A 229,447-nucleotide genomic window follows, 5' to 3' on the forward strand; every position below is an offset into this window, starting at 1 on the left:
GTGCTGTTAAAACTTTGAATAGTCCCTAAATGAAGTGTTGTAAATCAAGGACTACCTCAACAACTAGTGGAATAAAATCCACAGGGACTCCTTTACCTTTTTTCCCTTTGATGGAATCTTCCTTTTCTCCATTTTGCATACATGAAGATGAGCAGGGTCTAAAACCACAACTGCACATGTGCCAGCCTTCACATCTCATGGGCTAGCCTCGCATTAACTGAGTTATGGGACACATGAAATACAACTTGATATCAATTTAAAATTTGCACGAAATGAAATATCACATTATTTCGACTCCCATTAATCATAACCTGTCTGTGTCAAGATTGCAAATATACATTTTATATGTTCAACTTCATTCACTGAAATAGTCAGTTCATATATTTTTAAAGCTATGATTAGCCCTCATCTAAATGATGGCTCTACCTTCCCAAATATTGGCCTTTGATCTTCATGAGGTTTCCAACCCCAGTTCTTAACTTGCCCATCCCAAAACACATACATCTTAATGTTGTCAATTTTGATCAGAGGATTGGAGGAAAATGGGACAATATGTAGAATTATGGTGAAGAGTATGAAATTTTCAGATTCTCCAGGATGGCACTATGAGACAAGCAGAAATCATTGCCTGTGATCATTCAAGTGTTTCACAAGTTGATCGAAGTACTTGTTTAAAAAATAGTAACGTTTTCTCATTGGTGGTGAATTGTTTCAAAAGTTCGTTTTGATTACCAGCTCTTGAAAGTTAGCTACTCTTCAGCATCTCATTATATTTTTCTTTATTTGTTCTAACTTTGTGGGATTTTATCATCAGAATAATAAAAGCCTTAACTGCAATGATATAAATTATTTATCATTAACATCCAGACTTTGACAGGTGTAGGGAAAACATATTTCTTCCACCCTAAGACAAACAAAGGTTTCTGCTACACCCCTTGGGCAGATTACACTTATTTTCTCTGAAATATTAAAAATAATAAGTTTGAAACAAAAAGCAAGTTATGGTTGTAATATATGTAAGATAAATGTGAGGCTGAAAAGACGTGCCCAAAGCAAACCAGAATTGCCCATATTTGGAGCATTCGTTTCAAAAACATCGTATTTGCTTTCAGAATAGGTAATATTTAAAACCCAGCTCTGTAGACTCTGCATAGTTGGTTCTGCTATTTTTATTAGGATAGAGTCACATTCTTAAGTATTTTTATTTCCCTTTTCCAAAATTGAAATTTGGCTGCATTGAACAATATCTCTTCCCTTGACAATGTTTTGGCATTATTTGTGAAGCTTTTGCCCTGTTGGTTCATACTGTTCTGACTTGATCTCACTTCCAGTCAATTCCATGTGTCTAGATACACAATGCTTAACGCATTGTAAGCCGCCCTAAGTCTCCGGAGAAGGGCGGCATATAAATCAAATTTTTTAAAAAATAGTCTAGTACTGTAATGCTAGTGCCTTCTTTGTGACTTCCTTGTTTTGGAAACCACCAGCCTAGTAACTACTGAAGGGATATTGATCATGTTCTCAATGGCATCTGTTGCCATTAGTAATGTCATCCTGTCATGAGCAATGTCATAATGTAGATAAACATCTGCTTCACCATTCAATTTACAATAGGCTCCTTAATTAGCTGGGAATCAGAATAACAGAATAAGAATCAGAGTTGGAAGGTACCCTGGAAGTGTCCAACCTCCTGCCCAAGCAAGAGACTCTATATCATTCTGGATAAATGGCTGTCCAACCTCTTATTTAAAACCCCCATTAATGGAGCAGCCACAACTTCTGAAGGCAACTCTTTCCACTGCTTATTTGTTCTCACTGTCAGGGAATGTCTCCTTAAGTTCTAGATTGCTTCTCTCCTTGATTAGTTTCCATCCATTGCCTCTTGTCCTGCCTTCTGGTACTTTGGAAAATAGATTGAGGCAACCTCTCAAATATTGGAATATTGTTATCATGTCTTCCCTGGTTCCTCTTGTCACTAGACTATACATACCCAATTCCTGCAACTGTTTCTCATGTCAGCGTCTCAGAACTGACATAGAAAAGGGAGGAGAAGCCTGAACTTTTGCCTGCTAAATCCCTTTGAAGATTCGGTCTCCTTGGAGATGGGGAGGGGGGAGACATTCCTGGGACCTGACGAAGAAAGGAATCAGGAAAGTGACTTGGAAGATAGCCAATGAGAAGCAGAGAATTGGGGATCAGAAAGGGAGGGATTGGGGGGCAAAGGTCAGTACTGACCGCGATGAGTCAGGATCAGATTTCTGTGCTCGAATAAAGAGAAAATTTCCTTAAAGATCGGCAGTTTGGAAGTTCATTTATTTTGAGATAGCATCGAAACCTGACATCTCATATATTTTAGCCTCCAGCCGCCTAATAATCTTTGTTGCTCTTCTCTGCACTCTTTCCAGAGTCTTAACATTTTTTTTTAAATGTTGGCAACCAAAACTGCAATATTCAGTCAATATTCCAAGTGTGATCTTATCAAGGTATTATAAAGCAGTACTAACACTAGACATGATCTTGATTCTAGTCTTCTGTTAATGCAGCCTAAGACTGCATTGGTTTTTTTGGCAGCTGCAGTACACTGCTGGCTCATATTTAAGTGAATGTCCACTAGGACTCCAAGTTCCCTTTCACAGTTACTACTATTGAGCCTGGTCACCATAATATTAAATCATTGATATATTAAATAGTAAAAGGTGTTAAGCAAGGAAACATTTGTCCTAGTCTCTCCCTACTCATACAGTTTAAAATTTTACAATTATAACATTCTATAAATTTTACAATTCTAATCATATATTAAAATTTTGAATATTGTTTTTATACATGTCTATTACTAACATTTAATAATCCCCTATGCCAGGAATATTACATTAATTATATAAAGATATTTTAATGTTACATTTTTTTTATTAAAGCCGTAGAGGCTCAGTGATTAGAATGCAGTACTACAGGCTACTTCTGCTGACTGCCAGCTGCCAGCATTTTGGCAGTTTGATTCTCACCGGTTCAAGATTGAGTCAGCCTTCCATCCTTCCGAGGTGGGTAAAATGAGGACCCAGATTGTTGAGGGCAATATGCTGACTCTGTAAATTGCTTAGAGAGGGCTGTAAAGCACTGTGAAGCAGTATATAGGTCTAAGTGCTATTGCTATTATATATGCCATTGATATTATTGCCCTGGCTGTAGTTCTTGCTCTTATATGAAGTATGAAGTAGCTTTGACTAAAATGGTTTACAATTACATAAATAAAGCAGGATCAAGGAAAAATGTCACTCAACAAACTCAGAAAGAGGTAATAGGATTTTTACTGGCATTTACCTTTTCCTATTTTCAATCTAAAAACTAAAAAAATAGAGACTATGCAAAAAAGCTAGTATTTTATCTATAAATGCACATTTAAAGTTCACATATAATTTATCAACTATGCATGAGGTATTTCAATGCCGAATTACAACTGATGAATAAAATAGGATTTAAGTTTGAGAAAAAGGTAAAATATTTAGAGGTTACCCCGATGAACATGAACTGTATGTTTTACCAAACAATTATCTCCAAACGTAGAATGAAATTAATAAAGACATTCCAGGATGGGATAATCTACAGCTGTCTTTGATGGGGAGAATATCTGTTTAAAAAAATGGATGTATTATGAGGAATGTTATTTCTGTTTCAAACCATACCGATTTTGACTTTGGACATACTCTTTAGAGTTTAAACAAAAGCAGAAAGAGATATCTAGATTTAGCTGGCAAGAAAAGAAACCAAGAGTTAAGCATAAAATTTTGTGTGATGCTAAAGAAAGGGGTGGTTTAAGCCTGCCAGATTTGAAATTGTACTTTGCAGTCTCTTACCTTCTTGGGTTAAAAAAAGGGTGATGTTAAGAGATACAAGATCAAGTCCATAATATGAGATTTGGATGGCATGTATACCTATTGTGCAATAAAGACTTGAGAAACCACTTCAGTATTAGGCAGGTCATTCTGAGAATTTGGAAAAATATAAATTGAGCTTAAGCCTGAAAGAAGTTAGCACCCACCCTCTCCTAGGAAAATGAAATATTCTAGGAAATATTAAAAAGGTGGAATATTATATTTCCCTGGATGAGAAATGAAGAAACATGTTTTTAGGCAGGAAGCAGACTCACTCTTAATAGCCCCCACCATCCTCAATAGCCCACAGCAGATGTCCACACTTTTAACTTTGCAATAATCGCAAATATTTGTAGCTCAGGTATAGGATGAAGGTGAGGGTTTGTTCTCCGAGCTTGGTAACATCTTCAGCAAAGTTTAGGGACAATGGAAACGTGTTCGAACAATAAATACCATGCCACTAAAATGCATAAAGTTTGTTAAAATTGGAAACAGAAGATGAATTAGTTAAAAATTGTATGATAAGTTTGCAAAAACATTTCAGTATAACATACCAACTGAACAATGGGAAAACGTGTGGCTACAGGGACTGAAATTTTATAACCTCAAAGAGAATGTTTACAAAATCATGTCTAGATGGTACTCATCCCCAGATAAATTGGCTAAAATGTAGAAAGGATCTCCAAATAATTCCTGGAAGTGAAAACTATAGGAAACTTTTACCACTTTTGATGGACCTGCAAAAGAATCAAGTAATATTGGATTGCAATTAGTAATGCAATTCAAAAAAATCTTGAAACTCAATGTATAGTTCAGACCAGGGTTCTTGTTTTTGTTTTTTTGGTTAGAGTTTATGGATAAAATTCTGGAAAAATAACATGGTATACAGTAGCAGGATTTTTATATGCCCAGTATTGGAAAGTTCCTAGGATACCCACAGCACAGGAATAATTAATAAAGATGACAAAACTGGCAACGATGGCTAAATTAAAGGCTCTTTGAAAAAATCACTGAAGAAAATTACTGAAGGCCAACAAGATTGCTTCAGCAAAATCTGAGCATTTATAGCAAATACTTGAAAATTCGAACAACAAACTCAAAAGATGACATCTAACAGTTAGTAATATATGTAACACGAATCACAAATATGTTGGTAAAAATTCAAAAGTCTGATCACACCTTTTCCCACTATTTTTTTTTATTATTTTTTTAATTTTTTCTTTATTTTTATATGCCGCCCTTCTCCGGAGACTCAGGGCGGCTTACAATGCGTTAAGCAATAGCCTTCATACTTTTGTATATTTTATACAAAGTCAGCTTATTGCCCCCACAAACCGGGTCCTCATTTTACCCACCTTAGAAAGGATGGAAGGCTGAGTCGACCTTGAGCCTGGTGAGAATTGAACTCGCAGTAATTGCAGGCAGCTGGATGTTAAATGCTGCCACTCAGGCTCCTAACACGTTTTATTAAACAGCATAAACTTTTGTGACAAATGTTCACCTGGTGTCTTCATTTTTTTTGCCAGCATAGACTTAACGTGGCTCTGCTCCTACAATCATTTTTTTTTAAATATGAGTATTATTTATTTAAATTTATTGACCACTCAACTCCAGTGAACTCCCATGGATTCATCCAATGGACTTATCATAATAGGATTGATAGAATATAGATTGAATAATAGGGCTGGAAGGGACTTTGGAGGTCTTCTAGTCCATCCCCCTACCCATGGCAGGAGATCTTGTACCATTCCAGACTTTCTTTGGGCTTAATGGGATGCATACACATGATCATAGAGAGAATAACATAATATTATATAATAATTCAATAATTAGTAATAAGAATTACTAATAATTAATAATAATTCATTAAACAAGGGGGGAAATCCTCCAAATCCTAATTCTATGTAAATTTATACAAAAGAAGGGTTGAGTTATAGGAGATGGTTTGTTAAAACATTTTATCCTAGGAAATGCGTTTCTCCTCATAACTGTTAAGTTCTCAGTCCACGTCAGGACTTTGCTCTCACATCATTAAAAAAATTATCTTAAACCCCAAATATTTGATTACCCAGCTTTCTGATACTGCTATATAACCAGTAAGACACCTAATTGATTTGTCTTCTTTATAAACACTGTATGTCAAAGAATATACTACGATGAGCAGTCATGATGAACAAAACAGCGTTGAAACCCCAAAGGGAGGGAAAAGGATCCTTTTACCTCAAATTCCCTTATGTTAATTGAAAGCATCTGCCTAGGAAAGCTGTAAACTAAAGATAGGATTAGTAAACACAATGTCTTTATTAATACCTTTAAGCCCAAGCAGAGCACATTGATTAAGGGACAATTAAAGTACCAGAGCTTTGTTGCTTATTTGGCTCTTTGCATAGCAACAGTTCTACATTTAAGCATATCCATCTAAATCCGTAAATGAGCTGAACAAATCCAATTTAAAGCTTAGATTCCATCACCGCCCTCCCACCCTCCCAGGCCTCCTACCCCATGGAATACATTCAGAAGACGCAGGATAGTATGAGAAAGAATAGATATTGAAAATGTATTTCCAAATGATTGGGTTTGATTGATGGGGGCCTGAAGGAAAAGTGATGCAGAAGAAAAGATCAAGAGATCAATCGGTCTCTCGTGACACTGGCCAGGCCCCTAAACTTGAAAGAATATCTGATAACCATCAGATCGCCTACCAAATATAGACACTGAAGAACCTGATAAGCATCATTTATAATCTAGGGGTCGAGGCAGGCTTTCTAAAGAAAACTCCAGCCAAGTGCAAACATGAATTGTACAAAATGCAGCCTTCTAAGGAAGGTTGAGTAGCCCACCATGCCAAAGTGGTGACAATCAGAAAAACAGGGCATCTAAATTTAACTGGTAAAAATGCAGGCTCTTACGTAACTCAATCCATGACCTTATCCAACTTATTCTTATTGGGAAACATACGAAACAAATATATGAGTTGGATTAGGCTAACTCAAACATTTATACCTGCACCAGCAGCATCCGCTAAGGAGTTGTTCAACAAGATTTGTTGTTGTTGATGATGAAATCTATCCAAGAGTGGCCTAGTCACAATTATCCATGTTTTGCTAATTTTCACTTAGACTACCACATTGGCCTGCACATGGGATGGCTCTTGAGGGCAGTTCCAAAACTACACCAATTTTAGAACGTGACTGCTATCTGTCAGGTCAAAGGAATGGCATTATTAAGCCCAAACAGGGAATCGCCTTAGGAGGATACCTGTAGGAGGGAGGGGTCCTAAACAAGTCAAGGGAAAGAAAGCAACTGTATGCTCAAATCCCACTCTTTAATAATCCCCTAGGCCAGGACCGGGTGGGGTGGGTGTAGCCATGGTGGGTGTGACACAGGACCGCACCTCCGCAGACATGGTTTTATAAACTTATAAAAATAGGGAGGAATACTTTTCTGTGATTTTGCTTTTTAATATTTACTTGATCTACTTGATCACCTTATGAGAGAGAGACCAGATCAAGAAACTGACTCCATAGGAAGACTAGAACTATAAATTATTGACATAGGCTAGTAGCAGAATCCTGCAAACCTGAAAGGTAAAATATTTTACTTTTCCTCCCTTTTATAACCTTCTGAATCAAGGACGACCTCCTGGAGCACTCCGGAGGCCAAAAGTGATTGTGTGTGTGTGGGGGGGGGGGGGCGCAGATCAGCCCCAAGGGCCAGATCTAAGCACCCCATGGGCCAGATCTGGCCCACGGGCCTTGAGTTTGACACCCCTGTTCTAGAAACATATTGAACAAGCATAGGTTTGCAAAGATAATAAACAAAACAAAAATGAAATAATAAATAAAATAAAATGAAGTGAAATAATAAAAAAATAAATAAAATAAAATAAAATAAAATAAAATAAAATAAAAAATAAAATAATAAAATAAAATAAAATAAAATAAAATAAAATAAAATAAAATAAAATAAAATAAAATAAAATAAAATAAAATAAATAGTGAAATGAAATGAAATGAAATGAAATGAATTCAGGCCTGAAAACACATTCAGTGGGATCAAATCCTGACACTCATTTAAGAATGATGGGACTTGCCTGCCTTCAACTTTCCCTTTAAATATCTTGCCCAAGAAAAGGGTATTACACCAGTGGTGAGTTGCCCCCAGTTTGCACCGGTTCTATAGAACTGGTAGTAAAACCGGCGAGAGGCTCCGCCCACCAACCCCAACGTCATCAGAACGCTTATGCGCATGCGCAGAAGCTTCTGAGCATGCGCGTGCGGCCCCATTGCTAACTGGTAGTAAAGATAAGTAGAACCCACCCCTGTATTACACAACCCATCAAGACTCAGAGAGAAGAGAAGAGATGGACAAAAAAAGTGGGGTTTTGGATCCTGCTCTCACATTATCCTGGTATCTTTCTCTCTCTCTCTCTCTCTCTCTCTCGCTCTCTCTCTCTCTCTCTCTCTCTCTCTCTCTCTCTCTCACACACACACACACACACACACACACACACATACACACACACACACACACACACACAAAATATCTCTCCCTTCCTCCCTCTCTCTCTCTCCCCTCTTCCACCAGAAAATGTGCCCCCCGACCAAAATAAACTATATACAAATGAAAACAGTTCACTTTCTTGTCCACAGTTAACAGTGTGACAGATTGCTTCCTTTTCAATATATTTCTGTTTTGTGTGTCTGTGTGGATTTTTGGTACTACTATGAATGAAAATTCAAATCTCTACCAATGCCAGACCTGCTGCTACTCTAAGGCATTGTTTCTCAACCTTGGAAATTTTGAGAGAGGTGGACCAATTCCCTTGAAAGCAAGACTCTAATCCTTATGTTTTTGAATAAATGGTTGCTTTAAATAAGAAATGCAGGAAGTTATCTATTTCCTCTGGTCCATTTTATCTGCCTTGATTGTCATTAAATTCTATCTGTACTTGCTGGGAATTAAATCTGATGGAGAAAATTAAATTCTACATGGAATTAAATTCCACATAGACAGTTTAGCGTATGGCATATATATGGCAAAGAAATATAAAACAAATAGACAGTATTTTACTGTTAAACTACAGTTTGTCCTATGAACACAGAGTCCAGATCTTGTTCCAAGTAGATTTCCCATAATAAAACAAATATTTTATAATATTTTATGTTTACTTTTTTTCATTTTTATTTAGCCTTTCCTGAAAAGACCTTGAGGTAACATTCCTGATATCTCTCCTCTTTGCATTTAATCATCACAGCAACTTTGTAAGGTAGACTTTGCTTGCCATCCAATGATTATCTAAAGCTTTGTGGATTTTAGACCATGTTTTTCTGGCAAGCCTAGAGATTTGAATTGCATTTTAACCAGGGGTGGGCTTCAAAAATTTTAGCAAGGGGTTCTTTGCCCAGTTGCTGGGTGGGCGAGGCCATGGTGGGCGTAGCCTAGTCGGCCTCCTGCACCATGGGGGGGTGCTTTTTGCTCTCCCAGGGCTCTGGAGGCTTTCTTTGAGCCTCCAGGAGGGCAAAAATGGCCTCCCCAGGCTCCGAAGGCCCTCTGGAGTCCGGTCTTCCCAAACTTCTGGTAGGCCTGTTTTTCGCCCTCCCCGAGTCTCCACGCGCACCCTGCACTTACCTGCATCCAGAACGGGCCATGTGGGAACTCATGAGAGGGGAGGGGAGAGGAGGGGTGGGATGGGCGGCGCCAGCCAGGAGTGGGATTTGCGGCTTCTCCGAACTGTACACAATCTTAGCTAGAGGTTCTCCCGAACCCCTGTGAACCCCCAGCAGCCCACCTCTGGTTTTAACCCCAAAACCCAAACTCCTTCTGAGCTTTTAATCCTGCAGACTAAAGTGTTACCCCCTGAAGTGTAATAGACTTGGGATAACAGAAGCTTTTCCTAGTTTAATTTGTGAAACACACGGAGGGCGTCAATTATTAAAAAAACCATTCTAACCTTTGAAATCATCACTCTATTCTATAATTGTCCAGAGCAGGATGCAAAAATGAATCTTTCCTGTTCAGCTGTTCTTGGGTGGTTGTTTGCGACTGCCTCCACTCAGTAAACACACCCTGTCCCACCCCCAGACCATCTAAGGATATGTAAAGTAAACTACTACACCCAGTAAGAGGGAAAAAAAGCTCTTTGCTGCTGGTTACAGGGTGAGACCACGGAGCCTGCTGAGAAGTCAAAGAAAATTAGCAGAACGTGAGAAAGACAAACTTTGGGAGAATCAATCAGCAGAAGACTCTGGCCTGCTGCAGCCATCAAAGGAAACCACATCAGCTATTCCTTATGGGCCATAAATTCACAGAGAAAATCTCCTCGTTTCTATTTGAATATGACACCCCAAGGATGGTTTTGGTGCACAACAAGAAGGTGGGCTTAACTTTCCGACTGATCCAGCTAGTGGTCCTCTCCTACGTCATTGGGTAAGTGTTCAGGATCAGGCAAGGGAGCCATTCAGTTCTCTCCTTTGGTTCTACGGTGATTGGGTGCCCAATCCATGAATCCCGTCTGTTTAATAATTGACTCAGCTTTCCATTCTTCCATCCTTGTGAAGTTGGTAAAATGAGGACCTAGATTACTGGGGGCAATACGCTGATATTAACCACCCAGAGAGTGTTGTAAAGCATTATGGGGTAGTATATAAGTCTAATTGCTATTGCTATTAATGCTCTTGATTAACTAGCAAACATTTGGTTGATCGAGATCATCCACTCGTGGCTTAGGCAAAGAACCAAAGAGCATTTTTACTTTTGGATGGTCTGAAGGACCTGAAAATGTAATTGAGGGCAAAAATCCTATATAGGCTATGAAAACCCATTTAAAGGTATGGAGTTGCACATGGCAGCCATCTCCTGATTGTCTCTGTATGTATCCCCCTCTTGGCCGATTCTTTGGCTTCCATGTGGAGCAGCTAGATTTAAAATGTGGGACTTCTACTCACATCTGGAACAGGAGTCAGCTCTTCCCAGGATGGAGTTATTGGTTAGCAAGACTTCCAGCTGTGCTACGGTTTCTACTCCCTTTCATTTTCTTTCAAAACCGGGCCAGTTATCACTCATCTTGGGAAGGTCAGGATTATGGGGCAGGAATTGTATTACAAACCTTTACTCTTGATAGCTATGGAAATTCTCAGTCATCCAGGTCATGATTGTCCCAAAGGTGCTTTTTCAAAAGAACTGAAGAAGCTTCTTGGATGAGAAGTGAAACATCTTCAAGGAAAAACAAAGTCCAGTTGTCTTTTGAAGAAGCACCTTTACTTTCTTTTGATCCTGTTTAAAATACACTCTCATCTCTAGGGGCCGGCTGAAAGAGCTGCCTGTCGAAGAATTTAATTCTCTTCTATGCATGAAAAGCACTCTTTCTAAGGCCATCATAACTTCAAATGGTTGTAAAACTACTAGTGCTAATTCAGAGACTACCATATGTTTTGGAGTATAAGACGAACCTTAGTTTTTGGGGAGAAAAATAAGAAAAAAGCTAATTGGTGGGTGGATTGGCCTCCCGGAATACCCCCAATCAGCTGTTCCCAGAGGTGAATTTTAGCAACAGGTTCATTGGTTGTGAGCTCTGTGCTTTGCTTTTTTTTTCTGCATCTGAAACTCTGTTTCAGAAAAAACTTTTTTTTTCCGCCTCTGAAAGCCTCCGCAAACAGAGCTTCAGAAAAAAAGCATCTGAAGCTCAGTTTGGAGGATTTTTTTCTGAAGCTCTGTTTCTGAGGCTTTTTTTCTGAAGCTCTGTTTGGAGGCTTTTTTTCTGAAGCTCTGTTTGGAGGCTTTTTTTCTGAAGCTTCGTTTCTAATGCTTTTTTCAGCCTCTGAAACCTCCGTGTGAGAGGCTGGGCAGGGCTACATTCGGAGTATAAGACGCACCCAGATTTTCACCCTCTTTTTTGGGGGAAAAAGGTGTGTCTTATACTCTGAAAAACACAGTACCTGTACTAACCTGGCCTTAGAGCAGGGGTGGGCCGCTGGGGGTTCACAAGGTTTCGAGAGAACCTCTAGCTAAGATTCTGTGCAGTTCGGAGAACCCCCAAATCCCACTCCTGGCTGGTCCTGCCCACCCTGCCCCTCCCTTCCCAGGAGTCCCCATGCAGCCCATTTTGGATGCAGGTAAGTGCAGGGTGTGCGCGGAGGCTCGAGGAGGGTGAAAAACGGGCCTATCGAAAGTTCAGGAAGGCCGGAAATGGCCCATTTCCAGCATCCAGAGGGCCTCCGGAGGCTGGGAAGGTTGTTTTCCCCCTCCTGGAGGCTCGAGGAAGGCCTCTGGAGTCCGGGGAAGGCAAAAATGCCCCCCCCCAATGATGCAAGAGGCCGACTAAACAATGCCCAGCATGGCCATGCCCACCCAGCAACCGGGCAAATAACCCCTTGCTAAAATTTTTGAAGCCCACCCCTGCCTGAGAGATTCAGATAGTCCTGTCTGATACAAAGCAGGAGCAGGCAACCTTCCACTAGAGAGACCACCATCTTTTCTCCCATTTTTTTGAAGCAGGTAGGCAATCCAAAGTTAAGAATACTGAAGTCACTGAAGTAGATTGGCATAGATCTTATGTTCCAATCAGATGTTAATAATTATTGGATGGGAGACTAGTTGGAGACTAGATTGGAAAGGTGAGAAAGTATCCCAGAAGAAAAAAATTGGCCTACTCTATGGGTACACTGTACACCCAGATACTCGCTAGAGTTTAACTTGATACAAAAAGGACTTCGTCTTTACACTGTAAGACACGGTTTGCTATGATATTGTGCATATTGTTGCTTCAGGAATTGACATCCTATTGTTCTAAGTCAGAGTTCTAACTCAGGAATTCTGGGAGTTGAAGTCCACACATCTTAAAGTTGCCAAGGTTGAGAAATATTGGTCTAAATCATTTTTGTGGGAAGCTGAGGATGTTCCGGATGTTGGGTGGGAGTTTTTTCCAACACCGCCTGACTGAAGCAAAATTTCTGTTTCACCATTGAACAATCATTCCTTCCCCCCATTAAAGAAAGAAAACCTAAAAATTGTTGCAGCTACCATTTTACTGACTATTCCTTGAATTCTGTTTTGCAAACTGATTGCCTCCCAAAGCAATTTGTTTCAGCACTAAAAAGGCATCTGAATCTAATATCAAGTGAAACATCTGCTCATGTAGTTTAGCATTCCCTATGCTAATTGGAGATGATCCAGGAGGAGCATCATGGGTGGTCAAAAAAGTCAAGATGGCAGCTATATGATTCAAGTTCTATTGCTTGTTTATATGTGGTATCCTTATATGTCCAAAGGAAGTGGAGCTTTGACTGTACCATTGTGGAGAACTCTCTCTCTCCCTTCCTCACTCTCTCTCTCTTTTTCTCTCTCTCTCTCCCTCCTTCCCCCCTCCCCCTCCCCCCCCTCTCTCTCTCTCTCTCTCTCTCTCTCTCTCTCTCTCTCTCTCTCTCTCTCTCTCTATATATATATATATATATATATATATATATATATATATATATATATATATATAGTCTCCAGGGGATGGTAGAGGACAGGAAGCTCTGGAGGAAAGTTATCCATGGGGTCACAATGGGTCAAACTTTATTATAGCTCTCTCCCTATCTAATATACCGTATACACATGGTTGCATTAAAAATACTAACCTTTACTAGGAATCTATATTCTTAAGTGGCATAATCCAGCATTCTAACGTTGTCTATTTCCCACTTCATTCAAAGAATGAATAAAACAGCTCTCTGGCTGCTATGTTGACATTCCTTCTTAATTAGGCAAGAAATCACCTTGTAGTAGGTGTATTTAACATTCTAATTTTATTTTTCCTTTGCATATCCAAGGATATGAAAAAATACAGTGGAAGTAAGTAGTGCAGTAAATATCCATAATGCTAATGGTTAAAAATGTGAAAAGCAAACCAGAAATAACTCACTATTGGGCACTGTGCCACATCAATCACTGTGTTGATGGTTAGGTCAAAAGTTGGTCTGGTGTTGATGCTCCCCTGGAACATCTATATCCCCTTTTGCTCTTCAAAATAGAAGAATATAGAATATAGATCCTTGCTGATCCTAAGGGGCTGTTTGCTGAAGGAAGCAGCTGTTTTTCCTGTCTAAGCATCCAACACTTAGGGGTATTTCCCCAAAGAAACTTGTTTGGGAGGGGTGAGGGAGAGAGAGAGAGAAAGCTGAAAACTTTTCAAAACTCATTATTTGAAGAGAGAAAGTCTTAAGATTTCAGCTTCCTGTTTTTACCAGATCATTTGACAAGATTTAATTCTATCAGGGCACGGTTATGGAATTTGGGGTCTTCTAGCTACTGCTGGACTCTAACTGCTATTATCCCCAACCAACATGGTCAAGAATGCCTTGAGATGCATCCAACGGGGATGGCAGCTGAGTGGTGGAATGTAGGTTATGCCTAGAAGTGACTCCTAGCAAGACGGAAGTCACACCTTTGCGTAAAAATGATGGTTGTCCTTATCTCAGAAGCTAAGTTAGCCTTGCATGAAGAACTGGCTGAAAATTCCAAGGTGGGATGGTGAACAGGAAAGCATCCTTAAGGAAACAATCCTAAGGAAATTTTAAATTATATTTTTCCATAACCATGTAAATTAAAGAGACGCAATGCATCTTATCCAAAGAAAAAGGCTGGGTCCAGATAAATTGTATTCTTCAGGGCTTGTCCTTACAGCCATATTAATGTGCTTTCCTTTTATCTTGGAATTGGGAGGAAAATGCAGTGATAGACATTGTGCTGATCCTACAACCCACCTTTACTGTATCTTTGCGCTGAGGCCAAGGATATTTCATGGGAAAAGTTTTTTTTTAAAAAAAGGCGATGTATGGGCCATGGCTGCATGACCAAAACCTTGCTTCTTCTTTTACATATGTTGAACAAACATGGTTCACAGGCACCATTTTGATTTTTTCATATATCCCCTCCGATGCCCCTGCCACTCACTATCACACAATTTAAGGTGGGGTAGTTTCCAGAATAAAACTGGTGGATTCTCTGTTTTCCTATCTCTTTCCACCAAGCTTCAGGAAAATAAACTACCCAGCACTTTCCTGAACCTCAGCTGGGGCAAGTTAGTGGTTCAAGCAATCATCAGTATGAAAAATGCTCATGTCACTTTTTTTTAGTGCCATTGTAACTTCAAACGGTCACTAAATGAACTGTTGTAAGTCGAGGACTACCTGTAGTCTTGGAGAAGCACAAGACTCATTGTCCCAAAGCAAGCAGCCTCTTGCCTTCAAAAGTCTGTGTGAGAGATTAGAAGAGCTGGTTTGGTATATAATAAAACAGGCAAAGCCAAATCAGAGGGACTTTAGTGCTGTTGTGCCTCTGGGTTTTATTTCCTGGTGCAGGGGTGTCAACTAGCGGCCCACAGGCTGGATTAGTCACGGCAGGCCATGCCCACCCCAGTTTCACCAAGGGAAAAAAAGTCACAAAACATCACTTGACAGCAGCATATCATGGCGAGTTTGACACCCCTGTCCTAGTGTCTCCCTCCAAGTGCAGGCTACACTTTTTTTGGATCAACCAAGCGTTGATTTGTTGGTTGTGACAGGAATTGACTGACCAGCTTGTCACTTGAACCTGGCATTATAGGCTGAGTGAAGGAGATTGTCCCAAAATCCCCCAGCTGGCTTTCATACTTGAGACAAGTCTAGAACTCACAGTTTCCTGGTTTCTAGCCTAATGCCTTGGCCACTTGACCAATCATTGGGAGGAGTGACCCACTATAACTACCTGTGTTTCCCCAAAAATAAGACCCGGTTTTATATATTTTTTGCCACCAAAAAAATGCAACAGGTCTTATTTTGGGGGGAATGTCTTCCACTGACTCACCTCACTTGCGTGCGTTGCTCCTCGCCTCCTTTTTGCTGTTAGAGGCCTTCAGGAACTTCTTCTGCGGCCAGCAAGGCTTTCCTGAAGGCCTCTGCAGCCGATAACAGAGCTCCGGGTCGATTCCGAGCCCTGTTATCGGCTGTAGAGGCCTTCAGGAAAGCCTTGCCGGCTCGAGGAGAAATGGGCTGCCTCCACCCAGGGGTGAAATCCAGCAGGTTCTAACAGGTTCTGGAGAACCGGTAGCAGAAATTTTGAGTAGTTCGGAGAACCGGCAAATACCACTCTGGGACCAGCCAGAAGTGGTATCTGCCAGTTCTCTGAACTACTCAAAATTTCCACTACCGATTGGGAATGGAGATTTTGCAATATCCTTCCCCCAGGAGTGGGGTGGGAATGGAGATTTTGCAGTATCCTTCCCCTGCCATGCCCACCAAGCCACGGCCACCAAGCCACATCTTGCCCACCAAGCCATGCCCACAGAACCAGTAGTAAAAAAAATTGAATTTCACCACTGGTTCCAACCACCCCCATCCCCACCCTATCTTAATTTTTGCCCATGCACCCTGGAGTGGGTAGGATCTTTATTAGGGCTTATTTTGGGGGTAGGACTTATATTGGGCACACGTGTAAGAATCAACTTAGGACTTATTTTCAGAATAGGTCTTTTTTTCAGGGAAACATGGTAGTGGACATCTTGATGTCAAACAAGAAAGATCGTAGATCTTCTTCACAATCTAGGAACTGAGTATAAATTAACAACTTCAGCACCCTCCCTACTTTAGCCCCACTCCTGTTTCCTAGAGCTGGCTGGGGAATTCTGGGAATTGAATCTTATAATTTTAAAGCTGCTGAGATTGAAAAATATTGCTCTAAAACTCCTTCTTCTTTTCCCTTTGAATAAAACTTCTTGTAGTTCTATTAAGAGGAAAGAAGAAGGATCTGCTTTCTCCTTAGCACTGTAATAATTCATTGGCAGGAATGATTCCAAGGATGAGGGTTGTGTGGATCAAGATAAATTCATTTTATTGTTCCCATAAAGCAGGCAATAATCCACATTGACCGGTTTGATCGCTTTGCAGTCCAAGGGACTCACAAGAGTCTTCTCCAGCACCATAGTTCAAAGGCCTCAATTCTTTGGCGCTCAGCCTTCCTTATGGTCCAAGGAACAGTCAAATATTTCATGATTTCTAGTTAATTGTAATTCAGCAGAAAGAGAAATCATGAACTATTTGTTCCACATCTTTTTAAAAATTTGGGAGAAGAGACTCTTGGGATTTGCAACCCAGATTTTGGGAATACTTTGTAATTTCAAGTTTCACTCTCTGATTAATTCTTTCTTTCTACCTCTCCCTTGCAATTTGGGACTACAAATCACAGAGACTTTCAAAAGATGTTTCATTTTTTAAAAGAGCTGTATGCATTTTTAGCCTGGACTGCCCAGAGAATGAGAAAGCTGGCTTAACCAGACAGCTAATTCCAAGTGCTGTCTTCACCACAATATGCTACATTTGGTTAGTTTTAATATTAGCGATTTAATCTGGTTTCCTGTTTGGTGTATTTAGAAAATTCAGTAGCCAAATTAGGAATGTTGTACAAACCCAGCCTGTAATCCTGTGGCAGGTCTATTTAGAAGAAAATCTGTCTTGAGTAGAGAAACTTACAGCCAAGCACCTGTGTCAGGGGTAGTATTCACTTACCTTCGCTACCGGTTCGCAAATGTGAGCACCCACCTCCGCACATGCACAGGGCCTTCCACACATGTGCAGAGCATCAAAAACGGGACATGATGACGTCCGGGTAGGTGGGCGGAGCCTCCCGCAGCCACTGCTACCACTTCACCCGAACCAGATAGAACTGGCTGAATACCACCACCGACCTGTGTACAACATTGCAAGAATATAAACTGAAGTCGAAATTCTCCTGTTCAGAATTTCGTCCCAGGATAGGAGTCCCTCCCAAACTCAATTAATCATCCTTCCTTAACTTCCACTCTCCCAATACTAGAATTCAAGGCCATCTAATGAGATCGGCAACTTGTAAATGTAGGTCAGGCCAAGGAAAACACACAATGACTTTATGGAATTGGCTGTTAAGCTGAGTTCCAATTGAAATAGCCCCAAAAGGGCTAAATAAATTCATGAAGGAGAAGGCAGAGGAAAACCTATTAGTCACCACAATCAAATGAAACCTCCATGTTTAGAGAGAGTCTACCTGGTAAAAACTCACCTTATTGCTGGGGAACAATAGGGGAGAAAGCCTGTTACTTTAAGCCTTAACTGGTGGGTTTCTTCCAAAGTACATGCCTGTGATCATTGCTGGAAAATAGAGTATTGGATTCGTCGAGCATTAGATATCAGCTTGCCTTAATTGAAAAATAAATCAGTGTGTATGTGGGCCTATCAATAACCTGATTGTTTTACTGGCTGAGAGGTTGACTGGTTGGATGGTTGATTGAAGATTTTCAATTTTAGGATTTGAATTCCAAAGCTGTTATATAAATTACTGTCAATGTGTGAAATTAGGCATTTTACAGAATGTCTAGGAAATCTATAGAATGCCAGAAACGGGACGTCAAAGTATGAAATGCTTAATATTTCACATATAACCTAAACATTCTATGCAATGCCAAAAGGCAAACCAGCAAAGTATAAAACACTCCCACCAAAATTCCATTTTAGCCTCTCTTGTTGCAACAAGTAGGTAATATTGGTCTTTTTCTAATTGTTGTTGTTTTCAGTAGGAAAGTCCTGTATTTTACTTTGCATTTCTTCTTTCATTTTCATATACGTCTTTTCAATAAAGGGTTAAGGTTAACGCCAACCCTAACCCAGTGGTGGGTTGCTCCCAGTTCTGTCTGGTTCTTTAGAACCGGTAGTAAAAGCGGTGACTCAACCCACCCGCCTGGATGTCATAATTGACGACCTGTTGCGCTCCCGTTGCGAACCGGTAGTAAAGGTAAGTGGAACCCACCCCTGCTCTAACCCTAACTCTTTTCATGACTCTTTCATAATTTGCCTAAATAGTTATTGTCATTCTGCATAATACCTAGGTATTGTATATAGTGTCTATATAACAAATTAAAATAACACAGACATTCATACGTTGCCTAAAAACGTCACACACTCTTTAAATTTCCTAAGCATTCTCTACAATGTCAGCTTTTTATACATTTCTGGTAATGTATATAATACGATTCCGGCTGCTGTGCATAGCTCAAGTTTTGATTGATTTATTATCTATGGCAATCTTGGCCTTGTATCATTTTTGTTGGGTTTCGGCTGCCAGAATAAGTCAAATGTCTCATAATATGGGCATTTTCAGCAGACAGAAAACTTTCCAGACATTTTCTGCTTGTAGCTGACCTGGCCTTTACCCTACTCTTGAAAGCATGGGAATAAGAATTTGGCATGCTGAGCTGAGCGATAAGGACAGATTCATTTTAGTCCTGTATCTAAAGTAGGTTTAGATGTCTTAAAGATCTGTTTCTTCTGGAAAACCTTGTAAAAGGCATATCGCCAGGCTGGGATGAAAAGGCATTTCAATAAATGAGAAATAGAGATGACAAAACTCCTAACTCCTGGTTGCGCCCTTAGACACCAAGAAAAGAGCAAAGGGTTTCATGCTATGGCCTTCTTAGTGGCAGCCCCCAGGACGTGGAATCTGTTATGTAATCTGTCCTTATTTGCAACACGAATGTTCCATCTGTTTTCTAGGACAAGGATGGGGAACTATGGCTCTTTTACGATCTGTGAACTTCAACTCCCAGAATTCTGGGAATTAAAGTTCTTAGATCTTAAAAGGGCCATAGTTCCCACTCCTGTTCTAGGGACCCAAGGCAGCAGGGAGAAGACATCTGACACAAAGTCATGGAAGCCCTTGAGTTTCATGGCTGATTCTGGATTTGAAACTGGACTTCTATTATCCTAATCCAATATCTTTAGATTGACAGAGTTGGAAGGGAGAGCCTGTAGTACAGTGGACTAAAGCACTGTTATTAACATCTGCTGCTTGCAATTACTGCAAGTTCAAATCTCACCAGGCTCAAGGTTGACTCAGCCTTCCTTCCTTTCAAAGGTAGGTGAAGTGAGACCCAGATTGTGGGGGCAATAAGCTGACTTTGTATAAATATACAAAAGTATGAAGGCTATTGCTTAACGCATTGTAAGCCGCCCTGAGTCTCCGGAGAAGGGCAGCATATAAATTAAAGCAAAAAAAAGGGGGGCCTTGTAGGTCATCTAGTCCAATCCCCCACCCAAGCAGGAGACCCTACACCCGTGATGGGGAATGTATGGCACGTGTGTCACAGGTGGCATGCGGAGCCATATCTGTGGGCATGTGAGCGTTGCCCTAGCTCAGCTCCAGCACCCATGCGCACACCAGCCAGCTGATTTTCGGGTCCTCTGGGCCCACCAGAAATCAGGAAACGGGCCATTTCCGACCTCCAGAGGGCCTCCGGGGTGGTGAGGAAGGCCATTTTCGCCCTCCCCAAGCTGAAAAAAGCCTCTGGAGCCTGGGGAGGGTGAAAACGGGCCTACCGGGCCCACCGGGCCATCACCTGCCAAAAGTGGTGGGAGCACAGGGGGTCGCGCATGCATACGTGGGGCGTGGGGGGAATTGAGTGTGGACACGCGTGCGTGCAACCCCCCCGCACTCCCCCCACTTTTGGCATGCGACAACAAAAAGGTTAGCCATCACTGCCCTACAGCATTTCTGACAGATGGCAGTCCAATCTCTTCATGAAAGCCTCCAGTGATGAAGCTCCCACACCTTCTGAAAGCAAGTTGTTCCATTGGTTGATTGTTCTCACTGTCAGAAAATGTCTCCTTATTTCTAGGTTGAATCTCTCCTTGATTAGTTTCCATCCATTATTCCTTGTCTGGCCTTCAGGTGCCAGTTGGTGCAAAGTTCATTTTCCCATCCCCCTTGCCAATGGCAACTCAAAAACAGGCCAGGGATGCTTTGTGAATTGACATTCAGCTTTTACATACACCCCCCAAATGGAAAAGTCGAAGAGTAGTGCCAGGAAGAAATGACCACAGTTGGTATTTGAGGCATGCAGTATGACTTTATAGTAAGTAAAACCTCTCCCTCCCCCCCCCCAAAAAGTAATAAAAGCCGCAGAAAGTTCAGCAGTCATGTAAAACCCCTCGTGGACAAAAGTGATGGAAAAGTTTTAATGCATTCATTTAGGACAGAACCAGCAACCTATTTTTCTTCTTGTTAAATCAGCCATCAGTCCCTATTTTTTTACAGATTAGGCATAGTGGTATTTTGAAATACTATTGGATGTTTGTTTAATAAAAGATCTTCTCAAAGAAATGTAAAAAGTGGCAGGATGGCACCTTACGAAGAATAGACCAGAAATTACTCGGGCAGAGTCTAATGCAGATACCAGGTACAGTGGGGCAAAAAAGTATTTAGTCAGCCACCAATTGTGCAAGTTCTCCCACTTAAAAAGATGAGAGAGGCCTGTAATTGTCATCATAGGTAGACCTCAACTATGAGAGACAAAATGAGAAAACAAATCCAGACAATCACATTGTCTGATTTGGAAAGAATTTATTTGCAAATTATGGTGGAAAAATAAGTATTTGGTCACCTACAAACAAGCAAGATTTCTGGCTCTCACAGACCTGTAACTTCTTCTTTAAGAGGCTCCTCTGTCCTCCACTCATTACTTGTATTAATGGCACCTGTTTGAACTTGTTATCAGTATAAAAGACACCTGTCCACAACTTCAAACAGTCACACTCCAAACTCCACTATGGTGAAGACCAAAGAGCTGTTGAAGGACACCAGAAACAAAATTGTAGACCTGCACCAGGCTGGGAAGACTGAATCTTCAATAGGCAAGCAGCTTGGTGTGAAGAAATCAACTGTGGGAGCAATAATTAGAAAATGGAAGACATACAAGACCACTGATAATCTCCCTCGATCTGGGGCTCCATGCAAGATCTCATCCCATGTGGTCAAAATGATCACAAGAATGGTGGGCAAAAATCCCAGAACCACACGGGGGGACCTATTGAATGACCTGCAGAGAGCTGGGACCAACGTAACAAAGGCTACCATCAGTAATACACTACGCCGCCAGCGACTCAGATCCTGCAGTGCCAGACATGTCCCCTGCTTAAGCCAGTACATGTCCGGGCCCGTCTGAAGTTTGCTAGAGAGCATTTGGATGATCCAGAAGAGGATTGGGAGAATGTCATATGGTCAGATGAAACCAAAGTAGAACTGTTTGGTAGAAATACAACTCATTGTGTTTGGAGGAGAGAGAATGCTGAGTTGCATCCAAAGAACACTATACCTACTGTGAGGCATGGGGGTGGCAACATCATGCTTTGGGGCTGTTTCTCTGCAAAGGGACCAGGACGACTGATCCGTGTACAGGAAAGAATGAATGGGGCCATGTATCATGAGATTTTGAGTGCAAACCTCCTTCCATCAGCAAGGGCATTGAAGATGAAACGTGGCTGGGTCTTTCAGCATGACAATGATCGCAAACACACTGCCCGGGCAACGAAGGAGTGGCTTCGTAAGAAGCATTTCAAGGTCCTGGAGTGGCCTAGCCAGTCTCCAGATCTCAACCCCATAGAAAACCTTTGGAGGGAGTTGAAAGTCCATGTTGCCCAGCGACAGCCCCAAAACATCACTGCTCCAGAGGAGATCTGCATGGAGGAATGGGACAACATACCAGCAACAGTGTGTGCCAACCTTGTGAAGACTTACAGAAAACGTTTGACCTCTGTCATTGCCAACAAAGGATATATAACAAAGTATTGAGATGAACTTTTGATATTGACCAAATGTGATTGTCTGGATTTGTTTTCTCATTTTGTCTCTCATAGTTGAGGTCTACCTATGATGTCAATTACAGGCCTCTCTCATCTTTTTAAGTGGGAGAACTTACACAATTGGTGGCTGACTAAATACTTTTTTGCTCTACTTGTATCTGGTTTTTCCTGCAACCCGAGCCAACATGGCCACAAAGGCCAGGGAATAGAATAGAATAGAATAGAATAGAATAGAATAGAATAGAATAGAATAGAATAGAATAGAATAGAATAGAATAGAATAGAATAGAATTGGAAGGGACCTTGGAGGTCTTCTAGTCCAACCCCCTGCCCAGGCAAGAAACCCTACACCACTTCAGACAAATGGTTATCCAACCTCTTCTTAAAAACTTCCAGTGTTGGAGCATTCACAACTTCTGGAGGCAAGTTATTCCATTGATTAGTTATTCTAACTGTCAGGAAATCTCTTCTTAGCTCTAGGTTGCTTCTCTCCTTGATTAGTTTCCACCCATTGCTTCTTGTCCTGCCCTCAGGTGAGCACTGAATCTAGTTTTAAGAATTAAGCATCATACGAAGGGAATGCAGGGCTACTTTGAAGTTGCCTATCAACATTTGGATAGTAGACAGAGGTATCCGATGTCTCTCCTACTAGGATTAAATGAATATTACTCTTCAGATTGTACTTTTATCATTATTTCTACATCTGCATCCATCCATACAAATTAGCACCTAGTAATTTTTGGGGATGTGAATATTGCCTTTTTTGGAAGAGTCATACAGTCAGACACCATAAATAGTAAGTAAGATTCCCAAGCTATTTGCATTGGGTGAATGATCTGGAGTTTTCTAGGGGAGGGATGAGCTATAGCTTGAAGAATCAAAACTTGAAACTTTACATGAAGATGTAAAAATAGGAGGAAAATGGTGGCACCGATTTAACCAGGGAACAAAAAAAACTGCTGTTACTATTTTTAAGGAAGGGAACAGCTGGAACATATTTTGGGTTGAGCACAGCCATATGTATTTAATGCAAGATCTGATTTGCGATTTGAAGGAATACACTTCTGCCATTCCAGCTTTAATTTTTGAGAATAGCTGACAATCAGTTAAAGAAGTCAGCCTTTTCCAGCCTGATGCTTGGAATACCTTGTCTGAGAATAACAGGAATTGTAATCTAATACAAGTAGCCCTCAATTTACAACAGCTTGTTTAGTGACTGTTCAAAGTTGCCACAGCACTGAAAAAAGTGACTTACAACCAGTGGTGGGTTTCAAAATTTTTACTACCGGTTCTGTGGGCGTGGCTTGGTGTGCGTGGCATGGCTGGAGGGTGTGGCTTGGTGGGCATAGCAGGGGAAGGATACTGTAAAATCTCCATTCCTTCCCCACTCCAGTGGAAGGTTATTGCAAAATCTCCATTCCCTCCCCACTCCAGGGGAAGGATACTGTAAAATCTCCATTCCATCCCCAATCCCGGGGAAGGATACTGCAAAATCCCCATTTCCTCCCGATCAGCAGGCACTTGGGAGGCAGAGAATAGATGGGGGCGGGGCCAGTCAGAATTTTTACTACCGGTTCTCTGAACTACTCAAAATTTCCACTACCGGTTCTCCAGAACTGGTTAAAACCTGCTGAAACCCATCTCTGCTTACAACCATTGTCACGCTTGTGGCCTTGTGGCATGGTGATCATGTGATCAAAATTTGGACACTAGGCAACTGACTCCTATTTACGACAATTGCCATGTCCAGGAGTCATGTGATCCCCTTTTGCGACTTTCTGACAAGCAAAGTCAATGGGGAAGCCCGATTCACTTTACAACTGTGTCACTAACGTGACAACTGCAGTGACTCACTTAACAACTGTGGCAAGAAAGGTCGTAAAATGGGGCAAAGCTCACTGAACAAATGTCTCGCTTAGCAACAGAGATTTTGGGCTCAGTTGTGGTCGTTAGTCGAGGACTATAACATGTAGGAGAACAGGTTGAAGAATGCTGCTTTATTGCATAAAGTCTACCGAGTAGTTTCTATTCATCATTAAATCATAAAGTGGTATTCTACAAACATTTACTGTTATGTTCAATAGCCGATACAATATTCCTGCAAGGTATTATTACTTGGCAGATGAAAGACACAAATGAGAAAATGATTTGGTGATGTAATGGCTAAGGACATCCACATTCATAGATCACGGTTCAGCAAGATTAGCAAACCTGTTCATAAATAAATATTGTTCTAAAACAAATATTTGGCCAGCTGAGTAGTGGCTAACTCGTCATCTAAAGTCAATTTTATGGACACTCATCAGGAAGTAGCCACTTCTGAATACAGTGAGGTGTGTTCTGAGAAAATGTCCTTAAGGATTATGTTTTTATTCTTCCATATTCTCCGAACAAGAGGCATTCCCTTAGTTTGCATCAGTGGTGGGTTTCAAAATTTTTTAGTACCAATTCTGTGGGCGTGGCTTGGTGGACGTGGTGTGGCTTGGTGGGTGTGATATGGCTTGGTGTGGCATGGTGGGCATGGTGTAGCTTGGTGGGCGTGGCTTGGTGGGCGTGGCAGGGGAAGGATACTGTAAAATCCCCATTCCGTCCCCAATCCATGGGAAGGTTACTGCAAAATCCCCATTTTCTCCCAATCAGCTGGGACTTGGGAGAATAGATGGGGGTGGGGCCAGTAGTGGGTTCCTCCCGGTTCCGCCCGGTTCCGCCGAGCCGGTAGTGGTAACAGGAGCTCTGGTGGCTCAGCAGACTAATTAACATCCACTTACATCTGCTGCCTGCAATTACTGCAAGTTCAAATCTCACCAGGCTCAAGGTTGACTCAGCCTTCCATCCTTTCTAAGGTAGGTAAAATGAGGACCAGATTATGGGGGCAATAAGCTGACTTTGTATAAATATACAAAAGTATGAAGGCTACTGCTTAACGCATTGTAAGCCGCCCTGAGTCTCCGGAGAAGGGCGGCATATAAATCAAATAAAAAAAAAAAATGACGTCACCAAACCGGTTCTGCCCCCCCACCCGCGTTATTCTTACCTTTTATTTGGCCCCACCCCCAATCTATTGCTGCCTTCTGAGTCCCAGCTGATCAGCTAGAAGGAAAAAAACTGTTTAAAGTCTTGCCACGGGGCTTCAAAGGCCGCCCTACAGCTGATCAGTGATAAAAGGCAGTTTGGTGGTAGACCAGTGCCTCCAAAAACAAATGAGTAGACCGGTGCCTGCAGAAATAAATGAGTAGACCAGTGCCTCCAAAAACAAATGAGTAGACCGGTGCCTGCAGAAATAAATGAGTAGACCAGTGCCTCCAAAAACAAATGAGTAGACCGGTGCCTGCAGAAATAAATGAGTAGAGCAGTGCCTCCAAAAACAAATGAGTAGACCGGTGCCTGCAGAAATAAATGAGTAGACCAGTGCCTCCAAAAACAAATGAGTAGACCGGTGCCTGCAGAAATAAATGAGTAGACCAGTGCCTCCAAAAACAAATGAGTAGACCGGTGCCTGCAAAAATAAATGGGTAGACTGGTATAGCTCTGCAAGCAGTTAAAAGCCTGGTAGACCAGTTACTCTGCTAAATCCTAAAGAATTGTCACATGACCATCAAGCCACGCCCACAAAATAAGCCACGCTCGCAGAACCAGTAGTAAAAAATTTTAGAACCCATCCCTGGGTGGGGCCAGTCAGAATTTTTACTACCGGTTCTCTGAAGTACTCAAAATTTCTGCTACCGGTTCTCCAGAACTGGTCAGAACCTGCTGAAACCCACCTCTGGTTTGCATTATTTTATGAGGGACAGCCAGAAGATAGATTGAGATCTACTGATTGATCTTTGGATGAACACAGTAAATTGGCAAATGTTTCTGACCCTAATGGTTTAACTGTATAATCAAGATTGTTATATAATTAATTGCTCAATTATATAATCAACCATTCCATCTCAGTTATATTTCTGAAATGTGGAAAACCTGAAAATCAGTGTTAGATTTCTTGAAAGAAAAATTTTAAAATGTTTAAATTCCTCTTTACGCATAGTCCTTGACTTACAACAGTTCGTTTAGTGACCATTCCAAATTACAACAGTACTTTAAAAAGTGACTTATTTACCATTTTTCAAATTTAATGATGATTGCAGCATCCACGTGGTCAAATGATCACACTTGGCAACTGGTGTGTATTTAGGATGGTTGCTATGTCCGGGGGTCATGTGATCACCTTTTGCAATCTTCACACAAGCAAAGTCAATGGGCAAGTGAGATTCACTTAACAACTAACTGCAATGATTCATTTAACAACTGTGAAAAACTCAACTCTTGCTTAACGGAAATGCTGAGCTCAGTTGTGACCGTAAGCCAAGGACTATCTCTATCTTCACAAGTTTTAGCCAGGGGGTAGGATTGAAAAATTTCAGCAACTGGTTCGTTGCTCGGTTGCTGGAGGGGGGGACGTGGCCATAGGGTGTGGCCTACTCATCCTCCTGCACCATGGCGGGGGGGGCATTTTCGCCCTCCCCAGGCTCACGAGCCTCCAGGAGTATGAAAATAGCCTCCCCCAGGCACCAGAGGCCCTCCAGAGGCTGGAAATGGGGCCGTTTCTGGACTTCTGGTACTTCCGGTAGGCCCGTTTTTTGGCCCTCCCCAGGCTCCAGAGGCTTTCCTGGAGCCTTCAAGAGGGTGAAAACAGCCTCCCCTGGGCTCCAGAGGCCGTCCGGAGGCCGGAAACAAGCCCATTTCTGGACTTTCGGTACTTCCGGTAGGCCCATTTTTCACCCTCCCAGAGCCTCCGTGCACACCCTGCACTTACCTGGCATCCAAAACAGGCCACATGGAGACTCCTGGGAGGGGTGGGGTGGGCGAGGTCATGCAGTCCTTGGAGGAACCAGTTCGGGGAACCAAATTAAAATTAACATGTAGTTCGTCCGCACTGGTCCGAACCGGCTGAATCCCACCCCTGGTTTTAGCCTCCTGACAGGCTGCACAATCAACCTTTAGTATCTGCCAGTGATTCTGACTACGGGAGGGAGGAACGAGACTTGAATGGGGACAAGAAGGGAAACATTTGATGACTAACAAGAGAAAGCCAGAATATGCACCATATAAATGTAAAAGGAAAATTTCTGAAATAAGGAGAACTTCTCACAAAGAAATGGGGGGGGGAATGTCTGATGTTCCTTTCTGCTGTCTGATGTTGAGAGGAGTAGAGAGGCATGAAAATAAGAAAATCTCAACAGCTTGAGCTAAATTGGTAATTCATGCCACTTCTTGTTGGTTTCAGGCAGGAAGAGAAAAGTGTAAGGTATCATAATGAAGAGATTTTGGGGTTTGAGATGACAAAGAAATGGAAACAGAAAGTGGGTGACCATACTCTTCAGCTACGTACAACCACAAATCAGAAGAGGAGGGAAAGAAGAAAACAGAGAAGGAGGTGGTGTTAGAAATAAACCTGCCAAGCCAAGAACCAGTGGTTCCCAGACTCAAGAAAACTATTATATCATCCAGCTGCAGTGAGAATGGCCAAATAGCCTTTGATTTGAAAAAGTGGGAGGAAAAAGCCTAAGATTTAAACACTGGGGCTTAGATTTATATATAAGCTTTGATTGCTAAATACTGCTGTTGTAGTTGACTTAGTTTTGTTCTGCAGTAAGGTAATCAGTTTAGCTTAGTCTGTGAACCCTCCACTCAGAAAGCCAAATTTTGAATAAGGAGTTTGGAGAACACATTAAATAGAGGTCAAAATCTGGGGAATCCAGACTTACTGACATGGCAGGTGTCAAATCTACAATGATTATGAATTAATAGAATAACAGAGTTAGAAGGGACCTTGGAGGTCTTCTAGTCCAATCCCCTGCTTAGGCGGGAAACCCAATACCATTTCAGACAAATGGTTGTCTAATCTCTTCTTAAAAACTTCCAGTATTGGAGCATTCACAACTTCTGGAGGCAAGTTGATCCACTGATTAATTGTTCTAACTGTCAGGAAGTTTCTTCTTACTTCTAGGTTGCTTCTGTCCTTGATTAGTTTCCACCCATTGCTTCCTTCTTATAACTTAGGTTATAAGCAGTAAAAAATGTAAAATATTCAGACTGATATCACTTCAATCAAAAATATTTGTCACGAATGAAGGTAAATATATGTGTCCCAGAATTACCACCAACTTAATTCTGGGCTTGGCAGCACAAGGAAACAATAGCCAATCGCCAGTCATTAACACACAATCAGTCAGTAGGAAGCCACCGCATAAACACAACTCATAGAACAGGTCAAAGCATGTATTTCAGTAGAGAGAAATTCCCTGAAGATGGGCTCCAGCTTGAGTCTGAAAGCTCAGAAGAGTAAAATCTCTGGTCCCAGTGAACAACCCAAATTCGATCTCGCAAAAATATTTGTTGTTGTAAATGCTACTGATTTCTTTGCCAGATTAGTTTTCCTTCTTGCTTTTTACTTTCTAAGCATACTAATTGTCTTTTTCTTTGGTAAAAAAAAAAAATGTCTTTCTTAGGTGGGTATTCCTGTACGAGAAAGGCTACCAGTCTAAGGATGGCATCATAAACTCTGTCTCAGTGAAGCTCAAAGGCATCGCAGTCACAAACATTAGTGGCATGGGGCCGTACTTATGGGATGTGGCAGACTATGTTTTCCCTCCTCAGGTAAGACTTTAGGAATGACGGAAGAGTCATTTTCAGAGACTAAACATAGAACTTTGGAACTGAGTCAAAAGTGCCTTTTGTGGGGTCTGCCGTAACATCAACTGGTCATAAATCAAAGACTACCTGTATTAATTTAGGAGAACTTTCCCTTTTGCTTGTTACTGCTTGGTCAAAGGTTGACTCGAAGGTTCTGCTGAAAGAAACATGGCACTCAAAAGAAACGATCAATCTTCTTCTATTATGGGAAGAATATTTATCAATTAGATTAATATTACATTAAATATCACATCAATATTTTAAAATCTTCCCAGTTGAACTGGAAATTGCTCAGTTCTAATTTTGAAGCTCCTGGGAGGCTCCAAATAGATTGTCTACATTTTTTTTCTCATCTATTCCTGCCCCTGCTATGAATAACAAGAGAGGTTTGTCCTCATTCTGTCTTTAGGACTCTTGGCCATTCAGCCCCAGCTCTAAGAGGCGCTCAGTGGCTCAATGATGCTGGAGATGGTCTCTGCTCTGGTGGTTCGAACCTTAGCACTGCATGGCAGGATGAACTCCTGTCACTCACCTCAGTTTCTATCCATCAACAGTTGGAAAGCATGTTCTATGCAAGTAAACAGATAGGTATCACTTTAGTGTGGAGACAGCTGGTGCTCTGTGCAGGCAGTCAGATTCCTGATGGCTCTGAACCTTCCTGTTTGCAAGGCAGCTCTGAGAAGAGAGGAGGCCTTGGGTGAAGCTGCAGGAAGAGCTGCTCGTCTTTCTCTCTGGTGCGAACCAGCTTACCCTCCTGTGGCACACCTTGGGAAGCGCACAAGCATGTACTATAACAGAGCAGGTACTTTGGCAAGCCAAACTACTACTCTGCACTAGCATTGTGGTCTTTTGGCTACTGTAACACCATGATAACTACTACTACTTCTACTACTACTACTACTACTACTACTACTAATAATAATAATAATAATAATAATAATAATAATAGCATCACTATTGTGGAAAAGAAAAAAGTCTGGTTCATTGATATTGCAATACCAGGTGATGCACAAATTGAACAGGAACAACTAGGAAAAAAACAAAACAAAATACCATGATTTGCAAATTGAAGTTGAGCTATTGTGGAGGAAGAAATCAATGGTTGTACCAATAAGAGCTCTTGGAGCAATACCCAAAGGGCTGCCTAGATACATGGAAATTTTGAATTTATTAGACCTGAATATCCTGACCCTGCATAAAACCACCTTACTCAGATCTGCATATATGCTCAACCATTACCTTAATAGCTCTTAGGTCCTTGGTTAGGACTTGAACTGTTAAGTTTTTACCAGTCCCAGACTGTGAAGCGAATTGAAGATATAATAATGATAATAATAATTGGAACACAATAATATTTGGAACACAACACGCCAGATATCACAGCTGTCGAAAACCAAAGCATACAATTTATTGATATTGCTGTACCAGGAGATGCCAGAGTTGAAGAAAAAGAAGTAGAAAAAAATAATGAAATATCACAACCTAGCCATCAAAATGACGCAATTATGGATAAAACATGTAACAGTTGATACCCATTGTCATCGGGGCACTTGGTACCATGTCCACGAATTTTGCAAAATACCTCAAGAAGTTGCAGCTTCCTGCTGTAGCGCCAGCGGAGCTGCAAAAGACTGCGCTACTCAGAACAACATACATTTTAAGAAGATACTTGGTTGATACCTAGGATGCTGGCAGCAACCTGTATCAACCATCAAAGCCAGTCAATGATATTTGTGACACATTTTTAAATGTTCAGTTGACTGAGTTTCATGTTTAATGAATAAAAGAGATCATCATAATAATAATCCCAGCTTTTTCTTAGTTTATGAACAGAAGAACATTGAGATGCATCATCTTAAATATATATATATATATATATATATATATATATATATATATATATATATATATGTATGTATGTATATATATATAAAAAATATCTTTCCATTTTTGCCTACAGCAAAAATGGTATTTTTCTGATGGTTTTCCATGCAAATATTAACCAGGTCAGGCTTTGCTTAAGTTTTTCAAAATAAGTCAATGTCAGCTGGCTGCTACCTCAAGAGAGGGGGTATAAACAGTGGTGGGATTCAAATAATTTAACAACCGGTTCTCTGCCCCAATTTATTATTTATTTTATTTTATTATTTAAATTTGTATACCGCCCTTCTCCCGAAGGACTCAGGGCGGTGAACAGCCAAAATTAAAATATATACAATATAAAATTTAAAAATAATTTAAAAACAGAATTAAATTGAATTGGCTTCCCAAAAGTTAAAACCCATTACCCTTAAAATAACCCATTTAAATTTTAAGCCAGCCCAGCTTGCTGAAATAGGAAGGTCTTCAAAGCTCGACGGAAGGTCCGGAGGTCCGGGATCAGTCGTATTCCTGGGGGTAGCTCGTTCCAGAGGGCGGGTGCCCCCACAGAGAAGGCTCTCCCCCTGGGGGTTGTCAGTCGACATTGCTTGGCCAACGGCACCCTGAGGAGGCCCTCTCTGTGGGAGCGAATTGGCCGGTGGGAGGTTATCGGTGGCAGAAGGTGGTCTCGTAAATAACCGGGCCCTAAGCCATGGAGCGCTTTAAAGGTGAGAACCAATACCTTGAAGCGCACCCGGAAGACCACCGGAAGCCAGTGCAGCTCGCGCAGGCAAGGTGTCACATGGGAGCGCCATGTCGCCCCCATAATTACCCATGCGGCCGCATTCTGGACCAGCTGGAGCTTCCGAGTGCTCCTCAAGGGGAGCCCCATGTAGCGATTTCTTCCAACAACCAGTTTGCCAAACTGCTCAGAAAGTTAACAACCGGTTCTCCCGAAGTGGTATGAACCAGCTGAATCCCACCACTGGGTATAAAAATTAAATAAATGAATAAATAAATAAAAGTATGAGCTCCAGAGGTTGGATGTACCTAACTGCAATCACTGCAGCCAAAGATCCAATGGTACAAGTCCTGATGTGATTTTTAAACATTCTGTGCCTAGCCGGGAATCAAGGGGATAATCTGCAGCTATTATATCATATTCGTCTTATTTTCCTCTGCAGGGAGACAGTTCCTTTGTGGTGATGACTAACTTTATTATCACCCGTGGCCAGAAACAGGAAACATGTCCAGGGGTATGTAGCTTGTTTATTGTCACTGTATATCATTTAGTTTATTCGTCTTCTGCAGAATACCATAGAGATAACCTCAGAAAAAGAAAGTAAAGTTAGCAAAATATGTATGAAGCCAGAGAAGACAATGTGAGGAAGAAACTGAAGGTCACCTCGCCTTGACTCTCGTTAGTATAAAAAAGATGGAAAGGAAATGTTATCAGGCTTTTAAGATGCTATTATTGTAGCCTTGGCTTTATCCTTATAGTAGAGTTTCAGTCTGCCTTGCAGAGTCTGTTTTCTGATTTAGCTTAGCTCAAAGAGTTGACATCAGTCTTGAAAGCCTGACATTTCCCCTTCTCCCTCCCTTGCATCGATGAAAGTCAAAGACATTAAGTTTGTTCTTGCACTATCTGGTCTCCCCAGATTTAATTCATAACTTGCCAGTGATATTTGCATTCTTTCTCCAAGGTCATCTCTGCAGTTTTCTACTGCAGGTTGTTCTAATTGCAGATTAGAATTGCAGAGAATTGCAGATGCAAAATATCTGAGGAGACACTAGAGTGAGGAAAGCTGGTAAACAATTGAAATTGTCTGAGGAACAGTCCTTCACCAATTACAAACAGCACCATCCTAGTATGGAAGTAACAAGAGCCTCAGATTTACTCTCATACAGATTGTAGTCTCCCAAGATTTTCAGGAGTCTCTCCCTCTGTCGTTCATACAACACTTACACATACACACTTAAATAGGCGTGGGGGATATTCCCCTCCCACAAAGCTTAATGAGAACTGAGCATGCTTTTGTGCATCCAAAATACAGAAGCGGAAGGGGGGGAAAAGGATAGAAGGAAAAATGTAATTTGTTGGAAAACAACAGGATTAGTTGAAATGAATATTTCACATGTTCTAACAGGCCTACTTTTTTCTATATCTATTTGGATAGTCTCTCACATTCCTATGTTTTGACATTTGTGGTTGATATCAGTGGTGAAATTCAAATTTTTTTACTACTGGTTCTGTGGGTGTGGCTTGGTGGGCGTGGCTTGCTGGGCATGGCAGGGGAAGGATACTGCAGAATCTCCATTCCCACCCCACTCCTGGGGGAAGGATATTGCAAAATCTCCATTCCCACCCCATTCTGGGGCCAGCCAGAAGTGGTATTTGTCAGTTCTCCGAACTACTCAAAATTTCCACTACCGATTCTTCAGAACCTGTCAGAACCTGCTGAATTTCACTCCTAGTTGATATCTAGTTAAATATTAGCTGCACTGAATGGCAGAAGTTATCATGTTGTGGGGATTCCTTCCTCTTTTCTAAAGAAAGACCCCTAACCTGAAGGCTCTACCATGGCATCTGGAAGAAGAATGCCAATGTGCTCATAGAAACCTCTTTATATCCCTCATTTTCCATCATCTCACTCTTTTTCTGAAAACAGAAGGCTGGAAGGCTGCAAAACATATTCTCTTCGGTATAATTGGTATTTCCAAAATCGTATCCAAATGCATCTGACCTTCACTTCCCAACTCCCAATGAGTTCCACAAACTTGCTTAGTAATAAAAATGGCAGCTACGGTCCAGCAGTTTGTTTCAAAGAACCATCCAGAAAAAGGACAAGGGTGATGTAATGGTATGTGGGAAACCGCAGGACAGAGACATTGCCAAGGGAACCGTAGCCTGTAGCTGGATAGTGGGCAAGGCAAGATGCTCAGAAGAGACCTTCCCTAGTTTCTCAGACTGTAAAAGGGGGGAGAATTGTACTTTTAGACTTGCAAGCAGTGGTGGGATTCAGCCGGTTTGCACCAATTCGGGAGAATTGGTTGTTAACTTTCTAAGCAATTCGGAAAACCAGTTGTTAGAAGAAATCTTATTTTGTTTTTTTCCACTTTGCAGGACTAATCCTGTAAGGAAGGCAGGAAGGAAACATTCTGGTGTTGTTTCTAGCCTAATCTTTATCGCCCTGCTTACAGAAACTGCCTCTTTGGTTAACCCTTATTACATTGTAATAGCTAAGGCAAAGCGCCCATCGACGTGAGTGACGTTGAGTTGGCCACGCCCACATGGCCACTGAGCCACGCCTACCCAGCTGGTCATTAGGGCAGAGAACCAGTTGTTAAATTATTTGAATCCCACCACTACTTGCAAGGTTCTATCAATGTAGCCTTTACAATAAAGTAGCATTCGTTCAACTGCTTATTAATCTTATATCTGGCTTACCTTGCAAAGCCAACAATGGGGAACGCCATAGCATCCTGCAAGAAAGGGTGATTAAAGAAGAACGCAAGTTGCATTCTTTGTAAATGATGAGGTTCCCATGGCAGCCATTTTGTGAATGGACAACTGTCTCCCAAACAGCCATGTTGCAACAGTACAACAACATGCCCACCAGCCCCAAAATGTTGTACAGCTAATCCCTTGCTTAACTATATAAAACACATGGAGTTTTTGTTTATTTGGTAATACATTTAAAAAGTTCAGCTTTCTACCATTTGCACAACTGAGTCCCTATACTCACATATTTTTAAAATAGAATGCTAAATGTCATGTTACTGGGCCATGATGTCAAGCAAGAGTGTTAGAAATGCTTGCAATAAAATTCTGTACTGCTTATTGAATTACTTCCATTTTTCTCCTCTTTCCAGCATCCTGACTCTGAGAAGTGTAACAATGACAGTAATTGTAATAAAGGAGAGTTTCTTCGCCGAGGTCAAGGTGAGAAATAGCTTGGTAGACAACAAGCTTAATCAGGTCAAATACAGCCCAATGATTTTCTCACGGTCTCCTATCTGAGTACAGATAGTCCTCGACTTGCAGCAGTCTATTTAGTGACCATTATAACAGCAATTGGAAAAAGCGACTTATTACTGTTTTTCACACTTACGACCATTGCAGCAGTGGTGAAATGTAAAATTTGTTACTACCGGTTCTGTGGGCGTGGCTTGGTGGGGGTAATGTGACTGGGTGGGCGTGGCCAACTTTTTTTTTTTTTACTTTTAAAAGCATTTTTTCTACAACCACTTCGGCTGAAGAGGTTGTAAAAAAAATGCTTTTAAAAGGCTCTGACGATCAGGCAACTCAGCTGGGAATGTAATAGCCTTTTAAAAGCATTTTTTAAATAACCTCTTCAGCCGAAGAGATAGTAGAAAAAATGCTTTTAAAAGGCTCTGATGATCCCAGCTGAGCCGTGCAATTATCAGAGGCTTTATTTTTTTACTTTTAAAAGCATTTTTTCGGCCAAAGAGGTTGTAGAAAAAATGTTTTTAAAAATAAAAATAAAAGCCTCTGATGATCGCGTGGCTCAGCTGAGCATGGGCAGAGGGGAGCAGGGATTTTTGCTACCGGTTCTCCGAACCACCTGCCGCCATCGCTACCGGATCGAGCTATACGGTCCAAACCGGGAGCATTTCACCCCTGCATTGCAGCATCCCCATGGTCACATGATGAAGATTCAGACACCTGGCAACTGACCCATATTTACTACAGTGTCCAGGGTTCATGTGTTCACCTTTTGCAATCCTCAGACAAGCAGAGTCAATAGGGAAGCCAGATTCACTTAACAACCATGTTACTAATTTAACAGCTGCAGTGATTCACTTAATAAATGTGGCAAGAAAGATCATAAAATGAGGCAAAACCCATTTAATAAATGCCTCATTTAGCAACAGAAATTTTGGGCTCAATTGTGGTTGTAAGTTGAGGACTATCTTTTGCTAAAAGCCTGGTTAGTTTGATTGTTGGTTTGATTGTTTTTATGACTTAATGTGTCACATGAACTCATATGATAGTACTAGTTTATAATTCAATGTATTGTGTGAACACAAACAATGCTATTATACTGTATATGTTCGATAAAGAAAGTTACTTCCTTGCTTATATTACTTGTTTTATTAGACATACTTTAAAATAAAGTTTAAAAGAATTTTCCCGGAATGTTTATAGTCCAATATCCTGTTTTCCATAATGACCAACTAGATTTGATGGGAAGCCCACATGCAGCTATAAATTGGGGATAAAATGACATGAGCTTTTTTCTTTCGTTTCTCATTTCTGAAAATATGCCTGTTTTGGCTCTTCCACTGTTTCATTTTGTGAATAAAGTTTTAAGATTAGTTTTATAGACAAAGTTTTGCAATTTCTTTAATGCAACATATTTTTCATATGTATATTCTTACTTCTTCGTAGGGTTTATGTGTGTTTTTCTTCTAGCCAGGTTTTCCCTACGGAACCGTAGGGAATCTTGGTTACGTAGGGAAAACCTGGCTAGAAGAAAAACATATATATATATATATATATATATATATATATATATATATATATATATTCCCTAATTCTATTTAAATTGTTGACACACTGCATTGCCAAATACAGAGAACCATGAACTTTGAATATACTAAGCTTTCCATTTGTATATTGATTCAAAAATCCTAAATTATTTATTGGCCAAGTGTGATTGGACACACAAGGAATTTGATGCATATGCTCTCAGTGTACATAAAAAGAAAAGATACATTCGTCAACAATCATAAGGTACAACACTTAATTATAGTCATAGGGTACAAATAAGCAATCAAATCATACTAGGAAACTATCAATATAAATCATAAGGATACAGCAACAAGTTACAATCATACAGTCATAAGCTGGAGGAGATGGGTGATAGGAACGATGAGAAGATTAATAGTAATGCAGACTTAGTGAATAGTTTGACAGTGTTGACAAATTATTTGTTTAGCAGAGTGATGGCATTCAGGAAAAAACTGTTCTTGTGTCTCAGTTGTTCTGAGTCGTTTTGAGGGTAGGAGTTGAAATAATTTATGTCCAGGATGCGAGGGGTCTGTAGATATCTTCACAGCCCTCTTTTTGACTCCTCAATGGAAGGCAGGTTGGTAGTAATTGTTTTTTCTGCAGTTCTAATTATCCTCTGAAATCTTTGTCTGTCTTGTTGGGTTGCAGAACCAAATCAGACAGCTATAGAGGTGCAGATGACAGACTCAATAATTCCTCTGTATGGATTTGAAGTTCAAACATCTTCCCTCACCTGCACCACATAATAAATAGCTCTTTATTATAGAGCTATAATAAAGAGCTCTATTATAAGCTCTTATAATTAGAGCTTATAAGTTTTATAAGCTCTAATTAGCAATATACAATGTTTCCAGGAAAAAAAACCTGCGAAAAATTAAATTTACAACTCTTAATGCTTTTTTAGCAACGCTAAAAAATACCTTCCCTCAGTAATCTGATATTAAGTATAGCTAAATCCTTTATCTGTTTCTTATGGGATTTGAGTTTTCAGCCATCCTCTGAATTCACTCCAGCTTGTTACTGTAATTTTATTTTTGAACACGATCCTGAGAACTGGACACATGATCCCATACAGTGTCCCTACAGGACAAAGTAGAAAAGAACAATTACACCCTGAACCACAAACTACACAATTTGTTAGCTTTGACTTATCTGTTCGATTGCATCCTCAGTTGGAGAAGCAATAACACAGAGAGAGGCGTAACGTGAGGAGTGGTCCTCTGTCCACAGGCTCTGCTTTGTTCATACTGGTGTCTAAGGTGATCTTCATTCACTTTTTGACTATACTTTCCTCAGGAATCATGACTGGGAAGTGCGTGAATTTTAGCCGTACACAGAAGACCTGCGAGATATATGGCTGGTGCCCTGTTGAAATTGATGACAACATTCCCAAGTAAGAAATGGGGTGAGACAGGGTTTCTCTTCGTAATGATGCTAAATCTCAGGAAAGAAGAATCAACCTTCTATGGATACCAGTGTTTCCATGTATTTTCACACCTACGCATCAATATTTATGTCTTACAGTCCACCATTGCTTCTGGAAGCTGGAAAATTTACCTTGTTTATAAAAAACAGCATTACTTTCCCCAAGTTTGGAGTTTCCAGGTAAGCCAAAGATTTTATGACTATAAATTATAGCCCTTTTGTGGGGGTGGATTTTATAATATTTGGCCATCCATCCAAGACATTTACAGGTGTCCTGTATTTATTTATTTATTAAATTGCTATACTGTTCATCACACCTGTGTTACTCTGGGTGGTTTACAGATTGTTCTGTCCCCGTCTCACACACGCACACAAACAGTCAGCCAGGAGTTAATAAAACCAGCAGTCAGGAATTTCTTTGAGATAACAGAATTGGCAGCAACCCAGTAGCTGCGTGCCAAAAACTTTACTCACAAAGGGAGGTTTTTCTTCTCCGTCCGATAAACCAAAATAAGTCCACAAAGCCAAAGAATTGTCAAGTCCAGTCCATAATAAATCCAAGGAGGGCAAATAACGAAGTTCCAGAAATGCAGTATGACTTGCTAGCTTTTCAGTTTTGTCCGTCACAAGGCCTGAATGGCCACCACACCCCCTTTTATCCCCTGCGGGGTGTGGTCCAGTGACTCAGCTTAATCTCTAGCATGCCTCCTTCTCTGCGGCGTGCGCTTGTTTTTCCGACGCTGTCGGAGATGCAGCCAAGACTCATCTCTGTCATTGTCTAACTGCGGCTGCTCGGAAGTGCCTGGCTCCTGGCCCATCTCTTGGCCTTCGGAGGACACCTGAGGCACTGCCAGAGAGGAGGGTCCTGGAGAGGGAGGCCTTGCCAACTCCTCTCCTTCACTTTCGGAGTCTTCTCCCTCTGATAAGATGGGCTCGGGGTTCGGAGTCACAACACAGATAGAACCATAAAATCCTATAAAAGCCATAGGTAAAATGAAGTTTTAAAAAATGGAACTAAAACAAAATTAAGAAGAACACATGAGAAAGTTTAAAAGGCAGAGTATTGTCAACCCACCATTCACCTCCAAGGTTGGTTAAGCAGACTTTTAGAGTGTCGCATATCTTTTAAAATTTGTCCTGCTGAAGAGTTGAGATGGCTTACCTCTTGGCTTATCATATTTTAATACATCTATTATTATAATCAGTATTCAGATCTTTATATTTTTCCTGTCTGGTTCATATGGAGATGCTTAAGGGAATTTAACATAATTTGAAAGCAGTTATACTGTGATCTAAGAACAATGAAACAAACTGAGATGATGGTTTGCTTTTCCTCTAACACAGACGCAATCTTGTCGAGCAAGTTAGTGAACGCTACCTGAAAAAATGTATTTATCACAAAGACAAGGATCCACTGTGCCCTGTGTTTAAACTTGGATATATGGTGGAAGAATCTGAACAGAATTTTTCTCAAGTTGCTTTTAAGGTGAGGCTATTCTGAATGGTCAGAGGTGCAAAAAGTTGACAGTCCATACACCGAGCCACAGGCATCCAATAGAAGTCACAACGATGTCACACACATATCAGAGTGCAAATGGTATAGATTATGTTATTTGCACCATGACATAATGTCCATGACATCACTTTTTTCTTTGCAAAACGCTGCTGCAGAGGCAATCTGATTTGCATAACTTTCACAAATGAAGGCAAATATACATGGCCCAGGATAATGTTGCAGGATCCAATCTGGGTCAGTCACTGGGACCAGAGTTTTCGGACTCGTGCTGGAGCCCATCCTTAGGGAACTCTCACCAGAATGTGTCTGCCTCTCATATTCTGGTGAGAGAGAATTTCCCTGAGGATGGGCTCCAGCCAGGGGTGAAATCCAGCAGGTTCTGACAGGTTCTGGAGAACTGGTAGTGGATAGTTTGAGCACTTTGGAGAACCGGCAAATACCACCTCTGGCTGGCCCCAGAGTGGGGTGGGAATGGAGGTTTTGCAGTATCCTTCCCCCAGGAGTGGGGAGGGAATGGGGATTTTGCGGTATCCTTCCCCTGCCACACCCACCAAGTCACGCCCACAGAACCAGTAGTAAAAAAAATTGAATTTCACCACTGGCTCCAGCATAAGTCCAAAAGCTTGGAAGACTAAACATTTGGTCCTGGTGACCGACTCAAATTGAATCCTGCTGCATAATTTTCCTCCATCATATGATCAATGAGACAATTCTCATCCATAAAGGAAGATGAATTTCAGGAACAAAAGCGTGTAATTGGGGTTCTGTGTTTACTTAAAGCAAAAACAAAAGGCCTTAGTTGTCATTCTAAGCTGTTCCAGTGTTAAAGTACTATTTGCCCCTTTACGCAGGAACAAGCTGGGCCAATTTTGCTTCACCAATCACTCAGTCAGTGTCATATCCTGGTGACTTCTATGGGGTGTAACCAATCTGGCATTTAATGCTCCTGTCCTTTTTGGCCGCTGGATGCTATAAGATCCAAACCCTTTATCATCTTTGTTGCTCTTCTCTGCACACTTTCCACAGTCTCAAAATCTTTTTATGTATCATGGTAACCAGAACTGGTTCTGGTTATTTACCATTCTTACCATTCTGGTTATCATGGTAACCAGAATGGTAAGGGATGCAGTGGCTCAGTGGCTAAGATGCTGAGTTTGTCAATTGAAAGGTCGGCAGCTCAGCGGTTCGACTCCCTAGTGCCGCGTAACGGGGTGAGCTCCCGTTACTTGTCCCAGCTTCTGCCAACCTAGCAGTTCGAAAGCATGTAAAAAATGCAAGTAGAAAAATAGGGACCACCTTTGGTGGGAAGGTAACAGCATTCCGGGCGACTTTGGCATTTAGTCATGCCGGCCACATGATCACGGAGACATCTTCGGATAGCGCTGGCTCTTCAGCTTTGAAACGGAGATGAGCACCGCCCCCTAGAGTCGGGAAAGACTAGCACATACGTGCGAGGGGAACCATTACCTTTACCTTTAACCAGAATTGGATGCTTGCTGCTTCATTGCAATTTTCTTTGTACTTATCAGCCATTGCTTGGGTTGTTTTTGAACATAGGTTTAGTACTCTTCCAGCATAGTGCTAACCCTGTACCCAAAAGTACCAAAATAATCAGTTTTGTTTTGGTGTGATCTCTAAAAGATCCAGAATGACAGAAAAGCATTATACCTTTACATTTACACAAAACACCTATACCACGTCAGAATACGTTTTGAAAGATGGCTAAATTTGCTATTTGTCAAAACTCCCTTCCTATGAAGCTGTAGCCCATTCCTGGAGAACGATTTGATACTTTTGCACTGATTGGTTGATTCATGGGCCAACAAATCTGGGGAATCCACCGATCTCTGTCTTAATGTTCTCTGTGCAATGAAAATAAGAAAAATGCTACTTGTTAGTATCATGCCAATGGCAGGATAGGGATCACCAGAAGGGGCATCAAATTTTATGCCAGGGTAAAGTGCAAACAGCACTTTAACTCAGGTGTGAGGAACAGCTCTAAGCTCTTCTTCTATCCCCATAGATCTTCCTACATTCTTTAGGCACCCAGCTTAGGTGTCAAACAGTATTTTCTCAGCACCTCATTCCAGAAAGTCAGAGGTCATCTCTATATCCTATGCTGATAAATTCCACAGGTTACTACAGTGTCATGTGAAAATAACTCATCACCACCCCGTCTGCTGGCTGAATTTCCCACTATCTAGCTTTTATTGCATGACCTCATATTATGAGAGGAAAAAACATCTATGCACTTTTGCAGGATCATGCTTCACTGCACAGTATTTATTTGTAGACTTAAATGATGTCCATTTTAGTGCATGATTCTTGCATACATTTTCCCTTTATATTCTTTCTAACATATGTTAGCCATGCCTTAGCTGCAGTGGTAGGTGGCTCCCAACAGGTCGTAGCCATGAATCTTGCTTCTTCTGAGTTGCTTTTTCTTTGTTTTCTATGTACGTTTCTTGAAGGATGGCCATGTCTATGTTACTGTCCAATAAACATTTGGAAACATATTGGCTCTTGAGTCTGTAGAGATTCTCAGTCATCCAGGTCATGGCTGTCCCAAAGGTGCTTTTTCAGGAGTCAACTGGACTTTCTTGTTTTTTCTTTTGAAGACGCTTCGCTTCTCATCCAAGAAGCTTCTTCAGCTCTGACAGGATAGTGGGGAATAGAAGGATTTATATTCCTTGCTGAATATAATAGAATAGAAGATTTATATTCCTTGCTGACAGCTGGTAATTTGCATCCTTTTAGCGGGTCATTGAAGCACTTGGAGGTTTATCAGTGTCCTCAGGGTCACCTGAGTAATGCTCCTGGTTCCTGTAGTCTGCAATTTTTTTCCTTCTGGAAATCCATTCCTACTCCCACATCATTCAAAGAGTGTTCATCCCAAATTGTATAGCTAAAAGTCTATACAATTACAGACTACAGGAACCAGGAGCACTACTCAGGTGACCCTGAGGACACAGATAAACCTCCAAGTGCTTCAAGGACCCTCTAAAAGGATGCAAATTATCAGCTGTTTGCAAGGAATATAAATCTTTCCATTCCCCACTATCCTGTCAGAGCTGAAGAAGCTTCTTGGATGAGAAGCGAAATGTCTTCAAAAGAAAAAAAAAACAAGAAAGCACAGTAGCCTCCTGAAAAAGCACCTTTGGGATTGGCTCTTGAGTGTGCTGAGACCTTTGACATTGATTTGGCACATTCAAATAATATTCCCGATCTCTCTCGTCATTTGGGGCTGAAAAGGCCTAAAAAATGGCCTAGATATTGGTATTTAGACATAGATATTTTTAACATTTTTATTTTATTGTGGTTTACTAATCTAGGTGAAATGTTGATACATATTGCTAGTCTGTGCATGATATGCCATAAATAAATAAATCTCTTTCCCTTTTTGTGCTCAGATGGAGTACAGAAACTAATCACTCTTGGTACAGTTTAAAACTTTAAGTGGGATTATACTTGATTAGTATTTGGAACAGACTGCCAGAAAATAACAGGGCTTAAAGTTGGATTGAGAAATTGAAAGAAATGTTCTGAAAGTTGCCAAGAAAACTTCAAAAACAAAACCAGGAAATCACCAGGAACTGAGGAATTAAGGAGATGAATTCACCCTAAATGAAATTTCAACTGCACCTTCTATTATACGCCTTTTTCTCTAAATAGCCTCAAATATTCTAAGCAATTCATGAACAAAAAAAACCTTATAAAAAGTGCTGCTTCTGTTTGGACAGGGTGGCCTTGTTGGAATTACCATAAATTGGGACTGTGACCTTGACTGGTCTCTGAAATACTGCGTACCTGTTTACAAGTTCCATAGACTGTACAATGAAGACAGTAACGTCTCGCCAGGCTATAATTTCAGGTATGGATTGACTTTTGTGGTTGTTTCATTTAGCATACCACATTTCAGCTAGTAGGAAAGAGTGGTGGGGTGGCCTAGAGGCAGAGCTCTTGCCTCACAATCAGGAGGCTGTGAGTTCAATCCTAGATAGAGGCAGATATTTCTTTCTCTGGGCACGATGAGAATATAATTCTGCATTGGCAACAGGAAGGGCATCCGGCTAGTAAACACTCAGCTCCATTCAGTTGCCCAGATGGGGTCGTTAAATAATGATGATTATTTCAACTAGTATGAAAATCAATCTGGGCCTTACACAACTTGGGAGGATGAACCAGGAAAGAAATATCAGGGAATCAAAGTCAAGTCAGGAGCCAGGAAGCCCAATGGAAATTTAGGATTTAATCTGGACGCTTTGCTACTTCATCCTAGGTGAATTGAGTGGCTTCAGAGCATAAAGGTGTGCCATTTTCTAGAAAACCCAAACTAGTAAGCATGAAGAAACAGCACACAGAGCAATTGATTATTTGCATAAGGCCTCCTTGGATATAATCTCTATTTGCAGTCTCTGGACACATTTGCTTTAAAAAAATAAGTAATTGTAATAAATGTCAGCCTATATTCCCCATACTTTAGAATGATGCTTGCCAGTTAGGTTTGGAAGTGGAAATTCTGCTCCAGCTCAATAATTATAGTAGACTAGCACCATCTTGTGGCTTGATGAGAACACTGCATGCATGTTTGGTTACGTTGAGTTTGATATACATGTAGTAAGTCCAATGATTCTCAATGTGTAGGTCTGGGTTAGGCTTAAGACCCTTTCAGGACCCTGCAGAATTAAATGACTCAGTTTTAATTGGTAATATAATAAATATTAATAGAAAAACCCAGATAATCACAGCTTTTTAAGTGCTTTTCCAGTGAGACTGGTCTATCAGGGCAACTGGTCTACCCAAATATGGGACGGATCATACAGCTTCCGCTTTTAACTTTCAGCCCCAATCCAGGAGCCTTCGCAGGCTGTCACTAGTTGTTCCACTGATTAATTGTTGCAACTGTCAGGAAATTTCTCCTTAGTTCTAGGTTGCTTCTCTCCTTGATTAGTTTGCACCCATTGCTTCTTGTCCTACCCTCAGGTGCTTTGGAGAATAACTTGACTCCCTCTTCTTTGTGGCAGCCCCTCAGATATTGGAACACTGCTATCATGTCTCCCCTAGTCCTTCTTTTCATTAAATTAGACATACCCAGTTCCTGCAACTGTTCTTCATATGTTTTAGCCTCCAGTCCCCTAATCCTCTTTGTTCTTTGCTCTTCTCTTCACTCTTTCTAGTAAACTCTTTATTTCCTATAAAACTGTATTTTATTGCTAGGTGTAATCATCTGTACATACATAGTCCAATAATTCAGGACCAGGTGACAATATTTAAGAAACTGTGATACAAATTGAGATTTCAAAACCCCTGTAGAAAGTTAGCACCCACCCCCCTCCGAGAAGAATAAAATATTTTGAGGAGTATTTTAAAAAGGCAGAATATTTCCCTGGATGAGAAAAGGAGAAACAAGTTTTTAAAGACAGAAAGCAGCTCTCTGCAGCTCCCTGTCCCCAGCAGATATTTGGTGCCCATTGAGAAAGATTGGGACAGCCTATCTACAAGATAAAAGGTCTCAGCTCCAGGTTGATGGGATTAAGACATGACCCTCCAGGACATAAAAGGATTATCTATCAGCAGAGCTCAACCCATGGCACAAACACCTGGGAACATTACATCACCCTCCAAATTTCAACCAAATCTGGGAGCTCAGACAGCCTACGACCCCTGCATAGCCCCATGGGAGTCTGACAGCAACCAATATAATACATGCCCTTGCCACAGGAACAAGAAGCTCAGGTTCAAAGCCCAAAAGAGAGTACAAATCAGTTGTCCCCGGTTTTGACCGATTCACAAGAACCGGTAGTTTAACCAGCGGGAGGCTCTGCCCACTGCCCCGGATGTTGTCATAGGCGATCTGCACATGCGCAGAAGCTTGGCGCGTGTGTGAGTGAAGCGAACGCACACATGTGATCCCGTTGAAAACTGGTAGTATAGATAAGTAGAACCCACCCCTGGTACAAATACCTCTCACTCTCCACTCTATGTGCTCAGCTACCCAGGACCTAAAACCCATGTGGTCCTGTTCACCAATAAACCATCTTTCCAATTAGCCTCCATGTTTCCAGTATCTTTCTCCCCACTTTGAACTGAACCAGATGGATTTGTCTTCCAACACCCCAAAGTATAAAAAAAATAAAAACCCTTTACTTTTAAAAGAGGAAGGAGGAAACTTGAAGTACTGGTAAATCCTGGGAACCTGACCAAAATTGGTCAAAAGAATCCAAGTGATAAAGGTTTCAGGCTACAAACTGTGGAATCCAAAGTATTGGCTTTGGGCCTAAGGTGTTTAGGACCATTTATAAGAATGACTAGCTACTGGTATGTCCAAATGAGCCTGGCCATCCTTTTGAAGATCAGCACTACATTTCTGATCCTTAGCTGATCTTTATAGCTTAGCAATACAGGCATTTATTTTATTTATTTTATTTTATTTTAGGAAAATTATATTGCCGTCGATTCACACATGCTGACTCAAGGTGGCTTACAAGAACATAAAACCGCATATAAAAACAATAAAAGTAATAAAAGAGAGAATCCTATAATAAATTAATATAATAAAATCACCCCCTGCCTTCCATCCCGGCGACAGCACCTCACACGAGCCAGTTAATGGACTCCATCCCACTCTGGGTTCCCCAGGCCCGCTGACAGAACCAGGTCTTCAGCGCCTTCGGGAAGAGTGTTAGAGTGGGGGCCATTCTAATCTCTGGGGGAATAATGTTCCAGAGAGAGGGAGCCACCACGGAGAAGGCCCTTCTTCTGGGTCCCACCAGGTGTGTCTCCCTAGGGGATGGGACCCACAACATTCCTTGCCTCCACCTCTGGTGGGTCAGGTAGATGTGACTGGCAAGAGACAGTCCCTCAGATAACCTGGTCCCAAGCCATAAAGGTGACCTTGAATTGCACCCAGAAGCAAATCAGCAACCAATGCAGCTCCCACCTGTGGGTCAGGTAGATGTGACTGGCAAGAGACAGTCCCTCAGATAACCTGGTCCCAAGCCATAAAGGTGACCTTGAATTGCACCCAGAAGCAAATCAGCAACCAATGCTCCTCTCCCACAGAGAGGTAATACACGTGTACACAAAACCATGCGGGCCACTGCATTTTGCCATTTTGTCATTTACTTTTTTGTAGAGGTTCTATTTGCATAAAACCCTTGCTCAAGGATTATAACACAGGTTTAGTTTTTTTTTCTTTTAAGTATTGTAATTTTTAGTACCTGCTTTGAATAAATGTTGCCTAGAAAGATAGCTTACAAATATTTTAAATTAATCAGTAGATCATCGATAATAACAATCCTTTCTTCCAACCAATCTCTTGTTTTCTCTTCTTTGTTTTTGGAAGGTATGCCAGATATTACAGAGAAAATGGGAGAGACATGAGGGTTCTGTACAAGGTGTTTGGCGTCCGATTTGATATTTTGGTGAACGGGAAGGTAGTGCTTGTTTTTGTAAAATAATTCTTTCTATTGTCTTAGTCCCCTGGCTTATCTCTAATAGAACTGTCCTTCTCACAAACAGGCATTATGTTGGCTTGTAAACTTAGATTACTGTATATATCATGAACTGTGTCAGGTCTTTATCCAGTGGTGGGCTCTGATTTTGGCTGGAAAAATGGCTGGGAAAAGGCCTGAAAAATGGCCTGGTTTTTGGCCATTTTTCAGACCATTTTCAAGTTAGTTTTCAGGCTGTTTTTTGGGCTGATTTTGGCCGGAAAAACAGCCTGAAAATGGCCAAAAAAATGGCCAAAAAATCAGGCAGGGGGGTACCACCAGTGGTCCAATTTGCCAGTTCTCTGAACCATATAGAATCAGAACAACCGGTTCAGGTGAACCGGTCTAAACCGGCAGCAACCCACTTCTGTCTTTATCCAACCTATCCTCAAAGGCTACCTTTTCTCAAAGTTCAAGGTGGCATAAATAGTCTCTCTCCCTGTCCTGTTTTATCATGACCACAAGCTAAGATAACTAAGACAACAGACAGTGATTGACTCTAAGTCACTGTTTACTTTATTACTTAGAGGAATAGCAGACTAATTGCTACTGTCTGTGCTTAATTAGTCAACCAAAGCTCAATCGAGGTCTTTAATTGGTGACAGCCCTAATAATAGCTACTGTATTCACATCTTCTTTCCCCAACATCTTTGAACTTTCTTTTTCCTCTGTTTATCCAGGCAGGAAAATTTGATATTATTCCAACAATGACTACTATAGGTTCTGGGATTGGTATCTTTGGAGTGGTAAGTGCTTGTATTTTGTCTATTTCTATGTTTTGCTGAGAGCTTAAGATTTTACTAACAGTTCATAAGATCCCTAAAACCTTGCAAATCTCACAGAAGTCCCATCAGAAACTTTAGCATGCAGCATTCTGGATAGTTATGTATTACATGCCTAAGTTTGCCCATGTAACATTGCTACTATGGAAACTGCATTGCCTGCAAATTAACCCTATGGGGTTTTAAAGAGACTAGCACAGCTTTAAAGCCTAGGTGTCTCCAAAATGGCCTGCTCTAAGTAGAATAGAATAGAATAGAATAGAATAGAATAGAATAGAATAGAATAGAATAGAATAGAATAGAATAGAATAGAATAGAATAGAATAGAATAGAATAACAGAGTTGGAAGGGACTTTGGAGGTCTTCTAGTCCAACCCCCTGCCCAGGCAGGAAACCCTACACCACTTCAGACAAATAGTTATCCAACATCTTCTTAAAAACTTCCAGTGTTGGAGCATTCACAACTTCTGGAGGCAAATTGTTCCACTGATTAATTGTTCCAACTGTCAGGAAATTTCTCCTTAGTTCTAAGTAGAATCTGCCCATCTGGTATGAAATGCCATATTATGGGTCCTACTGTCAAAGGGAGCCCTTTTAGTGAGGGTCTCTGCTTTCTGGATATAGACTGCCCTTCTCTAATAAGTTTGGAAGATCCTTCAAAATCTGGTCTTTGGAGGGTATTTATTTATTTATTTATTTATTTATTTATTTATTTATTTATTTATTTATTTATTATTTATTTATTTATTTATTTAAATTTTTATACCACCCTTCTCCCGAAGGACTCAGGGCGGTGTACAGCCATACTAAAACAACATATACCCATAAAATTTAAAAACAGTTTAAAATATATTAAAAATTTGGCCCTTATATTAAAAGCTACAAAGACCCAATTAAAATTCATTTTCTAAGCCAGCCCAGCCTGTTGAAACAATAGAGTCTTAAGGGCACCGTGAAAGATACGTAGGTCGGGGATCATGCGAATCTCCAGGGGCAATTCATTCTAGAATTTTGAAGATAGTATCACCTGAACCTGGCGTGTTGTAACGATTGTAAATACATGCTGGTTACCAAGCACCTGAATTTTGATCATGGTGATGGTGCAACAGTCATAAATGATAGGCCAGGTCACAAGTCATTTTTTTCATTGCCATTGTAACTTCAAACAGTTGCTAAATGAACTTTTGTAAGTCGAGAACTACCTGTAGTTTGGCTGCTCCTGTCTAACGTGAATTCTGTTCCAGCTTCCAGTGAAAGATCCTAAGATCTAAGAGTCTGTAGAGATTCTCTGTCATCCAGGTCATGGTTGTCCCAAAGATGCATTTTCAGGAGGCAACTGGACTTTCTTGCTTTTTTTCTCTTTTTCAAAAGAAAAAAACCAAGTCTAGTTGACTCCTAAAAAAGCACCTTTGGAACAACTATGACCTGGATGACAGAGAATCTCTACAGACTTTTAGCCATACAATTTGGGATGAACACCCTTTGAATGGTGTGGGAGCAGGAATGGATTTCCAGAGAAAAAAAAATTGCAGACTACAGGAACCAGGAGCACTTCTCAGGTGACCCTGAAGACACAGATAAACCTCCAAGTAGCCTCAATGACTCTCTAAAAGGACGCAAATGACCAGCTGTCTGCAAGGAATATAAATCCTTCCAGGGGTGAAATGCTCCCGGTTCAGACCGGATTGCCCGATCCGGTAGCGATGGAGGTGGGTGGTTTGGAGAACTGATAGCAAAAATCCCTGGCCCCCCCCCCACACCCATGCCCAGCTGAGCTGCACAATCATCAGAGGGGTTTTTTTTACTTTTAAAAGCATTTTTTCTACAACCTCTTTGGCCGAAAAAATGCTTTTAAAAGTAAAAAAAAAAAAAAAGCCTCTGATGATCGTGTGGCTCAGCTGGGATCGTCAAAGGCTTTTAAAAGAAAAAAACCCTTTTTTTCTTTTAAATGCCTCTGACGATCCAAGCTGAGTTGCCTGATCGGCAGAGGCTTTTTAAAAAACTCAGCTAGGATCGTTAGAGGCATTTAAAAGAAAAAAACCTTATTTTTCTTTTAAATGCCTCTGGCGATCCCAGCTGAGTTTTTTAAAAAGCCTCTGTCGTTCAGGCAACTCAGCTGGGATCGTCAGAGCCTTTTGAAAGCATTTTTTAACAACCTCTTCGCCGAAGAGGTTGTAGAAAAAATGGTTTTAAAAATTAAAAAAAAAAAGATTGGCCACGCCCACCCAGTCACATTACCCCACCACCACCAAGCCACGCCCACAGAACCGGTAGTAACAAATTTTAGATTTCACCACTGAATCCTTCCATTTCCCACTGTCCTGTCAGAGCTGAAGAAGCTTCTTGGATGAGAAGTGAAAGGTGTTCAAAAGAAAAAAAAACCAAGAAAGTCCAGTTGCCTCTTGAAAAAGCACCTTTGGGAAGTTTCTGTAAGTATGTTCACCTGACTAGGTGGCTCAGTGGCTAAGACACTGAGCTTGTCATCAACAGTTTGGCGGTTCGAATCCCTAGTACAGGTCTCCTGCGTGAGCAGGGGGTTGGACTAGATGACCTCCAAAGGCCCTTCCAACTCTCTTACTGTTAAAGTTTCACATGATCATTTCACCATCACTCCCCCTTCACTAGCTTTATCCTTCAAATATTGACATGTTATTCAGGGGCTTTTAATATCAGAGAACTTGTATCACAGCTATATTTTGTGCTTTATGGTTGCACAAAATTCTAAAAACGTGGAATTCTAAAAACATGAAAGAAGGAATAGGAGAGAAACCCACACTGATTTTTTTTTTTGTACCAACACGCACAGTGGTCACCTACACATTGCCAAAATAAAGCATTACATCAGCAGAAGGAGACACAGCATGAAATGTACTCGATTAACTGAAATATTGAAATACAAATTTAAGAAACATTACTGTAATTTACAAAGGAGGAAGCATCATGGAGAAAACAGACTGAAAGGACTATAACTACAGTATTCTGTCTGCTGCCTAGATACCGATTGTGAATGTGCAAGTTGAGGACAAGCAATGTTTATTAAAAAAGTTATATTCTCCAGTAGAAATCGTTTTATTTGTGAGCTTTCTGCCTTTATGGTGGAGGAAAGAGAAAGAAGAGATCAGGTTAGGCAGCCAAAAAAGCCAATGCAATCCTAAATTGCATTAACAGAGGGATACAATTAAGATCAAGTGAGGTACTAATACCAGTCTATAAAGCCTTAGTAAGACCACACCTAGAATACTGTATCCAGTTTGCTCACCACACTATAAAAAAGATGTTGAGACTCTAGAAAGAGTGCAGAGAAGAGCAACCAGGATGATTAGGGGACTGGAGGCTAAAACAGATGAAGAACAGTTACAGAAACTGGGCATGGTTAGTCTAGTAAAGAGGACCAGGGGAGACATGATAGCAGTCTTCCAATATTTGAGGGGCTGCCACAGAGAGGAGGGGGTCAACCTGTTTTCCAAAGCACCTGAAGGCCAGACAAGGAATAATGGATAGAAACTGATGAAGGAGAGATTCAACCTAGAAATAAGGAGGAATTTTCTAACAACGAGAACAATCAACCCATGGAACAGCTTGCCTTCAGACGTTGTGGGGGCTTCATCACTGGAGGCTTTCAAGAAGAGACAGGACTGCCATCTGTCAGAAATGGTGTAGGGTCTCCTGCTTGGCCAAGAGGATGGGGAGTTGGACTAGATGATCTACAAGGTTCCTTCCAACTTTGTTAATCTGTTAAATCTGTTAAGATTGAGAAGTAGACTTTAAGAATATCATGCTTGCAATTGAGGGGAACTGACCAAAAAGGGAAAAACCAGGCATCTTTTCATTGTTTTTTGTGTTCCTAATTTCCTAGTGGTCAGTGGTCTAAAAGGGACCAAGAGTCAGTGTTTCTACAATTTAGATTCAACAGGATGTATACTGGCACAGTTGTCAACAAGTCAAGGTTCTTATTGAAGGTTTCAAAATGTGATAAATAAACTTGTAGTCACACCACATTTCCAAGAGACAGGAAAAAAATGAGTAATGTCAGGGCAGTAGTTTAAAAGATTATTTCTTCTCTAAATTATCGTGGATGCCCATCTCACTTGTATAAAAAAGCAAGGATGATACCTGCCAGCCAACTAGCCATTAGAGATGTCTATGAGAATGATAGAAAATAGTGTCCATTCCTATCTCACCATATCTTTTAGAGTTAATCCACATTTTTTTACTACTGGTTCTGTGGGCGTGGCTTGGTGGGCGTGGTATGGCTTGGTGGGCATGGCTTGGTGGGCGTGGCAGGGGAAGGATACTGCAAAATTTCCATTCCCACCCCACTTCAGGGGAAGAATACTGCAAATTCCCCATTCCCTCCCCACTCCTGGGGGAAGGATATTGCAAAATCTCCATTTCCACCAGTGGTGGGTTGCCCCCGGTTCGGACTGGTTCTATAGAACCGATAGTAAAACCGGAGGAAGGCTCCCTCCACCCATCCCGACATCATCAAAACGCTTCTGCGCATGCGCAGAAGAGAGAGAGAGCATGTGAGCGAAGAGAGAGAGCGCGCACGGCCCCATTGCGAACCAGTAGTAAGGTAAGTAGAATTCACCCCTGATTCCCACCCCACTCTGGGGCCAGTAAGAGGTGGTATTAGCCGGTTCTCTGAACTGCTTAAAATTTCCGCTACCAGTTCTCCAGAACCTGCTGAGTTAGACTATTTCAATATGTTAACTATATTGGTTTTCAGGTTTCCAATATGCTTTCTTTCTGGTAGGCCTCTGTACTTTGTGATCTGCTTTTGTTAAATTTCCTATCTAATCGGGACTACTATAAGCAGAAGAAGTTCAAGTATGTGGAGCGGAATTATGTCAATTCTGTGAGTAGACATCAATCTTATACAGCTATGCACTGAAATATTGTCTTTTCCTTTTTGAGAAGGATCCCAAGTACATTTTAAAATGGAAATCAGAACTGAGAAGATTCTCCTGTCCAGTGACATCCTTTCTCATATTCTGGATTTGTTCTGCCTAATCAGATTGACCATTGAATCCTCATGGGAAGGAACTGTTATAGAAACTGTCTTTTGTGGGATAATATGTTTACCGAGTGCCAGTAATTTTTATGATTCTGGTATATTTCCGTACATTCTTCTGCCCTGCCTTTCTGGTTTTAACTTTTAGATTTGATTCCCTATTAATATCCAAATCCTGGGTCTTTGACTCCTTGTAGAAAACTCGATAGTAAACACCATTTATCTCTCCGGAAATATAATTTCAAGAATTCTGCCCAAACATTTTGTCCATGGCAAGGTAGAGATTTACTCCTATCAGATAGGACTAATCGAGTATAGATACTCCTCGACTTATGACCATAATTGAGCCCAAAATTTTGATTGCTAAGCGAGACAGTTCAGTGAGTTTTGCCCCATTTTATGACTTTTCTTGCCACAGTTGCTAAGTGAATCACTGCAATTAAGTAACACAATTGTTAAGTGAATCTGGCTTCCCCATTGACTTTGCTTGTCAGAAGATCGTAAAAGGGGATTGTACGACCTCGGAACACTTCAACCATCATAAGTATGAGTCAGTTGCCAAGCCTCTGAATTTGGATCACATGAACGTGGGGATGCTGCAACGGTCATAAGTGTGAAAAATGGTCATAAGTCACTTTTTTCAGTGCTGTTGTAACTTTGAACAGTCACTAAATGAATGATTGTAAGTTGAGGACTACCTGTATACCAGAAGGCAGAATAAAAGACCAATCAAAGCACAGAGAAGTCAGCAGAGTGCAGGGAGACTATGATGCTAAATACAAGGGCTAATTAGAAGAATAAACTTTATTGAACTCATAGCTGTCCCAGATTCAGTGGCGAGCTATAAGATTTAACCATGTAGAGTATAAGATAGTCTCCCATCTAGACATCAATCAGATCCAGATCGGCTTAGCTTCCAACCAATTGGGATATTTGGATAAAAGGATATTCTGTGGGATGGAATCTTTGCATCCAGAAGACAAATATTCCTGTGTTATGCACCTTTCATTCAGACCTAAATCCTGAAAACATTTTAGCCTTTTGCATCAGTCATATAATGTTAGATAAAGAAATATGCCTCTCATTTTTTTGAATAACATTTATATCTTTTAATCTTTTAAAACAATATTCTTAGGAAAAAGAAGACTTTGACATGAGCAACTCACAAGGGAAGAAAAAGAGTTCTCTATGAGATTGTAAGTGAAAATGAAAAGTAATGTTCATAGGAGAAATAATCTAATCCCCTTCATGCTATTTAAATAATTAAATGTATCTTCCCTCCTCTGCCTTCCAAACCTCAGAAATGACTTAGCTTCTCTGATATACAGAAAGCAGAATCTAATAAAAGATCGAACATCAAATCATTTCCATCAAATTCCATGGCCTGGCTTTATCCATTCCTAGTAAAAGCCAAGATGTTCCCATTGATTTCCCCATACAATTTTATCCAAATAGCAAGTTTTTACAGGGTGGTTTTTTTGAATTTAAAAATTATATGTCTGATTGTTTGTTTCAGGTGTCAGAGTTCCAGCCTTGTATCATCTTCCTTTCTTTCTGATTTGTGGCAAAGGTGGGATTTGAGCCACCTTGTTCCCTTACACCCTGAGATCCTGTTTTAAAGAATCGTTCAATGCTTTCAGCACCGGAACACTGGACCCACACAAGGAATGTGGATTTAAAATCACTCAGTCTGGAACACTTCACACTTCAGTTATGTTTTGACCACAAGGTGGAAGGTGTTGCAATTGTGTCAGTTTGTAGGATTTCAAGGGTGCAGGAAACAGAAGCTGTATATAATGGGTTTGCTATCTTGTAGATCGAAACGAATTATAATGCCAGGTTTTTATCAGGTATTTGTGAGCTGCTTCACACCTGCCAGGGGCTACTAAGCTGCTGTAGTTACTTGAAACTAGGCAGCCCTGTGGAAGGGCTGTGTGGACTTTCTTAGATGAAAATGCTACCAGTAGTACAATCTTTCCCACTCAGCTTCCTTTCAAATTCACTGTGACTACACTTCTCAGAATTCCCCAGGGAGCTACAATAGAAGAATCTTGCCACATGGCCATTTCTACATACTTTGGCTGGCAGGATCCATCTACTTGATAAGATAGAAAAATGTGGGTTAGACAGCATCACCACCGGATGGCTTCATAACTGACTGACCAACCGTACTCAATATGTAGTCCTCAATGGAACTGCATCTACATGGAGGGAGGTATGCAGTGGAGTACCCCAAGGCTCTGTTTTAGGCCCAGTACTCTTCAACATCTTCATCAATGACTTGGACGAGGGGATAGATGGGGAACTCATCAAATTTGCAGACGACACCAAACTAGCAGGAATAGCCAGCACTCCAGAAGATAGGCTTCCGATACAGAAGGATCTTGACAGACTTGAACATGAATGAATGAACATTCATTCATTAACAAAATGAAATTCAATGGTGAAAAAAGTAAGGCTCTACATTTAGGCAAGAAAAACAAAATGCACAGGTACAGTATATGTGGTACCTCGCTCAATAGTAATAACTGTGAGAGGGATCTTGGAGTCCTAGTGGACAACCATTTAAACCAGTGTGCTGCAGCTGCTAAAAAAGCCAACACAGTTCTAGGCTGCATAAACAGAGGGATCGAATCAAGATCACATGAAGTGTTAATACCACTTTATAATGCCTTGGTAAGGCCACACTTGGAATATTGCATTCAGTTTTGGTCACCACGATGTAAAAAAGATGTTGAGACTCTAGAAAGAGTGGAGAGAAGAGCAACAAAGATGATTAGGGGACTGGAGGCTAAAACATATAAAGAACAGTTTCAGGAACTGGGTATGTCTAGTTTGATGAAAAGAAGGACTAGGGGTGACATGATAGCAGTGTTCCAATATCTCAGGGGCTGCCACAAAGAAGAGGGATTCTATTCTCCAAAGCACCTGAGGGCAGGACAAGAAGCAATGAGTGGAAACTAATCAAGGAGAGAAGAAGAAATTTCCTGACAGTGAGAACAATTAATCAGTGGAACAACTTGCCTCTAGAAGTTGTAAATGCTCCAACACTGGAAATTTTAAAGAAGAGATTGCATAACCATTTGTCTGAAATGGTATAGGGTTTCCTGCCTAAGCAGGGGGTTGGACTAGAAGACCTCCAAAGTCCCTTCTAACTCTGTTATTCTAAATTCTAAAAGATAACTTGTGAGCTTAATGGCACAACTGAAGGCCTGTATTATGCGCGCACACATGTATACACTCTTTTTCTACACACACGACTTCCCCTCCCTCCATTCTTTTCAATCAGTGGCATCCACTCCTGTTCATATTCCATGAATCAGGAAAATAGAGCTGAAGAGATTTATTTTGAAAGAAATATTGTATTTTGCTGAAAATAGAGGAAATGAGAGAAAGAGACCAATAAAACTAGTTTTGATACTACCTCAACTTGTTTTGCTCGGTGATTTGTGATTATGTACATATTGTCTCAAACTTCTCCAAGCTTCTCTCTCTCTTTCTCTCTCTCTCTTTCTCCCCTCCCTCTCTCTCCTTCCCTCCCTCCCTCTCTCTTTCTCCCTCCCTCTCTCTTTCTCTCCCTCCCTCCCCCCCCTCTCTCTCCAATATATCTGGAAATAATGAGGACAAAAATGAAAATATAGATAGATCTGGATCTAGATCTGAAAAAAACTGCACATAACATATAATATAAGGATTTCCTTCTGATTTCAACAAATTTTCAGAGCAATACAGAGCTTTGGCAGAAATAGCAACAGGTTAGGCAAAGACCCAATGTAGTTGGCTCTCTATGCTGTTGAATCAAAACAGCTTCAACATATTATTTATGTGTTTCTTATTCTTACATATTAGTATACCAATCAAGATCACTCTCAACAGTTTGCAATAGTATGTAAAGTCAAAACACCAGATGAATTTAAAATAATTAAAATAAACTATTAAAAGCCAGGTTTCATAAAGTGCATGTAATGACAGTGGTGAATGTCCTCAAGAAACAAGCCCAAGAAAAATGTAGGGGAACTTAATCAGTAAGTAGGATGATCCAGTAGGAAAGGCCACCTGCTCTCAAGCCATGTTTAGCTTTACCAGAACTTTGTCTTCCAACCAGAAATAATTTTAAGGTCATTTTCTTCTAGGAAGGGAAAAAGTTAAAGTAGCAACCAAAGCTGATAAAAAATACTTAGGCTTTTTTTGTTTGGTTGACAGAAAACTATAAGAAAAGTTTGTTTCCATTGCCAATTTTATCCTGCTTTCTTTCAAGTCACCCCCAGCCACTTGGCTTGCCTCCAAAGCAACGTTGGTTGGATGCAGCTTCAGGCTCCCTTGGATAAGGCAGAAAAAACGGGGAAAATATTTCAATAGCCATACAGCTAAGGACAATTTAAACCAGTCATCTCAAGGCCTGGGGCTAAACTGAAGACAATGTCCTGGGGATACAGCAGAAAAATAATCTGGCCAAGAAGTGAAAATAAGCGAAGGCCTTTTACTCTACCAAACAGCATCTTCAAATCCAGCAGAAACCAAAAAATGCTTGAGACTATGAAAGTATTCAGAATAGGGAAGCCAACTCCTTGCCTGGAATTGGGGCCCAACACAAGGACTATTTTCATCTTGTCATTCATTCATTTATTCATTCATTCATTCATTCATTCATTCATTCATTCATTCATGTATACACATATACATATAGAATGGATCCCACTTGATAAAAAGCATCCATGAAAGAGACCTAAAACAAGATGAATTGATGACATCAGCAAGTATTGCGGGCCCAATTGGCAAAAGAAAGCTCAGGGCCATTTAGGCTGGAAACGTGCAGAAGAGGCCTTCGTCCTGCAGTGGATAGATAATGGCTAAAATGATGGTGATGATGATGATGATACACACACGAATCACCAGATGGAAATACTCATTGTGACGTATAACATAACATCCAAGAAGTACAAGAAAAAAAGAGGGAAAAAACTATAATAATGAAATAGAATGACTTCCAACCTTTTCTTCAACAAATAATTACAATCTTATAAACTTCCCTCCCTCTTGAATGTTATGCAAATCTCTTCAGGCCCATACTTAATTCACTTTTTTAAATCTTCAAACCCATAAATCATCATATAAGGATTTCCATCTTTTCAAAACTGGGCTTTATTTTATTAAACCTGATCTAGCCCATTCCCAACAGAAGGAAGACACTTGAAGGAACAACATTACAACCTTGAAAAGTTTCAGGTTTGAGTGTCATCAGCATACTGATAGAACATAGCTCCAAATCTCCTCATAAAGTTTTCTAGCAGTTTCATGGAAATATTGAAAAGCTATGAAAACACATCAGAGCTCTGAAGACACTAGATACCAATTCCCATGCCTCCAGGCCTCCTATTTCCAAATCTCTCAGTAGATATATAATATCAAAACCCACTAAAGGCTAACTGAATTGCATGCATTTATTTATAACAATTCTTCCCATACAGTCCCAAAGATGTATGGGACTTGTATAATCATATACAAGTTGTATACAATTATACAAGTTGTATACTTGTATAATATGTATGGGATGTATAATTTCATGGTTAGAGGCTACCATGAAATTAAAAGATGCTTGCTCCTTGGGAGGAAAGCTGTGGCAAACCTAGATAGCATATTAAAAAGCAGAGACATCACCTTGCTGACAAATGTTTGTATAGTCAAAGCTACAGTATGGGTTTCCCAGTAGTAATGTATGGCTGTGAGAGTGGACCATAAGGAAGGCTGAGCACCGAAGAATTGATGCTTTCAAAGTGTTGGGGAAGACTTTTGAGAGTCCCTTGGACTGCAAGTTGATCAAATCAGTCAATCCTAAAGGAAATCAACCCTGACTGTTCTTTGGAAGGACAGATACTGAAGCTGAAGTTCAGATATTTTGGGCATCAAATGAGAAAGGAGGACTCATTGGAAAAGACCCTGATGTTGGGTAAGATTGAAGGCAAAAGGAGAATGGGATGGCAGAAGATGAGATGGTTAGAAAGTGTCATCGACACAGCAGCATGAGTTTGGGCAAACTCCAGGAGACAATGGAGAAAGGGCCTGGTGTGCTATGGTCCATGGGATCACAAAGAGTAGGACATGACTTAACAGCTGAATAATTTTGTTATTATCAAGCAGTCCCAAAATCTGGCACTATCCAGATCTTTGATTGCAATTTCCATCATCCTCAAGCAGCTTTGATTGGTTCTGTGCCATCAAGTAATTATAAACTCCTAGTGACCACATATATAGATTTTCTCCATTAACAACATATCATGAACGTGTTTTTTCCCCCCAAGTATCCTAAAGGTGTACTCATCAACACCATAAATGAATCCCTTCACCTTGTTGCTGGCCATCCTCTTCTTCTCTTTCTTTCCACCTTTTCCAGCATGAGAACCTTTTCATGAGATCAAGCAGCATAGACAAGCTGAATGACTATTCCAGATTAGGAATGTGTGAGACTCTAATTTCAGTTCCCTCAGTCAACCATGAAGTTTTGCTGGGTGACCTTCAGCTGTCAAATCTTAGGATAATATATCTTGCAGGGTTGTTCTGAAGAAAGAATGCAAGAGAAATCCAAGCAATATTTCTTTCCTGAAACTCTGTGACCAGTGACTTACATGGATTTTTTTTTTGTTTTGTTTATTCTATCAGGAGTCTCCAGTTTTATCTCTTCAGTTTCTAAGCAATTTGATAATCCCTTAATTAAGCCTGTGGAGAATAATTAGCACAGAATTAGACATGGCCAGCAGGGGGAATAAGAGCTCTTGCTAAAGGTTGCTGAAGATTCATAAAAAGTTTTTTTATATATATGAACTGCCGTTCATTTAGAAAAAAATGATTAAAAAAAGATTTCTGAAGACTTTGGCATCTCAATAATATGCTGTACATATTATGAGCATTCCTTTTCTTTCTGATGACTAAATATGAGTTATCAGTGCACACAAGGGAGCAATCAGCAAGCACGGATTCCATTCCAAGGTAAACTACTTTTTCAGGGATTGGAAGGAAGATCCCCATCCAAAATCAATAAATCAGTAAGGACCAAATATGCTTAGTGGCCATAAAATGCTAAATGTTGGCTGACACCCACCCACCTCTGAAAAATGAGAAGGATGGGGAATTGGAATAGATGACCAAATAGTCTGGGTGAGATCCTAAACTATTTTGCAAATCCTGTTTTGTCCTTTTCATGTGCCATTTTACTGCTGGGATGAAATAAAAAAGTAAAGGTAAAGGTTCCCCTCGCACATATGTGCTAGTCGTTCCCGACTCTAGGGGGCGGTGCTCATCTCCATTTTAAAGCCAAAGAGCCAGCGCTGTCCGAAGACGTCTCCATGGTCATGTGGCTGGCATGATTAAACACCAAAGGCACCTGGAACGCTGTTACCTTCCCACCAAAGGTGGTCCCTATTTTTCTACTTGTATTTTTTACGTGCTTTCGAACTGCTAGGTTGGCAGAAGCTGGGACAAATAACGGGAGCTCAGCCCATTACGTGGCACTAGGGATTCGAACCGCTGAATTGTTGACCTTTCGATCGACAAGCTCAGAGTCTTAGCCACTGAGCCACCAAGTCCCTTCTTGGGATGAAATACATCAGCACAAAATAACAGCTTCAAGAAAATCTCAGTGCAGATAAACAAGAACTTGGGGTGGTGCGGTGGTCAGAATGCAGTATTGCAGGCTAACTCTGCTGACTGCCAGCAATTTGATCCTGACCGGCTCATGGTTGACTCAGTCTTCCATCCTTCTGAGGTCGGTAAAATGAGGACCCAAATTGTTTGGGACAATATGCTGACTCTGTAAACCACTTAGAGAGGGCTGTAAAGCACTGTGCTACTGTGTCTAAATGCTACTGCTATTGCTATACTATCAAATGCAAGCTGGGCTTCATGTATGAATCTGTAATATGAGAGGCGTGCAAAGCCAAGGAGTTGAAGGAACTTAGAAGCACTAAAGATGCAGGTGATTCGTGCACTAACTAATTTTAGGAGGGCTTCTAAGCTCAGTGTTGCTCCAACTGTGAGATGGTTGGCATATAAAATTAATAAATAAACAAATACATATTCAAATATTGGCGCCTAATTGCCTCAAGAGTCCTGAGTGCAAATGTGGAGGTAATTTCCAACCCGCCCACACTCTCTAATAATGCTGAATGTGTTGGCAACCTTTCTGAATCAAAACACAATATGCTGAGTTTTAAAACAAATTCCAGGTACAATTCTGCCCATAAGGTTTTTGTTGGTGACTTTAGATCGTATCTAGGAAGCACTGCTAAAGCTTCCAAGGCTTCATCTGGGATACACACCAGATTTTATTAAGAGAGGAAGGATACACAAAACACTCAGCTGCTGTGACAACGCAAGTTTGACACCCCTGGCGTAGAGATTCTCAGTCATCCAGGTCATGGTTGTCCCAAAGGTGCTTTTTCAGGAGGCCACTGGAGTTTCTTGTTTTTTCTTTGAAGATGTTTCGCTTCTCATCCAAGAAGCTTCTTCAGCTTTGACAGGACAGTGGGGAGTGGAAAGATTTATATTCCTTGCAGACAGCTGATAATTTGCATCTTTTAGAAGGTCATTGAAGCAGTTGGAGGTCCTCAGGAACATCTGAGTAGTGCTCCTGGTTCAGTTCCTGTAGTCAGTTTTTCCAGAGTAAAAAAATGGCAGACTACAGAGAGATGGGAGGCATATACATTTAATAAATAAAACAAATAAATAAAATGTGCAATTGCCCTTGCTATGGATGCTCCCTGTTTGATCAAAGGCCAGATCTTTGCTCTCAGATGACAAGCCAAAGAGTACTCTGTATCTTGTATTCCTATTTTATCTGCTTTCCTACTTTGCATGCTTTCTTCTTTTAGAGAGCTTTAGAGGCTCTCCCTGATTCACATTCTCCATCCAGATGGAATCTTGTCGCTTTCCAGATATGCCGTCAGCCAGAAATGAAATGAAAGGGAGCTCCACGGTGAGTCACAGGCTGGAGGAGACAAGCTGGGAGGGATATGGAAAAAATGAATGAAGCATGTGTGAGAAAGACAAGAGCAGCTGGGGCTGTGTTCCATTTATGCCGGGGGGGGGGGGAATTGAGCAGGGGGAGTTACAAATAAAGCTGAGATTTTTGGGGAGACATCTTGCAAATGCTTAATCATGCCCTATTTACTAAAAACAACCTTGATTATATGCAGGGAAAGCTAAGAAGGTTACAGTGGGTGGAGAAATGCTTGTAATACAATAGGACACCGGGCCCACTAGTTTAGGTGGTTTTGCAAAATACGTAAAAGGGAGAGGTCAGAAAATGAATAGGGGATGAATCCACTTATTTTGCACAATTGTGAGAGCAATTCTCCACATATAGAAGCAAGTTTGTCTCTGAATCCCAATTGCTAGTGGAGAAACAATAGGGGGAAACTCTTGCTTTTAAGAGACAGGGAACTTCTAGCTGAGACAGGTAGTCCTCGACTTATGACCACAACTGAGCCCAAAATTTATGTTGCTAAGTGAGACATTTGTTAAATGAGTTTCGCACCATTTTACAACCTTTCTTGTCATAGTCATTGAGTGAATCATTGCAGTTAGGTTGGTAACTCCTCTCCCCCGAAAACTTGTACATTCCTAATTAACTGACCACTGCTGCCCATACTTTTTCCTTTTTATTAGTCTAAGTGCTATTGCTATTCGTTCATAAAATAAAATGCAAACCTACAAAAGCAAATAATAGGAAAAATAGGGGAAGGGAAAGGGAAAGGGAAAGGGAAAGGGAAGGGAAAAGTGTAGAAAAGAAGGGAAAAAGAAGGAAAAGGCGTTGACTTCTGTTTTCCTTCTGTGCAGAATAAGATAGTAACATCAAACTTCAACTTTTTACTTTCACGTAATAGTATAAAACTAGCCATTTCTATAACAGATCTATCAAATCAGTAAAACCCAAATTCAAAGTTTCATTTTTTTTCTCACTTCAGGCACAAAGTCCAGAAGCAGTTTCCAAGTAGAAACAAAAGCAATTGTGTTTTTTTTTTTAATCAAAGCAATCAATTTAGCCATCTCTGCTAACTCCATCAACTTTTGCAGCCATTCATCCATTGTGGGAATTGAAACCCATACATTTTCCTGAAATGTTCATGCAACGCAATTCTCTTACTGAATAAACCTAATATTGTGTAGATGACCAGGCTGAGCCCAAGGGAAGGGTCAAGCACATCATCAGTTTCAAGTCCTCTGGGGGTGCAGATAACTAACAATCTGAATTGGTCTCTCTACATATCATCCTTAGTGAAGGGTGTAAATCAGCATCTGCATTTCCTGCGTCGGATGAGGAGAGCACATCTTTCTCCTGTGCTGGCCATTTTTTACAGAAGCACGATTGAGAACAAACTGCATCACTTTTTGGTTTGGTTGCAGCAGTGCCTCAGACAGAAAGTCCATACAGAGAGTGGTAAGGATAGCCGAGAAGATTATAGGAAGCTTGCTTCCTGTTATTCAGGATGCTGCTTATAAGCGCTATGTGCTTAGAGTTCAAAGCATTGTTAGAGACCCCATACACCCACTTTACGGTCTGTTTCTGTTGCTCCCCTCTGGGAGGAGGTTTCGAAGTATTTCTAGCAGGACTACCAGATTATGTAACAGCTTTGTCCTCTATGCCATCTGCCTGGTAAACTTGCAAGAGTCATTTTTTTCGTCATGTACATGTATACATCCAAACCTGGGATGGGTTTCACTTATCTTTGCTACCGGATCGCTCGTGTACGTGCCACTTCTATACATGCACAGGAGCTTCTGCGCATGTGCAAATCATATTTGATAATGTCCGGGTGGGTGGGCGGAACCTCCTGCTGCCGCTATCAGTTCACCCGAACCGGGGCGAACCGGTAGCAACCCACCACTGATCCAAACTAGACTGTGTTGTTTTTCTGTGTCATATAATATACACGAGTATATGCATAATTTTGTATTTATTTATTTTGTTGTGTTTATGTAGTGTATATTGGAGGTGGAGACCCTTTGAGTGCTGTATGCAATGAAATTTCATTTTAATGTATGTCAATTAGTGTACATTCAAGTGACAATAAAGTTATTCTAAGTCCAAGTCTTGAATTCTGTTGACTCTTATCTACTGCCAATTTGCTTTGACTGTTAGTAGTTCATTCTCATGTAGAGAATGACACTCATGTAGAGTGTTAACACTCTACATGAGTTAACACTCATGTAGAGTGTTAACATGCAATAAACCTATATTCATTCGAACCGCCTTGACTCCTGATTTCCTGTGCTTGACAATTTTGGAACTGCACAATTCACTGGCTCGAAAACACACTGAGCCATTAAAACTTTGTTGAGCAAATATAGCCCTTCTGTTTGTAACTAATCTGATTAAGCACATGTTCTGGGAATGGGAACACCTGCAGAGCACATACAAAGACTAATGTGGTTCATATAGTCTGATAAGTGGTAACAGAATTTATTCAATTTTGGATTTGGCATATTGGTGAATTCAACCACTGTGGGTTGGACCCCTTGATTCATGGTAGCCTTGCCCTACTTGGTACTTTCTAGATGCCGCTGGGGCTGTTGCAGTTTAAATCCGGAAGGTATCAGATTGGAGGAGGCCGATTCATTGCTTAGTATATTGTACGAGCCCAGTTAACTGTGTTTTATTCGATAAAGTCTGATTAAACTAACCATAGGTTAGCAAGATGTATGACCAATTAGATTACATCTTGTTTCTGCAGGAGCTCATTAGACCTCTACAGGGAATTCCCATGTAAAGCAAGATATTTTATTTATTTATTTATTTATTTATTTATTTATTTATTTATTTATTTATTTATTTAATTTGTATACAGCTCTTCTCATTTCGGATTCAGGGCGGTGAACAGCCAAAATAAAAACATTTGTACACAAAAGTTAAAATAATTATTAAAACTAATTAAATGAAATTTGGCCCATAATTTAAAACATATCAATTAAAATCAATATCAACATTAAAACCAACATGGAATCAGGCCAGCCCAGCTAGCTGAAAAAAGTAAGTTTTTAGGGCCCGACGAAAAGTCCGGAGGTCTGAGATCACTCGTATCTCTGGAGGTAGATTGTTCCAGAGGGTAGGTGCCACCAGAGAGAAGGCTCTCCCCCTGGGGGTCGCCAGCCGACATTGTCTGGCTGACAGCACCCTGAGGAGGCCCTCTCTGTGGGAGCGAACCGGCCGGTGGGAGGCTATTGGTGGCAGAAGGCGGTCCCGTAAGTACCATGGCCCTAAGCCATGGAGCGCTTTAAAGGTGGTCACCAACACCTTAAAGCACACCCGGAAGTCCACTGGAAGCCAATGCAGCTCGCACAGGAGAGGTGTCACGTGGGAGCGCCCCGTCGCTCCCATAATCCCCCGCGCGGCCGCATTTTGCACCAGTTGGAGCCTCTGGGTACACCCCAAAGAGAGCCCCATGTAGAGAGTGTTACAATAATCCAGACGAGAAGTGACGAGTGCTTGAGTGACCGTGCGTAAGGAGTCCCGATCTAGAAAGGGGCGCAACTGGCGTATCAGGCGAACCTGATAGAAAGCCCCCCTGGCCACGGCCGTCGTATGCTCTTCCAAAGACAGCCGTGCATCCAGGAGGACGCCCAAGTTGCGAGCCCTTTCCGTGGGGGCCAATGATTCACCCCCAATAACCAGAGATGGCACCAGCTGGCTATACCGGGACACCGGCAGCCACAGCCACTTGGTCTTGGAAGGGTTGAGTCGAAGCCTGTTTCTCCCCATCCAGACCCGCACGGCTTCCAGGCACTGGGACATCACTTCCAAGGCATCGTTGGGATGGTCTGGGGTGGAGATGTACAGCTGAGTGTCATCAGCGTACTGATGGAACTCCACCCCAAAAACACAGATGATCTCACCCAACGGCTTCACATAAATGTTGAACAGAAGGGGCGAGAGGACCGACCCTTGTGGCACCCCACAAACAAGGTGCCTCGGGGTCGACTGCTGCCCCCCTGTCAACACAGATTCCGACCGGTTGGAGAGATAGGAGAACCACCGCAAAACGGTGCCCCCCACCCCTAATCCCTCCAACCAGCGTAACATGATACCATGGTCGATGGTATCAAAAGCCACTGAGAGGTCTAACAGGACCAGGATGTGGTCAACATCCTGGATGAGGACAACAATTCCTGTTTCTGGTATTGTTCAAAAATAGATCACACAATTAATCTATTTTTTGTTTTGTTTTCACCATTAATCTGTTTATTAATTAATGTGGTTGCTTCTTTTTGCTTACTTGGGAATGTTCTAAGGGAGAAAGAGAGATCCTTTAAAGAAGGGGTCTCCAACCTTGGCAACTTTAAGCCTGGATGACTTCATCTCCCAGAATTCCCAAAGCAAAGCTGGCTGGGGAATTTCTGGGAGTTGAAGTCCTCCAAGCTTAAAGTTGCCAAGGTTGGAGACCCCTGCTTTAAAGGATCTTGAAGAAAGTTTATTTGGCTACCAAGCGGCCCCAAAACATAGGGAAACAAGGCTTAGAAGGAGAAGTGAGAAGCAAAACCAGAGAAAAAAAAAAAGAAAATGTCATGGATATTAGTGCCTAGGTTGGTTGATGATATGCAGTGTTTGGTTTCTGAAAGGTGCAACATGAAATGAAAGCTTTTAGAAATGAGTTGGAAGATGACTCCTACAATTCCACGCATGACCTGACTTACTTTAAACAAAAAGACAGAGAAATGAAGTGTTAAAAAAAATGCAAGGCAACAAAAACCGTCGAAAGAAGTATTTATGGCTCCTTTTTGCTTTTGCTAGGGAAAAAAACCCAACTCCCGAGGGATCTGCTGAATGCAGCTACCAATCACAGTTACATTAAACCAGATAGTGTGGCTTTAACAGCTCCCTCCTTCTTGTTGGTAGTGATGCCTTAATTGTGCCATGATGAACCTAATTACAAATGCCAGTTTCCTCCAGCAGAAGTTCTTGGGTGTTTCATTGCTTTTTTTATTTTTTATTTTACAGGAACTATAAGAGTACTGTAACACAAAATCCAGGGTAGGTGTTTAGTTTAGTTTAGTTTAGTTTATTTGATTTATATTCCGCCCTACTCCCGAAGGACTCAGGGCACAAGATAAAAACACATAAATACAAAATTTAAAACTGAATAAAACTGAATTAAACAATTTGGCCAAAGACAGATTTAAAACATCCCAATAAATTAAGAACGAATTAAAATTTGCGTTTTAAAAAGGGAAAAAGGGAAAAAATTAGGGGAAAAAATATCGAGGTGTCACCTTTGCCTCTCTTAGTGATTTGCAATTTATTTATTTCATTCAATTTAGCTGCAGTCTGAACTCCAAAGTTACTCCGGGCAGCTGACAATACAATAAGCAATACAAGCATGATACAGAACATTAACAAGATAAGAATCCAGACACTTGATACAAAAAAGACCACACCTAGAATACTGCATCCGGTTTTGGTTACCCCACTATAAAAAAGATGCTGAGACCTGTCCCTACGCCATGGAGGGCTGCACCTCGAAACATGGATTAACCAGATTCATAGCCTGTAGGGCTTTATACAGTATCATCTCCTTCACTATCAGTATAACAAGGACTAACAATCTGATCATTATTTTACACACTAGGGCCTTGTCAAAAAAATGTAAAAACTCAACATGGTTCTACTCTTGCAAGGCTTTGCAATCTTATCTCAGATTCCACCTATTCTTGGTGTCCTTGCTGAAATCCCTTGCAATCTCCTAAAAGATCCTAAAATATCTGCTCTGGTAGTACAGCAGCAGACTAAAGCACTGTTATTAACATCAGCTGCCTGCAATTACTGCAAGTTCGAATCTCACCAGGCTCAAGGTTGACTCAGCCTTCCATCCTTTCTAAGGTAGGTAAAATAAGGACCCAGATTGTGGGGGCAATAAGCTGACTTTGTATAAAAATATACAAAAGTATGAAGGCTATTGCTTAACTCATTGTAAGCCGCCCTGTCTCCGGAGAAGGGCAGCATATAAATCAAATTAAAAAAAAATATTAAAAGGGGCAAGATTTGACAATCCCTCTCAACTTCTCAGCAGCTTATTTTCTTAATAAATAAATAAATAAATAAACAAACCAAAATGTTTAATTCTGCTTTTCTGTAGACATACCCAGCTGTGGGTATGTTGCAATCTATTGTGTTGCAGCACCCAAGTTGCTGTGGAACACAAACCCCAGAAAGCTACTGTGGATTTTTCTGCTGGTGCTTTTTCTGCTGGTGAGCCAGCTTGGAATCACAATGCAGGCAAGAAATTCCTTCATAATCAGATTTTTTTTCTCTGTATCGTTGTGGATGATGTGAATTTAAGTCTAATAAATGACAAGGTGTGAGAAGTTAAGAGAACACAGATCAAGGAAGGGCAATTCACTACCACGCATCATTTTAGAACAGTCGCGAGAAAAATAATTGCAGTTGACAAATTCAGCAAGTGGTATGTAGAAGAAAAAATGTATAGCCTTGACCTAAGGGGGAAAAAATTATGAACATGCCAGCGCTTCTTGCTGTAAGATGTGGGAGGAAATACACCATTTGTTCCTCTTGCCTCCACTCTCTAAGGATAGGAAGGAATGTAATTAATTTTTCAGACCATCTTTCCTTAATATAGCACACTGAAGTGGTGATGGATTAAAGCTCCCATCATCCCCAGCCAGCATGACCATTGTGTGTGGGGGGGGGAGGGGGTTACATTACAACACTGTGGGAGAAATACCAGATTGAGGAAAGCTGTTTCAGACTATATATCCTTAATAATGCTGCAATGTGATATAAAAATTCAATGTGTAAAACAGCCCTCACCAGCCTGATACTGTTTTGGAACGTTGTTTGCTTGTTTGCTTACATTTTGAAATCATTTTGATCGGTGTTTCTCAAACTTGGCAACTTCTGCTTTAACAAAGCAGAATTAATTTGAGGAAACAAAACAACCACTTCACAAACACTGGCACAACACAGGAGAACAAACCTATCAGGACAAGACTCAGCAGTCTATCTGCATCTGAAATACAAAGGTCACCATTTTTAAAACAGCTAAGTTCACATTCGGGACAGAGAGGACCACTGGTTTGGAAGATGGGTCAAAGAGGCCATCTACATTAAAATTGAGTAGCCCTCTCTCAACAGAGTGAGAGTCTACAACACAGTCCTTTCAGTAATCCCAAGAAGATTCCACACCCATTTTGCACTCTGATTCAGGTGACCCTGAGGTTACAGATAAACCTTCTCAATGACCATGACCAGATGACTGCAAAGAATATAAATCCTTCTATTTCCCACCCTTCAGTCAGAACAGAAGAAGCTTCTTGGATGAGAAGTGAAACGTTTTCAAGGGGAAAACCCCAAGAAATTCTAGTTGCATTTTAAAAAGTACCTTTGGGACAATCATGACCTGGATGATTGACGATCTCCATAAACATCTCTTCTCCTCCTTCCCTAAGATCATTCACACATTCCGTTACATCATCTGTGTGATGACAAGGGTCAATTAACCCATCTAAAAGATCCTCAAGTTTAACCCTCTCCAGTGTGCAGGAAAAAAATGTTTGTAACACATACTAAAATTCAGTTATGATGTAGAACAGCTACAGTAGTGGCCAAAATAGTGGAAACCTTTTGGGAAAAGTGTATTTTCTAAAACTAGCTAATAACACCATTTTTGGGGGGAGTAGTACCATAAAATTATATATCAATGGAAAGATAATTTAATCAAGAATGTAATGCAATAACGTTTATGAAGGATTTGCTATTAAAATAGCAGTTACAATATAAAGAAGAAAAGTGAAACACGTAGAAAAAACGAGATGTACAAAAATGATCACCATAGAAAAAATGAGATATACAAAAATTATCACGTCAGTTAATACTTAGTTGGGTAACCTTTAGCGTGAATTACTGCCTTACAACGTTTTCCCAGGGAGTGAACCAAGTCTTTTAGTTCCGCAGCTGTAATAATGTGAAACCAAGATTGAATGATTGCTTCTATTAACTGGGTTTTATTGCTGGGTTGCTTCTGACTAACAAGTTTCTTTAGTTGGCTCCATAGATTTTCAATTGGGTTAAGGTCTGGGCTATTCCCAGGCCATTCCAGCAGTGGAATATGATTATCTTGAAACTCCCCCCCCCCAAAAAAAGTGGTGTTATTAGGCATCAAACCTCAAAAATACACTTTTCCCAAAAGGTTTCCACAATCTTGGCCACTACTGTCTATAGGATTCATATAATGATATAACCAGAAAGTTTAGACTATGAAACTGTACATATCTCTGTTTTTAAATAAGTGCGAGTAAACCCTGATAAATAGATAGATAGACAGATAGATAGATAGATAGATAGACAGACAGACAGACAGACAGACAGACAGACACAGGCAGGCAGGCAGGCAGGCAGGCAGACAGACGGACAAAATTCAGGTGCTTAGCTATTGACTCATATTTATGACTGTTGCAGTGTTCTGGGGTCATGTTTTCTTTTCTGAACTTGTGACAAGCAAAGTCAATGGGGAAGCCAGATTAATTTAACAACTGTGTTACTACTTTAACCACTGCAGTGATTCACTTAACAACTGCAGCAAGTAAGGTCTTAATGGGGCAAAATTTACTTCACAAGTATCTCACTTAGCAACAGAAATTTTGGGCTCAATTGTGGCATAAGTCGAGGACTACCTGTAATATCTTCTCTCTTCTGTCAATCCTATCCCGCAGCAGCTTTTACAGATGCAAAATCCATCAGGTTTTATCCTTCAATAATAAATTTAGGGGACATGGTGGCTCAGTGGCTAAGACACTGAGCTTGTTGATCGAAAGGTCGGCAGTTCAGTGCTTCGAATCCCTAGTACCTTGTAATGGAGTGAGCTCCCGTTACTTGTCCCAGCTACTGCCAACCTAGTAGTTCGAAAGCACATAAAAATGCAAGTAGAAAAAACAGGGAGTGAGCTCCCGTTACTTGTCCCAGCTACTGCCAACCTAGCAGTTCGAAAGCACATAAAAATGCAAGTAGAAAAACAGGGACCACCTTTGGTGGGAAGGTAACAGCGTTCCATGCGCCTTTGGCGTTTAGTCATGCCGGCCACATGACCACGGAGATGTCTTCGGACAGCGCTGGCTCTTCAGCTTAGAAACGGAGATGAGCACCACCCCGTAGAGTCGGGAACGACTAGCACATATGTGAGAGGGAACCTTTACCTTTACTAAATTCATGAGATAATGTCAGCAATGACTGAAACCAAGGTGAATTCCATGATGATGGTAGCTTTCTGATAATTCAAGAATGGCTAGAGAATATCCTAACTAGTTGTGTGGAAAGGATATTGCCCAGAACTTGCAAATAAAAATGCATAAACATAAATATAAAAATAACTCCCTTCACACTACAGCTCTTTACAGAAAATCTAAGACTGTGTTTACAAAACATGCATATTTATTCATAGTTACCATGGTTTATCAAATTAACCTAATTTAAACAACCGCGTGGGCTGGGGCAAAATGTATGCAGTGCAGTGAGGTAGTATGTTAAGCAAGGGTGGTGAGTTTTGCTATATTTAGTTTGTAGGCTTGACACAACCTGCTAAGTCACAAGCAAGAAAACTACATTGTGTCTTAGCATGTAATGAAAACACGGCCTGTGTGCAGCAGAAAAGAGGAAGGTGTACACCTTCATTCCTGTAGAAGCTTGACTTGATCACTCAATTATTCCGCTTTAAGTTGTTTATTTAAACATAGGTGGAATGTAATAAAGGTGGAATGTAAATAAATGCATGCATAGATACATAAAGATAGATAGATAGATAGATAGATAGATGGATGGATGGATGGATGGATAGGATAGGATAGGATAGAATAGAATAGAATAGAATTCTTTATTGGCCAAGTGTGATTGGACACACAAGGAATTTGTCTTTGGTGCATATGCTCTCAGTGTACATAAAAGGAAAAAAAGAAAAAAAATACATTTTATTTTATTTTATTTTATTTTATATTGGATTTCTATACCACCCTTCTCCCTGAGGACTCAGGGCGGTGTACAGCCAGATTAAAAAACATGCAGAACAAATATTAAAAACAATTAAAAGATATATAAATTTGGCCCAATTAAAACTCATTTACCAATTAAAAACGTTTAAAACATTTAAAAACAGTTAAAAATTTCATCTTAAGCCAGCCCGGCTTGTTTAAATAAATGGGTTTTAAGGGCGCGACGGAAGGCACTGAGGTCTTGGATTCTCCTTATCTCTGGGGGGAGCTGATTCCAGAGGGTAGGTGCCCCCACAGAGAAGGCTCTCCCCCTGGGGGTCACCAACCTACATTGTCTGGCTGATGGCACCCCGAGGAGGCCCTCTCTGTGGGAGCGCACGGGTCGATGGGAGGTCGTTGGTAGCAGCAGGCGGTCTCGAAGATAGTTAGGCCCTATGCCATGGAGCGCTTTAAAGGTGATAACCAACACCTTGAAGCGCACCCGGAAGACAACTGGGAGCCAGTGCAGCTCGCGCAGGAGCGGTGTTACATGGGAGCGCCATGCTGCTCCTGTCACTACCCGCGCTGCTGCGTTCTGGACCAGCTGGAGCCTCCGGGTGCTCCTCAAGGGGAGCCCCATGTAGAGAGCGTTGCAATAGTCAAGGCGAGAGGTGACGAGGGCGTGAGTGACTGTGCACAGGGAATCCCGATCAAGAAAGGGCCGCAACTGGCGAATCAGGCGAACCTGACAAAAGGTCCCCCTGGTTACAGCCGTCAGATGTTCCTCCAAGGACAGCTGCATATCCAGGAGGACTCCCAGATTGCGAGCCCTCTCTGTGGGGGCCAATGACTCGCCCCCAATAGTCAGTGATGGAGTCAACTGACTATATCGGGATGCCGGGAGCCACAGCCACTCAGTCTTGGAAGGGTTGAGCTTGAGCCTGTTCCTCCCCATCCAGACCCGTACAGCCTCCAGGCACTGGGACATCACTTCAAGGGCATCGTTGGGGTGGCCTGGGGTGGAGATGTACAGCTGGGTGTCATCAGCGTACTGGTGGTATCTCACCCCAAAGCCACGGATGATCTCACCCAGCGGCTTCACATAAATGTTGAACAGAAGGGGCGAGAGGACCGATCCCTGCGGCACTCCACAAATGAGAGGCCTCGAGGTCGACCTCTGCCCCCCTGCCAACACAAACTGCGACCGGTCGGAGAGAAAGGAGGAGAACCACCGCAACACGGTGCCTCCCACCCCCAACTCTTCCAGCCGGTGCAGCATGATACCATGGTCGATGGTATCAAAAGCCGCTGAGAGGTCTAACAGGACCAGAACAGAGGAACAACCCCTGTCCCGAGCCCTCCAGAGATCATCCACCAACGCGACCAATGCCGTTTCTGTGCTGTGCCCAGACCTGAAACCCGACTGGAACGGATCTAGATAAGATGTTTCCTCCAGGAATTGCGGAAACTGTCGTGCGACCACACTCTCAACAACCTTCGCCATAAAGCGAAGGTTGGAGACAGGACGATAGTTGGCCAATATTGCCGGATCCAGGGACGGCTTCTTGAGGAGAGGCCTCACCACCGCCTCTTTCAAGGCGGTGGGGAAGTAACCCTCACTCAACGAAGCATTGATAACACCCTGGAGCCAGCCTCGTGTAACCTCCCGGGAAGCCAGTACCAACCAGGAGGGACACGGGTCCAGTAAACATGTGGCCGCACTAAGTCTCCCCAAAATCCTGTCCACATCATCAGGAGTCACAGCATCAAACTCCTCCCAGATAACATTAATCAAGAATAAAAAGATACAACACCTAGTGATAGTCCTAGGTTACTAATAAGCAATCAAATCATACTAGGAAACAAACAGAACAGTATAAATTGTAAAAATATAAGCAACATGGTTATAGTCATAAGTGGGAGGAGATGGGTAATAGGAAGGAAGAGAAGAATAATAGTAATACAGTCTTAGTAAATAGTCTGACAGTGTTGAGGGAATTGTTTGTTGGGCAGAGTGATGGCATTCGGGAAAAAACTGTCCTTGTGTCTAGTTGTTCTGGTGTGCTGTGCCCTATAGTGTTGTTTTGAGGGTAGAAGTTGAAGCAATTTATGTCCAGGGTGTGAGTGGTCTGTAGATATTTTCTCAGCCCTCTTTTTGACTCGTGCAGTATACAGGTCCTCAATGGAAGGCAGGTTGGTAGCCATTATTTTTTCTGCAGTTCTAATTATCCTCTGAAGTCTGGGTCTGTCTTGTTTGGTTGCAGAGCCAAACCAGATAGTTAAAGAGATGCAGATGACAGACTCAATAATTCCTCTGTAGAACTGAATCAGCAGCTCTTTGGGCAGTTTGAGCTTTCTGAGTTGGCGCAGAAAGAACTTTCTTTGTTGTGCTTTTTTGATGACGTTTTTGATGTTAGGTGTCTTGAGATATGATAGAACCTAAAAACTTGTAGGTCTCTACTGTGTTGTCTAGTATTGTAAGAGGTGGTAATATAGGAGGGTTTCTCCTAAAATCTACCACCATTTCTACGGTTTTGAGTGTGTTTAGTTCAAGATTGTTCCAGTTGCACCACAAGGCTAGTTGTTCAACCTCCCGTCTGTATGCAGATAGATAGATAGATAGATAGATAGATAGATAGATAGATAGATAATAGATAGAGATGATCAGTGGTTCTCAACCTTCTTAATGCTGCGACCCTTTAATACAGTTCTTCATGTTGTGGTGACCCCCAACCATAAAATTATTCCTAAAACCATTGAAAATATGTGTTTTCCGATGGTCTTAGGTGACTAATAGATAGATACAGTATTTAGGTAGGTAGATAGATAGATGATAGATAGAGATGATAGATGATAGATATTTAGGTAGGTAGGTAGGTAGGTAGATAGAAATATAGATATTTAGATAGAGATGATAGATAGAGATGATAAATGATACAGATGATATAGATGATAGAGAAGATAGAGATGATTGATTGATAGATAGAAATATAGATAGCTATTTAGATATAGATGATAGATATAGATGATAGATGATAGAGATGATAGATAGAGAAGATATAGATGATAGAGAAGATATAGATGATAGATAGATAGAGAAGATATAGATGATAGATAGATAGATATGGAAGATATAGATGAGAGAGAGAGAGAGAGAGATGGAAGATATAGATGATAGACAGACAGACAGACAAGACAGATAGATTATAGGGAAGTGAGAGTGAAAGAGATTGTAGGGAATAACAAAATCAAATCAAGAAATACACCCCGGACTAATCAAACGGGCGCTTTCACACAACGTGAAAATCACCCACGTGGAACGCCCGTAGAAATCTAACCAAGGTTAACTGTAACCAAAGTGAGCTCAGCCCAAAAGGGAAAAAGAGTCGTGATATTTTGGAGGGGGGGAGGGGAGGGTTCCCTCATTTTACCCCCCCCCCCCCAAAAAAGCGTTACTCGTAGCCGCTTCTCCCGGCCGGCAAGCCCGGGCACGCGACAGTCCCTCGGCAACTTTTCTCTGCAGGCAGCAGCGCGGCGATTCAGCGGCGGCGGCAGAAGCAGCATTTCCAAAGACGTCCAATGGCGATCCGAGCCCGGGCGGGCAATTGTCCAGTCCAATGAGAATCCGAGGAGCCTCTGTACCGTCTGCCAATCGGGCCGCCTGTCACAGGAGCTGTCCCTGGAAGAGGTGGTGGAGGGGGGGGGGTGAGGAGGAAGCGCCGGAGCCCGGCTCAGTCGCCCTGGGCTGCGGATTGGAGGCTGGCGGGAGCGCTGTGCCCGCGTCTGCTTGCAGGCAGGAGCACGTTGGGAAAGCGGCGGGGCGAAGGCGGCTTGGCTCCAGCCTGGGAGGGGCGGTGGGTGGGTAAAGTGCCGCCGCTTGCCGCCGCTTGCTTCAGCCCGGGAGGCTGGCAGGTGAGCCGCGGCAACAACCGAGGTGATCCGCGGCGATCGCTCCTTTGGAAACCGAGCGAAAGGCTTTGCGGAGCGGACCGTCTCGCTGGGAAAGGTAGGTCTTTTGTTCGGGTGGTTTTCTTTAACCCACCGCCGGGCTCCAGACCCAGCGCCGATCGTTCTGGATCCGGGAAGAACTCGGTCTTGCCTGCCTCCCCTTCTTCTTCCCTTCCGAGGCTGGTCAAAGGGGATATGCAGGATTCCCGGGGTCTTTTGCCGGACGCGGCGTCCTTCTGCTGACGGGTGGTCGCATCCCGGCTCGGCGAGGAGGAAGGAGCTTGAGAAAAAAAAATACCCTGAAACCAGAGGAAGGGGGGTGGTGGTGGACTGAGAGATGGGAATGCGAGAAGGGAAAAAGTTGCCTCTGAGCGAGTGCAGAGCGCCCAACCGTCCCGCTCATCCTTTCTAGCGGGGGGTAGGGGGCGATTTTGGAGGAAGAAGGGGCTGAACCGGCGAGGCGGGAAAGGGTTTTTTCCTCAGCCGGAGGCTCGTTTCCAATACGGGGAAAGTAACAGTAACAGAGTTGGAAGGGACCTTGGAGGTCATCCAGTCCAACCCCCTGCTCACGCAGGAGACCTGTACTAGGGATTCGAACCGCCGAACTGTAGCTCAGTCTCTGCTCCCCAGCAGCTCCACGTTCAGGTGTGTATCCTGGGCGGCTGTACACACACACGTTCATTGTGCATCTTGATTCTTGAGGTGTAATTTCAGCTTTGGACTGTTTTGAAGCCCATCTCTTCCAATGTCCCTCTTAGTGTATTGAGAGGTGTTGTAAAAGCCAACCTTCCTTCACTGGAGCAGAGGATTCTAAAGGGGCAAATTGCAGTTCACACCTGCTCCTTTGAAATCAGAGTTTCTCCCCCCCCACCACCTTTTTTTTCCCCCTCCTTTCCAATCTTGTTTTTTTCCTGTGCCCCTCCATCCAGTGCCAAATGCAGTCGTGCGACAGTAACTGGTGCATTTTCGGACATCTCCCAGGCACAGTTACATTTTGCTTTTCTGCGACCTCCTCAGATGTGCCCTGACCCACCTGCTAATTTTTCATCCGTGGCCTCCTTGAAATATCCAAGGGCTCCAGGAGCCCCATATGGTCCCAGTTGTAAACCTCTCTTTTAAATTACACATTTAATGTGCAGTGAGATTGGGTGCATTTTTGTCACAGGCCTCTCCGCTTCTTTTATCTAGCCTGCCTTGCAAGGTTCTTGTAAGCTTCCTTGAAGCCGTCAGGAATGAGAAAGACATATAAGGAATAGTAACTAAAATCCGGACCTGCATTTAAACCTTCTCAAGTCTTATAACTTACCCCATTTTTTTCATATTCTGCACCAAGATGCTCCCTTAAAAGGGCTGTTCAAGTTTTTTTTTTTTTTTCCGAGACAGGGAGGGAGAAGATTACCATGGCATGGTGACCTTTCTGGGCAGATAACTTTCATGGTTTACTGATGAGCTGTCTTCCACCAATGTTTAATCTTTAATTAAACATGATCCTTTCAGACCCTTTTGATTCTTGCCCTCTCACCAGCATGTTCTATCCAGAGAGAGAGATAATTCATTTTCTTTCCCAGCTGAACACTGACTAGAATAACTAATATGCTAGAATACTTTTGTGGCTGGACTTAAAGTGCTTAATAAAGCATCTGCTGTTTTGCATTGCATCAGTTGCATGAACCTTTTACCCCAATTAGCAGTCATGCAGGAGAACCAAAAGAGAAAAATAGACGAAAGTAAAGAAAGGGGGACCTCTGTATCCATCCAGAAGTGGTGGGTAGGACAATATTCAAGTCTGGAAGGAGATGTGGAACTGAATCTGAAGGTCCCTTGAAAGACCAGAGGTGTATTTTGAGATTCTCCTATACATGGAGATGATGTTACCTGTAGAAGGGCAGCTAGAAAAACAGGAATCTTTTGCCTCTGGCATTCCCTTCGGGAGAAACCTGCTCTAATTGTTTTTTGCCCTGGTTATGGTCAGATTATACCACTTTTTGTGTATTCCATCCAATGCTTCCTTTTAAGATGGTGCAGATGCTTCAGCCAATGAAGAATGCAGCCCATCTGGTTGCTGGCTAGAGATTGGCAATGGGCCAGCATCAGCTGTAGCCTGAACATCTAGAGGTCCAGTTTAAAAGACCAGCCTCTAAATGACTTGCAGCCAATTTATTTAAAGGATCACTTGAAACTGTACAAACCGGTGCAGGCCTTGAGGTGTTTCACGGAGACCTTTTAGTTTATCACTCAGTTACAAGGGATATGGCCTTTTCTACAGTCGTTGCATCTTTTTTTGAATGCTCTTCTGCTGGAAATATCTCCTGGCTTCCTTTCTGACCATTTCCACCTGGATTTTAGAGAGCTGGATAATCTTTCCTGCTTGTAACTGCACAATGATATTAGATGGCTTTTAATGGTCACATGTATTTATGCATTTAAAGTTGTTCTGAGGGCCTTGGTTTTAAAAGGTGGCATAAAATATTTAAGTGCTGTAAGTAAAAATGCGAACATGGAGCCCAAAGGAAATGTGAGACCATCTATAAAAGGTTCAAAATGCAAAAAGACTGTCAATCACCTGTAGGAGCTGAGATTTCTGTTTTTTTAAGAAAACACCACTATGCTATTTAAACATTACAATGGGACAAAGAGTAGGAGCCTTGGTTGAATCATCCCAAGAATCACATTTGTTAGTTAATGCCTGTGTGATGTCCTTGTGCAGTCAGTTTCCTGAGTGATGCACTTTATCTGGCTCATACTTTACTCTACAGCATTGTCTATATAACAATGGTTTATTAAACAAATCATAATTGACTGGATTTGCCCAACATGCTAACTATATACTGCATCAATGTGTTGACACAATAGGCTGACCAAATTCGTGTTATGTCTTGTTATGAAGGGTCAATCCAGTCATGATCTTTTAACTAAGCGTACTTCAAATTGCTTTTATAAGGAGAAAATGAGAAGGACAGGGTACAAACTAGTTAAACTGTTCATAATTCTTTTTTCCTTTACTCATCCTGTCTGACTGAGGCTAACACCTCATAAAAGTAACAGAATCAACTCAAATTCACAAAAGCTTATAATCAAACATAGGTCACTCTTATTCTGCCTTATTCAGGAGACATTCTTGTGTAAAATAGAAGTCCAAATCCATTCATTTTTAAGATCACAATTCTTCTTCCCATGTTATAGACAAAGTGATTTCCGTAAAACTCAATCCCTTCTAAAGACTTGGATGATTGGAGCATAGATAGTTCATTTAAGCTTGCCAAAGCCTTACATTTTTTTTGTTGTTGTAGCTCCATTTTGTTCTCCACTGGTTCTTGTTCATAGAAGTCAGTAGCCTAGCAAATAGGCTAAACCCCCAAATACTGAAATAACTCTTGATTATATGAGTTATTAATTAATTCAATTACCTTGAATGCAAATTTTGATTTATCTGATCATTCCAAATATTGAATCATATTTTGCATGGTGAATCCATTCTGTGTTGATTTGTTTGTTTGTTTGTTTGTTTGATTAATTATGTGCCATCAAGTTGCTTTCAAATCCTAGCAACTACATAGATATTCTCCATGATAATCTATCCCTAACACATTACATGTTGAGCCTAGGGCAATTCCTGCTTTCCTAAATATCCTAAGTTGTCCTATCTTATTCTCAGTGTCACTATATTTTTCCTTCCATCTACAGTAGACTTCCATTTAAGCTGCTCAAAGTCACCTTGAACCATGAGATAGGGGGCACATAAATTTGATAATAATACTGCAATAACTGACAACTCCATTTGCTAAAATTGTGAGCATGTATGTAGAAGCAGAATGCTCATTTTAAAAATAGAATTGAATAGAATAACAGAGTTGGAAGGGACCTTGGAGGCGTTTTAGTCCAATCCCCTGCTTAGGCAGGAAACCCTATACCAGTGATGGCTAACCTTTTTGCCATCGTGTGCAGGAGTGGGAGGGAAGTTGGCGCTCGTGCCCACACCCATAATTTTATGCGCCCCGCCCTGCACATGCATGCCCAACCCCCTCCCCCCCTCTCCTGGCCTCTCTAGGAGTCTCTGGGGACGGCAAAAAAGTCACTTCCTGTCCAACCGGGAGTTGGGAAATGGGCCGTTTCAGGCCTCCAGAAAGCCTCCGAGAGGGTGGGGAAGGCTGTTTTCGCCCTCCCCAGATGCATAGAGAGGATCTGGAGCCAGGTGAGAAAGAAAAACAGGCCTTCCCCACCCCACTCCCAGGCCCTCCGGAGGCAGGAAGCAGCCTGTTTCCCTACTTCTGGTAGGCCCAGAGGCCCGAAAATCAGCTGGCCGGCAAGCACATGCACACCAGAGCTGAGCTGGTGTGCCCATTGATACAGCTACGCATGCCACCTGTGGCACACATGCCATAGGTTCGCCATCACAGCCCTATACCATTTCAGACAGATGGTTGTCCAATCTCTTCTTAAAAACTTCCAGTGTTGGAGAATTAACAGCTTCTGGAGGCAAGTTGTTCCACTGATTAATTGTTCTCCCTGTCAGGAAATTTCTCCTTAGTTCTAAGTTGCTTCTCTCCTTGATTAGTTTCCACCCATTGCTTCTTGTTCTACCCTCAGGTGCTTTGGAGAATAGCTTTGCTCCCTCTTCTTTGTGGCAGCCCCTGAGATATTGAAACAGTGCTAAATGTTCTTGATAGTTTATAACATACCTATTTCTAACTTGCCATTGTCCAGAAAATCAAATTTTGTCCGTTTCACTTTTGAACACTGCAGTTTTACATCATCCTAGTGCAGTATTTTTCAACCTTGACAACTTAAAGTTGCACTCCAGATGTCTTAAAATTGTTGAAAAATACTGCACTAGGGTATGTGTGCATGTGTGTGTGTGCATGAGTTTGTGTGTGTGTGTGTGTATCTGTGTGCACATCTTTAAAAGTAATCATCTGGCAGATCTTGTAATGAGTTGACACTTTTTCCCCTATGGCTCAGAAAACTGGTTAATCCACAATTAACTTCTTTTCCCTCTGGTGATGTTCTTGGGAGTAAGATCGTTTATATATGAATTGCAAAAAACTCCCCAAATTTCTATCCACTTGTTTTTGGTTTTGCTAATTGATGTTTTATGTTGTGATTTGTCTTCCAATTATGTTGACACAAGTTCCTGCAGTTATGGCTCTTAGCCCAATAAATGACTATTTTATTCCCGGTAATTTTTTTCCCTTGTGTCTCAGATTTTACTTTTTGGTATGAATCAGTATGATGGGTGGGTCCCTAAATTGTGATGATTCAAGCCCACAGTGATGATTCATGCAAGAGGTAGATCTCTATAGTAGGTACTAAAATAGTTACTAGTAGGAGCATGTGACTTTTTCAGGGTTAAGATTTGATCTCATTTCCAAAGCTAGAATAAGAATGTGTGTTTTTACTGCATTTCACTGAAATGTAAATTGCATGAATGGTAAAATTAAATATTATTATAATCATTTCCAAGATATTGAATAATTTCCTATATTGGAAGAACTTTAACAGCCATGCCAAGGCTACGAGAAGTTAGAAGGTGCCACAGTTATATACCTTTATAGTGGATTATGTCTGCAATATCTGCTCCTCCCATCAAGTTATTTGTACATCTCCTTAGCTGTAGTCAGTTTTAGACAAGAAAGCTGAATTTACACTTTATGCCTTTAAAATGGAGATAGGAAGGAATATCTGCAGAAATGTTCTTGATTGTATACAATACAGTTTGGCTGATGTAAAAGCTGAGCAAGGTCAGATTTCATTACTTCCGGTGGACTTCCGGGTGCGCTTCAAGGTGTTGGTGATCACCTTTAAAGCGCTCCATGGCTTAGGGCCAGGGTACTTACGGGGCCGCCTTCTGCCACCAATAGCCTCCCACCGGCCAGTTTGCTCCCACAGAGAGGGCCTCCTCAGGGTGCCGTCGGCTAGACAATGCCGGCTGGCGACCCCCAGGAGGAGAGCCTTCTCTGTGGTGGCACCTACCCTTTGGAACAATCTACCCCCAGAGATACGAGTGATCTCCAACCTCCGGACTTTTCGTCGGGCCCTAAAAATTCATCTCTTTCAGTTAGCCGGTCTCTCTTGATTTTATGATTTTATGGTTGATTTTAAATTTTGATATGGATTTTAAATTGATAAATTTTAAACTATGGGCCAAATTTAATTATTTTAAATCTATTTTTAATCGCACTTTATGTATAAATGTTTTATTTTGGCTGTTCACCGCCCTGAGTCCGAAAGGAAAAGGGCGGTATAGAAATTTGAATAATAAATAAATAAATAAATAATAAATACTCCTCAACTTACAACACTTCGTTTAGTGACCATTCAGAGTTACAACGCCACTGAAAAAGGTGACACGACTGTTTTTCACACTTAGGACTGTTGCAGCATCCCTGTGGTCATGTGATCAAAATCCAGATGCTTGGCAACTGGTTCATATTTATGACAGTTGTAGTGTCCCCGGGTAATGTCATTACGTTTTGAGATATTCTGACAAACAAAGTCTATAGGGAAGCCAGATTTGCTTAACAACCATGGTACTAACTTAATAACTGCAGTAATTCACTTAACAACTGTGGCAAGAAAGGTCATAAAATGGGGCAAAACTCACTTAACAAATGTCTCGCTTAGCAACATAAATTTTGGGCTCAATTGTGGTTGTAAGTGGAGGACTATCTGTATTTAGATGGAAAGCCTATGTTGTCGAATGACCTGTATGAGCTGTGGTGGTGCAGTGGTTAGAGTGCAGTACTGCAGGCTACTTCTGCTGGCTGCCAGCTGCCAGCAGTTTGGCAGATCGAATCTCACCAGGCTCAAGGTTGACTCAGCCTTCTGTCCTTCCAAGGTTGGTAAAATGAGGATCCAGATTGTTGGGGGCCATATGCTGACTCTGTAAACCACTTAGAGAGGGTTGTAAAGCACTGTGAAGCGGTATAGAAGTCTAAGTGTTAGTGCTAGTGCTAGTATTGCCTTGAACTTTTTTTTATGTATGTGAGTAATCCTGTGGATCAGCTCTGTTTTTATTATATTGCATCTCTATCTTTGGGAAAAATAAATTATGGTTTGAACCAGGGGTGAAATGCTCCCGGATTGGACCGGATCATCTGATCCGGTAGCAATTTTTCCCTGTGGTTTGGCGATCCGGTAGCAATCGCCGCCCGGGTGTCATTACTTCCTGGTTTTAACGCGGCACATGCACTTCCGAACTGGTAAGGAAGGTAAGTAGATTTCACCCCTGGTTTGAACCAGGCCACTGATTAGGTAATGTGGTGTCTTTTTTGGTCATATCACTCAGCCCTTTTAGACTAAGGTATGTGATCATAATATTATAAAAAACGGCGATCTTTTCTTGATGTGTTGACAGCTTGAAGATACAATTGAACTGATTGATAACATGCCATCATCAATCATGGACTTCAGGCATTTCTCTGTCAACTCTTAACAACCACACAGATAAATTTTTCTCCGTGATGGTCTGTCCCCAACCTGGGCCTTCAGGTTTCCCATCAGTGCAGTCATTGCCACTGTAAACTGAATCTATTTATCTTGTTGCTGATTGTGGTCTTTTGTTTCGTTCTACCTTGCCTAGCATTAAAGCCTTCTCCAGAAATCTAAGTCTTCACATATTAGGTCCAAAGGAGAAGGAAGCTGGAAGGGACCTTGGAACTGAGTCCAAGCCCCTGTTCCAGACAAGTTGCTGTCCAGTCTCTTCTTAAAAGCCTCCAGTGATGGAGTACCCACAAGCTGTTCCACTGGTTAATTGTTCTCACTGTTAGGAAATTTCTCCTTAGTTTTAGGTTGCTTCTCTCCTTGATCTATTTCCATCCATTGTTTCTTGTCTTGCCTTCTGGTGCTTTGGAAAATAGGTGGATCTCCTCCTCTTTGTGGCCACCCCTCAAATATTGGAACACTGCTATCCTGTCACCTCTAGTTCTTCTTTGTTATTATACCTAGGGGTGTCATAATAATTTGAGCCTGGTCCTTTGTACTTGGAATGAGAATTCTGGGTTAATTTGTTCAGTAAATCATTTGTTTGTTTTCTTGGTTGTTCACTGTGTCCTTGGGAATCTTCTCCAACACCAAAGTTCAAATGCATCAATACTCTTCCTAGCTTGCTTCTTCAAAGTCCAGTTTTTACTTCCATAGAATGTCACAGAACATATCATGGCTTGCACAATTATGATTTTTGCAGGTAAAGACATATCATGGGATTTGAATGAAAACAATTTTTTTTTTAGTGCATCATTAAAAGCATATTGGAGGCAAATGCTGAAGAAATGCTTTCCTAGTGCTTTAATACAGATAGCAGATGATCTGGGAAAAAGCAAGATACCTTCAATCCATCCTAGCTCAGTTTGTGTAATAGAACCTAAGAATCTTTCATGAACTTTGTTCATATAGCACAGTTAGTCTCAAGAAAGTGAAAAATTGGATTTTCTCCCAGAAATGAACTCTCTGGGGAAATGTTGTTTTATCTTTCACCCAAAACCTTCCCAAGATTTAGTACAAACAGAAAGTGAGGGGACTGATGCACCCTCTTAATGAGAAAAATGTTTCTTGCTTAATGTTAGATCCCATATTCAGACTGCCAGCAAGAGATTCTGTTTTGTGAATGCATTTCTACATCTTCAAATTAAAGGTGTGCACATACTTAATTATATTTCATGATATTATATTTAATATATTAACTTGTGTAGTTTCCTTGCAGATCAATAGAACTCTTTGACCCAATTTTCCTTCCTCTTCCTTGATAAAGCAATCAGAATCCTCTGCAAATGAATTCAGAGTTAGATGCTTTTTTTTTTCCTGTGTCAAGGATTAATAATCATTTTCGGGGCTCTGAGGTTTGGAGGGAAATGCTGAGAAAGACTGAATAAGTTCTGTTTAGTTATCTGCTCAATATCAGGTCCAAATAATATCTTATTTTTGCATGCTACGCCAACATATACCACAGTCTTTTTATTCTTAATGTTATTGCCTCTGACATTAGCTAATTGGACTTTATCCCTCTTGCAAAGAAAGCTGGGTTTGAGGCTCAAACTCTTTCCAAAACTGCATTGCTTAAAATTTTGCATTAAGTATATTTTCACTTCTCCCTCTCCCTTTTTCCATAAATTGGAATTTTAAAAAAAGGACAGTTCCCAGCATGATCTTCATTTATAAGCCCAGGATGGTGCTTGCCTTGTACACCAGTCAAAATGCACCTGGTCAAGCATGCTTGGCATACAGAATGACAGATGGCATTATATCACTGAGAAGGTTTCATAATGAGCCTGATGACTGTGCTAACCAGACAGGTATCTATAATGCGGCATAGCTCGCCATTTGCATTAGCTCAGCAACTTATTAGCAGTCTCTTAATTTCAGAAAATTGACCTGTTGGTTAGTATCGTGAATGCATCATCTCCAAAGTGTTTTTGTCACAAAGCAATGGGTCTTTTTTCCCCCCATCTGAAAAATTATACATTTTGGAGGTACAAAGCCAAGAGAATACTCTCTTATAAAGGTTCCCCTCGCACATATGTACTAGTCGTTCCCGACTCTAGGGGGCGGTGCTCATCTCCATTTCAAAGCTGAAGAGCCAGCGCTGTCCGAAAACATCTCCGTGGTCATGTGGCTGGCATGACTAAACGCCAAAGGCGCACGGAACGCAATTACCTTCCCACCAAAGGTGGGTCTCCTGAGTCTTCGGAGAGGGGCGGCATACAAATTGAATTAATAAATAAATAAATAAAGGTGGTCCCTATTTTTATACTTGCATTTTTTACGTGCTTTTGAACTGCTAGATTGGCAGAAGCTGGGACAAGTAACGGGAGCTCACCCGGTTATGCGGCACTAGGGATTCGAATCTCTGAACTGGTGACCTGTCAGTCGACAAGCTCAGTGTCTTAGCCACTGAGCCACTGCATCCCTTACTCTCTTACTCTTAACTCTCTTACATTTTACTCTTACTCTCTTACATTCATTCATATTTATCTATACTGTTTATTATCTGCCTGTCTGCTAATGCATTTTATATTATCCAGTGTCAAATGGTGACAAGTTGCAGTTCATTAGAGACAACAAAGGATAAAGAATGAGAAAAAAATAATTAAAAAACAGTTTTTGTACATCTGAATTTCTGAGTACAAAATGGCAGTGTCTATGCGCAGGGATCATATGGAACTGTTGGTGGAGGTGATACTTTGGGAAGAGAAATACTCAAGAAATAACCAAAGAAGAATAGAGTCCAAATAGGGAATAACAAAGGATGCTTATTTGCATTTATTAATATTGTAAATTCAAAATGTAAGCTGGTCAGTCTTGTTAAGGAGAGATCTTCAAAGCTGGGGTAAAAAACAGAGGTATCTCAAAACATCGTTAAACACAAGCAGATGGATACTGTATTTCAACATCGGTTTTATCTGGAAAAAGGACAGTTAGTCCTTTGGTCTTGCATTCTGGGGAAAAAGAAGTTCAAATGGCTTTGAAACTCAAATTTACCCTACTCACCATTGTAAAAGGGAGGAGAGGGAAAACCCTGTCAGTATTTTTTAAGATTCTCTTTTAGTAACCTATAACAATAATGTAGAATTACAGTATTTCTTGTGAAGCTTGTTTTTTTGACCTGACCTACTTCAACAAATGACATTAACAACCATATTATTTGACAAAATACTTGGCAAAATATGTCCTTAGTTTTGGTGGGTAAAGAGAGAAGGAGATCAAAATGATGATTTTCAGTCAAGAGTTTCATCAGAGGGAATGAATATAGTACATTTGACAAGCAGAGCAACTGGGCTACTTTTCACGTATGTTAACGTCAATCATCCCCTCTTTTGATCATCACTAAGTCAGAATTGAGCCTGCTTGTCTTTCTTCAGCCATCACAGTGGTGGGTTTCTACCGGTTCTACCCTGTTCGGGAGAACCAGTATCAGCGGCAGTGGCGGCAGGTGGCTCCACCCACCCACCCAGACGTCATCACGGATGCTCTGTGCATGTGCAGACATGGCGCCCGCACTCACATTTGCGAACCAGTAGCAAAGGTAAGTGAAACCCACTACTGAGCCATCACCAACCAGTCTTCAAGGGTCGAACCATCAAAGAGTTTTTTTCAGAATCGGATGGGCAGCTATAAAAATGTTTTAAATAAATAAATAAATATTGTGATTTTAACAGGTATATGTATTATGCTCTCTTTTATTGACGTTGTTTTAATTGTTGATTGGGGGCTACCCGGAATTTGATACGAGACGGATGGACAGCTATAATAGAAATGTTTTAAATAAATTAATCAAATAAATGAATGAAGAGCCATTTTTGGTCTAGGGATTATGGCACCAGACTGGAAACCAGACTGGAGACTGTGAATTGTAGCCCTGCTTTGGACATTAGGACCAGTCACTCTGTCTCACCCCAATCCACCTCACAGGATTGTTGTTGTGGGGAAGGAGCTTTTTGTATTTTATTTATTTATTAATCAAATTTCTATACCGCCCTACTCCCGAAGGACTCAGGGTGGAGAACAGCCAAGATAAAATATGGATAATACAAATATTAAAAATTCATCACCTTGATTTATTTATTAAAATAATAAAGATGGCATATAAATAAACAAATATATAAATACAATTTCCCATCCCTTCCTTTCTGGTAAGGAAGTAGAGTTTTAACTCATATGTGGAGCTGTTTATTTGCTGCACAGGGCAGTTTTTCAAATGTTTTACCAAGGATTATCACTTGTAGTCATAAAGGAATAATCTAGAACAGGGGTGTCAGACTCAAGGCCTGGGGGCCAGATGTGGCCCATGGGGTACTTAGATCTGGCCCACAGGACTGCCCTGGAAACAGCGAAAGACCAGTCCATAGTGCCTCTGCCAGCAAAAACAGGCTCCTGAGCTCCGTTTTCAGCTGCCATGGCCTTCTGCAACCCTCTCCCAGTGAAAACAGAGCTTGAGAGGGCCGTGTGCGCCATCTCGATGTCACTCCTGTCAGGGATGCCTGTGGTGGCCCATGTACTCTGCCAGTGAAAACGGACTCCTGAGCTCCGTTTTCATTGGCAGAGGTTGCAGGAGGCTGTGGCAGCCGAAAACGGAGCTCAGAAGCCCATTTTCACTGGCAGAGTGCATGGGCCACCACAGGCACCCCTGACAGGAGTGACATTGAGATGGCCACGTCCACCCTGGCCACGCCCCCCCAAGATCAAACACAACCCCGATCCAGCCCTCAATGAAATCGAGTTTGACACCCTGATCTAGAAGGAAGGGAAACTGTACAAATAGTCCTTGGCTTACAGCCACAATTGAGTGCCACATTTCTGTTGCTAAGTGAGACATTTGTTAAGTGAGTTTTGCCCCAGTTTACGTCCTTTCTTGCAGGGGTGAAATGCTCCCGGTTTGGACGAGATCGCCCAATCCGGTAGTGATGGTGGCGGGTGGTTCGGAGAACCGGTAGCAAAAATCCCTGCCCCCACCACCACCATGCCCAGCTGAGCCGCACGATCATCAGAGGATTTTTTTTTACTTTTAAAAGCATTTTTTCTACAGCCTCTTCCGATGAAAAAATGCTTTTAAAAGTAAAAAAAAAAAGCCTCTGATGATTGTGTGGCTCAGCTGAGATCGTCAGAGGCTTTTCAAAGCATTTTTTTCTGCAACCTCTTGGCTGAAGAGGTGGTAAAAAAAATGCTTTGAAAAGTCTCTGATGATCCCAGCTGAGTTGCCTGATCGGCAGAGGCTTTCTTAGAAAAGAAATTAGAAAAAATGCTTTGAAAAGTTAAAAAAAAAAAAAGCCTCTGATGATTGTGTGGCTCAGCTGGAATCGTCAGAGGCTTTTCAAAGCATTTTTTTCTGCAACCTCTTGGCTGAAGAGGTGGTAAAAAAAATGCTTTGAAAAGTCTCTGATGATCCCAGCTGAGTTGCCTGATCGGCAGAGGCTTTCTTAGAAAAGAAATTAGAAAAAATGCTTTGAAAAGTAAAAAAAAAAAAAAAAAGTTGCCCATGCCCACCCAGTCACATTACCCCCCCAAGCCACGCCCACAGAACCGGTAGTAACAAATTTTACATTTCATCCCTGCTTTCTTGCCACTGTTATTAAGCAAATCACTGCATTGTTAAGTTAGTGACACGGTTGTTAAGTGAATCTGACTTCCCCATTGATTTTGCTTGTCACAAGGTTGCAAATTGTGATCACATGACCCCAGGACACTGCAACCATCATAAATATGAGTCAGTTGCCAAGCATCTAAATTTTGATCACATGACCATGGGGATGCTGCAACGGTGGTAGGTAGGTGTAAAAAACGGACAGAAGTCACTTTTTTCACTGCCGTTGTAACTCTGAAAGGTCACTAAATGAACTGTTGTAAGTAGAGGACTACTGTATAGGCAATCCTTGTGTAACAACCATTCATTCAGGGATAGTTCAAAGTTACAGCGGCATAACAAAATATAGTTATGACCAGGCTTTGAAGTTAGGGCCATTGTAGTACCTTTGTGTCATCAAAATCCGGATGATTGACAGCCCACCCACATTTATAACCACAGGGTGTACTTCAGCTTCCCTTCATTTGCCCATCTCTCCCTCTATCACTGTCCTTTTGTGTCTCTTTGCCAGCAAAGGTCTCACAAAGAGCCAGGAACTGTTTTGGACAAGTGTGCCTTATTAGCAGTTGCAGGAAGGAGATGGGAAAAGTCTGCTGAAGGCTGGTTGGAGGCAGAAGCAGAGGTGGCAGAGAGCAGGGCTGCCAAAAACAGAGATGCGGGGAGATAGGCGAGTGGGGGGAGTTAAAACAGAGATGAGTGCAGCAGGACAGGACAAGCAATATGTCTTCGCTGAACAACAGGGTGGTCCTTGCCTAACAACCATAACCGGGGTCTACCAGAACTGCCAAGCGATGAAGTTACGTGATGTCTTGCCTAATGACGGCTTTGCTTAGCGACAGAAATTCCGGTCCCAGTTATGGTTGTTAGGCTAGATAGGGCTACTTGTATATGTAAGTTTTCCACATGACTTTTTGGAAGCCTTGTGTTCAGGCAGGAAAAAAAAAAGTTAATTTCCTGCAGAGGGGAAAAAAAAATTTCTCTTAGCAAAACCGAGAGCTGGAAGCCTGTAAGAAAACAGCTTAGAGGCTGGCTGGTAGCCGCAGGAGGGGAAGATGTAATTTTCCTACTTGGTTTCTTGTTGAAGTTTGGAATAATGCCGTTCCAAGTGTGGACATTACTGTAATAGGCCTGCTTTGCTTTGAAGATGCTTTTTTTTAGAGAGAGAAAGAGAAATTGTAGTGATTATATTCGGATTTAGGTTGCTTGTAGAACGGAACAACACCAGAGAGAGAGAGAGAGAACTACAGTAGTGGCCAAAATTGTGGAAACCTTTTGGGAAAAGTGTATTTTCTAAAACTAGCTAATAACACCACTTTTTTTTTTTTGGACTGGTACCATAAAATTATATATCAATGGAAAGATAATTTAATCAAGAATGTAATGCAATAACTTTTATGAAGGATTTGCTATTAGAATAGCAGTTACAGTATAAAGAAGAAAAGTGAAACACGTAGAAAAAACGAGATATACAGAAATTATCACCATAGAAAAAACAAGATATACAAAAATTATCACCTCAGTTAATACTTAGTTGGGTAACCTTTAGCATGAATTACGGCTTTACAACGTCTTCCCATGGAGTGAACCAAGTCTTTTAGTTTTGCAGCTGTTATAATGTGAAACCAAGATTGAATGATTGCTTCTATTAACTGGGTTTTATTGCTGGGTCGCTTCTGATTAACAAGTTTCTTTAGTCGGCTCCATAAATTTTCAATTGGGTTAAGGTCTGGGCTATTCATAGAAATGCGACTAATAAATAAATTTATTTATTTATTTATTGGTTCGATTTATATGCCACCCTTCTCCGGAGACTCAGGGCAGCTTACAATGCATTAAGCAATAGCCTTCATACTTTTGTATATACCTGCTTAGTAGGGCTTTCGGGGGGCCCTAAGCGGTGTTCTTTTTCACAAAAAGTCAGCTTATTGCCCCCACAATCCGGGTCCTCATTTTACCTACCTTGAAAAGATGGAAGGCTGAGTCAATCTTGAGCCTGGTGAGATTTGAACTTGCAGTAATTGCAGGCAGCTGGTATTACTTAACAGCACATAAATATTCCCAGGCCATTCCAGCATTGGAATATGATTATCTTGAAACTCAAAAAAAAAAAAAAAAAAGTGGTGTTATTAGCCATCAAACCTCAAAAATACACTTTTCCAAAAAGGTTTCCACAATTGGCCACTACTGTAGTTTGGAGCTGTTTACCCGAGGCTTACATCAATCAAGACTGTTAAATATGTATCAAGATATAGCAGGTGGGAAAAACAGGGTACAGGTAGTCCTCAACTTGCAACCATTCTTTCGTAATCATCAATCAATGGTCATGACTTATGACCATTTTTCACACTTACGACCATTGCAGCATCCCCATGGTCATGTGAGATCAAAATTTAGATGCTTGGCAATTGGTCTGTATTTATGACAATTACGGTGTTCTGGATCAAGTGATCACCCTTTTCACTCTTCTGATAAGTAAACTCAGTGGAGAAGCCAGATTCAATTAACAACCGTGTTATTAACTTAGCAACTGCAATGATTCCCTTAACCACTGCAGCAAGAATAGGGCAAAAACTCATTTAACAACTGTCTTCCTTAGCATTGGAAATTTGGGGTTCAATCGTGGTCATAAGACAAGGACTACCTGTTCTTCAGAGGAGAAAAGATGTCTTTCTAAAGGGCATGCTTCAAAACCTATATGAATGTTTTAGATAAATAAATAATAAATAAATAGGTAAAGGTTTCCCTGTCCAGTCGTGTTTGAGCCTTGGGTGCAGTGTTCATCTTCGTATCTTAGTCAAGGGAGCCAGCATCGTCTGAAGAAATTTTCCGTGGTCATGTGGCCAGTATGGCTATACCCCAAAGACGCATGGAATGCAGCTATATTTCCACCAAAGTGGTATCTATTTATCTACTCACATTTGCATGCTTTCAAACTGCTAAGTGGACAGGAATGGGAGCTCGCCCCACCGTGTGGCCCTTGGGTCTCAAACCCGGACTGTCAGCTTTCCAGCTGACAAGCTCAGCGTGTTTAACCGCTGAGCCATCGCGCCCCTACTGCAAAATCCCCACACTAATTCTAGCCAAATTTCTCATATATCTATTTGAAACTGCTTTGCTACATGGTTTTTTCCTTTCCATGTCAGCACCGATTCATAAACCTCCATACCCAGTTGTGGTGGCGCGGTGGTTAGACTGCAGGATTGCAGGATAATTCTGCCGACCGCCAGGAGTTTGTTCCTCACTAGCTCAAGGTTGATTCAGCCTTCCACCCTTTCAAGTCAGTAAAATGAGGACCCAGATTGTTGGGGGCAATATGCTGACTCTATAAACTCTCTCTGTAAAGAGAGTGCTGTAAAGCAGGTGTCTCCAACCTGGGCAACTTTAAGGCTTATGGACTTCAACTCCCAGAATTCCTCAGCTGGCTGTAGGACCATTATCTCGTGGCAAGGCCTTTATAATGAGAAATCCAATTGTAAAGCTTTAACTGGTTTTTGATCTATGAGGTAACTGTAAGAAGGTGAGAAAGGGCTTCTCTCCAGTTTAACAACACCAAGTGGCTCTTTGGCAAGCAAAGAACTCTTTGTTTTGTTAGATTGTTTTGAAAAATCAGCTTCTGGGAAGAGAACTCATGTTTGCACATTTAGAAAATCTGCTGCTGGTGTGTATAAAATAATACCTACTACCAATCCCCCGATCTCCTGCTTTAATTTCAGTGTTGCTGTCAAATCCATGAGCTAACAAAACACCAACCCACTACATTTGGCTATGCTGCATCTACTGTTTTTCCATTTTGACAATCTGGTATAAAGAGATGAAATTGGCATGCATGTTGTTGTTTTTTTTAAAAAAAGTTTTTTATTATTTTTTTTTAAACATAAATATAAAACACATCTTTTCCAAAACGAAGCATTGATCCAGTCACAGATTAATACAAATCACTAACAAATCTTAATTTTCAATTAACACAATTTAATATTTTACTCAGTTATTTCCCTCAATTCTATCTATTTAACTATGCCATTATCCCAAAAACCTGTTACTTAAATCTTCAAACCTAACCAAATATCATTCCATTTTTCTCTTTCTTTTTACTTAGATGGATATATTTTAAAAATATAAATCATTACAGTTATTATAAGCATTCAAAAAATATTTAATTCCAACATAATCATTTTATTTTTACTATTAAACTCAACATTATCATCTTTGTTTCTGTTATTAAACCCAACTTATTCATTTCATATTTACTGTTAATCTCAACATACTCCTCCTTATTTTGGCTGTCTAACCTCATTTTATTTTTACTGTTAAACTCAGCAACGTTGTCATTACCTTTGTTGTTAAACTCAGCATAATCATTTCATTTTTTTTTTAATTTGATTTATATGCCACCCTCCTCCGGAGACTCAGGGCGGCTTACAATGTGTTAAGCAATAGCCTTCATACTTTTGTATATTTATACAAAGTCAGCTTATTGCCCCCACAATCTGGGTCCTCAATTTACCTACCCTAGAAAGGATGGAAGGCTGAGTCAACCTTGAGCCTGGTGAGATTTGAATTTACAGTAATTGTAGACAGCTTGATGTTAATAACAGTGCTTTAGTCTGCTGCGCCACCAGGCTCTTTTGACTATTACTCCCTGCAAAATCCTCATTTTGCTGTCCTACCCATCATAATCATTTTTGGTTTTTGGCTGTTAAACACAGCATAGTCATTTTTGTTTTTGGCTGTTAAGCACAGCATAATCATTTTTGTTTTTGGCTGTTAAGCACAGCATAATCATTTTTATTTTTTGGCTGTTATACAGCATAACCATTTTTGTTTTTTGGCTGTTAAACACAGCATAGTCATTTTTGTTTTTTGGCTGTTAGACAGCATATCCATTTTTGTTTTTTGGCTGTTAGACACAGCATAACCATTTTTGTTTTTTGGCTGTTAAATACAGCATAATCATAGTTAGTTTTACTATTAATCCCTACATAATCCTTTCTTTGTTGTTTCCATCCATCTATACATTGCTTATTTCCAGTTAATCATATTTATCCTTATCCTTTTTCATGACAATTTAACATTGAGACATGGTTTTTACTTAAAACATACCTTTGCATATATTTATAAATCTCTTTTAATATGCTCAATTTCTCTTATATTTCTATAAAAACCTCCTTTTTATTATTACTATCCCTCTACACATTATTTTATTTTTAATCATATTGTTTTAATCTTTTTTTTCTTTTTCCAGCCATGTATTCTTTATTTCTTCATTTCCTCGCCTGCTGGCATATATTTCCTTCCATTTTCAAAATCTTTGAATTTGTCCTCCATATGTCATATTAAATCTTTTTCTTATTTTTATTCCAGATAAAATGCATCAAGTTCCCTTCTCTTGAGCCTGCGCTAGATCCTTCTTTTATTCCTGCGCCAGTTTTTAAAATTATTGTTATTTCAGTTATAGGAGTTTCATTATAATTTCCTTTTCTTTTCACCAAAGTCAAGCTGCCTGCAGACAAGAAAAAAAACCTCCTCCGCAAAATCCCTGGGCTGTTATCTGTAAAGCTCAAAATTTTCCATAACAAAGGCGAGTTACAATGTTTCTTTTTAAACCAGAAGGTGTCCCTCTACAATCCACATTTTCCATTAGTCATGCAAGTATCCATTTTGCTGCAATTATGTAACAGTCCAATTTATTTCCTCTTCTTTTAATTTTAAAAATATCAAGACTTTTTTTTAAAGATCCAATTCAAATTTTAAAGTATCCAGTCTTTTCACCATGTCTCGGTATTTGATTCCATTAGTTCTATTCAAGAGTTAGTTGTTTATCAGGTCTTTGTCTCTTTAAATTTGCATTTTAAACTTTCCATAGCCCCTTTGTTGTTCAGCCGCTGTTTTATGGCTAGGGGTCTTATAGTTAGTAATATTGCTCTAGGTGTTGTTAGAAGCCTGGGTTGGTTGTCACTCACTCGGCTTCAAAAGGCTCCGTTTCAATCCACTTTCCTCCAGCTCATCTCTTAACCCGGTTGTCCCAGCTTCGTGGCAGCTGCCATGGCTGCCTCCCCCCGCCGCCGACTCACAGAGGATTCTCTGTGACCTCCGAGGAATTTGCCTGTTCCTCTTGGTCATCCAAGGTGTCCCTCCTTTTTCCCCGTCCCTGCAGGACAGTTCTGGTCCGAAAACCCATCGGCAGCGGTTCGGCAGCCGGGGGTTTTGCGGCGCTCATCAAAGCCTGTTATTTCCCTGACTGTCTCACCGTGACGCCAAACCGGAAGTCAAAATTGGCATGCATGTTTAGTGGAGGTGAATCTACATTAAGCCATGTGCTCCAATCCCTTCCGGACAAAGGCGATTGCAATACAGGTAGTCCTCGACTTACGACCACAATTGAGCCCAAAATTTCTGTTGCTAAGTGAAACATTTGTTAAGTGAGTTTTAAGCGAATCTGGCTTCCCCAGAAGGTCATAAAAGGGGATCATATGACCTGGGAACATGTTGTGGTCCGCCAGCAACCTGCGGAGCTGGCAGCAGAGTCGGACAGCAATGAGGCTGAGGAAGAACATGGGCCAGTCCTGGAGGCTGGGGAAGGCCCGGATGAGGGCTCTGCGTTAGAGGCAGAGATGGGGCCAGGGCCATCAGGGAGTGAGGTGCGGACTCCAGAGCCTCCAGAGACTGATAGGAGTGAGGCAGAGGAACAGGAGGAGCCTGTTCCTAATTGTTCTGTCCCCGTATCACACACGGACACAAACAGACAGCCGGGGGTTAAATAAACTGTCAGACAACCAATTCTTCTGATAAGAAGCTTGGCAACAACCCAGTAGCTGCTTGCCAAGAACTTTACTCATAAACAAAATACACACAGTTAAGAATTGTCCAGTTCGTAAAATAAATCCAAGGCCGATAATATTGTTTCCAAAGATGCAATGTGACTCGATAGTAGTTAGTTTTGTCCATCACAGAATCTGAATGGCCACCTCACCCCCTTTTATACCCTATGGGTATAAAAGAGACTCAGCTTAATCTCTGGCACGCCTTTTCTTCTGTTGCGCGCGTTTATCTCTGTGACGCTGCCGAGGATCCAGGCAAGACTCATTTCCCTCATCACTGTCCACCTGTGGCTGCGTGGACATGCTTGGCCCCGGTCCTATCTCTTGCCCTTTGGTGGACACCTGAGGCATTGCCAGAGAGGAGGGTCCTGGAGAGGGAGGCCTTGCCAACTCCTCTCCTTCACTCTCGGAGTCCTCTCCTGCCGATGACACAGGCTTAGGTAACGGAGCCACAACACTAATGGACGCATGAGAAGAGCTGCCAGAAGGCAAGAGCAGCTCAAGCAAAGAGGACAACTTGGGAGTAGGGCCAAGAGATAATTGGCCCCTCCCATAAGGCTTAAAACAGACCAGCAACGGCATTTGAGCTTTGCCGGAAAACAACATTGGTAGCTTCATATTCTTCTTCTTCGTCTACGTCTTGTATTTATTTTTGTATCTGTGACTTCTGAACGTTTGCTAAGAAAGGCCTTTGGCAGTTTGCCTAATTGGACCAAGGTTTGAGATAGGACTGAGGAATTTTTGTTGGGAGGAATTTGCTTTAATTTAGTTGAACGACCCTGGGAATGAAGTAATTCTCAGCTGTTCAAATAAAGTTTGTTTGTTTTTTCACTGACTGATTTTCCTACTACTTACTTGGGCCTGGGTCACAACAGAACAATCATAAATATGAGTCAGTGGCCAAGCATCTGAATGTTGGTCATGTGACCATGAGGATACTACAACAGTCATAAGTGTAAACAAAGGTCATAGGTCACTTTTTTCAGTGCTGTTGTAACTTTGAACAATCACTGAATGAACTGTTGTAAGTCAAGGACTACCTGTCTAGGACCAAATATAGGTTAGGCATGATTCTGATACATACTTCCTACTTGTCCCAAGTTATTAAATGTTTTAGGAGCAGTACCATCACACAGTAATATATCTGATACCACTTGATTCCTATTCACATCCAACATATTTTATTTACATTCAGATTAAAAAAGTCTCAGTGCTTGGATTCAAAATAGTTGCTGTTCTTGTTTCTTATTCATAGACCTGAATTGAACTCTGAAGGGAAATTCTCCAGTATCAAAAGTGCATTTTCACACTTTCAGTGAACTGTCAATCAAACATTCTGGATATTAAATAGCAATCCTCTTAAATCAACGAATGACTGGAATGTTATTTATACCATAAGCAAATATTGAATCATAAATTCAGATTTCAAAACTTGAGCTTTTGTAAACAGACTAGACATTTGCACACAATACTTCCAGATCTGCACCTATCAACTTCCTCAAACAATGTTTTGCTCTCCCTTTCTTCAGAACAATGTTGTTGAATTTTGTCACCCTTTCTGTTCAGTGGGCTACACTTCTACTTCAGCAGATCAGCCCACTTGACATGTTCTGATGAAACATGGCTTATTTTGGAAGAAACATGTTAATACTTGCAGCCTGTTTGCTGTTACTTGGCTAACTTAACCCAAGTTCATTGCTTAAGCTTGGAGAGGAAGATACCAGAAAGATGAGGTGGAACAGGAACTGATTGGCCTTCATTATATATAAACGTAGGGAGAGGGAGTTCTAGTTTGAAAGGGTCTAATTCCAATGCTTACTCCTGGGAAGGAAAGCCATGGCAAAGCTAGACAGCATACTAAAAAGCAGTGACATCACCCTGCCAACAAAAGTGCGTATAGTCAAGGCTATGGTTTTCCCAGTTGCAATGTATGGCTGTGAAAGTTGGACCATAAGGAAGGCTGAACACCAAAGAATTGAGGCCTTTGAACTATGGTGCTGGAGAAGACTCCTGCGAGTCCCTTGGACTGCAAGGCGATCAAACCAATCAGTCCTAGAGGAGATTAATCCTGACTCCTCTTTAGAAGGCCAGATCTTAGAGATGAAACTCAAATACTTTGGCCACCTAATGAAAAGGAAGGACTCACTGGAGAAGAGCCTAATGCTGGGAACGATTGAGGGCCAAAGAAGAATGGGTCGGCAGAGAATGAGGTGGCTGGATGGAGTCACTGACACAGTCGGCGTGAGTCTGAATGGACTCCAGAGGATGGTAGAGGACAGAAAGGCCTGGAGGAACATTGTCCATGGGGTCACTATGGGTCGGATATGACTTCGCAACTAACAACAATTCCAACGCAGGATAACTACATGCCTGTTGGCATAATTCAAATTATAGAAGCTCACCATGAAATCTACAAGGTACCTCAGGAGAATTTACTGTCACAGATTCTAATTTATCAGTCTCTAACTTTGAGGGATTTAATTTTTACTACTCATAGTTCTGAACTGGGACTGTGGCCTCACACATATATTTATTGTTATAAATAATTCAGTACCAATACACTAGCATGTCAGGCACACTTAGATGGTGGTTATTGTCAATGATTTAGGCACTGAGATTCAGGAAAGATGACAAAAGGTCATTGGATAAACTTTGACATTTCAGTCAGAGATGGGCAATTTCAGAGCAACCTATACATCCTCCCTAGCCTTGTTTTTCCCCACAGTTTTACAATTTTTGTGGATTTTGCTGTCAAATTATAGCGGCAAATGGGACGTGATGGCTCAGCGGTTAGCGGTGATGGCCAGCTTGTCAGTTGGCATCCCGAGTTCAAGACCTGAGCACCGCATGATGGGGTGAGCTCCTGTTACTTGCTCCAGTTCCTGCCTGCCTAGCAATTAAAAACCATGCAAATGTGAGTAGATAAATAGGTACCACTTCGGTGGGAAGGTAACAGCATTCCATGTGCCTTGGTGTACAGTCATGCTGACTACATCACACCAGAAATTTCTTCAGATAACGCTGGCTCCCTCTGCTAAGAAATGGAGATGGGCACTGCTCCCTACAATTGGATATGACTGCAGAGGGAAAACCTTTACCTTTTTTTTAATATATGCTGGCAAAATGCAAAACATATTGGCCTTTTTAAAAAAATCAAGACCAATGGGAAATAAATATGTAGAATCACTGCAGGGCTTTTTAAAAAAAATAGATCTTTCCAAAGCAAAAAGAAACACTGAAAATCATAGGTCCACTGTCCTCTAATAGGATGTCACTATCAATGTCAAACTTTCTACTGAAAAAGAATTCCCACGTTGTCCTAAATTATGCAAAAAATATTATTTTTCTTATTTCTGGCTCAACCAGATTCTTTGTACTAATTTGTAAACATTGTGAGAGAGTCTAGACATATGGAAAGATGTCACATTCCTGGAGTTTCAGTGTCTGATCTTAGCTTTTGCTGAGGACCAGTTGAGGCATTTCCAGTTTCAAAATCTGACTTCCAATTTGATGGGAAGCAGTAATAGCTTGAGAACTGTTCTTAAAAGGAAATGTGAAGAAACTGCACAGGAAATGCACACTAAACAAAGCAGAACCCACTTTGGAGCAATTTCAAGCTAATTGGATATATGCTCATTCAAAAATAGATGTTCTCAAAATGAAAAAGGAACTGTACACTTTATTTGGGGAAGAAAGACTAGAATTTGTTTCTTAATTGCCTTTTTTAATGGTTATGAATGCACAGTTGGAAATTAACCAATTCCAATTTCAAATTATTGTCAAGTCACAAATGAGTCAATCAGTTTCCCTACTGACATGCTTTGTCTTTGATTTGTTCACTTATTAACACTGAACATTGAAATCTGTCAGTGGTTTACAGTAAAAGCAGTATTAAGTATTTAAGAAATAATATCATAACCAAGTTTTGAGCAGCCAACTAAGAGCTACACCTGTAAATTCGGGAGGGGGGGGGAACCAAGGTCTATATTTTGGTGTGGATATCAGAGGTTTGAGGGGTCAGGTGGAAGTCTTAAAGCTGGTGGCATGTATATTGCAGATGGTCCTCATTCTTTAGTGCTCAACTGTCTTCCAAATGTCTGCACTGGACAAGAAGGAGAAAAAAGAAACCAGTTTTGAGTTTAGCATGCCCAGGCAAACTGGCTTACTGATTGAAGTCATAACAATTGGCTATGAGGCACAAATTAGGGCACAGTTAGTTGTTAATCAGAGCCGTGCAGGTATTTTCCTTCAAACATTTCAATTTCATTGTGTTAACCATGTAAGGAGAGATTTGATTTTCTTTTCGTTTCTTCATTTATAGGATTAATATGGCCACCCTTCTTAAATAAAATATCCTGGAGCTGTTATTTATAATCCACAAAAATATGTACCATAAAACCATGGAACACAAATGCAGATCAAAGTTAAGATAGCCGTATAGTAGTATAACACCCTACTGAACACAACTATGCCTGTACTAGGCTCAGTTAACATCTTGACCCAGCAACAGAGGGGAGGAACCAGGTTTTCACAGCCTTCTGGAAGGCCAGGAGAGTTGGGAGTTTTCTGACTAGCAATAGACTTATATACTGCTTCACAGTGCTTTTTGTTGTGGTTCGCCAGCAACTTGCGGAGCTGGCAGCAGAGTCAGACAGCGATGAGGCTGAGGAAGAACATGGGCCAGTCCTGGAGGCTGGGGAAGGCCTGGATGAGGGCTCTGCGTCGGAGACAGAGATGGGGCCAGGGCCATCGGGGAGTGATGTGCAAACTCCGGAGCCTCCAGAGGTTGACGGTAGAGAGGCAGAGGAACAGAGGAGCCTGTTCCTAGTGCACGTATGAGAAGAGCTGCCAGAAGGCAAGAGCAGCTAAAGCAAAGAGGATGACTTGGGAGTAAGGCCAAGAGATGATTGGCCCCTCCCATAAGGCTTAAAAGACCAGCAACGGCTCTTGGGCTCTTTGTCGGAAAACAACGTTGATAGTCTTGCTGCACTTATCTCTTGTTGGTGTTTTCTGCTTTTGAACTTTTGCCAAGAGAAGTCTTTTGCCAAGAGTTTGCCTAATTATACCAAGGTTGGTGATTAGACTGAAGAATTTGTGTTATGAAGAGTTTGTTTTAATTTAGTTTGGACTATGCTGAGAATGAGTTAATTCTCAGCTGTTCTAATAAAGTCTGTTTGTTTTGGAACTGTTTGCATCAATTACTACCTACTTGGGCCTGGGTCACAACACTTTTATAGCCCTCTCTAAGCAGTTTACAGAGTCAGCACATTGCCACCAACAATCTGGGTCCTCATGAATGTTAAGAGAAGGATGTTCCATAAGGCAAATGCCATCAGAAGCCCCCGAGGTCCCAGCAAATGAAATTGTATAATAGAGATAATTTCAAGCAAGCCTACTCTGCTGGATCTAGTAAGAGAGGCAAAAACCCTTTAGGAGAGGCAGTGCAATCCTACAAGTAACCAAGCTCTGAACCATGTTGGATTTTAAAGGCAATAATCAGGACCTTGAATTGCCCTCACAAGCATGCCAGAGTCTTGAGGACAAAGATTTTGGTTCTTCATATTATTCCAGCAGAAGCAGCAATATTTTTTGTCTGAGACTAACCAATACTTAATACTCAATGGATCAAGGATAAGGAGAGATTTTATTCTCTTTTGCTAATCAGTGAAATGCAGCCACAACCTTCTAAGTTATTACCCTATTTTTCCTCATGAGGACATTTCTTTTAAGATCAGCGATTAGAGCAACAAAAATTAGCAACAGTATTATTACATATTTTTTATTTCTTAAAGCTTTCTATAACCCTGTATATTTATAATAACAAAATCCTGAAAACTATCTATCCTTCTGTGAACTAAAATAGACACCTATTATTTCTAAATTGATGGGACATAGGGTCTTAAATGGCAGGGGTGGGCTGCTGGGGGTTCGCAGGGGTTCAGGAGAACCTCTACCTAAGATTCTGTGCAGTTTGGAGGACCCCCAAATCCCACTCCTGGCTGGCCCTGCCCACCCCACCCTGCCCCTTCCAGGAGTCCCCACATGGCCTGTTTTGGATGCAGGTAAGTGCAGGGCGTGTGCGGAGCCTCGGGGAGGGTGAAAAACAGGTCTACCGAAAGTTCAGGAAGGCCAGAAACAGGCCTGTTTCCAGCCTCTGGAGCCTGGGGAGGCCGTTTTCAAATCCTCCAGAGCCCGGGGAGGGCAAAAACGCCCCCTTGCCATGGTGCAGGAGGCTGACTAGGCCACGCCCACCATGGCCACGCTCACCCAGCAACCAGGCAGAGAACCCCTTGCTAAAATTTTTGAAGCCCACTCCTGTTAAATGGTCATTCATGGGAACTACCATATGAAAGGTTAAGAGCCTTAAAACAACTGCCAAGTTCAAATCAATTAATCTAACCCCCAAATTGGCAAAAGGGGAAGGGGGAAAAAGTGAAAAAGGAATCCTGGGGATAAGAAATTGGATATTAGAGGGCCAAATGCAATCTCGATCACCAGGCTGCGTTTTTGTACCCCTATTTTAAAAGAACAGGTGTATGCCCTAGAATCTAGGGCCTAGATAGAATCCTGGAAACCCCGAGAATAAAGCAGACATTTTATTTTTTTAAAAAATTAGCATCTGTGTGATAGCATTACAATAATAAAAAGATGTATCTCTCTCATTACAACTTCAGAGAGGAAAAATATTGCACTGTATTGAATTGTTTTCCCCTTGTGATCAATTAATGTTACAGAAAAAGCCTGGCTATGAATAACCTTTTTCCTATTAATAATTTGTAAACAGTATATGTGTTCTGGAGATATATTTATGCTTATGGGCTAATTGACACTTATGCCCTTTCATTTACACACAAACACACCCTCCATGAGTAGGGAGTGCTAATGCATTTGAAAGAGAAAATCCCATTGCATAAATGTCTTAACCTACAACAACAACTAAGAGATAAATCTCCTCTGGCCAGGGCGGCAGGAGTGATAATAAGGTGACATATTAGCAGTGGTGAAATCTGAACCGGTTTACTACCGGTTCGCTGGCTGTGCATGCGCTCTGTGTGCCAAACACGTGCTGCATGTGTGCATGCACAGTGCACACCACACACCAAATGTGAGGTGCGCGCACACACTTGTGTGCAGTGCACACCAAAAGGAGGCATGGGGTAAGTAGCACAGCGCGCAGAGGTGTGTGATCAGCTTTGGCGCGTGATCTTCGGAGCCTTTTTTTTTTTTTAAACTTTTTAAAGCAATTTTAACTACTGGTTCCAGAGAACCAGTGGCCTTGTTTACTACCGGTTCGGACGAACCAGACCAAACCGGGAACATTTCACCCCTGCATATTAGAAATGGTTAGGTACTTTTGGTGAGTGTGCAGATAGGAGTTTTATTGAATGACTTGATTTTGAAATATACCATTATTGTGATTGGGTGGTATATAAATCTAGGAAATAAACAAAGAAAATCTCTCAGCACAATTAGCAAATCTTTTTTTTTTTCTTTTCTGCCATTTGGCAGGAAATCCTGGTACTTATGCTAAATAATTCACCATCAAATTTTGGCAAGAAAATATCTGTTAGTCTCTCTACAAAGTCTAATTGTGCATCATTTCGTGGATATGAATAACTGCAATATGGAAAGCAACTCGTTTTAAGATTCACGGCATATTGTCTTGGCTACCTGTTTGTTGATCAGATGCTACTGCATGAATTTGCTTGGTGTTGCTACTTTAATGCATGAATGCTACTATTTTAATGAGATTGCTCTGAGATATTCTTAGTGGTTTGTAGGAAAGTGTGTGTGTGTGTGTGTGTGTGTGTGTGTAAATGTCTATGGATGTCTGCTTACCTTGCTGTCCTATCCATCTACCGTACCTCTGTCTGGCAGGTTGATCTTTAGTTGAACCACATTTGGCACAAATTCTAAGCTAGAGCAAGCTTAAACAAGGTGAATTAGCATTTTGATGGCTCTCTTTGCATTGGCAAGGTGACTCCCCAAGCGGCTGGTCTGGGCATCCTGCCCAACGGAGCCCCCAGACACAGCACTGATGAACAGGACTAAGATAAACTCTTTACCGAACTAAATGCGGCAACAGCTAATCTTGGCTGGCCACCTGGGTCCTGCAAGATGAAAGAAGCTTTGCTCCTTTTGATGTAACCGCTACTGGCAAAACATATGTACAGCATACATCCATACTCAGAGTGTGCGTTGCTTTCTCTCCTTCCTAACGCAAAGCATTTTTACAGAAACCAACTGTAAAAAAAGGCAGAAGCTCGCCAAACGATACAGGTGCCCCTTGATTTACGACCAAAATTTGAGTCTAACATTTCTGTCGGATAGATAGATAGATAGATAGATAGATAGATAGATAGATAGATAGATAGATAGATAGATAGATAGAAAGAATTCTTTATTGGCCAAGTATGATTGGACACACAAGGAATTTGTCTTTGGTGCATATGTTCTAACTGTACGTAAAAAGAAAAGATACATTCGTTAAGAATCATAAGGTACAACACTTAATGATAGTCATAGGGTACAAATAAGCAATCAAATCATACTAGGAAACAATATAAATTGTAAGGATACAAGCAACAAAGTTACAGTCATGCAGTCATAAGTGGGAGGAGATGGGTGATGGGAACGATGAGAAGATTAATAGTAATAGTAATGCAGACTTAGTGAATAGTTTGACTGTTGAGGGAATTATTTGTTAAGAAGAGTGATGGCGTTCGGGAAAAAACTGTTCTTGTGTCTAGTTGTTCTGGCATGCAGGGTAGGAGTTGAAACAATTTATGTCCAGGATGCGAGGGGTCTGTAAATATTTTCACAGCCCTCTTTTTGACTCGTGCAGTGTACAGGTCCTCAATAGAAGGTAGGTTGGTAGCAGGGGTGGGTTCTACATTTTTTTACTAACGGTGCTGTGGGTGTGGCTTATTTTGTGGGCATGTCTTGATGGTCATGTGACAATTATTTCGGATTTAGCAGAGGTACTGGTATACCAGGCTTTTAACTGCTTGCAGAGTTGTACCGATCTACCCATTTATTTTTGCAGGCACTGGTCTACTCATGTATTTTTGCAGGCATTGGTCTACCCATTTATTTTTGCAGGCACCGGTCTACTCGTTTGTTTTCTTTTAATACTGATCAGTTGTAGGGCGGCCCTTTGAAGCCCCGCGGCAAGAATTTAAACAGTTTTTTCCCTCTAGTCATCAGCTGGGACTCAGGAGGCAACAATAGATTGGGGGTGGGGCCAAATAAAAGATAAGAATAACGCGGGGGGTGGGTGGGGGGCGCGGGGGGACAGAACTGGATTGGTGACATCATATCGTCACTGCTACTGGCTCGGCAGAACCGGGCCGAACCAGGAGGCACCCACCACTAGTTGGTAGTAATTGTTTGCCCCGTGCTAATTGTACAGTTGTGAAGTGAGTTTTGCCCCGTTTTGCTACCTTTCTTGCCACAGTTATTATGTGAATCACTGCAGTTCCTAAGTTAGTAGCACGGCTGTTAAGTGAATCTGACTTCCCCATCGACTTTGCCTGTCAGAAGGTTACCAAAGCGGATCACGTGGCCCAGGGACACTGCGACCGTCATAAATATGAGTCGATTGCTAAGTGTCTGAATTTTGATCACAAGTCCATGGAGATGCTGCTTTGGTTGTAAGTGTGAAAATGGTCATACGTCACTTTTTTCATTGCTGTTGTAGCTTCGAGTGGTCACTAAATGAACAGTTGTAAGTCGAGGACTACCTGTATTGGGTTTCCATATCCATCCCAAAACTCATCTGCATTACTGGAAAATCTTGAAGGAAGTTTGTGGGTGCTTCCAAATTATACGGAGTATTTTAAGAATCATTTTTTACTTAAACCTTGAATCTAAATCATTTGTGTCATTTGTTTTCATTTGATACAGTTTGACCTGCAGGTGGCTGGCACATAGGAATGGTCCCCTTTGGAAGTGGCATTATGATTAGAGACATCTTAAAACTCTTCTGGGTCTCTCCCTAAGTTCCTAAAGGAGCGTGAATAAAACATTGCATGTTTCTGCATTAAAAAAAGTCTGAGCCATTAAAAACCAACTAAGCTTTGGCTTTATCTAGATTTGTATCCTTGCTTTCACTTAAGATATTGAGTCATATGAATGTAATTTAGACCACCTGTCCGGAAACAGTATAATTAGTATCATATATAAACTAGTTGTAAGCATGTATACTTTTACCATTGATAGTATCTGTTAACCCCAAATGGATTGTCACTAGTATACCAATCCTGGAAAGCATTTTGAATTTAACAAAACATTTTCATTGCATTGATGTCATGTTGAATCAAATATCAGGAAAGATTTGGTTGAAGTTTTAAGAGAAATGCTTGAAAAGAAACTCAACAGAAGTTCAATGGCAGGGCCAGTTTTTGGGGGAATGGGTAGACTTTAAGAAGTGGTGGGCGGGTATCTGTTGGAGGAACTCTGACTTAGAATTTCTGACACAGAGAAAAGTTTGGATTAAAATAGCCTTCATATTCCCTCCATAGTTCCTTGATCATTTTTAATTCAGACTTAGTTATATTATACCAGTCTTGTTATGGTAGCAGTGTGGGTTTGATTGTTTGCACAAATAAATTCCGGTTTATTTATTTACATTAAGCCAGTAGTTCCCAAAACTGAGTAAATTACTCAAAATTGAGTAAAATTATTTTTCTTTGGATGATGACACCTGAATCCTTTTTCCAATCACAACAGGGACCCTTAAATAAGAACTTTCTGAAAAGTAGTTTTGGGTAATGAAAAAAATGTTTGGAAAGCACTGCATTCATCCAAAAGCCATTTCTGCAGTGTTTGATAATGCATTTCAGGGAACTTAATTTTTAAAAAATCTGGCTTTTTAGAACTTAATAAATCCAGCGTGGGAGATAAATGTAGCACTTGAGTGCTTTTCTTTCCAAAATTGAGATTTTTTGTCTTCCATTCCGCTCCTGTTCCAAAGTCTCATGGAGAAAGTGAATTAGTTTCAAGAAAGCTATTTCCTAATGCTTGCAAAACAATAAATCTCCCCAAAGAAACATTAAATGTTTATATTGTCCGAGGAATAAAAGCTCTGGCGAGTGTTGGTGAAATTAAACTAAGTGGGAAACTATAAAAACAAAGGGTGAACAAGCAGATGGGGAGTAGGACTTCCCTTGGCACTGAAAGCTAAATTTGCTGAGGATCTGCCGGAACAAACTTATTTATATGCAGCAGAAATAGGTTAAGAAATGTAATTAAAAGTTTATAGTTAGGGGAAAGTTTGCAACTAGTAGATTATATAGAGAAGGCCTAACTTTCTTTTCCTTCCTTCCTTCCTTCCTTCCTTCCTTCCTTCCTTCCTTCCTTCCTTCCTTCCTTCCTATCCTGCCTTCATTATTTTTACAAATAACTCAAGCCAGTAAACATATCCAACACATCTTCCTCCTCCTCTTCTCCCCACAGCAACAACCCTGTGAGGTAGGTTGGGCTAAGAGAGAGTGACTGGCCCAAAGTCACCCAGTTAACTTTCATGACTAAAGTGGGACTAGAACTCACAGTCTCCTGCTTTTTAGCCTGGTGCCTTCACCACTAGTTCAGACTCAGCCCAATCCAGCTTTGAAGGCTTTCAGTTAGATCTTTCCTCAAACTTTTAATTCTCCCATACATATCCTCCACCACTGATCATATTTGCTCATGTTTATGGATTGGCTTGAAGTTTCATGTTCTCCAAAAGTTTTGAAAGAGTTAATATCGAGGCTGACCAGCTGTTAAGCCCTTTCTCTTTCTCTCAGGGGCAGCTCTTATTCCTTCTGAAGTTCCATCAGGTTTTTGCCCAATCTCATTGGATTGGGGAGGGGGGTGGTACAAGAGTGAGCTTGGGAATTCTTTCTCCTCCTACTAATGGATCCCTTCCTCTGCAGTCTCCAACTTTGCCAGAATAGGTTCTGAGCCGTTAGTGAGATGGCAGAGTTTCCTTCAAAAACTGCTCATAAGTGTTGGGTCATCTACACTCTTAGGCAAGAGTGGGAAACCTGAAGTCTATGTATGCCTCCCATGTGGTTGTCTCAGAGGTGGGTTTCAGCAGAACCTGAGAGAACCGGTAGCGGAAATTTTGAGTAGTTCGGAGAACTGGTAGTAAAACCGCTGACTGGCCCCACCCCCATCTATTCTCTGCCTCCCGAGTCCCAGCTGATCCGGAGGAAATGGGGATTTTGCAGTAACTTTCCCCTGGAGTGAGGTGGTAATGGAGATTTTACAGTATCCTTCCCCTGCAACGCCCACCAAGCCATGCCCACCAAGCCATGCCACGTCCACCAAGCCATACCCACAGAACCAGTAGTAAAAAAATTTGAAACCCACCACTGTGTTGTCTCCAGAACAGGCGAGATTGGAAACAAGTAACAAAATGACTGTTTTAGTGGCTTTATGGTACAAACTCATTCTGCACTGGCTGAACTTTCCAAGTTGCTTTTTAATGTAATCCAGCATTCAGTATTACACCAATCCTGTGCAGTAGGTATGGCTGAGAGAGATGGGGCTACCTATTGAACTTTGTGGTTGAGAAGAGGATATGGTTCTGGTTTTAGGTCTATGTTGAGTCTGAAATGGAATCCAGTGAGAATTTTTAAAAAATGCAATTCATAATTGAGGGACCCAATTAATAGCCTCGTTACTGTTATCTGAATCAGTTGCATCTATGATTTCCAAATCTTTTGTTTAACAGACCAGCCAACAAGGGCGTGGGAAGCCTTTATCAGACATACTGTCTTAGATCCTGCCTGCAGATGAAAATTGTCTGCAGAGTTTAGGTTATATTCTATTAGAGGACCACTAGCTTTTCCTATGAAATCAATTCTTCCTTGGTGGATCACCCATATCCCAACCTCAATGCTTAATGCAGAGCTACATGCTCAGACTCTTCTCCCTAATGTGATTGCCCAACTGTAATATTGAATATGACAGACGAGAGAAATTCTAGAAAGCACAGCTGAGTTTCTTAAATGATCAACTTAGCTTCCTGTTTTCTACCCTATGGGTAGAACACAAACAGAACAGGCTGAGTGAGAAATTTCTCCCTGCGGTGCGCTAGTTTTTTGTTTTTTTTTAAGTTTTAACCTTCAGGTTTCATGTTATTAGCATGGCCCCAACTGCTTTACAAGAGGTAGCAACCAAGTCAAATGTTGCAGTGTTTTTTTTTTATTGGAAGCCACCCAGAGTTGATTGTAAAATATAAATATAAATTTAAATAAATGTTAGGAAGGAAGGAAGGAAGGAAGGAAGGAAGGAAGGAAGGAAGGAAGGAAATGTTAATATGATTTATTGGGTTAGGGATTTTCTGTCTTCACTGTGAATTGTATTGTTTTGGGGGGGTGCACTGAGGGAGCTCAACCAATCTCATTGTACATATGCACTGAAAAAGATTTGAAAAGGAAAGAAGGAAGGAAGGAAGGAAGGAAGGAAGGAAGGAAGGAAGGAAGGAAGGAAGGAAGGAAGGAATCTGGCTTAGACTGCAAAGGAATCAATGCAGCAAACAAATAAAAATATTGCCCTCAGGAAAACAGCCTATTTTAGCCTATTTTTTTTCTCCCACACAGGACCAATATTTACAAAGTATGGTGGTAAATGTACCCTGCATATACACATGAGTTGCATTCGTTACCAAGAGATGCCCCTCTCCATACGTGTGAAGAGCTTAAAGTGCCCCTTTAAGAATACATTCCCAGCAAGATGAATTGGCCCTGACTGAATCAGTCTGGAACCTCTGGCCTATTTTTTTTATATTCACTGAACATAACTCAGGGAGAAGAGTGCAGATGACCTGCCAATCTAGTAGTAAGGGAGAAATAATAAGAAGGTCTCCCAGGTGCGTTTACCAGAAACATTCCAACATCATAACTATAATTTACACTCTGTCTGCCTTTGTCTTGTCTTTGCAATATAGCTGGCTAAAAGTATATACTGTAAACTGTGGCTCTGCTTTTGCTCAGAGCTGCTCAGCAAGTTGCCAGTGCTTTACTAGGAGCCCAGTGCACATTTTGTTGTATGTGGGGTCCTTGGTGCTCTCTGAGCTTGCTTGTTTTTTTGCAGACATTTCACTACCCAAACTAAGTAACATCATCAGTGCTAATGTTGTTACCTAGTTTGGGTAATGAAAAAAACAAGCAAGCTCAGAGAGCACCAAGGATCTCTCATTTCAACCCTGAGCTACAAATATTCTCCTTTATTTATTCTGTAGTGTGCATGCTACACACATTTATGTTGTATCTTCAAAGTGATCTGGCAGCATTAGTGAACCAGGTTTTTGGTCACAACAATTTGGTGCAGTGACTTGGATCAGAAGGATGAGAAGGGGGGATAGTCAGTCACTTGCATTTATCTCTCTATACATACCTTAGTTTCCATAGCTGCAACCTTTCATTAAACTTCATTTTGTTTTTGTCTTTTTCTCTCCAAAGAGCTTAGGGTCTTTTGTGGAAGCATTCCTTTATCTGCATGAAAACCAGCCTTGTAGAGTTGTCCAAATTGAATTGGTGTGATCGTCCCAAAGTCACCAACTGAATCCATGGGAAAAATGAGATTTTGATCTTGCTTGAAACCATCCATTTATGGTCACCAATGGTTCTTAACATTCAAAGCAGGGAGTTAGATAAACAGTATATTATCACCTCCTCTGTACAGCTAAAAGCCAGTAAAAAATAGTTGAATATCTGAGCAGAAATGTATTGTATCTTAGTGCCTCCCTTCTCCCTCACCATCACCCCCTAACAAATAAAACAGAAGCAAAAAAACATTTTTTATGTTTCTAATACTAGAAACCTAGATTTAAGTCCATCTAGAACTAATATTTTCCAAATACACATGAAGGCTTTATTATGCCATGCTAAATTACAGAAAAGGATTAGGAAACAGCTGTGTTTTCTCTGAATTTCTGCAGGGATGAGTACTTGAGGGCAAGTGACGTTACATGCACCATAGTTGTGCAAATGTCGTCATAAAATAAAGATGCACATGACACCACAGTGGCTTCTGCCTGATGCTTACAGATTTGCTGTCTTGTCTCCATTTGTGCCTGATTGTGTAACTAATAGAGTTGTGTGATCTAAACCTGAAAAAGTTGCATTTGATTTCTGGAAACCAAAATTTAAAGATCATAACTTGTTGCATGTTTCAAATTCTGATTTCTCCAAACCAACAGCAGTGGCTACTTTAGGCTTAAATGGTATATTAAACCACAGACCCTTGTTAATGAACCATCGGTGATGAGGCAGTGGAGGGTGAGGTGGCAGCGCACACCTCCTTGTTAACCTTCTCTGAGAGTGGGAGGCAGACTGTAAGCACCATATTTGGCCTTTTCCTTCTCGGCTAATCAGCTAATCTCATCACATCGATCCTTATATTTTATGCATCAAGATTTAATGAGCAACGATGACCGCCAGGAAGAAGCAAGCCATTTTGACACTCTGGAGTGTAACCAATTTCATTGTATACATGATGTACAATGACAATAAAGGCTATACTATTTTGAGGCACACAAACAGATCAATATCTCACATGTAAGACCTATCACAGTGATAGCATCATTGTTTCAGGAAATTAGCTCAATGAGGGTAAATGAGGTGGGCCCCATCAGTTTGTTAAAGGCCATCTCATTTATGACCCAAGCTGTAATGGAGATGTATAGTACTTTAAACCAGAATGAGTTAAATCTTTAAAGACTATAGAATTATAATAGTTAAACACCGGGGTGAAATTCAGCAGGTTCTGACAGGTTCTGGAGAACCGGTAGCGGAAATTTTGAGTAGTTTGGAGAACCAGCAAATACCACCTCTAGCTGGCCCCAGAGTGGGGTGGGAATGGAGATTTTGCAGTATCCTTCCCCTGGAGTGGGGTGGAAATGGAGATTTTGCAGTATCCTTCCCCTGTCACGCCCACCAAGCCAGGCCCACCAAGCCACACTACGCTCACCAAGCCACGCCCACAGAACCGGTAGTAAAAAAGGCTGAATTCCACCACTGGTTAAATATGTCAAGAGAACACAACTGGGAGTTACTTTGTAGAGCAGTATTTCTCAACCTCAGTGACTTTAAGACAGGGGTGTCAAACTGGCAGCCCGCAGGCTGGATGCATCACACGCAGGCCACGCCCACCCCAGCTCCACAAAGGGAAAAAACGTCGCGAAATGTCAACTGACGGCAACGTGACGCGGCAAGTTTGACACCCATGCTTTAAGATGTGTAAACTTCAGCTTCCAGAATTCCTCAGCCAGCCTTGCTGACTGGGGAATTCAGGGAGTTGAAATCCAAACTTCTTAAAGTTGCTGCGGTTGACAAACATTGCTGAAAACATTGCTGATTAAATCTGGAACAAATAATAGGGGTTGAATTTGGAAGCCTCTGTAGTAAGGTATTTTTCAAACCATCAGAAGGAGATTTAGAGAGAATGATTATTTTTGTACACCTGCTTTAAAATGGCTATTTGTCCACATATATTTGCTTACCATTTATCCTTTGTATACTGAAAGCACTGATAGCAACTAATGGCATAAAGAAAGAGCGCAGAGGAGAGGATAAATGAGTCTCTGACTAGATATGTTTTAGGTAATTATATTTTATTTCTTTCCCGCCACTATCCCACATGCACATCTTGATTTTTAAATTAATTCATGGTCATAGCTAGGAAGAAAGAATGGGGCGTGAGGGATTGCTCGCTTGTGTTGTGTAAATATATTAAATTAATATGGTGGGAAATAAACATTTTGTTCTTTATCAGCAGGGCAGCTGAAGGCTCAAATGACTCTGCAGATAGCTTAATAACTTTTGAATCCTTCATTTAAGCCACTGTTTTTTAAACTTGACAATTTGAAGATGTGTGGACTTCAATTTCCAGAATTCCTTAGTTGGGAGTTGAAGTCCAAGTTGCCAAATTTGAAAAGCACTGATTTATCCCAATGTATATAACACAATTAAACAGAGTTGGGGTGAGATTATCTTTTCATTAATTTCTTAAGTGTTCTCCTTCTTTCTCTTTTAGCCAGAATCAATTATCAACTGCAATGATTCACTTAACAACTGTGGCAAAAAAGGTCGTAAAATGGGGCAAAGCTCACTTTATTTATTTATTTATGTATTTATTTATTATATTTATATACCGCCCTTCTCCCGAAGGACTCAGGGCGGTGAACAGCCAGGATCAAATACATAAATATAAAAATTAAAAACAATTTAAAACCAGATTAAATACTTTGGCTCACAATTAAAACATCCCATTAAAATCCAATTTAAAATTTAAAACCATTAAAATTAGGCTAGCCCGGCTTGCTGGAATAACAAAGTCTTCAGGGCACGGCAGAAGGTGCGCAAGTCCGGGATCCTCCGTACCTCTGGGGGCAGCTCGTTCCAGAGGGCAGGAGCCCCCACTGAGAAGGCTCTCCCCCGGGGGGGTCACCAGTCGACATTGTCTGACCGACAGCACCCCGAGGAGCCCCACCCTGTGGGAGCGTACTGGCCGGTGGGAGGCTGTCGGTAGCAGAAGGCGGTCCCATAAGTACCCAGATCCTAAGCCATGGAGCACTTTAAAGATGTTAATCAACACCTTGAATCGCACCCGGAAGACCACTGAGAGCCAATGCAGCTCGCGCAGGAGAGGTGTTACATGGGAGCGCCCCGCCGCTCCCATAATCACCCGCGCGGCCGCATTTTGGACCAGCTGGAGCCTCCGGATGGTCTTCAAGGGGAGCCCCATGTAGAGAGCATTGCAGTAGTCCAGTCGGGAAGTGACGAGGGCATGAGTGACTGTGCGCAGGGAGTCCCGATCCAGAAAGGGATGCAACTGGCGAATCAGGCGAACTTGATAAAAAGCTCCCCAGACTTAACAGCTGTTTTGCTTACCGCTGAAAATTTGGGGCTCTATTGTGGTCGTAACTCAAGGACAACCTGTACTCTGATATATAGAATATTACTGGAATAGCTTTGTTTCTGGTGCCTGCTTCCTTAATTTCTTAATGGCCAGGAATATTAAGAGCAGGTCTAACGAAGATTTAAAGCAGCTTTCTGCAGCCTGACATGTTCCCAATATGTTGGAAAACAATTCTTAAGGCTCTGAATTACCGGTAGCTTACTTTTCATACATGATGGGAATTTTCTAGGCTTATTCTCTGTCAGTTTACTGTCTTTTGGAACTATTGTCTGCTACTTTCTGTGTTGGCTAAGAGGCCTAACAAAAACCCAGCTTGAGATGGATGATACGCCTTTACTGGTGGTCCCCTTTTCTGACTTTTATGGAAAATTAGACATACCCAATTCCAGCAACCATTCTTCATATGTTTTAGCCTGAAGAGAAACAGATTATTTGCTATCTCTGCACGTCAATTGGAAGGATTCAGATTTCTTGGCCACAAGGAAAAGATTTGGGATGACCTCTGGCACAAAGCCGATATATTTTTCTCCCAACCACATCTCCCATCCTCTGTACCACATTCTTTTTATTTTTATTTTTTTTATCCATCCCAAGAATGAATGTAAGCAATCTGTTGCCATAGCAATGGCAACTATATCATCACCCAGAAGCACATAAATACTTCAAATGCTTGGCTTCTGTCAGTAGCAACCATTGTCAGTTTCCCCACATTATTGCTCTCCTCACTGTCAGCTCTACTATTCCTTCCTACTCCTCAGTGGGTTTTTAGAACCATTAATGAAATGAGGTGAAAAAAAATCTTATTATCTTTTCCTCAGGCTTCAAGAAAAATTTTAAATGCCATACGGTCGCAGCTCAGCCCATTTAGCTCCTTTTGAAGAACCGGTGCCCACCTGAAGCGACTCATCAGTCACGCTGTCCTGTTAGGCTGCAACAAAAAGGCATTTAATTTCCCATAATGCCTTGGAATGTAGCTTTTGGGGGGATTTTGGGGAAATTAAAATAATGAAAAATGGTTGCTTTTTGATACCAGCTATTTCACTGCTTATATTTCATCCTATTCCTGCTTTGTTTTCAATTGCTAGAGCTCTCGGCCTTCAAAATCTAGCTTCCATGCCAGTTGTGAAATGAGTGACACGGTTGTTAAGAATGCTACAATGGGCATAAATGATGACCAGTCATAAGTGTGAAGACTGGTCAAAAGTGCTAGGACCTGTCAGAAATTACTTTTTTCAGCCCTCTGGGTAGTCCTTTTGTGCATATGGACTACTCAGAGGGCTGAAAAGTTATTTTTGACTGGTCCTCGCACTTTTGACCAGTCCTCAAACTTACGACTGTCCTCACATTTTACATTTTTGTCCTATCTTGTCACCATGATGAAGAGAAGCAGTTGTGAAATGAGTGACACAGTTGTAAGAATGCCGCAACAGGCATAAATGTGAGGATAGTCATAAGTGCGAGGACTGGTCAAAAGTGCGAGGACCAGTCAGAAATCACTGAGTAGTCCCTATGCAGTTAGCCACGCCTACCCGGTCATATGACCAGCTAGCCACGCCCACCCGGTCACATGACCAGCTAGCCACGCCCACCCAGTCACATGACCACCAAGCCACACACCCCAACTAAGCCACACCCACAGAACCAGTTGTTAAAAAAATTGAATCCCACCACTGTACCAATGTATATTTTGAACTATAAATATTGGGGGATGAGTGTCAAAATTTGCAAGGTGATGGCACAAAGCTTACTTCTTTATGTATTTGTGTACTGCACATACAAAAATCTTAGGGCTCTGATTATGATATTGCACTGGCCATCTCGCAGATTTTGACAACCTCCCCTTGATGCCCTCCCCCCTGCCCCCACCATGTCACTAGTGTGGATAGTTGTGACCTAGTTTCACTTTTTCTGCTTCAACTTTATCTTTTCTTTGACTTGTGAGAAAGGCAGTGACTTGTTTCACACATTGTGCTAAGCCGTATAGTTGCAAGCAAGCTTGGCATCGCACAACATGTAGATCCAAACATTGCACTTTTTAAGCCACAGTTTCTATCTTGGTGCAATATGCAAATCTATACACTTGTAGTAGTTTATTTAATTCAAGGAAATTCAATTCTTTTCTTTAAAAGGTATTACATTGTTGTTGTTTTTTAGATTTGCCTCTGTTTGGCTTGTGCATTGAGTCCTGATGTTTGAAGATTGGAATTATCTATTCACTCTTAAATGCAAAGCATTTTCCTTGTAATTAAGAACAGTTATGGATCCAATACAGTGCCCTAATCTTTGCAAATAAGTTATTTAGTTATTAGGGTTAGGGTTATTTTAATGGTTAGTTATTAACTAACCATTAAAAACTTGGCCTGGTTGCTTCAATTATCGAAGCTCATCTGCCATCAGCAAACAAAAACGCATGCTTGATGGTCTACCATGGAATGAATATCTTTAATAATGCAACAGCTCCGTAAAATGTTTGCAGATGCTATTCATCAAAGGCTGTTTCTCCAAGTGCAACTATGACATAAACATTCACATTTTTTTTGCTTTTGCTTTTGCTCTAACCTCAGACATTTGCAAGCAAGCCAAAGGCAAGGTGAATGAGAAGTGCATGCTGACATAATCATGTAAATTGCATGTGTGTCCTTGCATCAGACATGCTGGCATAAATACAGAATTCTGGCAAATTTGTGTCATTATGTCATCAAATATACAGTCATTTTAACATCATTACATTACATGCTTCAAATGCTGCTGTTGTTTTTTGTTATATTGTCTCCAGCCTATGAGTGAGATACTCTCAGCTTCAATTGCCCTCAGCTCTACAGGTGTTCAATAGCATTTCCACCCTTACTGGGACCCTGCCTCAATGTGTGCAAAATCCCTATTACCCTTTACTTTGGAGGGAAGTCAGGTGACGGTAGTGACTGTGAACAGAAGCAATAGAGGTGGGATAAGACTTTCCATTGAGGAATAGATCTGTCCTGTCTCATCATACCTGTAGAAACAACTGTAGAATTTTATGTGCAGTCCTTGGTGCTTTCTGAACTTGGTTGTTTGCTTACAGACATTTCATTACCTCACTACCCAGGTACAGTGATGGGATTCAAATAATTTAACAACCGGCTCTCTGCCCTAAAGATAGGCTTGGTGGGCGTGGCCATGGTGGGCATGGCCAGGGGGTGTGACAGGCAGCACTCGGTCTCCTGCACCACCCTGGGAGCAAAAATGGGCTGCGGGGGAGACACAGTGCCCCCCCCACCCCCAGTTTTGGGCCTAGTAGGCCTCCCTGAAGCCTCCTGGGAGCGAAAACGGGGACACGTGGGGGACCACCCTGCCCCCATGCCCCGTTTTGGGCCTAAGAGGCCTCCCTGCACTTACCTGGGAACCAAATGGGTCGCAGGGGAGACACACCTCTCCCCGCCCCCCATTTTGGGCCTAGTAGGCCTCCCTGAAGCCTCCTGGGAGCGAAAACGGGGACAAGTGGGGGACCGCCCCGCCCCCCCCCATGCCCCGTTTTGGGCCTAGGAGGCCTCCCTGCACTTACCTGGGAGCCAAAATGGGACACATGGGGACTCCTGAAAGGGGCGGGGAGGGGGGGAGGGGCCAGCCAGCAATTTAACTACCAGTTCGTGCGAACCGGCCCGAACCAGCTGAATCCCACGACTGCATAGGTAGCATCTTCAGTGCTACTGAGGATGGGGATTGCTGTTTATAGATAGTAGCTTGCTCTGCCATTATTGATGGGGGTGTGGCTTTTCTGCTTGGTAGATTATTGATTAGAGTATTATGTTCTACTTGATTGTCTGTTCTATTGTTTGCCTCTTTAATAGTTCCTTGATTAGGGAAGTTGAAAAGAGATAATAAAAAAACTAAGAAGGAAACAAACAAAAAAACCCTATCTTCAGTATAAAGCACCGAGCTAAGCAGGAATTAACACCAGACAAACAAACAAGCAGAAAACGATACCTTCAGTACTATTTGACTATAGAAGAAATTAAGGCTGTTTGCGAACAAGGTATGCAGAAGTTACTCATAAGAATGTTGAATGCAGAGGATTTAGAAGAACAACAGATTGCAATAGATAAAACAGAGACTGAGATTGATTTGAATGTGGATTTGGAGAAAAAAATCTGAATTACAAAAGTGATATGGAAAAAGATGGTGTGGATACGAAAATGGATTTTAAAATGTGAAACTATAAGAATTATAAGGAAAAAGATGCTAAAAATTGACATGAAACAGCTGATGTCTTAATGATTTGAGGGGATATTCAAACAATAGAAGAATGACTTGCAAAATCATATCTCAGATACACAAAAGAAATGCATGAAAACAAGGAATCTGTTTTGAGTCTTGATGAAACTGAACCTGAAAGGAGACAAAGAGACAACGATGAGAAATCAACTTTGTGAGACAAAGATTAAAAATTAAGCTTTTTAAAAGTAAACAAAAATTTTATAAAGAGAATCTGTTTGATCAGGGTCAAACTATATATATTGTAGCTTGAGGTAGCAGTTGAGATTTCTTTTTGATCAGGACTGAATAACAAGGCTTTAAACATCCATTTATGAATAGAGAATGGTTTATTTTGCTTTACTTCATAGAGAAAGTGGTAAGTTTGGATTACAAAATAGATTTCTTAAAATTAAGATTATAATATGTGTTAATATTTTTGGTTGCTCTTGATCATCTTTTGCTGACTAGGACTGAATGATGAGCATTTCTAATTTGATTATTGATAAAGAAAAGATATGAGAAGAAGAGATTTTTCATTTTTACTGAAGTACTAGAAAAGACTCAAATGATTGTTATATTTGTCTGGACTCTGGAGAAAAGGGAGAGTTATTTTTCATATATATTGTTTTGTCTTTTTCTCTCTCCTTTCTTTTTTGATATTTCTCTTATTTTGTAGTCGTTTTTACTACTACAAGGGCAGCATGTCTTAACTTTTAAAGGTTAAAGGTTAACTTTTAATCTTTAGTAAACTTTAATAAAATTATTGAAGATCTATTGGCAAACTCAGTTGATTCACCAAATTTGCTCTTTTGTAGCTTTTTTGTAATGGCAGCAACAGAGACTGTTAAATTTGTCTACTGAGCTGGAACAAAGTTTGGGAGATGATAAAATGATGAGGTCAGTTTCGGTTCTTAAGAGTTTGGGGGCTGTGCTAGTTACATCCTACTTTTTTATTCTCAGTTGTTTCCTGATCCAATGAGTATGTCAGACCTGCCCCAGTCTGATCTCCTAGAAAAGTAAAACTCTCAACTCCATTTAGTTGATGTGAAAAGGTACTTTTGCTAAGGGATGCTGATTGCAGTAAAGTGGAATCTAAAGTTGCCGTGCACCAATACAGAACTAACTCCTTGGTTCCCCTAGCCTTCACCCCCATGATCCACCCGTGTGTAGCCAATCTAGCACAGCCAAAATGTTTTGGGAAACGCTGAGGTGTTTGGACTGGTGAAATTCCACTCTCAGGGTAAAGGGCCTTGAAGATGCCAGTGCGCCAGCAAAAAAGGATTCCAAAATGTTCTGTTCTTCCTCAACCATCAATCCCCCTTCCCAATTTCCCATCATAATGGTATTTACCAGTAGCTTTATTGCCCATTTGTTCCGTCCTCCATTCCCCAATTGATGGCAGAATGCCAGCAAGGCGCCAAGCCAAAGTGGTGGATCTGACATGCTGCCCCCTCCCCGACAAGGATGTGAGTCCTGCAAAAAAAACCTGAAAGACATAACAAAGAGCGAGAAACAAGGTAGATATGCAGATATATAAGGGAGCTATTTTAATTTATCGGGATATTGGTTATGGAAGCATATGAGGAGTTTGGCCGCTTTAACGTGCTTACGGTCCACTCATTCAGTTTCAGAGGGAGGAAAATCTTTCCATGCAACTAAATAGTGGAGCTTTCCTCAGTGTTTACAAGAATTTAAATGTCCTTAATTTCAAAATCTTATTCCCCCTCAATCATGAGTGGCTCAGGTGGCGGACAGACCTCCTGTTTTTTCATTGTTTGCCTCCTATAATTTTGATATCTACATAGTTTGCTTACTATTGTCTTGCCTGCTCGCTTCTGCTCAATGCTTTTGAAGGAGTAGATATTTTTTTAGCCCCTATCAGGGAGGACTACCACCATTTTAACTCTTATTCTTAATATGTAGCATTGTTGGTATGGTATTCTTAATATATGGTGGTCCATTTTTGTCATATCCACTAGTGAAACACACCATCATTTTAACTTTGCTGGAATGCATTTGATTTTGATTTGCATCTGAGTTATCTCCATCCCCTGCTTTCCCTGAGTAATTCTTGGTTGATTACTGCTTATACATGCAATTAGAATAATTACATCTGATTATGCAAAGCAGTATCATTGTGTAATTAGAACACAGAACGATAAAGAATAATGCACTGCCGTTTTGTCTCTTTATTTCTCGTTTTACTTCCTAAGCCAGCTGCATAAGAGCATAAAATAGTTGGTTATTTCTGCTGTTGGCCTTTAAGTAAGAGAGCTCATTCAGAAGCCGAGAAGACTTCAGAACAGATCTTCTAATGCAAAGTTTGCCATTTGAATAATTTATATTTGACTAGACCAACAACCAGAAGGGACGCGGTGGCTCAGTGGCTAAGACGCTGTGCTTGTCGATTGAAAGATCAGAAGTTCAGCGGTTCGAATCTCTAGTGCTGCGTAACGGGGTGAGCTTCCGTTACTTGTCCCAGCTTCTGCCAACCTAGCAGTTCGAAAGCACATAAAAAGTGCAAATAGAGAAATAAGGACCACCTTTGGTGGGAAGGTAACAGCGTTCTGTGCGCCTTTGGCATTTAGTCATGCCGGCCACATGACCACGGAGACGTCTTCGGACAACGCAGGCTCTTTGGCTTTGAAATGGAGAGGAGTACCGCCCCCTAGAATCGGGAACGACTAGCACATATGTGCAAGGAGAACCTTTACCTTTACCTTTAGACCAACATATTTCAGTCATTTTGTTATTAACGGAGAAGACAGATGTATTGCCACAAAAGGAATGGCTTTCGTGCTGGAATAGAAAGATTCTGCTTTCAGGCCTTGATCAAATTGTGTCTCTACCTCACCCCACCCATATCTTCTGTTGTCCTTCCATTGAGCTCATTTTTGGCATATACAGGTAGTCCTCTACGTAGGACCACAATTGACCCCAAAATTTCTGCTGCTAGGTGAAACATTCGTTAAGGGAATTTTGCCCCATTTTCCAGCCATTTTCTTGCCACATTTGTTAAGTGAATCATGGCAGCTGTTAAGTTACGAACATGGTTGTTAAGTAAATCTGACTTCCCCATTGACTTTCCTTGTCAGAAGTTGCAAAAGGGGAACACGGGACCCCAGGACACTGCAACAATCATAAATATGAACCAATTGCCAAGCGTTCAAACTTTGTTCACATGACTATGGGGGATGCTGCAATGGTCTTAAGGTAAAAAACAGTCGTAAGTCACTTTTTTCAGTGCCAATGTAACTTTGAACAGTCGCTAAATGAACTGTCGCCAGCCGTATGTTGAGGACTACTGTACAAGTTATTTTATAAGATCTCTACAGATATCAGATCTCTACAGCTAAAGTTTAAAGTTTATTTATTATTAATTTTTACTCTCCTGACAGTTCCTCCTGCGTGTTCTGATATAATTACAAAATAGAATTACAAAAATAGAAATGTACGGTGAAGAGATAGATAGATATTTGAGCCCAACATTTCTGTCAGATAGATAGATAGATAGATAGATAGATAGATAGATAGATGGATGGATGGATGGATGGATGGATGGATGGATGGATGGATGGATGGATAGATGGATGATGGATGGATAGATAGATGATAGAGATAGATAAATAGATGATAGATGAAAGAAAGGAAGGAAGGAAGGAAGGAAGGAAGGAAGGAAGGAAGAAAGAAAGAAAGAATTCTTTATTGGCCAAGAGTGGTTGGACACAAAAGGAATTTGTCTTTGGTGCATATGCTCTCAGTGTACATAAAAAGACAAGATACATTAGTCAAGAATCATAAGGTACAACACTTAATGATAGTCACAAGGTACAAATAAGCAATCAAATCATACTAGGAAACAATCACTATAAATCATAAGGATACAGCAACAAGTTACAGTCATACAGTCATAAGTGGGAGGAGATGGGTGATAGGAACAATGAGAAGTTTAATAGTAATAGTAATGCAGACTTAGTGAATAGTTTGACAGTGTTGAGGGAATTATTTGCTGGATTTAAAGACCTCTATTTTCCATAATGTGTTCCCAGAATAGAGAGAAATCTCTGGAGCTAGTTTATTAATCTATTCATTTATTGAGTTTACTGAACTGTTGATTAGTGAAGACTCCTGTTGGTTTGTAATATAGAACAACAGGGTTGAAGCCGCCATTAGTAAAATAAATATTACAAAAAGCAACAATTAAAAGCTACTTAAAAGCTGATGAAGAGATTATTTGACGATCATATGACGGCTGTTGCCAGGGGAGCTTTTCATCAGGTTCGCTTGATCCACCAGTTGCGTCCCTTTCTGGACCGGGATGCCTTGCGCACGGTCACTCATGCCCTCGTCACGTCACGTCTGGACTTCTGTAATGCTCTCTACATGGGGCTCCCCTTGAAGAGCACTCAGAGGCTCCAACTGGACCAGAACGCGGCCGCGCGGGTAATTATGGGGGCGACTCAGCGCACCCATGTAACACCTCTCCTGCGCGAGCTGCACTGGCTCCCGGTGGCCTTCCGGGTGCGATTCAAGGTGTTGGTTACCATCTTTAAAGCTCTCCATGGCTTAGGACCTGGGTATCGTGGCCTTCTGCCACCGATAACCTCCCACCGGCCAATAAGCTCCCACAGAGAGGGACTCCTCAGGGTGCCATCGGCCAAACAATGTCGACTGGCGACACCCAGGGGGAGAGCCTTCTCTGTGGGGGCACCTGCCCTCTGGAATGAACTGCCCCCGGAGATTCGCATGATCCCCGACCTATGTACCTTTCACCGTGCCCTTAAGACTCTTTTGTTTCAACAGGCCGGGCTGGCTTAGAATATGAATTTTAATTGGGTGTTTGTAGTTTTTAATATAAGGGCCAAATTTTTAATATATTTTAAACTATTTTTAAATTGTGTGGGCATATGTTGTTTTAATATGGCTGGACACCGCCCTGAGTCCTTCGGGAGAAGGGCAGTATAAAAATTTAATTAATTAATTAATTAATTAATTAATTAATTAATTAATTAATTAATTGTCTCCTTGAGAGAGCCAGCCCAGCTGCCTCTTGGCTGGCATTTATCCTATCAGTGCAAGTCTGCAAAAGCTTGGAAACCACCAGGTTCTCTTTTCTCAAACTGGTAGAACAGATTGGAAACCACCCTATACTTTGCACATCGAAAGAAAAACAAAGTGATAATCTTTTTCCTGATATGGCCACTTTCACTTCTTTACCCAAATAAAGTAGTCTATTGTGGTTCGTTGTACCGTCAGCCAGATGTTTACACTGGATTTGGCATTTTAGTCTGCCTGCCAAGTCTTTCCCAAGGACCTGGGATATGCAGATGAGGATGTTTAATGGTGTTAGAGGTATCACTGCAGGAAATAAGCAAGTAAAGCCACTTTTTGCAATCGATTGACAGTGATTTTGTCCATCCTGATTATGTTTAAGTAATGCTCCAGTTGTTTTGGGATTGCACCTAAAGATTTGGCTTATTATTATTACTATTATTTCTTTTATTTATTAAACATGAAACTCAGTCAACTGAACATTTAAAGATGTGTCATAAATATCATTGACTGGTGCTAATGGTTGATACGGGTTGCTGCCAGCATCCTAGGTATCAACCAAGTATTTTCTTAAAATATACAGTATTCCAAGTAATGCAGTTTTTTGCAGTTCCGCTGGTATTATTGCAGGAAGCTGCAATTTCTTGATGTGTTTTGTAAAATTCTTGGACATGGGTACCAAGTGCCCCGATGACAATGGGTATCACTGTTACATGTTTCATCCATAGCCATGTAGTTTGCAATATCAATAAACTGTACGCTTCAGCCCTCAACAACCGTGATATCTGGCATGTTAAGTTCCAAATGACAAACCGTCTGTATTCGAAAGTCCCACAAGATCTTCACTGTCTCATTTTCGATAACTTTTTCCACTTTGTGCTCCCATGACTGTCTGGATACAGATATGTCATATTTTTTACAAAATGACCAGTGGACTAATTTAGCAACTCGATCATGTCTAGTTGTTGTTGTTGTTGTTGTTGTTGTTGTTATTATTATTATTATTATTATTATTATTTACTTTATTCATTAAACATGAAACTCAGTCAACTGAACATTCAAAAATGCATTACAAATACCATTGACTTATTATTAAATATTATTATTATTATTAAATATCATTATTATTATTATTATTATTATTATTATTATTATTATTAATTTTTATCACAAGTTTATTTTGGGGCAACTCAAGACAGCATTCATATCTAATGTTCCTACTTTTAATTTTCCTCATAACAAGAATCCTGTAATATGGCTTGGTGGCAGCCTTTTGAGTAGTCTACAAAGAAGCATCAACCATGAGTACTAACAGTACCTTTACCATAAGGTTAAAGTAAAAGAATGATGTGAGAGTTGACCAGGCTGACCCCAAGGGAGGGGATCAAATGCATCATCAGTCATGAGTCTCTTCACGCCCACAAGAGATCTAAATCCAGCTCACCTATTCTGTATTCCCGCTAATTTCTCTTGACTGGTAGTAGTTCAGATTCTTGTAGAGAGCTTAAGCTTACAATAAATCTTTAGATACATTTGAACAAAATACAGAAGGTTGAAAGAAACAATGTAATCTACAAAATCAACTGTAACCATTGCAACCAATTCTATGCGGGACAAATATCACGTCAGTTAAAAACCAGGATCCACAGACAACAGCTGGCAGTCAAACGTCATGATCCCAAATCCTTAAACTCTATCCATACTGACACCAAACAGCACCAGTTCGATTGGAGCAACACAAAAATCATCGGCCACGCTACCACCCGCCACGCTCGTGAGTTCATCGAAGCCTGGCACTTCACAAGCAATTCCATCAACAGACACATTAACCTACAACCAGCCTACGAACCCATCGGGCTCTAAATCAACCTCACAGTCAACCAGAGACAGCACTGACCCTCATCCAACCCAGGCAACCCCCCCAGTTCACCTCCAAATGACCCTAACCTGATTTAATCTCCTTAACACAAGACCCATCACAAGACTCACTGATGACTCACAGCTGACCCATCACAACACTTGACACACCCACACCTGAAGCTCTTATAAACAGAAGAACACTGACACCTCCTAAACTCTTCTGAAGATGTTACCTAGCCTTATAATGAAATGTTCGGAAACCAACCCGCAAACTTAGAGAACAAACCTTCCCCCCTCACACATTTGAACTACCTGGCTCTCCTAATTTCCCTGATGCTTGACAATCTTGCAAGTCTGAAAGCACCTCTACCCTCTCTTACTTTTACTTTCCAGAACACGGGAGGATCCCTTCTGAGTTGCTTCCCACACCCTTTTTCATTCTGTAGGCCTTTTGGTTTTTTTGTTTTTGCATAATGGTTGTCTAGGCTGCAGCTCTTCCTCCTCTGGTCTCCCAAGGCTATTTTCACAGACCATTACAGGTTGCCTGAGAGTGCTTGACTGATTTAAACTCACCTAGTTGGCTTCATGTCTTAAGGGAGGACTATAAATCACCATCTCCTGGTTTTTAGCCCCCTCCCATCTCAGCTACTATATTCAACTGCATGAAACTGAATTTAAAATACCAGTGCGAAATCAAATCCCAAATCATCAGTGCTTGGCAAATTTATTTCGTTTATAGATATATTCAGACTGTGAGTTCTGATGAAAATCGACAGATAAACCAAATAGAGGATATTAAACTCTATGCAATCACTGACTTTTGATATTAAAATAATCTATTCTACTTGATTGCATCACAAGGAGGAAGCAGAGAAGCTACTGAGATCTTCTTTCTCAGAAACATATCACTGGCTGTTTTCTCACCAATTAATCTGGCAGCAAGAAAACAAAGATTTCTCCATCAGCTTTAGTTGACCACCTGACATTTCATAAGCTATTATGAGGTTGCTTTCAGAACTTCTTCTTTCTTTGTCCTTTTCATGTGTTACATAAAAGTGTATTTCCTTCCATTAATGGCCAATAATATCTCCAGGAAAACAATTGGCTGCAACTGATTTAATACAGTGGGTGGAAATGCAGATGATTATGCCTGCCTATTTTTGCTCGTTTGTTTGTTTATTCATTATATTTGTATGCCGCTCATCTCTTTACCAAGCAACTCAAAGCTTCATTGGTAGTATTTAAACTAAAGAAAATCCAGCTGAAATTAATGGCATATTAGCTGTTATACTATCATAAATCTGAATGGTGCCTCTTATCAGTAATTTAGCTTGCATGTTGTGCTAATAAAAATAAAAGTTTACAAGTTGTACATATAGAGCATCTCATTGCTTGATTAGATTTGTTTGCCACCCATCTAGCCTTGATCTTTCTCTGGGCAGCTTAGAACATTAAAAGCCCACAAAACCACGAAAAATAAGTATTTCTAATAACAGTAAAAATTACAATTAAAAAGATGGACCGGAAGGGAGCTGGATGTGCAGAGGGTGGGGAGGTGGGATCTTCTTTTAATCTGTCAACTAGTGTGATACATTCCTGGTGGGGCCTCAAATCAACTGGCAGGAAGCTCAGAAAAGTGGGAGCAGATCCCATCTCAGGGGACAAGATGTTTCAAAGGGCAGGAACCACAGCAGAAAAGACTCTTCTCCTAGACCCCACCAGATGAAATTCCTTGACCAAGGGGCCCCGCAGCATCCCTCTTTTGCTGGCATGGGTGAGATGGGCTAATCCCATTGGGGTGAAATGGTTCCTCAGATAGCCTGGACCCATGCCAGGCAGAGATTTGAAGATTTTTTTTAAAAAAATGGAGAGAACAACTGCATATCTTGAACTAAAAAGAAATTGTATATTTTAATCCCAATACAGGGAAGAAAAAATTCATGAAATACAGAACAGTTGCAAAAGTATGTTACCCCAAGTTGTGAAATATTCCTGAGATAGTGCTGTTAAATGTTGAATTTCCTTTGGAGCAGACAGGCCTAGAAATGTAGAGTGTTTTATTTTCCCATATCTGCAACAATGCAGTGCATAATATAAAATACACTTTACTGGAATAGCTAAAGATAAGGTTTGGTCTGAATTTAGCGTATGCGGTTAGGTTATGTTCCAATTATTGTGTGAACAATGCACTGTACCTGGTAAATTTAGGTTCAGTTGTATACCTGGCTAATCCAATTACCTGCTTTGAATGTCATGGCTGATGTTATTTGCATCAGATTCCCAAGATCCATTTACTGGTCCAAACATTTAATTGTATCCTTGCCTTTCCTAGTATTGCTACCGTATTTCCCCGAAAATAAGACCCTGTCTTATATTTTTTTGAACCCCGAAATAAACGCTTGGGCTTATTTTTGGGGAGCTCTTATTATTTTGGGGCACATGGAGGAAACCAGAGGAAAATGCAGGGACTGGCTGCGCATGCGTTTAAATATTTTTGGGGAGGGTTTATTTTCAGGGGGGGCTTATTTTAGTGCATGCGCTCAAAAGCCCGATTGGGCTTATTATCAGGGATGTCTTATTTTAGGGGAAACTATTTCTCTTCTCCAATTTCAGTGCTATATGCATTGTGTCACAGTATTATATAGAGCCACACGGAGCAACTGAGATGTTTGACGGGAATTTAGCATTAAAAACAAGAAAGTAGTTGGGTTCACTGAAAATTCTCCTGAGTGTTTATTCCAGTAACCATAGTTATGAAGGACAGTCCTTTTTTTTAGAAAGCTGTCTTATTAAATTATTTAATTTAATATTTGTTTTCTTGGTTTTGCTCTTGAATGTTCCATTGTAAAACAGAATTATCAACATAAAAAATATATTTTTAAACTTTTTATTTATTTATTTATTTATATGCCGCCCTTCTCTGAAGACTCAGGGCGGCTTACAATGCGTTAAGCAATAGCCTTCATACTTTTGTATATTTATACAAAGTCAGCTTATTGCCCCCACAAACTGGATTCTCATTTTATCTACCTATTTTTAAACTTACAAACCTCTTTCAGTTTTTCTCCCTTTTCAGCTTTGTCTTTTATTTTTTCCCCAAGCAAATAGGTTCACTGTAAGTGCATATGTTAAACCGCCAGCAAACAAGCTGTTCTGCATAAGCATCGATCAAAACTGCTATAGTTACGTTGTGCATGATAAATCCTACATTGAAAAGAATGTTGGGAATAGATTACTTCCAAGGTCTCTTCCTACATTGTAACCATGTTTTCACAACATATTCAAATAAGCTAATAAACGCCTGTTGTTCAACATGCTAACCTTAGAAAATACCATATTTTTCGGAGTATAAGACGCACCGGAGTATAAGACGCATCTTAGTTTTGGGGGAGGAAAATTTTAAAAAAGCTGATTGGCAGGTGGATCAGCCTCCCGGTATACCCCCAATCAGCTGTTCCCAGAGGTGAATTTTAGCAACAGGTTCCTTGGTTGTGCCTTGCTTTTTTTTGCTTTTTTTCTGCCTCTGAAACTTCTGAAACTCCATTTCAGAAAAAACTTTTTTTCCTGCCTCTGAAAGCCTCCGAAACAGAGCTTCAGAAAAAAAGCCTCTGAAGCTCTATTTGGGGGCTTCTTTTCTGAAGCTCTGTTTGGGGGCTTCTTTTCTGAAGCTCTGTTTGGGGCCTTTTTTTCTGAAGCTTTGTTTCTGATACTTTTTTCAGCCTCTGAAACCTCCGTTTGAGAAGCTGGGCAGGGCTACATTTGGAATTTAAGACCCACCCAGATTTTCACCCGCTTTTTTGGGGAAAAAAGGTGTGTTTTATACTCCAAAAAATACAGTAAATCTCACAGAGAAAATGGAGGCTGCACTCTTTCATTTAGATGTGAGTGGGAACCTAATTAATCTCTTTGCTTAATCTCTGAAATTGACCCTCCCTGCGCCCTGATGAAACCCCCTGTAATCCCAATTAAATCAAAGAATAGAGCCTCCTTACAGCTCACAATACAATCCTAACAAGGGAATTGCAATATAGTAACAAAGGGAGAAACTCGAAGTTCCATCTTCAATCATGGACAAGCCCCCAGTTATCTCAACAGTCCACCTCTTAACAAGGGACTTCCCCAGCTCTGCTGCCGTCTTTGAAAAGGCCGTCTACCAATAGAACTAACCTCAGATAACTAGACAAGGACCTAACTAGCTTCTCCCCAAACTTTTCTCAACCAATCAGATCCCTAGGATTTCTGGCCTTGTAACTCTCAAATTGTATGAAAAATCTTTCATTTTCCATTGTTGAGAATCCCTCTTTCTTGTAAAGCCAGCACCCAATATCTGTACAATGATGCTGTACAAATCTGATACCTTTAGCTAATTTATGGTTCTAATTCTCCAGATGGGCTAATTATGTGACCAGCTAAAATATGTTGTGCAAATGCAGGTTACAATCCTATGGTTGTACATTTCTCTCCCTGGCCAATCCTATTAGCTTTCTAGTATCTGCTTTTTTTTAATGCAGTTCAGGGAAGGAGAGCTCTTCCAACCCACCATCCTTAGATGTTTCAAACTGTGCTTTCCCCCTTCTGTTTCTCTTCTAAAAATAGTACTGCTTGTTGATGCCAATTTGAGACGTATATTTTTTGCCAAGTTTGTAGAAATGGCTGTGTTTCATTTTCCTAAGGGTTAGTTTTAGGCAATAGTTCCACTGACCCTTTCGGCTGTTTATTACCTCTCTTGAGAAGCCTAGCATGTCACAAAAGGACGTAAATTGGATTGAAACGTTGTCATATAGTTCTTCATTTTTCCATGTTCCTTTTGAAAAATAGTAGAAAACATGCCAATGTGTTATCTCCAGGGGTGGGATTCAAAACTTTTAGCAACCGGTTCTCTGCGCGGTTGCTGGGTGGGCGTGGCATTGATGGCCTCCTGCACCACGTGGGGGGAATTTTCACCCTCCCCAAGCTAAGGAGCTTTTTCTTGAGCCTCCGGGCAGCTCTGGAGGCCCTCCAGAGGCCAGAAACGGGTCCATTTCCGGACTTCCGGGAGGCCCATTTTCCCAGCGCTGCACTTACCTGGCATCCAAAATGGGCATGGAGACTCCTGGGAGGGGAGGGGAGACGCATGGTGGGCAGGGCCAGCCAGTCCTTGCAACTACCAGTTTGGCGAACCAGATTTAAAATTAGCACCCGGTTCACCCAAACTGGTCCAAACCAGCTGGTTACCTCCACATTTGGAAAGAGAAGAAAATGACCAATATTTCACATTATATTGACTGCAGGTAGTCCTCAACTTATGACTACAATTGCCATTGCTAAACAAGACAGTTGTTAAGTGAATTTTACAACAATCCAGTCAGAGCTGAAGAAGCTTCTTGGATGAGAAGCGAAACATTTTCAAAGAAAAACCAGAAAGTCCAGTTGCCTCTTGAAAAAGCACCTTTGGGACAACCATGACCTGGATGGCTGAGAATCTCCATAGACATGAATTTTACAACCTTTCTCCCCGTGGTTGTTAAGTGGGTATGGCTTTCCCATTGACTTTGCTTGTCAGAAAAGTCCCAAAAGGTGATCACATGAACTCAGGAGATTGCAACTGCCATAAATACATGCTGTCAAGCATCTGAATTTTGATCATGTGACCATGGGGAGGCTGCAACAGTTATAAGTGTGAAAAATGGTCATAAATCACTTTTTCCAGCGCCATTGTAACTTCGAACAGTCACTAAACAAATGGTTGTAAGTCGAGGACTACTGGTGCTCTTCTTGAAAAATAGGATCCTAATTTAAGTAAATTTCTATGTTCTGTCAATTTGGATCAGTGTCTTTGCATGTTTTAGTTTTTATCAGTATTGCTAACTTGCAGTCCTTCAGAGGGCCTGGAATTTAGTTGCCATCATTCTTCAATCGTCATTCGTTGAAGATTATGGGAAATGAAGTCAATATATCTGGGAAACATAGATTAAAGAAAGGTAGTTTTACAGAGATTTAGTAGTAAATTTACATAAATCTAACAGCAGTGCAAGCTGTAATTCCTTCCTTCCTTCCTTCCTTCCTTCCTTCCTTCCTTCCTTCCTTCCTTCCTTCCTTCCTTCCTTCCTTCCTTCCTTCCTTCTTTGTCCCTTATTAGATTTCTTTTTAACAAAACAATCTTTAATCTTAAAGAAAAAGTTAAAAATCAAACAAGGAATACAAACTAAAAAGGGAAAGGAAAACAAAAACAAAAAAACTATGTAACTCTCAGAAGTCACTCTTTTATCAATGAATTGATACAATATGAACAATACAATATTATATTGAATTCATTGGTAAACTAATATATGCAGTGTCTACTGATAATATTAATGACCCCAGCATGCTAGGAACTACTGGCTGGGAAATTCTGGGAGTTGAAGTCCACACATTTTAATGTTGCCAAGGTTGAAAAGCACTATTGTAGAGGGTCAACAACACCCATCCTCCCACAAGGTTTGTGAGGAACAGCCAGGTGTTCAGAGATTGTATGGGTGGAATCAGTGGTGGGTTCCTCCCTGTTCAGCCCAGTTCGGCCGAGCCGGTAGCAGTGATAATATGACGTCACCGAACTGGTTCTCTTTTTCCAGTGATCGCGTGCAAAGCGCGTCCACGAAGAGAACCTGGTGGCGCGGCAGACTAAAGCACTGTTATTAACATAAGCTGCCTGCAATTACTGCAGGTTCAAATCTCCCCAGGCTCAAGGTTGACTCAGCCTTCCATCCTTTCAAAGATAGGTAAAATGAGGACCCAGATTGTGGGGGCAATAAGCGGACTTGGTATAAAATATACAAAAGTATGAAGGCTATTGCTTAACACATTATAAGCCGCCCTGAGTCTCCGGAGAAGGGCGGCATATAAATCAAATTAAAAAAAAAAACGGTAGTAAAGCCGGTTAGAACCCACCACTGGGTGGAATGCAATTCCAAAGGGTGGGCACTGCAACAGACAAGGAAGGGAAGACCGAATTTTGACATTGTTTCTGTTGGTACTCGTTGCCTGACTTCACTATTGGGAAAATGGCCTAACGACCTAACCAGTAGCTTTTTTGTGGAATTCCACCCCCCCCCCCCCGCAGATGCACATTTTCACATTTAATAACATACCTTGGAAAGATTAGCACTGCCTAATGGAGCAGCAGTGATATTTAAATTAAAACAAATAAATAAATAAATTTATGGCTCATTCTGCTACAGTAGTAGCTGATTTCTGATGCTGTGGGCTTCACTTTGGAAAGGTATTTTAATGGCGCAAACTTGGAGACAAAGATCACACTGTTCTGACCAAGAGCTTCCCAAGTGCATGAAGCGGACTCCTTGTCCCGACAAAAATCCCTTTTTATTAAGTTACTGTGAATTCTTCTCATTCACATCCAGCAAAGTCTTTCAAGGGAGAATTTACAGTCACAGACTTTATCTGGTTTGGAGAGCTGCCAGGCCGATATCTTCAAAAGTTGGCAAGGAGTCTCAGAGAGCAGGGGTGGGTTCTAAAATTTTTACTACTGGTTCTGTGGGCGTGGCTTATTTTGTGGGCGTGGCTTGATGGTCATGTGACAATTCTTTAGGATTTAGCAGAGCTACTGGTCTACCAGGCTTTTAACTGCTTGCAGAGCTGTACCGGTCTACCCATTTGTTCTTGGAGCGTTCCGGTCTACCCATTTATTTTTCAAGTGCACTGGTCTACCATCACACTGTCTTTTAACACTGATTATTATTATTATTATTATTATTATTATTATTATTATTATTATTATTATTGATTTTTATCATAAGTTTATTTTGGGACAACTCAAGGCAGCATTCAGATCTAATGTTCCGACTTTTAATTTTCCTCATAACAAGAATCCTGTACTGTGGCTTGGTGGCAGCCTTTTGAGTAGTCTACAAAGAAGCATCAACCATGAGTAGTAACAGTACCTTTACCATAAGGTTAAAGTAAAAGAATGATGTGAGAGTTGACCAGGCTGACCCCAAGGAAGGGGGTCAAATGCATCATCAGTCATGAGTCTCTTCACGCCAGGGGTGGGTTCTAAAATTTTTTACTACTGGTTCTGTGGGCGTGGCTTATTTTGTGGATGTGGTTTGATGGTCATGTGACAGTTCTGTAGGATTTAGCAGAGGTACTAATCTACCAGGCTTTTAACTGCTTGCAGAGCTGTACTGGTCTACCCATTTGTTCTTGGAACATTCTGGTCTACCCATTTATTTTTCAAGCGCACTGGTCTACCATTTGTTTTTCAAGCGCACTGGTCTACCCATTTGTTTTTCGAGGCACCGGTCTACCCAATTGTTTTTTGAGCGCACTGGTCTACCACCACACTGCCTTTTAACACTGATCAGCTGTAGGGCGGCCCTTTGAAGCCTCGTGGCAAGAGTTTAAACAGTTTTTTTCCTTCTAGCCGATCAGCTGGGACTCGGGAGGCAGCGAATACATTGGGGGCGGGGCCAAATAAAAGGTAAGAATAACGCGGGGATGGGTGGGAGGGCCCAGCTCCCAAACAAAGAGAACCAGTTCGGTGACGTCATATCGTCACCGCTACCAGCTCGGCCGAACCGGGAGGAACCCACCACTGTCAGAGAGTCACAAACCAATTAAGTGAACTAATTGTCTCCTGCAAACTCCACTCCCCTTTCACTCCTCTTTTATTCCCTCTGGGAGGGGGCATTCATCGTCCACCTGTGGTCTTACTCCCAAGTCGACCCTTGTTCTTTAGCTGTTCCCTTCATCTGGCAACTCTGCGCATGCGCACACTGGGAACAGGCTCCAGCTGTTCATCTGCCTCACTAATGTCTGACTCCGAAGGCAACTGATAATTGGCATACAGCCCTGGCCCCCTCTCTGCCTCCGACACAGATCCCTCATCAGAGCCTTCCCCAGACTCCAGGACAGGCCCATGTTCCTCCCCAACCTCCTCACTGTCCGAATCTGCTGCCAGCTCCGCTGGCCAATGGCAGGCCACAACACACACAACAAAAATTTCAAAAGCATCATTATTTGTTTGCAAATAATCTCCATCATTATACTCTGTCTAATGGTATGTGGGAATGGCCTCAGGAGATGGAATAGGGGGAAGAGATGGTACCAAGGGTACCATCAGATAAGAGACGGCATAGCCTGTAGCTGGGTATTGGGTGGGGCAAGAGGCTTAGAGGCAAGAGGCTCCTTAGTTTCTTTGAGCTGTAAAGGAGAGGGGAGGAATATGTACTTTCAGACTTGCAAGATTCTGTTAATGTAGCTGTACAATAAAGTAGAAATGGCTCATCTTGTTATGTTTCTTGTCTGGTCTGTTTGGAAAGGAGACATAGAATTAAGAGAGGCTACCCTAAAAGTAAATAAACAAATCACATTCATACAAACCACACCCTCCTATGTGTTATAATCTTATTGATGCAGATATATATGTAAATTGCAGGAGAATATTATTACCTCAAAAAAAATCTTCTGTCCTTTTTTTTTTAAAGAACTGTTGCATTTTAGTTTGCTGAGGGCAAGCAGATATAATTATAGCAATTAAGTAATTAGAATTTGTAACTTGCTTTAGTTGGTGCAGTAAAATAGTGGCTGACACAAACTGCATCCACAAAATATCAAGGTTTCCAATGCTAAGATGTGAAACAAGTAAAATATGTGGAATCTGCAACAGAATATTAATGTTCTTCCAATTAGTCTGGAACATGTTCCTTTTAACAGTGTTTCCAGTTACAGGATACAGCAGAAGTGCAAGTAGTTCCTTAACACAAGACCACAACTGAAACTAGAACATCCATTGCTAAAAGAGATGGTCCTTAAGTGAACCATGTCTAATTTTATAACTTTTTTTTGTTATGGTCATTAAGCAGATCAGATGGTCATTAAGTCAATCCAGCTTTGCCTACTGACTTTACTTGGGAAACCGGCTGGGAAGGTTGCAGATGGGGTTCATGTGACCTCAGGATGCTGCAACTATCATACATACATGTTGTAGGGTTTTTTCCAGCATTGTTGTAACTTCGAATGGTCATTAAACAAGTGATTGTACATCAAGGATTGCCTGTAGGCCGCATTTAGTGCCCAATATCCAGATTTGAAATGTTGACATCATGGATACATTCATGAAATAGCTGCTGGTGAAAGGAAGTTGCCTGTTCCAAAAATGGTTTCCATAGAGGGCATGACAGAATAATAGAAAAACAGAGTTTGAAGGGACCTTGGAGATCTTCTAGTCCAACCCCAACTGAAGCAGGAAACCCTATATCATTTCAAACATATTGTCCAATCTCTTCTTAAAAACCTCCAGTGTTGGGAGTACCCACAACTTCTTGGAGGCAAGTCATTCCACTGATTAATCGTTCGGTTAGGAAATTTCTCCTTAGATCTAGTTGGATCTCTCCTTGATTAGTTTCCATCCATTGCTTCTTGTCTTGCCTTCTGGTGCTTTGGAGAATAGGTTGACCCTCTCTTCTTTGTGGCAGCCCCTTATCAGGAGTGTCAAACTGGCAGCCTGTGGGCCAGATGCATCATGCGCAGGCCACACCCATCCCAGGTCCATGAAGGGAAAAAACATCGCAAAACATCATGTGAAGGAAGCCTGACACCACAAGTTTGACACCTGTGCCTTAGATATTGGAACACTGCTATCACTGCTATTACCATTAACATGACATCAGAAGTTGACAAACTGTTCTCTCTTGTACCTCTGTGCTATCCTTAGACATGGCTTAAACTATTTTTGCAAATGAAGGTGATGATTTGCAGCAACCCAGCTGTTGTGTTGCCTTGTCCTATGACAGTACTGGCTTCCTCTCCTGCTTTATAGGAGATTAGAAAGTTTCCATTCCCACTTGTGTAGAGAATTGTATTGGTTTTTTTCCCCCCTAGGGAAATAGAGAGCTTGCTAGAGATGCTGTTTTAATCTTCCATCTCATTAGGCCACTTACTACAAAGTGTGAACCAATAATTTCACTCTTATTCATCTGTTCTTCATTTTTGTTTGTGCCTTCTGTTTTCAGCAGCTACCCTGGTTTTCTGCGTAACATCTCATCCTACTTAAAGAAGCATTTTCGAATGGTGCCATTTCAATTCCACATGAATAGGCTACCAGCTACCTGAGTTTGTTGTTGACTTGGTAGGAAACACCTCCTCCCTCCCCAAAAAAACAAAAAACCCCACACATTTTAGCCCACACACATCTTGCATATAGTTCAGCCTTAGCTATTTTTTCTGCAGAGTTTCAGCAGACCAGCACTGGAACATTTGTTGTATCAGGGGCCACCATCCTCTCTGTCCAGAATGAAAGACCAGCCATAGAATGGCCTAGGACAGGGGTCTGCAACCTTAAACACTCAAAGAGCCATTTGGACCCGTTTCCCACAGAAAAGAAAACACCGGGAGCCACAAAACCCTTCCTGTGCCTGACTATTTCTTGAGCGGCCACAAAACTAGCATATGTAGTTGAATTAAACGTTCTGTTTTCTTCTGAAACTTTTCTTTTCTTGGATTTATCCACGGTTGGCCTACCAGGGGTTGAAAAGCTCAATAAATCATGTGCTGGCAGGTGTCGCACATTGGAGTTGTGATGCATATTTTGAGTGACGGAGCTGCAGCAGAGGGGTGAAAGATCCACATGCGGCTCCAGAGCCGCAGGTTGCAGACCCCTGGCCTAGGAGGAGCCACGGTGGTGCAGTGGTTAGAGTACAGTACTGCAGGTTACTTCTGCTGATCACTGACTGCCAGCAGTTTGGCAGATCGAATCTCACCAGGCTCAAGGTTGACTCAGCTTTCCATCCTTCCAAGGTCGGTAAAAATGAGGACCCAGATTGTTGGGGGCAATAGGCTGACTCTGTAAACCGCTTAGAGAAGGCTGTAAAGCACTGTGAAGCGGTATATAAGCCTAAGTGCTATTGCTATTGCTAGGATGCAGGACAAGATAGTGCCTCATCCCAGTTCTTGTAACTCTTACTTTGACATGTTCAGGTGGGTAAGATTGGGAGGCTGTAACTGTTTAGACCAGCCCCAGTGCCTGCAATTGCTACATGAAAGGAGGGCTCCTTCGTCCTCTCTCAGCTTAGTTGTTTTCTTGCACTTTTGCTGAACAATGGTCAGCCCTGATGATGTTAGCTAGTTTGGTAATGAGACGTCTGCAAGAAAACAACCAAGCTCAGAGAGCACCAAGGACCCCTCATTTCAACCCTGAGCTACAAATATTCTCCATTATTGGAATACGAAACCACGCACTTCATTTCAACTGCTGATAGAACAGTTCCTGGCAAGGTGCCTATGAAGAAGAAGGGAAGATGGGAACGATGCAGCTAATTCCTGAGGCATAGCCAGTGATTTGGTATTTACAAAGAGAAGAAATACGGTCACTCATGCCCTCATCACTTCCCTCCTGGACTACTGCAATGCTCTCTACATCGGGCTCCCCTTGAGGAGCAACCAGAGGCTCCAGCTGGTGCAGAGTGCGACCGCGCGGGTGGTTATGGGAGCGACGTGGCGCTCCCATGTGACCCCCCTCCTGCGCGAGCTGCACTGGCTCCCGGTGGTCTTCCGGGTGCGCTTCAAGGTTTTGTTTACCACCTTTAGAGCGCTCCATGGCCTAGGACTGGGGTATCTACGAGACCGCCTTCTGCCACCAGTAGCCTCTCACCGACCAGTACGCTCCCACAGAGAGGGGCTTCTTAGGGTGCCGTCGGTCAAACAGTGTTGACTGGCGGCCCCCAGGGGAAGAGCCTTCTCTGTGGGAGCACCTGCCATCTGGAACGAGCTCCCCCCGGAGATACGGAGGATTACAGACGTGCGCTTTCCGCCGTGCCCTCAAAACATTCCTATTCCAGCAGGCCGGCCTGGCCTAACCTCTTTTTTAAACTGTTTTTAAATTTTTTAAATTTTAAATTTGTCTTATAAATTTGAGGTGTTTTAAATTTTGTTTTCTGGGCCAAATTATTTAATTGTATTTTAATGGTTTTTTAACATTTGTATTATATGTATTTTATCTTTTGGCTGTTCACCGCCCTGAGTCCTTCGGGAGTAGGGCAGTATACAAATTTAATTTAATAATAATAATAATAATAATAATAATAATAATAATAATAATAATAATAATAATAATAATAATAATAGAGGAAACAGTCTTCTGCCCTTGAAAAACTTCTCTTTCTTAAAAACCATTTCAGGTGAAGAGCCTTAGCCCTTAAAGCAAACCAATTCATTCACCTCCCACCAATTGTCATTTTAAGGACCCCTTTTCAAAGCCACTTGCCTCCTTACTTACTTGCTGCTAAAGGTTAACTCAACCTGTATGTGTTCTATTCAGAGGTGGTTTTTTTTCTTTCCAGCATTTCTATGGTTTCATACAGCTTTGAAAAGCTATCTTTTCTCCTTCTGGCAAAATATGTCCTCAGCAACCGCATTAACTGAACAGATGATTGTACCTGAATCTTAGCATCTGCAGTATGTAAAATGGTTGTACAGCGTCTGGTGCCTTAACGATTTGTGCGGGCAGGCAACCAAGTTGATTATGGGGATAACACGGCTGCTGTAGTAAAAAAGCTACAGCTTTTTAAGATACCCCAAAGAGCAGACTTTTCTGTCCCATTCTGGGAGTCCTCCAAATGGTGTGGTCCTCAACTTATTGCTGAGAATCTTGGGGTTCCAGTTCATACCAGAGGTGGTATTCAGCAGCTTCTGACCAGTTCTGGAGAACCGGTAGTGGAAATTTTGAGTACTTCAGAGAACCGGTGAATACCACTTCTGACTGGTCCTGCCCCCATCTATCCTCTGCCTCCCGAATCCCAGCTACCGGTTTTCCAGAACTGTTCAGAACCTGCTGAATACCACCTCTGCAGGTTATAACATCCCTCAAGATGGTTGGGGGTGAGGGATTGAAAATGAAGAAGTGTAATATACTGTTACAGCAGTGGACTACTTAGCCTCCTCCAAATGTTTGGGATTTCAGCTCCCCCATGAATTTTAGACAGAATAACTGGAGACAAACTTTTATGAAAGTTGTGGACAAAAATATCTGGAAGGCACCAATTTGCTATCCCTGCTATCCTGGCTTTTAAAGTAATGGCTTTCTCTTTGCTTCCTCTGTTCTTTATTACAGTTCTTTCCAGAAATCCATGTGGCCAAGATCCCCACCTTGGACTCTTCAGAAGAACTTTTCAGTCCTGATGGCTTATACTATTATCTAATAACATAAAAAGCCAGGATTTGACTATGGGTGATTCTACAGCTGAGATTGTTGGCCAAGCCACAGACATGGATTGCAAAGAGGCTCAGATGGAGCTTGCCGAGAGAGTAGCTGCCATCAGTGTAACTGTTGGTCCCAATGGAATTAAACCAAACAGCCAGGAAGCAATAGAAGAAAGTGTTGTTCTGTTATCTAACTGCACAGCTGAAAACAACCAAAGGAATGGGGTCAGTGTTGATTCAGGCACCTCCGAAGAACTGGATGACACCAATGAGTTGCATGAACCAAAGAAGCTCTCCAAAAGGCCCATTTTGACTGGCAGGAAGTATTCCCTTCAAGAAAAGACTACTGGGAATTACTTGAGTTCCTCTGACCTTCCGGACTTTGGTCCATATGCCACGGGACCCTCCACGCATATTTCACCAAGGACAGGGAGGAGGCCGACAATAGAATCCCACCGAGTCTCCATCTCAGATGCTGCGGTAAGTTTGCTCTTTGTGACCCACTCTGATGGCTACCTATTATGTCCACTGGGAACGTCTATGGCAGGGGTGTCAAACTCAATTTCATTGAGGGCCACATCAGGGTTGTGTTTGATCTCAGGGAGCCAGGGTGGGCATGGCCACGGTGGGTGTGGCCAGCTTGACATCACTCGTGTCGGGGGGGGCATGTGGCTGGCCAAGCTCTCTGCCTGCAAAAAATGGGCTCCTGATCTCCATTTTTGGCTGCAACGGCCTCCTGCAACCCTCTGCCAGCGAAAATGGCGGCCCTCCCGAGCTCCATTTTTGCTGGAAGAGGCACCGTGGGTCAGATCTAAGCCCCCTGTGGGCCGGATGTGGGCCATGGGCCTTGAGTTTGACACCCCTGATGTATGGAGATTCTCAGTCATCCAGGTCATGGTTGTCCCAAAGGAGCTTTTTCAAAAGGCAACTGGACTTTTGTTATTCTTTGAAGATGTTTTGCTTCTCATCCAAGAAGCTTCTTCAGTTCTGACTGGAGAAGCTTCTTGGATGAGAACCAAAATGTCTTCAAGAGAAAAGGCAAAGATAGTCCAGCTACCTTTTGAAAAAAGCACCTTTGGGATATGTCCGTTGGGAATGACTTCAGTTCAGCAATGCAAAACGGTCGCCCCAGCCTATTCCTAATCATTAATGCAAGAGTTCCTCCCAGTTACCAGTGTATCCGAATCATAATTTTACCGCCTGCCCCTTCCGTTTCTTTCTACCATCATTTTTGGGTGCATCTGCTTTGGCACATATCTACGGAAGTTTTCTCTGCGGTGGTAGCTTGCTGATTATTATTTTATTGGCTGACGTGTGTAGCGTTTCCCAGGGGACTCATATAAGACAGGAAAGTAAGCAATTTAAAATTTTAATGCAGGCAAAGAATGTGTAGTTGCTATGCTATTGGTAACTGCTAAAATCCACATAACTCTCTCACTGGCTGATGTATTGTGGCATCAACTTTCATTAAGTCAAGTCTCCTTTGTCTGTTGCTTTTAGTTGGCAGATATATTTATATTTGTGTCCCAGAAGAAAAGTATTTTAATATAAATTGTCAGGGCAAAATGACCATGAAATACAAGAGGCTGATAGTCAGGCCTGTGACGTCCCTTTCCAAATATACGCTAGTTGTGGATTGACTAATTCCTTTGTAATAATAGTAGCTGTTTTTATATTGCTTTGTAAATTTATCAGCAAGGGAAAACCCAGTTGTTTAAGACATACTTTGATGAAAGCCAATGAAATTTAGTAAATTAAAAAGGGATCCCTGATTTTAGGGGGGACCAGAAATTTACAATTTTGAAAATATGCAGTGGGAAGCTTAGGATTCAGTGCTTCCTTCTTGATTCAGCCATTAGGTATCTCCACACAGAGCTGTTGTAAAGACAAGCTACTCTATCTTCCCTTTAGAACAAGGGTGTAAAACTCAATTTCATTGAGGGCTACATCAGGGTTGTGTTTGACCTTGGGGGGCCAGGGTGGGTGTGGCCAGCTTGATGTCACTCATGTCGGGGGCACCTGTGGCAGCCTGAGTGAAAATGGGCTCCCAAGCTCAGTTTTTAGCTGCAACGGCCTCCTGCAACCCTCTGCCAGCAAAAACGGAGCTTGGGAGGGCTGCAGGCGATCCTCCCAAACTCAATTTTTGCTGGCAGAGGCACTGCCGGTCATTCCTTTGCTGGTTCCAGGTCAGCCCTGTGGGCCAGATCTAAGCACCCTGCGGGCCAGATCCGGCCCCCGGGTCTTGAGTTTGACACCCCTGCTTTAGAATAATTACATTAGTAAATTCCTTTGCCCTATATTTCTAACTGAACCTGTGGTTATCGTCTTTTGCAAGTATCATCATCTTTTCCTTTGATCTCTTCCTGTGTTTGCTTCTATTTTTCAAACATTATCAAAGGTCCCTGAGAAGGCCAAAGAATGAGCCTCTTTAAGGACACCAGAAGACATTGTTTTTGTGACTTGCCACATTTCTTTTTTAAACAGAAAGCTGTCTCTAGAAGTGGAGTTTGGTGTGACATTGATGGAGACTGACAGCAAAATGACTGACTTTGTCTCTAAGACAGAGCTATTTATTCTGGGTTTCTAGGCCTGCCCTTCCTGCCCTTTTGCTTTCATCTTTAATTCATCTTTTCCATAACTACTGACTGCACACTTAATATAGATGTGGCATGTTTTATTTTCAGTACTTACAGGCAGTCCTCAACTTATGACTGTAAATGGAGCCCATACTTTCCAATTTAAGTCATGATGGTCGTAAATCAAGGCGCCTACATGACCCAATTTTATGACCTTTTTTGTGGCAGTTGTTAAGCTAACGTCACAGTTGTTAAGTGAATGCAGCAGTTATTAAGAGACCCCTGTAATCATTAAATGAATCAATATATTTCTGTGGGCAATCTTAGCTAGGAACTGGCCAGAAAGGCTAGAAACTGGCAAAAGACATTGTAAATCATGGGTACATGACCGTTGTAAAGATGAGCCAGTTGCCAAGCACCTACCAGACCAGTCTTAAATCAAGGATTACCTGTATGGAGCACAAAGCATACATAGGTGTTTTATGTGTAAGACATTCTCTTTGTTTCTAATATTGATGTAGTCCACTCCAAACCCATACATAACTGGGGAGCAGGATCTTGAGGTCTATAAATTTCTTTTTAAAAGGTTTTCAGAAAAACCTATAGGGGAGAGATGAAACAGAATGCTGAATGGCAAGAAAGAGGGCTGGATGGGCAGGAATCTCCACATTGCAGTATTTATTTATTTTTTTGGCCACAGGCCCTAATTGTAAAACATTGCTGTACAGCAGGCTACTGTTAATTCTTTCCAGATGTGTTGGACTTCAGCTGACAAGTTTCCCAACAATAAAGTGCCATAGGGTGTCTTGAGTAGAGTACAGTACAGCACAGTAGAGTACAGTAGACTAGACTAGACTAAACTAGAGTAGACTAGACTAACAGAGTTGGAAGGGACCTTGGAGGTCTTCTAGTTCAACCCCCTGCTTAGGTAGGGAAACCCTACACCACTTCAGACAAATGGTTGTCCAACATCTTCTTAAAAACTTCCAGTGTTGGAGCATTCACAACTTCTGGAGGCAAGTTGTTCCACTGATTAATTGTTCTAACTGTCAGGAAATTTCTCCTTAGTTTTAAGTTGCTTCTCTCCTTGATTAGTTTCCACCCATTGCTTCTTGTCCTACCCTCAGGTGCTTCGGAGAATAGCTTGACTCCCTCTTCTTTATGGCAGCCCCTGAGATATTGGAACACTGCTATCATGTCTCCCTTAGTTCTTCTTTTCATTAAATTAGACATACCCAGTTCCTGCAACCGTTCTTCATATGTTTTAGCCTCCAGTCTCCTAATCATCTTTGTTACTCTTCTTTTCACTCTAGAGTCTCCACATCTTTTTTACATCATGGCGACCAAAACTAATGAGTAAAGATTGAGCACATCTGCTCTGATCAGGGAAAAAAGACACACACACAGGCACCATATAAATACCACACACAGAATAGCTCAAAGCACACACTTCTGCTAGAGATGTCTATGGAGATTCTCAGTCATCCAGATCATGGTTGTCCCAAAGTTGCTTTTTTTCCAAGAGGCAACTGGACTTTCTGGTTTTTCTTTGAAGACGTTTCACTTCTCATCCAAGAAGTTTCTTCAGCTCTGACTAGATGATGGAGAATGGAAGGATTTATATTCCTTACAGACAGCTGGTCATTTGCATTCTTTTAGCAAGTCATTAAAGTCACCTGGAGGTTTATCTATGTCATCAGGGTCATCTGAGTGGTGCAAATAGGTGTGGAGCCTTCTTGGAACTGTTGAAAGGACTGTGTTGTGGATTGGAGATAGATGACATTGTATCCCTCCCCCTCTATTGAGAGAGGGCTGTTCAGTTTTGACACAGATGGCCTATTTAGCCCCCTCTTTCAACCCAGCGATCCTCTCTGTCCAAAATATGGAAAAAAGCACCTTTGGGACTCTGCTAGAGAGAGGTTCTCTAAGGATGGGCTCCAGAATGAGTCCAAAGCTCAGAAGACAAAATCTCTGGTCCTGGTGACTGACCCAGATTGGATCCTATAGCACCGTGATGGCGAACCTATGGCCCTCTCTGCAGGCACTCTAGCTGTCACATCACCCCAGCTCCACTGCGCACGCGCTCGCACCTCCCACCAGCCAGCTGCTCTTCAGGTCTCTGCTGTGCATGCGTGGGGGGTGGGACGCATGGGGGACGTGCATGCATGCATGGGGGGGCACATGCATGGGGGGGGTGCAGTTTGGTGCAGGAGGCTTTCCAGCCCCAAAACGGGGCACCTTGTGCCCTGTTTTGGCTTCCAGGTTGGCTTCCATGCCCCGTTTTGGCTTCCAGGTTGGTGCAGGAGGCTTTCCAGAAAGCCTCCTGCACCAACCTGGAAGCCAAAACGGAGCGCGGGGGGGCACATGTGCAGGGGGGGCGCTCGCATTGCATTTTGGGGGTTCTGGCACACGTGTGTGCATTCGCACGAGCATGTGTGCGCTTTGAGCACTCAGCTCCAAAAAGGTTAACCATCACTGCTATAACATTATCCTGGGACATGTATATTCGCCATCCTTCATGAGGGAAAAATAACTTAAACATTTCCTTTATCCAAGAGTTGGCCTGTTTGCAATTCCTTAACTCTCCTGGCCCCCACTTAAATCATCAGAATCTTTGACAGGCATATTATGTATGTACAATACATTAAGTATGTATTGGAGATTGTCTGCTTTCCTGGACAAATTTTTTTCCAATCTTCCCAGAACCTTCAGATGCCTAAGAATGCCTTCAAAAGCAACACCTCCTAGTCATTTGTCATTGTCAGTTCCCAGAGGCAGTATATCCATACTGCTATGGTTACAATCATTATGCAACCTAATTTATTCATCTTGGCAAAAATCAAAATGAAATCGATCAATGCCACGCGCTGCCGGCTTCATCAGTTGAAGGTGAAGATGGATGACTGTTTCCCCGCTGCACGATGCAAACAAGGAACAGCAAAAGTGGGTGCCATTTGAAGCCTCTGCATACCCAGCCAGTGACACATTTTTTGGCAAGGAAGAGTTGACATATTTTCTGTGGTAGTAGAGCTAGAGAGCCAATTGCATCAGCTGAAAGTGGCTAGATTTTGATATGCTGTTTCTTGTGATTTAACTCTCCTTTTCAAAGCTGCCAGAAGAAAAAGTAAAACATTGGGATGAGAGGTTGGAATCAGAGGATGGGATGATTTTCTTTTTTTAAAGAAATGTTTATTAGGAGAGTTTACATAGGCTTAAAAATTCACATAAAACAAAAAGTATTAGAAGAAAGAAAATATACAGGAGTTTCAAAAGTGAAAGATAACAAGAGAAAGAAAAAACAAAGTCTAAAGCAGCAACTTCAAGCTTTCTTTGCAGCACTTCCTTACACAGTAATTACCATCTCCATCCTCCCGAACTGCATACTATGGTTTCCTTCTTCCCATAAACCAATCCTTTTAATCAATAAGTCCCAAAATCACCAATTCATTTTATCAGTTTTCAGCAAAAACTCCATATAGGATTTCCAGTATTTTATAAAAGTAATTGTAGTTCCCTCCTTTATCAAACAAGTCAAGCAAGCAGTGTTCCAATATCTGAGGGGCTGCCACAAAGAAGAGTGGGGAGTCAACCTATTTTCCAAAGCACCAGAAGGAAAGACAAGAAGCAATGGGTGGAAACTAATCAAGGAGAGAAGCAACCTAGAACTAAGGAGACATTTCCTGACAATGAGAACAATTGAACAGTGGAATGGCTTGCCTTCAAAAGTTGTGGATGCTCCATTACTGGAGGCTTTTAAGAAGACCCTGGACAGTCAATTGTCTAGAATGGTATAGGGCATCCTGCTTGAGCAGGGGATTGGACAAGAAGACCTCCAAGGTCCCTTCAACTCTGTTATTCTGTTATGTTAAGTCAATTTATGCAAACTCGGCCATCTTCACAGTCCATTCCTCCATTGTAGATATTTTGTATTCTTCCTTCTCTATGCATAGAATACTCCCACTACAGTTGCTTTATATAAAAGCAGATGTCCATAAATCATAATAAAAACAGGTCCAGTTTCTTCTGAATATTTTTTAAAACTCTGCATCAGTATATGTACAATATTTGTGTCTAATATCATTTTGCTCTTTCACAAGGCCACCATGCACAACAAAACATCCCTTGATATTTTTCATATTTCCAAAATAATTAGAAATACCTTTATACATTTTAGACAGTTTTTGTATACCAGCAGTGTGCATCGTGCTGTACAAATTCTCTTTTAAATTGTAGAACAATGTGAATTTCAAATTTTTAACTGCATTCTCTCTCATTGAACTATTTGAATATTTAGTCAAAGTTCGGGGCTCATTTTATCATACATTTTTAATTTGCTTTTCTTTCATTTCAAATCTTAGAAAAAGTTTACACATTTTGACAATCACAAAATCGTTTGTACATCATTTCATTTTCAAATTCTGTTTTATCATATTCTGTTCCTGGTAAAGTTTATCTATCCTGAGTCCTTCTCTTAATTGTGCATATGAAAATCATTGAAATACAAACTCCTCTGCAGTCAATTACTCTCTTGCTTTCATCTTAAGCTCTCCATTTTCCTCTAAGCAAGTCTTTATATGTCAACCATTTTTCTTTGCCCTTTATTTCTTTTCTGTAAAATACTTCTTGGGCTGAGGCCAACAAAAGTATTTCATTTATTTATTTAAAACATTTATATAGCCACTCATATCGAACTCTGAGCAGCTCCCAATCAAATAAATTTTTAGGCATAGCCTGGGTTTGGTCTGTAATGTGTCAATCCTGATATAATGATTTTTAAAAATCATTTAAAATCTCCATTTACTTTAACTGGTTACCATAAGTAACCATGCTATGTAGATCACGTACTTCAAGTTGCTTCTTCGATTTCTTCAAGTTGCCTTGAGGCCTCACTTTTTCCTCCAAAGAGCCATGTAACATCAGCCTCCATTGTGCAGTTGAAAGTGTGATGAACTGCTGGATTTATATGTCACTTGTCCCCTCTCAAGTCTACATGGCAAGCCAGATAGGTTCTTAAGAACTACCTTCTGATCTTGGAGTGAGTCCAGCCAGCCAGCTTCTCACTGGATCCTCCTAATCAGGAATTAGTACAAGATTGTTTTTTCTCAGATTCCTTTTGTGGTAAGCTGCTGAACTGTGGGGTATAGCTCCTCTGCAGTTATGCTGAAACCCTGGGACTGCATTACCCTCTCAATGAGGGGATTAGATTCTCCTGGATAGGGAAGAGAGAAGGAATTACAGTATCATCTTGTTTGAGTTGACAGATGTTTATAAACCCTGCAGTATGTTCTTCGATCCACTGTTGTTTCTGCCTCCTAGTGTAGCATCTTGTATTACTGTAGTGTTACTTTTCCTCTGCTTATCATCTTCTTTCATTTTAATTATTGGTGGCTTTCCCAACAGTTCTCTTCTGACCTCTGGCTTGTTTCAAACTATTGCTCCAGATCTAGCCTTGATCTCAGATTCTGTTTGTATGCCATCTGGCTCCATTCCTGTGTTCTGTCAAGCATCCAACAATCCTTGGTTCAGTCTACAGTAGGGGCCTCCAACCTTGGCAACTTTAAGACTTGTGGACTTCAACTCCCAGAATTCTTCAGCCAGCTTCTGGGAGTTGAAGTCCACAAGTCCTAAAGTTGCCAAGGTTGGAGACCCCTGGTCTATAGATTAGCTTCTGCATTACATAGGGCTGCAGCTCTTTAGTTCCTTCTCTCCATTGTGAATGGCTTTATCAGAGGAACAGGCTTTCTTTCCCTCCTGATAACCATACTCCATTGACTTTTATTAGCTGGTTGACAAAGCATCTGTAAAAAAACAAAAACCTCATGTTAAGCAAGTATTACCACGTCAACTCAGCAGAAATGGAACAAGTTTGGTAACTGGGAGCTGTGTTAGCAACCATAAGCAGAACCATTTGGGCCTGATTTGGCCTTGAGTTGCCTGCTTTTCCTTTAGAGCAGGGGTCCCCAACCATGGACTGGCACTAGGCCATGGCATGCCAGAAACTGGGCTGCATAAATTTATTTATTTATTTATTTATTTATTTATTTATTATATTTCTATACCGCCTTTCTCCCGTAGGGCTCAAGGCGGTGTACAGTCAAGAAAAATATGGACACACAAACATCATAAAATTGCTAATTAAAATTGTTACTTAGTTTGGTCAATTAAATAAAACCCAGAATTAGATAACATTTAAAAATCATTCGCATGTTTGTATGTTTAGCCCTGCCTGTTGGAACATCAGGGTCTTGAGGGCACGGCGGAAAGCACGGAGATCAGGGATATTCCGTATCTCCGGGGGCAGTTCATTCCAAAGGGTTGGAGCCCCCACAGAGAAGGCCCTCCCCCTGGGAGTCGCCAGTCGACATAATTTGACTGACGGTACCCTGAGTAGTCCCTCCCTGTGAGAACGAACTGGTCGTGAAATAATAAGTGAAGCGCCATCCATGGGATGCAGGCAGCATGCGAAACCACGCCTCCTCCGGTCCGCAGAAAAACCTCTCTCCATCGAACCAGTCCCTGGTGTCCAAAAAGTTGGGGGGCACTGCTTTAGAGCAGGAGAACTATGGCCCTTTTATGACTTTAGGGACTTCAACTCCCAGAATTCCTGAACCAGCCATGCTAGCTCAGGAATTCTGGAAGTTGAAGTCCACAAGTCATAAAGGGGCCATAGTTCCCTACCTCTGCTTTAGAGGCTCAAAAATGTTTCTGTGTTTTGTTTTTTTAAAAAAACATGCCTGAAATTAGGAACCAGTTCCAGGGAACATCAAAGTTCCAGATCCCTTCTGTGCTTACAATACTTACAACCATTCTCATAGGTGGCCAGAGAGTGGATTGCAGCAGCTGCTTTAATAAGGATGCTAGAGGGTCAATAGAAATACAAACTGGTCTTCTAAAGATGTTGATTTTTCCTTTTCCTTTAGACATTATCTTGGTTTCTTTTGGATGCCATTTGAATGTTCTCTCCCAGAACCTTACAGCCACATTTTAGTTCCCTGTGACATGTATCCATACTGTACATATGACTTGCACATTACAATATGACTTGCACATATAATACAAAGAAATAATCCTACTTTATTTTACATTGTGGATAACATTTTGTATGAATAGCTTGGCCATAATAAATATCATCCATGGTCTTAGTCTCACAGAAGAGCATTCTGAAATCGAATGAATCAGGAGGAATTTTGATTAATTGTCTCACTACACTTCAATTCTTCGTATTGCAACACCATCAACCTAATACCAGCATGTTCAATAAAAGGGCAGTTGGGTCTATTGCGTTCACTGCCAGCCATTGTTGCAACTGCTAAATACATCAAAGAATAGAACTTTAGCCCAAACTGGCAAATGTTATTGTCAATTCAACTCCAGATCTTTAGATTGCAACATAATAAAGACATAATAAGGACAGGTGCTGACCAATGAGAACGTTCAGTCTAGACCTGTTTTATTCTTACCTTAAGCCATAACTATCTTTCTTCTGTTTATGTGTATCAGTCCCTGAACATTATAATGTCAGGGCTTGGTTGGTAGCAATTTTCAATGTTATCTTGTCGCCACACTTTGCGCAAACATTCTGGTTGATAAAAAGATAGGAAACAGGAAAGATTCAGAGATGAACGAGAACATAAAGTTCATGTTGGAAAGTCCCACAGTTGGTCATAAAACATGACTTTAAGAGGTGGCTGTGAGGATGGAAATCTCTGTTTTGCTCAAGCCTTTGCCATGGTAACCCAAGGCATGCCAGACTACTATATTTTTCTCTTCAGTCAACATTATCTGAATAGGCAATATTGTTACATGATGATAATGATGATGGTGATGATAATGATGGTGGTGGTGGTGGTGGTGGTGATGATGATGATAATGATAATGATGAGCCTGCTGACTTATTTAGATTTTTTTCCAGGCATTTCTCTATAGATTCCCATTTATTTGGAGATAAAATCTATATATATAAAAGCAAAATCCACTCACTAATCACAAAATCTCCAGAACACTAAAGCCTACAAACTTGAAATTTGGCACGTACATTCCTCTTGGCTTCTAGGTGCTCGCTAAGAAAGGATTTTTTGAAATGACCTTCAGATCATTAATATATCATATACAGTATATTCACATGTCTGATGCTAAGAAGTTAGATGTTCTACTCACCCTCCCCACCTGAAAAGTTCCAACTGCCAGTTGCCTCACATTCCGTTACCTCAGTTCAAACTGGCAGACGTTCCACTCCTTCATTCAGGAGTGGTCTGGGGTTCCTTACATTACTAAACATCGGTACCTCCCCAAAATGTCTACGCCTTCCACCTATGGAACTGCTTCCGAACTCAAGGTGGTGGGGGAGATATTCCCTTATGAGTTTCAATCACCGACCACCACTGAGCCAACCGATTGTGAACCGAATTTCTCCTGCATAGTGTCCCAGTCCCAAATCACTTCTTACATTGACCTCCTCAGTTCAGACGAATCTGTTCCTTCTACTGTAACACCAGTTAAAGGGAATAGAGGGGAAAAACGCAGGAAAAGATTTACAGATGCTATTAGAGAAACACAAGTAAGGGAAGCTGCAAAAAAGTATTGTCAAAGTCATCCTGAAATCAATAGAGAGGCTGTAAAAAAAGTATGCATCTAATAACCCCTACGTTAATCAGGCATCTACAGCTAAATATGCCAACATTCAAAGTGCAGGGGCAGGTCTACCACAGGTTAGGGAGTATCATGGCGGGGCCTCAGCAGCAGCCTTCATTTCTCCAGATATATTTTGTTGGTAATGATGACAATGGGAGGGACATCCATTTTGGAATCTACCCAGGCATTACTCCAGTAATAAACCAATTACTTAAATTGGTTAGTTCAATTTATCATGTCCAGTCACATAGTTTTGTAGCGAAGCACGGGTATCCAGCTAGTAATTTATAAATGAGAAATGACAGCTATATATGTATCAAAAGTGAGGCTGGTTTTTTTTTTTTTTAACTCCACCTTTTTGGTTCATCTTTTAGTTGACTAGAAGATGTTCTGGCTGCTTATAGGATATTTTATTCTTTGGTTTTATTGTGATTCTTTTTCTTGGGCTCTTCTTCAGCCTCTTCTTTGTGGGAAAGCTGGGTAGGTTCCTCAATCAGGAGCTGCAGTCTTCTAGACTCCCCAGTTGTAGGGAAATGTTCAAAACGTGGTAGACCCTCCTCCCTTTCACATAGAAAGGAATGGTTTTCTAAAAAGTAGGTTTTCTCCAATTGAGACACTTCCTTCTCTAACAGTGTGGCCTGAGACATACACAGTGGTGGGATTCAAATAATTTAACAACCGGTTCTCTGTGCTAATGACCAGCTGGGTGGGCATGGCCATGGTGGTGTCGTCAGGGAGTGTGACACGCAGCACTCGGACTCCTGCACCCCCACACCCCGTTTTGGGCCTACTAGGCCTCCCTGCAGTCTCCTGAGAGTGAAATGGGCCATTTCACTCTCAAGGGGGGGGACTGGGGGGGGACTGTGCTGCACCCCCCTATGCCCCGTTTTGGGCCTGGTAAGCCTCCCTACACTTACCTGGGAGCCAAAATGGGGCGTGTGGGGACTCCTGGAAGGGGCAGGGTGGGGAGGGGACATCCAGCAATTTAACTTCGCCCGAACTGGCTCGAACCGGCTGAATCTCACCACTGGACATACAATATATGCTCTTCTCTGTTCACATTGTTTTGCATGCATATTTGCGCAGATAAAAAGTAGAGCTTTGTAGCACTGATTCAAAGGGGAAAAAATCTTCATGGTGTACAAACAAGTTCCCATAGGGCCAACTCTTTAAAGCAACTACAACCTGAGGAAAAGACACTGTTGCTTTAAGGAGCTATAGACAGGTTTTTTATGAACTCCCCCATACTGTATGCTCCAAAAACCAATTTTGTTTATGAAACTGTAGTGCTAAGCACTGTAATGCATAACGTAAGAGAAAACTGTTTGGGAACTTTCCTAGACAGAGGTGCATATAATATAAATATTATCTTTGCACAACAGTTTTGTTCAAAGTAATCTGTTTTGGGGACTCACAAAATACCCTGATATTTGGGGTCAGTGTTGACTCTTGGAGGCTACTGGAGTAGTTCTTCAGATCTTTGAAAATATTTGCCATTGTCTCCTTCCTAGAGCTGACAGACGGTGACTGGCCCATGGTCACATAGCTGGCTTTCTACCTAAGACAGGACTAGAACTCACAGTTTTTCTGTTTGTACCTAGTGCCTGAATCACTACTACAAATTGGCTCTCACTTTGAAATAATTAGGAATATCTAAATTGTAAGCAATCCATTTTAGCCAGAATCAAGTAATGGAAAAATCACTGACCAAGAGTCCCATTTTTAATTTGTCAAAAAGTGATCCAGTAAGGCTATTCCAAAAAATCAAGTTATAACTCTAACCTGTAGAGTGATGCTGTATTCTAACTTCCATTACTTCCAGCCAGCATCCTAAGTTCTCAGGTGTAATGAAATTTATTTTAGCATCTGGAAGATTATAGGTCTCTCACTATACTATACTACAATAAGTAGAGTTTCAGAGTTTAGACTATTTGTAATTTGTCTTAGTGACCTACAGGCATTTTCATCAACAACAAGAGAGGTTCCGTTTAATTGGCTGGTGGTGAAACTTTCTAACTGGAAAGCAAATGAGAAAGGCATTTCCTGCAAAGGATATAAGGCAAGGAAGAATGCCTTTTCTACAATAATGTACATTGTTCCAGATGAGTGTAATTTGAATTAAATTGAATTCAAATTGAATTTGAATTAAAAGGAAGTGTTCCTTTGAACCTTCTTTTCCAAAGAGCACATGGCTGTTTACTTGGAAATGAGTGCTATTTTATTTAAGGGGATATACTTCCTGATTAGTACGGGTAGTCCTCAATTTATGACTGTAATGAAGCCTGCCCATTACAGTCACAAGTCATGATGGTCATAAAGCAGGCCATCAACACGACGGACCTATTCTGTGATCTTTTTTGTGGCAGTCATTAAGCAAACACAGCAGTTGTTAAACCCGTGAGCTATGAGCCGTATTTGCTGAAAGCCAGAAGTAAATGAATATGTTTTCAGCAAAAACATTGTAAATTGTGGCCACATGACTATGGGACATTGCAAATGGCTGTAAATGTGGGCTGATTGCCAAGCACCCAAAATGCACTCACATGACAATGGGAGGAAGTATCCACACACCCATAATTTCAGAAGTAGGTTGTAAATACTTTTTGAGTGCTCCCTCCTAACTTCAAATGGTCACTAAGCGAACAGTTGTAAGTCAAGGACCACCCTGTACGTTGGCGGTTGCAATGTTAATTGCGGCTGTGATCAGATTGCTCGATACAGTCATAACGAGCTACCAAAATTTTCTTTACTTCTGTATCATCCATTATGAGTCATCATAACCCAAATTGTATTATTTGACACTAGACATACTTAGCGATATTGGCATTTGCCTAAGGCAGCAGAAAACTCTGGAAATGCTGTTTATGGAATGCTGTAATATTCTTGCCCCACTGCAGACTTCATGTACCTCTGTAAAATAAGACACGAGCACTCAGTTCCATGTGGAGAGAATTTCAACAACACTCCTAGAAAGGAGCAAAAATTAGCCAAAGAATTCATTTTCTCTTCAATAGAAATAGGAAAATGTTAAAACCCTGTTTCTCAATCTCAACAACTTTAAGGTATATGGATTTCAACTCCCAGAATTCATAGCTGATTGGGGAATTCTGGAAGTTGAAGTCCACACATCTTGAAGTTCCTGAGGTTGAGAAACAATCTATTAAAAGGTTTCTTCTTAGTGTTTATAAGTAGCTTTTTAGGGGGCAGGGAGGAGAGCAGGAAGGGTGATGATTATTTCCCGAGAATTCTGTTTCCGTATTTCAAAGGAACCCATTGTTCCTTCTGGTGTCATTCACATTTCATAGAATTATAATCCTATTTCACATTCACTGCAAGAGATTTAGTGCTAACAGCATAGAATCAAAGGTAAATAAAACCATGGAGTTGAAGGGCCTTTGGAGATCACCGACTGTAGCAGGGGTGGGTTCTACTTACCTTTACTATCGGTTCACAACGGGATCATGCGAAGCTTCTGCGCGTGCGCAGATCGCCGATGACGACATCCGGGGCAGTGGGTGGGGCCTGCTGGTGGTTTTACTACGGTTCTTATGAACCAATCCGAATTGGGGGCAACCCACCACTGGACTGTAGCTTTCTTGATCCTATAGGTGCATGAATCTAAAATTCTGAGCAATGACCGCAGTGTCATTCTGGCACTTGGTCCATACATCTGTAGAAAGTCTAGGTTGGAGGGAAATGATCTGGTCCAGCCTTTGGTTGCAGGTAGAATCAGAAATGTACAATACAATACAACTCCAATATCCCCAAAATTGGGTTATTCCAATGAGGGAGAGAATCTCACAGCCTCGTATCTGAGTTCTATTGTTGTTTTCCTAACGTATATGTGAAATAGCCCCGTTGTAATTTAAGAAATTGAGATCTAGCCTTAATCAAGTTCAGTTATCTTTTACTGTTTTTCTATGAAATTTGAGCTTTTTGTCTATTGTAAAAAGGGATAAAATGTTTTCCCTGTCTCTTGCCTTGCCGCCATTTTTCAATTGTTGCTTCAAATCCCCTTCCCCTTGGATAATAGTTTGATTAGTAGCATTGTTAAGTTTAATTCCAAAACCGTGGGTTATTAATGTTCAGTTCCTTCAATTGTTTATTCCCTTCCATATGCAAGGTATTTCAGACGTCGGTGTGTCACCTCCTGTGCTGGGGTAAAAATACTACAGAAAAAGAAATCTGACCCAGAGGAAGTTACTTGGAGGAAGTTACTTGGAGACATCCATATAATCTTCTCAGCAGCAGCAATAGAGAAGTGGTCAGACTGTCAGTCGGTCAATTAGGAAACAAAGACTCTTGAACTCATAGCTAGCGAAAATAAAAGGTAAAGGTAAAGGTTTCCCTCGCACATACGTACTAGTCGTTCCCGACTCTAGGGGGCAGTGCTCATCTCAGTTTCTAAGCTGAAGAACCAGCGCTGTCTGATGACGATTCCGTGTCATGTGGCAAGCATGACTAAATGCCGAAGGCGCACGGAACACTGTTACTTTCCCACCAAGGTGGTCCCTATTTTTCTACTTGCATTTTTACATGCTTTCGAACTGTTAGGTTGGCAGAAGCTGGGGCAAGTAATGGGAGCTCACTCCGTTATGCGGCACTAGGGATTCGAACCGCTGAACTGTCGACCTTTCGATCGACAAGCTCAGCATCTTAGCCACTGCACTTTACTAAAGCCAAGTGGCTACAGTGTAGCAAAGCTGGATCTGAAATTTCATGCCCAAAGCAGCTGGTTAACTTTTCCCCTGGCTTCCTAATGGTATTCAAATAAATTGTTTTGGTAACAATCTCTGGCTTCATGGGTTGAATGGTGCTGCATTCCATCAAGTGACCTTGGAGCAGTCAGTGGCTCTCACCGGATGGCACGAAGAGTATTTTTGTTTCCCCATCTTCTGCCCCCCCCTCATGCCCCCCCCTTCCTGCTTGTTGCAATATGACAGATTGGCATCTAGGGAAGCACTGCAGGCATAACAGCATGGCAGTCCTGACACAGACATAGTCACCTTCCGGAATGGTGTTTTCAATTTCCCAGTCTAGTCAACAGCCTTGAGATTTCTTGGATAACCTCCTGTCCAGTAATAATAGTCAATCTGGCTTTTGATTCTGAATTTAATCAAAAGTTGCCCAGATTCTAAAGCCCAAAAAAGTTGAAATAAAAACACAAAATAATGGAGGATTTTTGATACTTTACTCTCCTTTGGAAACATACTTCGGCAACTTCTTTTATCCAAAGCCGTCTCTTCTGTCTGTTGCTATAATTTTTTTAATAGAAGCTGGTTGGAAGCATTGCTGCTTAAAAAAACATTTATATCTTATCTTCCCTAGTGAGTAAGGTCCCAAAATACATTTGTCACTTCTCATTATTTTGAGGAGCTTAGAGAGAAGTGAAGCTACATCTCAGACTTTCTATTTTTTGTTTCCCCCTCCCATGCTAACTTGTTTTATCTTTTTTTTTTAATCCACAGGATTGTGTGCAGCTGAATCAGTACAAACTGAAAAGTGAAATAGGAAAGGTAAGTTTATAGCACCTTATTCTCTACCCCAGGGATGGACAGATAAAAGAATCTAACATAAAGCTTAGGTGTGGTTGGAGCTTGCTAGATATTTATGGACCTATATGTATTAGACTTGGGACCCAGGGAAGGAGGACTAAGGGATGGGTTCTTGAGTGCAAGAATGAGCAAGCTTGTTCTAATACTGAACATATATTTTGAATTATGACCTCAATGAAGCCCAAAATTTCTTGTTGTTAAGTGAGACATTTGTTAAGTGAGTTTTGCCCCATTATACGACTTCCTTGCCACAGTTGTTAAGTGAATCAATACAGTTGATAAGTTACTCACTGAGTTGTTAAGTGAATCTGGTTTCCCCATTGACTTTGCTTTGTCAGAAGGTCAGAAAAGGTGATCACATGACCTTAGGACACAGCAACGGTCATATGTATGAACCAGTTGCCAAGCATCTGAATTTTGATCACAGGACTATAGGGATGCTGCAAAAGTTGTAACTCTGAAAAATGGTCATAAGTCACTTTTTTCAGTGCCGTTTTAACTTTGAATGGTCACTAAATGAATTGCTGTAAGTCGAGGATTACCTTTATGTGATCAGAAGCCAAACAGGCAATTTTTCTTCCCAAAATGGCTCAGTAAATATCTAGTAAAAGATAAGGTGGGATAAAGTCATCTCTACAAGTCATCTTGTACAAGTCATCACAGTGGCTCAGTGGCTAAGATGCTGAGCTTGTCAATCGAAAGGTTGGCAGTTTAGTGGTTCGAATCCCTAGTGTCGCGTAACGGGGTGAGTTTCCATTACTTGTCCCAGCTTCTGCCAACCTAGCAGTTCGAAAGCACGTAAAAAATGCAAGTATAAAAATAGGGAACACCTTTGATGGGAAGCTAACAGACTTTGGCATTTAGTCATGCCAGCCACATGACCACAGAGACGTCTTTGGACAGAGCTGGCTCTTCAGCTTTGAAACAGAGATGAGTACCACCCCCTAGAGTTGGGAACGACTAGCACATATGTGTGAGGGGAACCTTTGCCTTTACCTTTACAAGTCATCTCTCTCCAGTTCTCATTCTATCAAAACAGAACCTGTCTGTTTGATTGGTCTGTCATCTGATGAAGCCTTTCCTTCCATAAGAGAACTGGCACTTTTAATCTCTTGGGATTTCCAATCTTAACATATATTCTTTTATCAGCCATAAAGTACTAGTCTTCCCCTGATGCAAAGTAGACTTTTTGCAAGTCCAGAGTTCTTTTGTAGTCATAAGAACATTCCCAAATGCATCTCACACAGCAAACTGATATTTATAAACTGAAGAGCTCATTCAAACATCTAGAGGTTGTCAACAGTATTAAGTATCTGGGGGTGCAGAAAACTAACAATCTGAACTTGTCTCTCCACACGTCATTCTTAGTGAACCATGCAAACCAGAGTCTGCATTTCCTGCATCAGATGAGGAGAGTACGTCTTTCTCCTTCTGTCCTGGCCACTTTTTACAGAGGCACAATTTAGAACATTTTAACAAATTGCATCACTTTTTGGTTTGGTGGCAGCAATGCCTCAGATAGAAAGTCCATACAGAGAGTGGTAAGGACAGCCGAGAAGATTATAGGAAACATGCTTCCTGTTATTCAGGATACTGCTTATATGTGCTTAGAGCTCAAAGCATTGTTAGAGATCCCCACAAACCCACTTCACGGTCTGTTTCTGTTACTCCCCTCTGGGAGGAGGTTTCGAAGTATTTCTAGCAGGACTACCAGATTCTGTAACAGCTTTGTTCCCTATGCCATCCATCTGGTAAACTTGCAAGATTTATTTTTCTTGCCATGTACATGTATACATCCGAATTAGACTGCGTTGTTTCTCTGTGTCATATAATATATGTGGTATATGCATATTTTTGTATTTATTTATTTATTTAGTCATGTTTATGTAGTATATATTGGAAGTGGTGACCCTTTGAGAGCTGTATGCAACAAAATTTCATTTTAACGTATGCCAATTAGTGTACGTTCAAAATGACAATAAAGTTATTTTAAGTTATTCTAAAACTTCAATGATTTACTTTCTAGTCTGGTTATGATTTATCTATTATATTTTTTTAGATATTTGTACTCAAGGCCCTCCAAGTATTATACTGTCCAATACTTTATCACTGTATTTATCTAGATAGTGTTAATATTCAAAACAATGACCTTGACAGCTACTTATATTTTATTTGGTCTTTCACTATGGTGTTCTAGCTGGAACCAAGATATTTTTATACTTGTATTGCTAAATGTCAGGCAGTGGCCAGGTGCCAGGCAATTGGTTCTTTGAAGATCCAGAGACCATAAACACACCAGAAATTAAGAAGATTTGAAGTTTTAATATTAACTTTAGCAGATGGATTCAAACAGAAACACAAAAGCATGACATACCAAGCAAAATAATGACAAATGTCCATTCAGCACTATCAGTGGACTTGTATAATTGTAGTGGCAAAAGTCTTCAGTATTTGACACAGAAAAACAGGCAGATAATCATAGCATTTCTGTATAAGTACCATATTAGTTCCAATAATACCAAAAACACATTGTTGATTCTATTATTAATCATTTTCAGAACTATTTGTCTGCAACTTTAGGTTTGTATTATATAAAGTAAAGTTTCCAGGTTGAGTTTGGTGTGTGTGTTTTGTGTGTGTGTGTCTGAATTTACAGACACATCCAAAAAGCTTAGCTGCAAAATATCACTGGTTTGCCATTGCCTTTCCAATTTTTTAAAAATAGTTTCCAGGTTATAGCCTGGAAATCTTCCACTCAAGGCCAGGCAGACTTGCTTCAGGGCTAATTCTCCATCAGGGGACAAGCATTTTTATAAACATTTCCACCTTCAAAAATGCAAATAATAATTTTGGAAGGCATAGTAGTATTAAACACCCCCATTTTTCATGAAGAAAGCTCAGGTAAGGAAATGATAATTATTGGTTGGCATTATCATTATAATTATACCTGGAATTGTAATTATTACTGTTCCACTTTACTTTTCATCTAGGAGGATTTTCCCTGGCTGCCTGCCTGGAGTGTTGTAACATGATATAAAGACTATTAATCCCTTTAATGCAGCCAATTGTTGGAACTTCAAAAGACCAACTTTTTTCAACCATGCCAATGGGCCTGGTTATTTCCATTCAGATGCGGTGTAGTTTAAATGTTTTCTCAATTCAGAAGTGTCCCAGAGCTGGAAGGCATTTTAGAGTGAATAAGACGAATAGTTTCCCTACCTGGAGGTTGGTAATAAAGACAGAGTTACAGGTGGTAGCCTAAATGGAGACATTTTCTTGGGGGTGGAATGGGTGAGATACATCTCATTTACCAGAGGAGAATGATAAACTCAGTGAGGTGCACTTATCTTTTTGCAGGCTTTAAGAGCTGCATCCCAAAGGTGGAATAATCAGAATCCAAGCTAGACTTCACTGAAGGAGGGGGGAGTTTTTAAAGAGGTAGAAAAGGTGTCTTAAGCCTTGAAACCACCAACACACGCCCTCCCCCCATTTCCAAACTCTGTACCTCAATGCCCCAGTGCACCCATTTGAGCCCGTGTCTATGACTGCCTTCTGCCAAAACATACACACCGTATGTTTTGAGGAAAATGAATTGGAAGCTGGCTTGTCCAGTTCAAATTGTCAAAGGCTTTTTCTGCATTCAGAAAAACCAACGCTGCTTATTTTTCATTATGTTGTTCTAAGTACAGTATTCCAAAATGTCCAATATATTTTTCATACTGTCCCTCAATGGTCTAGAGAACATATGTTTCTTGCGTAAGGACACCATGTCAAATGTTCAGAAGTTGTACAAGACGTTTCATGCATAAAGCCCCCATGTCAAATGTTCAGTAGCTGTAGAATTGGGTTGCTGCAAAAATGTAAAATGCTGGACCAGCTCAGGATAATTTGTAATCACATGAGCCATGGTGGCACAGTGGTTAGAGTGCAGTACTGAAAGCTACTTCTGCTGACTGCCGGCTGCCTGCAATTTGGCAGTTCAGATCTCACCAGGCTCAAGATTGACTCAGCCTTCCATCCTTCCGAGGTGGGTAAAATGAGGACCCAAATTGTTGGGGGCAATATGCTGACTCTGTAAACTGCTTAGAGAGGGCTGTAAAGTGCTGTAAAGCGGTATATAAATCTAAGTGCTATTGATATTGCTAATATGGAGCTGATTGGACTGCTCAATCCCTTTTTATGGCCTGCATTTTTACTCCCCCCCCATACCAAATACATAGGTGACATATTGGTTTAAAAAGATGGGGGAAAGAAAGACAAAACACAATCTCCTCCTGACTGGAGGAGAATAATAGATCTGACCATCTTGCATTATTACCCTTCCATTCAATGAGAATAATAAACAGCAGGCATCAGGAATGGTAGGGTACAACCATCACAGAGAGAGAGAGAGAGAAATTATCTTCTTTAATAGCACTACATTTTAGAGCAAAACTGCCAACAACTTCTAAGCACTGAGCAGTTTTTGGCAGCCTAAAAGGTTGGCAGAGATAAAAAACAGATCCCCAGCCTTGTTCTGCTGGATGACAGCATCCAAACACACTGCTTTATTTCAGTTCAGTTCCTTACCCAAGCAGAAAGCAATGTCCATCTGAAGTGGACCAGTGGACCAGATTATTTTTATAGTGATTAGAAGCTGCAGGAAATTTGTGGGGAGGGGGGAGTTCAAGGGATGATTTGGGTGTGTGTGTTTGCATAGATGCAAAATGCATTGCAGGAAAATGAATTTTTGATTTTGGTTTTTACTGATTGGATAGATTTGTTGTTATAGAAATGGCTAGTTTATATGATTATGAAAAAGTAAAAAGTTGAGGGTAGATGTTAATGCCTTATTTTACTGCACCAATGGAGTCAGAAGTCAATGCCTTTTTTTTCTTTTTCTCTTGCTTTCTCCCACTATCCACTTCCCTTTGCCCTTCCCTAATTTCCCTAATATTTACTTTTGTATTCTCTTTGTATGTCTGATTATAAATTAATAAAAAACTATATAACTAGGAAGCTGCAGGAAATTTGGGGGGGGAGTTCAAGGGATGATTGGGTGTGCATAGATGCAAAATGCATTGCAGGAAAATGACTTTTCTGAGTTTTGAATGAGAAATGATCGTGGTTTTTCTTATTCTTTTTTTTTTAAAGAAATGTATAAAGTCTATTTTTGGGAGTTTTATAGTAGGAAAAAAATGTTCCCCCATATTTCAGATCACCACCAGAAAAGGCTTGAGGGGGCGGGAGTCTGCAAAAAATTCAAAATCTGCTTGCCCACCCTTGTTCCATAATCTATCTGCAAAGCAACGAGTGGGGGAATGAAAAAAATGCCAGATGGAAGGGAGAAGCAGTGGGGAATGGGTTTTATAAGGACAATCTCCATCTTGAAAAGTTTTAGACTGAATCTTTCCCTGGAGCAGGTAACAGTAACAGTAACAGAGTTGGAAAGGACCTTGGAGGTCATCTAGTCCAACCCCATGCTCACGCAGAACTATACTAGGGATTCGAACTGCCGACCTTTCTGATCGACAAGCTCATCATCTTAGCCACTGAGCCACCTAGGGAACCGCCAATGAAACCAACCCAGTGATTTTGATTGTGTGTTTATTTCTAGGGTTCCTACGGAGTTGTGAAGCTGGCCTACAATGAAAATGATGATCAATATTATGTAAGTTGCAAGTACCTCTCCTGATCCATTACTGCATGTATGAGACTGAGATGGGACAATAATGGGACATTTTATTTGATACCTTTGAATTCCTACACAGTTAGAGATAACAGCTTGGGAAGGTTGCTACGTTATAGTTTTAATTGCTGAAAATGTTCCCCATTTCCATTTTGAGCTGAAATAACAATAATCTCCCACCCAAAATGGCTTTCCAGATTTGTTGAGTCATTTAACAATATTTGAAAAGTAAAAGAATGATTACTCAATAGAAAGAAGGACAACATTATGTTCTTTCTTATTTTTCTTTCTTACTTATTTTCCATCTTTGTTTTGGTTGGTTTATTTGTGCCTTAGAATCAGGGTTTTTTTCCCCATTCCTGAAGACTGCCTGAAAAAGTTCCTTTTTGGCAAGTAATTTGCCATTGGTCCTTTTAAGGACAAGGAAAGGAAAGGAAAGGAAAGGAAAGGAAAGGAAAGGAAAGGAAAGGAAAGGAAAGGAAAGGAAAGGAAAGGAAAGGAAAATATAATTGAATTTTATGGTTGCATACAGGATTACGTGATTAGTTAACAGCTGGTGAATTCTTCCATGGTTTTCCGATTGTCAAGGCACTTTTCAAATTGACACAAATTCCATGTTCTATTTATTGCCACTTTGGAGTAATCCCATAATTATCACATACATATCATTTGCAAGAACTTCTCATCCCTTCTGGAACCATTGTGATTTTGAATAGTTAGATTTCTGTCTCCCCCTGGTTTTTCCACACCCCTTATTGCATACTTTTACAATTACTGATGTACAAGCAAAATAATTTTGGATTTGTGACAAGGAGCCGAGAAGTAGTTACATTCTTCTAAAACACTGTTTCTCAACTATGGCAACTTTAGGATGTATAGACTTCAAATCCCAGAATTCCCCAGCCAACATGCTGGGGAAGGTGGAAAATTCACACATCTTATATTTGCCAAGGTTGAAGAATGCTGTTCTGAAATATCATCAGTATAAAAACTTAAGGGTGGGGACTGAAGCGAGAGTAATCTTTCTTCCATGCATGATGGTGATTCTTACTTGATAGGGGTGCATGACCATTTTTTCTTGCTAGAAAAAGAGAAGTCCCGAGGAGGGACTTTCAGCCTCAATGGCATCAATGACTTCTTGGATTCTTGGAATACTTCATCCAGTTTTGGTCGCCACAATGTAAAAAAGATGTGGAGACTCTAGAAAGAGTGCAGAGAAGAGCAACAAAGATGATTAGGGGACTGGAGGCTAAAACATATGAAGAATGGTTGCAGGAACTGGGTATGTCTAGTTTAATGAAGAGAAGGACTAGGGGAGACATGATAGCAGTGTTCCAATATCTCAGGGGTTGCCACAAAGAAGAGGGAGCAAAACTATTCTCCAAAGTACCTGAGGGTAGAACAAGAAGCAATGGGTGGAAACTAATCAAGGAGAGAAGCAATTTAGAACTAAGGAGAAATTTCCTGACAGTTAGAACAATTAATAAGTGGAACAACTTGCCTGCAGAAGTTGTGAATGCTCCAACACTGGAAATTTTTAAGAAGATGTTGGATAACCATTTCTCTGAAGTGGTGTAGGATTTCCTGCCTGGGCAGGGGGTTGGACTAGACCTCCAAGGTCCCTTCCAACTCTGTTATTCTATTCTATTCTATTCTATTCTATTCTATTCTATTCTATTCTATTCTATTCTATTCTATTCTATTCTATTCTATTCTATTCTATTCTATTCTATCTACCTGCTTTCTTAAACCTCTGACTCACAAGTGAAATGACATCATGCTTTTATTTTAGATATCTCCTGTTGAGCCTGGGTGACCAACTTCTACCACCAACGTTTGGTTTTCTTGTCAGGAGCATCAAACAAATTTCTCCTCCTACAGAAACTCTTTTCTAATGTTATTATCTTTCTCTTTTGCCCGCAGGCCATGAAGGTCCTCTCAAAGAAGAAGTTGTTAAAACAGTATGGATTTCCACGTAGGTATCTGTGTGTCAAGGCATAAAGACACAGTAAACTTTTCCATTTAATCAGGTTTTTTTAAAATCCCAGTGTTGTACATTCCGAGTGGCAGTGGTTCACTAAATTTGATTGTATATATGTATAGACAGTATGTATGTATATTGCCTTTGAGTTAGTACAATGTTTAGCAACTGGCTAGACTAAAGATTTCGGAAGTGGTTTACCCTTGCTTTCTTCCTAGGGCTGAGAGAGGTTGGCTGGCCCAAAGTTACCCAGTTGGCTTTGTGGCTAAGACAGGGTTAGAATTTACAGTCTCCTGGTTTGTAGCCTGGTGTTATAACCACTACACCAAACTATCTACTGATAAGGAAATAAAATGGATGGATGGATGGATGGATGGATAGATGGATATCCACCCAAAAAGCCCATACCTCATAAATTCTTTGCATTCATTTCTTCTTGAAATGAAGCTTTGTCCTGCTACATCCCAAGAATTTATGAGGTATAAACTTTTCAAATGGTTTGCCTTTATTCAACCCACACTTAGTAAATGAGAGTGCAGTGTGGAAGTGAATGAGAGAGACAAAGGGAATTATAGCATTATATCCATGTGTTCATATGTAAAAAATGAAAAATTGCATGTCCTCATCTGCATTCATTATGTCAAATTTGTAAACCTGAGTCCTCAGAGTTGGGTGTCCCGCCCAATCTTTGGGTCTGCCCCCTTTCTCCAAAAGCTGCTACCAAACTGTTACTTGGGGGACAAAAGAGAATCCTAATTCATTCAGTATATGACTGAATGATATTAACTACATTTCTTTGGAAGTATACTAATTATTTCTTTTTCCCTTTTTTGGCATGTAATCACCGCACACCACTCATTAAACGTTATGTACTCCTGATATTTTCCAGCTTAACCTGGCAGGCTATGTGGCACTTAAGGCTGAAAAAATTGCCTGCCTGGGCAATTTGGGATTGGATTAATTAAGTTTAATTTTAAGGCACAACTCAGTAGTTAATAGGCACTGCAGTTTTCCATTTCACATTTACTTGTTAAATCCATATACCCTGTACTTTCACTGAAAAGCAGAACTCCAGCTAGATAATGTGAAAAAATGAATAGAAGAGAAACAAAAACAATAAAAAATGTATTACAAAAAATAGACTTCTTAAAAAGCACATTGGTAAAACAGATCACATCCAATACAAATGTATTACAGTAAGCTTCAAGCTCCTATTTCCATTCTTCTTTTGTATGCCATAGCAGATGACATCTGCTTTTAAATTAACCAAGGCTCACTTGGTATCTAAATTGTTAGGCTAGTTTGAAAGGATGGTCTGATAATGTTGGATCACTTTATATTTTCTTCCTGGAAATGTAATTTATTGAAACACTGAGGAGAGATGGCGGTTTTCTACTGGACTATAAATGCATCACTGTACTCATCTTTTTTCCATGACTACAATGGGTCACATGGTTAGAGTTGATTTGCATGGATATCTACTATGCAGCATTTCATTTTTTACAAGCCAAGAAGCTTTAGCCAATCTAGCTGTCTGACAGTGGCATTGTGTATTACTTTTTTTTAATGTGCTTTAGGTTAGTTGTCACTGAAAATACCAAAGAACTTGTCAATGCACAATACCTGACAGCATATGGAGATCTTTGTGTAGAGGTTGTGTTTTCAGAAAAACACTTAAAACAGGGATGGACAATATATGACCTTCCAAAGATTGTTGCTACAAGGTTCCATCAGTTTTCATAGATCAATCAATCAGAATAGAGCTGGAAGGGAGCTTGGAGGACTTCTAGTCCAACCCCTGTACCATTTCAGATAGGTGGCTATCAGTCTTTTCTTAAAAACCTCTACTGGTGAAACCCCTACAACTTCTGAAGGCAAGCTGTTCCATTGGTTAATTGTCCTCACTGTTAGGAAGTTTTTTCCTTAATTCCAGGTTGTTTCTCTCCTTGGTTAGTTTCCATCCATTGTTTCTTTTCCTGCCATCTGGTGCTTTACAAAATAAGCTGACCCCCTCTTCTTTGGCAACCCCTCAAATTCTGGAATACTGCTGTCATGTCACCCCTAGTCCTTCTTTTCTCTAGACTGACCATACCCAATCCCTACTATCATTCATCATGTGTTTTTGTCTCTAGGCCTTTAATCATCTTAGTTGCTCTTCTTTGTACTTTTTCCAAAGTCTCAACATCTTTTTTGTAATGTGGTGACAAAAACTGAATGCAGCATTCCAGGTGTGACCTTACTAAAGCTTTATAAAGTGGTATTAATACTTCATATGATTTTGTTTCTATGCTTCTGTTTATCCAACCAAGGATTATACAGTTTTAGCTTTTTTGGCTGCTGCCGCACATTACTGGCTCAATTTAAGTGATCGTCCACTCCAAGATCCCTTTCACAGTTACTATTTTTGAGCCAAGTTTCCATGTTGATGTAAATTGGAAATTCAACAGCATTTGGAGAGTCACAATTTCACTTATATTCTTTATTTCACATCACATGTGTAACCTCATATAATATATGTGGCTATGTGGGTGTATGCATAATTATGTATGTATGTATTTATTTATTTAGTCACGTTTATGTAGTGCATATGGTGACCCTTTGAGTTGCTGTATACAACAACATTTCATTTTAAATTTCATTTAATGTATGCCGATTAGTGTACATTCAAAGTGACAATAAAGTTATTCTAAATCTAAAGTTATTCTAAGTCTGGTTTTGCATTAACTTGCTTTTTGGGTATGCACAATTATTGGAATCATAAATTTTAGAAAATGAGTTGGACCTGCACAACATGCTAAGAAAATAAAGTAAGTGAAAATTAAGACTAACAAGGCTTGGTATCTTGTAGATGTGCAGCCATGAAGTCTTTCTTAAGTGTGTTGTACAAACATAGCCAGTGCGTTCATAATTAAATTGTACTTGATGTAGTTCTGTTGAAATTAAAAGGCCTTCAGCCATCATGACTGTTGTTTCTTGATTTCAGGGGGCTTACTCAAAGATTAATTAAACCAGAAACTAGTCCACTGGATTTACTGTTTTTTTTAAAAAAAAAAGTGGAAAGGGTTGAATGAAGTGCAACTGCTATTTTTGGCTTTGCTTCCTGGATTTATTGCTGTCAGAGTGATGTGAACAGATTTGGCTTCTTTTCTCAGAGAAAGAACATTTGTATGAATGATTAAGTAGCTCTGAACTGTATCTTAGTTTGTTGTTGCAAGTTCTGTAATCTCTGATGCAAAAGTCTAGATCATCAGAGAAGTAAAATGCATCTGAATCTAGTTGGGTATATTTCTTAGTTCTCATAGATATCCCTGAAAGCTAGGGAGAAAAAAAAATCAACCTCAAAGCAACATGAAAACTAGTTCTCACTACAAGATGTCTTTTAATTTCATTACCAAAGGCCGTCCTCCACCTCGGGGATCGAAAACCACTGCAAGTGGACAGATGAAGCCAATGGCCCCTCTAGATCGGATATATCAAGAAATAGCAATTTTGAAGAAGTTGGACCATATCAACATTGTCAAGCTGATTGAGGTTTGTTTGCTTGTGTTCTGTGCATGAGGTAGGTTGGGATTTTCCAAAACTCCCTTTAATTGAATTTCTTCCTGGATTTTAAAACTCTGGATTTTCTTAGTTTTGGTTTCAAAGTGAGCACGATAGATCAAGACTTCTTCATTTTTTTGCTGTTGGTTTTTCTTTTGAATTTTGTATGGAAGATTATGAGTGAACGGTTTGCCCAGATTTCAGCATTTTATGACTTCCTCATAGTTCCTGTTTTGTCATAACAAAACTTGAGTAAAGTCTGGGAAAATAAACAAGAATCTTGAACAAAGTTGAGTGCTACTAGCAGTGGTTGTTTGAAAAACCAACCTTTTTAAAGGAGTTTTTTTTTCTTTTCACTTTTTAAAATAGTCACCACTTACAGATGTCTGGCTTGTGTTCTAAAGGCAAAAGTGAAGAAGGTTGTCCCTGGGATTTCAGGGTTATGCCTTTTCTGGCTGTTATACTATTTTGGGCCCTTTTATAAGTAGTCCTTGCTTACCAACTGTTTCATTCAGCAACCGTTCAAAGTTACAATGGTGCTGAATAAATAATTTTTCGATGAATGCCTGCATTTACAACCTTTGCAACATCAGACACATGATTGCTATTATAGTCAGTACATGCTGTTCTGTGCCTGACCTGTTGTTTTTCTTTGTCGTTCCCCCCACTCCCTCTCATGCAGAGTGGAGAGATTGGAGAAGAAGAGATTTAAACAGAGTAAGCAGGCACATGATGGGGAATACACATCGGAAGAAATCCGGTAGCTCTGAGCATGCAGTTAGTATATCTCTCCCCTTGTGTGCCTGCTTACTCTCTTGTAATCCCTCTCTTGCTTTATGTGTGGGGTGGGAGAAAAAAAAATATAGACAGCGTGTCCTGGGTCTGACCTGTTTCTCTTCCTCCTCCACAGATCCCAGAGATTGGAGAGGAAGGCATTCTAAGAGAGTAAGGAGGCACACAGTGGGGAATATACCCAGTTGTTTGTGTAGTGTGCTTGCAGTGCCAGCCCTGATTGCACTTGGGACCGCCAGCACCACTATATTACTTTTGATATGTATTCCCCATTGTGAATTTGCTTACTCTCTTGAAATCCCTTACTCTGCAATGAATGTAAATACGAACACTGTTTCCCTTCTTACTAATTATCCAGTACTGGAGTGAGCATTCCAAAGGGCAGAGGAATAAGGAGTGGGAGTCATATGATTTCCAACTTGGTGACCCCTTTGCTTAATGACAGAGTTAGTGGTCCCAACTGTCATTGCCAAACAAGGACTATCTGTTTGCAAAGTAGTTTTTTAAAAGCTTTGAATGCCACTGTGTTCACATCTTTAGGAAATAAATAACAGAAAGGCAGCAGGAGAGGTTAACCAAAGACTAGAGGGGGCATCTGCTAATACACCCCATAAGTGCCTCCCTCAGTACTCTCACTACTGGTCACCTGAATTTGTTTCCAAAATAATGGATGGTAAGGATGGTTTCAGAATAAGGAGGAAAACACAACCTTAATGCTTGTACAATTAGTGGTGACTTAGAGCTGTCCCATCCATGAGCTTAGAACAAGATGAAGTGTCATGAGGACAAGGAGGAAATTGTTGATATCAAGAAATATTTGCATCATAGTTAAGTATTTCTATTGTTTTTCTTGTTGCTTCTTGACAATGTTCAAAGGGACATGTGTTCTTCAATGAAGAACTCTCCTCTGAAAGAAGAAAGAAAATATAAAACAAATCAGGAATTGCAATACAAATAAAGTCACTTTTTTGTAAGGTGTCATCCATGCATACATGTATATTGAGCCTTGGCGGTGCAGTGGTAAGAGTGCAGTACTGCAGGCTACTTCTGCTGACTGCCAGCTGACTGCAATTTGGCAGTTCAAATCTCATCAGGCTCAAAGTTGACTCAGCCTTTCATCCTTTTGAGGTGGGTAAAATGAGGACCCAGATTGTTGGGGGCAATATGCTGACTCTGTAAACTGCTTAGAGAGGGCTGTAAAGCACTGTAAAGCGGTATATAAGTCTAAGTGCTATTTCTATACCTGCAACAAAGAATTGGCAGGAGCAAGTTTGCAGAAGTGCTGAGGGAATTGAAAGCATTTTGTAACTGCATGTATTTAAGTTCTGGTTCTTGTTTTCTTCTGTTCAGTCCTGTCTGATTCTTGGAGATTGTCTAGACATGTCCCTGCAATTTCTCGGAAAGGTTTTTCAGAAGTGGTGTGTCATTGTCTCCTTTCTAGGGCTGAGAGAAAGTGATTGGCTCAAGGACACTGTCCAGCTACTGTCTTGCAAGGCAGTTGTTTCTAAGAAAACAGCTGTAATCATTGGGCCGGTTCCCCGAAAGTTTGATTAAAAGTTGTTTGCAATGTAATTCCCACACATTTATTTTAATTTTTCCCTCTGGAGCAAAAGGGAAAACGTCAGATCCATTGTCTGCATAACAGGATCTGTTCATTTCTAGATTCCCCCAAATTAGCATGTTTTCATGCCCCCTTTGATGACAAATTGAATCTTTTTTCCAAGCTGTATCTATGGAATTTATTTTATTGTCCCTTTAGTTGGTATAAAAATAAAAAGTTGATAGCTTACCTAGTTCCTTCCAAATGTGTTGGACTACAGTTTCCATTGCCCCAGTCAGGATAGTTTAGACCAGGGATCTCCAACCTTGGCAACTTTAAGACTTGTGGACTTGAAGTCCACAAGTCTTAAAGTTGCCAAGGTTGGAGATACCTGGTTTAGATCACCCTTTCCCTATCTGGTACAACCTAAGTGTGTAAGGAGGATAATTTCTAGCCAACATAGCTAATTCTGAGAGTAGCAGTTTCAAAACAGTTTTAGGTTGGGGAGAATTATGTTAACAGTGCTGCCATTTAGGGCATCATAACTGCCTGTAGTATGCGATAAAAGAGACCAATGGTTCAGAAGTTGAAGTAGATATATATTCTTCTTTTCAGGTACTGGATGATCCTGCAGAGGACAATCTATACATGAGTAAGTAATGTAGAAAAATATAAGAAATGGCTATGCTGGAGCAGAGTGAGACTTTCTGGTTCATACAGCACCCAATCTGTTTGGGAAACTCAGAAAGAGGACATGACTATAGTTCTACTTATGTTTACTAGCACCTTCCACTGATTCAGGGCCATATTCCTATTTATCCTGAAGCAGGGCAATCATTTGCAGTGGGAGACTGATATCACCATCAAGAATATGATGATATGTCAAGTTGTTGTTGTTAGTTGCGAAGTCGTGTCCAACCCATCGCGACCCCATGGACAACGTTCCTCCAGGCCTTCCTGTCCTCTACCATCCTCTGGAGTCCATTTAAGCTCATGCCTACTGCTTCAGTGACTCCATCCAGCCACCTCATTCTCTGTCCTCCCCTTCTTCTTTTGCCCTCAATCTTTCGATATGTCAAGACCAGTAGATAAATCAGACTAAGAACTCTACTGTGCAAGAAGGCTAAGATTACTTCTGTTGAGATAGGTTATAACAAAATCTTACAGATCTGATTGTGCTCTATCTCCTCTCCTTTTTATACAGGTAGTCCTCAACTTACAACAGTTCATTTAGTGACCATTCAAAGTTACAACAGCACTGAAAAAAGTGACTTATGACTGTTTTTCACACTTACAACCATTGCAGCATCCCCATTGTCATCAAAATGTGGATGTTTGGCCACTGACTCATATTTATGATGGTTGCAGTGTCCTGAGATCATGTGATCCCCTTTTGCAATGTTCTGACAAGCAAAGTTCAATGGGAAAGCCAGATTCACTTAAAAACCGTGTTACTAACTTAATAACTGCAGTGATTCACTTAACAACTATGGCAAAACTCACTTAACAAATATCTCACTTAACAACCTAAATTTTCATCATAAATCAAAAATTACCTCTACCTGAATATTATCTTGTTCTGAACTTAAATGTTTCCTGCCGTTTTCCCTAGTTAACGGTTCCTTAATATCTCTATCTCCTTTACCTTCTATATTATGCTGCTAACTTCAGTAGATGAGGTTGATTCTTATCTGCTTATTTTGCAGTGGATTTTTTTTTCCTTATATACAGATTGTCCTTTACTTTTCCCTTTCCTTTGTAAACAGAATTCAGCTCAACAAACCTGGTTTCATTTTTCTTGTTTTTATTTTTAAAGAGTACTCTAATGCACCACAAAGTGGTACTCTGGTTTAACAATCAATATTTCCCCTGCAGAATTCTCTAGAGTGGCCTCAGGAAATAGTGCTGTCACTTTTAATGGCTTCAGAATGGTGCTGTGTGGTCACTCAGTATCTTTCTAAAACCACAGATGAGGTCAGTGTATTCTAGAGTGGGAGTCGCCAGCTTCAATCCCTGATCCTCATATAGGACTCTGTTCTAATTTGCGGTCCCCGAGAACTCTGAAGCAGAAAAAATATGCAATTTTTCACTACATAATTTTCAGCTTTTTTAAATCAAAATCAAAATTAGACTGGAAATATTATTTATTTATTAAACAAAGTTAATAAAGACAAAGTTAATAAAGGGAGGAGACGAGGGTAGGTCTTGAGAATATTATCTGGGAGGAGTTTGATCCTGTGGCTCCCGAGGATGTGGACAGGGTTCTGGGTAAGATTAGTGCCGCCACGTGTTTATTGGACCCGTGTCCCTCCTGGTTGGTACTGGCCTCCCGGGAGGTTACACAAAGCTGGCTCCAGGGAATTATAAGTGCGTCTCTGAATGAGGGTGCCTTTCCTGCCGCCTTGAAAGAGGCGGTAGTGAGGCCCCTCCTCAAGAAGCCCTCCCTGGACCCGGCTGAATTAGCCAACTACCGTCCAGTCTCCAACCTTCGATTTGTGGCGAAGGTTGTTGAGAGCGTGGTGGCACGATAGCTTCCCCGACACCTGGATGAAACTATCTATCTGGACCCGTACCAGTCGGGCTTCAGGCAGGGATACAGCACTGAAACGGCATTGTTCACGTTGGTGGATGATCTCTGGAGGGCTCGGGACAGGGGTTGCTCCTCTGTCCTAGTCCTATTAGATCTCTCAGCGGCTTTTGATACCATCGACCATGGTATCATGATGCAGCGCTTGAGAGGGTTAGGAATAGGGGGCACCGTTCTGTCACCAGTACAATCACCAGTGGCATTCAAAAGGTAAAATTTCCAAAAAGATGACTCTGGGCAAATAGATTCTCCCTTTTCTCTGGAAACACTGAGAAATCAAAGAAATGGTTGCCCTATTTTCTACAAATGGGATTATTACAGGACTTTGGAAATAAGGGATCATAAAAGTGAAAACTGAAAGTCTTTTGTTTGGAACTCTTAAGTCCTTTCATGAAGAACTTTTGCTTAACTCTTATTTTGAAGGTCTGTTTGCTTTAGTATAAAGTTAGTGGTGTAAATGCTAATATCTTTGTTGATTTTTCCTACAAACACATTCTCCCAATCAATTTTAAGCTTAACAGTTTAAATTTATGGACTTTTTCTATAACATCTTAGGAAAATGCTTTATGTTGGAAATTAGATGGAAATTAATTCAGGGATGATTGCTTTTCTAAAAGTGCATTGGCTGAGAGCTGTCTTTTCTTTTCAGCATTCGATCTCCTCCCAAAGGGGTAAGTAATCTATAATAAACAAAGATTGTATGAATGCCACATTATGGGGATTAAAGCCTAACAATTTTGGGTGTTAACAATGCAGTATTGCAAGCAAACTTTGCCTGCAGCCTGAATTTTGATTCTTATGGGCCTCAAGGTTGATTCAGCCTTCTATCCTTCCAAGTTTGGTAAAATGAGGACCCAGATTGTTGAGGGCAATATGCAAAAAATGATTACATTGTAAACTGCCCAGAGAATGCTGTAAAATGCTATGGGGCAGTACAATGAACTCTGCTATTGCTATCAGAGTTCATTGCATGACTGTTAATAGGCCTTAAATTCTGCTCAGCAGCAGCATCTGCTGGATGATCTGTATCAGCACCATTAAAGTTATGGCATCATTAAACAAGACTTTGAAAAAATAGGCATGGGTGCCATTTTGGCTCTTTTGACTCTTATTCTATGTACACCTCCCAGCTCCTTGAGAATCCAGTGAATCTATCACTTGAAAAACTGTCACAAGGAAGACCGTGTGGGTTTATTCTCTCTATTGCTTGAGGGTAGGACAAGAATCCATTGATAAAGCTTTCCAGGGAAGCTTCATCACTGGAGGCTTTCAAGAAGAGATTGGACTGCCATTTGTCAGAAATGGTGTACTGTCTCCTGCTTGGACAGGGAGTTGGACTAGATGACCTACAAGGTCTCTTCCAACTCTGTTAATCTAATCTAATCCCATCCTGATAGTTCCCATCCTGTGGGAATAAAATGTAGGGAGGTCCCTGGTTAAGTACCTTCAGCATTTAGGTGAGAGGTGGATATAACTTGAATAAAGAAATAAGTGAAATTAAGAGTGATGATTTCCCAACTGTAAGAAATATTAAATAGTGAAACAGCCATTGCTTCTTGGGGTCCAATGCTTATCCAATGTTTTTTGGAGTCATGGGCTCTGTCCATGCAGGTTTTCAAGCAAACAGGTGGACAGCCATTTGTCTGAGATGGCTGAGGATTGCTGCCTTGGGCAGAGGGCCAGGGAGAGATTAAAAGACCTCCCCTCCCCCCATGTTTTTATGAATCCCTCTTCTCCACTTTTTTGGACTATTAACTGGAAGGAGGTGGCCTGTGTTGCTATGTTTTGATTGGTCCCCCCCCCCTAATCATTCCATAAGCTACAATACATCATTCTACAACTTGGCATTGATAAAAGTAATAAACCACAGTCAACACCAAAAATAAAAATGAACTCCTAATGAAACATCGCAAAATGAATTGTTGAACAAGCCTCAGAAGCTTACCTCATCAAAATAATTAAAAATACAGAAGAAAATGGCTGATACAGTCTGGTAAAATATTTGTCTTGCTCTTTGCACTCTATTTTTTTAGGCCTGTCATGGAGGTGCCATGTGACAATCCTTTTTCTGAAGAACAAGCTTGGCTCTATTTCAGAGACATTGTCTTGGGCATTGAGTACTGTGAGTATAAAGTAAGAGAGTTGTTATTGTCCTTGATGGATTTTTCCCCCTTAAATGTGCCTCTTTCCTTAATACTTAAAATGATCCTCCAGCAAAGGAACCATAATACATGCATACATTTCAGCACATTTTCAAAAACATTTTCAGAGCAGGCTCAGATATAGTCAATTCCTCAACTTTGGGGAGGGAAAGTACTTTTTGCTGTGACAAACCCATCAGTCTACATAACCCTTATTAAATTGTATAATATCACTTTCTGAGCAGAAGTTGGTTTATAATAACTTAAGCCAAGATTCAGCAGCCTTCGTTGTTGGAGTGGGCACCTACAACATCATGTAATTTTCTAAAATGACACTAACGCTGAATGAAATGATGAGACCATACAGTAAGTTGAGTTCCATTCAATCATTCTAGGATTTTATTTATTTCTCTAAGCAATCGAAGTAGTGACTGAGGTGACCTAAGACACTTCAGTCACTACTAGGCAAAATATAGTTATATGAGGAATACAATTCAAAGCAATCATGGAGAGATATATTACTGGAAAAATTCACACCAGGGAAAGAGCATAATTGATTTGACTTGACTTGACTTGACTTATATAGCTGCCCATCTCACATATGTGGCTCTTGGCAACTGATAACAAAACTAATTAAAAGACATACAATATAAAAAATAAAAACCCAAAGTAGCTGAGCATCAAACAAATATTAATTGTAGTGTTTAGCTGTTTTTAATTGGTTTTAATTTTGTGATTGCTAGTTTGTGCTTTAATTGAGTACACCTCCCAGAATCACAAGTGAGATGAGCTGACATATAAATTGAAATGGAATGAATGAATGAACTACCATTAGCAAAGCTAACAGGTGGGCTCTGTCCCATATCCAGGGCTACAGGCTAAGGCACAATCTTTGCAAATTGACTAATCATAATCAAATCAATATCAAAGCTGAATATCACTTCCAATGAAAGTGACTTCCAGTCCTTATCTGTTAATTCTCCCAATATATAGTATATTTAGACTTCTCCATTGCAAACATTTCTACACATGGCTGCTATTGCCCAATTTGTGCCCTAAGCCCTAAAAATGACACAGAATATCTCAGAGTGTCTAGAAATCTTGCATTCTTTCAAAACCAAAACAAGCAGCAAAACTCTGTGAGGTTGAAATGGTTCCAGCTGGTGTAAACAAGAATGGGAAATCAATGTTTTACCATCCCCGACTTCTTTCCTTCTATGAATTGTAACAGCTATTGATTATATCTTGGAAACACAGCATGGTTAATGTGGGGGCAGTTGCCACAAACTTCCCTAGGGAACCATTTGTATCCTGACTGGGACAAACAAGAGAGGAAACACAATATCTGTGGTTTAAACCACAAGTAACCAAATGCTATTGTTGATCTCCGGCTGTGTTTCCTGGAATCACAGACCAATTCTATTGCAGTTTTCTAGAATCTCTCTCTCAAGGCACTGAATTCAATACTAATGGAAAATATGTTGTTTACACTAGTTTAGTTCGAAGGTTTAATTAAGCTGCTTCTGAGCCTGTTTATTTCACACTGGGACATTCATACTATAATTATTTGTTATTACCATAGTACTACAAATATTTATATTTCACCTGACATACAGTGTGTCCAGACATAGTACAGTTTAAAGGCAAACAGTAATACTATCCAGAATAAATAATACAGCAATACAAACCACACTAAATGTAATACACATATATAAACACTGCCCCAGCTCTGCCCACCTAGCAGTTCAAAAGCTTGCAAATGTGAGTAGATAAATAAGTACCATTTTGGTGGGAAGGTAATGTCGTTCTGTATGCCTTTGTTATGCTGGTCACATGACCACTGAAGCATCTTTGGATAACACTGACTCCCTGGCTAAGAAATGGAGATCAACACTGCCCCCCTAGAGTCAGACACAACTGGTCAGAGGAAAAAATTACCTTGACCTATCTGAGGGAGATTGTTTCAGAACCAAGAGGCAACCATCAAAAAGGGATGCTTCCCAGGTCCCATAAGGCTGCTTGTTCACGGTTTAAAGAGAGCACACGTGCTTTCCATGCAAAAGGTTTTAGGTTCAATCTCCAAAACTGGGCTGATAATTTTTTTTCCTCACTGGGCCTATGTCAGGAGGTCTACCACTCTCATCATCCCTTTGCCAGCTCTGAATTTGGCCATGCTTATTGGTGATGAGGCAGGTTGCAGGGCCACCAGACCAGGGTAAGTCAGTGGGCAGCACTGGTAGGCAGTCTGATTATATAGCACAGTATAGCATTCTCAGTTCATGGTCCCTTCTCTTTATATTTCTATGGATCTAACACAAATTGGCCTTGGTGTCTTTCTGAGAAAAAGAACATCTCTCAGATACTATCTCCCAATTCACCTCAGTTACTTTCCTCTGCAGATTTCTTTTGATAGGTGCTAAATCATTTCTCTGCTCTATTACATGAAGCCGATAGTAAAGTGAAGCAGCAGCCCTTTGAGGTTGCATTTTGTCCTTGAATTGCAGGAGATTTCTCCATTAATCCAATTTAATGCAGTTAGCAGCAGCCTCGGCAGACAGTGCAATGTGCTAATATAATTGAAACACATTTTCCTCTATTGGTAACACATTTTTCTCTACCCCCCTCCTCAAATGGTAGGGAGTTTGTTATGAGGCAAAAAGCATGTTGATACAAAAAGCCACTATCATGCCAATAAGCTAGGGATGTAGATTTCCAAGGTTCAGAAACTTGATCTGATTAGAAGCTGATCTCCAAAGTGGGCAGGGCCCAGACCTATTTGGAGACAAGGTTTCACAAATTACAATATATGAAATGAACGTTTGGGGGGTGAAGTGAGCTGCATAAACCGTGGTGATTGTGGTTGGTCATATGAGGTCACCTGGTTGCGTTTTTGCACCCTAGAGTAGCCTATACTTGTTTTAAACACATGTAAAACCCCTGGAAGCCACTGAGCCTAGGTGTTTTTTTCTTCCTTGATGTCAATTCTCTAAACATTGAAAAGTGGAAAGGAAGACATGGCCACAGTGGGACACTTCATAGTTTCTTTGAGAAATTATGAGTCCAGAGAGTGAATGCCTTGCCTTCTGACCTTCAGTGATCTAGTGCTGACAGCAATGACTGCATTACTGGTAGTATTTTAATGAAAAGACTTGAGATCACTGAGGAAGCATTCAAAATGCATCTGGGCAACCCAGTGTGAAGGTTTATTTTGAATCAATATTTCATCTCTTTCACACTATTCTACTACAACTCTCTGTTAAGAGGACAGAACTTTAAGCAGAGTCTGATCCCTGCACTCTTACAAGAAATTTAAATAATTGTAATTAATGTGTGTTATGTATTGTATATAGTTGTCAGTTGAAGTTCTCAGTCTGGTCCTCTGTTGGAGCGGGAAAATACTCTCTCCTAATTGGTTGTGGGCTGATCAGCTTCCCTATAAAAGGAGCAAAACTGAATAAAGAGCTGTTAGAAATCACTTTGGCCTCACCTCCATTCTTCACCCAGAACATAACAAGGTGGATGTTTTATATAAGTTTATTTTGTGTAACAATATTTACCCTTGAGCAGTGGTGAAATCCAATTTTTTTTTACTACTGGTTGTGTGGGCGTGGCTTGGTGGGCGTGGCAGAGAAAGGATACTGCAAAATCTCATTCCCACCCCATTCTGGGGCCAGCCAGAGGTGATATTTGCTGGTTCTCCAAACTACTCAAAATTTCTGCTTCCGGTTCTCCAGAACCTGTCAGAACCTGCTGGATTTCACCCCTGCCCTTGAGTAATTTTTACATAGCAATTAAATTGTTTTATGTTTACCCTGCAGGTGGTAAAAAGTATGCTGTGTCTGATTCTTTTTTTAAAAAATCTTTGATATTTGTACCCTCCCTGGAGTGGGCATAGATTGATTTCTTCCTGTTGATTTTCAATGAAAAAAAATTTGGTTAGAATTGCTCTTCTCTGGGGAATAGAGAGGTTCAAAGAGAAACAAGTTTGGAGATATTTTTTTATTTCTATTTCAACATCTCTGTGGATGGAGAATGGAGATTTTGTGCTATAGCTCTTCTTAAATAATTAAAAATCTCATCCATCTTCTCCAGATCACCCCGTGACCTTCCAGTAGATGTTCATTTATCTTCTATTTTGCCCCTTTTTAGCAAGTCTAATTTCATGTCTTTGCTCAAACAGAAAGAAACACAGTAGTTGTTAGGCTTCATATCAAGCACAGCAGTACATCTTGACATTGGAGATGGGTAGTTTTAAGTACTCCAGCTGTCTTGCTCTCATTCCAGAGTGTGAAGATGTCTTCCCCCAGGGAACACACAGCTTGATAGTCAGATATTCATTGTGATGAAGTTTTCATTCCCAAGAAAAGAAAGAGTGAGATTGGGGGATCCTGGAGGTCATCTTCCAAGCCCACATACTTGGTTCCTATTTTTGTTGATTATGGATTTTATCTGATAGGGAAGCAGTTTCATTTCTGACCCCATGAGTCTCACAAGATAAGCCACATGTTGGTGTGGGCAGTTTTCTGGGTGCAGAATGGAGGTAGGAGTAGGATCATAGATAAGCAGAATAGCTTTTACGATTATGTACATTTTTTAGTTTCAAACATAGACTTCCATTTGGATAGAAAGAATTATCTAAAAAGGAATGTGCAGGCAACAATCCCATCCTCAAAAAGACCTAGTCACTGCAGTTCAGCTGCTGCAGCAATATTTCTGGTTATTAGAGATGCAGATCACATACAGATTCGGAAGTTTTTGCTGCAAGGAGAAAGAATCTCAGATCCTTTTACGTCTGTGGTGCCAAAAGCCACAAAGTTACGATCTTCTAAAGCAAATGCTGTCTTAGTTTCCACGCTGTACAAAATGGAAATCACCCCCCCCCCCAAATAAAGGAGATAATTAGCGATTCATGAACCTGAATACCCATTTGAAGAGAAATAGATTAATCAAATGGCCCACCACTCTCAATCCTCTTTCACTGGTTCATTTTGGGACATTCTCACTTGAAAGCTTGTTGTATCAAATTTGGTGGCGATTAGACATTATGAAATTGCAGTGATGTATGGTGGCAGAAAACCCTTTGAGTCTCTTTTATGATAAAGCGTCTTTAAGTTTTCGCAAGGTAATATTGTCTTGCCTTTCCTTCATTCTTGGTTGAATTCCAGAAACATATTGAACCATTATGGAAACAGGATGGATCTTTAATCTAAGCAAACCTCCTATTCTTTAAACTTGTATCAGAATCTCAGTCAATATGTCAACGATAGTATAATTCAGTAGGCTGAGTAGCAAGGATTCAATAAATAAAACATTTCATTGCAATGAACAACAGTAATTTAATTGCTCACAGTTGTCGTAAGAGTGATTGAAAATAGATTAAAACAAATCAATCTCCCCCATGCTCAACGAAAAGGCCTTAGTATTTGAAATAGAATTGCAGAAAATGATGTAGAAAGGCCATAATAAAGTCTTCCTTTTATGGACTCTTATTAGATACAAATGGATAAAATTTCAATCTGAATTTTTGCCGCCCTCTCCCTCATAATAGGCAAATATGTTGAATCTGAATCTGGAAAAGACTGGTAAATTTAGTTTGATTTTTACAACCTATGTGACAAAGCTTATATATATATTTTCAGAATTGTTGCAACTTTGAAGTTGCTAAATGAAATAGTTGAAAGTTAAGGACTATCTGCATAGGTTACAATCTATCAAAGGTGCTAGCATAACAGATAAACAGAGTTGGAAGGGCGTTCTTGGAGGTGTTCTAATCCAACCCCTGCTCAAACCCTATACCATTTCAGACAAATGATTGTCCAATCTCTTAGTATCTATGATGCAATGATTCACTTTCAGATTTGATGGATATTCCAGAATAATAGACAACCTTACTCCAATTAACCCATTAAACCGAGGTTACTCTATTCTCTAATGCAATGTTTTCCCATCATAGTCGTTTTAAGATGTGTGGATTTCAACTCCCAGAATGCTGGGAGTTGAATGCTGGCTGGGGTATTTCGGAAGGTGAGGTCCACACATCTTAAAATGGCTAAGACTGGGAAACACTGTTCTAATTGTTCAGAATCTGAAATTTCCTGAGAGACAGGATCGGAACTGTTGTTTTAATCGAGAGTGGAACTTTATTTAAATATAGCTGTAGTTGGCCTCAAAGGATCATCAATGAATGCATATAAAGTAGCATATAATAACAGAACAGAATAACAGAGTTGGAAGGGACCTTAGAGATCTTCTAGTCCAACCCCCTGCCTAGGCAGAAAACCTTACAGCACTTCAGACAAATAGTTATCCAATTTCTTCTTAAAAACTTCCAGTGTTGGAGCATTCACAACTTCTGGAGGCAAGTTGCTCCACTGATTAATTGTTGTAACTGTCGGGAAATTTCTCCTTAGTTCTAAGTTGCTTCTCTCCTTGATTAGCTTCCACCCGTTGCTTCTTGTCCTACCCTCAGGTGCTTTGGAGAATAGCTTGACTCCCTCTTCTTTGTGGCAGCCCCTGAGATATCGGAACACTGCTATCATGTCACCTCTGGTCCTTCTTTTCATTAAACTAGACATACCCAGTTCCTGCGACCATTCTTCATATGTTTTAGCCTCCGGTCCCCTAATCATCTTTGTTGTTCTTCTCTGCACACTTTCTAGAGTCTCCACATCTCTTTTACATTGTGGTGACCAAAACTGAATGCAGTATTCCAAGTGTGCAGTATTCCAAATGCTATCGTGGGTATTTCAAAAATCCACCAAAGCTTCATGTTCTTTATAAATAACATCTCCAGTCATAGAAACCTCTTCCTGTCTCTGGACCTTTATCTGGACCCCAGACAGATCCTACTGTGTCTGTTATGGATTGTGAATTTTCATGGATGTCATGGAGACAGCAGTCCAATTAAAAAACTTCCCGTTGTTTGCCAGGGCCTAGTGTTGACATGTTAAGGCAACTTTTTATACTGGTCTTTCTCAGCCTTTGTCTTCCAATGCTATTGGAAGAACATTTTTAGATTTTTATAATAACAAAAAGTTACTGTTCTTAGAATGGAACATTTTTCTCCTGAATCTCACCAGTCTGATAGTTCTGAAGAGGATTTGGTAGTCTTCCAGGATTTAATATTTCAAATTGAAAGTGGTTTGCAATATTCTGGATGAAGTGGGAGTTTTGCACATCTCTAATTTTAAATAAAGTCTACTCTCTTGGGATCTGCGCTCAGACTTTCACTCTGTCTGCTTTTACAGAACAATTAGGGCTTATCTCCTCAGTTAGGTTTTTAAATGTCAATGATTTTGATATTTGCAAAGTTTAAGTTGATTTAAATTACCTTGTTTCTAACTTATTAAAAATATCTTTGCATTTTTGTGATGTTCTACCAAGGGAAAGGAAAGATATAAATTGGATAAGTCATTAAGTTTAACATATATTCTTCTACGGAGTGCCTCAAAGGACATCTTATGATGTCTTAGAAAAGCAATGTATATTTTACAAAAAAAATACATGCATATATTATTTTTGAATGGTGATAAGCAGAAACAACAGTGGGAAAAATATGGCTAGACTGGAAACAATTTTGAAAAAATTTTGTTGATTTTCAAAATAAATTGCCTAGGAACCAAGTAGTCTATTTTGCAACCCATAACATCTGATACTGAATCTAATACTAATATTAATTATTCGAAGCCCTTTCACAAAACTGTAACTGAAAAAAACAGGCTATCTTGCCCTATACCATCTTGCCTATTGAAGACTAGATAGCAGTGCCCAACTAACCTTAGTTGATAAAAAAAAAAAGCTAAATAGATTGAGAAACCATCAGGAAATCCCAGAACTGTAGGTTAAATTGAGAAATTACTGTTTTAAAAAAGTTTGCATTTTGCCAAGAAAACATCATGAATAATGCATGTGGTTACTAGAAGTTGCCCTTGAATTGAGGGGGGGTCTTCATAATGGAAAGATCTGGAGGTGTAGAAATGTATTTGCTACTGGTAGTTTGTGTTACCTGAGCTGATTTAATAGATATATTATCCTACAACAGTTTTGATTTTTCATAAAGCCTATGAGGCTATCTTTGTTGCTAGAAAATTTGGAAATCCAAGGTCAAGAGACACAGACAATCAGCAAAGAAGGGTTTAGACAGCAACCATCCTATGTCAACCTGCAAAGCATCCCTGGTCTGCTCTTAAGTTGCCATAGGCCAGGAGGGATGGGAAACTGGCAAAATGGCACAACAGCCAAAGACATGCACAGTCTACGCTTAACTCTCTCAAGGCTCTATCCCAGGGTTACCTACATCAGCCAAGGGGAGTGACCTCTACAACCCTCGAAATTGCTCCATTGGCGAATGTGATTGATGACACACCCTGGGGGGAGGGGGAAAACAGGGTCATAATTGGAGTGTAAATTATGTAGGGTCAGAGCTGGCTCCACTTGGGAATGTGCAGACATGAAGCTCCTAATAAATAACTGGATTTCTTTTGAAGCTTGGCTCGAGACTCATGATTTAATTAGAGCACCCATTGGAACCCTGACATCCTATTTGGAATTCTTATAAGATAATATTGAATGGAAGTAGTTAGTCCTTTAGCCACCATTGGACACCATGTTTTCTTTTTTGCCTTTCCAGTGCATTATCAGAAGATCATTCACCGAGACATCAAACCATCAAACTTGCTCTTAGGGGATGATGGACATGTCAAAATTGCTGATTTTGGAGTGAGCAATCAGTTTGAAGGCAGTGATGCCCAGCTCTCCAGCACTGCTGGGACCCCAGCCTTCATGGCCCCTGAAACTATTTCAGATTCTGGAAAGAGCTTCAGCGGAAAGGTAGAATCTTTATTTTTCTATATTGCTTTAGCGTGCACATTCAATTGGAGGGAGTATGATTATTATTAATTACATTTGTTGGCGATCTCATTTCAAGGCAACTCTGGACAGCTTACAGCATAAAAACATTAAAATCATCAGAAATAAATATTCCTAACCCAATAACAACATTTTCTTCACTCTACTGTTCGCCCTACATCAGAGGTGTCCAACCTTGGTAATTTTAAGACTTGTGGACTTCAACACCGAGAATTCCCCAGATAGCATGTCTGATTGGGGAATTATGGGAGTTGAAGTCCACAGGTCTTAAAATTACCAAGATTGGACACCCATGCCCTACACTATTATTTATATAAGACCCCACTTCTCTTGATTTTCATGAGAAAGTTGTGAGCATTTCAGAAGCTGTATGAACATATCCATCTTCTGTGGTATGTTTAGTATCAGACCTTCAAATCATTACCTTTATTTCTGATGTTCAGCTTATGAAGACTAATACTTATCCAGCCAAAAATGATATTGTCCACATGTAAGAAGGTATTATCATCACATCTCAGGGAAACTCCAAGGTTAGCAGAAGTACAAACAAACAAACAAACAAACAAACAAACAAACAAAAAACCTTTAGAAAAAACATATCCAAGAGAGGGGAAATCCTCAAACCAGCATATAGTGCCAGACCATGAAAAAAAATGAGAAGTAAAAAATGTTAAAACGTAAGATAAATATATTAAATAAATCTTTCTTTTTTCTTTCAGGCTCTAGATGTGTGGGCAATGGGTATCACTCTCTTTTGTTTTGTATATGGGAAGGTAAGGAGTCTGTAAATGGGGGCTACTTTTTGTAGGGGGGTGTTAAGAGTTAAATCATCTGTTCTAGGTCTTTCCACTTTCCTTTTCACCCAATAAGGCATACTAAAATTTGCATCAATGTATTGGATTGAAGCACCTTGTTAAACATTGCTTAGCCTTCTCAAGATGATATCTGGAAACTAGCTTTTTTGTAAGGATTAAGCACTCCCATAAGATAGATAATGGCATGCATTAAGGTTTTGTTTTACATTATATTGTAATGTAGATCATTTTCTACAATAGAACAAGAAATTAATTGTAGCGCAGGAGGAGAAGGAAGGGAAGGGAAATTTCCAATAATCCCTGCCAGAGTCCCTGCCAGATTCAGTGGGGAAGATGGCAGGTGATGGGAAGTTGTTTCTGCTCCCACTGCTTTTTACCTACCCTTGGTCATTCTGCTTTCTGTTTAAGTAAGGAAATAGCTCTGAAACAATGACTCAATAAGGCAAGGATTGTTCAGTAATGCAGAAATATATATAATAAATATAATTGAAACAGCTAATGACTTGGTTAAGACCACACACACACATACACACAATATATATATATATGTGTGTGTGTGTGTGTGTGTGTGTGTGTGTGTGTGTGTGTGTGTGTGTCTTTTTCTTTTTCGTAGGCTTTTATGTGCATATTCTTTCTAGCCAGGTTTTACCTACGTAAACTTAGTTGTTCTACAGCCCTAGGTTCTGTGAAATCTCATTCACAAGTTTCTGGGCCTTTTTTCTGCTGACAAACTGCAACTCTGTGTTGCTCTCTATATAATATATATATTATATATATATAATTCACAGGTCATTAGCTATTTTAATTGAAATGCAAGTAGCTTCCATTACAGTATAAGTGAAAAACAAAACTAATATAACTAACCACACACCTTAATATGACTACAAGTCCATAAGAATATTGATATATGAATTCAAATACCACAACAATCAGTCCTAAAAAAAGATGCTTAGGGCCTAAACCTTAACTGTTCCTGTCAGTGTAAGGTTTTCTATAGGCCAAAAAGAATGGAAAAAATTATTTGTTTTTCAGTGTCCCTTCATTGATGAATTCATCCTGGCGCTTCACAACAAGATCAAAAACAAGCCTGTGGAATTTCCAGAAGAGTAAGTAGACTTGTGGAGTTGACTATTGCAGGGGTTAGCAACCTGCGGCTCTGGAGCCGCATGTGGCTCTTTCACCCCTCTGCTGTGGCTCCCTGTCACTCAAAATATATGTCACAACCATCAATGTGCGACACCCGCCGGCATGCAATTTATTGAGCTTTTCAACCCCCGGTAGGCTAACCATGGATAAATCCAAGAAAAGAAAAGTTTCAGAAGAAAACAGAACATTTCATTGAATTACATATGCTAGTTTTGGGGCTGCTCAAGAAATAGTCAGGCACGGGAAGGGTTTTGTGGCTCCCGGTGTTTTCTTTTCTGTGGGAAACGGGTTCAAATGGCTCTTTCAGTGTTTAAGGTTGCAGACCCCTGAACTATTGCAATCAGAATTCCTCAACAGGAGTCATTTGAACATCTAGTTTTGTCCATTCCAAACAGGTGGTAATCATGCCAATAAACAGCAAGTACACCTGTCTTTTTGCAGTTGGGGTAACATCTGGAGCAGCTAGTGATGAAAATAAGGATTGAACCCATGGAACATGGGCTGAGGGAGTATCCCACAGGTAGACGGCTGAAGATCTGGGGAGTTGTAATCCCATCAGATAGAGGACATCACCCTAGTAGTCTTCAGTTAGCAGCTCCATGCTTTGTAACCTTCTTTCCTTCTTTTTCTTGTCTCACTTTCTCCAGCTACTTTATAAATTATGGATGCCTCATTTCCTACATTATAATAGATAATGTATGCTGTATAATTTGTTATTTTACTGGTATTTAAGGAGTATTTCCTCAGTGATTCTCATATTGTTCAATGACAGCCTGGAAAGGATGTCTCATAAAACTCTCTCTTTTTGAGGATGAAATCATTTTCAGTCAAAAACGTATTTCTCCTTTCCTTTTGTCTCTTCTGTTATATATTGGTTTTGAGATTTTGAGATTATTTCTCTCTCGCACTAAATCATCTCAATTATTCTCTCAACCTTTGCTACAGGTCAGTAACTTTTGTATTTATTGACATTCATTTAGTACCCATTCTCTCTTGACCTTGCTGATTTCATTTTGCTCCACTTTTAAATACTCCAGGGCAATTGTGTTCCATTTTCTTTATGATATATAAAATGCTCACGTCCATATAATGAAGTAAAGAAAAGCAGCCATTCTACACAGCATTTTTCACTTCTCGTAATGGATGGATGAATGGATAAAAACAAACAAACAAACAAACAAATAAAGAACACATTTCTACCTACATTGTATATCTTAACGTTTCTCCATCCATTTTTCCATTTTTAATAAACCCTCTGCCCAAGTACAGAAACACATCTACTTGTGCTACTAAGCATATTTACCTAGGTGAGTTAATGAATGCATGCTACTTGAATTCATTAACTCGATTTTCCCAGTCAAACACAACTACCTTGGTCTTAGATGCATTAATTTTCAGATCTGTTTTCCCTGTGACATCATACAATCCATCTAACATTCTCTGCAGATAATTTGTCAGTCAAAAACATGGCATCGCCAACATACAAAAGTATGCACACGTTTATATTTCCAGCTAACATACTTCCTTATACATGCATGTATTTGTGATGTCCCCTTGGTTGACATTGATTTAAAATATAGCAATACACCTTCCTTATATATACATGTATAAGGAGGTGTATTGCTATATTTAAGTACATTGTACAACCAAAGGGACTTCACACATCCTTTTCTTACACTCTTCTTTCCCAAGAACCTGGGATTGGCAAATGTTGTTTAATAATTAAAGGTGTCATTACAGGATGTAAGTTGTTCCAAGTAAAGCTACTTTTGCCATTGACTGAGGGTGATTTTGTCAATGCCCAATGGTGCTCCAGATGTTTTGGGATTGCACTCAAGGCAGCTATTACTTTTGGTACTATCTTGGCTTTCTTTTGCCACAGTCATTCTACTTTTATTTGCAGGTCTTTGTACAGGTAGCCCTCCACTTACAACAATTCATTTAGTGACCATTCAAAGTTACAACGGCTCTGAAAAAAGTGACTTCTGACCGTTTTACATGCTTAAGAATGTTAAAGCATCCCCGTGGTCACATGATCAAAATTTAGATGCTTGGCAACTGGTTCATATTTATGACAGCTGCAGTGTCCCGGGGTCATGTGATCAGCTTTTGCGATCTTCTGACAAGCAAAGGCAATGGAGGAATCCATATTCACTTAACAACTGTTAGTAACTTAACAAATGCGGCAAGAAAAGTCATAAAATAGGGCAAACTCAGTTAACAAATGTTTCACTTACCAACATAAATTTGGGGCTCAATTGTTGTAAGTCAAGGACTACCTGAATTTTGTGATCTTCTCCCATTCTTCCTCTTCTCTTCTAGCTCCAGCTACTACCACATCCACTATCTAGACTTTTTTTTTTTAATCTTTCTTATTGATGGTTGTTAGATCTGGGGGTGTTAATGTGGCAAGTGCTTGTCTGCTTGAATTCTAAATTTCCCTTTAGCAATTTAGCTTCTCCATATGAGCCACAGTGGTGCAGTGGTTAGAGTGCAGTACTGCAGGCTACTTCAGCTGACTGCCGGCTGCCTGCAATTTGGCAATTCAAATCTCACCAGGCTCAAGGTTGACTCAGCCTCCCATCATTCTGAGGTGGGTAAAATGAACACTCAGATTGTTGGGGGCAATATGCTGACTCTGTAAATTGCTTAGAGAGGGCTATAAAGCACTGTAAAGCGGTATATAAGTCTAATTGCTATTGCTATTTTCACCTTTCTTATATTTTTAATTGGAATTTTCCAGATATACTTGACCAACTATTTCCTCTATAGCTTTTCTGTTTGCTCTTGTTACCTTTATTTAGGAGAACCATAACCACAACCTTCCATGATCATGGACAGATGTAGTTTTCACATATACTTATTAAACAGGTTGCAGTGCCACACTCCAGGTAGTCCTCAACGTACGACCAGAATTGAGCCCAAAATTTCCATTGCTAAGTAAGGCAGTTATTAAGTGAGTTTTGCCCCTCTTTGGAACCTTTTTTGTCACAGCTGTTACCCGAATCACTGCAGTTGTTAAATGAATCATGCAGTCATTAAGTGAGTCTGGCTTCCCCCATTGACTTTGCTTGTCGAAAGCCAGCGGGGAAGGTTGCACGTGATCCCAGGATGTGGTAATTGTCAAAAAATACATGCCAGTTGCCGAGCACCCGAATTTTGATCATATGACCATGGAGATGTTGCTATGGTCGTAAGTGTGAAAACTGCTCATAAATCACTCTTTCCAGTGCCGTTATGCTTCGAATGGCCACTAAATGAATGCTTGTAAATTGAGGACTAGCTGTACAAGCAAACCATGTTAATATTTTCTCCAATTACAACATCTACATCTGAAAGCTTAACACTTTTCAACATTTTTCACAGCATTACGACTTTCTTTTCATCACTTTTTTCTTGAGCGCTAACATGGATAATACAGTATTTGCTCCAATTCTGTCCTTTGATATATCACTGTCATTCCCATACAATTCGGTAAGACATTCTTTCAGCATTCTGTCACTTCAATTTCACACAAAATTATTCCATCACTTTTATTTTTAATTCCATTCACTCTGCTGAAGAGACCTTGTTTAGCCCTCTTCACTCGCTTCCTCAACTTCCTAAATATTATTTCAAAATTGTGGTGCATTTTAATTAATTTAATTTAACTTTATCCTGGGCTTTGATTACATTCTTTGAAGTTGCCATTTTTCTGTGTAGATGTTATAAAATTTATTTCTCTCATCATCATTTTGCAATAGTCCTGTACGCATTTTTTCATCACTAACTGCATTGTTTAACAATGAGTCAAAGTTAAAAAATGACATGGCCCCTCCTCAAAGTTATAACTGTCGCACCATCCCAATAGTCACATATGATTGCAACGAGGCTCCTGGCAACTGGTTTGCATTTACAATGATTGCAGCATCCTGCAGTCCTGTACATATATGTACATACGCCACCCCATACGTCAGTCTGACCTAAGTGTAGTACATAAAATTATCTGCTACAACATCCTACCTGTCAATGACTACTTCAGCTTCAACCACAACAATACACGAGCACACAATAGATACAAACTTAAGGTGTGGGAGCCCCAGCCTGTGGAATGAACTGCCCCCGGAAATACGTAAGATCTCCGACCTCCGGGTGTTTCGCTGCGCACTGAAGACCCTGTTGCTCCGCCAGGCCGAGCTATCAACATAATAGTTTTAAATTGGGGTATTCTAAATTTCTGGGGTTTTAATTGAGCCAGATTTATTTAATCATTTTAAATTTTAATTGCTGTTTTGTCTTGTGTTTTTAAATAGGCTGTACTCCGCCCTGAGTCCTTCGGGAGAAGGGCGGTATAGAAATAAAATTAAAATAAATAAATAAATAAATAAATAAATAAATAAATAAGGTAAACCACTCCAAACTCGATTGCAGAAAATACAACTTCAGTAACAGAATGGTTAATGTCTGGAATGCACTACCTGTCTCTGTGGTTATTTCCCCAAACCCCCATAACTTTAACCTTAAACTGTCTACTGTTGACCTTACCCCATTCCTAAGAGATCTGTAAGGGACGTGCATAAGTGCACTAGCGTGCTTACCGTCCCTGTCCTACTGTCCCCATTTATTCATATCCATTTCATGTATTCAAAATGATGTTTATACTTATATCTGTTATCTTATACATGCCTGACAAAATCAATAAAATAAAATAAAATAAAATAAAATAAAATAAAATAAAATAAAATAAAATAAAATAAAATAAAATAAAATAAAATAAAATAAAATAAAATAAAATAAAATAAAATAAAATAATAAAATAAAATAAAATAAAATAAAATAAACATATGATTTGCAACCTTCCCAGCCATCTTCCAACGAGCAAAGTCAATTGGGAAGCCGGATTCCCTTAACGACCGTGTGCATTGCTCAATGACCACAGTAAAAATGGTTGTACAATTGCGTCCAGTCATGTGATGACTCGCTTAATGACCATATTGCGTAGCAACTGAAATTCTGCTCCTAATTGAAACTCCAATGTTTACTTGTGCACATTATCATGTCTGGTGCACTGCGTACTTCTAAAAGCTTTTATAGGAAGTTTCCACTCCACAAATTTGTGTTCTGGATGAGATGCCAAAAGCTATGACTCTTTCCATCTGGCATTGTACCACAACCACAAAGAATTTCTGACCTACTTTAATTAATTTAATCCTTTATTTCTAATTAAAATGTAAAAATGATATCATATTTACGGCGGATGGGGGGAAAGGAGGGTGGGTGGATGGGGAGTATAGTAAGTGAAAGAATGTTCCCATGAAAAGCCATGAATGCTAAAAAAAATACCTCTTTTTACTTTGAGCTTATTAACTGACATTATAACCCATTTAAAGCTAAGGGTGCTCTGCCATCCTCCCCCACAACCCCTATTAGCACTCTTAACCACTTGTGTGGGAGATCATTATAATACAGTAGGCTGGAAAGCCATCGTTAGATTTGTGCATATAATGAAGCAGGGGGTGGTTTGGCAAGTTTCAGGGCATCCGTGCAGAAACGTGGGGAAAGTGCAACAATCCTTCCAAAAGGAATAATTAGATTTCTTGAACACCTTCTCCTTCTGCTTTCTTGCAAAATCCAATGTGGGGCAACAAGCATTGCCTTCATTCTAATACAGGGATGTCAAACTCAAGACCCGGGGGTCAGATCTGGCCCGCGGGGTGCTTAGATTTGGCTTGTGGGGCCCCCCTGGAAACAGTGAAGGACCGGCCCACAGTGCCTCTGTCAGAGAAAATGGAGCTTGGGATAGCTGCGTGCTGCCCTCCCGAGCTCCATTTTCACTGGCAGAGCACCTGGGTCACCATAGGCGTCCCCAACACGAGTGACGTCGAGCTGGCCATGCCCACCCTGGACCCCCAAGGTCAAACACAACCCTGATGCAGCCCTCAATGAAATCGAGTTTGACACTAACAAGTTCATCATCTCATAGCATCACCAAGACGTCAATTCAGAGGGATGCTTTCTGTATTTGCCATAGCAAATATGTTTTTTTTTCAAATACAGTGTAAAACCTTGGCTCCTCTATCATTTGTCTGAATTGCATTTTTTGTCTGTATGACCAGTCTTAAAAATAGGAATAATTACCTATAATATTAGTTGCAGCCCCATAAGATTTGCTTTCCTTTTTTTTTACGTATGTATTTCAATATTGATATTTATTGTTATTATGATGTTTTAACTGTGTTCACTGCCCAGAGCTTTAAAGAGATGGGCATCAATATAAATGAAATAAATAAATGGGGAATGTATGTATTCAGAAGTAGGAAATTTTTAAAACCTCAGAGATATGGAAAATAATTACTTGATTGGTTGTAATGGGGTGGGCAGCGAGGGAGAGTTAAGACAGGGGAATAGAATTTAGGGATTTTGGCGTGCAATTCTCGGTTCTGGCTATGCAATATTAAAATACACTTGAACTCTAATAAAACTATATCTTTCTCAACAAACAGAGTCAAGGATCGTTTCTATTTAGAGGTTTAGGTCGTGGCCTGTCTCACAATAAGGAAAAAATGAAGAATCTGAATTGTTACATTCACAAAATGCTTCTAACTAGGCCAGCTAGAGTTCCAGATGTTGACCATTTTATTAATGCAGTTAAATATTTAGTTCTTATTTTAACTTTTATGGCAGAGGCATCTGCCATATGATTTATGTGTACTTAAATAATTTTTATGGCCACCCATCATGCAACAGTGAGTCTGGGTGACATACAAAGATTAAAATCCAGCAATTAAAACAATAATCCATGGCACTCTGAATAAATGATATCTTCATTTGACAAAAAAACCCTTCAACAACACAGCTAGTCTAACCTCCTAACCTAATAGCATGGACAGCTGTTATGACACAAATGTTTAACAGAATAACAGAGTTGGAAAGGACTTTGGAGGTCTCCTAGTCCAACTCCTTGCTCAGGAAGGAAACCCTATACAACTTCAGGCAAATGGTTGTCCAGTCTCTTCTTAAAAACGTCCAGTGTTGGAGCATTCACAACTTCTGGAGGCAAGTTGTACCAATGATTAATTGTTCTCACTGTCAGGAAATTTCTCCTTAGTTCTAGGTTGCTTCTCTCCTTGATTAGTTTCCATCCATTGCTTCTTGTCCTGCATTCTGGTGCTTTGGAGAATAGCTTGACTCCCTCTTCTTGGTGGTAACCCCTGAGATATCGGAACACTGCTATCATAATATCTATATTATTTCAAATAGGCTCTACCTAGAGTCTCTTTAATATAATTTTTAATACAACATTTGTAGCACAATGATGAACCTATATAGCAGTGTATTTTCATTGTGTCAACTGACCAGCCATGTCCTCCTCCAAGAGACTCCATTTTATTCCTATCGATCTTTTGTTACGTTTGCTAGCCAGGGAGCATACTTAATTTTTATCAACTGTTTGGAAGGTTCCTTTCCTGTTGTTTTTAATTTAAGATGGTAGTTCTATAAGCTTGAAGCTTGCCTGATACCACTATGGATGACTGATTATGATTATATACCCATGATGGTGAACCTATGACACGTGTGCCAGAGGTGGCATGCAGCGTCCTCTCTGTGGGCATGCAAGCTGTCACCCCAGTTCAGCTCTGCCGTGCATGCATGTGCACCTCCCACCAGCCAGCTGGTCTTTGGGTCTCTGCCGCACGTGGGTGGGGGGTGGAGTGGGGGCAGGGGGTGGCGCGCAGGAGTGGGGCACATGTGGGGGGCTGCGCACACATTTGCAGTGCATGCACAGGGGATGTGTGCACATTGCATTTTGGGGGTTCGGGAGTGCATGCTTTGGGCACTCAGTCCAGAAAAGGTTAGCCATCACTGTTATATACCATCATGTCCACATTGTTCCTTAGCAATTAACAAACTAGATCTTCTCTGGGACCTCTCCCCAATCTGACACAGTGTACCTATTGATGCATAGGTGACTGAATCCACCCACTTGTTATTGGTCACCCTCTTTTTCTCTTTCCATACACTTTTCTCAGCATTGTAGACTTCTCCAGAGAACTAGTAGGTCCATATTGTGCGTAGGTAGAATTCCATAAATAAGAGCACCTAAACATGGACAATGAAGGAGTTATCATATGTAGGGGGGAAATAATGTGTAGGTTCCTCTAGCATCAAGTTGCCATTTACCAGATTTTGGGCATTTTGCCCACCTTCTCCCCACTATCATATATTTGGGTTTATTAGTCAGCTTGTGAGTGCTTATCTGCCTCCATAGCAAGGAATTAACATTTAATGAGCTGATTGTAATTTTTTTTCACTGACGAACCTTGTCGTTCTCTTCACTATCTCCTGCAGCATGAACTCTCACTGTGTGACATACCTATCACCCTGTGATCTAGTCTTTCCTACTTAAAAGGCTTTTCTGCTCATTAGTGTGCTAGGAAGATGAAGGGGATAGTCTACGGATTCTGTATTTAAATGAAGCCAATTAAGTCAGTAAGAAAGAGAAAAATTACGGGGGAAAGATAGCCTTAATTTAGAAGCCACAGAATTGGTTTCCCCTCAGATTTGGTGCTGTTTGGAAGTTGAAAATGTTTTGCCATGGTGACAAAGCATATCACTTTCTACTCAATCCATACAACCCATTAAACTCTACCGAGATAAGAAGTGGGTAATTAGTAATTTAGCACAGTATCAGCATTTTGTGGGAATCAAGATATAATTATAAACCATAACACAGTTTAGTATCTTGCGAAACAGGCATCTCCAACCTTGGCAACTTTAAGACTTGCAGACTTCAACTCCCAGACTTCCCCAGCCAGCCATTCTGGCTGGAGACTTCTGGGAGTTGAAGTCCACAAGTCTTAAAGTTGTCAAGGTTGGAGATCCTTGTTGTAAAACATAGCCTTTGTTTACAGAGAGGCCACAAAAAAGTATGGGTAAGGAAGTAAAAAGAATTAAATCATAAATTATGACTTTGCTTTGTCACTTTACCGTTTTTTCGCCTGGATTTCAGAGTCAAGGACCCTTCAAAGAACTGATGCAATATGCTGCAGACAGACTTTATTCTTATTTAGAGTTTCTCAGGTTTTGTAGAGGAACACAGAGATGTTCTTGGAGGAAATATGCAGAGATTTTATTATATCAAAATATGAACTCCGTCTGGAAAAACATTACAGTGAGAGCAAGGAAGTTTAAGTGGCTTTGCCTAGGCCCTCTTTAATATATAGGAAGGAAAGGGATTTCAGGATTTTGTTAATATTAATCTGTACAGACATCAGCAAAGTTCTAGTACAGGTAGTCCTTATGACCAAAATTTCTGTTGCTAAGCGAGACATTTGTTAAGTGAGCTTTGCCCCATTTTATGACCTTCCTTACAACAGTTATTAAGTCAGCAACATAATTGTTAAATGAATCTGGCTTCCCCATTGATTTTACTTGTCAGAAAATTGCAAAAGAAGATGTTCACATGACCCCAAGACATTGCAACCGTCATAAATATGAGTCAATTGCCAAGCATCTGAATTTTGATCACATGACCATCGGGATGCTGCAACGTTCATAAATGTGAAAAAATCTTCCTAAGTCACTTTTTTCAATGCCGTTGCAACTCACTAAATGAACTGTTGTAAGTCAAGGACCAGGGGTGAAATGCTCCCGGTTCAGACCGGATCACTCAATCCGGTAGCGATGGAGGTGGGTGGTTCGGAGAACCAGTAGCAAAAATCCCTGCCCCCCTCCCCATGCCCAGCTGAGCCGTGCAAATCATCAGAGGCTTTTTTTTTAATTTTTAAAAGCATTTTTTCTACAACCTCTTCCGCAGAAAAATGCTTTTAAAAGTAAAAAAAAAAAGCCTCTGATGATCACGCAGCTCAGCTGGGATCGTCAGAGGCTTTTAAAAGCATTTTTAAAAGAAAAAAAGCCTCTGCCGATCAGGCAACTCAGCTGGGATTGTCAGAGGCTTTTAAAAGCATTTTAAAAGAAGAAGAGGTTGTAGAAAAAATGCTTTTAAAACCCTCTGGCGATTCCAGCTGAGTTGCCTGATCGGCAGAGGCTTCTAAAAGCATTTTTTTCTACAACCTCTTCGGCTGAAGAGGTTGTAGAAAAAATGGTTTTAAAAGTTAAAAAAAAAAAAAGTTGGCCACGCCCACCCAGTCACATTACCCCACCCTCCCATCAAATACGCCCACAGAACCGGTAGTAACAAAATTTACATTTCACCACTGTCGAGGACTATCTCTATTCCTTGTGGCCTCTATTTCCTAACCTGGTCTACTTTGAAGGACTGCCTGATTTAAAGTATTGCTTAACCAATAAGAGAAATTCCAAGGGATTGTTTTAATCATTTTTTTATTGTAAATTCTAAGGGGGGAATAACCAACGCTTTAGAAGATAAGATTTAGAGGGATCTTGACAGATTTGAACATTGTGCTCTATCCAGCAAAATGCAATTCAGTGCTGAGAAAATTAAGGTTCTACAGTTAGGGAGGACGGGAGGGAGGGAGGGAGAGAGAGAGAGAACAAGAGAGAGAGAACAAGTAAGGAGAAATTTCCTGGCGTGAGAACAATTAATTGGTGGCATGGCTTTTCTTCAGAAGTTATGGGTGCTCCTTTACTGGAGGTTTTCAAGAAGAGATTGGACAACCATTTGTCCAGAATGGTGTAGGGCAGTGGTTCTCAACCTGTGGGTCGGGACCCCTTTGGGGGTCGAATGACCCTTTCACAGGGGTCGCCTAAGACCATCAGAAAACACATATTTTCAATGGTTTTAGGAATAATTTTATGGTTGGGGGTCACCACAACATGAGGAACTGTATTAAAGGGTCGCGGCATTAGGAAGGTTGAGAACCACTGGTGTAGGGTCTCCTGCTCGAGCAGGGGATTGGACTAGAAGACCTCCAAGGTCCATTCCAACTCTGTTATTCTTAAAAAGTTAACATTTGGCTCAAAAAGTTATCCTGTTTGACAATCTTCTACCCCAAGGAAGCTGATCAAAATATTTTTAGTAAACAGAGAATCTCATAAGCATTTCTCCCCCTTAAGCTGCAAAACATAACAAAATATGTTGTAAAGCTAAGCATTTCTGCTCTTTTATATCATCTAAATTCTATGCAACTGCATAGATCAGCCTGTCTCACCATACTAATCTCTGTGTATGCTTTAGCTCAGCGGCAGAGAATGTGTTTGCCTAGAGAAGATCAGAGGAAACCTTGGAGAAACATTTTAATGATCTGTCAGTAGATGAACCAACGATTAGACTTTGTGGCTTAATTGGATCATGGGGTGTGGGTGGTTATCCTGTCAGGAGGCAGACTTCAAATTAATTCTCCCAGATCACTTATGTCCTATAGGCTGGCCAAGATAATTGGTGGAAGTATATTCTTCCTATCTAGTAAGTGGAACTAGGCTAACTCCAGAAAACTGAGTTTTCCACATTCTCATAACACACTAAGCCACAATCAATGAGTCAATAAATAGCCAAACAAACAAAATTAAAACCAACAAAGCTTAGTATGCTATGTGGATGCAGCTATTAGGTCCTTAATAGATTGGGTTAAGTTTTTATTAATTTATTGTATATCCCATCTTTATTATTTTTTTACAAATAACTCAATTTTCAATATATCCAACACAACATCCTCCTATTTTCCCCACAATAATAATTCAGTGAGGTGGGTTGGGCTAAAAGAGAATGACTGAGTCATCCAGTTGGCTGTCATGGCTAAAGCAGAATTTGAACTCATGGTCTCCTGCTTTCTAACCTGGTGCCTTAACCACTAGACTAAACTAACTCTGGTTTTGTGCAAATATAGATATCCAGTTCTATCAATATATGTAACCAATCTGTTGTCTTTTCTGATGGTTCTGATAGCACACAATAACCCTACTTGAATTACAAAAATCATCATTGGGGGATATTTTAGAACAAAGGAACCAAAATAAAACTCCCTTTTGGCACTGCTAATAATAATATGTGTCATTAGAAGTCCAACTGAATCCAGTAAGTTCTATCTTCACCCTGTTTCTAGGGTCTCCAACCCTACAAATCAACAACCCTACAGATCAACAACTTCAACCCCCAAAGACAAAAAGCTTACTTAGCTCAGTGCAAGCCATGATTGATGTCTGAACTCAAGCCAGCTCAAATAGAAACTATCAGCAGCAGAATTCAGTAGCTTTGGATTCCTGGTTTATAGGAATATCACCCCCAAATAGGGTCATGTTCTTCATTCTTCCATCACCACCCCCTTCCTTCCTCTGCCCAGTTATCTCTAATAAACAACAGAACACTAGGGGAACTTGTGCATGTTTATGCTTAAATTTATGGGCTGGGGTTTTGTTGGTTTTTTGTTGTTGTTGTTGTTGTTTTTTTTGGCTATAACAGCAGCTCTCAAAAGTGGTTATGATAAAATCATAAAAGAACTACAACATCACAAAGCTGTTACTAGGGACATAATGAGTCTGGCAAAATTTCTGAACCTTACTTTGGGAGGGGAAAAGACACAGGAGTCCTAGTTTCTAGGGGAAAAAAGAAAACCCGAAATAGTAACAGATTCCATCTAATGAATCCACAAAATGTGGGAGAAGATTCCATTCCTGACATCACTTTGGCCTTTACTGGCAGAGATGGAGCTCTTGGAAGATCCTTGACCAGCTGCTACATCTCTGCCTTGCTACTGTCCTCTTGCTGGCTCAATTCCTGGATTTCTACTTTGTATTATTGGTTAATTAAAGTAGCCTTCCCCAGCCTTCCAGCTGACCAGAAATGTTGGACTACAGCTTCCATAATTCCTAGCCACTTTTTTTTGGGGGGGGGGGGTAGCTGAAAGCGGTTTGCAAGAGTCCTTTCCTATGTAAGCACTAGCACTAGCACTTAGACTTATATGCTGCTTCATAGTGCTTTTATAGCCCTCTCTAAACTGCCCCCAACAATCTGGATCCTCATTTTACCCACCTTGGAAGGATGGAAGCTGAGCCAACCTTGAGCCTGGTGAGATTCGAACTGCCAAATTGCACACAGTCGGCAGTCAGCAGAAGTAGCCTGCAGTACTACATTTTAACCTGCATTCTAACCACTGCACCACCGCAGCTCTTGAGTGGATACCCTCAACCCATTTTTGTCTTTTTTTTAAAGAAGAATACTCCCATACAGGTAGTGCTCAACTTTCAACAGTTCATTTAGTGACCATTCAAAGTTATAGCAGAACTGAAACAAGTGACTTATGGCCATCACACATGATCATGTGATCAAAATTCAGATGCTTGGCAACCGGCATGAATTTATGATGGGTTGCACTGTCCCAGGGTCATCTGATCACCTTTTGCAACTTTCTGACCAGCAAGTCAATGTGGAAGCCAGATTCACTTAACAACTATGATACTCTAGTTGAAATGGCTAGATGTGGGGAGGGAAAGGGTTTACACATGCAAAGTTTTATCTAGTTTGAAATTTAAATAGTGGTGCTTGGAACAAGGAGTAAGTTGGTAAGCTATAGTTTATATCTGGGAATTGAAGTCCACATATTTTAAAGATGCCAAAGTTAAGAAACATTGTCCTAACCAAATACTTTATATTTGCTTCCACAAGGATCAAGATCAGTGAGGAACTAAAGGATCTGATTCTGAAGATGCTGGAAAAGAACCCTGAATTGAGGATAACTGTTCCTGAAATTAAAGTAAGCAATTATGAGCTTTAGTAAATAGTTGAAAATGTTGCTGCCTCTGAGCTATTCCACATCGCAGTAATTGAATAGATAGGTTAGATCTTATTTAGTATTCTTATCAGTTATGTGTTGCTAAACTAGCTTTCCCCAACCTGGTGTCTTCAAGATGTGCTAGATGGAGTGGGTTTGTCCGAAAGCTAGGGGTTTTTGGCATCAGATAAAACAATGGCTGGAAGAGATGTTAAATCAAAATATAGGTCCAAAGCCGGAACTCTTTCTATTGGATATCACAAAGGATAAATATAATAAAGGAACAATATATTTAATGTTGCATATACTAACGGCAGCGAGACTGGTCTTCGTGCAAAATTGGAAAAGTAAAGAGACACCCCCCCCCGAAGAAGAGATAATAAATAAGATATTGACTTGCGCAGAAATGGATAGGCTGACTCTAGAACTTAAAGACAAGGGTGAAACGACATATCATGGAATCTGGAATAAAATGTATCAATGGTTGGAGAGGAGGAGGAATGTCGGGATAAAGAAATATTGATAAGTCGAGAGTTGAAAAATTATTATGTTAGTATTATGTGATAGGTAGGAATTGTATTGGTATTGAAAGTAATTTTCACAGACGAAGAGATTTATGTGTCTGAATTTTGATAGACTGTACATATTTATATACCGAATATGAATTGTATTTGTTGTAAGGTAAAACTTGATGGAAATGTTGGAACCAGAAAAGTCGCACTATGTCCAATGTTTTTAACTGTATATTTAATTAAAAAAAAACATTTTTTAAATAAAGATCTGCTAGAGTAAAATTTCGTAGGGTAGAATAACTCGGAGAATTTCCAGCCACTGAGCATTTTAGGAGCTGTAGTTCAACACATCTAGAGAATATTGGGGAACAGCATATTAAACTTTGAAATGTAAGGATTTATTGTAACTCTGCAAGTGTATGTGCTACAAAAAGCCATGGCACATATGCCATCCACATACAGGTGGTCCTCGACTTATGACCACAATTGAGCCCAAAATTTCAGTTAAGTGAGCTTTTCCCCATTTTATGATCTTTCTTGCCGCAGTTGTTAAATGAATTTCTACTGTTGTAAAGTGAATCTGGCTTTCCCAATGATTTTGCTTGTCAGAAGATTGCAAAAGGTGATCACCCTGGGACACCCTGGGACACTGCAACCATCATAAATTTGAACCAGTTATCATCTGAATTTTTGATCATGTGACCACGGGGATGCTGCAACAGTCGTAAGTTTGAAAAACTGTCATAAGTCACTTTTTTCAGTGCCGTTGTAATTTCGAACGGTCACTAAATGAATGGTTATAAGTTGAGGACTACCTGTATTGCAGATCAGTGCAATTCAGTCCTAGAAACTAAGCCATGCTCTCTTCTGATTGCTTAAGATCAGCTTTCAAAATGGATTGAGTTTTAACAAAAGATCATTCGTACTGTCTTTAGAAATGCAGACAAACTGTACTTGTTACTGAACTGCTAACCTGAAATAATCATCCCATCACATTTAAAAACAAAAAAGAAGGATCTGGATTCTACTTGATAATTCTCATCATAGTTTGGCCGCTTAGAGACTAATAATGTCTTAAAACCTGAAAGCTTTGCTATGTAAGCCATTTGCTAGAACAAGAAGAATGACAATTACCACCTTATATTAACAGGTGATTTTATGTCTCTTTTGTTTTTTTTTAATCTAAGAATTGCCCTCTCTTATTTCTTTTTCCATTCTGTCCTTTCTAATAAACATCCAGTTAAATGGACTAACATAATCAAGTTCAGCCATGAATTTCTGGTTATCACCTTTAAAGTGCTCCATGGCTTAGGACCTGGTTCTCTACGGGACCGCCTGCTACCACCAATAGCCCCCCACCGGCCAGTACGCTCCCATAGAGAGGGGCTCCTCCGGGTACCGTCGGCCAAACAATGTCGACTGGCGGCCCCTAGGGGGAGAGCCTTCTCTGTGGGGGCACTACGATCTGGAACGAGCTCCCCCCGGAGATACGGAGGATCCCGGATATGTGCACCTTCCGTCGCGCGCTTAAGACTTTTTTATTTCATCAAGCTGGCCTGGCCTAAATCTTCTCCCCTTTTAAATATAAATTTTAATTTGTTTTAAATTATGGAGTATTTTAAATTCAGCCAAATTATTTAATTCGTTTTTAATCTATTTTAAATTTTTGTATTTATGTGTTTTATCTTGTGGCTGTTCACCGCCCTAAGTCCTTCGGGAGAAGGGCGGTATAGAAATTTAATAAAATAAATAAATAAATAAATAAATTTATTGTATGATTTTTGACAAGCCTGTCTTTTGTAAATTCAGATGTACCACTCTTGGAGATATATCAGAATTCTGGTTTGTTTAAAAGCAGCTTTTTCAAATAGTGGGCTATGATCCCAGAGAGATCCCAGAGCAACAAATGGAAGTTTGCAAGAGATACGTCCCTGGCTGGTTCTTTCCAAGCCTGATACAAAAGTATGCAAATGTAAAAAAACCAGCGTGACAATTCCAGCACTCTTCATGAAGTTTTGTTTTGTTTTGATGTAGGCTTTCATAGCCAGTTTCTGTTGGTAAGTACTGGGTTTCTTCAGGGCTTGGATGACATCAGATTTCCTGAAATTTCACAGACAACTGTGGCTGACATCTTGGTCTGCTTTTTTGGTTTTATTTGTAACATGTTGCCTTGCTCTTCAAAGGATGGATAACCTTGCCTGGAAGATTTTATATTCTTTTTAACCGCAGCAGTTATTTTTTAGGGCCATATCCAAATACAAGCTGGCTCCTTTCATTAATTCTACACAAAGAAAGAGTCGTCCGAAGGAGAGCTGATGAGGCATCATCCACTCTGGTTATGTTTCTCTGCAGGAACATCCATGGGTCACAAAGTATGGCAAGCACCCTCTTCCTTTAGAGGAGGACCATTGCACCATAGTAGAAGTAACTGAAGAGGAAGTGAAGAACTCAGTCAAGACAATTCCTAGTTTACCTGCTGTGGTAAGTATTAATACTGGTAGTTGGTCTATTAAAAGTTGCTTTCCTTCCTCTTTGTTTTGTACTTGATGGCATGCAGCACAGAGCTAGGTGGGTTAGTTTATCTTCTTTTTGCTCAAAGTCAGTTTGGAATACAGGTAGTCCTCAATTTACGACCACAACTGAGCCCAGAATTTATGTTCTTAAGTGAGAAATTTGTTAAGTGAGTTTTGTCCCATTTTATGACTTTTCTTGCCACAGCTGTTAAATGAATCACTGCAGTTGTTAACTTAGTAACATTGTTAAGTGAATCTGGCTTTCCCATTGCTTGTCAGAAGGGATCACGTGACCCCAGGACACTGCAATGGTCATAAGTACCCTGTTTCCCCAAAAGTAAGACCCAGCTGGAAAATAAGCCCTAGCATGATTTTTCGTAATATAAGCCCTACCCCAAAAATAAGCCCCAGTTCAGATCATCAGCCAGGCGGATGCATTTAGTACTGTATTTTCCCCAAAATAAGACCTAACTACAAAATAAGCCCTAATGTGTCTTTTGGCGCAACAATTAATATAAGACCCGGTCTTATTTTCGGGGAAACACAGTATGAACCCATTGCCAAGCATCTGAATTTTGGTCACATGATCATGGGGATCCTGCAAAGGTTGAAGAACGGTCATAAGTCACTTTTTTCAATGCTGTTGCAACTTCGTACAGTCTCTAAATGAACAGTTGGAAGTCGAGGACTACCTGTAATGTAGCTGGTTCTCCCTGATAGCCATTGTTTTTGGATAGACTAGGTTTAAACCAAGCCTTGTTTTTAATGTGAAATCGAAGGAGCAGTTATAACTTTCATTTTGAGTAATTTGAAGCAATTTCATCCAGTTTGAAGTAATTTGCAGTAGTAAAAGTCTAGGCTAAAATGATTGAGAGTGACATTATTTTTTCAGCGTTATCATTTCTGATTCTTCTCTTTCTCCATTCATCCAAGATTTTAGTGAAGGCCATGCTGAGGAAACGGTCATTTGCCAACCCGTATGAGACCCAAACGAGGCGAGAGGAACGATCTATGTCAGCTCCAGGGGATTTACTAATGTATGTGATTTTATACCTTTTCTTAATTCTTGCAATTTTCAAGCTAGACATGCCTATTTCGTCTATGTTCATAGCACAATTTATTAGCATTTGCATGTTCAAGTTAGAGATGATAAAGGAAGAAGAAATAAAGCTAAATTTGGTGCTGAAACCAAGTCCCAAATGATCGGCAACTGCATAACTTGCACTGATGATGTTATCTAGTTTGGTAATGAGACGTCTGCAAGAAAACAACCAAGCTCAGAGAATATCAAGATCCCATAGTTGAACCCGAGCTGCAAATATACTCTTCTAATCAGAACTGCATGTTAATATGGTGGAAAATAGCAACCTTCTCTTTAAAATAATGACTCATACTTCTAGGAAGGCAGACAGCCGTAGCATTAATATAACATTCTTTAGAACTGAAAAAAAGGAAATAAACCCCGTATTAGAGTTTGCTGCCATTCAGAACAAATCCCGTCCATTTGCCCTACCAACTTTTAATTAATTTTGTTGAACACCTTTCAGTCAAAAAAAAAAAAAAAAGAAAGGTAAAGACGCATCCTGTCAATTTAATTTATGGTAACTATTATTGTATTTATAAAAAATGTTTGAAATGAAAGAGATCTTCAAGTACTGAAATGATTGTTATGTGGAGGAAGCACAGGTGTGTTTTCTGCTGCTCTAGGGGCAGTGTTTCTCAAACTTGGCATTTTTAAGACATATGGACGTCAACTCCCAGAATTTTTCAGCTCACATTTCTTATATCCACATGTCTTACTAAACATTTCTCCGCAGAGCAGGGCAAGAAGCCTGGCTAAAGAGCTAAGCATCCAGGAACAGTCTAAAAAGAAAGGTTTTTTTGAAAGTGGAAGAGATTTTTCAAAGAATATTTGCCATTATTGTATTATACAGTTACTTACACAACATTATAAAGGTTCCTCATCTCCATTTCAAAGCCGAAGAGCCAGTGCTGTCCAAAGACATCTCCGTGGTCATGTGGCCGGCATGACTAAATGCCAAAAGCGCATGGAACGCTGTTACCTTCCCACAAAAGATGGCCCCTATTTTTCTACTTGCATTTTTTATGTGCTTTCAAACTGCTAGGTTGGCAGAAGCTGGGACAAGTAAAGGGAGCTCATCCCGTTAGGCGGCACTAGGGATTCGAACCACTGAACTGCCAACCTTTTGATTGACAAGCTCAGCATCTTAGCCACTGAGCCACCATGTCCCTTATATGTGAGGTCTGAAATAATAGCCCAAGTCCTGTTTCTGCTGCTCTGTGTTTATAATTTGCACTTTGGTGGTGGTGAAGAAAAGCGAGTGAAGAAAACCAAGAATAATAAAAGGATAAAAACAAATAGCTCAGTTAGTTTAATTAGGTTTCATTCTGGCAGCAGACAAGGGATTAAACCAGAGGTTCCTGTGGCTTCTGGTTTGACAAAAGAGCAAAATATGGAAGTGTGATGTGGATTTCCAAGCAGTATTAAGAGCTAAGCAAAGAAGTCTCAAGGAAGAATGAAGAGAAAATAGGAAAGTATTTTTTACTTGGAGAGAGTTATAAGCATAAGTAGCGTCCAAGAAGACACCTCCCCCCAAAAAATCTGTTTTAAAGATGCATCACCCTAAGTGATAAATAACATCCATGGATTCAGTAATGGCGGAATTATTAAAAAGAATGGATCTGTGGCACACTGGGAAAGTATTAAAGGCCTCCAAAATAGTCAAGAAGGAAGGACAACTTTCTTGGGACTACAATAGGAGGTTTGCAGAGGGATGATGGCTTTGAGGAACCATTAGAGCGATAAGTTACAGCTTTATTGTTCCGCCCAAACGTTCAAAGCAGAACGAGCTGAAAACCTTGAGTTTCCCTTGAGTAGGTAGAATTCTAATAATGTGAATAACATGAACTAAGTTTATTGTTTTCAAATCCCCAGTTGAACTTCCCTTCCTCCCCCTCCCCAATCCAGTTTGGGTTGAAGAGGCTTTGAAGTATGTGAAAATTAACATTTGTTGCTAGTTGGACGATGGATGATAGCTTTCATGTTCCTCTAACAGGAAATGAAGAGAAGAAGTAATTAGAAAAGCTTTCCAATTTCCACAATTTGTTTAATTAGACAGCATAAAAAAAGTACTCCTTAGAATTGCTTAAAGCAGTCTTTCCAGATGTATTGGATTTTAATTCACATAATTCCCTGTCAAGAATTACCACTGACACAAAAAGACTGTGCCTCTTAGGCTTAACACTATTTTAAATTTTGCATTAAGAGTTTAGACAGCTGAGGTCATTTTCTTTGATACAAGTGACAAATCAGAATTTTCCTGAAAGCCAATACCTTGTTTTCAGGATATAAAAGCAGTTTAAAATCATATTCCTTGGAGAAGAAATCAAAGAGGGGATAAGTTTTCTGTTCTGATTTATGTACTTAGCCGACTTCCTCTATGATTCGATTTCCTCACAAGCAGGTTCTATGGTATTCAAAAGGGTTCTAGCACATCTAGGATCCACATATTTTATGAAGACTAATCTCCATTATAAGTAAAATTTCCCTTTTAGATTCCCAACCCTGCTAAATTAACAATGAATGGAATTTGCAGCCCTCTGATCAGAGGTGGGTTTCAGCAGGTTCTGACCAGTTCTGGAGAACCGGTAGCAGAAATTTTGAGTAGTTCAGAGAACCGGTAGTAAAAATTCGGACTGGCCCCGCCCCCATCTATTTTCTGCCTCCCAAGTCCCAGCTGATCAGGAGGAAATGGGGATTTTGCAGTAACCTTCCCCTGGATTGGGGAGGGAATGGAGATTTTACAGTTTCCTTCCCCTGGATTGGGGTGGAAATGGAGATTTTACAGTATCCTTCCCCTGCCACGCCCACCAACTCATGCCACGCTCACCACCCACAGAACTGGTAGTAAAAAATTTTGAAACCCACCACTGCTTCTGATGTTGTTGAACTACAGTTCCAAGCAAACTCATCCAGCATTATCAATGGTGAGGAGTGCTGGGAATTGTAGTTTAGCAACAGCTGGAGTTTTATATACTGTATTTCCTACCTACTTGGCTTGATATTTTGTAATAACCAGCCTAATTGGTGCTTCTTCAGTAAATCATGGTTTAAATAATCCTGGCTTATTTTATAAGAAATGCAACTACTGCTGCTAATCCTGGAAACTGCATTTACCCATCATAATGAATAAGCCCTCCAAAACTCACAGGGTTCTAAGTTACGGCTAAAGTGTTAGTCTAGGTCTGGAGCATGAAAAGCCAAGTTCTAATCCACCTTCAGCCATGAACGCTTTGGGGTCTCCACTTTCAAGCCAACCTACCTTAGAATGTGATTGTTGTGGAAGAATAGGAGTAATATACACTACTTTGAGTGTCTGAAAGAAAGAGGGAATATAAATCAGTCAAGCCGGTGAATAAAATAAATCAACCTCAACCAGTGGCAAGCAGCAAATTTCATGAATTAATTTTGCCTCTTTGAAGGAATTATGTTTTGATCTTCCCATTATTCCAAAGTGCTATCTAAATTCTAAAGGTGCTTTTTCAAAAAGGCAACTGGGCTTTGTTTTTCCTTGAAGACATTTTGCTTCTCATCCAAGAAGCTTCTTCAGTTCTGACTGACTGGTGGGGAATGGAAGGATTTATAATCAATTCTCTTTAAGGAAAAACAAAGTCCAGCTGCCTTTTGAATAAGCACCTTTGGGACAACTATGACCTGAATGACTGAGAATCTCCATACATGTTTATCTAAACTCTAGACTCCATCCCTCATTCCCATGAAAATTTTTGTTTTGTTTTGTTTGGCTCTGCTGCATTTTGACATCCAGATTTCTTGCATGCAGTCTCATTATTTGATTGTTTTGTCCCCTTCTCTTTCGGTTTGCTCTTTGCTTCCAGGCACGGTTTTCAGTTAAGCCCCTCTGTGTATTTGCATCCAGCTTTAAGGTAACTTCATATCTGTGTTCCTCCCACCTGTGCAATGAAATCCTTTATCCCACCCACCCCCATCCCTCCCTCCAGTGATTTGTGGTGCTATATGTGTTGTAACATGTTTCTTACTTCTAGAGCTGAGTGAGCATGTGATTCCCCATGTGGCCTTTAATAGGCATTTACAAGTGCCCTCCATTGTCATTTTCCTTTTGTTTTCATCGTCCTTTTTTTCCCCTTCTTTCTTAAAAAAAAAACAAACACTTTGGCACCCGGGGTGGGTTTCTACCGGTTCACCCCGGCTCCGCCCACCCACCCACCCAGACGTCATCAAAAACGCTCTGCACAAAAGCGCCATGTGCTCGCAAAGCAAGCGCATGCACCTGCACACTACCGATAGTGAACCAGTAGTGCCAGGATTTGAATCCCATCTCTGTTTGGCACCATTGATCAGTGGGACTTGCATTTCTGTTCCTATGATCTAAAAGCAGTGCTTCTCACTTTGACACTCTTAAGATATGTGGGCTTCGACTCCCAGAATTCCCCAAACAGCACTCTGGGAGTTGAAGTCCACATATTTTAAGATTGCCAAGGTTGTGAAACGCTGCTCCAGAGCTAGACAGGAGGTGCCATGGAGCTTATTCTACCAAGAACAGCACACAATGAAGGAGACGCCGTGGGTGCTTAAAGATCCCTTCTTTTGGACAGGCTGTCCAATCCAAGACTGGCTTTAAAAGAAGCCTAAGAAGGCAGAATGTGGTCTTTGAATAAGGCCACAGTTGTCACCTAGACAGCAATAGTGGATAGCTCACAGTCCCTCCTTGCTCATAGAATCATGGGGCTGGAAGAGACCTTGGAGGTCTTCTAGTCCAGTGGTCACCAACCGGTGGTCTGTGGACCACAGGTGGTCCACGAGAAAATTTTGGTGGTCCGCAGAAAAATTATTTGCATTTTTTATATTGCACTAAATATTACTTATCTTTTTTTAAAAAAATCATATTGGTGGTCTGCGGGATTTAAAATTATGAATGTAGTGGTCCCTGAGGTCTGAAAGGTTGGTGACCCCTATTTTAGTCCAACCATCCTGCCCAAGACTGAAATCTTTATATCATCCCAGACAAATGAATGTCCAATCTTTTCTTGAAAACCTCCGGCAATGGAACACTCACCACTCTGGGAGGCAATCTGCTCCGTTGCTAGTTGCTCTCATTGTCAGGAAATTTCTCTAGTTCCAGGTAGGATCTCTCTTTTAATGAGCTTCCACCTGTTGCTTCTTGTCCTGACCTCAGGTGCTTTGGAGAATAAGTCAACCCTCTAATCTCTATGACTGCCCCTCTAGTACTGGAAGACAAGTATCATGTCACACTTAATCCTTCTCTTCATTGGGCTAGATATAACTAGTTCCCTTAATCATTCACTATACAGTTTAATCTCCAGATCCCTTCCCATCTTTCTTCTCTGCACACTTTCTAGGGTTTCAGCATCTTTTTTGAATTGTGACAACCAAAACTTCTAAGTGTGGTCTCACCAAGACAGTATATAGTAATACTTCACATGATCTTGATGCTATCCCTCTGTTGATGCAGTTTAGGACTGCACTGGCTTTTTTGGCAGTTGCAACACACTTCTGGCTCATATGTAAGTGGTGGACCACAAGGACTCCTAGAACTCTCTTACAGTTATTATTGTTCAGCCAGGTAACGCCTATTCTTTACCTGGCCATTTGGTTTTTCCTGCTTAAGCACAGGACCTTATTTTTCTCACCACTGAACTACATCTTATTGAATAGAATCCATTTCTCTAGTCTGTGAAGATCCTTCTGGATCTTGAGTCTATCTTCCAAAATGTTAGTAATTCCTTCCAGCTCGGCATTATCTGCAAATTTGATGAGTTCCCCCTCTATCCCCTCATCTAGATCATTTATGAAGATGTTGTAGAGCACTGGGCCCAAGGCAGAAGTTTGAGATACCCTACTGCATGCTTCTTTCCATATAAATGTTGTTCTTTTGACTACATGCTCAGCTACAGTACATGCTGAGTATGGTTGGTCAGCCAATTGCAAATCCATTTGGTGTCTATCCCACATGTTCTGTTTTACTAAGAAGTAAGCAGCAGTCTATTTTGTCACACGACTTTCTGATGTCCAAATATACTATATTCACAGCATTTCCTTAATCACTAATTTAGTCACTTTATCAACAAAGTTAATAAGGTTTGTTTGGCACAATTGATTTTTAACAAACCCACGCTGGCTTCTAGTAACTGCTTTGTTCATTTCTAGGTACTCATGAATCTACTGCTTGATTATCTTTTCTAGTATTTTCCAGGTATTGATGTCAAGCTGATTGGTTCCTCTTTTTTCCCCTTTTTTGAAAATTGGAACTACTTCAGCTATTTTTTAGTCCTCTGACACTTCTCCCCATACTCCAGGAGCTTTAAAAGATTTTGTTCAGTGGTTTCAAGATAACATCTGCCAGCTTCTTCAGAATCCTGGGTTATAACCAGTGGTGGGATTCAAATAATTTTAACAACCGGTTCTCTGCCTAATGGTTTCTTCCAACAACCAGTTCACCAAACTGCTCAGAAAATTAACAACCGGTTCTCCCAAAGTGGTGCGAACTAGCTGAATCCCACCACTGGTTATAACCCATCTGGTCCTAGAGATTTGTTCCCATCTAAAGTGGAAAGGTGTTTTCTTAGTAATTTTTCTTTTTCTTTTTGCCTGTTTTGTCCTTTCTGTCTCCCACCATGCTGTTTGTGATGAGTTGGACTATTTTTTGTGTGTGTGTGTGTGTGAAGACAGATGCAAAGAAAGAATTAGACAGTTCGGCTTTCTCCCTGCTGCCCATCACCATCTTGCCAGGTTCTCCCATTAGTGGACCTATCGTTTCCCAGTCCTTCTTAATATTCCTTACTGATTGAAAGAAACCATTTCTGTTAATCTTGCAGATTCAACCTATCTGCTGATATTCTGTTCTAGTTATGAGCCCCTCTTTCCATTTTTTTATACATCCTTTTTGTCCCTCAGTTTGTCAGTGAGCTCTTTATGCAACCATGCTGGTTTCGTCTGGGGCCTCTTTTTTCCTTTCTCTGTGTTTGATTGAGGTTTAGTAATCTCATTTCCATAGTTTCCCAAGCATCTTAAGTTGTTTTTTCCCTTTAGGATTTCCATCCATGGAATCCTTCCTTATTTCTGCTTTAGTTTGTTGAAATCAGCTCTCTTGCAGTCTAGAACCGTAGTCTGACTTTTTTCCAATTGCCTGTACCTGCGTTATGTTGAATTCTAGTATGGCATGGTCACTCTAGGACCCTTTGAGCTCTGCTCGTTTGAGTTGCATTTCATTTCGGGTGAAATAATCATAATTGCTTGCACCTCTACCCTTAACTTACTACTTGCAAAGTTTATGCAAATTGACAGCTGTTTAAACATGCATATTTTATGCAAACTGGCAGCAGATACTTTTTTAAGGCAGTGATGGGCTTTTCTGCGCTCCAGACTCGATTGCAGAAAAAATGACTTCAGCAACAGAGTGGTCAATGCCTGGAATGCACTACCTGACTCTGTGATTTCATCCCAAAACCCCCAAAATTTAACCTAAGACTGTCCACCGTGGACCTCACCCCATTCCTAAGAGGTCTGTAAGGGACGTGCATAAGCGCACCAGCGTGCCTACCATCCCTGTCCTAATGTTCCCTTTAATTGTATTCATTTTATATATTCAATTCATGCTTATACTTATATATATTATCTAATACATACTAATAATTAATAATTAAAATAATTAATAAATTAAATAAATAAATAAACTAAATAAACTCTCTTCCACATATCTCTTGGATTATCCAAGCAGACCAAACAATCTGTTCTCAATGATGCCCTGGGAGCTCTGAAAAAAACTTTTTAACTATGGTGGTGGTGGTAAAAGATATCCCTCTATCTACATGTGAGCTGCATTCACTACCAAACCTAGTAAGACTCAGCCAACCTCCCAATACATAGTATGGCTAGTATGCACACATAGTAGGATGGGATAAATAGAAGAAGGTCATCCGGATGGATTAATCAAAACCATTGCAACATCCTGCTCTAGTTTACATTGTGTCTACCTTTTTCTTTGTCTTGCCTTTGCAGTATAGTAGCTAAAGGTAAATAAGATGTGCTTCTACTTTTGTCTAGGGCTGCCCAACAAACTGCCAATGCTTTGCTGGGATTTTGGTATCTATATGCATACTAATATATCTTGCATATTAACACATTTTAAGCAAACAAAAAAAAACCATTAGCCCAAGAAGAAGAAAAAACAGGGACGATCTAGAAGATCTAGAAGACTAGAATCTAGTCTAAATCTAGAAGACTAGAAGACCTAACTCTATTCTGATTGATTGATTGATTGATTGATCTGTTTAGGAGCCATGATGGTGCAGTAGTTAGAATGCAGTATTGTTAACTCTGCTCACAACCTGGATTTCGATCCTGACCAGCTCAAGATTGACCCTGCCCCCCTACCCTCCTTCTGAAGTTGGTAAAATGAGGACCTAGATTGTTGGGGACGATATGCTGATTCTGTAAACCGCTTAGAGAGGGCACTATGGAGCAGTATATAAGTCTTAAAGTGCTATTGCTATCTACAAGATACAGTGTGAGCACTGTAACAGCCACTATATATAGAACAGAGATAGGCAAGATTAGCAGAGCGCACCCATGAACATCAACCAACAGTCAGAAGACATGATGAAAACTCCTTAATCTCATATCACATGAAAGCCACCATTGGCCCTAAAACCAGGGGTGAAATCCAGCAGGTTCTGACAGGTTCTGGAGAACTGGTAGTGGAAATTTTGAGTACTTTGGAGAACTGGCAAATACCACCTCTGGCTGGCCCCAGAGTGGGGTGGGAATGGAGTTTTTGCAATATCCTTCATCCAGAAGTGGGGAGGGAATGGGGATTTTGCAGTATCCTTCCCCTGGAGTGGGGTGGGAATGGTGATTTTGCAGTATCCTTCCCCTGCCATGCCCACCAAGCCACACCACGCCCACCAAGCCAAGCCCACAGAACAGGTAGTAAAAAAAATTGGATTTCCCCACTGCCTAAAACCCAATTTCAAACCTACTAAAACGAGCAAGCTGAAGAGGTGATAGATGAGACATCCATCCTGGAATTGTGACTGTTAATGCTGTGTCTCACAGGTTGCTTAGCTGGTATGCAATTAGGTAACACTTTTCTGATCTTTCCGTCTGAGTCTGTACATTATGTAGGAAAGCTGATGGTCCTGTGTTTACTTGTTATCAACCAAGTAAACTGGTTTACTGCTTCATCATTCTCTAACTACATGAGAGCACATTCCAGGCTTGTCAGCTATCTGGTGCAAAGCTATCTAGGTTTATCACTCTGGCTAGAGAAAGTGTTTAATAGAAATCAGTTCTTTCCTCCTATATTTCCTAGAAATGTAATGAGGAGCTATGCAAGAAGGAAAGGGCCAATTAAGCCAGCAACTTGAAAGCCCAGAAAAATTAAAATAAAACTTATATGCCATGGTTTTTTCAAGATAGACTCCTTCTGCAAATGGAGGTTCTCATTATAGCTGACCCATTAAGCAACTGTTAATGGATCACTTGCTATCCTTATTTTCCATTCTCTTTTAAAAGCCATTGATGGCATCAAGGTGTTACTATACTGCCAAGTCTATCAAGCTCACTATTTTAATTCTGGGTGTGTTTTCACAACAACTTGACTTGGTCTGATAAAAATTGAGCAGCTGTATTTTCATGGAATGTTGCTGAACATACTTGGCATTTGTCATTATTAATTTTGTTTGTGTGTGTGGCTTGCTGTGTTGTTTGAATCCAAATCAGTTGACAACTTTATGGTTCAGCACATTATGCGAGTCCAAAAAATTAATTATTTTGGTAACTGAATTAAATGTGTTATGTAAATACAGCAGGTTAAAACTCCTCAGATATTTTTGGCACAGCTGTTTTTCCTATATGCAGAGAGGTCTGAGACTGAACATTAAGCCCACTGGATCCAAAGTATATGTGCCACTGTTGAACATATCAGTAAAGATCCTCTTGGTTTCAGATAACATTCTTTTCTGCACTTGTCAACACATGCTAAAAATTACAAAAATGTAATTTTTGTTTGTGGAACCAGACAGTTTTTCTCAACTTTAAGATGTGTTTGTTTTCAACTCCCACAATTCCTCAGCCAGCAATACAGGTAGTCCTTGACTTACGACCACAATTGAGCCCAGAATTCATGTTGCTGAGAAATGTGTTAAGTGAGTTTTGCCCCATTTTATGACTTTTCTTACCACCTTTGTTAAGTGAATCAGTGCAGTGGTTAAGTTAGTAACACAGTTGATAAGTGAATATGGATTCCTCCATTGACTTTGCTCGTCAGAAAGTCACAAAAACGGATCAAATGACCTGGGGACACTGCAGCCGTCATAAATATGAGTCAGATGCCAAGCTTCTGAATTTTGATCACGTGACCATGGGGGCGCTGCAATGGTCATAAGTGCGAAAAACAATCATAAGTCACCTTTCTCAGTGCCGTTGCAACTTTGAACAGTCACTAAATGGACTGTTGTAAGTCGAGGACTACCTGGAACGTAGGTGCTTCTGCAGTTACCCTCTTGTATGAAGCAAATAACTTACAACAGGGATTGCTTCTTGATCTTGTGATGAAATATTCTTCTTCTTGATGATGTGTAGAAACCAAGGAAGCCGGGAAGGGCTTAAAGACCCAGAACTGCCCGATGTGAATGAAGATGAGACAACCTCTTGAAACCCCTCGAATCACACTGACTGATCATCCAGCTAGAGCTGCTGCTGTAACTATTGTAATCGGTGGTGTTGTCTTGCCCGCCATGCTGTTCTCATCAACTGGGGTTTGTGATCTGTGGAAGAGAAAGAAGACATAAATATAACTAAGCTAAGAACTAAAGCAGCAAACCTCAACCCAAGAAACGGTACACCGAATAGCTAATTCTTCATACAACCTGCTGCCTGCATTTTTTTTTTCACGATATAAGACATTTTGATGTTGTAAACTTGATATGTGCGTCTTCCGGCTGTGTTTCAATGTTGTGGTAATGTGTTTGGTCAATTTTGCTGAATGTTCCTTTGCTAGGAGCTGCTCGGTTAAAAGTTCTACTCCAGCTCTAATTTAGGCATGAGCTATTAAGCAATCGGATTGCAAGCCCAGGTTGTTATTCAACACATTAGAAACCTTTTCACCTCTCTAACTGCTGGCTCAAGGGTGCCGTAACTTTGGCTTGTTTTGAAATGCAACACAACAATACAGTAGCCCTGTGGTAAGTATTCAACTTGTTTTGCTTCGGCATGTTGCTTAAGTTGTGCATGGCTGTATAGGTTGGAACATGCCCAGTGAGGTTGCTAAAAACTAGAAAGGCTTCTGGATTTCTCCTCCTTTAGATATTTCCCCCAATTCTGAATTGTCTGCTCATTTCCAGAAAGACATTCCAAATTAAGAGAGCTAACATGACAGTTTCCCCTGGTCTTCTGCCTTCCTTCCTTTTTGCACATGGAAAAGGGCTAAAGCTCAATGGGAGGACATAGTTTTCTGTATGCTTTTGGGTCCAATTCCTGGATCCATTTTATGGGACTGAGAAGGCCTCTTCTGTGAGATGATGAATGCTCATGCTGGCCAGAACTGACAGTACTCTGCCAGATGAATCATGGTTTGACTTCACATAAGTTAGCATCATATGTTCCTTCCAAATGATATCCAAAAAAGCAAATCTGACATTATGTAAGTAGTGGTTATGCCATGTGAGGATTCTGCTCCTAGACGACAGCTCTTTATTCCATATTCTCATAGAACTGGGTATGTTTGGATTATTGAGCTAATTTATTTCTGCGGCAGCCACTGCAAAGGAGAAACTTGCAAAATTTCAATTTTCAAGTATGAGATAACTTGGAGCTCTGGGGATTGAGGAAAAGGGTGGCTTTGTTTTTCCCATTTATTCCTGATTCTTCTTACCTCCCTCCATCTGAACTGAAAGCTCTTATGATAGGTTTCACTGGCTGTCCTGTCAGTAAACTTCATCTTCATCTTTCTAGTCTAAATATTTAGAAGAAATTGTAGAGGGAAAAATGGTGCATGGGCCATAAGTTTATTTTGTGGAATTGTTTATCAGCATACAGGAGCCTCATCACATAACATCATACAAAAAGAATTTTGATTCAGTCATCCATGTAATCAGGATCAAAATTAATGGGATGTGGAGGGAGCTGCACCACTGTACGGGTACATCTGTTCTAGTGGCATAATTAATTGTAGAAATGCTCATTAAACCAGATTCGTTCATTCCTGTGGGTTGAAATAAACACACAGGATATACAGTACATATAACATGCCATTGCAAAGTGTCAAATTTAATAACTGGAATGCGTTTCTCAAAAGTTTGCCTACAGCTATGAATCTCAAGGTAGAAAACATTTCCAAGGCCATTTTCATGTCAGAGGGCCTGTCCTTTCAGCAGATAGTTGCCTTTCTGCCTTGATTTGTATAGTATCAAAGAATCTGTCACTGATTTTAGATTGAGCTGCCAAAAGACACAATGAGAGCCAAATGTGAGAAAGGATAACACTTCCCTCATCCAGGATACATTTACAGTATAGCAAACCCTTTTAGTTCCCATCATAATTTTATTTCAGAATGACAGAATAACAGAGTTGGAAGGGACCTTGGAGCTCTTCTACTCTGACACCCTGCTCAGGCAGGAAACTCTATCATTTCAGACAAATGGTTGTCCAGTCGTTCCTGCAACAATTTTAGTCCATCACTTGATTTAAGAGCAAACTTTTGCATTCTGCATTGTAAGTCTATAAACACACTTACTCAGAATCAGACGCATTAGGACTATAGTATGCAGGGAAATAAGTGGTGAGGAATTTCATTCTCTACTGATTAACAGGATGTTGTACCTGGATTCTACCACAGGGATGAGCAACCTGCACTGGTGTTTAAATTCTCATTTGAATTTAATATAATAATCTGGGCTGCATTCATACCAAGTTGATTGAGACTAAAGGGGACTCTTGTTGGGATAGAACTAAAAATGATGATGCCACTAATTCTTTCACTTTTTCACATCTCCACCCCCAAATCTCTTGTTTTACACCCAATTTTCTCACTCTTCCTCCTTATATTCAAATGGGGAGGAATTTATTACCTAACCAGCATCCAAACTGACTGTTTACAAAGAGAATTTGAACTTCTGAACAAGGGCTTTATGAAATTATGACAAAGACTACATGTGACATAAGGGCTATTGGTTGCCCAGACTATTCTACTAAGTCTGGGATTGTTTTCTCAGATGCGTTTAACCTGGTAACCAAGTTAATCCATTTTGAGGTTTGTACAGCTCATGAATTATGACCTAACAGAACAGACTGGGTTTTATTAAAAAATAAACAAACTTCAGCATATTGTGTGAATGCACCATTAGATTTAATTAACTAGGTTACATGTACATGTGAACACAGCTCAGCATTTTTTGTTACGTTTTCCTGTACAAAGCAAAAAACATTGAAGACCCTCCAAAACACTTAAATTGCTTCTTTATAATTCTGCCAATCTAATATCTCTCTGAGATTTACACTCAACATATCACAGCTTTTACAATGATAAACTTAAAGCTTGGGTATATTTAGAATTGGCCTCCAAATGGTAAGAAAATAATGGCAGGGACTTACAAAAAGGAGAGCAGATTCTGACCTGTTTTTGGGGCATGTGCTTCAATGTGTAGAAATCCAGGTCATTTTGAGATAATCCTATTTTTATATGTATGACTGATGCTTAAATTAAGGCATGGAAAGATGGCCTTTGTGTGACTTGTCTTCATTTATAAGTCTGTCTCATATTCTCATCAGCAAATTCAGAATTTTTTTCCATTATGTTTAATATTTTAAGGCATTATGATAGACATTTGGGTCTGTGTACGTAGCTAAGAAAAGCATGACAAAATTTGGAGATGTTCAAAAACCAAGTATTTCTATAATCCCACATATTTGTCTAGCAACTATGGTTAATTTGGTAAAAAACGTAATTTCAAAATGATGTCTTCGGGTACCCCTGTAAAAAAAAAATCACATGTTCCCAAAATGTATTCCATTATTATGTAAATTTTATGAAGCAGTTGCAATCCTTTCTCTTCCCCTCCCACATTAAAGTTGATTTTAACAGTTATTCAAACCCATAGCAAATGATTTGATTTTCAGGATCCTGGGACACATACCCGTATTTTTCAGACTATAAGACGCACTGGCGTATAAGATGTACCTTAGTTTTGGGGGAGGAAAATAAGAAAAGAGCTGATGGGGGGTGGATGGGTCTCCCATAATATCCCCAATCAGCTGTTCCCAGAGATGAATTTCAGTAACAGGTTCGTTGGTTATGAGCTCTACACCTTGCTTTTTTCCCAGCCTCTACAACCTCAGTTTCAGAGGCTTTTTTCAGCCTCTGAAACCTCCGTTTCAGAGGCTGGGCGGGGCTACATTCGGTGTATAAGGCGCACCCAAATTTTCACCCTCTTTTAAGGGGGGAAAGGTGCGTCTTATACTCTGAAAAATACGGTATATTCGCAAATCATTTGATTTTCCTCTGTTTCTCATTTGCAAGCTACCAAAACATTGACTTTGAATTCTATTCAACTTTCTATTTCTGCAGTACCTGTGTAACAGCCTTCCTCCGTTTGTTGTCTTCTGAATGGGCTACACTTCAACTTTCTAGAAGACCAGAGGGGAAAAATGTTCTCATCTTTGTAACAGAGCATTTAGGAAACCACAAAACTGTCAGTTGGGGGTGTGTTGTGTACAAAGGTCTTCAGCTGGTTATTAAATGGCATGTTTGTGAGCACTTGGATAAGAATGCCACAATTTACAGGATCTTGCATGGTTTGTAACCTATCAGTTCTGCCAAACTAAACTTACCTCTTTTTTTTTTTTTTTTTTTTTGACAGAGCTGATCAGAATACCGTAAACCAGTCTTCCTCATTTTCAGCAACTTTAAGATGTGTGGATTTCAATTCCCAGAATTCTCCAGCGAGTACATCTTGGCTGGAGACTTCTGGGAATTGAAGTCCACATGTCCTAAAATAGCAGAGGTTGAAAAACACTGTTGTAGATACATGGTACTTGGAGAAAATCAAGTTTTCTATAGTCTATCATGATAATCTCCGTAATAAAATGGTAACATACTGGCTGGATGATACTACTGTTAGGTGAACTCCCAGTTAGCTGAATGACCATATCCAAACACTGCTCATTAATAACTCCACTTCAGCCTGGAAAGAAGTATTGTGTCAAATGCCCCAGGGCTGTGTTTGGGTCGTGGGTTCAGCACAGTTACCATAATTTAATTGAAGGACTTGGAGGGACATATCAAGTTTGCAAATGATACATTGATAGGAGGGGAAGTTGTTACTTTACAAGTATTCCTCGCTTAGCAACCATAATTGGGACTGGCAGTTGCATTGCTAAGCATTACAGTCACTAAGCAGACAATCGTGACTGCAATGGACTTATGTCACTTCCCATTTGGTCATTAAGCAAGTCACTTCAGTCATTTAACAAATTATCACTGCAATATGCAATTTTACTTTCGCGTCCTCCATTAATTCTGTTTGTCACAAGCCAGTCGGGAAGCAGACAAATGGCGATCACATGACCCCAGGAACTGTGACAGTCAAAATGCGAGGATTGGTCATAAAGCTGTTTTTTTTTTTTTTTACTCAATATTAATTTTGAATGGTTACTAAACAAGGCAGTTGGTTAGCAAGGACTAGCTCTAAAGTAGAAAGAAGAATTCAAAAAGAACTAGACCGGATTGAAGAGTGAATTGAAATAAATAGGATGGAACTTATTAGGGATAAACGTAAAGTACTGCCTCTGGACAGGAAAAATTAGGGCAAAATATAGCTTGGAGGAGACCTGGCTTGGCAATAGTACATGTGAACAAGATCTAAGTGTTCTTATTTGACCAGAAGTTAAATGTGAATCAGGAGTGTAATGCAGCTGTAAAAGGCAAATGCTATGTTGGGGTACTTTCACAGGAACACAGAGTCTAGTTAATGGGAAATAATACCTCCATTTATCTGCTGTGGTCACATTCCATTTGGCATATTATGCCCATTTCTGGGCATCACAATTCAAAAGAGACAGTGACAAATTAAGTTCAGCGGAGGGCTGCCAATATGATGAAGGATTTAGAACCAAGCCCTCAGAGGAACAGCTGAAGAATCTCTCTGTTCAGCTTGCAAAAGAGACAACTGAAGGAAGATTTGAAGAAGCAGTCTTCAAGTATTTGAAAGGTTGACACATAAAAGAGGAAGTGGATTTATTCCGTACAGACTGAGAGAGCAGGACTAGAACTAACAGCTGTCAGAAAGAACATCCTGACTATACTAGCCGTCAGCCATTGGAAAAAGCTCCCACATGACGGAGCTTTCCTATGGAGATCTTTCAAACAGAGGCTAAATGATTAGCTGTCAGAGATGCATTAGTGGACCACTCGCTAGATTGGACTAGATGACCTCTCAAGTCCCTTCCAGACTAACATTTCCGAAATTCCGTAATTTGTGGACATCATAGCCATTGTTGAAGTCTATATACTGTAATTTGGAGGGCAGCTTATAGTGAGATACTTACTTATAAAAATGTGTGTGTCATCTATCCATGGAGATTCTCAATCATCCAGGTTATGGTTGTCCCAAAGGTGCTTTTTCAAAGTGTGTGTCACCTATTCATTGGATTCTAGGTCTCTCTCTCTCTCTCCCTCCTCCCTCCCTTGCTCTCTCTTTGTGTGTATGTACCTTCAAATTAGTCTTAGCTGTTGGTGACTACATTTTTCATTGTTTTCAGACATGGTTTGCCATTGTTTTCTTCCCAAGAGGGAGAAAGAGAATGACTGGCCCAAGTCATCTAGTTGACTTTATGCCTAAAGCAGGACTAGAACACACAGTCTTTCAAAATTTGATCCCTTAATCACTACACCTAAAATCTATAAAATCTAATAAAAGGCCACATTTCTACTCTGTGCTGTCTATAACTATTTTCCATTCTGACGATCCCATTATTATTATTATTATTATTATTATTATTATTATTTATTCAATTTATATACCGCCCTTCTCCTGGTGGACTCAGGGCGGTGCACAGCCAAAACTAAAATACATAACAATACAAAATTTAAAATTAATTAAAAGAATTATATACTTTGGCCCGAATTAAAACAGTGCGAATTAAAACCCATTAACAAATTAAAACTAAACAATTAATACCCATTAAAAACTAAAAAAGATTGATCTTGGATAGGGTAGAATACTCCAAAGCAATAGTGTTGCTGTTGAGAAGGCCATTCTGGGGAGGGCTGCCTTCTTGATTTCTCAAAGGGAAGGTACCTGTAGCTCCCCCTTTCTATTGGATTGTATCTGGAATGGGATAGATCACTCTTTCATAGGATTCCACCTGGTACAGGTGGTCCTGAAGGTAATAAAGGGCCAAACCACATAAGTAATCACCCACACTTTGAACTGGGCCCAGAAGCAGACTAGCAAGCAATGTGGTCCCTTCAAATCAGGGTTTTTGTTCTGTTACACTGGTTGATATCAGTCTGTTGGTGGGCAGCTTCTGAGTTATATTTAAAGGTGACTCTTTGAAGAGTGAATTCCAACAGTTTGAGTGTGAGATGATACAGACATGGCTTATTATTTTCAGTATCAGGAAAAGTCCCAACTAGCAAAAACAGACGAAGGCCAGCCTGGCCAATGCCTTTACTGTCTGCTGTAGCAGGAGCCACAAGTTCAAGAATTCCTAAATTGTGTATCTATTCTTTGAAGAACAATTAATGGAGCATCCATGGATTCCGAAACATTTGTAACAACAGTAACTCTACTTTGCTAGGGTTACATTTGATTCTGTTCCCCTTCATTCAAGCCCCATAGAATACTGGATCTGGAGGGATTACTTTGCCCATCCAACTCAAAGTTACTATGAGCAATTTTGCCTGCAAAGTTGTCTGATAATCTGCCCACGATAGCTGGTGGGAGGACTTTCAAGGCCCACAGCCCTTGAAGAGATCTAAACAATGCTGGCACTACACAGTACATGGAAATAGCATTGCTTCACCATGGTTACCGATACAAGCAAACCTCAAGCAAGAGCTCGTACTTGCATTCAGGTCATCCTCATTTCTTGTCTTTCACTAGCATCTCTGATACTACTGTATCCCCTAATGCACTTCATTTTTCACTGCTTCTCATGGAGCTCATGAGTATCCCTAGACTGATAAATAGTCTGGGAGAAACTACTTTGGAGCAGTCTATCAAACATCTTTGTGGTCTCAACATTCTAAAGCCCAACTAGGCAAGCAAACATCCAATGCCTGTCAATCTCTGGGAAACCCACATACCCCCAGTCAGTTATATCTATAAGGTACTTAGGACAGACCATCTTGAGATCATTATTTGCATTATTGAGATGTACGGTAGTGGCCAAAATTGTGGAAACCTTTTGGGAAAAGTGTATTTTTGAGGTTTGATGGCTAATAACACCACTTTTCTTTTTTCTTTTCTTTCTTTTTTTGGGGGGGGAGTTTCAAGATAATCATATTCCACTACTGGAATGGCCTGGGAATAGCCCAGACCTTAATCCAGTTGAAAATCTATGGCGCCGACTAAAGAAACTTGTTAGTCAGAAGCGACCTAGCAATAAAACCCAGTTAATAGAAGCAATCATTCAATCTTGGTTTCACATTAGAACAGCTTCAGCTGCATTCAATTATTCAATTATTTCGAGCTGTCTTCAATACCCGTTCTCAGACTCTGCTTCATCAATATGTTCCAGCTCCAATTTTTGTTCATTCCAATCCTCCACCACCCTCCTCTCCAACTTCTCCAGTAAACTCAATCCCAAATGATCCATCTTTGTACGCACCAGTTGTTCCTGGATCTTTCATCATGCCATGGAACTGGGTTCCTATTCCACCATCTCCTGGAAGTGAAGATAGTTGGAGCCCACTGCCAGTCATGGCTTGTGAACCACTATTAACTACTCAGGATTTCTGAACTTCACTCTTGCCTATACAACTCACTCCCACCTGGTTGGTAAAAATGTTGACTCCACAAGAGGAAAGGCTTTCAAAAGCCCTTCAGAGGTTTCCAATATAGTATAACAGCAAGCCCCAGGAATGCTCAGTGTCTGTCCTGTGCTTTGCTGCCATGTTAATTTCAATATTTTGAATTGTAACAGCATGGAGTGGAATAATAGCAAAAATAAAGTTTACTGATGTGTCATAGAAACAGAGCAATTTTTATTTAGCGTACTAAGCATTTTGCCAATATTATCTTGGCAATGTTTACAATATCCTTGGTATCTAGTCTCAGTTTTTCTTTAATTGTGAGACTGAAGGTGGCCTCGCAGTGACTTCCCAGCTGAGCAGAATTTGGCCTCTTGTGCATGCAATTAATTGCTGTACCATATTGATGTAGTGTTGATAAACTGCTGTTCGTACCAAGTAAACTGTAAATTCATCCTATCCATCTCTACACAAAGGGCACCTTTACTGCACGCGCAAAGTTTTCTTTGGTAAAGATTTTGGCACATCTACATTCACAAATCTGCCATGAGTGTGAAGGACAGGGTTACTCAACTGGCAGAAGAATGCAATGCACTTTATTTATTGTATTTTTATCCCACTTTTGTTACTTTATAAGTAATTCAAGGCGGCGAACATACATAATTCTTCTTTCCCTTTCTATTTTCCCCACAACCACCTTGTGAGGAGAGACAGAGTGACTGGCCCAAGGTCACCAGGGGTGGGTTCCACTTACCTTTGCTACCAGTTCGCAACAGGAGCACGCACGCATGCACAGAGCATCCATGATGTCTGGGTGGGTAGGTGGACCATCCCGCCACTGTTACTACCGGTTTGCAAGATCCGGACTGAAACGGTAGCAACGCACCACTGAAGGTCACCCAGCTTTCATGCCTAAGGCGCGACTAGAACTCACAGTCACCTGGTTTCTAACCTGATGCCTTAACCACTAGACCAAACTGACTCAACTTTCTAGTTACAGATAACATAAAACTGCATCCCATCATCTGGATCAGTTTTTAGATTATGAACTTTGCAGTTCTGTTAGCCCAGAGCTTCAACTGGATTCTGTTTTCCTGGCACAAGTGACCAATAAGTCAGGCTGGAATGAGAAAGGCAACTTTCAGTTGTTTATTTCTGCAGAAATAGAGTCTCACGCTTGGGACAGAGGTCCAAATCAACCGCCCTAAATAAAAATTAGCTCAGACCTTCCTGCAAAATGTTACTTCGTTGTTTACAGGTCAATCTCTGCAATTTCTTTCACAAGGTTAGTCTTTACGTTTGGTTGATTATGTCTGTCTTTTTTGGTCCTGTACAAGATTCCATTTAGAAATTTAGAACAAGATAGCAAAAACTTCCTAACCCTATCATTGTCAGGAGTTTTCCTGCTGCATTTCTATAGCTCGTCAGTTTCATAAGGAAGCTTAGATAGTCCAGTGGATAATTTAATCAGTTCTTACTTTTTTCTACATAAATTAATCAATTCCTGGATGACTTGGTATCAAGAATAGGTTGGGGTCATGGTTGCTTGCATCTGGAAGTTGGGGTTTCATGCTTTTGTTCTCCAAAGAATGGAATAGGAAGGGGGACAGAGGTGGAAAGGCTAATAAAGTACTCAGAATTAGGCTGCTGGTTGAGTTGTGATTGAAATGGAGGTATAGGCATTGCTCCTGCCATTTATTTCATCAGTGAATAATTCACTCATTTCTGGACACTAAAGACTCACCATTGTTTTTCACACTGCAATGTTTTCACTTTTTTAAAAATTAGAATAAAAATAATAATACTATTGTTAGTTACATAACATCCCAAACTTGAAGGTACCCATGCGTGCAATCACACATACGCACACAAACACACAAAAACATAGGGAACCTGTAGGCTTTTGCAAAATATTTTGAAATTAGGAAAAGTAGTTTATATAAACTTAGGGACTGGATTGCCACAGCATCGGAGGCTGAAATTTGACTGGCTAGTTTGAGGCTCAGTGATGTGGTTTTTTAATAAATCTTTTATAGGAGGGAAAAAAATCTGCTTCAGGTCTGTGGAAATGACCGCATTGTCTCAGAGAATCACCATGGTAAATTTACATCAGATAGTCAAACAAAAAGCATCATCCAATCAATAAAGCAGGTGTTGTATGAATCAGAAAAGCTGTTTTGTCCAGCCTGCCCGTTTTAAATAGGTTGCTACAGTTTTATAACCTTTCTGTGTTTTTCTAATTGGTCTTTACATAAAATTTTATGCTTTTAATTTATTTATTTAAAATATTTATATAGCTGCCCATGTTCTAATCAACTCTGGGTGGCTCCCAATCAAAAGTTAAAACAACATGTAAAATCATATCAAAACTATAAAGGTAAACATTTCATAAAATTTATATACAATTTCATAACTAGATGGATGGTAAGTAGGAAAAAATAAACCATTTGTCACATTCCTTTGGCGCCCCCTACTGGATTCAGGATTAAGATTTATGGTATGAACATTTCATCATCTCATGATCCCATGAAAGCTTGTGTGTATTTTATTTAATATTCTTCCTTTTTAATACTCAAAATGATAACAATCAATGAAATAAAGTTTATATGCTCTGAGGAAATGGTGTAAGGCCACACTTGGAATATTGCATTCAGTTTTGGTCGCCACGATGTAAAAACGATGTTGAGAAGACTCTAGAAAGAGAGCAGAGAAGAGCAACAAAGATGATGAGGGGACTGGAGGCTAAAACATATGAAGAATGGTTGCAGGAACTGGGTATGTCTAGTTTAATGAAGAGAAGGACTAGGGGAGACATGATAGCAGTGTTCCAATATCTCAGGGGTTGCCACAAAAAAGAGGGAGTCAAACTATTCTCCAAAGCACCTGAGGGCAGGACAAGAAGCAATGGGTGGAAACTAATCAAGGAGAGAAGAAGAAATTTCCTGACAGTGAGAACAATTAATAAGTGGAACAACTTGCCTGCAGAAGTTGTGAATGCTCCAACACTGGAAATTTTCAAGAAGATGTTGGATAACCATTTGTCTGAAGTGGTGTAGGGTTTCCTGCCTGGGCAGGGGGTTAGACTAGAAGACCTCCAAGGTCCCTTCCAACTCTGTTATTCTATTCTATTCTATTCTATTCTATTCTATTCTATTCTATTCTATTCTATTCTATTCTATTCTATTCTATTGTTTTAAACTGTAGCATTGACATGGCAAAATTCCCCAAAATGCAAACCCTTTTCTAAAAGTAAGAAACCATGAGGTCAGTTTTGTCTCCTGGAAACTGGCAGGGTTATTTTGGCAAGATTTTGAGAGGTGGTTTGCCCTCACTTTCTCCCTAGGACTGGGAGAGAGTGTGTGAAGCCACCCCCCTTCTAGAAGAATGAAATATTTTGAGAAATATTTTAAAAGGTGGGATAAAATTTCCCCCCAAAGAGAAATAAAAATCTTAAGGGAGAGAGAAACTCAGAACCCCAGCTCCCTGCCCCCAGTAGATGTTTTGTGCCCATTAAGAAAGACTGGGCCAAAACAAAAGACCTTCAACTCCAGGATGATGGGATTAAGACATGACCATTCAGGATATAATAGGATTAACACACTACCATCTAGCAGTAGAGATCACTTACATTGCACAAAATCCTAAAGACATTGCATCACCCTCCAAACTTCAACCCCTACATGGCCCCCTGGGAATCTGACAACAGCCAATAGAAAACATGTTCTTGCCCACAACAGGAAGCTCAAGTGCAAAGCCCAAGAGAAGGTATAAAAAGCCCTCACTCTCAACTCCATGTGGTCAGCTATCCAGAACCCATGTAGTTCTGCTTCATCATCAAACCTTCTTTCCAATCAGCCTCCATATTTCCAGTGTCTTTCTCCCGGCTTGGAACTGGACCTGGATATTTCTTCCAAGAGTGACTGCCTCAAAGGCATCTAATTGGCTAATAAGGAGGATTAGAACTCAAGTCTTCATTTCTGAGTTCTTAATCTTTACATCAAACTGATCCTCAGAATGAAAATAGGTCATAAAATATAGAATTGGAAGGAGTCACTCAAACTCTTGAGTATCTCTGCTTAGTGCAGGAATCCAAAGCAACCCTGATATGGTTTATAAAGCATCTGCTTGAAGATATCTAAAAAAAGGGAGACCCCCATGTCTATAGGCAATTGTCCCCACCATCAAATTGCTCTTCCTATTAGTTTTCCAATCCTATATTATACATAGTCCTCATTTAGCAACCGCCTTGCACAACAACTATTTGCAATTGGAAGTGATCAAAAAGTAACTTTATCATCAGTCCTTGAATTTATGACCTCACAAATCTTTATAGTAGAGGAAAGCTAAACTACAATCGTAACCAGCATCATTATTTCATTTAGTGACTTCACTTAACAATTGATGGTCCCATTGTGGTCATTAAATGAGGACAACCTTTGTAATCGCACTGTTGTTTCTTCCATTGTAGGATGATATATAGGGCTTTTATCTGTGACACTCAAATACTTTGAACATGAATCTTCTTTTGAGTCATTTGTAATAGTTAACTAAACTCTCCTCATGGAATTGAGGAGTTTTTAAGTTTAATTTCCAATTCAACATTAATATAAACCTTAGGTCTGCAATGGTCAATCTGACAAGTGTGTTAGAGGTGACACGCCACATTTTGGGTGATATGCCAAGGTTCATCAACACCCAACAACTATTCTCGAGAGCAGGCCTGGTTCTTGTGTCTTTTGGAGGTTGTGGAAACCATACAAAAATGGGATGTGCCCTTGCTCGACCTCAGAAAGTTGTGCAATGCTTCGGCCTCAGAAAGTTGTGCAATGCTTCCGGAACCTCCAAAAATTGTGTAAGAACAGTACATGCTTTTGTGTGGATTTCGGAGGATGTAGAGGCAACGGAAAAACATTCTCCAAGGTTGCTTCAAGAATGGAGGCCTTCCGTGATCCGGAGCAGCCTCAGGTAGGCCACAGAAAGAAACTGCCTGAAGGTTAGCAGAGTGTAGCAGTTTCTGAGGAGCACTGGAGCCCTGGGGGCAATCATACCATTCCCCAAGATTCACACACCTTGGGGAATGGTGTAAGGTGTCCTTTTTGAGTGGCAACAGTGGTGGTAGGGTTGAAATTGCCCAGGCCTCTATTTCAGGCCCAACCTTGGGCCTGCCGAATGCTGCTCTTCAGAGTGGCCTAGATGGGGAAGCAAGGAGAGATAGAAAGTTGTCTCTGTTTTTCTGAGGGGCTCGGTTGACACACCAGCAGAGACAGGTTAGGCATCATCTGAATTTTTGACATGCCGAGGCCTTTTTAAAAGATTCACCATCACTGCCTTAAGCATCGTTATAATTCTTCAGTAAAACGGTCCATCTACAAATAAGCAGGACCTTCCCTGCAGCAACCCACAATAGTGGAATTCTCTCTCAAGACACTTGTAATGTAGATCATTACAAGATATGCTTTTCTTGTATTGGTTTCCTATACGTATTAGGGCAGTGCAGCCCCTTAGAATATACCTTATTTTTCAGAGTATAAGACGCACCTTAGTTTTTGGGGAGGAAAATAAAGAAAAAAGCTGATTGGCAGGTGGCTCAGCCTCCCAGAATACCCCCAATTAGCTGTTCCCAGAGATGAATTTTAGCAACAGGTTCATTGATTGTGAGCTCTGCACCTTGCTTTTTTTTCAGCCTCTGAAACTCTGTTTCAGAAAAAACTTTTTTTTCTGCCTCTGAAAGCCTCCGAAACAGAGCTTCAGAAACAAAGCTTTTTTCTGAAGCTCTGTTTCGGAAGCTTTTTTTCTCAAGCTTCATTTCTGAGGCTTTTTTCAGCCTCTGAAACCTCTGTTTGAGAGGCTGGGAGGGGCTACATTTGGAGTATAAGACGCACCCAGCCTCTTTTTTGAGGGAAAAAGGTGTGTCTTATACTCCAAAAAATACGGTAACCTTAAGTGCATTCTGCAATTTGCTTTAGGGTGCTCCAAATGAGTGATATGTGAGCATTCCCCCTATCTTGACCTGAATACAAGTAGTCGTCGACTTACAACAGGTCACTTAATGACCATTCGAAGTTACAAGGCCACTGAAAGTGACTTTAACAATTTTTGACACTTATGACCAATGCAGCATCCCCATGGTCACGTGATGAAAATCTGGATGATTGTCAACTGGTTCATATTTATAACGTTTGCAGTCATGCGATCACCTTCTGACAAGTAAACTCAGTGGAGAAGCAGATTCACCTAACAACCATATTACTAACTTAATAACTGTAGTGATTCATTTAACAACCAGGGCAAGAAAGGTTGTAAAATGGGGCAAAACTCACTTAACAAATGTCTCGCTTAGCAACATAAATTTTGGGCTCAATTGTGGTCGTACGTTGAGGATTACCTGTAGTTTTGTCTCTGCATTTGAAGCAAGACACTGTCCTGCTATAGAGATGTGCATGCCTTGTTAAATCTAATGTACTGCTTAGTGCATTATTACTAAGAATTTCACGGCCATATCTACCACTACCATGACTAAGGTAGTAGATACATTGCATAAATGCTTAAATATAAAAATCCTTCCCTAATTCCCCAGGCAACATTTAACCACTAGGCTCAGGTATGGGGGTCCAGCAAATGCTTTAGCGTGCTCTGTGAACCACACCATCAAATTGAGCTATAAGCAGCATGTATCTGAGGGGTCCTTGGTGCTCTCTGAGCTTGGTTGTTTTCTTGCAGATGTTTGCAGAACAGTGCTCAGCACCGATGTTTGGGTAATGAAACATCTGCAAGAATACAACCAAGCTCAGAGAGTACCAAGGATCTCTTATTTCAACCTTGAGCTGCAAATATTATTCTTTATTGGTAAGGATCAGAGGTGGGTTTCAGCAGGTTCTGACCAGTTCTGGAGAACCAGTAGCGGAAATTTTGAGTAGTTCGGAGAACCGGTAAATACTACCTCTGACTGGCCCCGGCCCCATCTATTCTCTGCCTCCCGAGTCCCAGAGATCGGGAGGAAATGGGGATTTTGCAGTAACCTTCCCCCGGAATGGGGTGGGAATGGAGATTTTACAGTATCCTTCCCCTGCCACACCCACCAAGCCACACCCACAGAACTGGTAGTAAAAAAATTTGAATCTCACCACTGGTAAGGATGTATCTTTGGGCAAAGCATATTAATGAGGTGCTCTCCGAGCTTGTTTTCTTGCAGATATTTCATTACCCTAACTAGGTAACGTAATCAGTGCTAGTAAGGAGTGCTGTTTGTGTCAGTTTATATTCTAGTGAGTTGCCTGTCTGTGTGGGTGGTCTTAGATTCTTTGGTTGAGCTGTTTACTGATGGCTCTTTGGTAGTTTCTTATTGGGGTATTGCTTACTTGATTGTTGGTCTGAAGTTAACCTTGGAGTTAATCTATGCTGATCTGAGTGCTGATTGGTGATGGAAGAGATGCTTGGGTCTTTTTGTTCTATTTTGGGCTGGGTGATAGTCTCTTTTGTCAGATTCTATAGATGTTGTTAATGTCTCTGTGTCTATTGATGGCTTCTAGAAATTCACTGGCATTTTTGGACTTGGCCTGGTCTAGAATGGTCACATTTTCCCAACTGAAACTATGGTTAAAATCTGTCTATATCAGGGCTGGGCAATTATGGCCCTTTTATGAACTGTGGACTTCAATTCCCAGAATTCCTGAGCCAGCATGCTAGCTCAGGAATTCTGGGAGTTGAAGTCCATAGGTCATAAAGGGGCCATAGTTGCCCAGCCCTGGTCTATATGTTGATGTTGTTGTTGTTGTTGTTGTTATTATTATTATTATTATTAAATTTCTATACCACCCTTCTCCCGAAGCACTCAGGGCGGTGAACAGCCAGAAGATAAAACACAGGAAATACAAAATCTAAAATAAATTAAAACAAATTAAATAATTTAGGCTGAATTTTAAAATACCCCATAATTAAACAGATTAAAAATTTATGTTTAAAATTTAAATTTAAAAGAGGAGATGATTTAGGCCAGGCCAGTTTGATGAAATAAAAACGTTTTAAGCGCGCGACGGAAGGTGC

The 229,447-nt window shown here is 40.6% G+C and overlaps 2 protein-coding genes across 3 annotated transcripts; both read left to right on the forward strand.

The window, feature by feature from the left end:
- The first annotated feature begins 10,005 nt into the window (after window positions 1-10,005).
- On the forward strand, window positions 10,006-56,216 carry P2RX1 (purinergic receptor P2X 1). Its single transcript, XM_060693168.2, has 13 exons — window positions 10,006-10,298; window positions 28,984-29,131; window positions 32,212-32,283; window positions 34,901-34,970; window positions 37,860-37,956; window positions 38,088-38,168; window positions 39,333-39,474; window positions 43,245-43,375; window positions 46,850-46,940; window positions 47,678-47,743; window positions 52,536-52,637; window positions 53,929-53,989; window positions 54,310-56,216. The coding sequence occupies exons 1-12, from the start codon at window positions 10,162-10,164 to the stop codon at window positions 53,983-53,985; spliced, it is 1,194 nt and encodes a 397-aa protein (XP_060549151.2). The 5' UTR covers window positions 10,006-10,161; the 3' UTR covers window positions 53,986-53,989; window positions 54,310-56,216.
- Window positions 56,217-75,458: 19,242 nt separating this feature from the next.
- On the forward strand, window positions 75,459-216,517 carry CAMKK1 (calcium/calmodulin dependent protein kinase kinase 1). 2 transcript variants are annotated; one of them, XM_034420904.3, is made up of 17 exons: window positions 75,459-75,762; window positions 138,733-139,301; window positions 155,497-155,544; window positions 161,180-161,233; window positions 163,175-163,226; window positions 166,630-166,763; window positions 169,720-169,756; window positions 172,341-172,362; window positions 173,725-173,813; window positions 182,462-182,661; window positions 183,420-183,473; window positions 184,548-184,621; window positions 198,223-198,310; window positions 201,193-201,321; window positions 202,287-202,390; window positions 206,271-206,318; window positions 213,016-216,517. In XM_034420904.3, the coding sequence occupies exons 2-17, from the start codon at window positions 138,846-138,848 to the stop codon at window positions 213,086-213,088; spliced, it is 1,662 nt and encodes a 553-aa protein (XP_034276795.1). In that variant the 5' UTR covers window positions 75,459-75,762; window positions 138,733-138,845; the 3' UTR covers window positions 213,089-216,517. The 2 variants fall into 2 exon arrangements, with proteins under 2 accessions (XP_034276795.1, XP_034276796.1); XM_034420905.3 differs by lacking the exon at window positions 206,271-206,318 and having other exon boundaries at window positions 75,478-75,762.
- The last annotated feature ends 12,930 nt before the right edge of the window (window positions 216,518-229,447 follow it).

Source organism: Pantherophis guttatus, chromosome 1 (assembly GCF_059756535.1).
Source record: "Pantherophis guttatus breed Tessera chromosome 1, ASM5975653v1, whole genome shotgun sequence".
NCBI lineage: Eukaryota > Metazoa > Chordata > Lepidosauria > Squamata > Colubridae > Pantherophis > Pantherophis guttatus.

Bases quoted from the DNA above. Each gene is read 5' to 3' on its own strand.
- CAMKK1 (XM_034420904.3), top strand. From the start codon at position 138,846: ATGGGTGATTCTACAGCTGAGATTGTTGGCCAAGCCACAGACATGGAT. The intron at 166,764-169,719 runs GTTTGTTTGCTT...TCTTCTTTTCAG, and splicing joins ACATTGTCAAGCTGATTGAG to GTACTGGATGATCCTGCAGA. The intron at 173,814-182,461 runs GTGAGTATAAAG...TTGCCTTTCCAG, and splicing joins TGTCTTGGGCATTGAGTACT to TGCATTATCAGAAGATCATT.
- P2RX1 (XM_060693168.2), top strand. From the start codon at position 10,162: ATGGGCCATAAATTCACAGAGAAAATCTCCTCGTTTCTATTTGAATAT. The intron at 29,132-32,211 runs GTAAGACTTTAG...TTTCCTCTGCAG, and splicing joins ACTATGTTTTCCCTCCTCAG to GGAGACAGTTCCTTTGTGGT. The intron at 34,971-37,859 runs GTGAGAAATAGC...TACTTTCCTCAG, and splicing joins GTTTCTTCGCCGAGGTCAAG to GAATCATGACTGGGAAGTGC.